General features: G+C 51.8%; 14 protein-coding genes across 24 annotated transcripts; 8 read left to right on the top strand and 6 right to left on the bottom strand.

Moving 5' to 3' along the window:
* Window positions 1-9,831: 9,831 nt before the first annotated feature.
* LOC119949414 (ankyrin repeat and KH domain-containing protein 1-like) lies at window positions 9,832-103,142 on the top strand. Of its 7 annotated transcripts, none has more exons than XM_038771166.1 (35): window positions 9,832-10,233; window positions 35,559-35,712; window positions 50,752-50,908; window positions 52,267-52,414; window positions 53,443-53,590; window positions 54,845-55,078; window positions 55,861-55,955; window positions 56,668-56,905; window positions 57,131-57,322; window positions 58,829-58,938; window positions 64,405-64,464; window positions 66,486-66,573; window positions 69,492-69,619; window positions 70,579-70,722; window positions 70,899-71,001; window positions 77,520-78,302; window positions 84,812-84,957; window positions 85,082-85,193; window positions 85,553-85,698; window positions 86,639-86,781; window positions 87,119-87,332; window positions 88,906-89,081; window positions 89,605-89,767; window positions 90,435-90,530; window positions 91,503-91,619; window positions 92,098-92,272; window positions 93,551-94,040; window positions 94,747-94,893; window positions 95,823-95,972; window positions 96,143-97,752; window positions 99,053-99,229; window positions 100,113-100,310; window positions 100,837-101,012; window positions 102,185-102,349; window positions 102,639-103,142. In XM_038771166.1, the coding sequence occupies exons 1-35, from the start codon at window positions 9,922-9,924 to the stop codon at window positions 102,696-102,698; spliced, it is 7,755 nt and encodes a 2,584-aa protein (XP_038627094.1). In that variant the 5' UTR covers window positions 9,832-9,921; the 3' UTR covers window positions 102,699-103,142. The 7 variants fall into 7 exon arrangements, with proteins under 7 accessions (XP_038627094.1, XP_038627093.1, XP_038627096.1 ...); XM_038771165.1 differs by having other exon boundaries at window positions 100,062-100,310; XM_038771168.1 differs by lacking the exon at window positions 64,405-64,464.
* A 9,593-nt stretch (window positions 103,143-112,735) lies between these two features.
* EIF4EBP3 (eukaryotic translation initiation factor 4E binding protein 3) lies at window positions 112,736-119,694 on the top strand. Its single transcript, XM_038771173.1, has 3 exons — window positions 112,736-112,885; window positions 118,955-119,128; window positions 119,357-119,694. The coding sequence occupies exons 1-3, from the start codon at window positions 112,783-112,785 to the stop codon at window positions 119,383-119,385; spliced, it is 306 nt and encodes a 101-aa protein (XP_038627101.1). The 5' UTR covers window positions 112,736-112,782; the 3' UTR covers window positions 119,386-119,694.
* A 2,345-nt stretch (window positions 119,695-122,039) lies between these two features.
* Window positions 122,040-129,693, bottom strand: SRA1 (steroid receptor RNA activator 1). 2 transcript variants are annotated; one of them, XM_038771258.1, is made up of 5 exons: window positions 129,611-129,693; window positions 129,387-129,512; window positions 122,971-123,176; window positions 122,680-122,788; window positions 122,040-122,369 (listed from the first exon to the last, which is right to left on the bottom strand). In XM_038771258.1, the coding sequence occupies exons 1-5, from the start codon at window positions 129,633-129,635 to the stop codon at window positions 122,188-122,190; spliced, it is 648 nt and encodes a 215-aa protein (XP_038627186.1). In that variant the 5' UTR covers window positions 129,636-129,693; the 3' UTR covers window positions 122,040-122,187. The 2 variants fall into 2 exon arrangements, with proteins under 2 accessions (XP_038627186.1, XP_038627187.1); XM_038771259.1 differs by having other exon boundaries at window positions 122,680-122,782.
* Window positions 129,694-133,232: 3,539 nt separating this feature from the next.
* APBB3 (amyloid beta precursor protein binding family B member 3) lies at window positions 133,233-142,519 on the bottom strand. Of its 2 annotated transcripts, XM_038771007.1 has the most exons (13): window positions 142,337-142,519; window positions 141,257-141,420; window positions 140,855-140,931; window positions 140,597-140,657; window positions 139,308-139,454; window positions 136,830-136,957; window positions 136,620-136,625; window positions 136,351-136,465; window positions 135,954-136,038; window positions 135,242-135,325; window positions 134,747-134,862; window positions 134,411-134,602; window positions 133,233-133,791 (listed from the first exon to the last, which is right to left on the bottom strand). In XM_038771007.1, the coding sequence occupies exons 1-13, from the start codon at window positions 142,383-142,385 to the stop codon at window positions 133,534-133,536; spliced, it is 1,482 nt and encodes a 493-aa protein (XP_038626935.1). In that variant the 5' UTR covers window positions 142,386-142,519; the 3' UTR covers window positions 133,233-133,533. The 2 variants fall into 2 exon arrangements, with proteins under 2 accessions (XP_038626935.1, XP_038626936.1); XM_038771008.1 differs by lacking the exon at window positions 136,620-136,625.
* Window positions 142,520-149,122: 6,603 nt separating this feature from the next.
* Window positions 149,123-154,629, top strand: LOC119949332 (SLC35A4 upstream open reading frame protein). The gene is made up of 3 exons (XM_038771019.1): window positions 149,123-149,149; window positions 152,731-152,829; window positions 154,167-154,629. Exons 1-3 carry the CDS (start codon window positions 149,135-149,137, stop codon window positions 154,362-154,364), a joined length of 312 nt encoding a protein of 103 aa, XP_038626947.1. The 5' UTR covers window positions 149,123-149,134; the 3' UTR covers window positions 154,365-154,629.
* On the top strand, window positions 154,543-155,828 carry SLC35A4 (solute carrier family 35 member A4; the record flags this gene model as incomplete). Its single annotated transcript, XM_038771020.1, is given in 5 exon segments — window positions 154,543-154,870; window positions 154,873-154,951; window positions 155,080-155,144; window positions 155,147-155,260; window positions 155,263-155,828. Coding segments are annotated over 5 exon segments (912 nt in total), but the record flags the coding sequence as incomplete, so codon positions are not given.
* A 4,187-nt stretch (window positions 155,829-160,015) lies between these two features.
* On the bottom strand, window positions 160,016-162,262 carry CD14 (CD14 molecule). The gene is made up of 2 exons (XM_038771280.1): window positions 162,171-162,262; window positions 160,016-161,335 (listed from the first exon to the last, which is right to left on the bottom strand). The coding sequence occupies exons 1-2, from the start codon at window positions 162,171-162,173 to the stop codon at window positions 160,298-160,300; spliced, it is 1,041 nt and encodes a 346-aa protein (XP_038627208.1). The 5' UTR covers window positions 162,174-162,262; the 3' UTR covers window positions 160,016-160,297.
* Window positions 162,263-167,842: 5,580 nt separating this feature from the next.
* TMCO6 (transmembrane and coiled-coil domains 6) lies at window positions 167,843-176,012 on the top strand. Of its 3 annotated transcripts, XM_038771001.1 has the most exons (12): window positions 167,843-167,963; window positions 168,997-169,097; window positions 171,602-171,717; window positions 171,830-172,013; window positions 172,286-172,390; window positions 173,014-173,099; window positions 173,320-173,436; window positions 173,576-173,687; window positions 173,770-173,956; window positions 174,150-174,244; window positions 174,696-174,863; window positions 175,608-176,012. In XM_038771001.1, the coding sequence occupies exons 1-12, from the start codon at window positions 167,885-167,887 to the stop codon at window positions 175,776-175,778; spliced, it is 1,521 nt and encodes a 506-aa protein (XP_038626929.1). In that variant the 5' UTR covers window positions 167,843-167,884; the 3' UTR covers window positions 175,779-176,012. The 3 variants fall into 3 exon arrangements, with proteins under 3 accessions (XP_038626929.1, XP_038626931.1, XP_038626930.1); XM_038771003.1 differs by lacking the exon at window positions 172,286-172,390; XM_038771002.1 differs by lacking the exon at window positions 174,150-174,244.
* A 237-nt stretch (window positions 176,013-176,249) lies between these two features.
* NDUFA2 (NADH:ubiquinone oxidoreductase subunit A2) lies at window positions 176,250-180,890 on the bottom strand. Its single transcript, XM_038771282.1, has 3 exons — window positions 180,745-180,890; window positions 178,530-178,636; window positions 176,250-176,441 (listed from the first exon to the last, which is right to left on the bottom strand). Exons 1-3 carry the CDS (start codon window positions 180,849-180,851, stop codon window positions 176,347-176,349), a joined length of 309 nt encoding a protein of 102 aa, XP_038627210.1. The 5' UTR covers window positions 180,852-180,890; the 3' UTR covers window positions 176,250-176,346.
* A 208-nt stretch (window positions 180,891-181,098) lies between these two features.
* Window positions 181,099-192,829, top strand: IK (IK cytokine). The gene is made up of 19 exons (XM_038771210.1): window positions 181,099-181,185; window positions 182,695-182,761; window positions 185,049-185,141; window positions 185,359-185,418; window positions 185,604-185,771; window positions 186,242-186,356; window positions 186,539-186,609; window positions 186,719-186,765; window positions 187,261-187,533; window positions 187,903-187,942; window positions 188,068-188,305; window positions 188,795-188,813; window positions 189,154-189,232; window positions 189,479-189,559; window positions 189,823-189,880; window positions 190,346-190,434; window positions 190,563-190,671; window positions 191,759-191,793; window positions 191,882-192,829. The coding sequence occupies exons 1-19, from the start codon at window positions 181,170-181,172 to the stop codon at window positions 191,907-191,909; spliced, it is 1,686 nt and encodes a 561-aa protein (XP_038627138.1). The 5' UTR covers window positions 181,099-181,169; the 3' UTR covers window positions 191,910-192,829.
* A 2,371-nt stretch (window positions 192,830-195,200) lies between these two features.
* Window positions 195,201-206,727, top strand: WDR55 (WD repeat domain 55). Its single transcript, XM_038770957.1, has 8 exons — window positions 195,201-195,231; window positions 196,754-196,875; window positions 202,353-202,453; window positions 202,559-202,646; window positions 204,151-204,330; window positions 205,716-205,815; window positions 205,904-206,073; window positions 206,151-206,727. Exons 1-8 carry the CDS (start codon window positions 195,208-195,210, stop codon window positions 206,464-206,466), a joined length of 1,101 nt encoding a protein of 366 aa, XP_038626885.1. The 5' UTR covers window positions 195,201-195,207; the 3' UTR covers window positions 206,467-206,727.
* Window positions 206,670-211,514, bottom strand: DND1 (DND microRNA-mediated repression inhibitor 1). The gene is made up of 5 exons (XM_038771475.1): window positions 211,491-211,514; window positions 211,255-211,372; window positions 208,734-209,195; window positions 207,137-207,526; window positions 206,670-207,046 (listed from the first exon to the last, which is right to left on the bottom strand). The coding sequence occupies exons 1-5, from the start codon at window positions 211,512-211,514 to the stop codon at window positions 206,961-206,963; spliced, it is 1,080 nt and encodes a 359-aa protein (XP_038627403.1). The 3' UTR covers window positions 206,670-206,960.
* A 1,815-nt stretch (window positions 211,515-213,329) lies between these two features.
* LOC119949555 (histidine--tRNA ligase, cytoplasmic) lies at window positions 213,330-226,963 on the bottom strand. The gene is made up of 13 exons (XM_038771420.1): window positions 226,874-226,963; window positions 225,003-225,092; window positions 219,974-220,093; window positions 219,326-219,421; window positions 217,410-217,535; window positions 216,792-216,899; window positions 216,173-216,271; window positions 215,972-216,065; window positions 215,674-215,801; window positions 215,304-215,546; window positions 214,935-215,051; window positions 214,611-214,757; window positions 213,330-213,785 (listed from the first exon to the last, which is right to left on the bottom strand). The coding sequence occupies exons 1-13, from the start codon at window positions 226,961-226,963 to the stop codon at window positions 213,714-213,716; spliced, it is 1,530 nt and encodes a 509-aa protein (XP_038627348.1). The 3' UTR covers window positions 213,330-213,713.
* Window positions 226,964-229,082: 2,119 nt separating this feature from the next.
* On the top strand, window positions 229,083-240,627 carry LOC119949232 (histidine--tRNA ligase, mitochondrial-like). Its single transcript, XM_038770821.1, has 13 exons — window positions 229,083-229,306; window positions 230,162-230,236; window positions 230,484-230,603; window positions 231,485-231,580; window positions 232,038-232,163; window positions 232,268-232,375; window positions 233,101-233,199; window positions 233,315-233,408; window positions 233,851-233,978; window positions 234,106-234,348; window positions 235,428-235,544; window positions 238,065-238,211; window positions 240,253-240,627. Exons 1-13 carry the CDS (start codon window positions 229,202-229,204, stop codon window positions 240,310-240,312), a joined length of 1,518 nt encoding a protein of 505 aa, XP_038626749.1. The 5' UTR covers window positions 229,083-229,201; the 3' UTR covers window positions 240,313-240,627.
* The last annotated feature ends 379 nt before the right edge of the window (window positions 240,628-241,006 follow it).

The raw sequence follows: 241,006 nt of genomic DNA, 5'->3' as shown, positions 1-241,006 counted from the left end.
ACTTCTCTGGGCCTCAGTTCCCTCCTCTGTAAAATGGGGATGAAGACTGTGAGCACCACGTGGGACAACCTGATTACCTTGTATCTACCCCAGCGCTTAGAACTGTGCTTGGCACGTAGTAAGCGCTTAATAAATGCCAACATTACAGCGCTTAGAACAGTGCTTTGCACATAGTAAGCGCTTAATAAATGCCATTATTGTTATTATGGGGTGCCCGGGGTGGGCGGCAGGGGACCAAGCTGGGCCCGTGGGTGCCGCTGTCCCTTGCCCGGCAGCCCAACGCCTCTGCGTCTTTGGGGTTTATGGGCTGACCGCCCCGGGGTTGGGGTGGGGGTGCCCAGTCAACCGGCTGAGTTCAAAGGAGAACAGAGGCAGGGAGCTGAACCGGAATGGTGACGGGAGCCTCGCTTATAAATCTCAATTTTTCCCAGATAGGAGTCAAGGCCGGCTCTGGCTCTTTCGCCGCCTCTGCCTGTTAGACTGAAACGCTTCTCCCTCTCCAGAGCACACAACCTAACAACCGGGCTGGGGTGGGGGGAGGTTCAGGGACTCCACTCATCATCATCATCATCATCAATCGTATTTATTGAGCGCTTACTGTGTGCAGAGCACTGGACTAAGCGCTTGGGAAGTACGAGTTGGCAACATATAGAGACAGTCCCTACCCAGCAGTGGGCTCACAGTCTAAAAGGGAGAGACAGAGAACAAAACCAAGCATACTAACAAAATGAAATAAATAGAATAGATATGTACAAGTAAAATAAATAAATAGAGTAATAAATATGTACAAACATATATACATATATACAGGTGCTGTGGGGAAGGGAAGGAGGTAAGATGGGGGGGTGGAGAGGGGGACGAGGGGGAGAGGAAGGAAGGACTCCCCCTCCTCACGACCTCACCTCCCCACAGGTGAGGGCCCCAGCCATATGTGCATTCAAAACCAGCCGGGTATTTGAGCACGGGCTTGGGAGTCATCATCATCATCAATCGTATTTATTGAGCGCTTACTGTGTGCAGAGCACTGTACTAAGCGCTTGGAGTCCGAAGAACCCGGGTTCTAATCCAGACTCCCCCACTTGTCTGCTGGGTGACCTCGGGCAAATCACTTCACTCCTCTGAGCCTCAGTTACTGCTCTGTAAAATGGGGATTAAGACGAAAACGGGGATTAACGTGGGACAAGCCAACCTGATCAGCTTGTATCTACCCCAGCGGTCTGGCGCTTAACAAATACCATAGAAAAAAAAAATTGGAGACGTATCCTCCGTCCACAGGAGCTTACGCGGTACAAAGGTTTTTGCACTGTGCTTTGCATGCAAGAAGCATGGCCTAGTGCAAAGAGCATGGACCTGGGACTCGGAGGGCCTGGGTTCTAATCCTGGCTTGCTGTGTGACCTTGGGCACTTCTCTGTTGGCTCAGTTACCTCATCTGTAAATTAGGGATGCTCCATTTCTGTCCTCTTTTACTGCATAGATGTGGGCCCTGGGTGCAACAGGGACTGTGTTTGACCTGATTACCTTGTCTCTTTTCCAGCACTTAGTACATTGCTTGACACACAGTAAGCGCTTAACAAATACCACAATTATTTTCATTATTATTAAGAGTCATTCTGGATCGATGTCACTAGCTCTAAGCCATACGCTGAGTCAACTGAGAAGCAACCGGGAAGCTACTGAGAAGCCGCGTGGCCAGAGCTCGGGCCTGGGAGCCAGGGGGACCTGGGTTCTAATCCCGACTCCCCCAGTCGTCTGCTGGGTGACCTTGGGCAAGTCACTTCAATTCTCTGGGCCTCAGTTACCTCATCTGTAAAATGGGGACTAAGACTGTGAGCTCCAGGTGAGCCACGCCAACTTGATTACCTTGCACAGTGCCTGGCACATTTTAAGCGCTTAACAAGTACCATTAAAACAAACAAGTAAATAAAAGCTGGCCAAAACAAGCACCACTGAAACAAACCATAAACCAACAAAAACTGTCCAATATAATAATAATAATAATAATAATAATAATAATAATAGCATTTATTAAGCACTTACTATGTGCAAAGCACTGTTCTAAGTGCTGGGGAAGTTACAAGGTGATCAGATTGTCCCACAGGGGACTCACAGTCTTAATCCCCATTTTACAGATGAGGGAACTGAGGCCCAGAGAAGTTAAGTGATCTGCCCAAAGTCACCCAGCTGACAGTTGACGGAGCTGGGATTTGAACCCATGACCTCTGACTCCAAAGCCCGGGCTCTTTCCACTGAGCCACGCTGCTCCTCCTTGAAGAAAACACGTCTGCCAGGAGGCCTTCCCTGACTGACCTTTCGTCTCCCCACCCTATTTCCCCCCGACCTTCCGCCATCTCATCCCTCCCACTTCACCGACATACACCTCCCTCCCTCCCTCCCTCCCCTGACCCTGCTGCGGCTTAGGCCCACATCTTTACACCATTTTTTAATGTTATTTTTTAAGCATCTACTATGTTCCAAGCATTGTACTGAGCGCTGGGGTAAATACAAGCCAGTCAGCTTGGATACAGCCTACATGGGGCTCACAGTCTTAATCTCCCTTTTACAGATGAGGTAACTGAGGCCCAGAGAAGTGAAGCGACTTACCCAAGGCCACACAGCAGACTAGTGGCGGAGCCGGAATTAGAACCCAGGTCCTTCTGAGTCTCAGGCCCATGTTCCCTCTCCATCCCCCCATCTTACCTCCTTCCCTTCCCCACAGCACCTGTATATATGTATATGTTTGTACATATTTATTACCCTATTTATTTATTTATTTATTTTACTTGTACATATCTATTCTATTTATTTTATTTTGTTAGTACGTTTGGTTTTGTTCTCTGTCTCCCCCTTTTAGACTGTGAGCCCACTGTTGGGTAGGGACTGTCTCTATATGTTGCCAATTTGTACTTCCCAAGCGCTTAGTCCAGTGCTCTGCACATCGTAAGCGCTCAATAAATACGATTGATGATGATTATTTTAGCGGCCGACTCCTCCCCTTCATCGTAAGTTCTGTGAGGGCAGGGATCAGGTCTATTCGCTCTCACTCTCAATAAATTCATTCATTCATTTATTCAATTGTATTTCTTGAGCATTACTGTGTGCAGAGCACTGTACTAAGCACCTGTATGTATGTATATATGTTTGTACATATTTATTACTCTATTTATTTATTTATTTTACTTGTACATATCTATTCTATTAATTTTATTTTGTTAGTATGTCTGGTTTTGTTCTCTGTCTCCCCCTTTTAGACTGTGAGCCCACTGTTGGGTAGGGACTGTCTCTATATGTTGCCAATTTGTACTTCCCAAGCGCTTAGTCCAGTGCTCTGCACATCGTAAGCGCTCAATAAATACGATTGATGATGATGATGACAGGCCACCCTGCTTCTCTTCTGCTTCCCCCAACCTGTAATTTATCTTAGCGGCCGACTCCTCCCCTTCATCCTAAGTTCTGTGAGGGCAGGGATCAGGTCTATTCGCTCTCACTCTCAATAAATTCATTCATTCATTTATTCAATTGTATTTCTTGAGCATTACTGTGTGCAGAGCACTGTACTGAGCGCTTGGGAAGTACAATTCGGCAACAAATAGGGACAATCCCCACCCAAGAACGGGCTCATCAGTTGGCCTCTGCAGGGGCGAGGGGAAACCCGGAACGCAATCCCCTGCCTGCTTTTCTTTTTGCATTTCAGCTCTACCCGTCGCCGAGGTCCCGGGCACTGGGTTTAATTTAATAGCGTGGCATTTAGGCAGTTGCATCAGAAATAACTTGGGTCGAAAGAGGCGAGGCGGGCAGACCTTCTGTGGGCCGCACCAGTCTGTACCTGTTTGGGCGGCAGGGAGTGTGTCGGTGGTGATTCAGGCTCAGCCAGCTTTGAAGTGGGTTGGGCAGTGCTGGGTGCCCTCGGTTGGTTGGCACCATTAGGCCGTGAGGGAGGCACGGATGACTTCAGAACTGTGGACGCCGGGCCCCTCCGGGACAGGGGAGCCGGATCCGAACCCACGTCGACGTCAATCAATCGATCAGTCAATCAATCGTATTTAGTGAGCGCCTACTGTGTGCAGAGCACTGTGTGCAAATAGCTGTTCTAAGCGCTGGGGAGGTTACAAAGTAATCGGGTTGGACACAGTCCTGTCCCACACGGGGTTCCCAGTCTTATTCCCCACTCTATCCCCCCGCCTTACCTCCTTCCCCTCCCCAATCAATCAATCAATCAATCAATCATTCGTATTTACTGAGCGCTTACTGTGTGCAGAACACTGTACTAAGCGCTTGGGAAGTCCAAGTTGGTAACATATCGAGACAGTCCCTACCCAACAGTGGGCTCACAGTCTCACAGTGGGCTCCCCACAGCACCTGTATATATGTGTATATGTTCGTATATATTTTGTTATATATTTATATATAAATATATAAATAATATATAATTAATATAATTAATATATTACTATATGATATAACCTATATACATTAATATCATTAATTTATATATTAATATATAAATTTATATATGTAGATATTTATTTGTATATATTTTATTTGTTCATCATCATCATCATCAACCGTATTTATTGAGCGCTTACTGTGTGCAGAGCACTGTACTAAGCGCTTGGGAAGTACAAGTTGGCAACATATCGAGACAGTCCCTACCCAACAGTGGGCTCACAGTCTCACAGTGGGCTCCCCACAGCACCTGTATATATGTATATATGTTTGTATATATTTTATTTGTTATATATATATATAAATATATAAATAATATATATCATTAATATAATTAATATATTAATATATATCAATATAATTAATTTATATGTTAATATATACATTTATATGTGTATGTATTTATTTGTATATATTTTATTTGTTCATATTTATTCTATTAATTTTATTTTGTTAATACGTTTTGTTTTGTTGTCTGTCTCCCCCTTCTAGATTGTGAGCCCGCTGTTGGGTAGGGACCATCTCTATATGTTGCCAACTTGTACTTCCCAAGCGCTTAGTCCGGTGCTGTGCACACAGTAAGCGCTTAATAAATACGATTGAGTGAATGGATGAATGAAGTGACTCGCCCGAGGTCACACAGCAGACGCGTGGCAGCGGCAGGATTAGAACCAGGGTCCTTCCGACACCCAGGCTCGGGCTCTAATCCATTAGGCCATGCTGCTTCCCATCACAAACACCTTCCCTCCCCACAACAGTCGTTGTTAGGCGAATTAAGTAGCCTCGTGCTCCCCCAAAGACTTAGTACAGTGCTCTGCACAGAGTAGAAGCAGTGTGGCTTAGTGGGAAGAGCCTGAATTTGGGAGTCAGAGGACGTGGGTTCTAATCCCGGCCTCGCCACTTGCCTGCTGTGTGACCATGGACAAGTTACTTAACTTCTCTGTGCCTCAGTTACCTCACCTGTAAAAAGGGGGTGAAGACTGTGGGCCCCACGTGGGACAACCTGATTACCTTTTATCTACCCCACCGCATTGAACAGTGCTTGGCACATAGTAAACGCTTCCCAAATACCATTATTATTATTACTGTTATTATAGTAAGCCCTCGAGTCACTTAACTTCTCTGTGCCTCGGTTACCTCATCTGTAAAATGGGGATGAAGACCGTGGGCCCCACGTGGGACAACCTGATTACCTTGTATCTACCCCTCTGCTTAGAACAGTGCTTGGCACATAGTAAACGCTTCCCAAATACCATTATTATTATTACTGTTATTATAGTAAGCCCTCGAGTCACTTAACTTCTCTGTGCCTCGGTTCCCTCATCTGTAAAATGGGGATGAAGACCGTGGGCCCCACGTGGGACAACCTGATTACCTTGTATCTACCCCACCACTTAGACTAGTGCTTGGCACATAGTAAGCACTTAACAAATACCATTATTATTACTATTATTATAGTAAGACCTCGAGTCACTTAACTTCTCTGTGCCTCAATTAACTCATCTGTAAAATGGGGATGAAGACTGTGGGCCCCACGTGGGACAACCTGATTACCTTGTATCTACCCCACCGCTTAGAACAGTGCTTGGCACATAGTAAGCACTTAACAAATACCATTATTATTACTATTATTATAGTAAGCCCTCTAGTCACTTAACTTCTCTGTGCCTCAATTACCTCATCTGTAAAATGGGGATGAAGACTGTGGGCCCCACGTGGGACAAGCTGATTACCTTGTATTTACTCCATTGCTTAGAACAGCGCTTGGCGCATAGCAAGAGCTTAACAAATAGCATTATAATTATTATAGTAAGCGCTCGATACAGAGCAGCAGCGTGGCTCAGTGGAAAGAGCCCAGGCTTGGGAGCCAGAGGTCATGGGTTCTAATTTCGGCTCTGCCACTTGTCAGCTGTGTGACCTTGGACAAGTCATTTAACTTCTCTGGGCCTCGGTTACCTCATCTGTAAAATGGGGATCAAGACTGTGAGCCCCATGTGGGACAACCTGATCACCTTGTATTCATTCATTCATTCATTCATTCAATCGTACACACTGTATCCACCCCCAGTGCTTAGAACGGTGCTTTGCACATAGTAAGGTCTTAATAAATGCTATTATTATTATTATTATTATTATTATTATTATTATTATTATGAATGAATACATAGCACCGAGAGCATAGACTGTGAGCCCGTTGATGGGTAGGGACCGTCTCTGTATGTTGCTGACTTGTACTTAATCCCAGCTCCGCCAATTGTCAGCTGTGTGACTTTGGGCAAGTCACTTAACTTCTCTGTGCCTCAGTTCCCTCATCTGTAAAATGGGGATGAAGACTGTGAGCCCCCCGTGGGACAACCTGATCACCCTGTAACCTCCCCAGCGCTTAAAACAGTGCTTTGCACATAGTAAGCGCTTAATAAATGCCATCATTATTATTATTGTAACCTCCCCAGAGCTTAGAACAGTACTTTGCACATAGTAAGCGCTTAACAAATGCCATCATTATTATTATTATTACTTCCCAAGTGCTTAGTCCAGTGCTCTGCACACAGTAAGTGCTTAATAAATGCCATCATTATTATTATTACCTTCCTAGCGCTTAGAACAGTGCTTAGCACATAGTAAGCGCTTAACAAATGCCATCATTATTATTATTATTATTACTTCCCAGGCGCTTAGTCCAGTGCTCTGCACACAGTAAGTGCTTAATAAATGCCATCATTATTATTATTATTATTATTGTAACCTTCCTAGTGCTTAGAACGGTGCTTAGCACATAGTAAGCGCTTAACAAATGCCATCATCATCATTAGTACTACTTCCCAAGCGTTTAGTCCAGTGCTCTGCACGCAGTAAGCGCTCAATAAATACGATTGAATGAATGAATGAATTGAATGAATGAATTGAATGTTGGGCTTGCCCGCGGGGCCTCCAGCACGTGGTCGGGGCAGGATCCACATGGTGGGGGGCGCTGATGGCGGGTCTGGAAAAATCGTCTTTAATTAAAAAAAAACACACTTAAAAATCGGTTTTCGGGGGTGTCGGCTCCTGAGAGCTCACCCCCTCCTCCCCATCCCCCCCGCCTTACCTCCTTCCCCTCCCCACAGCACCTGGATAAATGTATATATGTTTGTACGGATTTATTACTCTATTTATTTTATTTGTACACGTTGATTCTATTTATTTTATTTTGTTAATCTGTTTTGTTTTGTCGTCCGTCCCCCCCTTCTAGACTGTGAGCCCGCTGTCGGGTAGGGCCTGTCTCTAGATGTTGCCAACTTGGACTTCCCAAGCGCTTAGTGCGGTGCTTTGCACACAGTAAGCGCTCAATAAATACGAGTGAATGAATGAATGGACCCCTCTTCTCTGAGAATATTCATTCGATCGTATTTATCCTCCCTTCAAAGCCCTACTGAGAGCTCACCTCCTCCAGGAGGCCTTCCCAGACTGAGCCCCCTCCTTCCTCTCCCCCCACAGCACCTGTATATACGTATATATGTTTGTACGCATTTATTACTCTATGTATTTATTTTATTTGTACATATTTATTCTATTTATTTTATTTTGTTAATATGTTTGGTTTTGTTCCCTGTCTCCCCCTTCTAGACTGTGAGCCCGCTGTTGGGTAGGGACCGTCTCTATATGTGGCCAACTTGGACTTCCTAAGCGCTTAGTACGGTGCTCTGCACACAGTAAGCGCTCAATAAATACGATTGAATGAAAGAAAGAAGGCTCTCTTCCTCCCTTCAAGGCCCTACTAAGAGCTCACCTCCTCCAGGAGGTCTTCCCACACTGAGCCCCCTCCTTCCTCTCCCCATCCCCATCCCCACCCCCCCCCCCCCGCCTTACCTCCTTCCCCTCCCCACAGCACCTGGATAGATGTAAATATGTTTGTACGGATTTATTACTCTATTTATTTATTTGTACATGTTGATTCTATTTATTTTATTTTGTTAATATGTTTTGTTTTGTCGCCCGTCCCCCCCTACTAGACTGTGAGCCCGCTGTTGGGTAGGGCCTGTCTCTAGATGTTGCCAACTTGGACTTCCCACGCGCTTAGTACAGTGCTCTGCACACAGTAAGCGCTCAATAAATACGACCGAATCAATGAATGGACCCCTCTTCTCTGAGAATATTCATTCGATCGTATTTATCCTCCCTTCAAAGCCCTACTGAGAGCTCACCTCCTCCAGGAGGCCTTCCCAGACTGAGCCCCCTCCTTCCTCTCCCCCCCACAGCACCTGTATATATGTATATATGTTTGTACGCATTTGTTACTCTATGTATTTATTTTATTTGTACATATTTATTCTATTTATTTTATTTTGTTAATATGTTTGGTTTTGTTCCCTGTCTCCCCCTTCTAGACTGTGAGCCCGCTGTTGGGTAGGGACCGTCTCTAGATGTGGCCAACTTGGACTTCCTAAGCGCTTAGTACGGTGCTCTGCACACAGTAAGCGCTCAATAAATACGATTGAATGAATGAATGAATGAATGAATGAATGAATGAACGAACGAACGAATGAATGAATGAATGAATGAGGGAGGCCCCGCGCGGCGCGCTGCGGGCTCCGGCCGGGAGGGGGCGTGGTCGATCACGCGGAAGGCCACGCCCCCTTCCCCGCAGGCCACGCCCCCTTGGGGGGCGCGGGGGGGCCCCCCCGCTCAGGGCGGGCGGCACGCGCTCCCCTGCGCGTGCGCCCCTCCCGCTGACTGACGTCCCGCTCCGCCAATCGCCGCCGAGCACGAGGGGCGGGGCCGGCCGCTGACGGACGGCTTACCTCGCTCCAATCAGGCGGCGCCGCCCTCGGACCGGCCATAGTCTCCGCGCTCGGCCCGGGGAGAACGGCGGGCGTCGCTCCCCGATTCGGCCCGCCGGGACCGCGAAGGGGCCGCCCCCGGGGACCCGAGTGTGTGGCGGGGCGTCCCGGGGGAAATCGAGAGCGGGGATTCCCCGGGCCCTTCCCGTCCCTCAGCCAGGGGCGGGGCCGCGGGCGCCCTCAACCGCCCAATGAAGCCACGCGACGTCCGGCGACCGCCCGCCGCGCCAGGGAGGGCGCCCTCCCCTCGGGGGTCAAGCCCCGACTGACGCGGCGGTCGGCCAATGAGGGCCCGGGTCGCGAGGCGACGGGCGGGCCGGCCAGCCAATCGGAAGGGCGCGCGGGCGGGGGGGGGCGGGGGGACCGGAAGCCGGGGCGCGCGCGCGCGCGCGCAGCAGCCCGCAACCGCCTGGGCCCGCGCGCCTCAACGCAGCTTGGCGGCCGCGAGCCAGCGAGCGGCGCGTGACGGCGGGGCTGAGCGACGGGGCGCGCCGGCCAATGAGCGGCGCCGGCCGGGGGCCGGCAGCCAATGGGGAAGGGGTAGGCGGGGAGGCAGCAGGTTAGGCTGTGGGAAGTTAGTGGCGCTGCTGGGGCTGAGGGAAGGAGAAGGCTCTTCCTCCTCGGCTCCTCTCGGGCGGCGGCACCGCGTGCTGAACGATGCTGACGGACGGCGGGGGCGGCGGCGGCGGCGGCGGCCCCTCGGAGGAGGATGTGGACTCGGGGACGCCGCGCTCGGGCCCGGCCGGGGCCTCGGAGTCGCCCGCGCCGGGCGGGGCCGGGCCGGGGCCGGGGCCGGGGCCGCTCCGCGCGGGGCGGATGTGCGGGGAGGCCGGGCCCAACGCCCACAGCGGAGCCGGAGAAGGGAGCGCGGACGCGGCGCTCGATTTCAAGCTGGCGGCCGCCGTGCTGCGCACCGGAGGCGGCGGCGGCGGCGGCGGCTCGGGCAGCGACGAGGACGAGGTGTCTGAGGTACGGACCAGGCCCCGACCCCCGTTGTTGTGTTACTTGCACATCTAACCAATCAATCGTATTTACCGAGCGCTTACCGCGTGCAGAGCACTGGACTAAGCGCTTGGGAAGCACAAGTTGGCATTTATAATAATAATAATAATAATAATAATGGCATTTATTAAGCGCTTATTCTAAGCACTGGGGAGATTCCAAGGCGATCGGGTTGCCCCCCGGGGGGCTCACAGTCCTCATCCCCGTTTTACAGATGAGGTAACCGAGGCACAGAGAAGTGAAGTGACTCGCCCAAAGTCCCACAGCTGGCCATCGGCGGAGCCGGGATTTGAACCCGTGACCTTTGAATCCAAAGCCCAGGCTCTTTCCACTTAAGCGCCCGCTCCGCGCGAAGCGCCGTTCTAAGCGCTGGGAAGGTTACGAGGTGATCAGGCGGGCCCACCCGGGGGCCCCCGGCCTTCACCCCCGTTTTGCAGATGAGGTCACTGAGGCCCGGAGAAGCGAAGTGAATCAATCAATCATATTTAGTGAGCGCGTACTGTGTGCAGAGCACTGGACTAAGCGCTTGGGAAGCACAAGTTGGCATTTATAATAATAATAATAATAATGGCATTTATTAAGCGTTTATTCTAGGCACTGGAGAGGTTACAAGGCGATGAGGTTGCCCCCCGGGGGGCTCACAGTCCTCATCCCCGTTTTACAGATGAGGTAACCGAGGCACAGACAAGTGAAGTGACTCGCCCAAAGTCCCACAGCTGACCATTGGCGGAGCCGGGATTTGAACCCATGACCTTTGAATCCAAAGCCCAGGCTCTTTCCACTTAAGCGCCCGCTCCGCGCGAAGCGCCGTTCTAAGCGCTGGGAAGGCTACGAGGTGATCGGGGGGGCCCCCGGCCTTCACCCCCGTTTTCCAGATGAGGTCACTGAGGCCCGGAGAAGCGAAGTGACTCACTCACTCAATCAATCAATCGTATTTAGTGAGCGCGTACCGTGTGCAGAGCACTGGACTAAGCGCTTGGGAAGCACAAGTTGGCATTTATAATAATAATAATAATAATAATAATAATAATAATAATAACAATAATGGCATTTATTAAGCGCTTATTCTAAGCACCGGGGAAGTTCCAAGGCGATCGGGTTGCCCCCCGGGGGGCTCACAGTCCTCATCCCCGTTTTACAGATGAGGGAACCGAGGCCCAGAGAAGTGAAGTCCCACAGCTGGCCATTGGCGGAGCCGGGATTTGAACCCGTGACCTTTGACTCCAAAGCCCAGGCTCTTTCCACTTAAGCGCCCGCTCCGTGCGAAGCACTGTTCTAAGCGCTGGGAAGGCTACGAGGTGATCGGGGGGGGCCCCCGGCCCTCACCCCCGTTTTCCAGATGAGGTCACTGAGGCCCGGAGAAGCGAAGTGACTCAATCAATCAATCAATCAATCAGTCGTATTTAGTGAGCGCGTACCGTGTGCAGAGCACTGGACTAAGCGCTTGGGAAGCACAAGTTGGCATTTATAATAATAATAATAATGGCATTTATTAAGTGCTTATTCTAAGCACTGGGGAGGTTACAAGGTAATCAGGTTGTCCCCCGGGGGGCTCACAGTCCTCATCCCCGTTTTACAGATGAGGTCACTGAGGCCCAGAGAAGTGAAGTGACTTGCCCAAAGTCCCACAGCTGACCGTTGGCAGAGCTGGGGTTTGAACCCGTGACCTTTGACTCCAAAGCCCAGGCTCTTTCCACTTAAGCGCCTGCTACGCGCGAAGCGCTGTTCTAAGCTCTGGGAAGGCTACGAGGTGATCAGGCGGGCCCACGGCGGGGGGGGGGGCCCCCGGCCTTCACCCCCGTTTTTCAGATGGGGTCACTGAGGCCCGAAGAAACGAAGTGACTCAATCAATCAATCGTATTGAGCGCGTACTGTGTGCAGAGCACTGGACTAAGCGCTTGGGAAGTACAAATTGGCAACATATAGAGACGGTTCCTACCCAACAGTGGGCTCACAGTCTAAAAGGGGGAGGCAGACAACAAAACAAAACATGGTAACAAAATAAAATAAATAGAATAGATATGGACAAGTAAAATAAATAGAGTAATAAATATGTACAAACATATACATCGCCCAAAGTCCCACAGCTGACAATTGGCGGAGCCGGGATTCGAACCCATGACCTCCGACTCCAAAGCCCGCTGAGCCACGCTGCTTCTCATATCTATTCTATTTATTTTATTTTATTCTGTTAGTTTGTTTGGTTTTGTTGTCTGTCTCCCCCTTTTAGACTGTGAGCCCACTGTTGGGTAGAGTTAGTCTCTAGATGTTGCCAACTTGGACTTTGGACTTCCCAAGCGCTTAGTACAGGGCTCTGCACACAGTAAGCGCCCAATAAATACGATTGATTGATTGATTGATTGATTGTCCCCGCCGCCCGGGCGGACCTTCCCCTGACAGCCCCCGGGCCCCGTGGCGGTGTGAGGCCTCCCTCCGGGATGCCCCCATTCATTCATTCATTCATTCATTCATTCATTCAATCAGTCGATCGTATGTATTGAGCACTTACTGTGTGCAGAGCACTGGACTAAGCGCTTGGGAAGTACACGTCGGCAACACATAGGGACAGTCCCTACCCAACAGCGGGCATTCATTCAATCGTATTTACTGAGCCCTTACTGTGTGCAGACCACTGGACTAAGCGCTTGCCTTCATTCAGTCGTATTTACTGAGCCCTTACTGCGTGCAGACCACTGGACTAAGCGCTTGGGAAGCACAAGTTGGCACAAATAGAGACGGCCCCTACCCTAAGCGCCTAGTGCAGTGCTCTGCACACAGTAAACGCTCAATAAATGCCCACTGTTGTTGGGTAGGGGTCGTCTCTATATGTTGCCAACTTGGACTTCCCAAGCGCTTAGTACACTGCTCTGCACACAGTAAACGCTCAGTAAACGCCCACTGTTGTTGGGTAGGGGCCGTCTCTGTATGTTACCAACGTGTACTTCCCAAGCGCTTCGTACAGTGCTCTGCACACAGTAAACGCTCAATAAACGCCCACTGTTGGGTAGGGGCCGTCTCTATATGTTGCCAACTTGGACTTCCCAAGCACTTAGTGCAGTGCTCTGCACACAGTAAATGCTCAATAAACACCCACTGTTGGGTAGGGACCATCTCTATATGTTGCCAACTTGTACTTTCCAAGCACTTAGTACAGTGCTCCGCACACATTACGTGCTCAATAAATACGATTGAATGAATGAATGAATGGATGGGCTCACAATCTATTCACTCATTCATTCAGTCGTATTTATGGAGCGCTTACCACCTGGGAAATACAAGTTGGCAACATATAACATATTTTCTTAATATGTTTTGTTCTCTGTCCCCCTCTTCTATAAGAATAATAATAATAATGGCATTTACTATTTTGTTTTCTTCTCTGTTCCTCCCTTCTATAATAATAATAATGATGGCATTTTTTAAGCGTTTACTATGTGCAAAGCACTGTTCTAAGCGCTGGGGAGGTTTCAAGGTGATCAGGTTGTCCCACGGGGGGCTCAAAGTCTTCATCCCCATTTTACAGATGAGGTCGCTGAGGCCCAGAGAAGTGAAGTGACTTGCCCAAAGTCACACAGCTGACAATTGGCGGAGCTGGGATTTGAACCCATGACCTCTGACTCCAAAGCCCGTGCTCTTTCCACTGAGCCACACCGCTTCCCTGCAGGGGCTCCTGCCCCGTCTTCATTCACTCATTCTTCATTCACTCATTCATTCAGCCGTATTTATGGAGAGCTTACTGCTTGGGAAGTACAAGTTGGTAACATATAACATATTTTGTTATTTTGTTAATATGTTTTGTTTTGTTCTCTGTCTCCCCCTTCTAGACTGTGAGCCCACTGTTGGGTAGGAACCGTCTCTATATGTTGCCAACTTGGACTTCCCAAGGCCTAGTACAGTGCTCTGCACACAGTAAGCGCTCAATAAATACGGTTGAATGAACGAATGAACCGCTGTAGGACTGGTTAGCCGCCATTCTAGACCGTGAGCCCATTGTTGGGTAGGGACCGTCTCTATATGTTGCCAACTTGTACTTCCCAAGCGCTTAGTACAGTGCTCTGCACACAGTGAGCGCTCAATAAATACGATTGAATGAATGAATGGTGGTTAACCGCACCCCCTCCCTTGCCAAGTGCTTAGCACAGCGCTCTGCACCCTGTGGGTGCTCAGCAAACATGGTCGACTGAATGCCCGTGGACCGGGGGAGGCTCCCCCCTGTTTTAATCCCAGGGCAAGGAGAAAAAGGCCCCCCGTCATCACCAACAATCTTTAAATAATAATAATGGTATTAAGCCCTTATGTGCCAAGCGCTGGGGAGGCTTTAAGGTGATCAGGTTGTCCCACGGGGGGCTCGCAGTCTTCATCCCCATTTTACAGATGAGGGAAATGAGGCACAGAGAAGTGACCTGCCCAAAGCCACCCAGCTGATGAGGCTATTTGGGGGGCACCCTTCTGGTTGGTGGAGGGCCGAGGGGGACACTTGATAATAATGGTGGCATTTATTAAGCGCTTACTAGGTGCAAAGCACTGTTCTAAGCGCCGGGGAGGTTACAAGGTGATCGGGTTGGCCCACGGGGGGCTCATAGTCTTAATGGGGATGAAGATTGTGAGCCCCACATGGGACAACCCGATCACCTTGTAACCTCCCCAGCGCTGAGAACAGTGCTTTGCACGTAGTAAGCACTTAACAAATACCACAATTATTATTATTATTAATAATAATCCCCATTGTACAGGTAAGGGAACTGAAGCACAGAGAAGTTAGGGGGCTTGCCCAAAGTCACACAGCTGATAAGTGGCAGAGCCAAGATTCGAACCCATGGTCTCCAACTCCAAAGCCCGTGCCCTTTCCACTGGGCCACGCTGCTTCTCCCCGTCCAGCCCACTGGACAAGGGAGATCCGACTCCTCAGGGGCAGCTCCCTCTTGGGGATCGGGGTCCCTAGGATCCCCCCCCACATTTTTAAATGGCATTTTGTTAAGCACTCACTCTGTGTTAAGCCTGACTAGCCTGGGCGCAGTCCCCGTCGCACGTAGTGTTCATAGTCAAATCCCCATTTTCCAGAGGAGGGAACTGAGGCACAGAAAAGTGAAGTGACTTAGCCAAGGTCACCCAGCAGACCTGGGATCAGAACCCAGGTCCCTCTGGCTTCCAAGCCCCTGCTCTATCCACTTGGTCACGATGCTTCTTTGTCAAAGGGATGGTTCCTTTGTCGTCCTTCAGTTTTGGGGACCCCCCCCGGCGGGGGAGGCCGAATTTCATGTTACCTTCAATTTTGCCCCAGAGGGGTGTGCTCCAGTGGTCCTCGCTTGTAGTCCCAAGGAAAGAGAGGTTCCCTAGGAGCTCCCCCTCCCCCACGCTCACCTTTTGGGCAGAAGAGATCGCCAGTTCCTCTTGAGCATCTTCAACCTTGGGGGTGAACAGACGATTAGCTGGTCGCCCCCTGCCCCAAATGTGGAGTTGGCCGAGAGACTTCCAACCATTTTGGAACCGTCCAGTCTAGAAGGGGGCCTGGCGATCAGCGAGCCTCTTTAGCTTGGACCTCAGGGGTGAACTGAGGAAAATATGGGCTCATGGGTGGGGTTAGGGTTCAGGGTACAGTCCTGTTCTTGACCTTGAGGAGGGATAAGGAGACCCCCTCCCCGGGGGGTCCTCAAAGCAACTCAGTGTCCCAGTAGGGGCCTTGAGGTGGAGGGGCATCCCCTCTCAGCCCTGACTTCTATAGTGGCATGGTGAGGGTGGGTGACCCAAGCGTCCCTGCCGTTTTGCCAAAGGGAAAGGTTCCCTGAAGCATTGCTTATATTAGGGTCTCACCCCCTGCCCCCCCCCCCCCCCCCCAAAAAAAAAAAAAATCGGAAGGTACCTCTGTGGAAAATACCCGTGCATTGGTTGGGGTAAAGGGAGTTACCAGAGTCCCTAAAATTGCTGTGGGGAATTTATAAGAGGTGTTCCTTATAGCTGCTTTGGGACATGCCTGAAGTACCAACCTGCCCCCAGGTAGGTTGGGGGAAAGTGGAGGGGGGCGGTTTCTGGGACTGAGGAAAGCCCCTTTTATCCAGGAAGTGCTGCCTTTTCCCTGGGGTTGCCTTCAGCTACAAGAACCGGGCCTTTCTCATCCCCCCACCCCCTTCGAGGCAGCAGGAAGAGGAGAGTACTCTGAGGGGCCTCATTGAGCGGAAGGGTGGCGTTACCCACATTTTTGTTTAAGGTTATTTACCCGAAGGGAATTTGGGTGGTCTGGAAGCCCCTAGAATAAGGTGCCATTTGTCCGTCCCACCCCAAAATGTCTGGGCTGCAACCCCATTTATCCCAGGCAAAGAGAGAGAGAGTGTGTGTGTGTGTGTGTGTTTGTGTTTTGGGGGGGAGTGTCAGGTGGGTGAAATTCTCCACAAACCCCCTCCTGGCAACTTTTGTCTCGGCTCTTATTAAGAGCAGGAGGGTGACACACCCCTCTTTTCACCCAGGTGAATGGAAGGGAGAGCACCCCCCCGCTGCCTCCATTTCCCAAGGTCAAAGAGTAGTTATTCGGTGAACCCCATCTCCCGAGGAGGGTGGCCATCCTCCCAAGATGAGAAAGGAGCAGTTGGGCTAGGAAATAGGGAATTCAAAGATTCTGGATCAAGTACCGTAAAAGACCGTGGGATTCTGGCGGGGTCCTTGTTGTCCCCCCCGGAATAATTATGCACTTAGTGTGTGGCAAGCACCATTCTAAGCTCTGGTTTAGATACAGGTTCCCCAGTTTGGACACGGTCTCTGTCCCACATGGAGCTCCCAAGCTAAGTGGAGGTATTAATATTGGAAGGCTGCCAGACGAGAGAATGCCACAACTTGAAATCTTTGACTGACAGGGTAACTAAGTTGCAGTTTTAAACCTAGGGCTGACTGGTTTGGTTTCTTTTTTTTCTCGTTTTCAGGAAGAGTAGGGGAAAACTTCCAGTAGTAGATTATCAGTCTGTTCATCAAGTATCCACAGCCCTGTTGCGGGGAGCCAGGGCCCTGAACGAAACTATGCTGAATTGATAGTGTTCAGTGTTGAGAGGGCAACAGGGTTTTGTAAACAGCTTTGGTAGACTCATTTAAAAAAAAACAAAACCAACAACCATAAAACAAAAAAAGCATTTTGCTTCAACCACAACATTCGTGATAGATTTTAAGCATTTAAATTTTGAGTCTTTTTGCCCGTACGCACCTATTTAGAGCTGTATAATGTGTACTTGTGCAGATGCGTATAGATATGTGTGTTTTTTTCCCACCAAAAGGAATTTTGGGGTGTAAGGGGCGGGGAGGGGTGAGTAGATTTGCTAATCAGTGTTTATGTGTGTCTATTTTCTACCCGGCCTCTACTGAACACTTTTGTGTCTTGAGCAGGTGGCGTTAGGCCCTGGATGGGAATTTTCTGCCCCGCGTGTGGGGTGGGTGAGAAATTGTACACAACTTGGGGGAGATGGGAAAGTGTCTCTGGAGGGGTGGGCGGAGAAGCTCTGGCTACAGAATCTACGTTGGGTTCGAAAAACTTGACGTGAACCGAACCCAGAAATCTCCGTGCTGAGAGAGAAGGTCTCTTCTTCCAAAGGGTTGGTAAGAAAGAACTCGGTCCTCTTCGTTAAGAGTGGCTAAGTTCTGTCATGAAAACCCAGGCTGGGTTAAGACGGAAGGTGAGTCACTGTTTTTAGTAGCATTTTAAAGGCTTACCCCAACCCCGAGACTAGGGAGAATAAAGGCAGTCCATTCCGATTTTACCTGAAACCTTCTTAGGGTTTGCCATTTTTTTCTGTTGGCTTGCTGGGATTTGAAATACGATCCAGATACCTTTTTTTTTTTTAATAAATAATTCAAACTTCACTTGCATATGGTTAGAGAAATGGTTGCTTTCTGGTGTATCTTGACATCTGTAGGAGCACCTCCAGGGTTGTGGATTTTGGGGGTTTTTTTTGTAGGGTAGGATTTCAGTTCTATCTCAAGGTGTGATCAGGCAGGATAAAGAGGGAGGCAATTGGCATCGTGGTCAGCCGGGCAGGTTTGGGAGACGGGATGGATGGAAGCCGGGAAATCTTTCAGATGAGCAGATCCCCCTAGTCATAGAGGGCCACATCTCTGACGTGTCATTCCAACTGCCTCGGGGCAGTTGAGCAGAGTTGATCAGGAGTAAGAGGTTACGTCAGCTCCAAGAAAGATGGGGGTGCATCCTACCCTCTTGGGGATTTAGGTGAAAAATTCTGATGGAATTTGAGCAGCATGGTGGAAAGGGGTAACACTTCAGCCAAGGGGGCCAGGTTGTGTTGTAAAGGCTGTCAGACATTGGGGTCTGTTGTCAAAGAAAATCATTCAACAGAATTAGAGCACTGAGCCAAGCGCTTGGGAGGGTACAGTGCAAATGAGTTGGTAGTCACGTTCCCTGCCCACAGTTAGCTTACGGTCTAGGGAACCGTCTAGAAAATGATCCATTTTTGGATCTCCGTCTCAAATAATTTAAAGCCCACCAATTTCCAGGAATATCTCTCTCACCATCTATCTGCCCGGACACTGTGGTGGTAGAGCATCTGTAAAAATAATAGTAATGGCTCTGGGTGTGTCCAAGCACAGGGAATAAAACAGGTGAAATTCTCAGGGAGAATATTATTTCAATTGTGGAATTCTTCTGTTGGCCGCCCTTGCAACCTGCCGATTTAGACCATCAGGTCTGGGAGAGGTGAGGTGGATGGGAAGACCCATCAAGGTTCCCGTCCCCAGGCCCTGCCCCGGCTCCGGGCTTCTCTGAGAAAACAGAAGATGGAAGATTAGGTTGAAAAAGGCAAGCTTTGCTTGAAAATACCTCCATATCGATCATAGCGAGAGGACGTAGTGATGGATCAGGATCTAAGGCAGCCTTGCCGATCCTTTCAAAGCGTGGACCGGAGCTCGAAAACTGCCACCTGGCCTCCTGTTTGGGAAGTAAAAAAGGCAGAGAGATAAAGGAATCTGGCACTCCTATTACTCACAAAATAAATAATAAGGATTGTATTTATTAAATGTTGCCTGTGTCCCAAGCACTTTGCTAGGCACTGGGGTAGATACAAGAGAATCTTATCGGACTCAGTCCCTGCCCCACATGAGGCTTACAGTCTAAAGGGAAGGAGAAGAGGTATTTCATCCTCATTTTTACAGTTGAGAAAACTGGGTGGGGAGGGTTGGGGCAGAGGTGAAGAGACTTGACCAAGGTCACACAACAGGTAAGCGGCAAAATCGGGGCAAGAATCCGGGTCCTTTGTTGCTCAGTCCCGGGCACTGTCCAGTAGGGCAACACTGGCTCCCCTGACCCCCGTCATTGGGCTCTTTAAGCAACTAATAATAATAAAAAAATAATGATAGTTATGGGACTTAAGCTCTTACTGTGTTCCAGGCACTGTTCTAAGCACTGGAGTAGATACAAGTTAATCAGGTTGAACACAGGCCCTGTCCCACAGTCTTCACCCCCGTTTTACAGATGAGGTAACTGAGGCCCAAGGAAGTGAAGTGACCTGTCCAGGCTCACACAGCAGACGTGTGGTGGAGCAGGATTAGAACCCAGGGCGTCAAACTGGCATCCCGCATGGTTGGGTGGGACCCCTTCAAGGTGGACTTGGAGAGTTCATTTATTCCAACCTACCGCTTCTGGACAAGACTCCAGGAGTTCAGCAGGAGAGACGGTAGGATTGAAACTGTCAGGACATGGACATTTTTGGAGGCAGCTCCAGAAACAGACACCTACCATCAGCTCGGTCTTAACAATCAATCAGTGGTATTTATTGAGCGCTTACTATGCAGAGCACCGTACTAAGAGCTTGGCAGAGTACGATACAGCAGAATTAGTAGACATGACATCTTGGCCCCGAAGGGATCTTTTAGAGGGGAGCTGTCGGTCAGTCCCCACAGACCAGGCAGTTACTGGCTGCCTGCCTTACTCCCCAAAACGTCGATTCTCAGGGCCAACTGGATCAGTGCTTGGCACATAGTAAGCGCTTACCAAATACCATAATTATTATCTTTGCGGCTCGTGCGTTTGGCAGCGGGAATAAGGGGCATTTCGTGCCTTCTGATTTGACTTTGGCCCTCCTTTTGTACCAGCTGTTCGAGGTCGGCCGGGGGATTGGAGCTCAAATGAATGTTGTGGCGGGTGGGTTGGCAGATCCTCGGAGGGGGGCTCTAGATTGTGATACAATCAATCAGTCATATTGAGTGAGCGCTTCCTGTGTGCAGAACATTGTCCTAAGCGTTTGGGAGAGTACAATATAACAGACATGCTCTCTGCCCACAATGAGCTTACAGTCTAGGAGGGGAGACGGGCATTAATATCAATAAATGGATTATGGATGCGTACGTGAGTGCTTACCTGCCATGATCGCTCAATCTCCCTACACCTGCATAACCCAGCCCAGCTGCATTTCCTGTTTAACCCTCCAGCTTCCCTAAAAAAGGATGGCACCCTATCCATCTTAGACATTTAGCGGTGGAGACGAGACCAGGACCATTCATCAGTAGTACTGACTGAGCACCTGTGGTGTGCAGAACACTATCCTAGTGCTTGGGAGATGACAATAATAATAATAACGTGGTATTTGTTAAGCGCTTCGTAGGTGCCAAGCACTGAAGCGCTGGGGTAGATACAAGATAACCAGATCGGACATAATCCCTGTCCCACGTGCGGCCCACAGTCTGAGGAGGCGGGAGAAGGGGTTTTGCATCCCCATTTTACAGATGAGGAAATCAGTCAGTCAATCAAAGGTGTTTATGGAGTGCTTACTGTGCGTAAGGACACGCTACTAAGTACCTGGGAGAATGCAATATGACTAAGTATGTGGAATAGTGCAGTATGAGCTAATTGGCAGTCATGTGTTCCCTGCCCACAAGAAGCTTACATCTAGAGGAGAAGAAAGATAGTCAAGTAAATTATGGCTGTGTATAAAGTACTGTGGGATTGAGGGGGTGAATACCAAATGCTTAAAGGGTACAGATCCAAGTGCAGAGGCAAAAAATAGAAGGGAGAGGGAGTAGGGGAAATGAGGATTTACTCAGGGAAGGCCTCTTGGAGTTGTGATTTTAAAAGGGCTTCGAAGGAGGGGACAGAGGTGATTGGTTGTATATAAAGGGCGAGGAAGTTGCAGGCCAGAAGATGAACCTAGGCAAGGGGTCGGTGGCAAGACGATTGAGGTATGGTGACTAGGTTGGCATTAGGTAGAGCAGAGTGGCTGGGTTTGGAACTGAGGTACAGAGAAGGTGAAGTGAACTGCCCAAGGTCACACAGCAGGCAAGCGGCAGAGTTGGGAGTAGAACCCAGGTCTTCTGGAGCCCGGGCCATGCTGCTTCCCAGTGGGCTCAGTAGGCACGATCCCTGTCCTCGAGGAGCTTGCAGGCTAGTGGGGGAGACAGATGATACAGTATAATCTGGGCAGCGGGGACTAGGAGGCCATGAAAGCTAGGGAAATCTGTGCTTGCCATCCTCCTCGACTCCTGTAGCTTAATCGGCCCCCTATACACCCAGTCCTGACTGTACTGCCGCTTAATACGGTGCTCTGAACACAGTGAGCGTTCAATAAATGTGATTGACTGACATAGCATTGCTCTTCAGATAGACTCATGTAAGCTGGCTCCAAACCTCAGGAAAGTCACCATCTTTTGGATCGCCTTGGGGCCCTTCACCGAGAGGTGAAGTAAGCGCTCAGTAAATATGATTGAATGAATAGTCCTTTGGGAGACAAGAGGTGTCCTGGGGAGCGGCTTTTGTGGGTGCCGGGGGTGGGGGTGTTTGGCTGGACAGGGACATCCCAGGCTACCCCTGGGAGCTTCCAGTCCCGCCCTCCCAGACACCGCCAGACGATTTCCAGACCTCTATGGACCGGGAGCGTGTGTACCAACTCTGTTATGTCGTCCCCTCTCAAGCGCTTAGTACAGTCCTCTGCACCCAGTAAGTGTCCCAGTCAGTACAGTCAAATTGAGCGAAAACATGGCCTCCGTGGTCAAAACCCAAAAGCCGGGACTCAGGAAGGAAAGCGGGCCGTGGACAAGAACCGCGCCTTCCACTTGTTCAATTTGCCTGAGGCCGGGGCACCCAGGCACGTCTCTGCTTTTCTGTTGAGCTGGGGGCGAGGTGGCGGGGGGGGGAAACGGGCATTTGCGGGGGCCTAAAGTATGGAGCCCTGCCACTGGGCCACCAGCCTCGCTTCTCCGCCGGCGAGCTGGAGGAAGAATTTACCGCCCAGTCTGAAGCGGATCACGGATAGCCAAAGGCTCCTCGCTCGGCATGGGAAGACACCCATGAGCCTAGTTAGTATATGGATAGACTGGGCTCCTGGGGTCATGGCCTTCCATCATCTTTGCCAGTAAGGCTGTTTTGTTGTTCTTGTTGTTAACGGTATTTTTTAAGCACCTGCTATGTGCCAAACACTGTTCTGAGCTCTAGGCTAGGCACAAGTTAAATAGGTTGGACACTGTCCCTGTCCTGCATGGGGCTCACCGTCTAAGTAGGAGGGAGGAGGGAGGCCTAGAGAAGTGAAGTGACTCACCCACAGTTGCGCAGCAAGCATTTGGCAGAGCCAGGATTAGAACCTAGGTCCACACTCTTTCCTCCAGTCCATGCTGCTTCCTTCTTAGAGCATTCATTCAATCGTATTTATTGAGCACTTACTGTGAGCAGAGCACTGTACTAAGTGCTTGGAAAGTACAGTTCAGCAATAAAGAGACAATCCCTGCCTACAGCGGGCTTACAGTCTGGAAAGGTTAGCTGGAACTCTCTACACATTGCCTGATGAAGTCGAGAACGCCCAGCCTCTCTCAGGCATTCAGACAGAGAGCGCTTGCCCGACTCCACGTTTTAATGCCACCTTTGGGGACCTTTGGACTTAAGTTGGCCCGACCCCGTGGCGTTTTCAGAAAGGCAAGGTTGGGATGTTTTTGGCCCGAACCCCGCATGGAAGTGGAGGCGGGAAGCCAAAGGTCGAGTCGTGTCACTCGAAACCCATGGTGACTTACGTGTGACTTTCACTTCTTGAGATGCTGAGGCCAAATCTGCAGGACTTACCCACCCTGTTTCTAAGAAGTGCCCGTAGGAGAAGCAACCTGGAGGTGCAAATGAGGGAAGGGGCAGGCCCACCCCTAGAAAAGTCAAAGCTCGTTCCCTCGACGACCTGAGATCTGGGTGGAGAGGGTTTAAAATGGCCGAAATCCGGGTGGATTGTTGGGGGTTTTCCTCTTTTTCTCCAACATTTGAAACTCGTGTGGCAAAAGAGAGCCCGGGGGTGATCTCAGGTTATTCCCACCTGGAATTTTTCTGCACTGGTGGGGCAGCTTAACTGTCCTTCCTGTTTCTTCAAGTGTTTTCTCTCGTCTCTCAGAAAAGGGACCCCGGGGAAAACCGATTGGAAACGAGCGTCAGGTTTGTCTTGGGAGCAGAAGTGAGGAGGAGGAGCAGGAGTAGAGACTGAGGTTTCAGGAAAGGGGAACCGGGCCGTCTTTGCCCAGTATAGAATTAATGAAGGGAATAAATCATTCAAAGTTAGCAGTTAGCGGCCGTAATCCTGCCAGCCAGCCGTGTTGCAGCAAGAAGTCCCCGAGTCACAAGACGCCGTCTTGAGCAACCCAGGGTTCGGTCCTTCTGTCGTTCGTGCGGGATGTGTGATGGCGATAGCCCAGTGAAGAGCTATCTTGGGTATTTAGAGCTTCAATTTTTATTGATTGATTTTATATTTCTTATAGTATATGTTAAGAGCTTACTATGTACCAAGCACTGTTCTAAGCACCGGGGTAGATACAAGGTTATCAGGTTGGATGCAGTCCCTGTCCCACGTGGGGCTCACAGTCTTAATCCCCATTTTACGGATGAGGTAACTGAGGCCCAGAGAAGTGACGTGACTTCCCAAGGTCACACAGCAGACAAGTGGAAGAGTCGCCATTAGAACCCAGGTCCTCCTGGCTCCCTCATCTATGCTCTATCCACTAGACTATGCTGCTTGTCTTTATTGGCGTCTCAGCGCTTAGTCTAGTGCATTGCAGTTAGTTGGCACAATAAATACCACGACTACTGTTAGAAGAAAGAAGATATTAAAGTTATCGACGCACAGTAAATGCCTAGTAAATACCATTGATTGGTTAACAAAAAAAGCTCGGTGAATCTGGGGTCTCTTTCTCATTTCAAAGCAAAGTAGTTTATTTTCTAAAAGAAATCTGATTCCCTGGGAATTGTTTTAAGATTTCTGCCGGGCGATTGAAAAACGCACGTGTGCTCACGCAGGCCATTTCTTCATTCGAGGGTAGGTCAGTCGTTTATCAGTATTTCTTGAACACCTGCTGGGTGCCGAGCTCCGTGCTAGGCTCTCGGTGCCATAAATACAGTAAATGGAAAAGACCTGGTCTTCCTCTAGATTGTAAACTCATTGTGGGTAGGGAAACCATCTACCAACTCTGTTCTGTTGGATGCTCCCAGGAGCTTAGCACAGTGCTCAGTACATGGTAAGTGCTCAATAAATACCACTGGCATTAATGGGAGAGCCAGGTGGACAGAAGTTATGTTCCTTCAGTCAGAGCAGGAGGCAGAACAGATCCGACTGCTTTACGCAGGGGGACTCAGTGGTTTGAGTGCATTGAATTTGAGTGGAGGGGGGGAAAATATCAAAAATGGGTTACAGTGTGTCTCTGGGGTTTGTCAAAATAGATTCCACTAGAAGGGTATCTGCAGTCTTCAGGAAGAATAAGCCCAGATAGTTTCAATCTCAAGAACTTTTATTTAGAGTACCGTACTTGAAAATGTTCCGTTCATTATGATTTTAAATTTATTTATTTATGTTTGCCAGGCATTTAGCTTTAAAAAAATAATTCTGCCTTTAAAACACAGACAGTGCTTTGAGTTCCAGTAGTTAGAGATGTTTCTCATCTCACGGGGGAGATCTCCATCTAGAGCATCAGCATAACTGTAACAGTAGAGCCCTGTGACTGCTATTTTTTTCTTGGTCAGTACAATTCAGTAATGTTTCAATAACTTCTGCATGAATTTGTTGTGGTTGGTAAATCATTAGTCTCTGAGAGCGATCCGCCAGAGTTGCAGGAAAAAACTGAAGCCCCTCACCCCAAATTCTCTCTCTGTGGGATCCTGAGATCAGAAGTCCCGGTTTACACAGTGTGTATGTGGGGGATGACAGTGGGCACTTAACCCACTTATCCATAATGTATATTAATGTTTGTCTCCCCCTCTAGACTGTAAGCTCGTTGTGAGCGGGGAATGTGTCTGTTTAGTGTTATATTGTACTCTCCCAAGTGCTCTGCACACAGTGAACCCGTAGTAAATATGGTTGATTGGTCCTTGATCAGTCAAGCAGTGGTATTTACTGAGTAATCAATCAACCAGTCTGGTATTTATGACGTGCTCAGTATGTGCAGAGCAGTATACTAAGCGCTTGGGAGAGTAGAGTGAAAATGAATGTGTAGACAAGATCCCTGCCCTCAAGGAACTTACAGTCTAGAGGGCAAGACAGGCATTGAAATTAAGGAGACAAGGGAAAAGGCAGAGTGTAAGGATATGGACGTAAGTGCGGTGGGGTGAGTATCCATGTGCGTAAGGGGTAGAGATCCAGGTGCTTAGGCAGCACAGAGTGGGGTACGGAGAGGGGAAATGAGAGCTTAGGGGAAGCCTTTGGAGAGTTGGGATTTTAGGAGAGCTTTGAAAGGGGGAAGAGCAGTGGTCAGAGGGGTCTGAAGAGGGTGGGAGCTCCAGGCCACCCTGGGAAAGTTCCACAGATGGAAGATGCAGCATCTCTGCCTTTGAGAACCATCCATGCTAATGCGGGAGACAGAATGTATTGGCAAAGACTAGGAGCAGGAGGAAGGGCAAGTAGATGACAGGTATGTTGGTACAGAGATCCCACTAGACAGGAAGCTCCTTGAGGACAGGGATTGTCTGCCGATTCTGGTCTCCTCCTGTCAGAGGCATGGTTCCTGTCCTTGAGGAGCTTACAATCTAGTGGAGACAGAAGGCCAGAAATGGCCTGATGTGTAGCAAGACCCTTGATACAAGTGACAAAAAAGAAAGTTAAGCCATTAGATGGGTATAAGTGATTCTCCCCTTGGGGGTATGTGGGTATGGGGCAGGGGATCACGTTGTCACAGAGTCCCAGGTGAAGGAAAACCTGCCCTGTAGCCATTGCCCCACGTCTGTTGGGCGCCCGCGCCCAGTCGCAACTTTTGACATTTCATCTGGATTAGCCGTGCGGCGGAACACGTTCCCCAATCAATCCTCACCAGGATGGACCAGAGCGGGACCCCGGGTTCTAGCCCAACTAAGCGTTAGCCATGGGAGAGGCAAGGCGGCTGATCGGAGCTGCGACCTGAAAGGGAGAGGGTCAGTCGTGGAAACCGCTTGGAAAAATGGCCCTGTAGGTGAGGGGGAGATGGGGTTTGGCGGATTTGAGGCCGAGAGCTAGTCCCACTCGTGGGCAGTGGGTCGGAGGTGGGAGAGTCGTGGTTGAGGTACAGTCTAAGCTGTTTCTTTATAAATACGGTCTTTTTCTTAGATAACCATGTGCCAACCAGTCAGTCAGTGGTATTGAGCGCTCACTGTGTGCAGAGGACTGGCCTAAGAGCTTGGGAAAATCCACTTTGGTAGACCTGATCCCTGCCCCCCAGGGGCTTTTAGTTTGGAGAGGGAGGCAGTGAAACCCAGTTAAGGCCAAGGTCCATCTGCTAGTTCTGGGTTGCTTCCCCCCGCTTTTCTGGAGTGGGTTTCCATTACACGCTGGGCAGTTGACTGTTTCTGAAAGGGCATTCGTAACTACTGGTTTTGAACCAGAAACTATAATCTGTTGAAGTACAAAGTACAGTAATTAAAGTATCTCATACCCACTCCTCTGCCCAGCCCAGTGCTTGGCACATAGTAAGCTCCTTGAGGACCGGGTCTCCTAACCCCAGTGTACTCTTCCAAGCACTTAGCACAGCGTCCTGCACTCAGTGAATACGATTGTCTTTGCTTCCCCTCCCCACATCCCTTCTTAGTCAACCTTTCTCCCCCTCCCACACAGTAACTTTAAAGCCGGCCAAGGAGGTGGGAGTGGCAGGGATGGACTCTCCCACATCATTGGGTTCGTACAAATGGAATAATAATAATTATGGTATTTGTTAAGCTCTTACTATGTGCCAGGCACTGTACTAAGCACTGGGGTGGTTATAAGCAGTCGGGTTGGACCTAGTCCCTGTCCCACATGGGGTTCACAGTCTTATTCCCCATTTTACAGATCAGGTAACTAAGGCACAGAGGAAGTGAAGTGACTTGCCCAAGGTCACACAGCAGACAAGTGGCTGAGCTGGGATTAGAAAGCATGACCTTCCGACTCGAAGGAAATATGGCCCTTGTGGTGGGTGAGAGTTACAAAAGTGCCGTGGGGCTCACAGGTCTAGACGAAGTTCCAAAGTAACTCCCCCTGCACCCCTTTTCAAAATACAGGGTCTTGGTCTGAGAGGGCCCAAACTCAAGTTTTTTGTTTGTTTGTTTGTTTTTGTTTAATTTGAATGATATTTAAGTGCTTACTATGTGCCATTCTACTAAGCACTGGGAAAAATAACTAGCTAATCAAGTTTGGACACAGTCCCTGTCCCACATGGAGCTCACAGTCCTAATCTCCATTTTACAGGTAAGGTAACTGAGGCACAGAGAACTGAAGTGACTTGCCCAGAGACAAGTGGCCGAGCTGGGATTAGAGCCTAGGTCCGAAGGAGGCTGTTTTTGAGCCGACCGTCCTGCAGTAAGAGCCCCCTCCTCTCATTCCAGCTTCTCCCCTTGACGAAGCACAGCACAACTTAATCCTGTCTTGGTCTTCAGCCATGGAGATAAACTGATACCAGAAATCCCCATAGTTTGTGTTTGTGTGTGTGTGTCTCTCTCACTCAAACCTTTTTTTTTGAGCTCCCGGGCCTTTAAGCCAAGAGGTGGATGTTGGAATGGAAGATCCCTTGAGCTAAATCACCTGGGGTCCAAGAGAGGAGTTTTCCTCTTGAGATGTGGCTCACGTTCGTGGTGTCAGCCAAACTCTGGCGTGGACACGTGACGATGGAGTCGTGGGCTGCGAATTCTGAGTCCTGCATCTGTAACAGCAGTCACGAACTTGACTAGGTTGCAGCAGCCTCATTATCATCAGTGGTATTTATTGGGCTGGTATTTACTGTGTGCAGAGCATTGTTCTAAGCACGTGGGAGAGTACAGGTCAACAGCTGGTAGACCCGTTCCCTGCCCACAGTGAGCTTATGGTCTAGAGGGAAGTGACTGGACTCCCCCAGCCTCCATTGTGCTGCTTGGGAACGTCTCTGGCTTGACCTGTTTCTGAAACGAAGGCTTTAATTTGGGGCTGCAACCAGGGATGATAAGGGCCGCCAAAGGAGAAGCTTGAGCAACTCGGCCCTGTGACCGGTGATCTCTCCGGTGCACTTCTTGGGGTCCCGGAGACGGTGAGTCCCCACCCTCCCCGTTCTGTTACCGGATGGCTCTTCGCCAAGGGAGTCTTCACATTTGAAAAAAAATTTGTTCCTCGGAAGGCGCTATCTGCCGCCTATAATAAGAGTTCATATGCTCTTCTTGATGTGTACATTCAACTGCAATTAGAATTCAAGGGAGGGGTGTTTACCCTTAAAGGAGACCAGGCCAGAGTCTGTGCCAGCTATTGTCTCCTTGCGTGTGTATGTGTGTGTTTGTGTGTCTCCCTGTTAATGGCAGAGGTTCGATTGTGACTCATCAGACTAAAACCTACATAAGACACCTGTCTGTTAATCAGAGGGTTTACCATGAAAGAGACTCGTTTTGATGGTTGCCCTTGTTTTTATTTGAGAGCGCTTCGAGCTGGGTGCCGAAACGCCATTTGCCAGTCTCGAAGCATTCTCGTCTTCCTCGTGGCATGACCGAGGAACCAGAGAAAAGTGAGGGCGTAATTTTCAGCTTTGAAAATGCCCCAACGAAATTATACCCAACTTGATTTTCCTACTAGTGGCCCGTGTCTTCCTGGATCTGACTTGGGTTATTTCTTGCCTGCAACGAACTGCCCTTGTATCCCCGAAGCAGTAGCTATGGGGGAGATTGATGGTGGATAATTCTTTTTAAAGAATTGCCTGAATTTTAAAAATAATTACTTCTTTTTGAAGGCTTTATACAGAGGTGTGTACAGTGTACTGTATAGACCTTGTTTCCAAGTAGAATCTGAGCTTTGGTTCAGTTCTAGCTGAATAAGTATTAAAAAAACAAATGTGTGTGTGTGGCGGGGTGTTAACCAACTAGTTTGTGGTTAGTGGGGCTGGGTACCTAGTCTCTTTAGCTGATTACAGCACTCTACTCCCGGTGGTTCAATCTCCATAGTAACCATTGCCATCCAATGGTTGATTTCAGAATGGTCAAAATGGGACAAAAGGCTCCTCCAGTGATGGAGATCATTTGGACCGAAGCTTAAAGATTGTGTCCATTTTAGGAACGGGAGAAAAGCGGAGCCCTGTGCTGAGGAGAAGAGGAGTTTCCCTCCCTCTTTACCTCCTTCCCTTGGACTCCGCCTGTTCTGGAATACAGTCAGCTTTTTAAGCATAGCTTCCTTTCGGGAGCAACAGATACACAGCCTGGCGAGTTACGTTTTTCCCTTTCGCCCTTCTTCTCTCATCCCGAACCTAATCCGGCCCACGAGACGGCCCTCGCTGGCCATTTAGCACCTCGCACGTATGACCTGACCCAAGCCCCAGCCGTGCTCTTGACAAGGTTAATACCAGGGATTGAATCTGTAGCCGCTCTCCTGGGATTTTAGCTGCCGAGTAACTGTAGCCTTTGAGCCTTTGGAAGTTGCAGTCTCCCTTAGCAGTACCTCAGCCAGAGGTGGAGAAACCATACTATTCCTTTGGCCGGCGAGTGGTATATACCGGGAACCTCTTTTTATTTGGCTGAGACCACCTTATCCGTAGGTCGATTGGTCGTTTAGGAAGGTCCAAGCTGCCCACAGATTTGGTGGAGTGGAGGTCCCCGATACTTCAACGTCGGCGTGTTTCACCTTGGTGGACTGTCTGTCTGAAGTGAGCACTGATGGGCAGCCTGATTAGCTCGCGGTAGTTTGGCTCTCGGCAGCTTACTGGATATAAGATGCTTATAAACCTTGCAGAGCAGCTCCGAAAATGTTCCCCGGGGAATTGGTGTGGAACGAACTCTCCACCCTCTCACTAACTTTTGATTGAGACAGGACAGGGAGACGATGTACACTCGCAAATATTCCAAGAGCCCGGGAAGCAGCTAAATGCCAGTAACGAGAGCCTGGTGGCAAATCTGATTTACCTCATCAGAAACAGAGATGATTTCAGTTAAAATTAAATGGCCGCAACCGTGCTCTGCTCCCTTCTTGAAAGAAAAGAGGTATCCGTTATTGAATTCGGACCACGGGCAATTAAAACCTATTTTGCGGAAGTGATTTACCGTCCCGGGATTCAACGGAGATGCCAGAGTTGTGGGCTGAACCCTGCTATTGCAGAGGAAACTTGGGCTGCCCTCAAAGGCATCAGTCTCCCGTCCTCATTAACACAATGTTCTCAGGAAAACCAGCTTTCAGCGTGCGGGACTGAATGCCAAAATCCGAGGTTGTCATGTACACCTCCGAAGCGAGGTGCGGGTGGTGTTTTAGACTGGGTGACCATTTTGGTGCTGCGTATACGTTTCCCACAGCATGTCGTGGGGGTGGCCAGAGGGAGAGAAGGTTTCTGTTCGCCCAGATGGGTGACGGTTGCCCACTCACTGCACCCGTGCTTCTCCAGACCAGGTGGAGATAGCCATGTGCAGTGTGCTTCCTTTCATACCAACCCCAGCCCTTTCCCCCACTTAGGGTGCATTCGTGACACAAGCATCTCCTTGCGAGTCTCGGCCCTGATCTCTTATTAACAGCCTCCCTTGTGCCTGGAGGTCAAGGGTGCGGGCGATTGAGAGGACACCGGAGTCTCTTCTGGCACCATTTCACCTTGATCCCCTCATTCAGACCTTGCCTTCCCCCTTCCCATCGAGCTCTCGATGCAGTCCAGCCGCTGGGAGAGACGTGGGCTGAAAGGAACCCCCTCTCACCCGAAGCCGAGGCCTTCAGGGAATAGCCAGGGCCTGTTTCTAGTGCTGGAAGGAAGGGGTCCCCTGCGAATCTGCCCCAAATCAACCCCAAGTTTGCCTTTACTCCCTAGACCAAAACGGTGGCTGCCATTTTTGTTTCCTTGGGGGCAGCCGACCCTAGACCCCGTGTGACACCCTCTGAGTGAGGCAGGGGAGCTGGGAGAGGGGCCGCTGAGGATGGAGGGGGATCAAGAGGAGGAAAGGGGTGAGGAGAATGGAGGTGGAGTGGAACATACAAGAGGTCCATTAGAGAGAGAGGCAGGAAAGACAATATAATAATTATAGTATTTAAGTGCTTACTGTGGGCCAGGTGCTGTACTAAGTGCCGGGGTGGATACAAGTAAGTTGGGTTGGAAAAGATGGGTGTAGGAGGCATGGAGAACAGAGATGGGGGGGCAACCTGAGTGGGGAGATCAGAGAGGGACAGAGGAGGGGATTGATCAGCCAGCTGGGAATAGGGAAGAAGGCATGGTGTCAGAAAGGGCTCAGGAAACAGCCGAGAAAAAGGGTGGTAAGAGCCAGCTGGAGCCAGCGAGACCAGAACAGAGAGGGGGCTGGAAGTGGCCAAAGAACACACCGATTAGGGAGTGATGCTAAAATACGGTGAGCTTGGATTCCCACTACTTATCTCAGGAAAGTGGTTCAGTGGGACATGCAAATCCTGAGAGCTATCCAGGAGGTTTTTCTGCAGGGTCATTGAGAGCAGGCAAGCTTGAAACGCAGAATTATGTACAGATCAAACACCTTAGCCTTTCTCCTCTAAGTCAAGGTTCAGAGCTGCTTTCCGAGAGAGCCAGTGTCTCCAGAAAGGGAATGAGAGTCTCATACCTTTCCTAGAAAAATCCACTCCAGATTCGGAAATGGCTAAGGCCGCAGAGAGCAACTTGGAACTCGGTCTTGGGCGTGATGCTTGAGGTTCACCCCCCTCCCCCCGCCAGTCCGGGTCCCCTGTAAATCAGCAATTTTAAGGTGTTTGTTTCAAAGAGGTTTTATCAACTCAAAGACGCCGTCCCCTCCTCCCTCTCTCCCCCTCTTCCGTCAGACCCAGCAGGCAGAGAATGGCCAGGAAGTGAAAGTCTGAACGAGCGAGGGTGACTTCAGGGTAAGTTTCTGTTTCAGCCTTCAAACCGGGAAGAGAAGCTCAGATAGGGTCGCTCTTAGCTCCCCGAAGCGATGAAGAGGCTGGATCTGGTAATGATAGGAGGGTCTCCCAATAGCAGTTGGAGGAAGCAATTCATCAGGCTACGGGGTGTCATTCAGCATTGGATTGACGCCCGGTTTTCTGAACTGCAGTGGGGACGACTTCCTGTTGACTCTCCGGGTTTCATCCCTCTGAACAAGGAAGAACTAGTTCGAGGATTGAAAAGTTCTCGGCTACCTTGGTGGGAAGGGAGAGGAGACGTTTGCCAGATAAAAAAATAAACATGGAGAAATAATCATAATTATTGTTACGATATTAAGCTCTTTCAGTGTTTCAAGCACTCGTCTAAGTGCTGGGGGAGATATGGGTTAATTAAGTCGGACATAATCTTATCCCATTTGGGATTTAGGGAAGATCACCTTTCTTGACTCCCAGGGTAACATAGAACAACCAGGAAGAGGGAGCTTGTGGAGCCTCTGATCATGAAATCTACTCCCCGCCCCGCATCCCAACCAGATTGCTTCTTCACCCAGCTGAAAGTAGATTGCTTCTTCACCTAGGGACCACCCCTCTCTAAACCCCTCCAGCTCAATTCGGTGATCTTTATGATTTTGTCAAATTAGTGGGAACACCTAACTTTCTTGTTGCACAGGAGAGATGTTGGCTTTAGAGTCAGCCCTGAAACAGAGCAAAGAGTGATTGAGATAGAGGGCTCTGGACTGTAAAAATTAATTTTTTTTGAGGGGGAGGGAGGAAATCCATCTTTCTACTCTCCTGGGATTTCCAGTCTCAGACCACTCAGGACCTCAGGTGCAGTCACTCCTTTTACTCAGACTGCAGCCATGGCCTTTAACAAGAGTTATCCCTAGACCTTTTAGCAACCTAAGTTAACCTAACCTAAGCTTGTTACAGGATAGATTACTATAATATTGGCAATTGATTATAATTTGGGCAGAATCTTAATTCTTTTTGCACTGTAATTAGGCCAAATGGTCTCTTGCTTCCACAGTCTTATGGTCTTAAAGGGAAAATCAGCTTGTGGCCCAGGGCAAGCGGCTTCATTCAGCCAAGCATATTTAATTGCCTGCTGTATGTAGAGGACTATACTGAGAGCTTGGGAGAGCCTAGTAGAGTCATTACACATGATATCTGCCATCAAGGAACTTAAAGTCTGTTTGCAGGTCATCGTACTAAGACCTTGGAAGAGTCAAAAAGAGTTAGTAGGCAAGACACAGTCCCTACCATTGTGGGGTGGTGGTGGTGAGGGGGGGCTCAAGGGGGTTATGTTCTGAAGTAATTTGCAGGTAAGTGGAGGTAATGATATAAGGCTAAGTCTGTAAGTGCTGTGGGGTGGAAGAGTCATGAACCCAAATGGTGTAGGTGGCATGGAAGTGCTCGAAATGGCAGTCTGGGACTGGAACGGGAATAAAAGGTTGGGTGATAAAATTACTTCAAGATCAGTCATTGGATTTGTGAATATTTAGTGTACACAGTTGAGCGTATCTTCCCTCTGCATTTTGGCTCGAACGCATCGGCAGAATTAGGGATATTCTTCTTGACAGGGCACCATCCAGCGCTATAGGAGTACCTGGATTGGGCAAAATCTCAGTGACCTGTAAACTAAAAGTCTGGGAAATTACTGATCTGGCAAATTTCCTTGTCTACCAAAACCTAGGACTGAGGCCCCCCAAAAGTTTCTTCATGGTTCCTGGCCCTTTGGTAGTGTTCAAAGGTCACTGTCACTCACCAGTGGGTGGGAGGGGGGGAAAGTTGAAAAACCGTATTCCTTTCCCTCACGCTTGAACCGTCTCACAATGTCCTCGTATTGTACCACTGTCAACGCTGAGCTATGGCAAACGTGAAGGAAGAAGAGGAGGAGTAAAAGCATTTATTGAGTGGCCAGGGCACTCTTCTAATTGCCGGTGGGAGGAGAGAAGATCAGGTGACCTTTCCCAGTTCCTTTCATCCCTGTGATTTTATAGCCAGGCTCTAGCTTGCGTTCTGGGGCAGGGTGAGCATCCCGTGACCTCGTGGTATGAGGGCCAAGGCCGGGCACAGCCTGCCAGCCCCCGCCCGAGTTAGCGTTGCCCGTCCCGTAGCTGCTGCACTTTGTGTCGGTGTACGTGACCCCTTTGTCACTGTTCGTGCAACCGTCCTCACAGTCGGGGCCCCTGCTTCTCTCCTTGGCTTACTCTACCCCGGCCTGGGGGCCTGAGGGTTGGAGAAGGCTTGGGGAGGCCACACGGGTTGCAAGAGCGGTGACAGAGAGAAGCAGCATGGCCTAGTGGCAAGAACACAGGTTTGGAAGTCAGAGGATGTGGGTTCTAATCCTGGCTCTGCACTTGACTGCTGTGTGACCTTGGGCAAGTCACTTCACTTCCCTGTGCCTCATTTACCTCCTCTGTAAAATAGGGATTAAGACTGTGAGCCCTCACATTGGACAACCTGATTATCTTGTTTCTACCCCAGGGCTTGGAGCAGTGCTTGGCACATAGTAAGCGCTTAACAAACACCATAATTATTATTACTCTTTTATTAGTTTATTTATTATTATTTATTATTGTATTATTGATTATTATTAATTATTATTATTTATAATTATTTATATAATTATTATTATTTTATTGTTTATTTATTAGTGTTCTCTGTCTCCCCCTTTTAGACTGTGAGCCCACTGTTGGGTAGGGACTGTCTCTATATGTTGCCAATTTGTACTTCCCAAGCGCTTAGTACAGTGCTCTGCACATAGTAAGCGCTCAATAAATACGATTGATGATTAGTCATTATTATTATGATTTTGGAGACCGGTGTTTCCTTCTCTCTGGTCCTTTCCCTCAGGGGTCTCTGGTGGATGCCCCCCCCCCACCCCCACCCCTTATTTATTCATTTTTTTTACCAAGGCACCTTCTAGACCACCTCCTCAAAACCCAATTTTTAAATTTTATTTTCTTAAGGGAAGTTAATAGGCCCCAGACCCTCCAGGTTAAATGTCCATCCATTGTTCTGGTCCTAAAACGACATATTTCCTGAATCTGTCCTCTAATTCCCTCCCAGGTCGAGTCATTTATTTTGGACCAAGAAGATCTGGACAACCCAGTGCTCAAAACAACCTCGGAGTTGTTCTTATCGAGTGCCGCCGAAGGAGCGGACTTGCGGACGGTGGATCCGGAGACACAAGCGAGGTTGGAAGCGTTGCTAGAAGCAGCAGGTACGTGGTGTTTTGGGGGGCCACCTCCAAGGTAGTTAGTGGGTCGAATCGCCTCTTCTCATCGCTTCCCAAGAAAGGAAGTTTGAAAACTGAAAAGTCACATCATTGTTTTGCAAAGGGGAAAAAAGGCTTTCTTGGTCCATATTTAATATTTAACATGCATGAAATACAAATTTATATATATGTATATATATATTTATATGTGCAAACCGTAAGTAAATGGTCACTGAGTAAAGGAAAAGTTACGCAGCTCCAACCCAGTGACCCCAGGTGAAAACCAGTCCATTATAATCGCAGTCTTCTCTCACGGGAACCAACATACAGGCCACGGTCAGCTGTGAATCAAGGGCTCCTCTTCCAGACGTTTCTGTTCCGGAGTATGGATAACCAGAATTTTGAATTGGATGGATTTATTTAGGAGAAAAATTCTCAATTTGAGAAACTGTCAAAGGAAACCTTGTGACCAAGTTTCTTCCAGGTTGGGCCCCTGACTGTTGTTGCTGGTGCTTTTTCCTTTTCCATTACCTTTCAGCAAGACATCTGGCACATGGACAACTTTGAGGCAGTTCCCACTTCAAACCAAGCTAGGGCAACTTCTCTCTATTATTAGGGGATATCAAGCAGGATCAAAAGCATTAGAACTGTCCCGAGTTAGTGATTTCAGTTAAAAGGGAACATAACATGGCCAGGGAAAACTTTGGAAATACTTTATCTTAGTTTTAGGCAGTGATCTGAACCCTCCCAGGTCCGGGCCCCCATCCCTGAAGTTCACATAAAAAGCGAAGAAATGAATCTGAGCTTTAGCTGTCCGCCTCTTCTCCAAGCAAAGGTTGACAGGTCTCTTAATGAAAACTTGGCCTGAATTCCGAGCATCATAATGCCACCCGCCGTCACAGAGAAAAATTGCCAGAGAAGACCGGTGGTCTCTGAGAGGCGGAAGGCCCAAGGTTAGTCCCCACAATGACCACCCTGCTGGAGGAGACTCAAATGAGGCTACTTAGAAAGTGGTAGATTCATTCTGTCGTATTTATTGAGCACTTACTGTGTGCAGAGCACTGTACTAAGCACTTGGGAAGTACAAATCGGCAACATACAGAGATGGTCCCTACCCAACAACAGGCTCACAGTCTAGAAAGGGGAGACAGACAACAAAACAAAACATGTGGGCAGGTGTCAAGTCCTCAGGACAAACAGAATTAAAGCTAGATGCACATCATTAACAAAATAAATAGAATAGTAAATATGTACAATTATAATAGATTAATAAATCTGTACAAACATTTATACAGGTGCTGTGGGGAGGGGAAGGAGGTAGGGTTGGGGGGATGGGGAAGGAGGAGAGGAAAAGGGGGGCTCGGTCTGGGAAGGCCTCTTGGAGGAGGTGAGCTCTCAGTAGGGCTTTGAAGGGAGGAAGAGAGCTAGCTTGGCCGATGTGTGGAGGGAGGGTATTCCAGGCCAGGGGGAGGATGTGGTCCGGGGGTCGACGGCGGGACAGGCAAGTAGATGGGGAGGGGAAAGTTTTGGAGGGCAGGGGGTGACTTCATCTCCATCCTATTGTGGAAGAGACACAATAGGGCCGAGGAGGGCCTGGTTTTTAGGAGATGGGCCGGTTGGCCAGCACTGGGTTTCGCAAGGTGCCCCTTTGTAGGCAAGTGGGGAGGAGGCTGGGCTCGGTGGGTGGACCGTGCTGGAGTGTGGGGAAATCAGTAGTTAGCGATACTTATCCGGCCCATCACCGATGGCTCCCTTCGTTTCCCATTGGCCAGACTCCCGTCTAATTCTTGGTGTTCTTCTGCAAAAGTCCAACTACCCCTTGCTAGAGCCCTCTGTTATGACCGGGGAAGTGACCTGAAATGCTCGAACCTTTTGAGCAGCAGAGTGCTTTAGCAATGACCTTCTCATCCAGATGCTTTTTAGAAGGGAAAAGGGCATATCGAGAGGAATGGTTCTCAGCCTTCCACAAGGTGTCAGCAACTGTTCAGCTAGTTATGCGCTTTGGCGGTCGCCCTTGGGATCCTGTGAATTCAGCCGGCCGAGGTGCTGGATCCAAGCTATCGGCAGATAGCCTAGAAAACTGACCGGGTCGTCCATGTGACCGGGTACAAGGCACTCGGCCAGTGGGTGTTGAGTTTTGTGTTTCAGCATTGTCTTTTTTTTGGTTTACTTTGGGGATTTTGAACCTATTAAAACTTTCAGTGTGTAATTCTCGTTGGTAGAGTGCGGAGGAATTTCAGCGGGATGCTGCCCGAGAATAAGAGTGGGAGGAAACAGTTGCTGCCAGTGGGCCTAAACGGCCAGTAATATGGTCATCTTGGGAAAGTGGTTCATTTTGCTGAGCGAAATAGAAGCTGCGACCCTCTTTGGTTGAGAGTCCCAAACGGGAGGAGACTGTTAAGGAGCTCTGACTTCGTTCTAACTTGTCAGTGTTCAGAGGAAATGCTCATCCCTTGCACCCAAAAATGCTCTCGGGAACAGCTATCTATGCAGGTCGGTGTCATCTGTCCATCCCCACTCCGGTCAGTGGGCTGCATAGGCTTGGAGACTATTTGGCATTTTAGGATGAGTTCCTAGAGTATCCATTTACACCCTGTGGGATGATGTTACCTGAAGTTGAAGTGTTTCAACTTCCGCTTCTCTTTGCACCTCCTTGGGAAAGAGTACTCAGTTTTTACAGGGTAGCTTCAGTCCTCTCTTCCTTCAGAATGAATTAATGTAGCAGACTTCATTTAGGGATTTTACAGACTGGCTTCTCTTCCCTAATTACAAACCCAAGCACGGAGTTAGAACTTGTTGGCTAGCACCGACCAAATGGAAAATAACTCCTTTAGAACATACGCTGCTCCTTGTCAGCTAAATTTTTGACTGATATTTCCGGGCGCGCTTTGCAGAGACCATATGCATCTTGGTTGCTGCAAGCATTGTGGCAGTCCGGTTTTGGAATGATTTAGATGTGGTGCCCAGCGGATACAAAAGGTTAGAATTTGCAGAGCTCTGGACACGAAGCAAAGCGTTCATTGTACTTCCTACAGTTGCATAAAGTCCAAACATACCAAACCTACACTACTCGGAATGGTATTAGTAATCCTGGTCGGATCGAAAGATGGAGATCTCCAGGCAGAAAGGCCAACTCTGAGTTGCTCGTTGAATGTACTCGTCCTGATTATTTGAAGAAATTAACGAGTTAGCGTGAATCCGAAGCACTGAAAATGCAAGTTATCGTTGCCTCCTTTTCAGCAGACCTTTTGACGTGGCCTCGAGCCAGTTCAGTGCCCACTAGAATTTTCCGGTCCAGGTGGCCAAAGGAGGGCTGCAGCTCAGCTCAGGAGGTGAGAGGCATTTCCTTCCCTCCTTCCCTCCCACCTGACAGGCGGAGTGAGTCCTCTGCTCCTTTCTTAGCGCCCTTCCAACCTCCTTCACGGCGGGGCGAAGCCGTGGGTGTCTGAATACGGTCAAGAATTCACTTGCAGCCAGGAGGACGGCCCTCTGTCCAGCAGGTGGATGGCAAATTTATTTTTCTCTCCACTGAGTTGGGCACCTGCATGCCCGATTATTCTAATTTTCATGTATCCAAAGGATCCCCCAGTGGTGCTAATGCAGCTCTCTGCATTCTTCCCACCATTTGTAGGTGTCTGAATCCAAATGCAGCTACAGAGCAGACTGGTGGGGATGGGGAGATACTGCTGGGGTCACATCAGCCCCTTCGGCCACACCCAAGGAATTAAGTTCTCCGCCCCGAGTCTCGTCCGAGAACCTGAAGCGGGTCCGTGCAGTCTGATTGCAGCTACGTACAATCAGAAATCAGTAATTCCTTGATCGTGGTACTTGCTCAGCAGTTACTATGTTCCAAGCGCTGGGGTACAAATGAGTTAATCAGGTTGGACCCAATCCTTGTCCCACAGTCTAAATAGGAGGGAGTGGTATTTAATCCCCACTCTACAGATGAGGTAACTGAGGCACAAAGAAGTGAAGTGACTTGCCTGAGGTCTCACAGCAGACAGTTGGCAGAGCCGAATTAGAACCCAGTCCACTAGGCAATACTGCTTCTCATTAGCTTCCTGGCAGGAGGCAGTGGGGAGGGAAATCACTTAAAAAAAAAAAAAAAAAGGATCCTGAGCAGTGGTCTTTTGGTCATTAATGACTTGGGACAAATCCAAATATCGCAAAATTATAAAAGGTAATGCCTGAGACCGTTTTTGAAACGCTTAGGTGCAATGTACTTATAGGAAAGGTCCCTGCTAAGAAAACAGAGTTGGCATAGAGTCCGATAATGATAATCCGTCCAGCGCTGTGCACATAGTAAGCCTTAAGTACCACTGATCCCACCTGCAGTGCTCTGACTGAGGAGTAATTATCCAATTTACAGTTAGGTGGAGCTTTAATGTCTTAAGTTTTTGGTCGAAACTAAACACACTTATAAGACAGTTCTCATTTTAATCACCTCAGAAGTTCCATGTAATGCTGAAGTAGCTGAAGTTGATTTCATTTTGCTACTGCTCCTGCAGTTCCCCCACCAAAGAGTTTGAAGGACATTGTGTGGACTCTGAGGTACATTTGAGCAACTTCTTTCTTCTTTGTCTAAGGTTTAGAACGGGAAGAATTTTACGATGGTTTTGGCTCGTCCCTGGCAGGGCCACAGTGTACAGGGATGGCTAAGGCCAAAATTCTCAAAGGGCAAGTGATCCCCCTGGAACTGGCCTACCCTTCCCCCGGAGCCTCCAGAGTAAATCAACTGTATTTATCAAACACTGTGTGCAAAGCACTGGACTATGCTTGGGAGAGTCCACTATAAAGAGTCAGTAGACCTGTTCCCTGGAGCTTACAGTCTTACATGGCTTAGTACAGTGCCTGGCACGTAGTAAGCGCTTAACAAATCCCATAATTATTATTGCTTTTCTGCTTCCTGGGCCACTTGGCACCCACAGGGTCACTGCTCCTGGGTCCCTGCCATGCGGGGTAATCCCACCACCCAAAATAATGCATTGGTGGGCGGGGCAGATTAACAGGGCACCCGAGAGGCACCACAAGACTTGTGGAGACCCCGCAGTCTGTGGAACCCTTGTCGGTGAAAGTTGAAATACCTTTTTTCCCTTAGTCTTTTTCCTCTGTTAAGCCACTGTATGCCTCAGTCATAGGTGAGAAAAGTATTTCATTTGTTATTCCATAACTCGGATTTTCCTGGTCCCATAGAAACAGTTTTAGCTCCTAAACGCCAAAATGAGGAACACTCAGTTTTCTAAAATGAGGGTGTGGCTTTTTTGTCCTTAAATGGTATTAAGTGCTCTTTAGGTGCCAGGCACTATACTAAGTTCTGGGGTAGATACAAGATTATCAGGTTGGATACAGACCCTGTCCATGTGGGGCTCACAGTCTTAATTCCCATGAGGTAACCAAGACACAGAGAAGTGAAGTGACTCACTCAAGGTCACACAGCAGACAAGTTGCCGAGCTGGGACTAGAACCCAGGTCCTCTGACTCCTAGGCCTGAGCCTGGGAGTGTTGACTAGGGCCATTCTTCAACCTCTTCCCCGTTGCCCTGCTTAAGGACCTTTACCAGTGACCTGAAAGCTGGTGTTTCAACATACATCCGGCCCTCTGGGAATATTTTTCCAACTCAGTAGGCTCTGAGCATCAGAAGATGGTCTTGAATCGGTTCACTGGGCATTCCCTCCGTCCAACTCCCAGTCCGGAGGCACGCACCCAAGGAATCTGCACGGGATTCCGAACGGCTTCACAGAATCTTCAGAGTTCTGAACAGATGGCCAAGGTTAACGTTCCTGGAAATTCCTGTACTAAACTGTCAGATTATTTTCACTGGCGATTCAGAGCCTTAAGGCTCCTGCCGAATTCTGCTACCTCAGCAGTACCCTGACCTATGTTTCGTACTTGCCCAGAGTCACACAGCTGACAACTGGCGGAGCCGGGATTTGAACCCATGACTTCCGACTCCAAAGCCCGGGCTCTTTCCACTGAGCCAGACAAAGCCACACAAACCCCCGCTAAGCAGCAGCACTCGCCCCAGCCCACCACCCCAGGGAGAGACACGGGAGAATGGATGAAAGCAGGGACCCAAAGCAGCTGCCGTAGTGGTGGGCTGCAGTACTTGGAAGCGGACTCCTATTTGAACTTAAAGGGTTCTCTGTCAAAACTTAGAAAATTCAGTTCTGAACGTTGATGGTTAGATGCCTTGTCAGCTTTCACCTGGCAAGGGGAAAATGAAGGTTGCCCAGCAGTTAATCCTGTGTATAATTAGCATATCCACAGGAGGAGGCAGAGAGATGTTGAGATACGACATCAAACAGGTCAGTCTGGTGAGCCGAACCTTTTAATTGTGTGTGGAGGGCACAGAACAGTAGAGGTGGAAGATAGGCCGCCTGCCCTCTAGGAGCCTCGAATCTGAGGAGACAGGCAAGGAATAATTTACAGATAGGAGGAAGAAAGGGGTAGATCAGTCAAGTGGTGATATTTATTGAGCTCTTTACTATGCACAGAGCACCAAGGGATTGGGAGGCAGAATTTAGCAGCCACATTGCCACCCCGCAACAAGCTCACAGTCTTGAAGGGGAGATGGACATGGAGAGAAATAAGTAATTTATCATTTAAAGAAGGGTACCTAAGTGGGGTGGGGTTGGGTAGATGGATAGGTGGAAGAGCGAGTGCTTAAATAGGAGAGTATATTATATGAAAAAATATACTTCCAGCACCAGAGCAACTAAACAAAGGCAAAGAGCCTGTTATGATCACAAGTGGCACTTTGTATTACCCTTCTGTTGCATCTATGGCTTTGTATTCAAATTTGTGTTGTCAAAGCAGTTGCTGTGGAATGAATCCAGAAGGTCGATGGAATTGCCTCTTTTTTTTTTTTTTTTTTTTGAAAGAAGCTTGATTGCAGAGTTTCCCATCTGTTACAGTAGGTGAGCCCCAGTCCTGAGACTGCGGGCCAAAGACGTGATTGTAACTTGTAGAGCTCAGGGCTTGCCCATTGCCACTCTCCCCCGCTCTGTCTCTCACCCGTGTCAATCAGGTCTCCCCCCGGGAGCCGGGGCTCACACCTGCATGGGCAGGGAGAAGTGCCAGACCCACTCACCGTGGTAGAGTTGGGCCTGGGCTGTGCCATAGCTCCACAACCCAGCAGGTGGTTGGCTCAGTAGGCGTGGCGGTCTCCTCCCCTGGCATCGGGCAGCTGTTGGTTTTCCAGGATTCCCCCTGGGCTCGTCCTCCCAACCAACAGCCTGGCCCCAGCAGGAATTTCCCTGCTGGCAGAGTGGGGGCTAGGACCTACATCTCCCGATTCCCAGAGCTGCGCTCTTTGAACAGCAACGACAGCGAGGCCTCTGACCCAACCAGCGTTCTGTCCCAACAGGAGGAAGGAGCCTAGAAACAGCCATCTTTTCTTTCTTTTTTTTCTTTTGTACTGGCTTGGACTGAGATTATGAACTAGTTGGCCTCTTCCAGCCTGAAAAACCATGGCACTCCATGAGTATTTTTTTTATCCAGCTTCAAGACCTTGAAAAAGCTAGTGTCCACCAAAGGACTCACGTTGCTTTTGGTGTGCCACGGAGAACTCCTAGGTGTTAGAGAGCTAGGCACACAGAGAATAATAATAATAATGGCATTTATTAAGCGCTTACTGTGTGCAAAGCACTGTTCTAAGCACTGGGGAGGTTACAAGGTGATCAGGTTGTCCCACAGGGGGCTCACAGTCTTTATCCCCATTTTACAGATGAGGTAACTGAGGCCCAGAGAAGTTAAGTGATTTGCCCAAAGTCACACAGCTGACAAGTGGCAGAGCCGGGATTTGTACCCATGACCTCTGACTCCAAAGCCCGGGCTCTTTCCACTGAGCCATGTGTGGCCTAGTGGCTAGAGCCTGCGAGTCGGAAGGACTTTGGGTCTGATCCCGGCTCCTTCACTCACCTGTTGTGCGGGCTTGGGCAAGTCACTTCCTTTCCCTGGGCCTCAGTTCCCTCATCTGTAAAGTGGGGATTAAGACCGAGCCCCATGTTGGTCATGGACTGTGTCCAACCTGAGTAGTTTGTATCTACCCCAGCGCTTAGAACAGCACCTGTCACATAGTAAGCACTTAACAAATACCATTTTAAAAAAAGGAGGAGATCTGTTGTTTCTCTAGGCTGTAAGCTTGTTAGGGGCGGGAAACGTATCTGCAAATTATTTTGTATTGCACTCTCCCAAGTGCTTAGTACAGTGCTCTGTACATAGTAAGTGCTCAGTAAGTGCCATTGATTAGGCCAGAGGCCCCGTGTGGGACATGGACTGTGTCTCTAACCTGATAAACTTGTATCTGGCCCAACACTTTGAACAGTGCTTGACACATAGTAAGTGCTTAACAAATACCAGGCCAAACAAATACCATAATGAGTTCCGGGCTCGAGGCTTTTTTTAAAAAAGAGAGTCTCCCGAATTAACTTCTAATTATGTGCAGTAGCAGTTCTGCTATGTGGAAATGTATTTAAAGTGAATGAGCCTGGCTCCCTGCTTTGTTAGATGATGCTAATTCTGTCCCCAGTATCTACATTTTGCTAAATAGCATCGCTGTCTTGAGTGTTTACAGTTCAGCTATAGCCAACCACAAAAATTTTAAATTTCCAGCGGAAGAGAAACCTTAAAAGACGATTTTCTTTTCAGGAGCTTGCAAGTAGAATTTTCAGGGGACGAGCCAGGAAGAAAATAAACAGGATTGGACAATTATGGGCTCTTCTGGAAAGATTAACTGGGACAAGGGGTTGATTTTTTTCTGTTCTTTGAGCACCGCGTGTACACGCAGGCACGCACACTCTGATTCACCTTTTTGTATCTAACCAAAGGATCTCTTCCTTTTGCTGTGGAGGGGCATTATTTAGAAAACACTAAAAATTAGCCTCAAGAGAGGGGTTGTGAGTACCCCCCTGCGGGGTCACACACATCTCCTATAAGTGGTTTTACCTTTCCCAGTGGCAGCTCGGAAAGCAGAGAAAATGTATAAAAGAAAATGTGGCGAGAGCCCAACAGAGTCATAGGGAACATTTGTTGCAAAATGTTTTAAAAGGTTTTTCGTGTCTCAGCCTTTTCCTTTGTGGCCTGCACTAGGTGAGGCAGTAGAGAAAGCGAACTCTAAGCCACCCACTGGCGTATGTGCCACAATTATTTTCGAGACGTGTTAGGAAAGGTGGGCACGAATATATTGGTATTACTTGATTCAGTCTGGATCCAGGAGGAAGTCTTCTCTTTGAGTGCTTAATGCGTGCTGAAGACCACACTAAGATCTTGAAAAGGGACATAAGTTGATTCTTCTCTTGTGAAGAATCTGTCATACAGGATTGTGTCATGAAGCACTCTAGGTATCAGAAACAATTGGAGTCATTGAAAAAGAAGTTCCATGTTTGAGTCTTCAAACTTTGGAGTTGTCCCTCATTTTAGGGTTTCATGAGCAAAATTTTGAGCCCTTGGTGAATTTATAGACTCTGGTCGTGTTCTCTTTCAGCTTCTGCCTTTCCAAACTAAAGAGCTTAAGTATTTTCAGTCTTAGTTTGGTATGGAAGCTTCCTCTTTACCGTCTTCATCTCTGCGTCCTCATTTTCGGTGGCTAACAAGCCAGATCCACACTGACCCAGTCGAGACCCAGATGGACTTGGGAAGCTTTTCCCAGGCCGCTGGAAGTTCATACTGACCAGCCCAGATTACGCTTTAGAAAGTTATGGAGTGTGATGAGTGCAGTGCAATAGAATGGATAGATAGGATCCCTGCCCTCAGGGAGCTTACAGTCTAGTGGAGAGGTTTATGGAGTTGACAGTGGGCAGCAGCAAAAACCCGGCACGCCATGGCCTTAACTTTGGGTCACAAGTCAGGGATTGACTGCCCCGAGAAACCCACTTTCTGGTTTCAATTCACCGTCTTTACGTAGAGCCACAAGTCCATCGTTGGCTACAGAGCCGATTGAACCGTTTCTTACTAGCAGAGAATTTGGGGAGGTGTATCTGGTTGAAGACATGAGGTCATTAAATGGTTAAAATCACCTAGATCGCAAGAGTGACTGGCTTGGGGAAAGCAGCATGTACCAAAGAAATGATCATTCATTCATTGTCGTATTGAGTGCTTACTGTGTGCGCAGCACTGTACCAAGCACTTGGGAGAATACAGTATAACAAACAGCCACATTCCCTGCCTACAGTGAGCTTGCAGTCTAGAGGATGAACTTATTATTATACATTTGAATATTAGGCCACCGATTGTGACCTTTCATTTGCCTCGGCTTCGCATTGTTGCTGGAAATGCCTATGGGGGAACAGATGGTCCCTTGTGCTGATGTGCGTTGTGTTTCGCCTTTCCTCTTGGGGTATTTCCAGTCGTCGTTCAGATGCTTTTCAAAGGTCCGTTCATTTAACTTGGTTTTATCGAAGCCTAGCTTATTGCAAAGAGTGGTCATTTTTTGTGGTGAAAATGGATCGAACTGTCAACGATGCGCTTTTCAAATTCGGTGATTGCAAATTCTTGGCTAAATCTGATTATTGATTGATTGATTGATTGATGGTGGGGGCCCTGAATGGGGAAGCCTTTTCCTTGAAGCATGTCTTTTACTGTTTCCGGGGCTGGGAGGAATGGCCCCTGGAGCCAGGGCTTCAGGTAGAACTCCCGACTCTGCTTTTGACATCTGGGGCCTTGAGCCACATTGTCTACCACAGTCTGCTCCATTGGGGAATGTGTGGTAGACACAAAGGTGTAATCAAGCCAAATTGTCAAGCCCTTTGAGGTATCTGGATGTTTAAAAGCTATTTTGAATATCCACCCTGTTGTAGAGCCAATGTAATAACCATGACACGGTGGCTTGGCATTAAGGAAATTGCAGTGTTTGCCAGCCCCTTTCATTCATTACCCAATCCAGCACATTTGGCCACGTTCATGTTACCCCTGTTCCATGGGATACAGTGCACATGAAAGGAAAACATTGTTTTCCTTCAGTTTTCCTCACAGTCTGGGTTAAAGTCGTAGCCATTGCAAGTGCTAGCATTTCTAAACTTTTTTATGGTTCTTAAGCACCTGCTGTGTGCCAGGCACTGTACTAAGCACTGGGGTAGATATAACATAGACTGGACACAGTCTGAGTCCCACCCGAGGCTCTCAGTTTTTATCCCCATTTTGCAGATGAAATAACCGAGGCGAAGTGAAGTGACTTGCTCAAAGTCACAGAGCAGGCAGGTGGCGGGGTGGGATTAGAACCCAGATCCTCTCACTCCCAGGTCTGTGCTCTATCCTCTAGGCCATGCTGCTTCTAGTATTTCTCTTTAAGAGGCAGTTGATTAAAGTGGAGCAGAACACACAGTAAGTAGCGATGTTTGGGGCCTTCAGGTTTTTGGTGTATGATCCAGGACCAGCACGCTGGTTAGAAGGTGTCATGATTTCCTAATCTCCGCCTGTCTTAATTACTGTAGATCCAGGGATGCTCTCTTCTTGCGAAGTCCTTTGTTTTGGGGGAGATGGGTCAATATTTTATAAAAAGTTGGAAATTCAGTTTCAGTTTGAAGCTTGTTGGGCACTCTGAGAGACCCCAAAAAAGAATAGTTAGGAGGCTTCTATTCAGAAATGAAATCCTACTCCAGGAGCCCTTGGTCCATCTTTCAAATTGCCCCCCCAAAAAAATTAGACCCTTGGAAGCAGCTGGCGGAAATTATTACAAGCCGGCTGAAGCAAGACCTAAATCAAATTCTTAACCACAGGATCGGGCAGCGGGTGTTTAAGATGATATCAGATGTAGTTTGCAAACCCCAGTGCCAGAAATGGGAGCAAGCTCTTTTTGGAGCAGAGCTGACCCACAGAGGAGGCAGCGTGGGTCTGGGGGCAGAGCCCAAGTTAGTTTCTATTTTGGCTAAACTACTGACTCACCCCGCGCCCACAGGCAGAGCAGCTTAGCCTCTTTGTGCCTCTGTTTCCTCTTTTGTAAAAAGCAGAGAAGAGAAACCCTGCCGCCTCAGAACCCCGGAGATGTCGCGTGCTGTAAATGGTTAAGTCGCCAGAGCTCTCGGCAAGCCTTAGAAGGCGGCGGGTGACAGAGGTGCCCTTTGGTCCCAAGGCGATGCGGGGGTGACGGTGAGGCCGCGTCCGCGCCCCGCCACTACGTTGGGGTCGAAACGTGCTTTCGCTCGTACCTAAAGGACTCCCATCTTCCTAGGAGCCAAGTTATTTCTGGTTTTCATTCCAGGGGGGAAAGTGAGGGGCGGGTGGAAGATGAGATCCCTTTTGATCAATGAGTGGTACCTTGGGCAGAGCGCTGTGCTGAGCGCAAGGGAGATTACAGTGCAACAGAGTAGGTAAACATGATCCCTGCCCACAAGGAGCGGACAGACTGGAGGGACACCGAACGGAATTATAGATGGATATGTATACAGGCGCTGTGTGGGTGGGAGAAAATGAAAATGCTGAAGGGTTACAGGCTCAAGAGCATGGGCATCACGGGGGGGGGGCTTATGGGGAAATGACTGAGAAGGGAGGGAAAATAAGGGAAATGAGGACTTAAGGAAGGCCTCTTGGAGGAGATGCCCATTCGGACACATTGGAACAAGGGGCAGCAATGACTGAGGTGGGCTGTCCAACCGGCAAGAAAGTGTGAGTGTTACAAGCATTATTTCACTAGCATAACCTCCCTCTTCTCCAGTTGGAAAGTGCACACTCTCCCTTAGTGTGATGATTCTGAATTTTGATAGGTGTATTTATGGTAGTAGTATTCATTCATTCATTCATTCAATTGTATTTATTGAGTACTTACTGCGTGCAGAGCACTGTACTGAGCGCTTACCCTGTGCACAGCACTTGAATAATCCTTTCTCCTCCCCCTTCCCCTCTGCCCCCCTCCGCCCTCCCAGAGTCCAATGAACAGTGCTGTCCTCCTTTGCCAGTCTACCCCTCCCAATGGCCTGATAAGAAATGAGGCAAATGAACTGAAGGCACTTGGAGAGAGATAAGGTGAAAGAGGGTGGGAGAGAGAAATTTAAGCTTCCCATCTCAGTGGTTATCAGAGAGGAGCACCAAATGGATGCAAACCGTCTGGGACCAGAAAGGAAAACTGACCGTGACTAAGGTTGATCTTTGGATGAGACTGGCCTGAGGGACTGGGAGAGGATTATGTTTGTTCTAGAGGCACCGGGAGACAGACCAACCTTAAGACCTGAAACCAGGTGATGGGCCACAAAAAGGCCAAGCATTTCCTTATGGTACTTGTTAAGCGCTCACCGTGTGCCAAGCACTGTACTAAGTGCTAGGGTAGATAGAAGATATTCAGGTTGGATACAGTCCTGTCCCACGTGGGGCTTCAGAGTATGAGGGACTAGGAGTTAATCCCTGTTTTACAGATGAGGAAACTGAGTCCCTGTGAAGTGACCTGCCCAACTAGCCCAGGATCATAAAACAGATGGGAAAAGCAGGGATTAGAACGTCCTCTCACTCCTAGGCCCGGGCTCCTTCCTCTGAGCCACACTGCTTGAGCAAAGTGAGCTTCCATGGAGCCTCTGAATAAGAGAGGAAAAGGAGTAGTTTTCACCCCAGAGAAGTGTTAGAAAACTGGATCTCACAGTCCGGGCATTCGAATCCAGAAATGGGCTTGGGGTCTTTCACCTGTCGAGAGTCCGTTCCTACCTCGGGAGAGACAAAACCCAGTGGGAAGGAAGGCTCTGAACCCGAGAGGCCGACTGTAATAACAGTCTCTGAAAGGGCTTGGAGTGGACTGGGGAGTAAATAGTACTTATTAGCAGTAAGACAGTCTAGTGCTGTAGAACGGTGAGCTGCCAAAATACGGATTATGTATTGCCTTCGCCATGAAAGTGGAAGCTCCTTATGGTCAGGGAATACGTCACTTGCCTGATGGCTACTTCTCAGGGCATTGCACCCAGTGGATGCTCAACTGCTAATACTACTAACGTGGTAAGAAATGGAGCTGGCTGGCCAGTTTGGCCATATGTGTCAGTAGACTAAGCCAGGAAAAGGAGCCAACTGACCAAAGTCCATCACTAAGTTGATGGCCAGCAAATAAGGTACTGGCCTGTTTGTTAATCCAGCTATTATGCCATTCAGCAGAGAAACGGTTAGCTGACCTTGGCCAATGTGTAACCTCCAGTTCCCCCATCCCCCCAGTGATAGGATAGGAGTAGAGTCACACTTCCTCAGGTGCTCTTATTCTTCCACCCTTTCACCACAATCACTTGGTATTGTATGGAATTTTAAAAACCAGCAAGACTAGAAACTTGAAAATCCCCACCATCAAATTAACATGAGCAGGGGCCAGAATCTTTGGTTCTTTCAGTGAGAAAGGTATGATCGTCTCTCTCCCTGCCCCGCCACAAGGAATTGGTAGAAAAGAATTGATGTTTGGTGATCCCTTATAGAACAGCCATATCTTTCTTAAAGATTTGAGGCAAATGACCTCATAGAGTTTGAGCAGTTTTAGAATTTTAAAATAGTAAAATAGTGTTCCCTGTTATCCCTTGGTTATCCTGGGTAACACATTGCTTTGAACTCTAATCATTAATCCCCTACCCCAAATTCAGCAATAGGTTGAGTGAGATGTTCAGTATTTGTGGACTTGAAGGGCAGTGGGACGCTGAAATAAAGCAGCTGAACACAGACGCATTTAATTAACCAATCCAGTCTATTGAGCATTTAGGATGTGCTGAGCACTGTATTAAGTGCTTGGGAGGGTACAGTTCAGCAGAGTTCATAGACACATTCTCATCCCACAAGGAGCTTCCAGTCTTGAGGGGGAGACAGACACTAATATCAATAAAATCACTGGTGCTTCGCAATAAAACCTGCAGCTTGAGTTCTTACTTTAATATGAAGGATTGATTGATTTCCTGTTACCACAAGGGCTGGACATTCAGCTTCCGAGCACATCAGTTTACCGTTGGCGTTAGGTGGTCCGGCGTGTTAGAAAAGGCTCCCTGACTCCCCTCGGATGGGGTCGAACTTTTCAGATGTCCCTCTGCGCCTTTTCCCGTATAACAGTTTGGTGTTTCTGTGTCTCTCTCCGTCACTCTCCCGACCGCACATGCCCTGAAGGAATCGGCAAGCTGTCCACCGCCGACGGTAAAGCCTTTGCAGACCCCGAGGTGCTCCGGAGGCTGACCTCCTCCGTCAGCTGCGCGCTGGACGAGGCCGCGGCCGCGTTAACCCGGATGCGAGCAGAGAACAGCCAGAATGCAGGGCAAGCGGACAAGTAAGTCTCCGGGGACTTCAATTCTCTGGGCATCAGTCCCCTCATTAAAATGGGGATTCGATACCTGTTCTCCCTCCCACGGGACCCTGAGCCCCATGTGGGGGCCCATTATCTTTGTTTCTACCTCCAGCACTGCGCACAGTGCTCGGCACGTAGTAAGCGCGTAACGACTTGCACAATTATTATTGTCGTTGCTATTAATGCTTCCGTCTGAAGGCCTTTTTCGGCACCACCGTCGGTGGTGAAAATTCGTTTCTGGCTCCCTGATTTGGAGGTAGAAGGGGGACTGTCAACCTTTGGCTAACTGGCTCCTGGCCTTTGCCATCTCCCTTCTTCCCAAATACGAGCGGACCAGCCCTTGATGTCCTTCTCCCTCCTTCTGCCCAGTGGGTGGGCCGGTGCTGGCCCGGTGACTGAAGAGTGCCGCTAGCCAGGTGGGTGGCGGAGGCTGGCGGGGATAAGAAGCGCTTAGTACAGTGCTCTGCACACAGTAAGTGCTCAATAAATATGGTTGAATGAACAAAGAAGAAAATCCCGGTGGGTGGTTCAGGGACCCAGATCAGTGCCTGCATCAGTAGGTCATTTTAATGGCTATGAGGAATGGCTCAAATCACTCCATGTAAAAAGGATTGTGGCACATAAGCAGAAGTAGAACAAGGTCCCGTGGAGTTTTGCAGCAGAAAATTAAGACCAACCCCCTTCCTCTCCCCCCCCCGCCCCACCAAACCCTGACCCACCAGGGGCTGAAAGGGGGGCTGGGCGGGGACGCACCTCTGCAATTTGCAGTATTAGGACGAGAACAGGTATATTCGGGGTCTCCTGTGCTCCCGATTCCCACTCTTCAAGCCCGGCCCTTTGGGAGACATTTTGAGAACTGCTCTGGGACTCTGTCACTCTGAAAGCACCCAGACTTCGGGAGGCAGCACTTGCCTTGGAAAATCAGAACTCCCCAAGATTTCAGAGGGGCTCCCCTCAGCAGCCCCAGTGCCTCTGTGGTAGCCCTGCCTTTGCGATTCAGAAATGATTCTGGGGCTACTGTACGCTGAACATTTTAATCTACTGTTCCGTTAAGTCTCCCCTCCTTGACGTGAGTCTGTGCGGTTAATTCCCCTGTAAAGGGTGTTTTCAGTCCTCGTTTTGGGACAGCCGTGGGGGGTTTTAGGGAATGTCCCAGGCGGGGCGGGGGTCTGTCCAGATAAGCGGTCAGGTGTCTGTTTTCGATCGAGGTGCATGTTCCTCCGTGAGCAGTTTCTTTCAAGCCTAGCCCACCAAGACCCTCGTACGTCAGGGGTACCTTGCTCCACAGAACGGTCCCTTTTCGGTGTCAGTTTCATTTGGCCGACGATTCTCGTTTCCAGTCGCAGTTTGGCCGAAGCTTGCTCCGATGGGGATGTGAATGCTGTCCGAAAACTGCTGGATGAAGGGAGGAGCGTAAATGAGCATACTGAGGAAGGCGAGAGCCTGCTCTGTTTGGCCTGTTCGGCTGGCTACTATGAATTGGCACAAGTAAGTATTCATTCATTCATTCATTCAATCATATTTATTGAGCGCTTACTATGTGCAGAGCACTGTACTAAGCGTTTGGGCTAGTATAATACAGCAATAAACAGTGACATTCCCTGCCCGCAAAGAGCTCATAGCCTAAGTAGAAGTTAGTGACTTCAGTTACTGAGCCTTGTGTCCGTTTTGTCCATTTCCAGGCTGCGCCATAGATGAGGAAGATCAACTTTTGATCAAGGGATTTAAATTCTGTAAAATGGGGATTCAGTCTTAGTCCCTCCTACTCAGACTGGGAGCCCCAAGTGTCCTGCCTGATTATCTTGAATCTACCCCAGTGTTTAAAACAGTGCTTGGCACATAGTAAGCACTTAAATGCCATTATTATTGTTGTTAACATCAACCTCAGCCTGGCACCGCGGGCCAGTCCCAGTCACGAGAACAAATAAGGGGTAGATTAGTTTGGAAAGGCTCTTCACCCCGATGGTGAGAATTCGCTACCCACTTAGCCGGTGGAATAAATGAAATAATCCCCAAAGTTTCCCCTACTCTCAATAGTCTCCCCTCAATCAACTCCGAGTCCTCCATATTGCACATAAGTTCTATTCAATCGATGGTGTTTATCTGGCGCCTGCTGTGTGCGGAGCACTGTACTGAGCACTTACTAAAGACTCAGACGTCTCTATTGCGGAACAACCCTCGTGCAGATCAGCCAAGCTCCTTGACCATGGTTGCACCCATAGTCTGCCGATGGGAGGCTGAGATAATCACCCACCTCACTGCAGTGTTGAGAATCAATGAATAATTGCAAAGCCCTCTGCAGCTGAAAGCGCTTTGGTGATTAATTTAATTAATCAGAAGTTGACACGTTTGCCTCAAACCCCAATTCTTTTGTTTCTCAGACCCACTCTGCAAAGAGGAAAAAAATCACCCCAGCCTCTGTGGATTCCACAGAAACTCAGGACCCGTGGGAGCTAGAAATCTGGTTGAGTCGGTGTCTTCATGAGTGTGATTTTTTTTTTTTTTTTTTTTTTAAGGTGTTGCTTGCCATGCATGCTAACGTGGAAGATCGAGGGAATAAAGGAGACATAACTCCACTAATGGCAGCTGCCAGTGGAGGCTACGTAGATATTGTGAAACTGTTACTGGTTCACTGTGCAGATGTCAACGCCCAGTCTTCTACAGGTGCGTAGCTCAATTGAATGTATGGTTTAGCAGTTAACACCAATTCAACGGCAGTATTGTTTGAACACCTACTGGGTGTAGGGCGTTGTACTAAGCCTTTGGGAGAGGGCAGTAGAGGTTAAAAAAAAACAACAACCCACCATCCTTGACTTCAAGGAATATATTGTCTAACAGGATATACAGGCAAGCACAAAATGTTTTCAGTTGGGGTGAATTAAAAACGGGGTGGGTGGGTGGCAGGGGGAGGTTTAGTGAATAAATGCTTGCCCAAATGGTAGAATGTGTTCACCACTGGGCTCATAATAATAATAATATTAATAATGGAATTTATTAAGCGCTTACTATGTGCAAAGCATTGTTCTAATCGCTGGGGAGGTTACAAGGTGATCAGGTTGTCCCACGAGGGGCTCACAGTCTTCATCCCCATTTTACAGGTGAGGGAACTGAGGCCCAGAGAAGTGGGTTACTTGCCCAAAGTCACACTGCTAACAGTTGGTGGAGCTGGGATTTGAACCCGTGACCTCTGATTCCAAAGCCCGGGCTCTTTCCACTGGGCCACGCCGCTTCTCATAGCATAAGCACCAACGGTAGCTGTGCATACATAAGTGCCCAGGGGCTAGTTGGGAAGGTGTGACCTGGGAAGGAAAAAAATTCACTAGGGAACGTGAGATTTCAGGTGGGCTGTGAGGGCGAGGGAAGTTGTGGACCGGCGGAACATGAGCTAGGCTAGAGGCCAAGTAAGTATTCATTCATTTAGCGTGAACTGAGTGCCAGGAAATTGTAGTTGGCCTCTCTTTCAAGGAGATCAAGACCTCATTCCCACTGTAGAACCATTTTCTTTTTTCATTCATTTATTCATATTTGTTGAGCACTTAACTGCGTGCAGAGCACTGTGCTAAGTGCTTGGGAGAGTACAACACAACACTAAACAGACACATTCCCTGCCCACAACGACCTGACAATCTAGAGTTGGGCTTACAGTCTAAGGTTACGAGAACGCCTCAAATTCCGGAGGGATCGGCATTGGCGACCACACCGAGATCCCCTGGCTATGGCCATGGGGCTTCCTGAGCCTCTTTAGCCATTGCTCAGCCGGCTCAGCTCCGAAGCGGGTAGCGAGCCTCCGGCGATCGTTCGGACCCCGGAGTCCGAGCGGGAACTCGACGGACAAACTTCATGCGTGCAGAGCAGAAAGAATCGGGCGGATATCGAGTCGGATTGTCTTATGACACTTTCCTTTCCCTCCCGTTCAAGGAAACACAGCACTAACCTACGCCTGTGCCGGGGGATTCGTCGACATCGTGAAAGTACTTCTGAAAGCGGGTGCTAACATAGAAGACCATAACGAGAACGGACACACTCCGTTAATGGAGGCGGCCAGCGCGGGGCACGTGGAAGTCGCAAGGGTTCTTCTAGAGTATGGTGCAGGCATCAACACTCATTCTAACGAATTTAAAGAAAGTGCACTTACGCTCGCTTGCTATAAAGGTATCGATGATTTGTTCAAGGACTTAGAGAACACTGAATCTCCGCCTCACTTTAAAATATGCTTATTATGAGTCCCCGGCAAATACCCGCTAACTCCATCTAGTTGTAAAATTGAACTGGAGTGATAACTTCCAGTGCTAATTCCACTTTAAAAAAAAAAAGTCTATGATCCCTTGCGCTTTTCTTCAGTGCGTCTGCCTGAGAAGTGTCATAATTTGGTAGCTTCTGATGGTGTGCCCGTCCATACTTTGAACTTCTGAGCACAAAGATGTCTAGGCGCCATTTTCCCCAGTTGGGTATTTGCAGTCAGCCTTTTAATTGTTTTTCATCTGGGCTGGGAAAGTGGCCAATTTTTTCACAGAATCTTGGACAACAAATCCTTGACACGGTTTCATTGTGGTCCTTTTGTAGCGTCTTTTCGTCAAATTGACTTACCCTGTCGCTGGTCCGTCTGTCAGGTTTTACTCTTCTGGCCTTCTGGATATTGCATTTCTCATATACCTGAAACGAACTGTTGTGCCTGGTGAATCTGCACACATGCATTAAGACAAAAAACAGGACTGTCACTTTAGCTTGAATTGAGTGCCAGGAAATTTTAGTCGGCCTCTCTGTCGAGGATATCAAGACCTCATTCCCACTGTAGAACCATTTTCTTTTTTTAACAAATCCAGCCACTGGTTATTCACTTGAGAATGTCAAAACCGTAAGTTTTGTGTTGACATGTTCAAACATTGCTGACCTCCCTGACAGCAGGCTAACTCGGTATGGTACGTTTCTTGCAGGCCATTTAGATATGGTTCGTTTTCTGCTTGAAGCTGGTGCTGATCAGGAGCACAAGACAGATGAGATGCACACGGCGTTAATGGAGGCGTGCATGGTAAGTCTGAAAGATCTCTGTCGTCTTTACAGGGGAGAAAGAATAGAGAAAACCACTTTAAAAGAATCCCCCGGGGTTTAGAAGAGCATGGGTTTTAGTGCCTGGAGTGGGTCTCCCCGATATTATTCACAGGTCGGTCACTGAAAATGAGTGTGCCCTTCGTGGAGGGAAAAAGTCAGTGCTCCTAAATATTTTGTAAAATACCTAAAAGATCGAATGAGAGAGCCCGTCAAAATTCCATCTCCCTGCCCCAGGTTTTCCTGTCTGTCCTGGGCCGATTGTTATATTTTATAAGGAAATGAATTTGATTCCCTTGAAAGCACTCGGTTTGAAGTTGATTCTACTGGATTGCTTAAGAAGAAAATGAATTTTTACAGAGTTAGTTTCTGGTTCCTTGTGAGAGTCTCATACTCTCTTTATGATCTCAAAATAACCAGACCAGGGTTGGGAGTAGGATTTCTTACCTTCAGGTGAGGCTGGTCAAAGCATTCAGTGACACAGAAAAGAACACGGATGTGATTGGCACCCTTTGGTACTAAACTTTTTAGTTATCCTTTAAAATAGGCCTAACTGTATTCGGGACAAACAGACCTCTCGGGCTCTTTAACGTGGGCAGAAAACGGGCGGCTGGGCTTAAGCGGACTGACCTTTTCCAACTTCCTCGCTCCTCTTCTAAGGATCTGCTAACATTTTGTCCCTTCTCACCCGGCAGGACGGCCACGTCGAGGTAGCCCGGTTGCTTCTAGACAGCGGCGCCCAGGTCAATATGCCGGCGGACTCGTTCGAGTCCCCGTTGACGTTAGCCGCCTGTGGGGGTCACGTGGAGCTGGCGGCTCTGCTGATCGAAAGGGGAGCCAATCTGGAGGAAGTGAATGACGAAGGGTACACCCCCTTGATGGAGGCTGCTCGGGAAGGGCATGAGGAGATGGTAGCCCTCCTCCTGGCCCAAGGTAAGAGACCCCCCGCCTACACCCCGTCTCGGTTCTCCGGGAGGTGTCACCCTGAGAAGCTTTAGAAGTGAAAAACCACTTCTTCCTGAGCTCAGAGCGCCCCCGAAACGTCCCCCTCTGGCCGAACCATCTCTGTAGAGGCTGAAATCCCGACTCCCCGATAAGGAGGCGTTGGAGGGTGATGAATGCCCGCCGGTCACCGTAGCTGTCCCCTGTTTTCCGCAGGAGCAAATATCAACGCCCAGACAGAAGAAACGCAAGAAACGGCCCTCACCCTCGCCTGCTGCGGCGGGTTCTCCGAAGTGGCCGACTTCCTGATTAAGGCCGGCGCCGACATCGAGCTCGGCTGCTCCACCCCGTTAATGGAGGCAGCTCAAGAGGGTCACCTCGAGTTGGTTAAATACCTCCTAGCTGCAGGTAGGTCCGTCTTCGCTTTAAAATAAAACAACCAGAAAACCAAAAACCCGAGAATGCCCCAAGCTGGTGTCAGAAAGTGCAGCCTGGTTCATCGACTTGTTTTCTTTCCCCGCGCCAGAGCTCTCCGCTTCACTGGCTCTCCACTTCGCCCCTTATTGCCGTTGAGATAAACGAATCAGTTGAGGGCAGGAGAGCAGGTGAAACGATCGAGAGTTTTGGAAATACGCTCGACTTGGTCACGGGCCATCGTTCACACGCCCACTGTTCGAACACCCGAGGGGAAATCCATTGGTGTTGGGAAAGCGTATCCCCACCTTTGGATCATTCCAGGCTTGGAGTTGGGGAGGCTGCCGGCAAAGGAGTCAGAAGGGGGAGGCGGGGACTTTGCGATGTGGTTGTTTTTGATTTTAAAGCAGCTCATTGTGGCAGGGAACGTGCTTTGCCCACCTTGTTGTACCACACTCTCCTGAGCGCTTAGTACAGCTCGCTGCACACAGAAAGTGCAGATGATGAAACCACAGGAGTGGGTAGCCTTACAACTTGCTTTGCACATAGTAAGCACTTAATAAATGCCATTATTATTATTATTAACGTGGGACCCAGAGCCCCAAGCTTTCCGTGCTATAGAGCCATTCGTAGAATTTATGGAGCACCTGCTGTTGGCAGAGCAGTACACGAAGGGCTTGGAAGAGTCCAGCAGAATCGGTAGACATGATGCCTACCCTCAAGGAGCATACAATCGAGCACGCGGGACAGATACTGAAGTAGATTACAGACAGGAAGAAGTGAGAGAGCATACACTATTTGATCACAAGTTATTCAGGGGTTTTGAGGCAGGAAGACAGCTGATATTTTTGCGGCTGCTTAGGCGAATTGAAAACTGCATTATAAAAGGAAGCATTGGAAACCTTCATCCAGATTAGATATTATCATTATTATTGTCACTTAGGTATTTCTTAAATGCCAACTATGTGTCGGGCACTATTCTAAGCACTGGGTGTGGATACCAATGCATCAGGTCCCACCTGGAGCACGCGAAGTAGGAAGAGGGACAGGTATTGAACCCCCATTTCCCGGATGGGGAAACTGAGGCCCAGAGGAGGGAAGTGACTTGCCCGAGTTCCCACAGCAGGCAAGCGGTGGAGCTGGGCTTAGAAGCCGGGTCCTCCGACTCCCAGGATGGGCTCTTTCCCTTAGGCCACGCTGCTTCTTTTCAGCTGGTCCCCACGAGCTGATTTGCAGTTAAGTCCGTGAGGTGCCAAAAGCAGCCGAGTACTCCTCAAAGGCCGAGGTTTCTCGGCGAATCTTCGGACGGTTCCCTTTCCTTCTGAGCAGTCTGACTCCACCAGGAACTGCAGAGCAAACATTCGGTCGTTGGTACTGATCGATGGCTTACTGCGTGCAGAGCACAGTACACTAAGCGCTTAGGAGAGTCAGTAGACACGTTCCCTGTCCGCAACGAGGTAACGGCCCAGATGTAATGTTCGGTTGGTTTTTGTCTTCCAGGCGCTAACGTTCACGCCACCACAGCCACAGGGGACACCGCTTTGACATACGCGTGTGAGAACGGACATACGGACGTGGCCGACGTTCTGCTCCAGGCGGGGGCTGATTTAGTAAGGCATCATTTCAGTCATTCCCATGCCCACATGCGAGACGGACGCGGCCGTGGAAACTGGCGGGCTCTGGGCCCAGTCACTACCGGGAGAGTCCCTGCTGCCCGGCACTCTTAGCTATCGGGTGCTCCACCGGAAAGAGATCTCCAGGCATCCCGCAGTTGTTGCAGAAATTTTCCAGAGGCCCCAGCAAGGGCAAGCCACAGATTCACTAGGGCAACTGCCCAAGGCAGTTGACTGCAACTTTACTAGGGGACGGGGGATAAAGGGTCACTACCGTTTCCTAGTAGGGAGGGATTTGGTTATAAGGTGACTCCCCCAGGCTGTTAGCAAACCAAAACAGTAGCCTTCTCTTCCTTTGATTGCTATGTCTTGTTTCCCGCCCCCCTGCAATCGTTATTCTTGACTTTTCTGGTCCCTGTGGTCCTGACCAGAACGCGGCCTCCTTCGGGAGGGCCATAGGGCAGTCGGCATGTGTTCGCCGGTTCTCATTTCAACGAGCCCCTTTGATCCTCTGGCACCCTGACAATGTCACATGCTCTATAGCACATCTCCTGAACGAACGTCCACATGAGCGATCGCCCAAGGGCGACCTGTTGAGGGCTTGGAGCCCCACCATCCCAAAGACCTTGGAAGAGCTGCCTTCTTAGAAGAACCACTGAAGGTTTCAGGAAGAGCTTCTGGTGGACCTTGTTGGAAAGCAGCCCCCCCATCCTCTAGTGAGGGAGTGTTGTCCGGGGTCCATTTTGAGTTCCTCTCGGTGTCCAGAGCCTAGTGCAGTCTCTACTTGCCCGGGTTGTTTAAAGATCCAACCCCACTGTTTCTGGCAAGAATTGAAACCCCACCCCACCAGCCTTTTTGTGCAGCCACAGTAAATTCCACACTGAGCTACCCCGGCTCGGGAGGAGACTTCAGATTTTTCCATTTGGGGACCACAGGCCGTACCCGGTGTGTGCCGTTGGATCGCGGAGCCCGGGTTATAGAGGGTAGCCAGCTCAGGGCACACTCTGCCATCCATCCCACCCTCCGTCCCTAACCTTACATCCTGCGGACCTGACCAGCCCTCCTCGGCTGGCCCACCACGATTGGGCAAGTGGCCAGAAAGGGTACCCCGCTGTCTTAGAGTGAGTGCAGTGACATTATTCAACCCTCCCGCAGTCCCACCCACAAGGTTAATGCTGTAGACTTGTACTGCGAACTCACCTCTTAGTAATAATTATAATAATAGTAATGATGGTATTTGTAAAGCGTTTACTATGTGTCAAACGCTGTTCTAAGCGCTGGGGTATAGAGACAGGCTAATCAGGTTGGAAACAGTCCCTGTCCTACATGGGGCTCACAGTCTTAATCCCCATTTTACAGCTGAACATACCGCCGAAGTATTTTAGCTGAGGCTCAGTTGGCGCTCTCCTGCAGCCCTGGAGCAGGGTTGGGACAAGAATAAGGCCTGCCCTCAATAAGAAGAAGGATAAGAATAATAATAATAGTATTAAGCTCTGATTAACTGGTCTCTACCCTAACACTTAGAACAGTGCTTGACACACAGCATTTTGCAAATACTGTAATTACCGTAATAATAATAATAAGTCCTAGGGTAGATTAAAGATAATCAGGTTGGACACAGTCCCTGTCCCTCTGGGGGCTCAAGCCCCCAGCCCCTAACCAGAGGCGAAGACGTAAAACGGTGTCTGGATCCCAATTCTGTCACGGGTTGTTCTGAGAGTAATAAGAGCAGTAGTGGTATTTATTAAGCACATACTATGTGCACAACACCGTACTAAGTCCTGAGAGAGGATACCCGGGTGGGACTTTGGCCTGGTCTCTGTCCCTCTAAGGGCTCATGATATAAGATTTTAAGTGGGGAAAGGGGATCGGAGGCATGCATCAAGGGTGAGGAGACCTTAAAACGCGACACAAATAAACGCTCAAAGTAGACTCAAAGTGTCGGTGGTGACGGAGGAGTCCGAGAGCGCGCAGGAGCCATTTTTGTTCAGGGCGCCCACCGAGCAGAGTGGGAGGAAGAGCCTTTGCCGGTGGGAGGGAAGGCGGTGGCAGGTTGGTGCTTTTCTTGGCAGTGATGTAGGAGTCAGAGTACACAGGAGCCAGAACCCCCAAGTTGTGGCAGGAAAGGCGACAGTAAAGAACTGGAACCACAGGTCTCGACTCAAGACAGCTGTACGCACCCGGGGGCCGCGTGTGAGCCTGTCCCCATTTCCCCCCTCTCCATCCCCGGAAGAGAGGCCCAGCCCCTTTATGGAGCTTGGCCATACCCCGGAGTCACCGGATTCATCTCGGGCTGGGTTGGACCTCCGCGGGGCTCTTGAGCGGAGGGCTTTGAAAAACGCAAAAGCGCCGTTTTCACGTTTCCATTCAATGGAATGCGTGGTGGATGTTGGGCTCCGTCTGGATCACTGCTCAACTGTCGGCCTTCCGCTGGCGATTGACTCAAAAGAGCGCTGAGGTGGCAGGGGCGTGAGTGGCACCAGGGAGAAGAGGGAAGGAGGAGGAATCTGAGAGAGGAGACCCGGGTGGTGAGGGAGAGGAGGAGAGTGTTTGCCAGACTTAATTGCCTTCTAGTTGTAGACCCATACGGAGGGAAGGCGCTATCTTTCTTCCTGGTAACCCCCATTTTGTTTGGCGACCTTCCATGGAGCCGCTTCCTAATTAGGAACCCAGATTAGGGGACTGACCAATCAGTCAGTGGGATTTATTGAGCGCTGACTGTGTGCAGAGCACTGTACTGAGCGCTTTGGAGAGTTCACTGCAGTAGAGTTGGTAGTCACGTTCTTTGCCCACAAGTGGTCAGCAGCATAGTCTAGTGGAAAGAGCCAGGATCAGGGTTCTAATCCTGTTTTTTCCCCACTTCTTTGCTGTGTGACCTTGGGCAAGTCACTTCTCTTCGCCTCAGTTTCCTCATCTGGCCAATGGGGATTCAATACCTGGTCTCCTTCCCCCCCTTAGACCGTAAGCCCCCTCTGGGACAGGGGCTATGTCCAACCTGATTAACTGGTATCTACTGTAGCGCTTAGAACAGTGCTTGACACACATTAAGTGCTTAACAAGTATAATTATAAGGAGCTTACAGGCTAGAGGACAATTTAGTGGGAGTTATGTTTCAGGGATTAAATTTATAAGAACTGGTTGGGCAAGCGCTGGTCGTTAATGGCTTTGGGGCAGTCCGCCTGACTAGATTGAATCCAGCCCAGGGATTCTGAAATGCTGAATTAGGACAGACTCGTGAGCTTCTCGGTGGGGAATGATTGTCTTTGAACGTAGAGCAGTGTTACGTAGGGGAGGGTGAAATCGTCTCCTCGATTTTTTTTTTTAATGGTCTGATATCTCCTTAGTAATGCTGAATGCCTGGTTGGAAAAGTTCTTCTCTTTAAGGGGTAGTTACCTCATAGGAATTCTGGGAAAGAGATTTAGCGAATTTTGGAAGTTCAAACCTTGTGGCATTCCAGAGCTAGCTAGCTAATCATATCTGTGTGGGGGAAAAAAAAGTGTAACTGGGAGTTGACATTATCATTCATTCATTTGATCGTGTTTATTGAGCGCTTACTGTGTGCAGAGCACTGTACTAAGCGCTTGGAAAGTACAGTTCAGCAACAAAGAGAGACAATCCCTGCCCACAACGGGCTCACAGTTTCAAGTGTTTACTCAGTCTGTCCCTCCTCCCAAATTCCATCTTGGGTGAAGTTCAGCCATGGGGACATTGACCAACAGAGTCAGCAGATGCAAGATTGCCTATGGTGGGGAAGACTCTTTCCACTCTAGTTTGAAAGTAGATTTTTCTTTTTTCCCCTTGCATATGCTGACTGATTTCATGATACCAGCAGGTCCTCTTGGGTTTCGTGACAGTGCAGCCCAATCTTCTGTTTTGAGCAGAGTAACAAAGTCTTGAAATTACAACCTCCTCCTTTCTCGTCCTGCCTCCATGTTATTTCTCCCCACCCTTCCCAGTCTATCTCTCTTCCTTCTCCATCCTGCTTTCTTTTGTTGCCTTCTTCCAGGCCCTGTTCTCCCACTTGACTCTGGCAAAAGCCTCACCGGTATTTGAGCGGTGTTTAGTGAGTCCTGCCATCCCTGCCTCCCTGCCCCTCCAAGTCCTTTTTCCCTCCAGGTTGTGGAGGAGGAGGTCCCCGCTTCCTCCTCTCGGGTAGTCGGCTCTAGGCCGGGTGTGGAGGAGCGAGGGATGGAAAATGAGAAAATAGGGGAATTCAGAAAGGATTTGGGCATCAAGCAGAGCTGGTGGTCATAGGAGCATTACATGGAAGGTGTTCAGTTGGTTCCCCCTCCCCTCTTCCTTGTGGACCTCAGCCTGGCTTTAAAACTTGGGAGCATACAGCAGGTAAGGATGCTCACTTGGGATTGGCAAATATTTCATGAAATTCTTTCAGCTCTGTCTTCAAGGAAGTCAATGCCCCTCTTACTGATCGCCTCCATTTGGCCACAGTGAACACTTTGGAATTTCATTTCTTAGAAAATTCTAGGCCTGTCTTTCATCTTTGATTCTGGAGAAGCCAAAAACCTCTTCCTACTTTTTGACTCCCTCGGTCCTCTTGAAAAGAGCCTTGTAGAGGTTTATGGCCGATTAGCATCGCTGCCAGCCACAGACTACGAGACTAAGCCCTCTTTGGCTCCTTCGATGTTGGAAGTCTTCTTTAACCATTTCAAAAGCAGACAGTGCTCCAGCAGTTCTGAATACTCCAGGTCAAAAGGAGGAACTGTCTAGGTGTCAGTAGTTTCCCAAGCTTGGAGGTGAATCATTCTTTAGCATTCTTGGAAACAAGCTTGTCTTGAATGCTCGCATCCTCTAATACGAGCAAAAGGAGAATCTGAGAGGCCAGAGTAGATTTTTTTCCGCCTTATTCCACGTAAATTAGGAAGCGTTTCTTTTGAAGACTCTTAAATTACACTTGGAAAGTTGGAAAAGGGGGGTTTTTTTGGTGGTTTTGTTTTTGGAGTTGTAGGACCTGAGTTTCCTACAGGCCTCCCAGGTTTTGCGGTACTACTTTCGTTTCTTCTCCCTTGCTCTCTTCCACGATGCCATCCCCAAAAATAAATTTTTAAGTTCATCTGGTCCCCCACCTGTTACTTGAGCAGAAGGTTTAGCCTGGGCTTCAGAGCCTCTGTTGTTCATTCAGGAGGCATTAGGCCTCCATTGCAATTTCTGGTTGCCTTCTACATAAGCGTTGCTGAAGCTGAGGCTTCGGTGATATACAGCCCTGCTCCCTTGTGAAGACAGAGTGCTTCCCTGCTCAAATGACCCTAATGTTGCCAGTGAGAGTCCTTTGGTGGAAGAGTTTTTATTAGCCATGGAACCCAGAGCTTTTATCTGTACCTTAAGCATCTGAAGCGCCCAGCCATGGGTCTTCACAGCCGCAGGTGATTTTCTTTTTTGTTTTCCCTTTTTTTTTTTTCCATTTTTGGAACGAGATCCGTGAGTTCTTGTTTTTCCTTCCGCAGGACAAGCAGGAGGACTTAAAGAAGACTATATTGGAGGGCATAGAGGCGGCCAGGCATCAGGTGAGGGTGGCCTTTGATGCTTGTAAGCTACTGAATGAGCAATCGATGTTTGGAGGCATGCCAGCAGGGATCAGGATTTGCCCCTTGGCCAAGAGGGGAGCTCTTCAGAGGGAAAAATGTCTGCCCAAATTAAGCGAGCACTCTACCCTGCAGTCTGGCAGTCCCTCAGTCCTCTTTCTCAACAGCTTGGCTTACGACAGCTCCTTTTACCTGCTTCTCCTTGGCTTTCCCTGTGAGCTTTAAGCGGGCTTGGCAGGGCGTGAAAGCTCAGCATCGCTGTGATTCATCTTTATCATCCGCTCTGTCCTCTGGACGTCAGAGATTCCCAGCTCTGGTAGCCGGATCTTGTTCCCCAAAGGGGCTGGAGAAAAGTTGGGGCTCCCTCGCTTGTGTCTCAGGCATCTCATCCTGAATTTTCGCATACAAAAGCCTTCAGAACCCTTAACGTGCTTTCTCTTGCTCCCAGAAATACATGACGGAGAAAAATCAGTACCCATTTAGATGCACGAATCGCCTTTATTTTAGGGGGAAACACATTTTGGCAAACGTACCAGCGAATATAAGGAGTCAGGTAGATTTCAGTGTGAAGCAGGGAGATGCAACTCACAGAGTAGTTTCAGCCTTTCGGACTCAAAGGGAAATCGATTTGGTTCTGGGGCCCAGCTTCCCAATTTCTAAAGCCCCTCCTGATTTGGGGAGGAGCTTGTCTTTTCTCCCCTCCTAATCGGTATTTTCATCGCTTATCTGCTCCTCTCCATCGTCTGTGTCCGGACCAGTTAGAAGGTGCCGTTCTGCATTTCCTTTCTAGAAATCGTAGTCTCCCGTCATCTCTCCGCTTGTGGCTTGCCCTACCAGGGGAGTCCTGACGGCCACCTCTCTCCTGCGGCCAGCCGTGCTGGGGCTCGAGCCCTAACCACGGGATCCTGTCTCTTGCTTTCCACGCACATGGCCTCCCCAGTGTCCTAGGGAAGAGCCTTGCGGAGACACGGCACAGCTCTGCCATCGTCCACCCTGAACCGCTGTCTATCGTGGAGCTACATTAGTGGCCGGGGAGAGGGTTTGTGGACTGAGCCGCCAAGGACTATCGCTGGGGCTTCCAATTCAGGTCCGATTTGGTAAGGGCCAGGTGGGCTGTCGGGAGCGCGAGATCCCAGCTTCAGCAACCTCGGTCTTCCGAGGACCCGACAGCCACAGGTTTGAGGAATAGTTTGTTTTCAGATCTCGTTGACACCAGCTGGTTCTCTAGTGCCTTCTCTTCTTTGAGGATGACGGTCCTCACCTTGTAGCGTTCTCCCCCCTGGCTTCTGAGAGAAACCACTTGTCCTTCTGACAACCTCTCGGGAGTTTAGGGTTGTTTTAGGAAAGACAAAAGTTTGAATGCCTAAGTGGGAAGTTCCGAGGAACAACTCTCCCCCACGGCCCGGAAGATCCCTTCACCGGGGGTGTGGGAATCAGAGCATATTTTTCTGGGCACTCAAGCCAGCTTGGCGTGCCACATTCAAAACATTCTAAAAAATCACCGCACCCCCCACTTCACGTCCCCCGATTTCAATTCTGTATTTATTGGGAAAGACTTTATAATGGCATTTGTTAAGCACTTGCTAGGCGTTAAGCACTGGGGTAGATATAAGTGAATCAGGTGGGACAAAGTCCCTGTCCCACATTGGGCTTCCAGTCCAAGTGGAAGGGAAAACAGGTATTGAGTTCCCGTTTTACAGATGAATGAACTGAAGCACTGGGTGCCCGAGGTCTTTCAGCAGGCATATAGCAGAGCCAGAATTAGAACCCCGGTCTTCCAAATCCCAAGCCACACTGCTTCCCTCCTTCTGCTAGGCCACATTGCTTTTACATTGGATGTTAGTACACCACGGTTTTTTGAGCAAGTATTTAAGGAGCGGGGTGCCGAGCTCACCTACCTTAACTGAAGACTCCTTTGTGCCACGCAGGTCTCCCGCTGTGCCTAGTACTTGCTGTTGGTGAACTTACATTGAATTGTGATTCTTTTTAATTCATCCTTACAGGAGCACGAATCCGAAGGTGGGAGAACACCTCTAATGAAAGCCGCAAGAGCTGGTCATCTGTGCACCGTTCAGTTTCTCATTAGTAAAGGTAAAGCCTCGTGGTTCATTTTCTAGCAAGATGCTGTTTAAATCAGAGGGCACGGGTATCTGCCGGACCATATGTTCAGGGTAGGCCAGTGAACTTTCCAGTGAACTTGCTTAGATGTTTGTGTCTGGGGGCATATAATAACAATAATAATAGTAATAATAATGTTGGTATTTGCTGAGTGCTTACTATGTGCCAAGCACTGTTCTAAGTGCTGGGGTAGATACAAGGGAATCAGGTTGTCCCATGTAGGGCTCCCAGTCTTCATCCCCATTTTACAGATGAGGTAACCGAGCCACAGAGAAGTGAAGTGACTTGCCCAAGGTCACACAGCTGACAAATGGCAGAGCCGGGATTAGAACCCACGACCTCTTACTCAAAAGCCCGTGCTCTTTCCATTAAGCCACGTTCCTTCTCTGAGCATGTGGATCTGAAGGGTCTTGAGAAGACTCGGGGGTGGGGTGGAGGGCAAATAGCGGGGTCACTGGGGAGCCACTCAGAAGCATCAGCAGCTGGAACTAGCGAGGAGAGACATCACCACTGCCGTCCCCCGGCCCAGCTCGGCTCCCTGTAGGCACCGGAGTACGGAAAGAGCAGATTATCCTCTTGCCTGCCCCAGCTGCTGCTGCTTTCTTCTTCGTCACAAGTTCAGCTTTGCTTTGGGGGGTATTTGTGGGGTGTGAGCAGAGGAGAGTGATGGCAGTGGTGGAGAGAGGTTGGGTGGATGGGGGCGGTGGTGGTGGCAAACCAGATAGGCGGGGAAGGTGCGTAGAGTGAAGAAATCAGTGGCATTTATTAAGTGCTTACCATGTGCAGAGCATTGTACTAAGCACTTGGGACAGTGCAATACCACAGGGTCGAGGGCTACATTCCCTGCCCGCAACGAGCTTACAGTGTAGAGGGGGAGACAGATGTTAATATAAGATAATTTGTAAATTTATAGATATGTACATAAACGCTTTGGGGCTTAGGGAGGGATGGGGCTACCAAATGGCCAAAGGGAACAAATCCAATGCAGAAAATAAAAGAAACCCCATATTGACTGTTCTGCACTCTGATACTGCCTGTTTCCAGGAGCCAAATACAGTTGCAGCAAGTTGTTGCCAACTTGTACTTCCCAAGCACTTAGTACAGTGCTGTGCACACAGTAAGCGCTCAATAAATACGATTGATTGATTGATTGATGCCAGGAGCTCAGGAAACCTCTCTCTGATGCAGCTTGCAGAAACCCCTCCATAGCTGGGACAGGCAGATCCAAAACCATGACTCAAGTGTTTTGCTCTCTGCCGTCATCCACTTGGCCCTTCGTAAATTCTGGAGTAGTTTTTAGGGCAGAGTTTCCTTTCCCGCTCCAAGACCGATTTTTCCTCCGTGTCCTTAAAGGAGAAACGCTCAAGTGGCGGGTGAAATCCAAAACGAAAGTACTGTGGAGCCCCTCCGAAGCTTGGGAGCTCCTTGCTTACAGTTGTAGAGCGGCGGTGGGGACGATCTTACTGGGGCCTGGGACATGCTTGTCGGCACCCCAACAATTAAAGATCTCAGGCATTACCAGTACCCAAGGCAGTGGTGGCTTCCAGAGCGATATACCTGGCCTGATGAATCTGTCTTGGAGAGCCGCCCTTCCAGCTCTCGCGTTGTGTCTGGCTGCTTTCATTCTGCAGTCCCCACAGTTTTGCATCCGATCGGAGAAGCTGCTTGGACCACATTTTACCCGAGACTCAGAGCTCCACAGCTCTGACCGAGCCACGTCTTTGGCCGGGGGGACAGCTTTTCGATAAGTCTCACGGATGTGTCTTTTTGAGAAAGGGAACCCGAGAGAACCAAAGCCACCTGGCCAGTGTGAGGAAAGGGGTCTACCCCACCGTGGGGTTAACACAGTGATTCTGTGTGGAATTCCTGGGTGTCGCCGTCGTGGATTTTACCAAACGTGCACGGTAAAATCCAGGATGGTGGTGGCCCGAGCCAGTGATCCCGTCATCCCGTAGCACAGGCGATGCGTGAGTCCTCTCCTGCTCTAGCAGGCTTCTGGGGTGGTGAGGAGGGTGCCTTTTAGCACTCTCATCCCGGGTTGGAGGCACTGCCCTAGGACTAGCCACCTCTGGTAGGGGTGGCAGGACATTAATAACAACTCTTAGAGCCTTCGCTCTGTGGCAATAGCTACTTCCTACTGTTGGGTGAGGTCAGAGGTCAAGAGCAGTTTGTAGGTGTCTGATCAATCAATGGTATTGACTGAGCGCCTGCTGTGTGCAGAGCACTGTACTAAGCGCTTGACAGAGTACAGTACAGCAAAGTTGATCTACACGTTCCCTGCCCACCAGGAGCTTAAAAGTCTAATTTTGATTGAATAATGGACTTCCAAATCAGACTCTTGGCTTTCAAAACTAGGTTCGCCTCTCCCTGAAAAGCCTACAACTTTTAATTTTCTCTTTATGAATGGGAATCTGTTGGACGGTATCTTGCCAGCCACCCTTCAGAGAGCTCCGAATAAATGGTCTGACAGTAATGATATTCGTACCTTGTGGTCTGCTTCTCTTAAACCCATGCTATGCCAACTGTTGAAACATTAATTCTAGAGAAATCTATCACACCTGATATTGTTGATTAGCTGGAGCTTTGAGGCTTGACTCAGCCCCGTTCCTTCTCCTCCTCTTGTCCCCCTTTGTAAAATGAAAGTGCGGCACATCACGTCTCCTGGATCTGAACCAAAAGACCAACTTAGCAAGTGGTTGTGAAACACTCAGAGCCCAGCTGACGGTGCCATCTTGTCAGGGTTAACAAGCAGCCCGGCTTCACGAGCAGAATCCTTAAGAGATAACATTAACATCTCTGGTTTTCCTCGCACAGTCAAAACCAGGCAGGATTGGAATTTCTCATTGCCTTCTGGAACCTCTGGGTGACTCTGATACCGCTTCTCTCCATAGGTGCCAATGTGAACAGGGCCACCGCCAACAACGACCACACAGTAGTGTCCCTGGCGTGTGCAGGAGGCCACCTGGCCGTTGTCGAGCTCCTGCTGGCCCACGGGGCCGACCCTACACATAGACTCAAGGTACTTGGGTGTGGGGCGGCTTTTCTTCTAAGAGATCGGCCTTCAGCTGCAGAGCACTGTCCTAAGTGCGAAGGAGATGCAGTGAGAGTTAAGATCCCTGCCCTCAAGAAGCTCACTGTCTAGCGGATAAGAAATAATAAAGTCTACCTAGCATGTCCATAGGTGATAATGGGGGTTGTGACTCCTTAAGTGGCCTGAAAGGTCAGGCAGAGGATATGAGGTGGGGAGGTAAGACATTTATTGGGGAAGGCCTCTCCGAGAAGATGGGATTTCAAAAGGACTTTTGAAGGTGGGGAGGGCAGCGGTCTCTCTGATGCAGAGGAAGGGGAATGAGCAAGAAGGAAAGAAACTCAGGCCGAGGGAGGACAGAGTAGGGTCACTGCCAAGTGAGGAAGAGGCTGAGATGAAGGGAGAAGGGGTGGTCTGAGAACAAGGCCCCACCCAGAGAGTGAAAGGCCAGTGATGAGGATGAGCGCATTTGTTAAGCACTTACTGCATGCCAGGCACCTTACTACGCATTGAGGGAGATGTAAGATAAACAGGTTGGACTCCCAGTCTGAGGCGGAGGGGTCACCTATGTTGATTCCCCGTTGTATGGATTTGAGGAAACAGAAGTGAAGTGATTTGCCCAAGGTCACCCCGTAGGCCAGTGACAGAGCCAGGGCCAGGATCCAGGTTGACTGGCTCCCAGGCCAGGACTTTTTCCATTAGCCCGCTTAGAGAAAACGGTGAACTAGTCGGGAAAGAGAAGGCTGCAAGCTGGCCTCTCTGGACCAGATTTCCATGCTCTCAAGCTCCCTTTGAGTCATGAGCAACTTTCCCTGGTTAGACTCCAGGTTTAGCGAGGAGCGACAGTCCAATTCAGTGAGCCGTTTCAGTAGTTGTAGGTGAAGCTCTCCGATTTGGAGGGGGCTTTAAGACCTGGAAACACAGCTGTGCTGTCTCTGAACTCTCCTCAGGATGGCTCGACCATGCTCATCGAAGCAGCAAAGGGCGGCCACACAAACGTCGTTTCCTATTTACTGGATTACCCAAACAACATTCTGTCCATTCCTGCCACCGACATGTCCCAGCTCACCCCACCTTCTCAGGATCAGTCTCAGGTAAGGTATAAAATGGAGCCAAATCGAGAAGGGGGAAAGAGGCCCCGTCTCCTAATTACGGTGAACGGAATAATCGTTAGAAATCCTCCGCCTCAATGGGGCAGGGAGGGTGTTCTCCCTTTTATGAAAGGGTGGGTTGGTTTGGCGGCCTAAACTGAGATGAACTGTCTTTGTAGGTTCCCCGTGTTCCAGTGCATGCCCTCGCCATGGTGGTACCTCCCCAGGAACCTGACCGAGCCCCTCAAGAGAACTCCCCTTCACTCTTAGGACTTCAGAAAGGTTAGTACTGAGCCCCTTCACTGTAACGATCGGCCTGGAAAAGACCACTTTCTGGTGGGGGGGGGCGCAGAGCGGCGACTTAAACGGCAGCCTTTGTTTCAACACGACCGGCTATCTGGAGGAGTCAGGATACCATTAAATCAACCTTGTCAATTCCCGTCCTCGTTGGCGTAGAGCTCTGCGGCAAACACTGCCTGGTTAATCGAAAGCCCGCACGGGTCCCAGGGGAAACCAAGTGCCACGTTGCTCTTGTCCGTTCTTAGGCCACAGAATTGAAATCTGCTTTCACGGCTGAAGCCGTGCAGGGGCCTTCATGTTCACAAGGTGGTGAATCTCTGGCCAAGTCCTAAAATAACCCAGAAGTTTGTCTTTTTTTTTTTTTAATAGAGATTCAAAGGAAAGGTGGAGGACTGTGGCCTTAAAGTTCTGGGCCGATGAGTTGTGAGCCTTGTGGTTAAGCAGAATACACACTTACATTCCTTGAGGGGTGGGGACAGGATGATATTTTTCGAAGTAAGGTTGCTCGCATCGAGACGGAGAAGACCGATTCTGTTTTGACTCTTAAGATGAATGGGTGCCTAGACCTATAGGCGAGCTAGGGTCCTAACAAAGGGCTCTGTCACTTTTAGGCTGTCAGTCCATGGGAAAGTAACTTCAAAAAATCATAAAACAAAAAACCCTGTTTCTCCCCAACCCAAAGACTAAATTGAAAAATGAACGACTGGCTTGGAAAATTGTACTTAGCTGACTTGCTTGGGTGTATTTATGTACGCTGAAGTGCCAGTGGATCAGATCTTTTTTCCCTCCCCTAAATAATTCAGCCCATAAAACCGGAGGTGTGGAAACACTCTATTAAATTCCCAGTTGAACAAGAACCCCCAAATTCTCCCAGGAGCATTGCTGGAGAAAGTCAGTCAGGCTGAGGAGAACAAAATAAGTTTAACACCCCCGTAACAGGGTCAGGGCACCTGATTCACCCAGGTCTCTGGGGACAAAGGCATTTGAGAAACCAAAGTGCATCTGTGGTAGAGACGCCATGTAATCAGGAGAAGAGGTGGGTCTAAAACGGGAAATGAGGGTATAGGAAAACTGAGTTGCAGAATCCTGGATGGTTGTTGGTCGGGGGTTTTAGTCCAAGCACCTAACTGTCTCTGTCACTTATTCTGACTGGAGAAGATAAAAAGCTGTTTCTCGGTTTCTCTTTCTAGTCTTCCTTCCCGTTGTTGCAGGTCTGGAGCAGGTGCAGACTTGAAAGGGGTTTGGGGACCACAAAGCTTGGCCTTGTAGTGAGTTGAACCACTGCATTTGTAGAGAAGTACGGGTTTATCAAAGGGAAAAAGCCTGCTGTCATGAGCCCAGTTAATCACTTGGCAGGTAGAAAAGAATGTTGGAAACCACTGATGGATGGATGGCAAGAGCAGGAAGACCCGGGCAGGGCATGGTGTTTTAAATGATCGTAGATTCATACGTGCCATTTTTTTCCCCTATTTTTTGGGTGTAGCAGTTCGTAGCTCTGCACCCCACTCTGGCTCTTTTAGACTGTTTCCACCTATTGCGTAGATTCTTATGCCCTTTCTCCCTAATTTTCTCCCCGTTTGTCACCCCAAAATTCCTTTTCTGATGCAATTTCTAGAGCGTCTCTTCTTTTATTCCTCTCTCTATTTTCCTTCTCACCCATTTCTTCCCTTGCAGCTCTCTTTCTTGTCAGCATTTTCTAACATTCTAGCCTTGAGGGATAGGGTCTTGAGTCCGATTTCTGCAGCCACCATCATTACAACTCCCTCTTCCCACATCCTGTCAGTCTGGGTAGCCCTTTCCCTTTCTAACCTACACCAGGTGGTTTTGGTGTAATTCCACCATCCTCTTCTGTTTTCATAAATTGGAGATTTCCGGCAGCCCTAGGCTGGGTCTGCATTAAGTAATGGAATGTGAATTATTGCTTCCCGGCCGGTTGTGTTGCCTATGCCATGATGGATATTAACGTATTCTTTATTGTTAGGAATAAGCATGATTAACCTCCACCAAAGCATTATTATTATTATTATTTTAACATGTCTAAGTTGGCCCAACTCATGACTCAGTTGCTTATGTTTTGAGAGCTTCAAAGTTTCTTTGCAGCAGGCTCCTTAGGTGGAGAGGTAAATGAGTTTCATCATAACTGGGCTTCTTTTCCGGTAGGGTGTGGATAGGTGGGCTGTTTCAAAAACACCTCACCCTTACATGCAACAAAACATAAAGGTCAAAGCCAAAGGGTCCAACATCAACTACAAGAAAATGACCATAAAGTTCATAAAGAACGCTGCCCAAGCCGTTCCCTTGGGACCTAGTCATGAGCAAACTGGAACCCTACCAAAATTGATGATTGATTCCTCAAGCCCAAAACAGATCTTTGCTCAGTTCTCCTGCCCTCTTGGAGATCAGAGTCACTGGGAAAAAAAGTTTGAGAGCCCTATCTGGATTTAGGGGAAGCTTGCAGAAGTTTCAATCACGGTACGCTCAAAGCAACGGTATGTCATGGTATTCTTAAAACTTTGGGTCAGAATATAATCTGCACAGTTTGAGACCACCATGTGGATGTCATGATATCTAATTTCATTTGAATATTATGTGAGCATCATTCCTCTGTCCCGGGTAAATGCTAATGAAATTTGTGCAAACACCATCTTCAACAGTCCGCCTGTACGAGGTCAGTTTTTGCCCACAACGACCCAAGAGATGATGATATCCAAGAGAGAAGCATGTGGGCCAGCAGAACCCCTTAGGAGCCTTTTGCCCCCAGAGAGATGAATAGCCAGTGTTTTGAGCCTCAGCATCGTTGCCCCGATATATGCTTGATGCACACGGGAATTTCAGGGCGCGATTTCTATACTTAGAGGTTTAAGCAGGAGCATCGTTGCCCTGATATATGCTTGATGCACACGGGAATTTGAGGGAGCGATTTCAATACCTAGAGGTTTAAGCAGGATGGGAAAGGGGAAGCAAGTGAGAAGCCACGCAGCAGGGAATAGAGTATCCAGTTCACCACAAGGTCCAAACTTGAGCCCAAACAGGGAAGGAAAGAAAATTGATTTATCCACCAGTGGAATTTATGGAGCACTTACTGTGGGTGCAGAACACTGGACTAACTCCTTTGGGAAATACAATATAATAAGGTGGTAGACAAGATCCCTTCCTTCAAGGGGCTAACAGGAAGAAGAACCTGGGAAGGGTGTCCGCAAAAACACTTCCAAGTGACACACAAACAATGCTAGGAGTGGGGAGGTTTGATTTCCAAGTCATAGTCAAGAGGAACGTGGGGACATTATTGCATTGGACAGTCATTGCCTGGGAGTTTCTCTAGAGGCTGCAGGCAGAACCTGCTCTATGCGTTTGCAAGCCTGGGAAGGGGGCCCCCCACCACCACCCCAAACCATCACCGTCTCCATCCCTGCAGCTTGAGGTGGTGTGGGGAAGCAGAGCTCCGATCCGATGAGTGGAAAGCCAGAGAAGGTGCCTTGGCTGCCACTTACGGCTGGAAATCAAGCCTGGCAGGTTGAGCGGGTTGGGAGGTGGGTTGGGGGCATCCTAATTGGTAACCTTATTAAACGACATCCAAATAAAGACGTCATAGAGGCAGAGGGAGATGTAAGATGGTAAAGAAGGAGCAGTCAGAGCTAGTGCCATGGATTTGGTACTCCTCCACGAGGAAATGGTAGTTGAAGCCGATGGGTGAAGATTGAGAGGGAAGGCTCCAACAGGGAAGGAAATGAACTGACTTGCAGCTGTCTGACGTAATGTTGTGGCGGAGGGATGTATGTATTCTAGGGCTCATGAGCCAGAGGTATTACAACCTGAGCACCCCCTGGATGTTTAGCAGCTTTAGTAAATTCTACTTCCATGCCAAATTTATAAAACATATAAATGCCATCTTTTTGAGTGAAGAAACTGTTCAATTCTTGGGTTAAGATAGTCTTTCTTGCTTTGTCTCCAGTTTAATTTCCATTCCACTTAAGGAGCTTTAGACGCTATCGGGTGGCATGGGTAATCATGCCACAGATGAGGGTGTGGGTTGCAAGCACCCATAAGTGGCTTTCTTCCTCCCTGCTCCCTCCCCAACCCCCAATCCAATTCTTTTGGTGTCAGTAGCTTGTGCTTTTATACTAATGATATGTTTCTGCCTTGCCCCCATTTGATTAATAGTTACATGCCAGAAGAAGCATACTGGTAGAGTTAGGCCTTGTGGAATAGTATTTCTTAAGCGCTCACTGCGTGCCCAACACAGTGCTAAGACCTGGGGGAGGTACAAGAGGGGGTGACCGTTCCTAGGGGGCTAAATGGTAGGGCACTTCATTCATCTCAGTTTAGCTGGTCCTTTCTGGGTCTTTTTGCCATGGGTGTTAACATAGACATTGTGAATCATCTACTATTCTCAGGTTCTTAGGAGAATTTGCTGTAGCACGGTTAATCGTGCCATCCCAGTCAGTCACTGACCTCCGCTTTCCAAGACTTATTCTTGGCCCCTTCTAATCATCGTTTTAAAGTTCTGAAAGATTTAACTGGTATTTATTACTCCTTTAAGGTTTTGAAAGATCTAACATTTATTTTTTATGGTACTTAATACTACTAATAATAATGTTGGTATTTGTTAAGCGCTTACTGTGTGCCAAGCACTGTTCTAAGCGCTGGGGTAGATACAAGCTGATCAGGTTGGACATGGTCCATTTTCCACCTGGGGCTCATAGTCCTAATCCCCCATTTTCCAGATGAGGGAACTGAGGGAACAGAGAAGTGGAAGTGACTTGCCCAAGCTCACAAAGGAGACATTTCTGATAGTGGTATTGCTCAGCGCTTACTATGTTCGAAGCACCGTGCTAAACCCTGGTGAAAATTCAAGATAATGAGGTGGATTGCCGTCCCTGTCTTTCCTACCCCAGGTATATCATTTATTGCAACTGCAAGCGGTTTGCTGTTGTCAGTTTATAAAGACCTTTCATTCTGTAGAGACCCACTGAATGGCATCTTAAAAATCGCCGTGTCCCTTCCCCTTCCAGAAACAGAAAGAGAAGGGCAGCTGAGAGGGGAGGCTGCCGAGGCCCAAAAAGCAGGCTTAAATTGTGCTAAACCGTGAAGCCAGTCTGCCAAAGAAGGGGTCTTAGCGGCCCCAGGCCGAAGGACCCTGCCAGATCCTCCATTATTGTCTTTTCTGTGTAAAAGTGGAGGTGCCAGGAGCCACAGAGATCCCTGGTGCCACCAATTAAGTGGTGAAAAGGTGTCCCTGGGAAGGGCACAGAAAAGGGGCCTACCAGATATCACAGAGCTTTGGGTGCGTGAATGTGTCTCTCCTAGTTTCAGCACAAAAACAAAATTGACCTTTGAATTCCTGTGTTTGGGTTTGCCACCTATGAACTTTTAGGATGTAAGATATCTAGTGGACTGGTGTGTGTGTGTCTTTGGGGTGAGATCTGTCCATTTTTTTTTTAATGACAGTTGAGTGCTTTGCATACATAGCCTGTTGTGAGTTTGAAAATATTTAAATAAGCTACACAAGTCAAGTGACCGTGCACAGACTACAGGTTAAACGGCTGGCTTTTTTTTTTTTTTTTTTTTAGCTAATTTCAGTAGGAAAGGACTCACATCTCAAATTTGCCTGTTACTGACTAGGCTTGAATTGCACGGGAAGGGGAGATTGGTGTGTGATTTAAAATAAACCAGTACGTAAAATAGCAGTTCAGGATGAACGGAGTGGAAACGTGCCTTCTGGTTGTGTGTGGAATGTTTGCTTGGGACGAAACAAGTCTCTTTCGAGTTGAGCTTGGCCTCCCGGCAGATTTTGAAGCAAGGACTTACTTTTTGGCCGGATTATTCGCCTTAACTCCGAAAAACTGTGCCCGGAAAATCCAGTTGAATACCGTGCCTCTGCCGGGGAAATAAAAGCCGCAAAAGCAACTGAATCCATCAGATGGGTTGGCCAAGAGGACTCGGGAGGAAAAAAAAAAAACGGGCAATGGCCACAGCCCACGGGGCTCATCTCAAATTTGAAAATTTGTGGCTCTGAGCGACAGAATTCCATCTCCTTGGTTAACTTGTGGCGTTAACCCGGGAGTGGGTCGGTGAAGTCCATCAGATCGGGGCCGGTTTCCTGAGTGCCCGTGACACACTTTTCAAATAGGGACCACGGTATCGATTCAGATTTGACCTTCTTGCCCTCCAGTCTTAGCAACCCACGTCAGCCGTCCCTTTTGTAGCCGCCGGGATCCATCCTCTGAGGTGTTGGAGTTGGCATTTCCATTTAAACGACTATGTTGGTACTGTGCTGGTTTGACCTGCGTGTTCTGACGGTGTCGGTGCCAACCTGTTGAACCAGAGCGTGTGTTTTGGACATCTCTACTCTCCTCGTATGAAGGGTTTTTCTCTCTCTCTTTTTTTTCTTTTTTTCTTTCTCTTATTTTTTTTTTTTTTCTTTTTTGGCGGGTGGGAGGTTTGTGTGGAGGGATAACTCTTTAGCGGGGCACTTTTTCAAACATTTTTCATGTGCTTAGGTACAGCCAAGCAGAAGCCAAGTTCCGTGCAGGTAGCAGAACAGAACCTCCTACCACCTTTTCACCCATACCAGCCCTTGGAGTGCATAGTAGAGGAGACTGAAGGCAAACTGAATGAACTGGGACAGAGAATTAGTGCCATTGAAAAAGCCCAGCTGAAGTCCCTGGAATTGATTCAGGGAGAGCCCCTGAACAAAGATAAAATTGAAGAGCTCAAAAAGAACCGCGAAGAGCAGGTCCAGAAGAAGAAGAAGATCCTGAAGGAGCTGCAGAAAGTGGAGAGGCAGTTGCAGATGAAAACCCAGCAGCAGTTCACCAAAGAATACCTGGAGACCAAAGGCCAGGCGGACAAAGCGGCTCCCCAGCAGCCGTCGTGCCCCCAGCGGGGCGGCTCCCCGGAAGGGGACGGAGACGGCGGCGGCGGTGGCGGCGGCCTCCTCCCTGAGGATCACTTGGCGGCGGCCCCTCCAGTCGATGCCGGGTCCGCAAAGGACGAGGGCAAGGAAGACGAGGCCGAGGAGCGGAGGTCTACCCCGCCCGCCGAGCAGATCGATTTTGTCCCCATCCAGCCCCTGCCGCCTCCCCAGTGCAACTTTCCCGGTGACTTAGGCTATAACGGGACGAATGCTCTTGAACTTCAGAAAGTATTAGGGAATCAGCAGAATGTAGGACAGCCACAGATTGCTGGACGTGGGCAGGGGCTCTTAGTTCAAGAACCAGATGGATTAATGGTTGGCACCCCAGCACAGACGCTTACCGACACTCTTGATGACCTGATAGCAGGTGGGTTAAGAATTCTCTCTCTCTCTCTCTCTCTCTCTCTCTCTCTCTCTCTCTCTCTCTCTCTCTCTCTCTCTCTCTCTCTCTCTCTCTCTCTTTCTCTTTCCCTCTCACTCACTCTCTGTGTCTCTCTCTTTCTCTCTTTCTCTCCCTCCTTCCTTCTCCCTTTCCCTCCATCTCTCTTTTCCCTTCCATCTCTCTCTCTTCCACTCTCCATTTCTCTCTCTCTCTCTTGCCCGGGTGCTCTCCCCTGTTTTTTCTTGCTTTGCCTTTTGCGCCCAGCCCCTCCCCTCCCCAGTGGAACCAGTTGGTTTTCCATTCTGGAAATGGCCCTTGCGCAAACCTCCTCATTTCCCACTGTGTTGGTGGGAAGCGACTATCCTTAGGGTCGGTAGGCCTTGCACCCAGTGGGTTTCCTTTCCTCCTCGTCTTTGTCAGATCGCCGAAGGTGGAGATGGTATCATTACTCTGTTGCTCAGTTGAAGCCTTCAGATGTGGCTGCAGAGTCCTCGGGAGGTTCTGTCCCACAGGGGTGGGCTTGAGAAGATGGAGAGCCGCGTCCTTGCTGGACAGCGATAACCGGGGGAAGGCAGGGTCACCCTATTGACTGGGCTCGGTGACTCTTCCATATTAACAGTTGTGATGGGCGTCCCTTTGCAGGATCTAATCTTGCGAGTCACAGCGACGGCCACTCAATCCCGGGTACCGAAACTCCAGGGCACCTATACCTGAAAGGCATTTTTTTGCACCAAAGGAGAAATCAGTCTGGGCGAATAGGCTGAAAACGCCTAGGCAGAATGCATTTTAAAGCCACACGATTGGGTTCAGACAAACCGTGCGTCTTCCCAGATGGGATGCAGTTCTAATCATGTTGCAGGACATTAGGAATCTGAGTGTCGGGGGTTGACTCTTGCAGGACAACGCTTCCGAAAGCTCCCTGCGGAGCTTGGCAAGCTTCCCTGTCTGTTGACTGTTTTCTAAGGTCCTTGGGTGGGAAGGTGTCAGTCAGAGGTGGAATCAGGTTGCTCGAGTTAGTCTCCAGCTTACCAGACCTCCTCCTCCTCCCACAACCTCCTCCCTCCCTGTCCCCAGCGTTGAGAATCCGGGCACCCAGCCTCTTACCTTCCGGAGACGGTTGGAGAACGTAGCATCTCTTTGGGGGTCTCAAAGCAGACGAACAGCAGACTAGCTCTTGGTGAAGGAAGAAGTCAGAAGCCAAGGATGACATTCAAAAGCTTCAGACCCAACCTGTCTCTTAGGCCAACCGATTTCTCCGCCCCCACCCCCCTACCTGAGGCCGGTCTCTTCCTATACTTTCCTTCGTCCTGTTTTGCAACTCAATGCTCCGAATCTCAACTCAGTAACTACGGAATAAGATTCTTTGTGCCACAGTTTAGTGCTTTGGCAGGGAGGGCTTCTGGGTTCTTCCCCTACTACCCCGGGTGGGTGATGGCTTGCAGTTCCATTTAGGAGTATCGTGTTGTCTTGAGGTACTCTTGGTAGGTTGTGTGTATTGCTGCCCAGCAGACAACGGTCCAAAAAGTAAATTAAAATCCGAGCATCTGTGGGGATGGGGACAGGGGTGAGCTCTAGGGGGTTGAGGAGGAAGGGAAGGCCGGGCTCTTAAGTACTTGTCAGATCATTTGCCAGTTGAGTTCAGCTCATGTAAAATGTGTAGCCACCCATCTTTGGGCACCTACTGCACAGAAGCAGTCCTTAAAGTCATCAGACATCTACGAAGCATTCAGCATTTTTGTCAGGTACTAAGTTAGCATTGGTGCATACAAGGGGACTGTCGTTTGGGTGTCTTGTGAAAGCCAATTTGTGTGTGTGTGAGTGAGAGAGAGAGAGAGAGAGAGATGGAGTTGGAGCAAACAAGCATTCTCCTGGGCAAGATATGTTTGAGAAAAATTGTACTTACGGTTTATAAGCAGGATCCCATCTTGCGCTCATCAGCGACAGCCAAAACAAAATCAAAAACTAGTGGTTAGTGAAAGGCCCATAGGACACCGAGATAAAAAGTTCAAGCGGCAACCAGCGGCGATCCCTCAAGCAGCATGGGCAGGCAGGGGATCAATTGGTGATATTGACTCAGCACCTAGTGTGTGCCGAGTACTGTACTAAGTGCCTGGGAGAGCACAGTGCAACAGAGATGGTAGGCACTATCCCTGTCAATTAGGAGCTTACAGTTTACGGATGTAGATTACTGTCTACATCTACAGAGCGGTGTGTTCTGTTTCATGAATTTGGCAGAGGTTTATTTGTTTTTGGTTTTGTTTTTTTTTGATCCCTCCCTGTATGTAATGGAATATTTCTCTCCCCAAAAAAAGGTTGTCCTGGCCTCTGATTATGCAACATTATGCAGCCAATTCAATTTCCTGGGAAAGGGAAGTCTGCTGGCAGTCTTCAGAACTGGAAAATCCCACGCTGGGGTCCTGTCCATTAAACTTTGTGAAATAATTGGACCTGGGGAAGGGGAAAATCAGGTAGAACCAGCGGGATTGAGGGGCAGCCTCCTGACATCCAATCTTGACCCCAGTAAAGGGGAACTGAGTCTTTTAATCTACAGCCCCAATTTCTGCCTCCAGATCGTACTTCCAGATCCGGAGTGGCCAGTGGAAGCTAGAAACACGCTCCCTGCCCCCAAGGAGCTTCCACTGAATTCCTGGCCTAGCCCTCTATAAGGTGTCGACCTTTGGGAATGGGTCCTAGTCTTGAAAAAGCACTTGGCCGGCAAAGTCTCCTGGGTTAGCAACTCGGCAAAGTTCCAGGTGCCTCGCAGCCACCTCCTCACAACAGAAGAGATGAGGAACGTGTCTCATTGGCCATAAAATTCCGAGCCCGAATTTCCACTTTCTGAGAGCCTCCATCACAGGTGTTCCCCTTGGCGTTTGTGACTGGGCGTCTGAGTCGTATTCTTCTGGCTCTGGCTGAACAAAAGGGGCTCCTGAAGCCACGAGGTGGCTTCGAGTTCTGAACGTGCGGCACTTCCGACTTTTAGCTAAAGCCTCTCTTGGTTGCCCTCCAAATAAATACGTGGCACCGAACAAAAAACTCTAAAAGCCAAATTCCCAGGTACTGTTTCACTTTCTAGTAGGCCTCACTCTCATTTAGTCAGGCCGCAGTGTCAGTGGAGCCCGATTCCGGTGACTTTGGGAGGTGAGGGATCCACAGTGGGAGAGTTCTCCGTCTCCTTTTGACCTTAAAGCTTGCTTTGAATCTGTCAGGAAGTTAGGCTCCATAGGAGATCGCGGCAATGCGTCCCCCCAGCACCACCCAATTCCTCTTCCTCACATCGCCGCCGCCACCACCACCAGTGTCTGAATCACGCACGGCCCCTCAATAGCCAATTCCGGTGGCCGGCCGAGATCCGAACTCTCACTACAACTTTTCTGACAAGAGTTTTCTCCCCCAAACTGTTGAGGGTGATTTCTCTCCTCCCTTTCAATTTTAGATTGACTCTTTAGTTTTCGGTTTTGTGTGTGTGAGTACGTGAGAGAGAGAGAGAGAGACCACTCAAACTTTGTGCCCTGTACCTCAATCAGTTTTTGCTTGGTTTTTCATCATTGTACTGCGACCGGAGAGGGGGTTTCTATGGAGATGTCGTGTGATAATGATAATCGACTGGACCTTGGTGGGGTATGCCCAGGTTAATAGGTCATAATGAGAAGCACCGTGGCTTAGTGGAACGAGCATGGGCATGAGAGTCAGGGGATCCCGGCTCCACCTGTGTGACCGTGGGCAAGTCACTTGACTTCTCTGGGCTTCAGTTTCCTCAGCAGCAGAAGGGGATTCAATACCTGCTCTCCCTTCTCCTTAGACTGTGAGCTCCCTGCAGGACAGGGACTGAGTCTGATCCGACTAACCTGTAATTACCACAGCTCTTAGAACAATAAAGCACTTAGCAAATACCATTTTAAAAAAAAAAAAAGGAGTAAAGGAAGGGTTGGGGAGTAGCGGGGATAGAAGGGTCTTAGTCAAAATGCTGAGGGTGACCTCGGGTCTAACGTAGCTGTCAAATGCCACTTTGCCCATGCAGGCCAGGGGCACCCGAGGGGGCCTCCAGGGTGGTATCATGTTGAAAAGGACCCAGACTCTCATCCGGCCTCGGTGGCACCTTGAGCTGACTCTCAGGCTGCCCTTAAAACACCTCCGGGAGCAAATCCCGCGGTGCCAGGCTCCACGCCCGCCACTCTTGGCTCCCTTCCCCAGTCCACGGATTCTTCATTTCGAAGCGGTACACCGAAGCGCCGTTTGATCGTCACGGTTTCATTAACGTCTGAATAATTCCGAAAAACTCCAAGGCAGTCCAGCCACAGTCTGGTAATTAAGTTATTTCTACTAGTGTCCCGCCTGGAACAGCAAAAATCTGCTGCCGAGTTAGGCAACAGATGTTTGTCGAGTTTTTTCTTTCCCCCTTCTCGCTCGCTCTCCCTACAAAAGAAGCTAATTGATTTTGCCGCCGTATGTTGAAAAGTGTGCGGCCACCTTAAGCAGATGACTAAAAGTCGTTTTTAATCACTCTTCGCATTTGTTTCACCTAAAATAGCAAACTGGATTTCTGGGGCAGGGGGAGGGGGGCTGGCTAGGGATGGACTGTGGGGTTTTGTAGTTGCCAGTACTTCATGTAAATTAGAAGTGAAGTCATTAACAAAAGAGGGAGAAATTCACACAGAGAATTTTCCTCTGCTGATGAAATAACTTTCCAGGAGACCCCCACAGTTTTGCCTGCAACCCCCCCACCTTTTTTAATGGTATTTGTTAAGCGCTTACTATGCATCAAGCACTGTTCTAAGCACTGGGGTAGATACAGGATAATTGGGTTGGACACAGTCTCCCTCCCATATATGGCTCACAGTCTGAGTCAAGGGGAGTAGGATTTAATCCCCATTTTAGAGATGAAGCAACTGAGGCACAGAGAAGAGAAGCAACTTGACCGTGCTCATCCAGCAGTCACGTGACGGTGCCAGGTTTAGAACCCAGGTCCTCTGACTCCCGGGCCCCGGGGTCTTTCTGCTTGGCCGTGCTGCTCCCGATTGGCTTTGGGACAGGGAGAGGCAAATTCCCATTTCCCACTCGAGGGTCCTCACCACTGGAAAGATCCCTCAGGAGGAACACCATTAGCCCACTCTGTTTTTCGGGCAGAATACTCAGATCACTGGCCAGAGGATCGCACATTTGACACCTTTTAGAGAAGCATCGTGGTTCTAGTGGAAAGAGTGCGAGCCTGGATTCCCATCCCAGCTCTGCCACTCACCTGCCGTGTGACCTTAGGCAAGTCACTGAACTGCCCTGGGCCTCAGTTACCTCATCTCTAAAATGAAGGTAAAAAATAATACTTCTCCCTCTCTCGTAGACTGTGAGTCCCTTGGTGGGCAATGACTTTGATCTTCTTTTATGGTCTTACCTCAGCGCTTAGGAAAGTGGTTGGCACATGGTAAGCACTTAACAGATACCACTTTATTATTGGTTGCTTTGAGACACTTGCCCTGACTTTCCATTTTCTAAGACACCATCAGCAATTGTGTTTCACTGCATCAAATCCATGGGCTCATCTCATGTGGCCCTCTGTCTTATATTTCCCCTGTAGAAAACTAGGAGCCCTTTCATTTAGCCTACATTCAATATGTAGTGACTATATACTGTCTTAATTCTGAATCTTAATTTAATGAAAGTCTTCTGTCCGCTTCCAGGTGGAAATGAGATCATCTAGGAAATTAGTTGGGAGAAAAAGCCTTTTCCTTTCCTGATGGGCAAGCGGGTCTGGCAAGGCGGGGAATCATGGGTGCTTCAAAATATACTCAAAAATAGTCTTCTGTCTGTCCTTTTAGCCCTTAGGTTGTACCTTTTCTTTATCAAAGGTACCTGGATTGGAGTAACCTTTTCCACAGACTCAAGATCTAATAGGTCGGGCTTCGAAACCGATGATCTGAACAATCACTTCCGCATCCGCGCCTTTTTGAGTGAAGGTGAAAGACGCATAAGCAGCAATCTCCCTGTTGTATGTGCCTTTTCTCAGTATTGTTGAACTGTGGGAGTCCTGGGTCAAGGTGAATTTAATTTACCATCCAATTCTGAACCATCTGCCCCCCTGTCCTGAATGTGATACAGATGAGAGAGTCGACACGCTAATCGTGGCCTTTTTAGTGAGGCCCGGTCTGGTTCTAAAATGTGGGTTCCCACCCCTGTCCCTGTGAGAGATTAGCTCACAAATCTAAAATCAGTTGCTCATTGATAATAATGATAGTGGTGATAATGATGGTTGTGATATCTGTTCAGGGCCTACTGTGTGATAAGCGCTGGGCTGGGTACCAGGTAAGAAATGGTCCCCGTCCCATGAGGGGCTCCCAGTTGTAGAAACCGAGGCACCAGGAGCCTTCTGCCAGCCGCTTTCTGTACAGGTGGCTCCAGTAAGAAAGGTCGGGGTCCCTGATGGTCTCTTCCTGGTGTGGGCAGTGTGCCCCAAAATTTGCGGCGAAGGGGTGCTGAGTCTTCCAACCATTGTCTTTCAGCTGTGAGTAGCCGAGTGCCCGCTGGGCCCAACAGTTCCTCACACACCACAGAGTCCCCCACACCAGAGCCCTGCTCGCAGACTACGGCCACGGCCGCGTCCCAGTCCGTCCTCCCCATGTACCCCTCCGTTGACATCGACGCCCACGTGAGTAGCCTGAGCGCCGCCTCACGCGTTCCCCCGAGGAGGGTCGGGGGCGGCCAGCGCGTTCTCGCCATTCGTCTCCCCCAACCGGAAATGAGCTTTCGGGCCATTGCACCCTCTCTTGCAGACTGAGAGCAACCACGACACGGCCCTGACCCTCGCGTGTGCGGGTGGCCACGAGGAACTGGTGTCGGTCCTGATTGCACGGGAAGCCAAGATCGAGCACAGAGACAAGAAGGGTAAGGCAGGGACCGACCGGGCAGGCGCCAAAATGAGAAGGCGACCTGGGTTTTCCATGGGGCCAGGCTGGCTCTGGACCCCTCAGATTGGTCGCTCGAACAGCGGTATTTACCTAGTGCTGGATGAAGCCCTCGAGGGAATCTGGGGGGATTTGTTGTCCTGATCCCCATCCCTCCAGGAGCTTAGGATCTAACACCTTGGGAAATGTCAGTCAACCTGTTTCAATCAGGAGCATCCTAAAAGGTCCACGTTGGCCCTTGAGATCCATGCAGGTTGCTCTCGGAAAGGTTCCCTGCGGCTTTCTCTGAATAGGCTTTTGAATGTAATTTTAACTCCTTGTTTTTCCCCTCCGGCGAAGGTTTCACTCCCCTGATCCTGGCCGCCACCGCGGGCCACGTTGGAGTAGTGGAAATCCTCTTAGACAAAGGCGGCGACATAGAAGCACAATCGGAACGAACCAAGGACACGCCGCTTTCGCTCGCGTGCTCCGGTGGGCGGCAAGAGGTAAAGTGACCGAGCTTGGCTACCCTCTGCGTGGGCTGCTTCGTTTTAGGTTTGCCTCCGTGGGTGTAGGGAGTGGAAATCACTTGAGCCGCCTCAGACGGAAACGCTGGTGCTCGTCCGGCCTTTATCGGGTATCCTTTTGACTGTCGCAAACCCCCTGGCCTCTGAAGGTTTTGTTTCGCCCGGGGCATTTACAACCTAGATGAGAAAGTACCCCTAACGTGGAGGAATTGGGAACGCCGAAAGTATGTGGTTTGCGGAGTGACGTTAGCTGCGTGTTTGCCAGCTGGAGGAGCCGGGATCAATTGATCAATCCATCATATTTACTGAACGCTTGCAGTGTGCAGAACGCTGCACTGAGCGCTTATAGTGCTCAGAGTCCCGAGGCGAAGTGAACCCCAGTTAGATGTTCCTCCGTGTTGGCCCTCGTTGAAGGCACATCTCTTCCGAAAGGGCTTCCCTAAGTCCTCATTTTCTCTTCTCCCACTCCCTTCTGCATCGCCGTGACTTGCTCCCTTTATTTATCCTCCCTCCCAGCCCCCCACTACTTATGTCTATATCCGTTATTTATTTATTTATATTAATGTCCGTCTCCCCCTCTAGACCATAAGCTCATTGGATAGGAAGTATGTCTACCACCTGGATAATATCGTACACTCCCAAGCACTTAGTACAGTGCTCTGCCGACATTAAGCGCTCAGTTTCATTTGGCATACTGGTGGGGAGGTGTGTAGCCAGCACGTGAGTGGGGTCCCGGACCCTAAATTCCCCAAACCAGGCTGGCTTGCGGCCAGCAGCCCATTTCGCTGGCGGGTGCGCTCGGTGTTCAGTAGCCTTAACGTGGCGCGACATCGCTTGGGTCAAGGAGGGCTTTCTCCTTTCGAACCAACCTGCCCAACGATCCGTGGATCCACCCGGCTTGTCTCTTCCTGCCCCACAGGTGGTGGACCTGCTGCTGGCCCGAGGGGCCAACAAAGAGCACAGGAACGTCTCGGACTACACCCCGCTGAGCCTGGCGGCGTCCGGGGGATACGTTAACATCATCAAGATTCTGCTCAACGCTGGAGCCGAAATTAATTCGAGGTACCGCTGGCCGGCTCCTTTCTGAAGAGCCTGGAGGGGGGTGGGGATGTCCAGAGCATAATGAATCTATCATCTAGGGGTGGCCAGGCAGCTAGCTAGGCCAGTCACGCCTCTCGGTCCAGATCTTAAAATCCGGGGCAGGGCCTATTTTTGCCAAAGCCCAGTCTTGAAGACCCTCCCCCACCACTTTCTTTGAGGGCGATCTGGCCACAGAATCGGCACCTTAAAGAAGGAATGAGTTCCTCCTCAACGGAGGCCCACCTCTTGCCTAGAGAAGCCAAAATGTTTTGTTTCCCTCGGGGATGTCATTTTTGAAGAAATCTTTGGTCCTTTTCAGGACCGGGAGTAAGCTGGGCATCTCTCCTCTGATGTTGGCCGCGATGAACGGTCACGTCCCCGCCGTGAAACTGCTGCTGGACATGGGTTCGGACATCAACGCCCAGATCGAAACCAATCGGAACACGGCCCTCACCCTGGCCTGTTTCCAGGGCAGGGCGGAGGTGGTGAGTTTGCTTTTGGACAGAAAGGCAAACGTCGAACATCGAGCCAAGGTGAGCACATCGCGACATGAAGCGTTTCTGCGGGAGCGTCAGGCCCGGGGAGTGGGCCCACTTCCTCACTCAGATGTGGGCTGGGCTGAGCTTGGCTGAGCGGGAATGGGAGATGTGTTTCCCTCCTTCCCCTTTCCCAAAGTGGGCCTCGTTATGAGGGACATCTCACCCACCCAAGAGTTGAAAGTTACTCCTTTTGATGTTTGAAAAAGTGTGAGTTAGTCTCATTGCGATTTGAGAGAGTTGCCGGGCAGTAAAAATCATTGCCCACTCATGCTCCGAACTGGCCTATGACCCACCGCTGCTGGTGACGTTTTTAGGAGAGGATATGGATGACCTTGGGGCCCAGTCTTGGTTTGTCTCATATCACCTGAAGCTTAGGACACGAAGCATTTCCAACATCTAACTTGAGGTAGTTACCATATAGAGCTTCATTTGTCTTTGAGGTCAGTTCCCCAAAAAGAGTAACTACAAGGAGTAAACTCTCAGGCAACTGACAGCTGCTCCTTGGGATGCCCAAAAATATTGAAAATATTTAAACCTTCTTCCAAAACGGAAGTTTGAGGTTATGGCCTTCCACACCAGAGCCGGCTGAATTCGGAACTAAGGAAGTAGGAGGCGAATGTCAGTGACCAGAACGTCTCTTTGCTCGGGCCCGGCAAGTGCATAATGTGGCTTTTTCAAGCAGAAGTGGAATTCGGTGGCCCCCTAATAGTCGTCTCCACGTTTTCCTCCTGTAACTTGCAAGATGATCCTCCCTTTTTCTCAGTCTGGACATTACCCAAGGCTAATGTTGTTTCCTTTATGCAGAAAAAGCCGTACAGTTCCCAAACAGTTTAGGCACCTGAAAAGATTCTGAAAGAATGAGCCTTAACTGTGATGTGTTCTGGGAAAGCTGGGATTTTTGAGGGGTGGGTAGGGATGGGCGGTACTTGCTGAAAAGTGACTTTTAAGAAGAGCCCCTTTGTTGTTCTCAAAAGGCTTCCAGGAAACATCCGGAGGGTGATGTTTTCCTGTGGAATTCTGACTTCAGGTCATTCTCCCCTAGAGTGATGCCAGGAAGTTGCCCACCAGCCTCTACTTGGGACTCTTTCTGCCACTCGTGCCTGGTCCAGTTCATTTCTGCAGCCTCCATTTTTTGGGTAGTTTTTTTTTTCTGTAGACCTCTCCTCCAGTCTAGGGGACTGGTCGAGGTGAGCAGGCCTCAGCAGCACACCTGTCATACACCCTGCCCTGATCCCAATGCCTTCTTTCGGCATGGAGGTGGGGGGCAGGTAGCTTGAAGGTATTTAATGCTGAGTAAAATAGTCGAACTGCCATCTCACCAGAATTGTCCCTGTTTGTCCTGGGCAGGAGCCTATGGGCTACTTACTGGCGTTTTGTTCTAGAAAATGCCACGGGAATCATGATTTTCCCATCCCGTCAGACCTGTTGGTTGCACGATAGCTGCGGAAGTGCTCTGAGGAAAGACAAATGGATTCTACAGCTATCTGGATTTTTTCTGATTTAAGGGTAGACTTCTTCAGCGGATTTACCGAACCACCTCTGTTTGTTTTATTTTTGCTCGAGATAGACCGGCCTCACCCCTCTGATGGAAGCCGCCTCTGGAGGGTACGCCGAAGTGGGCAGAGTCCTCCTCGACAAAGGAGCGGACGTCAACGCGCCTCCCGTGCCTTCGTCCAGGGACACGGCTCTCACGATCGCAGCCGACAAAGGCCACTACAAATTTTGTGAGCTCCTGATCAACAGGTGAGGCGGTTGGCTGCAGTAGAACATTCTCTCTCCTCCTGCCTTGCCAAACCCAGTCATCGGTTGCCTTTTTTTCCCCAAAGGAGTAGAAAATACCCCCTAAACTAATGCACGGGTTAGACCCTGGCTCAGCGGCCTCTGGCCGGGATAGCTCCCGTGAGTGCAGGCAGATGATGAGAATCAGTGAGTTGGGAGGAGGGGAGGGAATGTTCAAACAGTTGGACAAAGTGTGGAAAGGGCCCAGGACTGAGAGTCAGGAGACCTGGTTTCTAATTGGGCTCCGCTGCTTGTCTGCTCTGTGGCATTGGGAGAGTCACTTGACTTCTCTGGGCCTCAGCTTCTTCCTCCACAAAATGGGGGTTGGATACCTGTTCTGTACACCCCCCACCCCCCTTCTGCTTCTGTCAGCCTTGGGTGGGATGGGGACCCTGTCCACTTTGCTTATCTCGTCTCCATCCCGTCACTCAGTACTGTACTTGGCACGTAGTAGGTGTCCCCATTACCGTCGTCGTCGTTCTCACAGGGGAGCCCACATTGACGTCAGAAACAAGAAGGGAAACACGCCACTCTGGTTGGCGGCCAACGGAGGCCACTTTGACGTCGTCCAGTTACTGGTGCAGGCGGGAGCCGACGTGGATGCCGCAGACAACCGCAAGATCACCCCCCTCATGTCGGCTTTTCGCAAGGTAACGGGATGCACGCCCCGGGCCTTTGGTGGGGCGGCAGACACTGCTCCCCCAAAGTCCGTTCTTCTCCACAAATCGCCAGTCCCCCCCGGCTCTTCGCAGTTGAGACCCAAAAGCCCCCTCTGAATGGGTGGATCCTGCACAAAAATATGATCTCTCCTCGGTCTCTAGCTGGGCTGCTTCCTGACAGTTCCTTGCCCAAGGAAGGGTCGGTCAGTCAGTGGGATTTCTTGAGCATTTCCTGTGTGCAGAGCAGTGAACCGAACTTTTGGGAGAGGACAATTCAGCCGAGTCGGTAGCCACTATCCCTGCCTTCAAGGAACTTACAGACTAGAGGGGGAGACAGGCAGATAGACAGATGGGTATGTATAGAAGGTCTGAAGGGGTTTGCCCAGATTGGTGTGCATCATTCGGAGGTGTAGCTTGAAAGCAGAGAGGATTTCTCAGTCAAGCAATCCGTCTGTTGTGAGCCCTTAAGCTGGTTTGCAGCCGTCCTTCTGAGGCGGTGGATAAGGCACAATTTGCCTCCCGAAGTTCACTTGGATATTAGCCGTGGCTATCGAATGGTCTTCAGTTCGCGCCGGACTCAGACTCTGTGTCCAGCTTCCATCACTGAAGGTAAAAATCCCAGTGGCTGATTGGCGGCTGTGCTTCCTCTCCCCTCCAGGGCCACGTGAAAGTCGTTCAGTATCTGGTGAAAGAAGTGAACCAGTTTCCCTCTGACATCGAGTGCATGAGATACATAGCAACCATCACGGATAAGGTGAGTCTTTTCCGACACTGAAGCATCATTTGTCTTTGATGTGCGGCCTAGTGGAGGGATCCCAGGCCTGATAGCCAGAGGACCTGGGTTGTAATTGCGGCTTCTGCCACTTCTCTGCTGTGTGTCCTTGGGCAAGCCACTTTGCTGCTCTGTGCCTCAGTTTCCTCCCCTGTAAAGTCACTACAATCCTAGTGGGATAGGGACTGTGTCCAACCTGATGATCTTAAATCAGTCCCAGCGCTTAGCACAGTGATTGGCACATAGTAAGTGCTTCCCATAATTGCCGAACCATAATTATTATTATAATGATTACTCTCACATGGTGCCAGAGACCCCAAGGTCTAGCCACGCGCCCCCCCCCCCACCATAATCCAGGCTGATTAACAAATTGCCCTCTTTCTGTGAGGGTCCCTGCTCCTAGTGACGGTTATTCTCACCTTGAGTCCGATGGTCAGGGAGAGAGGTGATGCTGAAGAGGAGGGGGCCCTGTCCTCTGAAATTCTCTGCTTTTTTTGGCATTGGGAACTGTCCCTGCGTCTTGCCATCCCGGTGCCGGATGGCCCAGGTTTCTCAAGGACTGAACAGCTCTGGGATTGTACAGAGAATATTTTGGGAGCTCTCTGGTGATGAAAAGTGCCTGGGGAATGTAGCACAGAGTATTGTCCAAAGGAAATGTTCAGAATTGCTTGGAAGATGACCTTCAGTTGAGGGGAAAAGGAACTGCAAGTCAACCCCCCAAAACTAGCAAGGCATTCAGCTCTTTATTGTGGGGGCTTAGGCAGTACTGTTCCCTAAAACCTAGATTCGGTGGCTTTCTGCTCTCCCACTTCCCCTATTTGATGTAACCGTTGCCTGAGTTTTTCTTCTTCACCGCTTTGGCCCATTGTGCCCCCCGACCGAAACTTTGGGTTCCTTCGGGCTTTCTCCTATCCCACGACTCCATAAATAACATTGTGCCATTCCCCGTCTCAGGAACTATTGAAAAAATGCCACCAGTGTGTCGAGACAATTGTGAAGGCCAAGGACCAGCAAGCCGCCGAAGCAAATAAGAACGCGAGCATCTTACTGAAGGAACTTGACTTGGAGAAAGTGAGTTGGAGCAATGTTGTGGTTTTCCTTCGTCAGATTTAAAAAAAGAAAAGAAACACACAAACCAGGAATGCACTGTCCCCGAAACTTCTCTGCCCGTTTCCTTTTATGAGAAATTCTTTGATCTCCAAAAAAAAAAAAACCTCAGAAGGCCGAGGTAAATGGATCAGTCACGAAACCGCATTAACTGTTTGCGTTTGGGCAGACACCTGCGTTTCCCCCCCACCTCACTTCCCCCTGTCCCGATGCCCTGGAAATCTGTCTCCAGTGCCATTTCGGGTGACCTGGTCCAGCGGGTAACCAGGAAAAGTATCCCTTCCCTTTGTCCCCCCACCCCAAGATTTGGGCCCAGTGGCTTGTGTTTGTGTGGTGCTTTTTGTGTCTTTTTCCCCAAAGCACTCTTGTGTCAATCTATCTCACCTGGTCCTCCCAACGTCCCGTGAAAACTGGCTGAAAGCTGTGCCTGCTTCCTTCACAGTCAAGAGAGGAAAGCCGAAAGCAGGCCCTGGCAGCCAAGAGAGAGAAGAGGAAGGAGAAGAGAAAAAAGAAAAAGGAAGAACAGAAAAGAAAGCAGGAAGAAGACGAGGAGAACAAGCCCAAGGAGAACTTGGAGCTCCCAGAGGATGACGACGAAGAGGAAAATGACGAAGAAGGTAGGGGTTGGGAGTGGAACGCTTGTTGCCTTATGATTTAGAGAAGCAGCGTGGCGTAGTGGGTAGAGCACAGGCCTGCGAGTCAGAAAGTCATGGGTTCGAATCCTGACTCCGCCACTTGTCTGCTGGGGCAGTTCACCCCTCTGTGCCTCCGTTACCTCATCTGTAAAATGGGGATTGAGATTGGGAGCCCCACCTGGGACAGGGACTGTGTCCAACCCGATTTGCTTGCATCCACCCCAGCGGGATGTACAATGCCGGGCACATAGTAAGCGCTTAACAAATGCCATCATAATAATTTCCTGGGGCCTGACTGTTGCTCATCGCCCTGCCTGGTGGGAGGTGGGGATCTTGAGGATTGGGGCAGGAGCCCTTCTTCTGAAATCCTGTCCAGTTTTTCACCCAGTGGAAAGAACTAGAAGACCAGCTGGCCACCTAAGTCCGTGGCTAAGATGGCTAAGAATTGAGTATTTTAGTTGTATTTTGTTTGGTTTGGGTTTTATTAATGGTATTTAAGTGCTTATTATGTGCCAGGCATTGCTCTTTTTGCTGGGGTAGATTCAGTCCATGCCCCACATGGGGCTCACAGTCTTAATCCCCATTTTACAGATTAGGTTACTGAGGCACCTAGAAGGTTATATAGCAGACAAGTGGCAGAGCTGGGATTAGAACCCAGATCCTTCTAACTCCCAGGCTCTAACTACCACGCCACGCTGGGGAAAATGACTGGTTTGGGTGAGGCGAGAACAAAAGATAGAGAGACTTGACTGTAATCAATCAGTGGTATTTTTTGAGCACTTACTGTGTGTTTACCGATTTCCTACTACAGACCAACCCACTTGCTTTGCTTCTCTAACGCCAGCTTGCTCACTGTGCCTCAATATTTGTTGATTTCCCCGCCAACTCCTTACCCACGTTTTCCCTCTCCTTATACCCCACAACACCACTTTCCCCACCTGATTCAAAGGCTTGCTAAGGCCACATCTCCAAGAAGCCTTCCCCGATTATGCCCTCTATTCACCCACCCCCAGCCCCCTTCTGTCCGTATCCATTACTTATCTTAAGGTCTGTCTCCTCCTCGAGACCTCAAGCTCCTTGTGGGCAAGGGACGCGTCTACCATCTCTGTTGTGCTCTCCCAAGTGCTTAGTTCAGTGCTCTGCACACAGTAAGCGCTCAGTCGATACCACCTGGAAGCGCGCTCTGTGGCTTGTTCCCCCCCGTTCCGGGTTGGCTGTCCCTAACCGTCCGTCGTGTTTTGGGTTCGGTTTCTGCCTCAGCGGAGCCCGAAGTCCCCATAGAGCCTCCCAGCGCGACCACGACCACCACGATCGGCATCTCGGCCACGTCGACCACCTTCACCAACGTGTTCGGGAAGAAGCGGGCCAACGTGGTGACGACCCCCAGCACCAACCGGAAGAACAAGAAGAACAAGACGAAGGACACGCCTCCGAACGTGCAGCTCATCCTTCCCGACCAGCACATATCCCTCGCCCAGCAGAAGGCGGACAAGAACAAAATCACGGGGGAGCCGCGCGGCGGGGCCGGCGGGGCCGGCGGGAACAGCGACTCCGACAACCTGGACAGCACGGATTGCAACAGCGAGAGCAGCAGCAGCGGCGGCAAAAGCCAGGAGCTGAACTTCACCATGGACGTCAACTCCTCCAGCGAGCGCAGATACGCGTCACTGCTCCTCCACTCCCACGAAGAGAAACCTGGCAACAGCAGCGGCAGCAGCGGCGGCACTGCTGCGGCCAAAGCTCCGACCAGGTGACTCCCTTCATCCGGACCTATTCCCCAAACGACAGGCTCCCTGCAAACCCGGGAGAAGCCCCTTTGGGAGACTTAAACTCTAGATGAACCAGTGGGTTTGTTTTGCGAAGGTGTCCGTGTGTACCTGCACGTGCACTTTCTGAGTATAAGCTAACGGCTTCCTTGCCACCATATAAATACAGCCTTGGATATGATTAACTGATGAGATGAAGAGGCTGAATGTGGTCCCCCTTTCTCCCCAAAAAAGGGAAGGGGAAAAAGTTGCTGTTATTAGCCCACCTTTTGGGGTGGCGGTGGTTTGTTCGCGTTTTGTTTCTTCCACCTAAGTCGTCTTTGTCGCAGACCCAAGGGACGTGACCAGTCCGACCTGAATGTTCTCTCAGCCGTGCCGTGCTGAACTGTCAGGCCGGAAACTAGTTTAGGTCTGTTGTGGGCCTTGAGGATGAACTTGACTTAACGCTGAAGCATCTTTCAGCGTGTTTCCCGTTTCCCAAGTCAGCGGCCTTTCATTTGCTCTTTAAGTCATACGGCCTAGACTGGAGCAACCTCCACCCCCCACAGCTGGACCGTGACAAGCACGAGTCTGTCTCTGTGTCTCCCTTTCTGCTCCCCACCATCCCCATAATTGCTCCTCACCGAGAGTCCCAGCTCCCGTCGGCAGCGTGTCCGGCTCCTGCTTCAGCTTATCCTTGTGTCTCCCCAGGCCCGAGAGCGAAGCCAACCCCGGCTCCCTGTCGACCAACTACAAATCGGTCTCGCTGCCGTTGAGCTCTCCAAACCTCAAGCTAAACCTCACCAGCCCTAAAAGGGGGCAGAAGCGAGAAGAAGGTTGGAAAGAGGTCGTGCGGAGGTAATGGAACCGGCCCACCTATCCTGCCGAGGAGTTGGTCGTGAATGCCGCTCCGTGGGAGGGGTCCCAAGCTCCCTCCTTACTCCCTTCACCCGCTGGGTAACTGGAGGCGGTCCCACGTACCTGCTTTCCGGACCCTGCCTGCCTCAATTGTCCATCTCACCGCTGCCCCTCTTAACAACTCCTGCCTATGCACTGACTCTCTGCCATCATCATCACTTGTATTTATTGAGCGCTTCCTGTGTGCAGAGCACTGTACCAAGCGCTTAAAGCACTGTTCTAAGCGCTGGGGAGGATACAAGGTGATCAGGTTGTCCCACTTGGGGTTCACAGTCTTAATCCCCATTTTACAGATGAAGGTAACCGAGGCCCAGAGAAGTGAAGTGACTTGCCCAGAGTCACACAGCTGACAATTGGAGGAGCCGGGATTTGAACCTATAACCTCTGACTCCAAAGCCCGTGCTCTTTCCAGTGAGCCACCAACTGAGACCCTCTGCCAGTCTGGGAGGCCTCCAACTTGTACTTCCCAAGCGCTTAGTCCAGTGCTCTGCACACAGTAAGCGCTCAATACGATTGATGATGATGATGATGGGACTTGTTCTGTTTTAGCTTTCCAGTGGCTTTAGTAGACACACACACACACACCCCACTGACTGGAGAGTGGATTTTGGATCTGTCTCCAGGCCTGAGCTCCTCTCTGCCCTGGGCAGACACCTTGTTGACACGGCCCGGGGCCCAGCAGCTCTTCCTGCGGCCGTCGGCAGATCCACTACCCCTGTGCAGGCCAAGACCCCCTTCTCCTCATCCCCGTCCCCCTCCGCCCTCCTTTCAGGCCGTCGTATGCGGCGGCGGGGGATTCCCCCAGACCCTTCAGCGGTCGTGGCCGGCGGTCCGAGTCCCACGCCGACGGGCCATGTTTTGCGGTGCAGGTCGAAGAAGCTGTCCGTCCCCGCCTCAGTCGTGTCGAGGATAATGGGACGAGGTGGCTGTAACATCACTGCCATTCAGGACGTCACCGGGGCCCACATCGACGTGGACAAGCAGAAGGATAAGAACGGCGAGAGAATGATCACCATAAGGTAACAGCCGGAGCGGGGAGGCGGAGCGGGGAGCCGTGGCGTTCCAGAGGGCTTTCCCCCACGGGTCCCGGACCGTGTCGGAACCGAGGGAGAGGGGGAGAAGTCATCCGGAGTCGGGGACAGCGGGGCGGGCGCTAAGGTGACTCTCCTTCCGGGTCCTCGGCCTGCAGGGGCGGCACCGAATCAACCAGGTATGCCGTGCAGCTCATCAACGCCCTCATCCAAGACCCCGCCAAGGAGCTGGAAGACCTCATCCCGAAAAACCACATCCGAACCCCGGCCAGCACCAAGTCGATCCACGCGAACTTCTCGTCGGGCGTGGGCCCCCCGGCCCCGGCCTCCAGCAAGCCGGCCTTCCCGCTGGGCGCCCCGCCCCTGGTGACGTCCCAGGCCCCGACGCTGTCCACCTTCCAGCCTCCCAGCAAACTGAACAAGAACGTTCCGGCGAACGTGCGTTCGTCCTTCCCGGTGTCTCTGCCTCTCGCTTACTCCCACCCTCACTTCGCCCTGCTGGCGGCCCAAACTATGCAACAGATCCGGCACCCCCGCTTGCCCATGGCCCAGTTTGGCGGCACCTTCTCGCCCTCCCCGAACACGTGGGGCCCGTTCCCCGTGAGACCGGTGAACCCCGGCAGCACCAACGGCTCGCCGAAGCATAACAGCGCAGGGGCCCGCCTGCCCGGCCAGAGCAACGGGAACGTCTTGCCGCCGGAGGCCCCCGGGCTGGCCCCACCCAGCTGCCCCGCGGCCGGGTCCTCGGCAGCCACCGCCGCCGCCGCCGCCGCCGCCGCCGCCTCCTCGTCGTCCTCCTCCTCGACCTCGTCCCAGCCGCCGGGCGGGACCAGCAGCCGGACCCCTTCGTCTGTCCGCAAGCAGCTGTTCGCCTGCGTCCCGAAGACGAGCTCCGGGGCTACCGTCGTCCCCACGGTGACCAGCGCCTGCAGCGCCCCGCCTCCCGCCGCCTCCGCCCCCGCCGCCGGCGGACAGGTCCTGACGGCCTTCCTGCCCCCCAGCGCGCCCCAGCCCCCGCTCTCCGGACATAAGACGGACTCCTCTTTCCCGGCCGGCCCCGCGCCCAAGGAGAAGGCGGCTCTGCCTGAGCCGGCCCCGGCCGCCGGCAACCCGGGACCCCCGGAGGGCCGGCCGGCGGGCAGCCCCGCCCCGCCCGGCTCCCCGCAGGAGGAGCCCCTGCCGGCCGGCCTAGCGGAGCCCAGCCCCGGCCCGCTGGCCTTCACCTCCCACCCCGAGCCCTCCCCGCTCAGCCTGCCCTCGCCCCGCCCCGGGCCCGCAGAGCCTCAGGAGGCCCCCAGCTTGGCGCAGCTGGCCGTGCCGGCCCCGCGGGTCTCGCACCGGATGCAGCCCCGGGGCTCTTTTTACTCCATGGTCCCCCAGGACCCGCAGTCCATCTTCGTCACCAACCCGGTCCCCCTGACGCCCCCGCAGGGCCCGCCCGCGGCCGTACAGCTCTCCTCGGCCGTGAACCTGATGAGCGGCTCCCAGGTGCACCTCAACACGGCCAGCAAGCCCCTGCCGCCCACCTTCGGCCCGGCCTCCCTCTTCAATCACTTTAGCAGCCTGTTTGAGAGCAGCCAGGTGCCCGCCAACCAGGGCTGGGGTGACTGCCCGCTGGCCTCGCGCCCGCCCGCCGACCCGTCCTTCGCCGTCCAGTCGACCTTCCTGGGCGGCTCCGTGCTGGGACACTTGGAGAGCGTGCACCCCGACAGCTCCAAGGCCCCCGGGTTCCGGCCGCCCTCCCAGCGTGTGTCCACCAGCCCGGTCGGTAAGTGGCGGGCGCCGCCCCTCCACCCTTCCCCGCTTCCCGTCGGGGTCGGAGCCCACCGGGGAGCCGAGTGTCCGGGGGCGAAGGCTCGGTTTCCAGTCCCGCCGCCGGTCCCGGAATCCCACCCGTGTTGCGAAGAGGCAATGGGGACGGCGTCTGTTGGGCGCTTCCTCCATGCCCGGCGCCAGGGTTGACACACCAGTCAGGTTGGTCCCCGTCGGGCTCCAGATAGGACGGGGAGGGCCGTCAGCCATCGCAGCCCCATCTTCCGGAGAGGGAAACTGAGGCGCCAAGGAGTTAGGTGACCCGCCTGGGGTCATCCTCCAGGCTAGGGGCCCGGCCGGGATTAGAACCCGGTCCCACACGCTTTCCTCTAATGCCCCCCGGGGTTCTCAGTTTTCACGCTCGAGAGCAGGGCCGTTGTACCCCTGGTCACCTGGGAAGATCTGTTGCGCCCCACCCCCACTTCCAAAATTGGGCTGGGCCCTGGGCGTACAGCCTGATTTTGGGGTGGTCAGCAAGACTTCAGGGTCTAGAGCGGTCTTCGTTTCGAGATGGAGTTTGGCTGGGTGGAAACCGGAAAGGCTTGTGCATAAAAAGAAAGGCCCCCAGTCGGTTCGCGAGTGGTGGTCCGGCATCCTGGTTTCCTGGACCCTGCGTTCCTCTGCTGCTTTTCAAAGCCCGCTTCCTCGGCCCGTCGTCCCTCCACGGTGGGCGGCGGAAGCCTGGAAGACCGACACGGTCGGACTCGCCCGGGACACACTCTGAGTTTGCGACCGTCCATTTGTCATCCCGCGAGATAAACGGCCCGTCCGTTTGTCACCCCACCTCCGGTGGGCAGGGAGGGCCACGTCTCACGCTAAATTGCCGCTAGCTTGAGCCCCGGGCCTCCGGCTCGGCTCCTACTGGTGTCGTGTGGCTTGATTTTTGTCTCTAGAGTAGTTCAGGTTAGCCTTCTGCACCTTAAGCGTTCGACTCTCCCAGGAGCTTAGTACAGTGATCTCGTTAAGGGTCCGCCACACCTTTCCCCCTCCTCCACCCCCGCCACACTCTGGCCTGTTTCTACCAGTGGTCCACGGAGAGAAGAAACGCGTTACTCCGCGCTTTCCAAAGCGGGGAGCGAGGTGGGGGCGTCCCCCACTAAGCATGTCGGTCAGGCCCCGGGTGCGGCCGGGAACGAGGAGAGGCGGGTCCGAAGTCCGGGAGATCCTGAGCCGCGGGGTAGCCTCGCACCCCGACGAGCGGTCGCCCGGCCTCCGAAACGCGACTCAGCGGTTGTGTCGGAACTATCTCCCTGCAGGGTTGCCCTCCATCGACCCGTCCGGAAGCTCGCCGTCTTCCTCTTCGGCTCCCCTGACCAGTTTTTCCAACCTTCAAGGCACCCGGGTCTTCCTCCAAGGGCCCGCGCCGATCGGGACTCCCAGCTTCAACAGGCAGCATTTTTCGCCCCATCCCTGGACGAGCGCTTCAAACTCATGTAGGCCGCTTTTGAGGGGCTGACGGTTTCAGGGTCTTGATTCCCGGTGTCCGTTGTTTCGGAGAAAGCCACCTCTCCGCCGCAGTCTGTCTTAAGAAGCTAAGTCAGGCGGGCCTGGGAATTGGAAATCCCGCCATAGCCGTCCCCTTAGCGGTGGTTGGAAATGGGGCCGTGGTGGGGTGGGTGATCTGGTGGGATTCTCAGCCATCTCTCAGAGCTGAAAGAGAACACCCCCACACCAGGGAAGGGGTTCTGACCAGCCGGGGCCCGTATTTGGTGGGGAAGGGGGTCCCCAAAGGCCCAAGCTTTGAGCACCATGGCGGGCCGGTGGACCAACATTGGTGCTATTTGAGGTGGTGCCTCATCCATCCGTCCGTCTTAGGGCATGCCGTGGCTGTGGAGGTATCATTCCCTGGTCCGGCTGGCCAGGACGGGGTTGAGCTTTGGGTGGAGGTGAGGCTTTCCTGGGGCTGAGGTAGCGGCCGGCCCTGGAAGAAACAGTCGGGGGGTAGGCGTTGGCCATCGGCAGTGGGGTGCAGCCGGCACCCAGAGCAGTTGGCTGAGGGTCGATCCTGGGGTCTCTTCCGAGCGCTCGACCGCTCAGAGTGGAAGGCTTTAGCGATCTGGAAGTACTTCGGACAGAGCAAGTGCCGGTGTGTCCTGGCCTGCCCCGGCCCCTTCCCCGCTGAGTCGGGGCCGGGCGAGCGGCCCCTTCCGTCTCCAGGCAGTGGGCCCGAGAGTCCCGCCGGACGCCCCCCCTCCCCCACCCCGCCTAGGTCCCCGCTCGTGCGGCGCGTCATCAAACAGGCGGGAACTATTTTGCCACCACCAGGTGACTCTCCTATTCCATCTGTTTCTTCGGGATCACCTTCACCCCTTTCAGCTGCCTCCGCTCCACCCACCCTGGGCCAGCCCAAGACCGGCGCCAGTCAGGACCGGAAGGTCCCCCCTCCCATCGGGACGGAGCGGCTCGCCCGGATTCGCCAGGGAGGCTCCGTGACCCCGACCCCTCTGGGAACCAACTTCACGGCTCCGGTTGGACACAGCGGGATCTGGTCGTTCGGCGTCAACAGCGTGTCGGGTACGGCGGGCGGGCCCCTGGGAGCAAAAAGCTAGGCCTCACCAGCTGTGGCCGTTGGCTGGGCTCCTGGCCTCAGCCAGAGGTAGCCGTGACCCGTGTCGCGGGGAGGAGGGCAGCATCGGGGTTCTCCCTAACGCGGCCGGGTCCAGCGGCGCCGTGGGAACTGGGGACCGCGTGGCCTGCGGCGTAGCAAACTGGCGGGGCTGAGGGGACTGTCGCCACAGTGAGGACTTGGTGACCTCGCCTCAGCGCGTGGACACGGCAGCTTCCCCCGCCCTCTTCGGGATGGGGTCCAGAGAGCAAGGGGGGGCATCACCCAGAAGCAACAAGTCCTCAGTTGTCCTTGGAGAGAGTGCTCTCTCTAACCCAAAGACAGCCTCTCCGGAAGGCTCCCGGGAACCCGGCCTTGTCTTGCTCCTCTCGGGGGCTCAGTGGCACCGGATGGCGGCCGGCACCGCTGTGCCGAGCTCCGCCTGCACGTTGAGCGGAGGGCGTGACGGGCGCCGTTCTCGCGCTTCCCTTCCAGAAGGCCTGTCGGGTTGGTCCCAGCCCGTGATGGGCAGTCACCCGATGCATCAGCAGCTCTCGGACCCGGGCACCTTCTCCCAGCACCAGCCGATGGAAAGAGACGACTCGGGCATGGTGGCTCCATCCAACATCTTTCACCAGCCCATGGCCAGCAGCTTTGTGGATTTCTCTAAAGTAAGCGTCCGGCCCGTCGGCTCGGGGAAGCGGAGTGGGCCCGGGGGCTTCGCTGGGAGGGACTGACCTGGCGGGATCGGGAATAAGCTTGGGGGCAGTCCTCGGGCGGCTCCGCCGGGTGAGCTGTTTCCGGACACTTTGAGAGGTAGGGGGAAGTAGGGACTGTGAGCCCACTGTTGGGTAGGGACTGTCTCTATATGTTGCCAACTTGTACTTCCCAAGCGCTTAGTACAGTGCTCTGCACACAGTAAGCGCTCAATAAATACGATTGATTGATTGATTGATTGATTGATTAATCAATAGTGCGCACCTTCAAAGAGCGACTGGTGACTCCGCCTCTGCGCATCCTACATGGACGGTTTCTCTGACCTGTCCGAAACTGCAGTTTGTTTGTTCTCCACCCCCTCACTTTCGCCAACCACTGTCATCCCTCGTTCGGGGATGGGCAGGGTGTGCTGGGGTCCCAAACCAGCCCCCCCCCTTTTTTTTTAATGGTATTTGTTAAGCGCTTAGCCCTTAATAATAATAATGATAATAGTTGCGGCATTTGTTCAGCGCTTACCCTGCTAAACTTACACTGTATTAAGCACCGGGGTAGATGCAAGATAATCAGGTCGGACACAGGCCCCGTCCCACGTGAGGATCACATTCTGAGTGGAAGGGAGAATGGGTATTTAGTCCCCATTTTACAGGTGAGGAAACTGAGACCAACTGAATTGGCTTGCCCAAGATCACCCGGCAGGCGAGCGCAGGTCCGATTTCTAAGAACTGTCGCTTAGAGGAGGGGGCTCGGGGTCCCCGCTGGGGAGAGGCCCGTGTCTGCCAGTCTGGCGTTGGATCTGGGGCCTGGCACGCCCTCCGGCCCTCCTCCGGACCCCCCTGCGAGGGCAGAGGGGAGGAGGGGAGCCCAGCTGGAGAAGGACCCAGGCAGGGTCAGAGGCCACGGGGCATCGCTCCTCTAGGCGAAGTTGGATCGATGGGTGGGTGCCGTTTCCCCAGCGCCGCTGGGAAGGCGCTCCCTAAACAGAAGCCCGTTGGGAATCGAGCCTAGGAGTGAGCGGGGGCTTTGGGCCCCCTGCCTCGGACGGCGCTGGCGGGAGCCGGGCGGGGGGCCCCGGGGAGGTCGGCGGGGGTCGCGTTCAGCCCGCCACCCTTCTTCGTGTGGCGTCCAGGGTCTGCCCATCTCCATGTACGGCGGCACCATCATCCCCTCGCACCCTCAGCTGGCCGACGGACCGGGCGGCCCCCTGTTCAACGGACTGCATAACCCCGACCCCGCCTGGAACCCCATGATCAAGGTGGTCCAGAACTCCACCGAATGTACCGACGCCCAGCAGGTAAAACAGAAGTTTCAGTCTCTCCTCCGTCTGGTGGGCGCGATCCGCCCGGGCACCCCGTCTCCGGCCGTTCCCGCCCCGGGCCTGAACCGGCCGGTAGCGCTTCCGTGATCCCGGAGTTCACCCCGCCGCGGCGGCCCCGGTTCGGAAACCTCTGGAAGGCGCCGCCGCCGCGAGGCGGAGGCCGGGCCCTCCCTCTGCCGCTGGGTCTCCGTGTTGGCTTTGCAGTTGTCTGAAGTTCCTAATTGGAAATTCCGATTTTTCTCCCCCCTCCCCACCCCGTTTTCAGATTTGGCCCGGCACGTGGGCACCTCACATCGGAAACATGCATCTCAAATATGTCAACTAAGTTTAGAAGGTCTTTCCTCTTTAGCCTTGCTCGGGAAGCCTATGACCTTGGAAGAACCCTGGGGATTTTTTTAAATGTGCCTAACTAAGCAATTTTCTGTGTGGGCTTTAACAATGGAAACCTGATTGCCCCATTGTGTAAGAACAAATTGATTTACCTATCCAACTGATTCTGTTCTCCGGTTAGTTTAGCCACCTCGAACCTAAAATCAGATGAACTTAGTGCTTCTGGCTAAACCGTACTGAATGCTACTTGTATGCAGAAGAGAACTAGATGATTACATGATTTCACACAACCTTTTAGGGTGGTAAAGACATGTATAATTGTTTACATACTTAAAAGGAAAAAGTTGAGTAAATTTCATGTCGTATAGTGGCTCCACTTTATGTAGCCTGTATTAATGTGAAATATTTACCTGAATATTCAATAAAAAGATGAACAGTATCGAGGTCGGGTGTGGTGCTTTGGGAGACGGGGCCGCCGATGCTCGGAGATGCTCGGCTCTGGGGGCCGACGAGGCCCTCCCTCGCGGCGGCCCCCTCTCCCCGTCGGGCCCGTGGCGGCGGGGCGGTTGTCCCCCGGTGAGCGGGACTGTCGGCCCGCTCGGTGCCCGCGGTCAGGGAGGGGCACCGGGGCCCCGGGGGCCGTTTCTGGTTCGGAATGGGCCGCCGGGCCGCGGTGGGGGCCGTGCGCTCGGCCCGTGACTTTGGCGGGTGCCTGTGCGTCGGGACGGGGAGGGGGGACCCCCAGAGCCCCGGCAGTTGCGCCGGTGGGCGGGATGGGCCGAGCAGAACGGGGCCAAGTGCAGTGGGAAGAGCACGGAGGTCGCAGATCCAAATCCCGGCTCTGCCAATTGTCAGCTGTGTGACTTTGGGCAAGCCACTTAACTTCTCTGCGCCTCAGTCACCTCATCTGTAAAATGGGGATTGACTGTGAGCCCCCCGTGGGACCACCTGATCACCTTGTAACCTCCCCAGCGCTTAGAACAGTGCTTTGCCCATAGTAAGCGCTTAATCAATGCCATCATTATTATTATTATTCTTATTATCCCTCTCGGCAGAACTTGGCCAAACGGGACGTTTTGCCGAGAGGCTGATGCAACCGGGAGGGAGAGGCTGAGGTGGCCAAATTGCTCAGTCACTGCCTCATTCATGTGTTTACTCGCGGCTGGACCAGGATTCACAAAGGGGAAATGTCTCCCGGCTGTGGGAGAGGCACATGTACACACACGCGCGCGCACGCACACGCACTCTCTCCTGCTCACCCGTCAAGATGGGGCAGGAGGAGCAACCTTTCTGGTGCATTTCATCAGCTGGCGTGGGGCTGAGGGTCCCCAGGGTGACCGGGCAGGGTCGGCCTCTGGCCCCGGCTGTGACTTCCCGGGGTGTGGTTTCCCCGGCTGTATAGTAGTGGTAAATAACCACAACCGTGGTATTTGTTACTGTCTCTAGATGTTGCCAATTTGTACTTCCCAAGCGCTTAGTACAGTGCTCTGCACATAGTAAGCGCTCAATAAATACGATTGATGATGATGATGATGATTTGTTAAGCTTGGTTAGATACAGTACGGTCAGTTTTGGTTTTTTTGCGGTATTTCTTAAGCACTTACTGTACACCAGACGCTGCATCGTGCGCCGGGTAGATACAAGCCAGATTGGACGCGGTCCCTGTCCCACACGGGGTTCCACAATCTTAATCCCTATTTTACAGATGAGTTAACTGAGGCACGGAGAAAGTGAAATGAGGAGCCTAAGGTCACACAATAGGCAAGCGGGGGAGCCGACCCAGTTCCTGTCCCACGTGGAGCGCTTAGTATAGTGCTTTGCACACAGTAAGCACTCAATCGATACGATGGAATGAACGTGGAGCTCGTAATCAAAGGAAGAGGGAGAACCGGTATTGAGTTGCCCCATTTTACAGATGAGGAAATGGAGGCAGAGGGGCTGTAAATTGCCTAAGGCCTCACAGCAAGGCAGGGGTGGTGGAGCTGAGATTAGACCCAGGTCTCCTGCCTCCCAGCCCTTCCTCAAGTAGTAGTAGGGATTTTTTGAGCTCCCATCAGAAGCCTCAGACTGGAGTTCACAGTCTAAGTAAGAGGGAGAACAGGTTTTGAGTCCTCATTTACGGATGAGGAAACCGAGGCCCAGAGAGGTTACACGACTTGGGAGAATACAATGAAGCAGACAATGAGTTTACAATTTAGCGGGGAGGCAGACACTAAAATTACATGGTAGCAGGGCTTGGCGCGAGGTTTCCCAAGCAGGCTCCCAAGACACTGCCCCCCCCCCCCCACTAGGCCCCCGCATGAGGAAACTGAGTCATAGAGAAATCAAATGACTTGCCCAAGGTCACCCAGCAGGCAAATGGCAGAGCTGAGATTAGAACCCAGTTCCTCTAACTCGAGGCCCCTGCTCTTTCCACTAGGAAATCCTGCTTTTCAACATAGAGAAGCAGCGTGGCTCAGTGGCAAGAGCCCGGGCTTGGGGGCCAGAGGTCATGGGTTCAAATCCCTGCTCCGCCGCTTGTCAGCTGTGTGACTTTGGGCAAGTCACTTCTCTGCGCCTCGGTTACCTCATCTGTAAAATGGGGATGAAGACTGTGAGCCCCACATGGGACAACCTGATCACCTTCTATCTACCCCAGTGCTTAGAACAGTGCTTTGCACATAGTAAGCGCTTAACAAATACCAAAATTAGTAGTAGTAGTATTATATTAGTCCATTATTGAGCATTTACTGTGTGCAGAGCACTGTATTGAGTGCTTGGGAGAGTACAAATAACAAATACCAAAATTATTAGTAGTAGTATTATATTAGTCCATTATTGAGCATTTACTGTGTGCAGAGCACTGTATTGAGTGCTTGGGAGAGAACAAGTAAGCAGATACGATTCCTGCTCTGTACTAAGCACTTGGGAGAATCAAAACAGTAGAGTGGGTAGGCACAACCTAATCAACCTGTGGCATGTATCGAGTGTTTACCGTGTGTGTAGCACTGTCCTAAATGCTTAGGACAATTCAACAGTTGATAGATGTTCTCTGCCTATAGGGAGCTTTCAGTCTAGAGGGGCATACAGACCTTAAAATAGATTCTGGATTTTTACGCAAGTGCTGTGGGCCTGAGGTTTGGGTTCATAGCAAGTGCCTGAAGGGCACAGATGGAAATGCAGAGGCGATGCAGGAGGGAGGGGGGATAAGGGAAAATAAAGTTTTGATTGGGGAAGGCCTCTCGGAGGAGAGGTGATTTTTAGGAGGATTTTGAAGGTGGAGAGAGCGGCGGTGTGTTGTTCATAAAGGGGAAAGGAGTTCCAAGCCAGGGGGTGGGTGTGCGCAAAGGTCGGAGGCGAGATTGAGGTAGGGTGAGTAGGTTGGAGTTAGAGGGACGAAGTGTGAAAATTTAGGTGAGCCAGGACTGGTGCGAGCTCAACCCTGGCTTGGGAAGAGCACCCCTTTAAGCAACAAAACAGCCAGTTTCGGGTTCTCTGGCAGCTTTCCCGGGCAAACAAAGAGAGAACCTTGGCAGGCTCGGAGACGAGGTTGAGGCGGACCCGCCGGACTGCAAGCTCGTCGTGGCCAGGGACTGTGTCTGTTCGTGATATTGTCCTCTCCCAGGAACTTAGTACAATACACAGTAAGCGCTCGATAAATATGATCGCCTGACTGGAGTTGAGTGAAAGGGCTCCGGGAACGCAGCTTATCCCTGCTGCTGGAGACCTTTGGATCTCAGAGCGAACAAACAAACGGACAGATAAACCTCCGCCGGATGCTGTGTTCTCACGCTGGCCCCGGAGTGGCGACGGCCGTGACGCCGTCACCCGGGACACCCCGACTGGGGTCACGGGCCGCCGAACTGAGGCGCCTTGTCACCTCGAGAAGCAGCACGGCCTGCTGGAGTTAATAATAGGAATAATAATAATAATTGTGGTATCATCATCAATCGTATTTATTGAGCGCTTACTAGGTGCAGAGCACTGTACTAGGCGCTTGGGAAGTCCAAATTGGCAACATCTAGAGACAGTCCCTACCCAACAGTGGACTCACAGTCTAAAAGGGGGAGACAGAACAAAACCAAACATACTAACAAAATAAAATAAATAGAATAGATATGTACAAGTAAAATAAATAGAGTAACAAATATGTACAAACATATATACAGGTGCTGTGGGGAAGGGAAGGAGGTAAGATGGGGGAGGATGGACAGGGGGACGGGGGGAATCTGTTAAGCCTTACAGTGTGCCAGGCTTACCAACAACTAGATACAAGAAAATCGGTTTGGACACGCTCCCTGTCCCGCGTAGGGCTCGCGGTCTTCATCTCCATTTTACAGATGAGGTGACTGAGGCACGGAGAAGTTAGACATAGATCGATCTGTCTACCCCAGCGCTGAGAACGGGGCCCGGCACGTTGTAAGCGCCGAACAGAAAACATCCTGATCATCGGGGGGGCCCAGAACTGCCGGTTGCGGGCATGGGACCGGGCGCAGCTGGAGTGAGTCAGCCAGCCATGCGGGCATGGGCACGTCCGGAGCGGGATCTTTGGGCCCGGCTCACCGGGTTCGGCCGCTAAACCTGTGCGTAGGCCCAGGGCGGGCCATCCCTCCCTCCTCCGCCTCCCCCGCCACCCCGGGGCTGCTAACGTGTGCAGGCGGACCCGTCCTGGAGGAAAGAGAGGGCACAGATAACCGGATTTAACACTATCGGTCCATCGTATTTATTGAGCACTAACTGTGTGCGGAGCACTGTACTAAGTACTTGGGAGACTACGCTATTCATTCAATCATTTATTAAGCGCTGATTTGTGTATGAAGCACTGTGCTCTGTACACTATAACAATAAACAGACACATTCCTTGCCCACAATGATCTTACAGTCTCTGATCTTACAATGATCTTACAGTGATCCTACACTGTAAGAATGATCTTTTTTTGAGCGCTTAATCAGTCAATCGTATTTATTGAGCGCTTACTGTGTGCAGAGCACTGTACTAAGCGCTTGGGAAGGACAAGTCGGCAACAGCGGGCTCACAGTCTAGAAGTGCTTGGCTCTGGGGAAAATACAAGATAATCGGCAGGGACGCAGACCCCGACCGGCGTGGGAAGCAGGTGTAATAGTATCTCTAGACTGTCAGCTCGTTATGGGCAGGGAGCCTATCCGCTACTTCTGTTGTATTGAACTTTCCCAAGTGCTTAGTACAGTGCTCTGTACATAGTAAGCGCTCAATAAGTACCATTGATTGATTGATGGATTATAATGTCTTTATGTTTGGCTGCCTAACTAGCAAGCCCAGAAAGAGATCTCTTTCTCTCTCTCACACCCCCACACCCCCACATCGATTGGATAAGATATATATATATATATATATATATATATATATATATATATATATATCTTATCCAATAGTTGTCTGTTATCCAATGGTTGTCTGTTCTGGCCTGATCATCCAATCCTTGTAGGAGTTGGCAAACAATTATACAGCCAGGTCCTTCTGCTTCATTCCCAGCTTGGTGCTTTAAAATAAAAATTAGCGTTTCTTAGGTGCTTACTACGTGCCAGGAACTGTACTAAGCGATAGGGCCAATAACAAGCTAATCAGGTTGAATACAGTCCAGGCCCCACATGGGGCTCACAGGCTCAATCCCCACTTTACAGATGAAGTCACAGAGAAGTTAAATGACTTGCCCGAGGTCACACAGCACGTAGCCCGCTTCCCAGCAGCCTCTGAAACATCATCATCATCATCAATCGTATTTATTGAGCGCTTACTGTGTGCAGAGCACCGTACTAAGCGCTTGGGAAGTCCAAGTTGGCAACATATAGAGACAGTCCCTACCCAACAGTGGGCTCACAGTCTAAAAGGGGGAGACGGAGAACAAAACCAAACATACTAACAAAATAAAATAAATAGAATAGATATGTACAAGTAAAATAAATAAATAAATAAATAAAACCTAGCCTCATCTCCTTCCCACCACCCTCTTTTTGAAGCAGGGCACAAAAAAGGAGGCTCTCTTTAGACCTGGGGCTTCTGATCCTGTCTTACTCACTGCAGGTCTTGTGATGGATGTCTCTAGGCAGGCGAGGCTAGGCCCTCCCGACTTAAAATTTCCCTGATTTTTCCCACCGCCTGGCCTCACTTCCTGACTCGATCTCTGGATATTATCTGGGGAGGTGGCTTGGCTTTCGGAACGTGTTTGTAAACTGCAGGGACTGGTCGGTGAACTGTTGGGCTGCTGCCCTGTAGAGAGTCAATTCTCAGTTTTTAATGGTGGAAAGGCTTTTCATTCATTAAATCCTCTCATTTCAAAAGAAAGCCTGCTGTATTTACTGCCCCTCTGCCTCGTACTGGAGCCGCCTGCGTGTTGTGATCATAATTTGTATTGTTAATTACTTACTATGGGTCGAGCGCTGTACTATGTGCCAGGGAAAATAAAACACTTATCAGATCAGGTGTGGTCCTTGTATCACATGTACGGTCTTAAGCAGGAGGAATCTGGACTGTAAACTTACTGTGGGCAGGGAACGTGTCTACCGACTTGTTTGTCTTGTAGTAATTCTGGTGTTTGCTAAGTGCCAAGGACTGTACTAAGTGCTGGGAGATATAGAAGATAATCAGGTTCCACATGGGCTCACAGTCTTAAGTAGGAGGGAGAACAATTATTGAATCCTCATTTTGCAGATGAGGGAAGAGACGGCCCCTACCCAACAGCGGGATCATTAACAAAATAAATAGAATAGTAAATATGGACAAGTAAAATAAATAGAGTAATAAATCTGTACAGATATACGCAAGTGCTGTGGGGAGGGGAAGGAGATAGGGCCTTGGGGGATGAGGAGGAGGAGGAGAGGAAAAAGGGGGCTCAGTCTGGAATGGCCTCCTGGAGGAGGTGAGCATATGCATATCATTAACAAAATTAATAATAATAATAATGGCATTTATTAAGCGCTTATTATGTAGTAAATATGTACCAGTAAAATAGAGTAATAAATCTGTACAGGTATATACAAGTGCTGTGGGGAGGGGAAGGAGGTAGGGCCTTGTGGGGGATGGGGGAGGAGGAGAGGAAAAAGGGGGCTCGGTCTGGGAAGGCCTCCTGGAGGAGGTGAGCATATTCATTCAATTCATTCAATCGTATTTATTGAGCTCTTACTGTGTGCAGAGCACTGTACTAAGCGCTTGGGAGGTACAAGTTGGCAACGTATAGAGACGGCCCCTACCCCACAGCGGGATCATTAAGAAAATTAATAGAATAGCAAATACGGACAAGTAAAATAAATAGAGTAATAAATCTGTACAGAGATATGCAAGTGCTGTGGGGAGGGGAAGGAGATAGGGCCTTGGGGGATGAGGAGGAGGAGGAGAGGAAAAAGGGGGCTCAGTCTGGGATGGCCTCCTGGAGGAGGTGAGCATATGCACATCATTAACAAAATAAATAATAATAATAATAATGGCATTTATTAAGCGCTTATTATGTAGTAAATATGTACAAGTAAAATAGAGTGATAAATCTGTACAGATATATACAAGTGCTGTGGGGAGGGGAAGGAGGTAGGGCCTCGTGGGGGATGGGGGAGGAGGAGAGGAAAAGGGGGGCTCAGTCTGGGAAGGCCTCCTGGAGGAGGTGAGCATATGCACATCATTAACAAAATAATAATAATAATAATAATAATGGCATTTATTAAGCGCTATGTAGTAAATATGTACAAGTAAAATAGAGTAATAAATCTGTACAGATATATACAAGTGCTGTGGGGAGGGGAAGGAGATAGGGTGAGGGGGGATGGGGAGGAGGAAAGGAAAAAGGGGGCTCAGTCTGGGAAGGCCTCCTGGAGGAGATGAGCATATTCATTCAATTCATTCAATCGCATTTATTGAGCGCTTACTGTGTGCAGTGCACTGTACTAAGCACTTGGCAACATATGGAGACGGCCCCTACCCCACAGCGAGATCATTAACAAAATAAATAGAACAGTAAATACGGACAAGTAAAATAAATATAGAGTAATAAATCTGTACAGAGATATACAAGTGCTGTGGGGAGGGGAAGGAGGTAAGGCCTTGGGGGATGATGAGGAGGAGGAGAGGAAAAAGGGGGTTCAGTCTGGGAAGGCCTCCGAGGAGGTGAGCATATGCACATCATTAACAAAATAAATAATAATAATAATGGCATTTATTAAGTGCTTATTATGTAGTAAATATGTACAAGTAAAATAGAGTAATAAATCTGTACAGATATATACAAGCGCTGTGGGGAGGGGAAGGAGGTAGGGCCTTAGCGGGGATGGGAAGGAGGAAAGGAAAAAGGGGGTCAGTCTGGGAAGGCCTCCTGGAGGAGATGAGCATATTCATTCAATTCATTCAAACGTATTTATTGAGCGCTTACTGTGTGCGGAGCACTGTACTAAGCGCTTGGCAACATATGGAGACGGCCCCTACCCCACAGCGGGATCATTAACAAAATAAATAGAATAGTAAATACGGACAAGTAAAATAAATATAGAGTAATAAATCTGTACAGAGATATACAAGTGCTGTGGGGAGGGGAAGGAGGTAGGGCCTTGGGGGATGATGAGGAGGAGGAGAGGAAAAAGGGGGCTCAGTCTGGGAAGGCCTCCTGGAGGAGATGAGCATATTCGTTCAATTCATTCAATCGCATTTATTGAGCGCTTTGTGCAGAGCACTGTACTAAGCGCTTGGCAACATGTGGAGACGGCCCCTACCCCACAGCGGGATCATTAAAAAAATAAATAGAATAGTAAATACGGACAAGTAAAATAAATATAGAGTAATAAATCTGTACATAGATATACATGTGCCGTGCGGAGGGGGATGATGAGGAGAGGAAAGAGCGATGGCCCACCAGTGGAAAGAGCCCGGGCTTTGGAGTCAGAGGTCATGGGTTCGAATCCCGGCTCCGCCACATGTCTGCTGTGTGACCTTGGGCAAGTCACTTAACTTCTCGGAGCCTCAGTTCCCTCATCTGTAAAATGGGGATGATGACTGTGAGCCCCACGCGGGACAACCTGATCACCTTGTATTCCCCCCCAGCGCTTAGAACAGTGCTTTGCACATAGTAAGCGCTTAACAAATGCCATCATTATTATTATTATTTAAGCAGCTGCGGCTTAGTGGAAAGATCATGGGCTTTGGAGTCAGAGGTCATGGGTTCGAATCCCAGCTCTGCCACTTGTCAGCTGTGTGACTTTGGGCAAGTCACTTAACTTCTCTGGGCCTCAGTTCCTTCATCAGTAAAATGGGGTCTAAGACTGTGAGCCCCATGTGGGACAACCTGATAACCTTGTATCGTCCCCAGCGCTTAGAACAGTGCTTTGCACATAGTAAGCGCTTAACAAATATCATCATTATTATTATAGGAGGCCTTCCCAGACTGAGCCCCTTCCTTCCTCTCCCCCTCGTCCCCCTCTCCATCCCCCCATCTTACCTCCTTCCCTTCCCCACAGCACCTGTATAGATGTATATATGGTTGCACATATTTATTACGCTATTTATTTATTTATTTATTTATTTTGCTTGTACATTTCTATCCTATTTATTTTATTTTGTTGGTACGTTTGGTTCTGTTCTCTGTCTCCCCCTTTTAGACTGTGAGCCCACTGTTGGGTAGGGACCGTCTCTATGTGTTGCCAACTTGTACTTCCCAAGCGCTTAGTACAGTGCTCTGCACATAGTAAGCGCTCAATAAATACGATTGATTGATTGATTGACTGTGAGCCCCACATGGGACAACCTGATTACCCTGCATCTACCCCAGCGCTTAGAACGGTGCTTTGCACATAGTAAGCGCTTAAAAAATACCAACATTATTATTATTATTATTATCATTATATACAAGTGCTGTGCGGAGAGGGATGATGAGGAGAGGAAAGAGCGATGGCCCACCTTTTCGGGCGGGTGACTGCGCCTTTAAGAGCGAGCGCGCGCGCCGGCCGGGCCACGCCCCCTCCGGGTGATTGACGCGCCCGGGACACGCCCCCTTCCGGGTGATTGACGTCTCCGGCCCCGCCCCCCCGTGTTGTTGCACTCGGGCCGCACGTGGGGGCTCAGTCCGGGCTGCGCCGCGCTGGGCGCCATGTCCGCCTCGACGAGCTGCCCCATCCCCGGGGGCCGGGACCGCGGGCACGACGGCTACAGCACCACGCCCGGGGGCACCCTCTATGCCACCACGCCGGGAGGTCAGCGGGGGCACCGACCGGGCACCGACCGGGCACCGACGGGGCAGGATGGAAGGGGAGGCTGCCACTGCGCATGCGCGGGGGGCGGTGGAGGGGGGGGGCAACCCGGGCCCAGCGCGCCTGAGGCCCCTCTGCGCGTGCGCGCGGGCCGTTGGCATGGGTTGCCCTGCGGGGCCACTGCGCAGGCGCGGCCCTCCTGCGGCCCCGCCGTCGCCCACCGCGTGGGCCAAAGTAATAGTGATGGCATTCCGTAAGCGCTTACTATGTGCTAAGCGCCGGGCGGATAATGAGAATAATAATGGTATTTGTTAAGCTATGTGCAACGCGCTGTTCTAAACGCTGCAACGTGATCAGGCTGTCCCACGTGGGGCTCACAGTCAATCCCCATTTTCCAGAGGAGGTAACTGAGGCTCAGAGAAGTTAAGTGACTTAACCAAGGTCGCACAGCAGACATGGGGCAGGGCCGGGATTCGAACCCATGAGCTCCGACTCCAAAGCCCGGGCTCATTCCGCCGGGCCACGCGGCTTCTCTCAGCCCACCGTTGGGTAGGGGCTGTCTCTATGTGTTGCCAATTTGTACTTCCCAAGCGCTTAGTATAGTGCTCCGCACACAGTAAGCGCTCAGTAAATACGATTGATGATGATGAGGTAACTGAGGCACAGAGAAGTAAGGAGTGTGGATTTCCAAAGGCCCTACTGAGAGCTCACCTCCTCCAGGTGGCCTTCCCAGACTGAGCCCCCTTCTTCCTCTCCCCCTCGTCCCCCCCTCCATCCCCCCCGTCTTATCTCCTTCCCTTCCCCACAGCACCTGTATATATGTATATATGTTTGTACATATTTATTACTCTATTTATTTTACTTGTACATATCTATTCTATTTATTTTATTTTGTTAGTATGTTTGGGTTTTTTTTCTCTGTCTCCCCCTTTTAGACTGTGAGCCCAATGTTGGGTACGGACTGTCTCTATATGTTGCCAGTTTGTACTTTGCAAGCGCTTAGTACAGTGCTCTGCTCATAGCGCTCAATAAATATGATTGATTGATTCCCTTCCCCACAGCACCTGTATACCCACTGTTGGGTAGGGACTGTCTCTATATGTTGCCGACTTGTACTTCCCAAGCGCTTAGTATAGTGCTGTGCACACAGTAAGCGCTCAATAAATACGATTGATTGATCAGGTTGTCCCACGGGGGGCTCACAGTCTTCACCCCCGTTTTACAGATGAGGGAACTGAGGCCCAGAGAAGTGAAGTCCAATTTAAGCCCAAAGTCACCCAGCTGACAATTGGCAGAGGCGGGATTTGAACCCATGACCTCTGACTCCCAAGCCCGGGCTCTTTCCACTGAGCCACGCTGCTTCTCGAATGGCCCCCGGCCCCGTTCCCAGAGCCTCGGAGGGGAGGCAACCGGGGGCCGGGGCAAGTTTGGGCCTGGGCCGCCTTCCCACACCCCAACCCCCGCAGAGGCCAAGACTGAGGGAGGGGAAAGTTGGGCCCAACCGAGCCCCTACCACCTTCCGCCCCCAGCCCGGCCCCGCTGTGAGCCCGTTGTTGGGTAGGGACCGTCTCCTCTATATGTTGCCCGCCTGGACTTCCCAAGCGCTTAGTACAGTGCTCTGCACACAGTAACCGCTCGATAAATACGATTGAATGAATGAATGAACGGGGGGGCAGCTGAGAGGATCCCACTAGCTCTGGGAAGTAGTTTAGGGGGGCAAGACCCCACTCTCCGGGCAGTAGTTTAGGGGGGCAAGACCCCACTCTCTGGGCAGTAGTTTAAAAGGGCAAGACCCCACCCTCTGGGCAGCAGTTTAGAGGGGCAAGACCCCACTCTCCGGGCAGTGGTTTAAAAGGGAAAGACCCCACTCTTCGGGCAGCAGTTTAGGGGGGCAAGACCCCACTCTCTGGGCAGTGTTTTAAAAGGGCAAGACCCCACTCTCCGGGCAGTAGTTTACAGGGGCAAGACCCCACCCTCTGGGCAGCAGTTTAGAGGGGCAAGACCCCACTCTCCGGGCAGTGGTTTAGAATGGCAAGAACCCACTCTCCGGGCAGTAGTTTAAAAGGGAAAGACCCCACTCTTCGGGCAGCAGTTTAGGGGGGCAAGACTCCACTCTCCGGGCAGTAGTTTGAAAGGGCAAGACCCCACTCTCCGGGCAGTAGTTTACAGGGGCAAGACCCTACTCTCCGGGCAGTAGTTTGAAAGGGCGAGACCCCACTCTCCGGGCAGTAGTTTAAAAGGGAAAGACCCCACTCTTCGGGCAGCAGTTTAGGGGGGCAAGACTCCACGCTCCGGGCAGTAGTTTGAAAGGGCAAGACCCCACTCTCCGGGCAGTAGTTTACAGGGGCAAGACCCCACTCTCCGGGCAGTGGTTTAGAAGGGCAAGAACCCACTCTCCGGGCAGTAGTTTAAAAGGGAAAGACCCCACTCTTCGGGCAGCAGTTTAGGGGGGCAAGACTCCACTCTTCGGGCAGTAGTTTGAAAGGGCAAGACCCCACTCTCCAGGCAGTAGTTTACAGGGGCAAGACCCCACTCTCCGGGCAGTGGTTTAGAAGGGCAAGAACCCACTCTCCGGGCAGTAGTTTAAAAGGGAAAGACCCCACTCTTCGGGCAGCAGTTTAGGGGGGCATGACTCCACTCTCCGGGCAGTAGTTTGAAAGGGCAAGACCCCACTCTCCGGGCAGTAGTTTAAAAGGGAAAGACCCCACTCTTCGGGCAGCAGTTTAGGGGGGCAAGACCCCACTCTCTGGGCAGTAGTTTAGGGGGGCAAGACCCCACTCTCTGGGCAGTAGTTTAAAAGGGCAAGACCCCACTCTCCGGGGAGTAGTTTACAGGGTCAAGACCCCACCCTATGGGTAGCAGTTTAGAGGGGCAAGACCCCACTCTCTGGGCAGTGGTTTAGAAGGGCAAGAACCCACTCTCCAGGCAGTGGTTTAGAGGGGCAAGACCCCACTCTCCGGGCAGTAGTTTAGGGGGGCAAGATCCCACTCTCTGGGCGGTAGTTTAAAAGGGAAAGACCCCACTCTTCGGGCAGCAGTTTAGGGGGGCAAGACTCCACTCTCCGGGCAGTAGTTTGAAAGGGCAAGACCCCACTCTCCGGGTAGTAGTTTGGGGGGTGGGGGGGGCAAGACCCCACTCTCCGGGCAGTAGTTTAAAAGGGCAAGACCCCACTCTCCAGGCAGTAGTTTAAAAAGGCAAGACTCCACTCTCCGGGCAGTAGTTTAAAAAGGCAAGATCCCACTCTCCGGACAGCAGTTTAGAGGGGCAAGACCCCACCCTCCGGGCAGTAGTTTAATAACAATAATAATAATGACATTTGTTAAGCACTTACTGTGTGCAAGCACTGTTCTAAGCGCTGGAGCAGAAACAAGGTAATCGTGTTGTCCCACCTGGGTCTTAATCCCCATTTTACAAATGAGGTAACCGAATCACAGAAAAGTGACTTGCCCAAAGGCACACGGCGGTGGAGCCGGGATTAGAACCCACGACCTCTGACTCCCAAGCCCGAACTCTTTCCACTGAGCCACCCTGCGGGAAGACCCCGCTCTCCGGGCAGTTGTTTAGCGGGGGCAGGACCCCTCCTCTGGACTGGAAACATGTTGTGGGCAGGGAATGTGTCCGTGTATTGTTATACTGTACTCTCTCAAACGCTTAGGACAGTGCTCTGCACACAGAAGCACTCAGTAAATACCACTGACTCCGGGCAGTAGTTTAGAGGCCGCACTGGAGTGGGTGGGACGGGGGAGGGGGGTGCCTGGGGTCACTGGTGGAGGGAGGTGGCAGTTGGCAGGGGAACCCAGCTGCTGGCCGGTGGTTGTGTCGGGCACCGAGCCCGGGATCACGAGCCGCCGGGCCCCTGGAAGCTCCGGTTTCCTGCCACGTGGAGCTGGGCGGGGGGGAGCCGGAGAGGGTGAGGAGGTGGTCTTGGGCAGCTTCATATTTTCACCCTGAAACCGGTCACTCAGTCTTGGGAGGATCCCGCCACCCTTGCCACCGCCACCACCCCGAGTGGATGGGGAGCGGAGAAAGTTGGAGATGTGTCCCAGAGAGGCTGCACATTGGCCCCATGGTTGACCAAAGAGGAAAAGTGGGTTCCTGCTTTAATGACCCTCTCTCCTTCCTTCCCTTCACCTCAGTATCTTCAAGCCTTGTGGGGAGGAATTGACCAGCCCTAGGTAATAATAATAATAATAATAATAATGGCATTTATTAAGCGCTTACTATGTGCAAAGCACTGTTCTAAGCGCTGGTAGCAGGGAGAGCTGCCAATCACACCCCACTTTCTCTTTTCCTCCCTGGGGTATGTGCCTTGTAGATCCCAGATTCGATCCGAATCTGTATCCTTGTCATCAATCGTATTTATTTATTGAGCGCTTACTATGTGCAGAGCACTGTACTAAGCGCTTGGGAAGTACAAATTGGCAACATATAGAGACAGTCCCTACCCAACAGTGGGCTCACAGTCTTGTCCTTTTCTCGGGCGCTTTGTGCAGGGCTCTGCTCACTGCAAGTGATTTAATGGGGCAAAAATAAATAGTAAGTCTCGCTAGCAAAGACACATGTCCTCAGTAGCGTTCTGGCTCGAACAGTGGAAATAATAATAATGGTGATGTTTTGTTAGTGCTGGGGAGGATACAGGATAATCGTGTCAGAGAGTCTCTGTCCCACAGCAGACTCGGTTTAAGTAAGAGGGAGAACAGGAATTTAATACCCATTTACCTGATGAGGAAACTGAGCCACAGAAAAGTGAAGGCAAGCGGGGTGCCTTTAACTGTAGGAAGGGTCGTTCCGACAGTTGGCCGCAGCGCAGTGCGTGGTGCACATTGTGTACGTTGCACAAGACGTCAGATGGAGAGTATTGAAATGTGGGGCCCATGGAGAACCTAGCCTTTCGCGTCTTAATGGTTTATAGTCCCCCTCTAGACTCTAAGCACCTGTATATATGTTTGTACGTATTTATTACTCTATTTATTTATTTATTCTACTTGTACATATCTATTCTATTTATTTTATTTTGTTAGTATGTTTGGTTTTGTTCTCTGTCTTCCCCTTTTAGACTGTGAGCCCACTGTTGGGTAGGGACTGTCTCTATATGTTGCCAACTTGTACTTCCCAAGCGCTTAGTACAGTGCTCTGCACATAGTAAGTGCTCAATAAATATGATTGATTGATTGTTGGCAGGGAACGTGCCTACCAACTCGTATATTGCACTCTCCTGAGCACACAGTAAACAGTAAATAGGATTGCCTGAGAACTGACTGTACTCTGACCCAGTTGCCGGGTCTGAAATCCGCCAGTATTTGCCCTCGGCAGGGGCACGTTCAAAGCAAGTAGTCACGGTAAGATGTGCTGAGTGTAGGCTGGATACAGTGCGCTGTACTGAACGCTTGGGCCGTACAGCAGAGGGTTGTTCTCCCTCCCATTTCCCTCTGGTCTCCGAGCATTGACAGACCTCAGCACGGGTCCAGACCCCGGAAGATCCCCTCCCGGGGGTGTAGCCGGGAGCCTCTGTACTCAAATGGGGTTCAGCCGCTGGTGTGTGTCTGCCAGTTCTGTGCTATTGTACTCTCCCAAGTGCTTAGTACACTGCTCTGCACATAGTAAGCACTCAGTCAGTACCATCGGTCGGTGGTTAGGGTTTAACTTCTGGGCGGGTGACCGAAAAGGCAAAACAGAGACCGACTCCCTGTGCCGAACTCTGCTGGTTTGGGAGCTTATAACAGTGGTATGATTAAACACTTAACATGTGACTAGGGTAGATAGAAGATAATCAGATCAGATGCGGTCCCTGCCCCACACAGGGTTCACAGGGAAGGGGAAAGGAGAACCGATCTTTAATCGCCATTTGACAGATAAGGAAACTGAGGCCCGGAGAAATGAAATGCCTTGCCCGGGTTCAAACAGCAGGCGAGTGGCGGAGCCGGGATTAGAACTCAGGCCACCCGGTTCCCAGTCCTATGCTCCTCCCACAAGGTTAACCCCTCCACGTTCCTGGCAACGGAACTTTTGGGGGAGATGGCTTCCCAGGAGTCCCCGCCGAGCCCCGGGTCCTCAGTGCTCTCCTCTCCACAGGGACCAGAATCATCTACGACCGCAAGTTCTTGCTGGAGTGTAAGAATTCGCCCATTGCCCGCACGCCACCCTGCTGCCTCCCCCAGATCCCGGGGGTCACCACCCCGCCCCAGGCCCCCCTCTCCAAGCTGGAGGAGCTGAAGGAGCAGAACGAGGCTGAGGAAGAGATCCGCGGTGAGGGAGGGGAGCCCTGCTTTGCTGTTGAGACCGGCCAGGGGAGGGGAGGAGAGGCCCGTGTCACCTGAGGAGCGGGTGGACCTGGGCCGGGTCCAGGGGAGCACCGGGGTTTCCTGGCAGAGCGCCGAGCTCGTGAGCGGGCAGTGGGCCGGCGAGGAGCTCCAGGGGACGGGTGACCTGGGCAGGGCCCGGCCCCCCAACATCTGGCTTCTTCTCTCCCTGCAGATGAGGCCCAGTTCGAGATGGACATCTGAGCCCGCCCGGACGGCCCTGCCGGCACGAGGAGCCTCCCTGCGCCCACGCCCTGTCGCCGCCTCCCGCCGCGCCGGGAGGGGCGGAGGCCATTTCTGGGAGCTCCCCGGAGCCCCCCGGCTCCTGGTGGCTACTGATCCGGGGCTAGCGCGGGTCCCGTGGTGCTGGTGGGGAGGGGGCGCGCGGACCCCGCTGGAGGCTGGCCGCTGAGCCCTGGCCCCCAGTTTCTCCCGCGTCGGGGCTCACTGCTGCCCGGAGCGGAGGGGGTGGAAGTCGCCCCCTCAGCTGCTTAGTAAACCTGTTGAAAGATCTCCTGTGGGTCCGGCTCTCTCTTTCAGACAGTTGGCTGACCCCACCCTCCTCCTTGCGTGTGCTAAAACCAGGTGAAAGGGCAGAACGCCCGCACTGGGTGGCTTTGGAGCTGCCACAACGCATTGAGGGGTAAGAGGGGGTCGAAACCTCCCCACCCAAAACCCACCCTCACACTGTGAGCCCTCCTAGTTGTGGGTGGACCCCGGGGCCGGCCCCAGCTGCAACGTGAGCCGGGCCAGGGGCGGACTGTCCTGGACTGTCAACAGCAGCAGCCCCGAGCCACTCCGCCTCCCCTCTGCCAAGGGCTGTCCCAGCCGCTCCAGGAAACGGCCTTCCAGGAACCGGGCCTCCGTGACCGTCCCTCTCCCACCTCTCCTCACCCTGCCCCGCCTCTGGCTGTTTGTCCAAGATGAGACTCTGCCCGGCGGAGAGAGGAAGGGGGCCGCCCCACCCCGTCCACTCAGGACACGGGGTGGAGCGCCAGGCCCTGCCCCTCCACCTCTGCCCTTTTACCCCCGATCCGCCGTCCCAAGTGTCTCGTGAACCCCGTCCCCACTTGCAACGGCTACGATTGCCAGTGGCCATTGAGGCTGATGTGCTTTTCTGGTCAGAGGGCTAAATCCCCCACCCACCCACCCACCCCAGTTCCCCTGGGGCCCTTCTCTTGGACTACAGTCTGAGAACGGTAGGGATGGACCACCCGACCACTCAGCCCTCCCCTCGGACCCTGTGGGACTTGGAGCTGGCCAAAGGGTCAGAGGGCGGCTATAATGAACTTGGTGAGGGGCCTAGGAACTCCCCTGCCAGCTCTAAAACAAGGCCTGGATCCCCCTGGCCCCTTGCAGAGCCGCAGTTTTGAGATGGGTCTTCCCCTGTGCTCGGACCCTCCGGGCCCTCTACCTCTTCCTTTACCCTTCCTCAGGAAGGGGAGGGAGCTCTCTTCCCTCCTCTAGGCTGCTGGGCCCAGCCCCTCTTGGCTGCCTTGATTTCCTTTCTCCCTTTCTCAGAAACAAGGTTCTGTAGGCTGAGGAAGCTTATTTTCCCCCTGCCAACGACCAACCGGCCCCTTTGCCCCTCTCCAGGGCTTTCCCCTCCCAACGGAATCCCAAGAGGAGGTGAGCCAGTTATCCTGCACCCTCCCTCATCATCTTTTCTCTCTGTGGCCTCATAATCGTAGCATTTATTAAGCACTTAATGGGCGCTAAGCACCGTGGTAAAAGGTGGTAAACGCCCGCCCCGCTGTCCAACCTGCTCGCCAGCCAATCTCTAGCCTGTTTTTTGGACCTTCTGCTATTCTCAGATGCACAGCTTCCTGTGGTGACAAGCTTCAGTGGATAGCTCTGGTTCCTGCTAGTCATCTCCCCTCCCCACCCGGCTAAGTGGAAGGCTTTGATCCCATCCTTATCTTCCCACACAGGAGAGTCTTGATCCCTTCTCCCTCCTAGCTCTTTCCTAACTCCCCTCTGGCCCTGGGCCCTGCCGCAGTGGGGAAGCCAACCTAAAATTAAACCAAACGAGAATGGCCGGTAACCCAGTCTGGGTCTGGCTCGCTGCCTATACTCCCAGCTGGAAGCTCATGGGGCAGGGGCTGGAGGAGGTCAAATTCATTAGCCAGCAAGTGGGGAGGAGTTGGGAGAAGGGCTTTGGATCTGCTGAGTAGAAGAGAAGGCGGGGGGGGCGGCCGCATCATGGCCTACTGGAAAAATCGTGAGACCGAGAGTAAGCAGACATGGGTTCGAATCCCCGTTCCACAGCTTTCCTGTTTTGCCACCTTGGGTAAGTCACTTGACCTCTGTGCCTCAGTTTCATCTGTAAAATGAAGCTCAAATAATAATTATGGTACTTGTTAAACATGATGTGCCAAGCACTCTTCTAAGAAGCTGGGGTCGACACAAGTTAATCTGTTGGACACGGTCCCTGTCCCACCTGGGCTCCCTGTTTTACAAATAAGGGAGCTGAGGCCCAGAGAAGTGAAGTGGTTTGCCCAACGTCATTCATTCAATGGTATTTATTGAGCGCTTACTGTGTGCAGAGCACTGTACTAAGCGCTTGGGAAGTACAAGTTGGCAACAGCAGACCAGTGGGATTGGAACCCAGGTCCTTCTGACTCCAAGGCTTGTATATTACCCGGTAGGCCAGGCTGCTTACCTGTTCTCCCTCCCCACCCATCCCCACTGTGAGCCCTATGTGGGTTGGGGACCGTACCTACCCCAGCGCTTAGCATCGAGTTGGCACTTAATGCCATAGTGCTTATTAGCCGGGGCCAAATGGGAGGAGGGAAGAAGAGGGAAGGGGACAGAAATGCCCTTACTCCTCCCCTGCCCCCCTACCTAGGAGGCTGCAGCATGGAAGAAAACATTTTTATTACGGGTTCCTAGTCGATCCGTGTCCTCGTGCAGTCCGGGCCCGATTTCACCCCAGGGCCGAACCAGATCGGGCCCGTCCGGTCAGGCCCCAGGGCGGGAGAGACGGTCCGTGGTCACGGGTGGCCGTTACCGGCCGGGGGCCACGGCCACCTCGCCCCCTTCCTTCTCCTCAGCGGCCACGGCCACGCTCCTCCTCTCGGCGATCAGCCGCTTGACGCCCACCATCCACTGGCTGACCTCGGCCACGTGGTCCACCATCAGCGAGCGGTGGATGTCGTCCGCCTTGTCCCAGTGGTCGGCCTGCAGCTCTGAGGGGGCAGGGGCGAGGGGCTCCCTCCAGTCCTCCCCCTCCTGCGCCTGCCACACCCTCGCCCACCCCCCAAATCATAATTCTGATCGTGGTTAAGCCCTTACCACTGGGTATATAGAAGGTTGTCCCACGGGGGGCTGACAGGTTTAATCCCCACTTTACAGGTGAGGTAACAGGCCCAGAGAAGTTGAGCGGCTTGCCCGAGGTCACCCGGCAGACGAGTGATTAGAACCCAAGCCCGGGCTCTCTCCACTGAGCCCCGCTGCTTCTGGAGTGGGGAGGGGGGCTGGGGGGCAGCCCTCGCTCACCTTCAACCAGCAGCACCATCCGTTTCTTCACGGGCGCCGACAGTTTCCCGCTCTCCCACTGCTCCCGGAGCAGCTCCAACCGCCGGCTGATGTCGTCGCTGACCTGTTTCTGGGAGCGCGGGCGGAGTCGCCGGGTCAGGGGGGTGGCATCCAAGGGTCGCGGCCTCCGTCCCCCCCCAACCCGAGTCACCCTCCTCCTCTCAGCCGTCCCCCCCTCCTGCGGCCCTGCCTCCCGAGGCCTTTCCTGGGTCCCGCAGGGGAGGCGGCAGGAGGAGCCCCCCGGGGTCTCACCCGCGTGTGCGCCCGGCAGGCGGCCAGGACCTGCTGTAGGGGCTCCAGCACATCCTCCAACGCCGCTTCGCTCTCACAGGCCGGGGAGCCGGTCGGGCCCGTCCTCAGCGGGGAGGGGCCTTCGCAGGGCGGGGGTCCCGGCGGCGTGGCTGGAGGGGCGGGGGACCCCCTCAGTGAAGTCCTAGGGCCCTGCTCGTTGGCGGGGACTGCGATGATAAAAGGGGAAGCTGAACTGAAGTCCCCTTAGGGATCTAGGGTCGTTTTTCGGGGCTGGGGGGGTGTCTATGGTATTTAAGCACTTACTACGTGCCAGGCACTGAACTAAGTGCTTGGGTATATACAGTTTAATCAAGAGGGACCCCTACGTCCTTCATGGGGCTCACGGTTTTAAGCCTCATTTTACAGGAGAGGGCCCAGTGGAGTTAAGTGACTCGCTCAAGGTCACAGAGCAAACAAGTGGCGGAGGAGGGATTAGAACCCAGGTCCCCGGACTCTCAGGCCCACGCTCTTTCTGGGAGGCCACGCTGCTTTTCTTGAAGAACTATCATCCCAACCCCCTAAGGGCCAAGGATCGAAGGAACTCCTCTGCCCGTTCTGAGGAGGGGCCGGGTGGATGCCCACTGTTGGGTAGGGACCGTCTCTAGATGTTGCCAACTTGTACTTCCCAAGCGCTTAGTACAGTGCTCTGCACACAGTAAGCGCTCAATAAATACAATTGATTGATTCATTGATTGAATGGATGGGCAGAAGGCAGCATGATTAGATTTTCCATTAAGGATCTCAGTTGAAGACGGGGCCCGGGCAGGGTCCCCGGGGATAAGACCATGGATCTGTCCCCGGTTTAGGAATACTGAGAAGCAGTGTGGCTCAGTGGAAAGAGCACAGGCTTGGGAGTCAGAGGTTTTAGGTTCTAATCCCGACTCCCCGATATGTCTGCTGTGTGACCTTGGGCAAGTCACTTAACTTCTCTGAGCCTCAGTTACTTCATCTGTAAAATAGGGATTAAGACTGTGAACCCCACATAGGACAACGAGATCATCAGCAGCAGCAATCGTATTTATTGAGCGCTTACTGTGTTCAGAGCACTGTACTAAGCGCTTGGGAAGTCCAAGTTGGCAACATATAGAGACGGTCCCGACCCAACAGTGGGCTCACAGTCTAAAAGGGGGAGACAGAGAACAAAACCAAACATACTAACAAAATAAAATAAATAGAATAGATATGTACAAGTAAAATAAATAGATAGAGTAATAAATATGTACAAACATATATACATATATACAGGTGCTGTGGGGAAGGGAAGGAGGTAAGATGGGGAGGACGGGGAAACTATGTACAAATAAAATAAATAGAATAATAAATCCGTACAAACATATATACATATATACAGGTGCTGTGGGGAGGGGAAGGAGGTAAGGCGGGGGGGACGGGGAGGGGGAGGAGGGGGAAAATATGTACAAATAAATAGAATAATAAATCCGTACAAACATATATACATATATGCAGGTGCTGTGGGGAGGGGAAGGAGGTAAAATGGGGAGGATGGGGAGTGGGAGCAGGGGGAGAGGAAGGAGGGGGCTCTTTCCACTGAGCCATGCTGCTTCTCATAGTAGCGAAGCCACTACTACTTCCCTAGTAGTAGAAGGGCCAGGGGCGTCTAGACTGTGAGCCCGCTGTTGGGTAGGGACCGTCTCTAGATGTTGCAAACTTGGACTTCCCAAGAGCTTAGTCCAGTGCTCTGCACACAGTAAGCGCTCAAGAAATACGATTGGATGAATGAATGAATGATCATTGGTCAATCATATTTATTGAGCGCTTTACTGTGTACCGAACACTGTAGTAAGCACCCGGAAGAATACACTATGATAGAGTAAATGAGTAATAAACACATACAAACATATATTCAATCGTATTTATTGAGCGCTTACTGTGTGCAGAGCACTGGACTAAGCGCTTGGGAAGTACAAGTTGGCAACATCTAGAGACGGTCCCTACCCAACAGCGGGCTCACAGTCTAGAAGGGGGAGACAGACAACAAAACAAAACATATTAACAAAATAAAATAAATAGAATAGATATGTACAAATAAAATAAGTAAATAGAGTAATAAACACGTACAAACACATATTCAATCGTATTTATTGAGACTGTGAGCCCGTTGTTGGGTAGGGCCTGTCTCTAGATGTGGCCAACTTGTACTTCCCAAGCGCTTAGTCCAGTGCTCTGCACACACTAAGCTCTCAATACGATTGAATGAATGAATGCACACAGTAAGCGCTCAATATGATTGAATGAATGAATGCACAGCACTGTACTAAGCGCTTGGGAAGTCCAAGTTGGCAACATCTAGAGACAGTCCCTACCCAACAGTGGGCTCACAGTCTAGAAGGGGGAGACAGACAACAAAACAAATTAACAAAATAAAATAAATAGAATAAATATGTACAAATAAAATAGAGGAGTAATAAATACATACAAACACATATTCAATCGTATTTATTGAGACTGTGAGCCCGTTGTTGGGTAGGGCCTGTCTCTAGATGTTGCCAACTTGGACTTCCCAAGCGCTTAGTCCAGTGCTCTGCACACAGTAAGCGCTCAATACGATTGAATGAATGAATGCACACAGTAATTGCTCAATAAATACAATTGAATGAATGAATGAATGTACTAAGCGCTTGGGAAGTTCACGTTGGCAGCATCTAGAGACGGTCCCTACCCAACAGCGGGCTCACAGTCTAGAAGGGGGAGACAGACAACAAAACAAAACATATTAACAAAATAAAATAAATAGAATAGATATGTACAAATAAAATAAGCAAATAGAATAATAAATACATACAAACATATATTCAATTGTATTTACTGAGCGTTTACTGTGTGCAGAGCACTGTACTAAGCACTTGGGAAGTCCAAGTCGGCAACATATAGAGACAGTCCCTACCCAAAAGCGGGCTCACAGTCTCGAAGGGGGGAGACAGACAACGAAACAAAACATATTAACAAAATAAAATAAATAGAATAAATATGTACAAATAAAATAAGTAAATAGAGTAATAAATACGTACAAACACATATTCGATCGTATTTATTGAGACTGTGAGCCCGTTGTTGGGTAGGGACCGTCTCTAGATGTGGCCAACTTGGACTTCCCAAGCGCTTAGTCCAGTGCTCTGCACACAATAAGCGCTCAATACAAATGAATGAATGAATGCACACAGTAATTGCTCAATAATTAGATTGAATGAATGAATGAATGAATGAATGTACTAAGCGCTTGGGAAGTTCAAGTTGGCAACATCTAGAGACGGTCCCTACCCAACAGCGGGCTCACAGTCTAGAAGGGGGAGACAGACAACACAACAAAACATATTAACAAAATAAAATAAATAGAATAGATGTGGACAAATAAAATAAGCAAACAGAATAATAAATACGTACAAACATATATTCAATCGTATTTATTGAGCGCTCACTGTGTGCACAGCACTGTACTAAGCGCTTGGGAAGTCCAAGTCGGCAACATATAGAGACAGTCCCTACCCAACAGCGGGCTCACAGTCTAGAAGGGGGGAGACAGACAACAAAACAAAACATATTAACAAAATAAAATAAATAGAATAAATATGTACAAATAAAATAAGTAAATAGAGTAATAAATACGTACAAACACATATTCGATCGTATTTATTGAGACTGTGAGCCCGTTGTTGGCTAGGACCTGTCTCTAGATGTGGCCAACTTGGACTTCCCAAGCGCTTAGTCCAGTGCTGTGCACACAGTAAGCGCTCAAAACGATTGAATGAATGAATGCACACAGTAATTGCTCAATAAATACGATTGAATGAATGAATGAATATACTAAGCGCTTGGGAAGTTCAAGTTGGCAACATCTAGAGACGGTCCCTACCCAACAGCGGGCTCACAGTCTAGAAGGGGGAGACAGACAACACAACAAAACATATTAACAAAATAAAATAAATAGAATAGATATGTACAAATAAAATAAGCAAACAGAATAATAAATACGTACAAACATATATTCAATCGTATTTATTGAGCGCTTACTGTGTGCAGAGCACTGTACTAAGCGCTTGGGAAGTCCAAGTCGGCAACATATAGAGACAGTCCCTACCCAACAGCAGGCTCACAGTCTAGAAGGGGGAGACAGACAACAAAACAAAACATATTAACAAAATAAAATAAATAGAATAGATATGTACAAATAAAATAAGTAAATAGAGTAATAAATACGTACAACCACATATTCGATCGTATTTATTGAGACTGTGAGCCCACTGTTGGGTAAGGACCATCTCTAGATGTGGCCAACTTGGATTTCCCAAGCGCTTAGTCCAGTGCTCTGCACACAGTAAGCGCTCAATACGATTGAATGAATGCACACAGTAAGCGCTCAATACGACTGAATGAATGAACAGCACCGTACTAAGCGCTTGGGAAGTCCAAGTCGGCAACATCTAGAGACGGTCCCTACCCAACAGCGGGCTCACAGTCTAGAAGGGGTAAACGGACAACAAAACAACACATATTAACAAAATAAAATAAATAGAATAGTAAATATGTACAAGTAAAATAGAGTAATCAATCTGTACAAACATATATACAGGTGCTGTGGGGAGGGGAAGGAGGTAAGGTGGGGGGGATGGGAAGGGGGTCCACTGAGGCACGCTGCCGCAACCCCAAGCAGCATGGCCTGGGTGGGGAGGGATAGAAGGGGGGGATCGATCAATCAATCCATCGTATTTATTGAGCGCTTACTGTGTGCAGAGCACTGTACTAAGCGCTTGGGAAGTCCAAGTCGGCAACATATAGAGACAGTCCCTAACCAACAGTGGGCTCACAGTCTAGAAGGGGGAGACGGAGAACAAAACACATATTAACAAAATAAAATAAATAGAATAGATATGTACAAGTAAAATAGAGTAATAAATATATACAAACATATATACAGGTGCTGTGGGGAAGGGAAGGAGGTAAGGCGGGGGAGATGGAGAGGGGGCTGAGGGGGCTGAGTGTGGGAAGGCCTCCTGGAAGAGGTGAGCTCTCAGTAGGGCCTTGAAGGGAGGAAGAAGTTGGCAACATCTAGAGACAGTCCCTACCCAACAGTGGGCTCACAGTCTAGAAGGGAGAGACAGAGAACAAAACCAAACATACTAACAAAATAAAATAAATAGAATAGATATGTACAAGTAAAATAGAGTAATAAATATGTACAAACATATATACATCTATCCAGGTGCTGTGGGGAAGGGAAGGAGGTAAGGCGGGGGGAATAAATAGAGTAATAAATACGCACAAACATCTATCCAGGTGCCGTGGGGAAGGGAAGGAGGTAAGGCGGGGGGGATAGAGAGGGCTGAGTGTGGGAATCAATCAATCAATCGACTGTATTTATTGAGCGCTTACTGTGTGCAGAGCACTGTACTAAGCGCTTGGGAAGTCCAAGTTGGCAACATCTAGAGACAGTCCCTACCCAACAGTGGGCTCACAGTCTAAAAGGGGGAGACAGAGAACAAAACCAAACATACTAACAAAATAAAATAAATAGAATAGATATGTACAGGTAAAATAAATAGAGTAATAAATCTGTACAAACATATACATCTATACAGGTGCTGTGGGGAACGGAAGGAGGTAAGGCGGGGGGAATAAATAGAGTAATAAAGACGCACAAACATATATACAGGTGCCGTGGGGAAGGGAAGGAGGTAAGGCGGGGGGGGGATGGAGAGGGCTGAGTGTGGAAATCAATCAATCGATCGTATTTATTGAGCGCTTACTGTGTGCAGAGCACTGGACTAAGCGCTTGGGAAGTCCAAGTTGGCAACATATAGAGACGGTCCCTACGCAACAGTGGGCTCACAGTCTAAAAGGGGGAGACAGAGAACAAAACCAAACATACTCACAAAATAAAATAAATAGAATAGATATGTACAGGTAAAATAAATAGAGTAATAAATCTGTACAAACATATACATCTATACAGGTGCTGTGGGGAACGGAAGGAGGTAAGGCGGGGGGAATAAATAGAGTAATAAAGACGCACAAACATATATACAGGTGCCGTGGGGAAGGGAAGGAGGTAAGGCGGGGGGGGGGATGGAGAGGGCTGAGTGTGGAAATCAATCAATCGATCGTATTTATTGAGCGCTTACTGTGTGCAGAGCACTGGACTAAGCGCTTGGGAAGTCCAAGTTGGCAACATATAGAGACGGTCCCTACCCAACAGTGGGCTCACAGTCTAAAAGAAGGCCTCCTGGAGGAGGTGAGCTCTCAGTAGGCCCTTGAAGGGAGGAAGAGAGTTAGCTTGGCGGCCGTTTGGATCCAGAGGGGGGGATGCTGGACGGTTTTGTGTTTTTTGGGGGTGTGGGGGGTGGGGGTGTCGCCGTGCTGACCTGTGGGGGCTCCGTCCTGGGGGGCGGCCACTCTCCTGGTGAGGGCAGGCCGCTTGGGCCCCCCGCCTTGGGTCTGCAGGCCGTAGGACAGCTGAGGGGGGTCGTTCCAGCCTCGCTCCTTGTTCCCTGGGCAGGGCGACAACCGTCCGGCTCACGCCCCACCTGCGGACCCCCACCACCCCTCCCCACCCCACCCAACGAGCCCCCCCCCCGGCCCTGCTCACCCGGTTTGACATACAGCTCGGCCATGGTTGCCCCCGCCCCTGCCAGCGGGGGGGCCCCCACGTCACTTCCGGGGGCCCCCTCCCCACCCGGGGGGCGGGGCCTACTGGGGAGGGGGCCGGGGGGACCCCCCCACCCCCCCAACGCCCACCGGGACCAGGCCGGGACCTGACACCCTAAGCCTGGGGCAGAGGGACATCCATCTGCCAGCCTTCGGTCAACTCTATTTATTGGTAGCGTTAGTAATGGAATGTGTTCATAATAATAATAATAGTGAGGGTATTTGTTAATAATAATAATAATAGTATTTGTTAAACGCTTAGTATGTGCCAAGCACTATTCTGAAAGCTGGGATACACGGTAATCAAGGCTGGGCCTCCACCCTAAGCCTGGGGGAGAGGGGCAGCCGGCTGCCAGCCTTCAGTCAACTCTATTTATTAGTAGCATTAGTAATGGAATGTGTTAATAATAATAGTGAGGGTATTTGTTAATAATAATAATAATGATGGTGTTAAGCGCTTACAATGTGCCAAGCACTATTCTAACAGCTGGGATACAAGGTAATCAAGTCTGGGCCTCCACCCTAAGCCTCGGGGAGAGGGGCAGCCGGCTGCCAGCCTTCAATCAACACTATATATTAATAGTATTAGTAATAATAATAATGGGATGTGTTAATAATAATGAGGGTATTTAATAATAATAATGGCATTAATTAAGCACTTACTATGTGCAAAGCACTGTTCTAAGCGCTGGGGAGGTTACAAGGCAATCAGTTTGTCCCACAGGGGGCTCACAGTCTTCATCCCCAATTTACAGATGAGGGAACTGAGGCCCAGAGAAGGTTTGTTAAGCACTTACTATGTGCCAAGCACTGTTCTAAGAGCTGGGGGGGATACAAGGTAATCAAGGGTGGGCCTCCACCCTAAGCCCGGGGGAGAGGGGCATCTGTCTGCCAGCCTTCAATCCACTCTACTTATTAGTAGCATTAGTAATAATAATAATGGAATGTGTTAATAATAATAAAAATGATGGAATTTGTTAATAATAATAATGGTATTTGTTAAGTGCTTACTATGTGCCAAGCACTGTTCTAAGAGCTGGGGGGAATGCAAGGTAATCAAGGCTGGGCCTCCACCCTAAGCCTGGGGGGGAGGGGCATCCGTCTGCCAGCCTTCAATCAACTCTATTAGTAGTATTAGTAATATAATAATAATGGTGGAATGTGTTAATAATAATAATTGTGAGGGTATTTGTTAATAATAATAATAATGATGCTATTTGTTAAGCGCTTACTATGTGCCAAGCACTGTTCTAATAGCTGGGATACAAGGTAATTAAGGCTGGGCCTCCACCCTAAGCCTGGGGGAGAGGGTCATCTGTCTGCCAGCCTTCAATCAACTCTATTTATTAGTAGCATTAGTAATAATAATAATGGAATTTAATAATAATAATAATGAGGGTATTAATAATAATAATAATGGTATTTGTTAAGCACTTACTATGTGCCAAGCACTGTAAGAGCTGGGGGGGATACAAGGTAATCAAGGCTGGGCCTGGGGGAGAGGGGCATCCGTCTGCCAGGCTTCAATCAACTCTATTAGTAGTATTAGTAATAATGGGATGTGTTAATAATAATAATAATGAGGGTATTTGTTAATAATAATAATAATAATAATGGTATTTGTCAAACGCTTACTATGTGCCAAGCACTACTCTAAGAACTGGGGGCGGGGGATACAAGGTAATCAAGGCTGGGCCTCCACCCTAAGCCTGGGGGAGAGGGGCATCCATCTGCCAGCCTTCAATCAACTCCATTTATTAGTAGTATTAGTAATAATAATAATGGAATTTGTTAATAATAATAATAATAATGCTATTTGTTAATAATAATGCTATTTGTTAATAATAATGCTATTTGTTAATAATAATAATGATGGTATTTGTTAAGCACTTACTATGTGCCAAGCACTGTTCTAAGAGCTAGGAAGAATACAAGGTAATCAAGGTTGTCCCACGGGGGGGCGCTCACAGTCTTCATCCCCATTTTACAGATGAGCAAACTGAGGCACAGAGAAATGACTTGCCTAAAGTCACACAGCTGATAATAATAATAATATTAATAGTAATGATGGTATTTGTTAAGCACTCACTATGTGCAAAGCACTGTTCTAAGCGCTGGGGAGGTTACAAGGTGATCAGGTTGTCCCACGGGGGCTCACCATTTTAATCTCCATTTTACAGATGAGGTAACTGAGGCAGAGAGAAGTGAAGTGACTTGCCCAAAGTCACACAGCTGACAATTGGCGGAGCCGGGATTCAGAACCCGTGACCTCTGACTCCCAAGCCCGGGCTCTTTCCACTGAGCCACGCTGCTTCTCTAAGTGCTTACTCTGTGCCAAGCACTGTTCTAAGCGCTGGGGTAGATACAAGGTAAGCAGGCTGTCCCTGGTGGGGCTCACGGTCTTCATCCCCATATTACAGATGAGGTAACCGAGGCACAGAGAAGTGATTCGCCCAAGGTCACGCAGCTGACAAGTGGCGGAGCCGGGATTAGAACCACGAGGTCTGACTCCCAAGACCGTGCTCTTTCCATTAAGCCGCGGGAAGAGACCGAACCAATTATTATTAGTAATTAGTGCTGTGCACACAGCGCTCAATAAATACGATTGAATGAATGAATAATAATAATAATAATGATATTTGCTAAGCACTATGTTCCAGGAGCTGTATTTAGCACTGGGGTGGATACAAGCAAATCGGGTTGGACGTAGCCCCTGTCCCTGGTGGGGCTCACAGTCTTAATCCCCATTTTACAGATGGGGGAACTGAGGGACGGAGAAGTGAAGGAACTTCACATAGTAAGTGCTGAACAAGTACCATAATTGTTATCATTATTTTTATTCCCTGTCCACAGTGCCCTCAAAGTCTATGAGGGCAGGGAGGTGGGGAGCTGCCTGCCAGCCTGGAGGGAGGGAAATCAATCAATCAATCGTATTTATTGAGCGCTTACTGTGTGCAGAGCACTGTACTAAGCGCTGTTTGCAGCTCGTGGGAGGGGAATGTGTCTATTGTTGTAATGTACGCTCCCAAGTGCTTAGTACACAGTAAGCGCTCAATAAATATGACTGAATGGGGGAAGGAGGAGCCGTCGGAAGGAGGAGCCGTCTGCCCTTCTGGGGCAAAGGGAAGCTGTCTGTGAGTCTTAATAATAATAATAATAATAATGGCACTTGTTAAGAGCTTACTATATACCACTGTACTAAGCGCTGGGCTGGATACAAACAAATCGGTTTGGACATAGTCCCACATGGGGCTCACAGTCTCAATCCCCATTTTACAGATGTGTTAACTGAGGCAAAGAGAAGTGAAGTGACTTGCCCAAGGTCTTAGTCTTGGCAAAGGGGAGCTGCCTGCCAGCCTTGGGGTAAAGGGAAGCTGGCTGCCAGTCTGGTGGTCTGGGAGGAGGGGGAACTACCACCAGTCTGGGAGAAGACAGAGCTGCCTCCCTCTCTGGGCCCACACGGACTAGATTTCCCCGGAGTTGTCCCAGTTAAATCGCTCATAACAGACCCAACCCAACGCCCACCCACCCCAGGCCCAGGAGAGTCTCCGTGAGAGCAAGGGTCTCCGTGGGATTTTATTTGCCGCCGACTTGGCTAGAAAGAGTTGCTGAGGTAGAGCCAGCTGGTCCAGCGAAGGGCCGGACGGGTCCGGGAGAAGAGGGGCGGGGAGGGGCCGTGGGTCTTGAGGCCACAGGGTGAGGTCAGGCCCAGTGGGAAGTAGTCGATAATAAATAGATAATAAATAAGTGTTGGGGCAGGGCAAGCTTTGGGGGGGGGAGGACAGGCGGAGGTGACGCTGAAGGAATGAGGGGGAGGGCCGGGGTCCCCTGAACCCCCTACCACGGGGATAATGCCTATCCGACCTAAGGAGTGTGCAGCAGGGAGGGTTTGAGCCGGAAGGCTTCCAGGAAGGAAAAGACGCCCCTCTTCTGGGGGACCGGCCCCCGGCTCCCGCCTTTGAGGAGCGGGACGGGGAGGGAAATGGGCAAGCCGGGGGCCGGGAGGGAGCCGCCGGGAGAGTCCACCGAACTGGTCCGTTTGAGGCGCAGCCGCATCCGGGTCTGGGCCCCCCGGGCCTTCCCGTGAGCCGCCGAAGCCACGAGACACTTCTGGTACTGCACCTGAGGAGAGGCGATGGATGGGGTCAGTCAGGGCCCGGCCTGGGGTGGGCCGCCCCCTTCAGAAGGCTGGGACCACGGAGGGCAGATGGGAAGCCTGGGGAGGGCAGGCCTGCCGCCTGGCTGACTCCCTAGTCGTAATAATAGACTGTGAGCCCAATGTTGGGTAGGGACTGTCTCTATATGTTGCCAATTTGTACTTCCCCAGTGCTTAGTACAGTGCTCTGCACATAGTAAGCGCTCAATAAATATGATTGATTGATTAATAAAGGTATTTACTGGGCCCCCGCTGAGTATCATGCACTGTACTAAGCACTTGGAACGGTGTAACGGAAGCCCCCGACACGTTCCCTGCCCACGAGGGGCTCACACTCTATCAGAGGAGACGGACAGAAAAGATTTTTCAACGGTGAAGTCAAAATAAGGTTCTGAGCTCTTCTCTCGCCAGGCCGCGAGGGGCTCGGGTGGATCCGTGTCATCTTGAGGCCTCCCCGGGGGTTCACGGGGAGGGTCCGGCCCGGGAGGGTGACGGTTGTCTGGTCCTCTGGGGGTGAAATGGTCGCTGGGAAGAGATCCCGGGAGGGGTTTGGAAAGGTCGGGGCAGATCTGTGCCCGGGCTCACCATGCAGGCGGCCTGCACGGCTTCGGACAGGGCCCCGGCGTGAGGCTGGCACCAGAAGGCTGCACACTGGAAGCTCTGGCGGCCCAGGTCGGCGATGAGGCCGAAGGTGTGGGGGTCTCGGCCCACTCCGATGAAGGTCACGTGCCTCACCGGGCACTGCCACAGAGGTTCCTCCTCCGCTCCCGGCTCCACCTGCCCGTCCGTCCCACCCGCCCCCCGCCCCATCCAGCACCAAGTCAGGGTGAGGCAGGCACAGAACGAGGGAGGAGGGGGAGAGCCGGCCCCGAGCCTCGCCTCCCCTCACCCGGAGCCCTCCCCGCCTGGCGTGCCCCATACCTGGACGGGCATCGCCATCATGAGCGAGTCAGAGACACTGAGCGTGGCTGCCACCCACGTGTCCCGCTCGTGCTGGGCAGTCAGGGCCCCGATGGCCTCGTTCAGCACGTCTATGCCTGGGCGGGGAGGGGGACGAGATTGCTCATGGCAACTGCCTCCCCCTGCTCTGCCCTCCATCAGGCCTGTTCGGAGGGGACGAGACACCCCCCCCAACACACACAGACACACACCTCGAGCCCCCACATCCCCCTGGGTCAGATTTCTAGGGCCCCTGGAGGGAAGAGGGGAAGGAAACAGAAGGACCAGTCCCGGGGTTGGAAGGATGGGGGTTAAGGGACGCTTCAGGGGCCCGCCAGCCCCTACTACTACCCTCTCGTGTCTCCGCCCACTAACCCCATTCTTCCCCCCACCATCCCCGGCCCATTCGCCCCCTCCACCTTCCCCTCCTCCTCCCCTTTTCCCTGGAGTCCCTTCCCTCCAACCCCAGCTCCTCACCCATAGCCTTGGGCACGGGCATGCTGCCCACATAAAGGGCCTCGTATTGCTGAGCAGCCTGGCTCATGGCATCCAGGATCTCCACTGTGGGGACAACCCCGGGGGTGGGGACGGGATCAGGGGGAGGTTGCAGCCTCTCACCCATCCCAGAAGCCCCCCCCCGCCCCTTCCCGGGTGGGTTCAGGCTGGAGAGGGGGTCAGGGTGAGGCAAGGGGCTGACCCAAGGCTTCTGTCCGCTCCCACTCTGTCCCAGCAGGGCCCATAGGGAAGATTAGCGTCTGCTGTTTTGAGGTGCAGGCAGAGGGGAAGGGAAAGACGCAAGGGAACAATGAAATAATAATAATAATTGCGGTATTTGTTAAGCGCTTACTATGTGCCAAACACTGTACTAAGCACTGGGATAGATACAGGATAATCAGGTCCTACATGGGGCTCACGTTCTAAGTAGGAGAACAAGTACTGAATCCCCATTTCACAAGTGAGGGAACTGAGGCACAGAGAAGTGAAGCGACTTTCCCAAGGCCACACTGCGGGTACGTGGCACAGCCGGGATCAGGATCCGGGTCCTCTGACTCCCGGGCAGTGGCTCTTTCCACTAGGCCACTCTGCTTCTCCATACTCCGGGGGGAGGGGAGAGGTTCGGTGCCCAGCCCCCGTTCCCGGCCCCTTCCCTTATGACCCCTTTCCAGTGCCCCTCCGCAGAGGGTGGTACCTTGGCGGGGAAGGTCTTCGGGTGATATGGGGTCCGGGGAGCAGGAGGCGGGGTCACTGTTGTCCCCTGCCCGCTCAGCCAGGATCTGCAACCCAAACCCAGGTGCTAAATCCATGGGGGCCACTGGCCCCCCTCTCTTTCCCTCCCTCCCTCCCGTTCCCATCACTGCCTCCTCCAAAACCTGGACCCTCAGCTTTGCCCCCCAGAGTCTCCAACCAGGCCCAAGAGCTTCCAAGAGAGACCCCCAAATCGGGGCTCACCTGTTAGGTCTTCGCCTCCTGCCTGCCCCCCATCTTCCCGATGAATCCCGATGTTCTGGGGGTGACCAGTCGCAGACCCGGCCCAGACCTCCCCCCGTCCCCGGCACTCTCCCGGGCCTCCTCTCTCCGCATCTCACCTGGGCACAGAGCCCGTGGAGGGCACTGGCAATGGCTTTGGCGGGCACATTGCAGTGGAAGACGTGGCACTTGAGCATACAGGTGTCCTTGTCGCTGGCCACAAAGGCAAAGTCCCTGCAGGAGGACGGGGGTGCGGGGGGGGGGGGGGGGGGGAAGAGGAGGAAGGTTTGGTGGGGTGGGGGGCAGAGCAGGGTCAGGGGCTGATTCACAGAAGTGGGGGGGAGGAGGGAGAGGGATGTGGGGGGGCTCTCAAGGCCCCTCCACTCACCTGTCTCTGATTCCGGCAGCAGAGGGAGAACACAGAGGACGGAGTCAGCCTCCCCCGTCCCCGCAACCTCAATCCCCCCATCTCTCCTCCTCCACCATAATAATAGCTAATAAATAATAACAGTATAACAATGTAACAGCCACATGCCCTGCCCGCGACGACCTTACCGTCCAGAGGATGTGCCGGAAGAGAGACGGGGTCACCACTCACCGGCCATTGGTGCAGCCCACCCCCCAAACCCGGATGTGCAGCAGGGGCTGGCAGTGGATCAGGCTGTGATCCCGTGGGTTCACCAGGCTCATGGTATCCTTCTTCAAGATCATCACCATGTTCTGGTCCTAGGGAGCGGGCGGGACGGGGGGCTCAGGGAGCAGGGTAAACTGAGGTAACCAGGACGTGTCAGGCTGGGTCAGAGGTCACCCCTGTCTTCCCTCCCTCCTCCCCGCTTTCCTTTTTTTTTTAAGGTATTTGTTAAACACTTACTATGTGCCGGGCATTGTTCTAAGCACTGGGGTAGATACAAGCTCATCGTGGGCAGGGAATGTGTCTGTTTATATTAATTGGGATGTTTGTTAAGTGCTTACTGTGTGCCGGGCACTCTACTAAGTACTACCCACAAGGAAATTGGATTGGACACAGTCCCTGGCCCGCCTGGATCTCAGAGTCTTCATCCCCATTTTACAGATGAGGTCGCTGAGGCACAGAGAAGTGAAGAGACTTGCCCAAGGCCACAGAACAGATAAGCAGCGTGGCTCAGTGGAAAGAGCCCGGGCTTTGGAGTCAGAGGTCATGGGTTCAAATCCCGGCTCTGCCAACTGTCAGCTGTGTGACTTTGGGCAAGTCACTTCACTTCTCTGGGCCTCAGTCACCTCCTCTGTCAAATGGGGTTAAAACTGTGAGCCCCACATGGGACAACCTGATCACCTTGTAACCTCCCCAGCGCTTAGAACAGTGCTTTGCACATAGTAAGTGCTTAACAAAAACCATTATTATTATTATTATAAGCAGTGGAGCTATTGCTTACTTATTATTGTTTATTGTTGCATCGCACTCATTCATTCAATCGTATTTATTGAGCGCTTACTGTGTGCAGAACACTGTATGAAGCGCTCGGGAAGTACAACTTGGCAACATATAGAGACGGTCCCAACCCAACAAAGGGCATGCTACACCCAGTAAGCGCTCAATAAATACGACCTAATGAATGCCCTGCACACAGTCAGCACTCAATAAATATGATTGACTGACAGGTTGGACACAGTCCAGTGCTTGGCACATAGTAAGCGCTTAACAAATGCCATCATTATTATATGGGGCTCACAGTCTTAGCCCCCATTTTACAGAAGAGGTAACTGAGGCACAGAGAAGTGAAGAGACTTGCCCAAGGCCACAGAACAGATAAGCAGCGGAGCTATTGCTGACATTATTGTTTATTGTTGTATCGCACTCTCAATCATTCAATCGTATTTATTGAGCGCTTACTGCATGCAGAACACTGTACTAAGCGCTTGGGAAGCACAAGTTGGCAACATACAGAGACGGTCCCGACCCAACAACGGGCGTGCTACACCCAGTAAGCACTCAATAAATACGACCTAATGAATGCCCTGCACACAGTCAGCACTCAATAAATACGACTGACTGACTGACAGGTTGGACACAATCCAGTGCTTGGCACCTAGTAAGCGCTTAACAAATGCCATCATTATTACATGGGGCTCACAGTCTTAACCCCCATTTTACAGAGGAGGTAACTGAGGCACAGAGAAGTGAAGAGACTTGCCCAAGGCCACAGAACAGATAAGCAGCGGAGCTATTGCTGACTTATTGTTTATTGTTGTATCGCACTCTCATTCATTCAATCGTATTTATTGAGCGCTTACTGCGTGCAGAACACTGTACGAAGCGCTCGGGAAGTACAAGTTGGCAACATATAGAGACGGTCCCGGCCCAACAACGGGCGTGCTACACCCAGCAAGCGCTCAATAAATACGACCTAATGAATGCCCTGCACACAGTCAGCACTCAATAAATATGATTGACTGACAGGTTGGACACAGTCCAGTGCTTGGCACATAGTAAGCGCTTAACAAATGCCATCATTATTATATGGGGCTCACAGTCTTAACCCCCATTTTACAGAGGAGGTAACTGAGGCACAGAGAAGTGAAGAGACTTGCCCAAGGCCACAGAATAGATAAGCAGCGGAACTATTGCTGACTTATTATTGTTTATTGTTGTATCGCACTCTCATTCATTCAATCGTATTTATTGAGCACTTACTGCGTGCAGAACACTGTACTAAGCGCTTGGGAAGCACAAGTTGGCAACATATAGAGACGGTCCCGGCCCAACAACGGGCGTGCTACACCCAGTAAGCGCTCAATAAATACGACCTAATGAATGCCCTGCACACAGTCAGCACTCAATAATACGATTGACTGACAGGTTGGACACAGTCCAGTGCTTGGCACCTAGTAAGCGCTTAACAAATGCCATCATTATTACATGGGGCTCACAGTCTTAACCCCCATTTTACAGAGGAGGTAACTGAGGCTCAGAGAAGCGAAGTGACTCGCTCAAGGTCACTCAGCAGAGCCAGGACTATCTATTAGGCCACGCTGCTTCCTTTGAGGGCAGATCGGCTAAGGTCCCCAGGTGGGAGAGGAGAAGGAGAGGGAAACTGACCTCAGCCCAGGCGCCGGTGGGAGGACGGGCTCGGCCCCGGCTCTGGGCCAGCTGCTGGATGCAGTTATTGACCACGATGCTGCTCTTCCCTGGGGTCAGGTCCTCTTCGGGTACCTCCACCCAGCCCAGAGAGCGCACAGCGAAGCACTGAGTCGGGGCACACGGGGAAGACCCGGGGGATAAGATTAACTCCCCATCCCCGGCCCCCGGGGCGGCCCGATGTCCCCGTCCCCGGAACAAAATGCATAACTGCGGTATTTGTGAAGCGCTTCCTATCGAGCGCTGCGTATTCAGCGTTGGGCTAGATAAAACGTAAGGGGATCGCACACAGTCCCTGGCCCACGTGGGGCTCACAGTCTACGGGCGACAGAGAACAGGCGATTAATACCCGTTTTTAGAGGAAGAAGCTGAGGCACGGAGCAGTTAAGTGACTTGCCCCAGGTCACACAGGAGGCAAGTGATGGAGCCAGGATTGGAACCCAGGTCCTCTGACTCTCAGGCCAGTGCTCTATCTAGGCCACCAGTGCTTCTCCTTCCCGCTAGACTCTTTGTGGGACGGGAACATGTCTACCAACTCTGTTGTGCTGTACTCTCCCAAGCACTCTGCACATAATAAGCGCTCAATAAACATGATTGATCGACTCCTGTCGATCTATACAGGTGCTGTTCCCCACAGCATATATATATATATATATATACACGTATATGTGTGTATATATACGTATACATATGTATATATACGTATGCATAAGTATACATATACGTATATATACACATATATATACACGTGTATATATACATATATACATATATGTGTATATATACGTATGCATATGTATATATGTGTATATATACATATACATATGCATATATACATATATATGTATATATGCGTATATATGTTTGTATGTATTTATTATTCTATTTATTCATTTCATTTGTACATATTTATTCATTTTATTTTGTTAATATGTTTGGTTTTGTTCTCTTTCTCCCCCTTCTAGACTGTGAGCCCGCTGTTGGGTAGGGACCGTCTCCAGATGTTGCCAACTTGGACTTCCCAAGCGCTTAGCCCAGTGCTCTGCACACGGTAAGCGCTCAATAAATACGATTGAATGAATGAACGACTCCTCTACTGGGAGTCCCGTTTACTGGGGGGGGTCGGGGGAGAGGCCCCCTGGCCCTCTGTCTCCTGGATTCCAGCATCCTAGCCCAGCCCGGGCTGCAGAAATCACTCCCTTTCCCCTTTCCCCCCCATCCCTGCCACCCCAGGCACCCAAGAGACCTACCTTAGACCCAGGCTCCTCGCTGCTAATGGATAATTCATCCCTGCCCCAGAATAGGGAACTCCTGCAGTAGAACAGGCCATAAGACACCCCCCAAGATGTGGGCCCAGCTCCCGGCCCACCCTCCACCCACCCTCCACCCCGACCAGAGGCCCAGGTTAGGGGAGAAGCCTAACCTAGGCTGGGATAGGGGGGAAAGATGGGGGCGCGGCGGCAGGGTGGCATTCGGCAGTGCCTCCGGTCCCAATCAGCTCCCATTACCTCCGGTCCAGTGAGCCTTCTAGACTGGAGAAGGATCTTCCCTTGGGGGGCCGGAGCCCCCCAGCCGCCGTGGTGCCCTGTGGAGAGTGGGTTGGTTCTAGCAGAAGAATGGGCAGGGATGGGTGGAAGAGGGGGACAGGGACCCACTAAGGTGGGGGGGGGGTCTTCTAGCCTGTGAGCCCACTGTTGGGTAGGGACTGTCTCTATATGTCGCCAACTTGGACTTCCCAAGCGCTTAGTACAGCGCTCTGCACACAGGAAGCGCTCAATAAATACGATTGATTGATTCCAGCCCAGACCCGAACTGACCACCCAATTCCTCCAGGGATGCAGGGCCCGTCCCCTCCCACGGGACAAGGATGTAGGCTTCCTCCCCTGCCCTGACTGGGCCCCTCCCGGTACCGTGCTAGGCGGAGCGGGCTCCCCGGGGCCCAACGTTGGGCGCTGCCACTGGGTGCTGCCGGTGGGCACGTGCCAGTAGTAGGTGCCAGCGGCATCGCGGATCTTCCTCCAGCCGGGGGGCAGGCCCTGCTCCCCCTCCAGGCTCTGGTCCCCCCACAGATCATCTGCAAGGACGGGGACTGTCAAATGACTTCAAGATGCCCACCCTGCCCTATCATCATCATCATCATCAATCATATTTATTGAGCGCTTACGGTGTGCAGAGCGCTTGGGAAGTCCAAGTTGGCAACATCTATGGACAGTCCCTACCCAACAGTGGGCTCACAGTCTAAAAGGGGGAGACAGAACAAAACCAGACTAACAAAATAAAACAAATAGAATAGATATGTACAAGTAAAATAAATAGAGTAATAAATATGTACAAACATATATACATAGTACACACATATATACATATCCCAGCTCCACCAATTGTCAGCTGTGTGACTTTGGGCCAGTCATTTCACTTCTCTGGGCCTCAGTTCCCTCATCTGTCAAATGGGGATGAAGCCTGTGAGCCCCCCGTGGGACAACCTGATCACCTTGTAACCTCCCCAGCGCTCGGAACAGTGCTTTGCACATAGTAAGCGCGTAATAAATGCCATCATTATTATTATTATTATGCCAAGCTGCCTCTGCAGGAAGGACGGGAGGGCACGGGCTGCCACTTATTGGACCCTCCGGCTTCCCCCCGACATGGGAAGGGCGGAGGTGGGGGTCAGCGTCAATCAATCAATCAATCAATCGTGAGCGCTTACTTGTGCAGAGCACTGTACTAAGCGCTTGGGAAGTCCAAGTTGGCAACATACAGAGACGGTCCCTACCCAACAGTGGGCTCACAGGCTAGAAGGGGGAGACAAGAGAACAAAACCAAACAGACTAACAAAATAAAATAAAGGAGGACCGGGCTCTGGGCCTGCAGAGGGGGGAGCGGTGGACAGGGGCCTCTCCCTGCTGGGTGCCTCGATTTCCCCAGCGCCCCGATGCAGAGGCAAATCCCTCCCCGCCCTCCAGGCCCCCTCTGCGGCCCTCCCCACGCACCGTCGCAGTTGACGAGGATGATGGCCAGCATGTAGTCCTTGCCCAGCATGGCACCCCCGGGTTGCCCCTGCCCGGCTCCCGCAAGCCCGGCCCGGAGCCGCACCGACACTGGGAGGAGTCGGTTGGGGGCTGGAGGGGGTGGAGCCCAGCTCAGAGGCAGCTCTGGGGGGGTGGAGTGTGTGTGTTTGTGTGTCTGTGTGTGTGTCTGTGTGTGTCTGTGTGTGTCTGTCAGGACCCCCGACCCTCTGGGAGGGGAGGAGGAGGAGGGTGGGATCTGTTAAGCCTCTTTCTTAGGGGATGAGATCATCCCTGTCTCCCCCTTTTAGACTGTGAGCCCACTGTTGGGTAGGGACTGTCTCTATGCGTTGCCAATTTGTACTTCCCAAGCGCTCAGTACAGCGCTCTGCACAGAGTAAGCGCTCAATAAATACGATTGATGATGATGATCCCCTAAGAAATAAAATAAGAATGACAGCATTTGTCGGCCCGGTGGGAAGAGCGCGGGCTTTGGAGGCGGAGGTCATGGGTTCGACTCCCGCCCCCACCACTTAGCTGGGTGACCTTGGGCAAGTCGCTTCTCTGGGCCTCAGCTACCTCGTCTGGAAAATGGGGATTGACTGTGAGCCCCCTGTGGGACAGCCTGATCACCTTGTAACCTTAGAACGGGGCTTTGCACCTAGTAAGCGCTTAATAAATGCCATTATTATTATTATTATTATAACCTGATCACCTTGTAACCTTAGAGCAGTGCTTTGTACCTAGTAAGCGCTTAATAAATGCCATTATTATTATTATTATAACCTGATCACCTTGTAACCTTAGAGCAGTGCTTTGCACCTAGTAAGCGCTTAATAAATGCCATTATTATAATTATTATTATAACCTGATCACCTTGTAACCTTAGAGCAGTGCTTTGTACCTAGTAAGCGCTTAATAAATGCCATTATTATTATTATTATAACCTGATCACCTTGTAACCTTAGAACAGTGGTTTGCACCTAGTAAGCACTTAATAAATGCCATTATTATTATTATTATTATAACCTGATCACCTTGTAACCTTGGAACAGTGCTTTGCACCTAGTAAGCGCTTAATAAATGCCATTATTATTATTATTATAACCTGATCACCTTGTAACCTTAGAGCAGTGCTTTGCACCTAGTAAGCGCTTAATAAATGCCATTATTATAATTATTATTATAACCTGATCACCTTGTAACCCTAGAGCAGTGCTTTGTACCTAGTAAGCGCTTAATAAATGCCATTATTATTATTATTATAACCTGATCACCTTGTAACCTTAGAACAGTGGTTTGCACCTAGTAAGCACTTAATAAATGCCATTATTATTATTATTATTATAACCTGATCACCTTGTAACCTTGGAACAGTGCTTTGCACCTAGTAAGCGCTTAATAAATGCCATTATTATTATTATTATAACCTGATCACCTTGTAACCTTAGAGCAGTGCTTTGCACCTAGTAAGCGCTTAATAAATGCCATTATTATAATTATTATTATAACCTGATCACCTTGTAACCTTAGAGCAGTGCTTTGTACCTAGTAAGCGCTTAATAAATGCCATTATTATTATTATTATAACCTGATCACCTTGTAACCTTAGAACAGTGGTTTGCACCTAGTAAGCACTTAATAAATGCCATTATTATTATTATTATTATAACCTGATCACCTTGTAACCTTGGAACAGTGCTTTGCACCTAGTAAGCGCTTAATAAATGCCATTATTATTATTATTATAACCTGTTCACCTTGTAACCTTAGAACAGTGCTTTGCACCTAGGAAGCACTTTCCCCCTCTCCATCCCCCCATCTTACCTCCTTCCCTTCCCCACAGCATCTGTATAGATGTATATATGTTTGTACAGATTTATTATTCTATTTATTTATCTATCTTACTTGTACCTATCTATTCTATTCATTTTATTTTGTTAGTCTGTTTGGTTTTGTTCGCCGTCTCCCCCCTTCTAGACCGTGAGCCCACTGTTGGGTAGGGACCGTCTCTAGATGTTGCCAACTTGGACTTCCCAAGCGCTTAGGACAGTGCTCTGCACACAGTAAGTGCTCAATAAATACGATTGATTGATTGATTGATTGATCTATTCTATTCATTTTATTTTGTTAGTCTGTTTGGTTTTGTTCTCCGTCTCCCCCATTCTAGCCCCTGAGCCCACTGTTGGTTAGGGACCGGCTCTAGATGTTGCCAACTTGTACTTCCCAAGCGCTTAGGACAGTGCTCTGCACACAGTAAGCGCTCAATAAATACGATTGATTGATTGATTGATTGCTGACCCCCTTCCTTGCTCTGCACACAGTAAGCGCTCAATAAATACGATTGATTGATTGCTGACCCCCTTCCTTCTTCTCCCCCTCGTCCCCCTCTCCATCCCCCCCATCTTACCTCCTTCCCTTCCCCACAGCACCTGTATGGATGTATATATGTTTGTACAGATTTATTACTCTATTTATTTATTTATTTTACTTGTACCTATCTATTCTATTCATTTTCTTTTGTTTGTTTGGTTCTGTTCTCCGTCTCCCCACTTCTAGACCGTGAGCCCACTGTTGGGTAGGGCCTATCTCTAGATGTTGCCAACTTGTACTTCCCAAGCGCTTAGGTTAGTGCTCTGCACACAGTAAGCGCTCAATAAATACGATTGATTGATTGATTGATTGCCGTCTCTATATGTTGCCAACTTGTACTTCCCAAGCACTTAGTACAGTGCTCTGCACACAGTAAGTGCTTAATAGATACGATTGAATGAATGAATGCTGACCCCCTTCCTTCCTCTCCCCCTCGTCCCCCTGTCCATCCCCCCATCTTACCTCCTTCCCTTCCCCACAGCACCTGTATATATGTATATATGTTTGTGCAGATTTATTACTCTATTTATCTATCTTGTACATATCTATTCTATTTATTTTATTTTGTTAGTCTGTATGGTTTTGTTCTCTGTCTCCCCCTTCTAGACCGTGAGCCCACTGTTGGGTAGGGACTGTCTCTAGATGTTGCCAACTTGGACTTCCCAAGCGCTTAGTACAGTGCTCTGCACACAGTAAGTGCTCAATAAATACGATTGAATGAATGAATGGGTTCAACTTCTGCCTCCGCCACTTAGCTGTGTGACCTTGGGCAAGTCACTTCTCTGGGCCTCAGCTACCTCGTCTGGAAAATGGGGATTGACTGTGAGCCCCCATGGGACAAACTGATCACCTTGTAACTTTAGAACAGTGCTTTGCACCTAGTAAGCGCTTAATAAATGCCATTATTATTATTATTATTATAACCTGATCACCTTATAACCTTAGAACAGTGCTTTGCACCTAGTAAACGCTTAATAAATGCCATTATTATTATTATTATAACCTGATTACCTTGTAACCTTAGAACAGTGCTTTGCACCTAGTAAGCGCTTAATAAATGCCATTATTATTATTATTATTATAACCTGATCACCTTGTAACCTTAGAACAGTGCTTTGCACCTAGTAAACGCTTAATAAATGCCATTATTATTATTATTATAACCTGATCACCTTGTAACCTTAGAACAGTGCTTTGCACCTAGTAAGCGCTTAATAAATGTCATTATTATTGTTATTATTATTATTGTTATAACCTGATCACCTTGTAACCTCAGAACAGTGCTTTGCACCTAGTAAGCGCTTAATAAATGCCATCATTATTATTATTATTATTTGGAGTCAGAGGTCATGGGTTCAAATGCCGACTCCGCCACTTGTCAGCTGTGTGACTTTAGGCAAGTCACTTCACTTTTCGGTGCCTCAGTTACCTCATCTGTAAAACGGGGATTAAGACTGTGAGCCCCCCGTGGGACAACCTGATCACCTTGTAACCTCCCCAGCGCTTGGAACAGTGCTTTGCACATAGTAAGCGCTTAATAAATGCCATTATTATTATTATTATTATGTACGAAGCGCTGTTCATTCATTCATTGAGCGCTTACTGTGTGCAGAGCACTGCGCTAAGCGCTTGGGAAATACAAATAGGCAACAGAGACGGTCCCTCCCCCACAGCAGGCTCACAGTCTAGAAGACTAAGCGCTGTTCTAAGCGCTGTGGGGGGGATACGAGGTGATCATGTTGTCCCCCGTGGGGCTCACAGTCTTCACTCCCATTTGACAGACGAGGGAACTGAGGCACAGAGAAGCAAGGAACTTTCCCAAAGTCACACAGCTGACGAGTGGTGGAGGCAGGATTAGAACCCACGACCTCTGACTCCCAAGCCCGGGCTCTCTCCACTGAGCCACAATGCTTCTCCATCCCGGGCGTCCACACAGGGAAAGATAATAATAATAATAATAATAATAATAATAATAATAATAATAATAATAATAATAATAACAACAACATTTATTAAGTGCTTTCTATGTGCCGAGCACTGTTCTAAGCGCTGGTGGGGGGGGGGGGTACAAGGTAATCAGGATGTTCCACATGGGGCTCACCGTCTTCATCCCCATTTTACAGATGAGGTAACTGAGGCACAGAGAAGTTAGGCGACTTGCCCAAAATCACACAGCTGACGAGTGGCAGAGTCGGGATTAGAATCCACAACTCGGACTATTATTATTATTATTATTATGGTATTTCTTAAGTGTTTACTATGTGCCAAGCACTATTCTAAGCATTGGTGTAAATACAAGGTAATCAGGCTGTCTCACATGGGGCTCAGTCTTAATCCCCATTTGACAGATGAGGTAACTGAGGCACAGAGATGTTAGGCGGCTTGCCCAAAGTCACACAGCTGACAAGTGGCAGAGTTGGGATTAGAACCCACAACCTCGGACTATTATTATTATTATTATTATTATTGTATTTCTTAAGTGTTTACTATGTGCGAAGCACTATTCTAAGCATTGGTGTAAATACAAGGTAATCAGGCTGTCCCTCATGGGGCTCACAGTCTTCACCCCCATTTGACAGACGAGGGAACTGAGGCACAGAGAAGTTAGGCAACTTGCCCAAAGTCACACAGCTGACAAATGGCAGTCGGAATTACAACCCACAACGTTGGACTATTATTATGGTATTTCTTAAGTGTTTACTATGTGCCAAACACTGTTCTAAGCGCTGGTGTAAATACAAGGTAATCAGGCTGTCCCACATGGGGCTCACAGTCTTAATCCCCATTTTACAGATGAGGGAACTGAGGCACAGAGAAGTTAAGCGACTTGCCCAAAGTCACACAGCTAAGTGGCAGAGTAGGGATTAGAACCCACAACCTCGGACTATTATTATGGTATTTCTTAAGTGTTTACTATGTGCCAAACACTGTTCTAAGCACTGGTGTAAATACAAGGTAATCAGGCTGTCCCACATGGGGCTCACAGTCTTCATCCCCATTTTACAGATGAGGTAACTGAGGCACAGAGAAGTTAGGCGACTTTCCCAAAGTCACACAGCTGATGAGTGGCAGAGTCGGGATTAGAACCCACAACCTCGGACTATTATTATTATTATTATTATTACTATTATTGTATTTCTTAAGTGTTTACTATGTGCCAAGCACTATTCTAAGCATTGGTGTAAATACAAGGTAATCAGGCTGTCCCACATGGGGCTCACAGTCTTAATCCCCATTTTACAGATGAGGTAACTGAGGCACAGAGAAGTTAGGCGACTTGCCCTAAGTCACACAGCTGACAAGTGGCAGAGTAGGGATTAGAACCCACAACCTCGGACTATTATTATGGTATTTCTTAAGTGTTTACTATGTGCCAAACACTGTTCTAAGCATTGGTGTAAATACAAGGTAATCAGGCTGTCTCACATGGGGCTCACAGTTTTAATCCCCAATTTGCAGATGAGGGAACTGAGGCACAGAGAAGTTAAGCGACTTGCCCAAAGTCACACAGCTCAGTGGCAGAGTGGGGATTAGAAACCACAACCTCGGACTATTATTATTATTATGGTATTTGTTAAGTGCTTACTATGTGCCAAGCACTGTTCTAAGCACTGGGGTAGATACAAGGTAGACTGTCCCAGATGGGGCTCACAGTCTTAATCCCCATTTTACAGATGAGGTCACTGAGGCACAGAGAAGTTAAGCGGCTTGCCCAAAATCACACAGCTGACAAGTGGCAGAGTGGGGAATTAGAACCCACAACCTCGGACTTCCACAACCCTGGAAGCAGCATGGCTCAGTGGAAAGAGCCCGGGCTTTGGAGTCAGAGGTCATGGGTTCAAATCCCCCTCCGCCACTTGTCAGCTGTGTGACTTTGGGCAAGTCACTTAACTTCTCCCCCTTTTAGACTGTGATCCCACTGTTGGGTAGGGACTGTCTCTAGATGTTGCCAACTTGGACTTCCCAAGCGCTTAGTACAGTGCTCTGCACACAGTAAGCGCTCAATAAATACGATTGATTGATTCTCTGTGCCTCAGTGACCTCATCTGGAAAATGGGGATGAAGACTGTGAGCCCCACATGGGACAGCCTGATCACCTTGTAAACTCCCCAGCGCTTAGAACAGTGCTTTGCACATAGTAAGCGCTTAATAAATGCCACCATTATTATTATTATTATTATTAAAGTCACACACAGCTGACAGGGACCAACATAGGCTCCACCGCCCCCTATTTGGGTGGGTGGCGCACAGCGGGGGTCATGTGACCGGATGGGATCACGTGGCGCGGCGGCGGCCGGAAGGCGGGGCAGCGGGACCGGAAGCGCCGCCTTTGCCCTTAACAAAGATGGCGGCCGCACGTGGGGCAGTGGGGCGGGGAGTGCGCATGCGCGCGGGGAGCGGCGGGGGAAGATGGCGGATGACAAGGTGAGGGACCGGCGGGGAGCTTTTTTTTTTTCCCCCCCATATAATAATAATAATAAAAATAATAATAATAATAATAATGGCATTTGTTAGGCGCTTACTATGTGCAAAGCACTGTTCTAAGCGCTGGAAGCACACACACACACAAAAAGCCCGATTTCGGGGTCCTTGGGGGGAGACGGTCGTGGCCTGCGTCTTAGTAACAATAATTACGGTATAATGTTAAGCACGTGCCGAGCCCTGTACTACTATTACTAATAATGATGGCATTTATTAAGCGCCTACTATGTGCCAAGCACTGTTCTAAGCGCTGGGGAGGTTACAAGGTGATCAGGTTGTCCCACGGGGGGCTCCCAGTCTTCATCCCCATTTGACAGATGAGGGAACTGAGGCCCAGTGAAGTGACTTGCCCAAAGTCACCCAGCTGACATTTGGCGGAGCCGCGATTTGAACCCATGACCTCTGACTCCAAAGCCCGGGCTCTTGTTTTATTGTTTTAGTAACAATAATTACGGTATATGTTAAGCGCGTTCCGAGCCCTGTACTACTATTACTAATAATGATGGCATTTATTAAGCGCTTACTATGTGCAAAGCACTGTTCCGAGCGCTGGGGAGGTTACAAGGTGATCAGGTTGCCCCACGGGGGGCTCACAGTCTTCATCCCCATTTGACAGATGAGGGAACTGAGGCCCAGAGAAGTGAAGTGACTTGCCCAAGTCCCACAGCTGACAATTGGCGGAGCCCGGATTTGAACCCGTGACCCCTGACTCCAAAGCCGGGGCTCTTGTTTTATTATTTTAGTAACAATAATTACGGTATATGTTAAGCGCCTGCTGAGCCCTCTACTACGACAATCAATCAATCAATCATATTGAGCGCTTACTGTGTGCAGAGCACTGTACTAAGCGCTTGGGAAGTCCAAGTTGGCAACATATAGAGACAATCCCTACCCAACAGTGGGCTCATAGTCTAAAAGGGGGAGACAGAGAACAAAACCAAACATACTAACAAAATAAAATAAATAGAATAGATATGTACAAGTAAAATAAATAGAGTAATAAATATGTACAAAGTATGTACAGTGCTCTGCACTCAATAAATACGATTGAATAAGTGAGTGAATGGACAGCTGAGGCCAGACTTATCTGTCGCCCTCTCCCCTTATCAGCAGGCTTCAGGGGCTACTATCAAGAGAACTGGATTATCACCTCCCGCCTTCTCCTCAAACTCCTTCTTCGAAACCAAATTAATCAGTGGCATTTATTGAGTGCTTACTGTCATTCAGTTGTATTTATTGAGCGTTCAGTGTGTGCAAAGCACTGTACTGAGCACTTGGACTGGCACAGTAAAACAGCAGACCTATTCCGTGCCCACAACGAGCCCACAGTCTAGAGCGGGAGACACATTAATATTATAAATTCATTCATTCTTTCATTCAATCGTATTTATTGAGTGCTTACTGTGTGCAGAGCACTGTACTAAGCGCTTGGGAAGTACAAGTTGGCAACAATCAATCAATCGTATTTATTGAGCGCTTACTGTATGCAGAGCACTGTACTAAGCGCTTGGGAAGTACAAGTTGGCAACAGCGACGTCCCTACCTAATAGTGGGCTCACAGTCTAGAAGGGGGAGACAGAGAACAAAACAAAACATATTAACAAATAAAATAAATATGTACAAATAAAATAGAGTAATAAATATTAAGTGCTTACTATGAGCCAAGCACTACGGTGGATACAAGCAAATCAGGTAAATAAATACATTTATTGTGTCTAGAGTACTGTATTAAGAGCTTAGAGAGTACAACAGAATTAGTAATAATAATAATTGTGGTCAAACGCTTACTATGTGCCAAGCACTGCACTAAGCGCTGGGATAGGTACAAGATAATCAGGACACGTAGGGCTCACAGCCTTAATCCCCATTTTACGCATGAAGTAACTGAGGCACAGAGAACTAAAGTATCTATGCTATTTATTTTATTTTGTTAGTATGTTTGGTTTTGTTCTCTGTCTCCCCCTTTTAGACTGTGAGCCCACTGTTGGGTAGGGACTGTTTCTAGATGTTGCCAACTTGGACTTCCCAAGCGCTTAGTACAGTGCTCTGCACATAGTAAGCGCTCAATAAATACGATTGATGATGATGATGGTGATGATAAAGTAGATATATTCCCTGCCCACAAGAAGCTTGCAGCGTAGTGTGGTGGTGGAAGCGGGATTAAGCAGAAATCCATAAACACCACATTCATGGTTGCAAAACCCAAGGTGCGCAGAGGTGAAATTTGTGACAGAATAAGCAAGAGTTTTAAAAGATTGCCCTTTATCTTAGGTATATATATTTCTCATCATGTATATCTGTATGTTATTGCGGTGTATATCCATATTTAGACTGTAATCTCCTTGTGGGCAAGAACTGTGTCTACCAACTCTAATATACTTTCCCAAGCATTTGTAGTACAGTTCTGTGCGAACAGTAGAGGCTCGATAAGTACCACTGATTGATGGATGATACAGTTTTTGGTTTCTGTCTTCAACAGCAGCGGCATTTCAGTCGATCAGTCATATTTATTGCTCACTTTACTATGTGCAGAGCACTGTACTAAGCACTTGAGCGAGCACAATACAACAGAATTAGCAGACACGTTCCCTGCCCATAACAGGCTTGCAGTCTAGTTACCGGGCTCTTGCTGTGTGCTCAAAGCCAAGTAATTTCTGCCACGGCCTACCTCGCAGGGCAGATGTGAGGATGAAATGTATTAAAAATGCTTTGGGAAAAGCAAGCACCGTCATCATCATCATCATCATCAATCGTATTTATTGAGCGCTTACTGTGTGCAGAGCACTGTACTAAGCGCTTGGGAAGTACAAATTGGCAACATATAGAGACAGTCCCTACTCAACAGTGGGCTCACAGTCTAAAAGGGGGAGACAGAGAACAAAACCAAACATACTAACAAAATGAAATACATAGAATAGATATGTGCAAGAAAAATAAATAAATAGAGTAATAAATATGTACAAACATACTGTGTGCAGAGCACTGTACTAAGTGCTTGGGAAGTCCAAGTTGGCAACATATAGAGACAGTCCCTACCCAACAGTGGGCTCACAGTCTAGAAGGGGGAGACAGAGAACAAAACCAAACATCCTAACAAAATAAAATAAATAGAATAGATATGTACAAGTAAAATAAATAAATAAATAGAGTGATAAATATGTACAAACATATATACATCTATACAGGTGCTGTGGGGAAGGGAAGGAGGTAAGATGGGGGGGATGGAGAGGGGGAACATTCCATTCAACATTCAAGTCTTAAGTGGTATTACTAGAATGACAGTGATGACTTTGACTTTCTGTGGCTCCTTTCGTCCGCCCGGGCTCTGCCCGCTCTCCTCACGAGAGGATGAGACAGAGGGCCCAAAAGGCAGGAATAAAATAAATAAAATAAAGAACGTGCCGCTTCTTGGGCCGTGGGATAGACCAGCCGTCCCTGCACTGCTGTGGGCCGTGAGGGGCCGGGGGGACCTTCTGATAGGCGTCAGTGCCGAATGTGTGTCCTTCTGTCTCCCCCAACCCCAGGACTCGTTGCCGAAACTGAAGGACCTGGCCTTCCTGAAGAATCAGCTGGAACAGCTTCAGAGGCGGGTAGAGGACGAGGTCCAGACGGGTGTGGGACAGGTAACTGATTAGAGAAGCGGCTTGGCTCTGTGGGCTCCGCTCCATCGTCATCATCAATCGTATTTATTGAGCGCTTACTGTGTGCAGAGCACTGGACTAAGCGCTTGGGAAGTACAAATTGGCAACATATAGAGGCAGTCCCTGCCCAACAGTGGGCTCACAGTCTGTTACATGTCTGCTGAATGACTGTGGGGGAGTCACTTCACTTCCTCCAGGCCCCAGTTACCTCATCGGGACAATGGGGATCAAGAGTGGGAACCCCGTTTGAGACGGGGATTGTTGTGTCCAACTTGATGAACTTGTGCTTAGAACGGCGCTTGCCACGTAATAAGCGCGAAACAAGTTCCGTAATTTTTACCGGGTGTGCCGGGATTCCACCCCGACATCTCCCCACCGAAGAGGTACTATACTACCAGCCCCCCGGCCTCCTCCCCTTCTTGCCCACCACCACTGGGCCTGAGAGAGGAGGGTCGGGGCAGGTGTGGCTCTCCCCCCCCCCCCCCCCCCAACCCCCACCATCATCATCATCAATCGTATTTATTGAGCGCTTACTATGTGCAGAGCACTGTACTAAGCACTTGGGAAGTACAAATTGGCAACATATAGAGACAGTCCCTACCCAACAGTGGGCTCACAGTCTAAAAGGGGGAGACAGAGAACAAAACCAAACGTACTAACAAAATAAAATAAATAGAATAGATATGTACAAATAAAATAGAGTAAAAAAAAAAAAAAACCAGTCACCCACCAGTCATCCCTCCATCCATTTCCCCACCCAATCAATATTATTGATCGAGCATCCACTAAGTGCACTGTAGTAAAAGCTTAGGAAAGTGCAGTAGAGTCAGAAGGAACAATTCCCGCCCCTTCTGTATCGGGAAGCCACGTGGCCTGGGAAGATGAGACTCCAAAGAGCAGATGAGGCCGCTCTGCGGTTGGGGCCCAGGAGGCTGGGCATCTAGAGAAGCAGCGTGGCTCAGTGGAAAGAGCCCGGGCTTTGGAGTCAGAGGTCATGGGTTCAAATCCTGACTCTGCCACATATCTGCTGTGTGACCTTGGGCAAGTCACTTCTCTGCGCCTCAGTTCCCTCACCTGTAAAATGGGGATTAAGACTGTGAGCCCCACGTGGGGCAACTTGATCACCTTGTATCCCCCCCAGCGCTTAGAATAGTGCTCTTCACATAGTAAGCGCTTAATAAATGCCATTATTATTATTATCCCGGGCCTGTTTCTGGTCGTGCCACCTCAAGAGAACCCAGTCTGTCCGTGCCAGGGGTGGGCACCGTTTGGGCTCCGTCTGAGCGCGGGCCTCTCCCCCGCTCCTTGTCGCCCTGCAGGATGGCTCGTTCCTGGGCTCGCCGTTCCTCAAGGGCTTCCTGGCCGGCTACCTCATAGCCAAGCTTCGGGCGTCGGCAGTGCTGGGCTTCGCCCTGGGGGCCTGCACGGGGATCTACGCGGCCCAGTCGTACGCCATCCCCAATGTGGAGAAGACCCTGCGGGACTACGTGCGGGCTCTGCGCAAAGGGCCCGACTAGCCCGCCCCCCCTCCGGTGGGGGGCTTCTGTGTTGTGACCCCCACCCCGGCCCAGAGCACCCCCTTCCCTCTCCCACCCGGGCCCGGACTGCAGCCCCCCGGGCCGCCCGCCTCCCCAGGCGGCCCCCCCAGCCATGCCGCCTCTGCCCTCTCCCTTGGCGGCCGGCTCCGTCACGTGACCCAGAAACGCTCCCGCGGTCCCGTGGGGCCCCACGGTGAGCCTGGAAGTGGGGAGACCCCAGGGCGGACTCGCTGGGCCCTCACGCTCCCGTCAATCATCGCGTACGGGGGCCCACGCCCCACTGCGGGCGCCGTGCCAGGTGGACGGCCGCGTGCCCTTCCGCCCCTCCTCGGCCGTGCTACTGACGGAGCTGACCAAGCCGCTGCTGTCGGTGGGCTCCCTGCCGGCCGGAGGGCGTTGGCCGGGGGCCCCCTTCGCCCTGCCGGCCCTGCTCTACAGCGTCAACAACAACCTGGCCGTCCATCTGCAATACCACATGGACCCCACCCCTACCGGGTGCCCGACAACCTGAAGATCGGCGGCACGGCCCTGCTCCACTGCGTCTGCCTGCAGCGGCGCCTGTCATCATCATCGTCATCATCAATTGTATTTATTGAGCGCTTACTATGTGCTGAGCACTGTACTAAGCGCTTGGGAAGTACAAATTGGCAACATATAGAGACAGTGCCTACCCAACAGTGGGCTCACTGTCCACACGCCAGGGCCTGGCGCTTCTGCTGCTGCCCACCTCCAGGGCCAACTACGCCACGGGGGGGGTCTCTGGGGGAGCCCGGCCGCCCCTGCATGGCTCCGCCTGACGGCCCTGGGCCTGCTGCTGCTGCTCGGCGTGTACTGTCTTGTCTTGGGCCTGAGCTACGTGTCCACCGAGCTGCTTTTGAGGCCCTACAGAACCTCTTCCTTTACTCGTTCGGCGTGCTGGTCAACCTGGGGCTCCAAGTGACCGACGGCGGCGGCCCCGACCCACCGGACGGCCTCTGAGGCCGGGCCGGCCTGGTGGTCCTCAGCCAGGCCGCCAACGGGCTGCTCCTGTCGGCCGTCTTGAAGCCCAGTGGCAGCATCGCCCGGCTCTTTGTCGTCTCCTCCTCCCTCGCGGTCAACACGGCGCCGTCGGCCGCCCTTCTCGGCCTGCGGCTCCCCGCCTCCTCCTTCCTGACCCTGCTGCTCGTCGGCCCGGCCGTCCGCCTTTACTACGGCAGCCGCTAGCCCCACGCTGGCCGGCGCCTCCCGCCTCCTCTCCGCCCCCCACTCCATTTCCCTGGGGTCTCATCTCCCCCAAGCTCTTCCCTCCGCGATACAAGTGCCTTGTGGGGAGAGAGCTGGATGGCTCCTGGACATTGAGAGCAGAACTGGGTTGGCCCAAAGCACCGCCTTGGGAAGCAGCGTGGCCTAGTGGAAAGAGCCCGGGCCTGAGAGAGGACCTGGGTTCTAATCCTGACTCCACCACTGGCCTGCTGTGAGACCTTGGGTAAGTCACTTCTCCGTGCCTCAGTTTCAGCTGTAAAGTGAGGATAAAATATCTGTTCCTCCTCCCAATTAGACGTTCAGCCCCACGTACGGGGCAGGGATCTTGTCCACCAACCCTGCCACACTGTACTTTCCCCCAGCGCTTTGAACAGTGCTTGACACATAGTATTTAGCAAGTACCATAAACAGAATGGGGGGTGGTTTTCTCGCCAAATTGGGTAGTGCCTCGAACTCCTGGCGGGTGGAGCGGGCCCTGGGTTCATGAGCTCCTGCTAACTGGCTTCCTCCCGGGTTCCCCCGCCAACCTTCTTCATTTCTGGGCTTACAGGATGGAGGAGTCCCACTTTCTGGCGTGGGCATATCAGGTGCCCCCTCCTTCCCTCACTCTGAGTTTGGGCAGTGCCCCCTATACCCTGATCTCAGGGCCCTGACAGCTTTGGCGGCAGTCTGCCTTCCTCTCGCTCCCGCCCCGGGCTGGGACGGAATTCCCTGAGGCCCGGCCTTGGCCGGAGGACGCTTGTCCATTGCCCCATTGGCTTCCCCCCACCGGGGCGAAGAGGTTGGTTGCTGGGATCCGGGGGTGGTTCTCAGGGAACCCTCCTCTCTCCATCCTGGCACCTCTCCATGCCCACACTCGGGGTCCCTTAGACTCTGTCACCCTCATGCTACGCCCTCAAGCCCCGGGACAACTCATCATCATCATCATCAATCGTATTTATTGAGCGCTTACTGTGTGCAGAGCACTGTACTAAGTGCTTGGGAAGTACAAGTTCCCCACCCCCGAAACAGCTGGGGTGGGGCAGGGGGCCGTAGCTACTGCTCGCTGCTCTTCCAGTCTCTCTGCCCCATCTGCTTCCAGCCCCTGTGGGGCAGATGGAGGAAAGGAGGTGGTTTTTTTTTTATTGCTCTGTGTCTCATTAATTACACCAAGCAATAAAGTCTTAATGAAGTATTTCTGGGACTGGTGTTTTTCCCCTGGGAGTTATCGGGGGTGGAGCGAGGTGGGGGAAGAGGTGGGCCCGACGGACCGGGGGACACTGGATTGCCCAGTGGGGTAACAGAAGCAGCAAGGGGTGGGGATGGCTTGTCAAGTGACCCCTGGCCAGCCAGGAGTGGGTGCACTTTAATCAATCCATCAGTGCTATTTATTGAGCGCTTACCGTGTGCAGAGCACTGTCCTAAGAGCTTGGGAGAGCACAATGCAACAGGGTTGATAGGCTGCTTAGAGCGGTGCTTGGCACATGGTACTTAACAAATATTATAAAACTATAGACACGGACTCCAGGGGGTGGGGAAGGGTCGTCTGCGAGCCCCCTGCTCATTTATCACCTCCCCTCCCTCCAGTGGCCTTCTCCACTTTTTCCTCCTGCAATTGTAGGAGGGAGGGAGGCCGCAGGGCGACTCCCCGGAGGGGGAGGAGGGCGTCGCCGAGCCCCCTGCCCTCCTATCACCTCCCCTTCCTCGGGTGGCACTGACCTGGTCCCCCTCTGCCCCTTCATCCTGCTCCTGCTCCGGACACCCACGCACGGTTCAGGAAGTCCAGGAGCTGAACTCGGTGCTGGTCCAGGAGCCGTTGCCTGCGAGCCCGGGCCAGGGCAAACTGCAGGCCCAAGTCTGGGGGCTGCTGCCGGGAAGGGGAGCCCTGACCGATGGCCCCCTACCCCTCCAGGGGTCCCGGCCCGTTCCCTGGCCCCGTCCGTCGGGCTCCTCCCGCGGGGCCCGGAAAGGCCTTTTGCCTGGGTCTCGGAGCCCCCTCGGGGGTCTTGCTTGGGCACCGTCGAGGGGGTCTTCTCTGGTGCCAATGGCTCCGCGGCGGAGAGATCGGAGGCCGGCGTCTCCTCCCGCCCCGGCCCAGCTCAATCGTATTTATTGAGCACTTACTGTGTGCAGAGCACCTGTGAGAGCCCAATACGACAGAGTTGGGAGGGACGTTCCCTGTCCACAACGTCTGATGCCAAATCCCCTCCCACTGTTGGGAGGTGCTTGGAAGCCAGGGGCCGTGCCTAGTAACACCACCAATTTTTCCCAGCGCTTAGCACAGTGCTTTGTACACAGTAGGTTCTTAATAGGTAATATTATTACTAGAGCCCCCTGTTTCCCCTGCCCTCGGCCCTGATCCCTTCCCTCCCCGTGAATACCTGGGTCTCCCGGGTGGAGAAACAGGAGTCGGGTGGGCGTCTCGGGAATGAAGAGGAGGCAGCCACCCTCCACCTGGGTGGATGGGGGAAGTCGGTGGGAGCCCGGTTGGGCCTCTGGGGTTTGCTCCCAGCTTCAGGGCCCCGTTGCCCACCCCCATCCCTCCCTTCCCTCCTCTTCCCTCCTCTCCCCCTTTCCTCCCTGCCTCTGGGCCAGGCTTCGCACCTGTCCCTGGCCCCAGTGCCACGACCACCGTCACTGTCGCCAGCCCGGGCTGGGAGGAGTTGTGGGGAGAGAGAATAATAATAATAATGGCATTTTTTAAGCGCTTACTATGTGCAGAGCACTGTTCTAAGCACTGGGGGGATACAAGGTGATCAGGTTGTCCCACGTGGGGCTCACAGTCTTAATCCCCATTTTACAGATGAGGTAACTGAGGCACAGAGAAGTTAAGTGACTTGCCCAAGGTCACACAGCAGGCATGTGGCGGAGCCGGGATTCGAACCCACGACCTCTGACTCCAAGGCCCGGGCTCTTTCCACTGAGGGGGTCGCCCTGGGGTGCGAGGGGCGAGCGAAGCGGCCTCACCCCTCCCACCCCTCCCCCTCTAGGAGGCCTTCCCAGACTGAGCCCCTTCCTTCCTCTCCCCCTCATCCCCCTCTCCATCCCCCCCATCTTACCTCCTTCCCTTCCCCACAGCACCTGTATATATGTTTGTACATATTTATTACTCTATTTATTTTACTTGTACATATCTATTCTATTCATTTTATTTTGTTAGTATGTTTGGTTTTGTTCTCTGTCTCCCCCTTTTAGACTGTGAGCCCACTGTTGGGTAGGGACTGTCTCTAGATGTTGCCAATTTGTACTTCCCAAGCGCTTAGTACAGTGCTCTGCACATAGTAAGCGCTCAATAAATACGATTGATGATGATGATGATGATCCCACCTGCTCCCTGGTCACCATAGCTCCAAGCCCGGCTTGGTTCTTCCTGGCTCAATAATTCATGCCCCGATCGCCCGACTCCCAGAGGGGCTCCCGGCTCATCCGCCTCTCCCGACCTCCGTCTGGTACTTACGGCGCCCCGTGCCCTCTCACATTCATTCATTCATTCGTATTGAGCGCTTACCATGTGCAGAGCACTGTGCTGAGCGCTTGGGAGAGTACAATACAACAATAAACAGTCACATTCCCTGCCCACAAGGAGCTTATAGTCTAGAAGAGGGGCGGGGGCCTGAGCCTTGGCCTCTCGAGATGTCTGTAACCCCCATGACCTTTGAGAATTACTGGGGTCAACCCGCCCCCCCCCCCCAAGGCATGGGGTCCCGAGGGATGGAAAGACTTGGGGCAGAGGGGGGCTCCAATCTGGAGGTGTCACCGCCAGGAATCGGCCCTGCAGCTCTCAGCCAGCAGAGCCTACTGGATAGGGCACCGACCTGGGACTCAGAAGGACCTGGGTTCTAATCCCGGCTCTGCCACTTGTCTGCTGGGTGACCTCGGGCAAGTCCCTTCACTTCTCTGGGCCTCAATTCCTCTCCCCCTCATCCCCCTCTCCATCCCCTCCATCTTACCTCCTTCCCTTCCCCACAGCACCTGTATATACGTATATATGTACATATTTATTACTCTATTTATTTATTTATTTTACTTGTACATATCTATTTTATTTTGTTAGTATGTTTGGTTTTGTTCTCTGTCTCCCCCTTTTAGACTGTGAGCCCACTGTTGGGTAGGGACTGTCTCTAGATGTTGCCAACTTGGACTTCCCAAGCGCTTAGTACAGTGCTCTGCACACAGGAAGCGCTCAATAAATACGATTGATTGATTGATTGATTGACTGTGAGCCCCAGGTGGGACATGGACTGGGTCCAACCCGACAATCTTGTATGTACCCCAGTGCTTAGAACGGAGCCTGGCACATAGGGAGCACTTAACAACTCCCATTATTATTGTTATTATTATTAACAAATACCACAAAGAATTTCCCGGCTCCTGGCAGGGCAAGGAGAAAAGACACGTAAGCACACAACTTCTAGGCTTGACTTTATTAAATGGGGTGGGGGGAGAAGGAGAAGAGGCGGCAGGAGGAAGATGACGGGCAGCAGGCCCCCGCAACGGGAAGGAGCCCGGAGGGATGGGAGGGCGGAGAGTTTCGGGGCCTGACAGCTGGTCTAGGGGAGAGGGAGAAGGTGGAATCAGTGGGTCATCATCATCATCAATCGTATTTATTGAGCGCTTACTGTGTGCAGAGCACTGTACTAAGGGCTTGGGAAGTACAAGTTGGCAGGGTCGCCCCTTCCCGCCTCCTCAGGCTAATTCCCGGCCACAGCGAGCAGCGTCCAGGCTGCGGCGCAGGCCAGCATGCCCAGCAGGTGGGATGCCAAGGGAGACTCGGGGGCGTCCGCGATGGGCTCGTCCTTCAGCTTCTCCATGGTGCTGGAGAACGGGTTCCCCTCCAGCTCCACCTTCTCCAGGGCCGGCAGCGCCCGCAGGTCCGGCTCCTTCGTCAGCCGGTTGTGGGCCAGGTTGAGGATGCGCAGCGAAGGCGGCCAGGCGCAGGCCCCCGTACTGGCTAGCGCGTTGTGGCTGAGGTCTAGGCTCTCCAAGGCCCCCCGGGCCCCGTCCAGCGCCGTGCAGAGCGGGCCCAGGGTGGAGAGGCCGGTGTCCCGGAGCCCCAGGACCCGCAGCCCCGGGAAGGCCCCGGGGCACAGCGCCGCGGCCGCCCCGGCCGCCCCCAGCGCCGGGTTGTGCGACAGGTCCAGGGAGCGCAGGGCGGGGAAGGCGCCGGCCGCGGGGCAGGGCAGGCGCTCCAGGCCCGAGCCGGTCACTTTCAGCTCCCGCAGGCCCGTGTCCAGCCACGGCCACAGCCCCGCCGGCCCGTCCCCCCCGCGCCCTCGGCCTGGCCCCGCGGCCTCCCAGCTCACGTTTCTCAGGCGCAGGGCGGTGAGGCGCGGCCCGTCCACCCCGGGGGCCGGCGGCGGCAGCGGGCCGGTCACCGCCACCTCCTCCAGCTCCAGCTCCTTGAGCCGCGTGTAGCCCAGCACGTGCAGCAGCGCGCCCAGCAGCGCGCCGGGGACGGTGACCTCGCCCAGGGTCAGGCGGCGGATCCGCAGGGCCCTCATGGTTTCGGCCAGCGGCTCCGGGTCCCGGAGGCCTTTCTCCAGGAAGGGGCCCAGGTCGCGGCCGCCAGCGCGGAGCTCCACCTCTAAAGCCGACAGGCACACGATGGCCTGGTTCCAAGCCGGGTCCGGGCCCGAGAAGTTGCAGGAGCAGCGTTGGGCCTCGTCGTCCAAGGAGCAGCTGGTGGCGGGGCGCGGGAGCGTCGTCAACATCAGCAACCAGAGCAGCACCTGGACCCCGGTGGGGGACACAGAGACGGAGGAGAAAGAGCCGGTATTTCTTCTCTTCTTTCTTCTCCGGTCCAGTCCGCCCCCAACCCACGCCGGCCCTGCCAGGATCCCTCACCCAGTGACGGATGAAAAGAAGGAAAGGGCTCTGCCCGTCCGTTTGGACCCCCACACCAACCTGCCCTGAGTCCCCCCATCTGAGGACCCCCCCAACACCTCGCCCCAGTCGACAGCTCCATCTGACCCTCCCCTTTCCCAATCCGACCCGCCTCAGGGGGTCTTGCCCGTCAGTCAGGCAATTGCATATCTTGAGCGCTTACTGTGTGTAGAGCACTTTACTAAGCGCTCGGGAGGGGACAACAGAACAATGAACAGACACGTTCCCTTCCCACGACCTGGTCCACTCCACGGCTCCGTTTTCCCAGCCCAGTGAGGCCTCGTTGACCACACCGCTCCGTGTCCTGGCATCGTTAATAGAATAATAATTGCGGTCTCTGTTCAGTGCTTACTACGTGCCAGGCACTGATCTAAGCGCTGGGGTAGGTACAAGATAACCAGGATGGATGCAGTCCCCGTCCCACATGGGGCTCACAATCTTAATCCCCATTTTGCAGATGAGGTCGCTGAGGCACAGGGACGTGAAGCGACTTACCCGAGGTCACACCGCGGAGCTGGGATTGGAACCCATGACCTTCTGACTCTCAAGCCCGGGCTCGGTCCACGAGGCCGGCCCCTCCTCCCCACATCCTCCACCTTGCCTTTCGATGACACCCCCCACCCGCCCGCCCCAGGAGGTCCCAGGAGTGTCCATTCCCAGCAGCAGGGCTGCGGCGCTCACCATTGTCTCCCCTGGGTCCACTGTCCTTTCTGATTGAGACAGCTGAGCCGCGGGCGCCGAACTCTCTTGGCTCGAGTCCCCAACTTCCTTCTCCAAGGCCTCTCCGCGTTTGCGAAACTCTGGTGGATTGTTTCCCTCCCGAACCGGCACCCACCCCACACCCTTCCCCTCTTTCCTCCCCACCCTCCTCGGCTTTCTGTTCTGCAATCCGTGTGTGGAGGGGGGTGGCACAGGACAGGGAGGGAGTGGGCTCAGAAAGACCGTGCTCTGCACGCAGTAAGCGCTCAATAAATACGATTGATGATGACCGCTAAACCACTGAGCCCATCCTGGGGCACGGGGTCAACCATTCACACTCCCTTCCCCACTCTTGGGCAGGGGAGGGACCAGCAGGATTCATCTTGGGCAGCCCTGTGGATGAGCTCTCCCTTCCTCGGGCCTCAGTTTCCCCGGCTGTAAAATGAGAGGATTACTCCTGTCATGTGATCCCTAACACCCCCCTCCCACCATTAGGGTCTAGGGGGTGGGCCGGGGGGTTGGGAGGGGGGCAGGATGTATCTGGTGGGAGAGAGTGGAGAGAGGAAGGAAGGCCAGGATGGAAAGGGCATTTCCTGTAGTGAGGGAATTAAGGAAATGAAAGCCATTGGCTCCCTGTGTGGGGGAAAGATCTCATCTCTACCTGAAAATTCCTGCTCTGAAAATCCCATCCCCGGCTTCCTTTGACCCAGGCCCTCTCTTCTCCCACTCCTTTCCAGTTCGGACTCTTCTCCCCTTCCCAGAAGCTTCCTCAGTGGTCCTCAGCCTTCCCAAAGACCCACCTCCCTCCAGGAGGCTTTCCCAATTGATCCCCATTCCGTCCCCTCGGACACTCCTTGTGCTCACCCTAACGGGGAAGGGGCCGAGGCGGGGGGTCCCAAAAAAATCCCCCGCCTTGCCCCCAAACCCAACCAGACTCGTCTGCGGTTAGCGGGGGGAAAACTCGGAGAAGATCAACGCAGCCACCGCGTCATGAACGGGACAATGAGGACAGTCATGGTCCAGAAAAATGCGCGGGCATCACATGAACAGGCCAGACAAAATTGCAACACTGAGGGAAGCTTTAGACTTCCTGAAGAAGGATACGGCGTCACATTCATAGTTGACGGGAGGGGCCTTTTCAGAACGGGGGTCCAACCGCCAGCTGATGGGGCTCTCTTGGGCCCTAAGTGAAAATCAATCAATCAATCAATCGTATTTATTGAGCGCTTATTGTGTGCGGAGCACTGTACTAAGCGCTTGGGAAGCACAAGTCGGCAACCTATAGAGACGGCCCCTACCCAACGGTGGGCTCACAGTCTAAAAGGGGGAGACAGACAACAAAACCAAACATACTAACAGTGCTTTGCACATAGTAAGCGCTTAACAAATGCCATTATTATTATTATTATTATAAAATAAATAGAATAGATATGTAAAAGCATTTTGCCACAGCAGACGGTGGCCTGGTGGAGAGAACAGAGGACTGGGAATCGGAGGACCTGGGGGCTAATCGCAGTTTCCTATTTGCCTGTTGTGATGTTGGGCATGTCACTTCCCTTTTTGGCGTCTCAGTTTCCTCCTCTGGAAGAGGGAGATAAAACAACCGCTTATTAAAAATGGAATTTGTTCAGCACTTACTCGGCGTCAAGTACTGTTCTAAGTGCTGGGGTAGATACACATCGATCGGGTTGAAAATCGTCCACGCCCCCGTGGGGCTCTCTGTCTAAGTAGGTGGGAGAGTAGGTATTGCTTTGTTATTTATTCAAATAACAAAGTCCTTTTATAATAATGGCATTTATTAAGCGCTTACTCTGTGCAAAGCACTGTTTATTTATTACTCTAGTTATTTATTTATTTTACTTGTCCATATCTATTCTATTTATTTTATTTTGTGAGTATGTTTGGTTTTGTTCTCTGTCTCCCCCTTTTAGACTGTGAGCCCACTGTTGGGTAGGGACTGTCTCTATATGTCGCCAACTTGGACTTCCCAAGCGCTTAGTACAGTGCTCTGCACACAGTAAGCGCTCAATAAATACGATTGATGATGATGATTTATTCACTTATTATTTGCACCTATTGTCATGCCATTTAACTATCATTTATTCACTGATTTATGTTGACTGCCTTCCGCATTGGGTGCTTATAATAATAACAGTAATAATAATGGTATTTGTTAAGCGCTTACTATGTGCCAAGCACTGTTCTAAGCACTGGGGGGAGATACAAGGTTATCAGTTTGTCCCAGGTGGGGCTCACATTTTACATAATAATGGTATTTGTTAAGCGCTTACTATGTGCCAAGCACTGTTCTAAGCACTGGGGGGGAGATACAAGGTGATCAGTTTGTCCCAGGTGGGGCTCACAGTCTTCATCCCCATTTTACAGAGGAGGTAACTGAGGTACGGAGAAGTTAAGTGACTTGCCCGAAGTCACACGGCTGACAAGGGGTAGAGCCAGGATTAGAACCCACAACCTCTTTCTCCCAAACCCAGGCTCTTTCCAACTAAGCCACGCTGCTTTTCGTGGCTTACCATGTACGGAGCACTCTACTGATCATCATCAATCGTATTTATTGAGCGCTCACTGTGTGCAGAGCACTGTACTAAGCGCTTGGGAAGTACAAATTGGCAACATATAGAGACAGTCCCTACCCAACAGTGGGCTCACAGTCTAAAAAAAGGTCTACTGATCATCTCCAGCATGCAGAGCACTGAACTGAGCATCTTCTGTGTGCAGAGAGCATTGTACTGAGAATCTGCTGTATACAGAGATCTGTGCTGGGTGTCTACTGGGTACAGAGCACTGTACTGAGTGCTGAACATCCCCTCTATACAGAAAACTGTACAAGGTGCTTGGGAACATATAATAAAAGACACAGTCTTTATCCTAATGGGGAACAGTAAACATAAGTAGCCAAACATACATTAGGGGTAGAATGTGAACTCTTGAAACTCTTGAAACTATCCATCCATCCATCCATATATATATATCTATATCTATCTATCTATATATGTATGTATACAGTGCATAGCACTGTACTAAGCACTTGATCTTACATACATATATATGGATATGGATATGGATATATCCATATATCTATCTATCTATCTACATACATACATACATACATATCCATCCATCCATATATATATATCTATATCTATCTATCTATCTATCTATCTATATATGTATGTATATAGATAGATAGATAGATATAGATATATATATATGGATGGATGGATGGATATGTATGTATGTATGTATATAGATAGATAGATAGATATATGGATATATCCATATCCATATCCATATATATATATGTATGTATGTAAGATCAAGTGCTTAGTACAGTGCTATGCACATAGTAAGTGCTCAATCAATATGATTGAATAAATGCATTTCTTTTCCTCTAGAATTATTTGCACACAGTAAGCACTCAATAAATATGACTGATTGATTGATTACCCAGTACAGTCCTTTGTACATACCGAGTGTTAAATAAATACTATTAGCACTACTACTAGTGTTTGTTAAGCGCTTTTTGTGTGCAGAGCGTTGTACTAAGCACAGGGAAAGAATAAACAGGGAAAGTAGACCTGATCCCTGCCCCTAGGGGACTCAAAATCCTGTATATATGTATATATGTTTGTACATATTTAGTACTCTATTTATTTATTTTATTTGTACATATCCATTCTATTTATTTTATTTTGTTAGGATGTTTGGTTTTGTTCTCTGTCTCCCCCTTTTAGACTGTGAGCCCACTGTTGGGTAGGGACTGTCTCTATATGTTGCCAACTTGGACTTCCCAAACGCTTAGTACAGTGCTCTGCACACAGTATGTTTGCACATATTTATTACTCTATTAATTTTACTTGTCCATATCTATTCTATTTATTTTATTTTGTTAGGATGTTTGGTTTTGTTCTCTGTCACCCCCTTTTAGACTGTGAGCCCACTGTTGGGTAGGGACTGTCTGTCTCTATATGTTGCCAACTTGGACTTCCCAAGCACTTAGTACAGTGCTCTGCACACAGTAAGCGCTCAATAAATACGACTGATTGATTGATTGCAGAGCACTGTTGTAGACGGTGAGCCCACTGTTGGGTAGGGGCCGTCTCTATATGTTGCCAACTTGTACTTCCCAAGCGCTTACTCCAGTGCTCTGCACACAGTAAGTGCTCAATAAATACGATTGATTGATTGATTGCAGAGCACTGTTGTAGACTGTGAGCCCGCTGTTGGGTAGGGGCCGTCTCTAGATGTTGCCAACTTGTACTTCCCAAGCGCTTAGTCCAGTGCTCTGCACACAGTAAGTGCTCAATAAATACGATTGAATGAATGAATGACTGTACTAAGCGCTTGGGAAGTCCAAGCTGGCAACATAGAGGGACGGTCCCTACCCAACCTGTCAACAGTGGGCTCACGGTCTAGAAGGGGGAGACGGTCAACAAAACAAAATAGAATAAAATAAAATAAACAAAATAAAATAAATAGAATAGAATAAAATAAAATAAACAAAATAAAATAAATAAAATATGTAAATAAAACAGAATAAAATAAAGTAAACAAAATAAAATGAATAAAATATGCAAATGAAATAGAATAAAATAAAATAAATAAAATATGTAAATAAAACAGAATAAAATAAAATAAACAAAATAAAATAAATAAAATACGTAGATAAAATAGAATAGAATAAAATAAATAAAATATGTAAATAAAACAGAATAAAATAAAGTAAACAAAATAAAATAAATAAAATATGTAGATAAAATAGAATAAAATAAAATAAATAAAATATGTAAATAAAATAGAATAGAATAAAATAAACAAAATAAAATAAATAAAATATGTAGATAAAATAGAAAAGAATAAAATAAATAAAATATGTAAATAAAGTAGAATCAAATAAAATAAACAAAATAAAATAAATAAAATATGTAAATAAAGTAGAATAAAATAAACAAAATAAAATAAATAAAATATGTAAATAAAATAGAATAAAACAAACAAAATAAAATAAATAAAATATGTAAATAAAATAGAATAAAATAAAATAAACAAAATAAAATAAATAAAATATGTAAATAAAATAGAATAAAATAAAATAAATAAAATAAAATATGTAAATAAAATAAAATAAACAAAATAAAATAAACAAAATATGTAAATAAAATAGAATAAAAGAAAATAAACAAAATAAAATAAATAAAATATGTAAATAAACTAAACTAAACAAAATAAAATATGTAAATAAAATAGAATCAAATAAAATAAACTAAATAAACTAAATAAAATCTGTAAATATGTAGAAGGGCCTCGTATCGGCGCCTGAGGCCAGGCCTCGGCCGGCCGGCCCCAAGGCGGCGCCAAGCCGGTCGAATCCGGTTGAATCCGGCCCGCTTCGGCCCGGCCGTGCTCGCGTCCTGCAGGGCCTCCTGCTGGCGGAAGGCGGTATCGCTCGGTCGGTCGGTGGGTCGGTCGGTGGGCCGGTGGGTGGGTGGGTGCGGGCCCCGGCCCCGGCCCCGGCCCCGCCTCCGCCGTGTTGTGACGTGGCCCCCAGCCGCCGGTCCCCGCGGGGTCCCCCGTCCCGCCGCCGCCGCCGCCGCCGGTGGTGGGGATCCCGCTCCCCCCGCTCCTCCCGCTCCTCCCGCTCCTCCTCCTCCCGTCCCCCCGCGCCGGTCCCCACCGCCATGTGGAGCCGCCGCGCCGGGCGTCGCGGGCCGTGCGGGCCTGAGGAGCTGCGGGGCCAGAGGCGGGAGCGGGAGGCCGGTGCGGGGCCCAGGGCGCACTCTTCCCTCCCTTCCCTCCCCTCTTCCCTCCCTTCCCTCCCCTCTTCCCTCCCCTCTTCCCTCCCCTGCCCCCCGCCCCCCACGGCCTTTCCCTGTGCCCGGGTTTCCCCCTGACCCGTCCTCTCCCTCCTCTCCCTGCCCCCCTCGGCCCTGCCCCGGGGTGAGGGGCGGCCCGGGGTTCAGCCTGCCCCGCCCCCTCCCTCCCAGTGCCCCCCCCGGGCCCTGCCCAGTGGTGGGGGGCTGCCCAGGCTCAGCCTGACCCATCCCCTCCCTCCCAGTGCCCCCCTCCAGCCCTGCCCAGTGGTGGGGGGCTGCCCAAGGTCAGCTTGACCTATCCTCTCCCTCCCAGTGCCCCCCTCCAGCCTGCCCCATCCCCTCCCTCCCAGTGCCCCCCTGGGCCCTGCCCAGTGGTGGGGGGCTGCCCAAGCTAGGCCTGCCCCATCCCCTCCTTCCCAGTGCCCCCCTGGGCCCCCATGGCCCTGCCCCGTGGTGGGGGGCAGCCCAGGGTTCAGCCTGCCCCATCCCCTCCCACCCAGTGCCCCCCCCCCCCGGCCCTACCCCGTGGTGGGGGGCAGCCCAGGGTTCAGCCTGCCCCATCCCCTCCCTCCCAGTGCCCCCCCACCATGGCCCTGCCCTGTAGTGGGGGGCAGCCCAGGGTTCAGCCTGCCCCACCCCCTCCCTCCCAGTGCCCCTCATGGCCCTGCCCTCTTCTAGACTGTGAGCCCACCGTTGGGTAGGGACTGTCTCTACATGTTGCCAACTTGGACTCCCCAAGCGCCTAGTACAGTGCCCTGCACACAGTAAGCGCTCAATAAATACGATTGATTGGTTGATTGTGGGGCAGCCCAGGGCTCAGCCTGACCCATCCCTTCCCACCCAATGCCCCCCATGGCCCTGCCCTGTTGTGGGGGGCAGCCCAGGGCTCAGCTTGACCCATCCCGCCCTTCCCAGTGCCCCCCATGGCCCTGCCCTGTGGTGGTGGGGTAGCCTGACCATCCTCTCTTCCTTCGCAGCGCTCCGCAAGGCGCGACGGCAGCAGCAGCTGGTCAGCAAGAGGCTTCTGCGGGAGGATGGGCCGGCTGAGGCTGGGGCTGCCCCCCTGGAGAACCAGGAGGTGAGTTGGGGGGTCTCCTACAGTCCAAGGGGGAGGGAGAGCACATGGAGCAGCACAGCTTAATGGCTAGACCCCCCAGGCCCGAGAGTCACTAACCGGGTTCTAATCCCGGCCATGACTCATGTCTGCTGGGTGACCTTGGGCAAGTCATTCCACTTCTCTGGGCCTCAGTAACCTCATCTGTAAAATGGGGATTAAGGCTGTGAGCCCCACGTGGGACCTGGGCCGTGGCCAACCTGATTAACTTGTATCTACTCCAGCTCTTAGGACGGTGCATAGTAAGAGCTTAACGAGTTCCAGAATTATTACAAGTTTACGTTGTGACGGTGGAGCGTTTAGGTTCTTAGGAAGCTCAGTAAATTTTTGAGTTAGGCATCCCCCACCCCTACAGAACCCTGGATTCTCCTCTCGGAATGCCGTTCCAGATCGACTTCACCCCGCGTGGCTCTCTTCTCCTTCAATGGTTTAGGAGACCTTGGGTGATTAAACCCTCCGTCTTTCACATCACTCTCCCACCCCTTAAAAAAGAAATCTTAAAACAGATCTTAAAAAAGAAAAAATCTAAAAAATCTTAAAAAAAGAAGCGCTTACTACGTGACAGGCGTCGTACTAAGCACCGGGGCAGATACAAATTTCTCAGTTTGGACACGGTTCCTGCCCCACTTTGGGGCGCACAGTAGGGTTTGAGCCTTGTTTTACAGATGGGGTAACTGAGGTGCAGAGAAGTTAAGGTCACACAGCAGGCATATATATGTATATACGTTTGTACATTTTTATTACTCTATTTTACTTGTACATATCTATTCTATTTATTTTATTTTGTTAGTATGTTTGGTTTTGTTCTCTATCTCCCCCTTTTAGACTGTGAGCCCACTGTTGGGTAGGGACTGTCTCTAGATGTTGCCAATTTGTACTTCCCAAGCGGTTAGAACAGTGCTCTGCACACAGTAAGCACTCAATAAATACGATTGATGATGATGATGACGACACGGGACGGAGCTGAAATTGGAACCCAGGCTCACTAACTCCCAGCCCCGAGCTCTTTCCAGTAGGCCACATGGCTTCTCCCTTAGACTGTGAGCCCTGTGTGGGACAGGCTTGAGCAGGGCACCGTCCAAGAGGGAAGGAGAGTGGGTATGTTATCCCCATTTTACAGATACGGGAACCGAGGCCCAGAGAAGGTGATTAGTCTCAGGTCGGGGCAGAGCCGGGACTAGAATTAGGGTCTCCCACGGGGCCCTGGTCACCCCCATTAGATGGTCAGCTCTTGGAGGGCAGGGATTGCTTCTCTTTTTGCTTTTGTGGGCTTCCCCAATCAGTCAATCAACGGAATTTATTGAGCACTTACTGTGTGTAGAGCACCATATTAAGTTCTTGGGAGAGTACAATATAACAGAATTGGTAGACATCGTTCCCTGCCCACAACAAGCTTACAGTGGGAGACAGACATTATTATAGATAAATAAACGATGGCTATGGACATAAGTGCTACTCATGTATTTACTACTACATGAGAAGCAGTGTGGCTCAGTGGAAAGAGCCCGGGCTTTGGAGTCAGAGGCCATCATCATCAATCGTATTTATTGAGCGCTTACTATGTGCAGAGCACTGTACTAAGCGCTTGGGAAGTACAAATTGGCAACATATAGAGACAGTCCCTACCCAACAGTGGGCTCACAGTCTAAAAGGGGGAGAGAGAGAACAAACATACTAACAAAATAAAATAAATAGAATAGATATGTACAAATAAATTAAATAGAGTAAAAAAATATGTACAAACATATATACATATATACAGGTGGCCATGGGTTCAAACCCCGGCTCCGCCAATTGTCAGCTGGGTGACATGGGGCAAGTCACTTCAATCAATCAATCAATCAATCAATCGTATTTATTGAGCGCTTACTATGTGCAGAGCACTGTACTAAGCGCTTGGGAAGTACAAATTGGCAACACATAGAGACAGTCCCTACCCAACAGTGGGCTCACAGTCTAAAAGGGGGAGACAGAGAACAGAACCAAACATACCAACAAAATAAAATAAATAGGATAGAAATGTACAAGTAAAATAAATAAATAAATAAATAGAGTAATAAATATGTACAACCATATATACATATATACAGGTGCTGTGGGGAAGGGAAGGAGGTAAGATGGGGGGATGGAGGGGGGGACGAGGGGGAGAGGAAGGAAGGAAGGGGCTCAGTCTGGGAAGGCCTTCACTTCTCTGGGCCTCAGTTCCCTCATCTGTAAAATGGGGATTAAGACCGCGAGCCCCCCGTGGGACAACCTGATCACCTTGTAACCTCCCCGGCGCTTAGAACAGTGCTTGGCACATAGTAAGCGCTTAATAAATGCCATTATTATTATAAGTGCCTTAGGGCTGAGTGAGGGGTGAAGAAAGGGAGCAAATCCAAGCACGAGGGCGACGCAGAAGGGGGTGGGAGAAGAAATGGTGTCTGACCCCAGTTGGACTTGACTCGCTTCTGAACTTTCTGCACCAGATGCAGCAGCTGCTCCGCACTGCCCAGCGGGGAGCGGGGGAGAAGGAGAAGGAGGCGGCCCTGGGCAGCCTCCGCCGGGGTCTGCAGCATCCCCAGGCGCAGCGGATGTTTATCCGGTCAGCCCAGGTTCCCCCGGGGGCGGCCGGGGATGCCCGGGGGAGGCGGGCGGTGACGGAAGGGTGGAAGGGGCCGGGGCCCAGCGGTCCGATGCCCATCCGTGGCCTGCAGGTCGGAGGGCAGCGTCCGTGCCCTCATCGGGCTCCTGACCAGCAGCCGGGCGGCGTTGCAGCTGGAAGCGGCTCGCTGCCTGCACGAGCTGTCGCACGCCGACGACCGGGCCGTGGCCGAGGCCTGCCTGCCCTCCACGTCCTACCTCCTCACCTACCTGTCGGGGCACAGTGCCGACTTCATCGTAAGAGCCCCAGCCTCCTCTCCCCCCGACGCCCCGCGGTCGGCTCTGGGGTCCCCTCAGTCCGGGCCAGCCGAGGAGGGGCGGGCGCCATGAGTTAGCCGCTACCCGCTCTGCCCTGGCTGGTGTCACCGGTTGGACAGAGTCCAGATCCCCCGTCCCGAGCCGTCGGCTTAGGGCAGGGTCAGTCCCGGCTTGGGGCGTGGGGTGGGAGGAGACGGCAGCGGGGGAGGGCTTCCTGGTCACGGGAGCGAGCCCCGGCACCTTGGTGGCAGGAGTTGTGCCTGTACACACTGGGCAACCTGGCAGTGGAGAGTGAGGCCGTGAGGAAGCAGCTTCTACCCCAGGGGGTCATCTCGGCCATGGCTGCCTGCATCCAGGTGAGTGGCGGGTCCTTCCCGCCCGTCTCCCCATCGATAGACGGCAGCCACTGAACGCCGTGTGCGGAGCACTGTGCTGAGCACTGGGGACAGTTCGGTAGGCACCAGATAACGGCCAGGCTCGGATCCTCTGCGTCCCGGGCAGCTGCTCTCCATCCCCCCGGCCTTACCTCCTTCCCTTCCCCACATATGTATATATGTTTGTGCGTATTTATTACTCTTTTTATTTTACTTGTACATATCTATTCTATTTATTTTATTTTGTCAATCAATCAATCAGTCGTATTTATTGAGCGCTTACTATGTGCAGAGCACTGGACTAAGCGCTTGGGAAGTACAAACTGGCCACATCTAGAGACAGTCCCTACCCAACAGCGGGCTCACAGTTTTAAAGGGGGAGACAGAGAAGAAAACCAAACATACTAACAAAATGAAATAAATATGTTAATATGTTTTGTTTTGTTCCGTGAGCCCACTGTTGGGTAAGGACCGTCTCTATATGTTGCCAACTTGTACTTCCCAAGCGCTTTAGTCCAGTGCTCTGCACACAGTAAGCGCTCAGGAAATGCGATTGATTGATTGATTGATCCACGCGGGCTGAACCCCGTGCCGTCTGTTTCCAGTCTCCCCACCCGGCCGTGCTGGAAGCCCTCGGCTACGCCCTGTCTCAGCTCCTGCAGGCGGAGGAGGCTGCGGATGAGATTATCCCGTAAGCGGACTCCCCGGCCGGGGGGATTCTCTGACCGGTGGGAGGTCGGGCAACAATAAAGTTGCCCTGGAGAAGCTTACGACCCGAACGGCTCCCCGTTCCGGCTCCTCGGCCCAGGCCGGGGTCCGCGGGAGGGCCCGGTGGGCGTTTCCCGGTACCGGCCCTTCTTCCGCAGCCTCGGCTGGCCGGGCTCCCGCTGACTGTGCCCTCCTACCGGCAGCCGGGTCCTGGCCTCCCCGCTCCTCCAGCCCATGCTGAGGCTGCTGCGGCCCACCCCGGAACGGGGGGCCGGCGTCGCCGTGGAGTTCGCCTGGTGCCTTCACTACATCGTCTGCAGGTAGCGGGGAGACCGGGGCGGGCGGGCCCGGGCCTCGCCTCCAGCGATGGCCTCTCCCCACACCGGGGTGAGGGGCGGTGGGCGGCCCCGGGTCGGGGATCGGGCGTGACCGCTCCCCCTCCTACGCCCCTCGGTCCAGCCAGGTGGACAACCCGCTGCTGATCTCCCAGGGAGCACTGTCCACCCTAGCGGAGCTGCTGCTGGGGCTGGCTGGGGCCGTCTCGGAGGCCGCGGACACGGGGCTCGAGCTGGTAAGCGGGTAGGTTGCCAGCCCCCTGACCCCCCTCAGCCCCTGCCCGCTCAACGTGCCCACCCGCCCGCTTGTCCTTGCAGCTGGCCTGCCCCGTGCTGCGGAGCCTCGGTAACCTGCTGGCCGAGGAGTCGGCCCTGGCGGCGCCTGGTTGGGAGCAGCTCAGAGACGAGAGGATCTTGGTGGCCGTCTTTGTCCTCGTGAAAGCCTTTCTCCGGTGCCAGTCCGGCCTGGTACCCGAGTGCCTCTGGCTGCTCAACAACCTCACTGGTACCGGCCCGGGAGCGGGCGAGGCGGGGTGGGGCGCCTTCCGGCCAGGGCTCTGGAGCGCGGGTGGCGCGGCTGTAGCCCCCTTCCCGCGGCTGGGGCTCGGGGCCCAAGTTGGCCGCGGGCGGGGAAGGCGTCGCGTGCTCCTGCTTCGGCAGCACCCACTAAGCGGGGCTCGGGCCTGGCTGCTTTCCAGCGGACGACCCCGCCCTCTGCACCGCCCTGCTCACCCTGGACCTGATCGCTCCCCTCTTGCAGCTCTTGCCCCTCTCTCAGGTGGTGAGCGTGCTGGTGAGTAGCGGTACTTGAGAAGCGCTTACCACGTGCCAAGCACTGGACTAAGCGCTGGCGGAGTTACCCAAAGTAGGAGGGAAGACGGACGTCTGATCCCTGTTTAATCCACACGGGTCTCACCTTCTAAGGAGGGCCGCTTTTTAATCGTCATTTTACAGATGAGGAAACGGGGGTTCAGAGAAGTTGTGCCTCGGCCAAGGTCGCACAACAGACAGCTGGTGTCTGGTGTCCTGACTTCCGGCCCCGTGTTCTTTCCACCACGGCGCCCTGCTTCTTGGGGAATAACACGGGGAATTCCCTCCGAGGCCGTGCAGCCCATCGGAGACTTTCGGGGCCCACAGAAATAGGGGTTGGAGACCCAGCGGACTCACGGGGGTGTATCGGGCCCCCCTCGCCCTTTGTGCCAGCAGATGGAAGACCCGCCCCGTCGGCACTGCTCTGTCCCTAGGTGCTCACCGTCCTATGCAACGTCGCCGAGAAGGGTCCTCTCTACTGCCAGAGGCTGTGGCCCGGCCCCACGCTCCCCTCCCTGCTGGCCACCCTGGCCCTCTCGGATCCAGAAGTGGTCGGTCAGAGCCTGGAACTGCTGCAGCTGCTCTTCCTCCACTGGCCCGAGGTAGGGCCTGGGCGCTCAGCCAGTGCCCCCCCCCCCCCACCTCCTGTGGTATTTAATCACGAGCACTGTACTAAGCGCCGAGAGGTCGATGCAAGACCATCAGGTCCCACACGGGGCTCACGGTCTGAGTAGGAGGGAGAACGGGAGCGGAAGCCCCATTTGGCCAAAGAGGAAACTGAGGCGCAGAGAAATGAAGCACGCGAGTGGCGGGGCTGGGATGAGAACCCAGGTCCTCTAACTTGCAGCCCCTATGCTGTTCCCTTGACCACCCCATAGTCACGACAGTAGAGGTGTCCTGGGTCGCCTTAAGGGACCCCCCGCCACTTGCGTGGAGGAGTGGATAGAGCTCGGGCCTGGGACTCAGAAAGCCGTGGGTTCTAATCCCGGCTCCACCACCGACCTCGGGCAAGTCGCTTCACTTCTCTGGGCCTCAGTTGCCTCAGCTGTAAAATGGGGATTGAGACTGCGAGCCCCACGTGGGACAGGGACTGTGTCCAACCCGATTTGCTTGTATCTGCCCCAGCGCTTAGTACGGTGCCTGCCACAAGCGCTTAAATACCACTGTTAGCGTTATTATTCAGGGTTGCCGTATTCCGCCCAGCCTTTTGCTTCAGCGTCCCCGTCTGGGCCCCAGGCTCGGCCCCCTCTTCTTGCTTGTGTCCACCCCCGTGCTTAGTACAGAGCCGGGCCCGTAGGAAGCGCTTAACAAATACCGTAATTGTTATTATTACTCTCCGCGAACAGGCGGCGCAGAACTTCATACAGCAGTCGGGCCTACAGGCCCTGGAGCAGCACGAGGGCCACACGGAGCTACAGGACCGGGTGCGAGTGCTCAAGGAGACGGCTCTGCGTGGGAGCCAGCCCCCTCCAGCCTCCTGCGACCCCACGCCCCCGCCTCCCCTCCCCGCTCTCTAGGAACCGGCCCTCTCTCTCCTTGGAGGGAGAAGGATCGGAACTCCCCTAGTTGAGGGGAAATGGAGACAAGGTCCCATTCCTCTTCCTCGTTTTGCAGGCCTCATTCAGGCGGGACTTCAACAGTAGTCACTCACATGATCACCTGGTCTGGGATCACAACTGTCCCTCCCTTTGCACAGAGTTGTATATTTTTTTTTCCCCCAGTAAACTGGCTCTGGCCACTGCACTGATGAACTGGCTTGGCGTAGTGGGGAGAGCACGGGCCTGGGAATCAAAAGGTCGTAGGTTCTAATCCTGGCTCTGCCACTTGTCTGCTGTGCGACCTCGGGCAAGTCGCTTCGCTTCTCTGGGCCTCGGTTATTTCATCTGTAAAGTGAAGACTGTGAGGCAGGGGCCGTGTCCGATCTAATTTGCTTGTATCCACCCCAGTGCTTAGTACAGCGCCCGGAACGCAGTAAGTGCTTAACAGCATGATTGTTAAGGCAACCGAGACACGGTTGCACAACTTTATATACGTCAGGGGATTCAGGGTGTGTTCATTTTCTCAGTCCGACAGAGCTCTGAGTCCTCACGCTTTGCTGCTGCGCATCACGGTCTCCACCGCTTTGGCCACCTGGTCCGCACCCAAGTTATTCAGGGAGACGCTCTTCTCCTGACCGAAGGCTAAGGAGAGGCAGAGAAAGGCAGTTAGGCCTTAGACGGCGTTCCTCGGTTTCCCAACACCGCCTCCCCCCAGCCAGAGCCCCCCTTTCCATCTTAGAGTAGGCCCGAGTCTTGGGGTGAGGGCGGGGGTGGTGGTTTGGATGAGAGAGGGCGAGTTGGGGGGGCAGGGACGGGGCCACCAGAGGGAAGAGTGAGGAAGCCGGGGTGCTCAAGGTAACGGTTGCACCCAGTGGCCACCTCTGCATTCAGTATGGGGGGGAGCCCCAGTGTAAATGGGCGAACATTAAGTAGCTAGGGGCTGTTTGGACTGATCGGGCAAGCGGCCTAGTGATGTCAAATGACTTGCCCAAGGTCACGCAGCAGGGCAGTGGCTTTTGTTTTTTCCTCTGGGTATTCTTCAAGCACTTACTATCAATCAATCGATCGTATTTCCTGAGCGCTTACTGTGTGCCGAGCACCGTACTAAGCGCTTGGGAAGTACAAGTTGGCAACACATAGAGACGTATGCCAGGCAGCGTGGCTCAGTGGAAACAGCCCGGGCTTTCGAGTCAGGAGTCATGGGTTCCAACCCCGGCTCCGCCAATTGTCAGCTGTGTGGGCAAGTCACTTCTCTGGGCCTCAGTGACCTCATCTGTAAAATGGGGATTAAGACTGTGAGCCCTCCCGTGGGACAACCCGATCACCTTGTAACCTCCCCAGCGCTTAGAAACCTTTGAGCTGTATTTACTTATGGGCCTGTCTTGTGTTCCAATATCATGCAAGCGAGGTGTTAAGTGATGGTCTGTTTCTCAGTTATTAGGGTTTGTGCGCCATTCATTCATTCATTCAATTGTATTTATTGAGCGCTTACTGTGTGCAGAGCACTGTACTAAGCGCTTGGGAAGTACAAGCAGCAGAAGAGAAGCAGCGTGGCTCAGTGGAAAGAGCCCGGGCTTTGGAGTCAGAGGTCATGGGTTCAAATCCCGGCTCCACCAATTGTCAGCTGTGTGACTTTGGGCAAGTCACTTCACTTCTCGGTGCCTCAGTTACCTCCTCTGTCAAATGGGGATTAAAACTGTGAACCCCCCCCCGTGGGACAACCTGATCATCTTGTAACCTCCCCAGCGCTTAGAACGGTGCTTTGCACATAGTAAGCGCTTAATAAATGCCATTATTATTATTATTATTACAAGTTGACGACATATAGAGACGGTCCCCACCAGGGAGGAGATAGTCATAGGTTTACCAGTGCTTAGTCCTTGCACATAGTAAGCGCTTAATAAATGCCATTATTCTTCTTCTTATTATTATTATTACAAGTTGACGACATATAGAGACGGTCCCCACCAGGTAGGAGATAGTCACAGGTTTACCAGTGCTTAGTACTTGCACATAGTAAGCGCTTAATAAATGCCATTATTATTCTTCTTATTATTGTTATTACAAGTTGATGACATATAGAGACGGTCCCCACCAGGGAGGAGATAGTCACAGGTTTACCAGTGCTTAGTCCTTGCACATAGTAAGCGCTAAATAAATGCCATTATTATTCTTCTTATTATTGTTATTACAAGTTGATGACATATAGAGACGGTCCCCACCAGGGAGGAGATAGTCACAGGTTTACCAGTGCTTAGTACTTGCACATAGTAAGCGCTTAATAAATGCCATTATTCTTCTTCTTATTATTATTATTACAAGTTGACGACATATAGAGACGGTTCCCAACAGGGAGGAGATAGTCACAGGTTTACCAGTGCTTAGTCCTTGCACATAGTAAGCGCTTAATAAATGCCATTATTATTATTATTCTAAGCACTGGGGATAGATACAGGGTAATGAGGTTGGACGCAGTCCGTGTCCCACAAGGGGCTCACAGTCGCAATCCCATTTTACAGGTGAGGGAACTGAGGCGCGGAGGCGTTAACCGACTAGCCCACACTCACACGGCAGACGAGAGGTAGAGCTGAAAGTACAACCCAAGTCCTGCCTCGCAGGCCAGTTGAACACAGGTCAGGTCACGCAGTTTCTCTTTGAGGGGGGGAAAAGGGGCTCAGTACGGTCAGCCCCTGCCCTGACGCAGCAACAGGGAGGCCGTGGGCCGCTCACCGTAGCGGGCCCAGAGCTTGGGCTGTACTTCGGAGCACTCCCGGATCAGGATAGGGAAGGTAGGGTTGGCCTTCTTCAGCTCCACATAGTGCTTCTCGATGAAGTCCCTGTGGGTGGACACGGCATGAGAAAGCGGGAAATTTCCCGTTCCCGGGAGCGTCCTCAACTCCCCGCCCCGGCCCGGCCGGGATTCCCACCCACCGTCACCCCCCGCAGCCATCCCCGGCCCTGTGAGGTCTCCCGTTTCGCTAGACTGTAAGGTCGTTGTGGGCAGGGAGTGTGTCTACCAACTCTGTTGCATTGGCTCTCCTAAGCGCTTATTACAGTGCTCTGCATGCAGTAAGCGTTCAATAAATGAATGAATGAATAAATACCATTAATTGCGTGACTCCCCCTTTTAGACTGTGAGCCCACTGTTGGGTAGGGACTGTCTCTATATGTTGCCAATTTGTACTTCCCAAGCGCTTAGTACAGTGCTCTGCATGCAGTAGGCATTCAATAAATGAATGAATGAATACCATTAATTGCGTGACTCCCCCTTTTAGACTGTGAGCCCACTGTTGGGTAGGGACTGTCTCTATATGTTGCCAATTTGTACTTCCCAAGCGCTTAGTACAGTGCTCTGCATGCAGTAGGCATTCAATAAATGAATGAATGAATAAATACCATTCATTGAGTGACTCCCCCTTTTAGACTGTGAGCCCACTGTTGGGTAGGGACTGTCTCTATATGTTGCCAATTTGTACTTCCCAAGCGCTTAGTACAGTGCTCTGCACAGAGTAAACGCTCAATAAATACGATTGATGATGATGATGACTGTTCTCGCTCCCGCCAGCTGAGGTAATCCTCTAGATTGTAAACTCACTGTGGGCAGGGAACATGTCCATGTTGCCTTGGACATCTCCCGAGTGCTTAGTAATAATAATAATGATGGTATTTATTAAGCGCTTACTATGTGCAAAGCACTGTTCTAAGCTGCTGGGGAGGTTACAAGGTGATCAGGTTGTCCCACGGGGGGCTCACAGTCTTCATCCCCATTTTACAGATGAGGTAACTGAGGCACAGAGAAGTTAATAATAATAATAATAATAATAATGACGGCATTTGTTAAGTGCTTACTATATGCAAAGCGCTGTTCTAAGCACTGGGGGGAATACAAGGTGATCAGGTTGTCCCACAGGGGGCTCACAGTCTTCAACCCCATTTTACAGATGAGGTAACTGAGGCCCAGAGAAGTTAATAATAATAATAATTATAATGACGGCATTTGTTAAGCGCTTACTACGTGCAAAGCGCTGTTCTAAGCGCTGGGGGGAATACAAGGTGATCAGGTTGTCCCACGGGGGGCTCACAGTCTTAATCCCCATTTTACAGATGAGGTAACTGAGGCCCAGAGAAGTTAATAATAATAATAATGACGGCATTTGTTAAGCGCTTACTATGTGCAAAGCGCTGTTCTAAGCGCTGGGGGGAATACAAGGTGATCAGGTTGTCCCACAGGGGGCTTACAGTCTTCATCCCCATTTTACAGATGAGGGAACTGAGGCCCAGAGAATAATAATAATAATAATAATAATAATAATGACGGCATTTGTTAAGCGCTTACTATGTGCAAAGCACTGTTTTAAGCGCTGGGGGGAATACAAGGTGATCAGGTTGTCCCACGGGGGGCTCACAGTCTTAATCCCCATTTTACAGATGAGGGAACTGAGGCCCAGAGAAGTTAATAATAATAATAATGACGGCATTTGTTAAGCGCTTACCATGTGCCAAACGCTGTTCTAAGCGCTGGGGAGGTTACAAGGTGATCAGGCTGTCCCCCGGGGGGCTCACGGTCTTCATCCCCATTTTCCAGATGAAGGAACTGAGGCTCAGAGAAGTGAAGAGAGAAGCAGCGTGGCTCAGCGGAAAGAGCCCGGGCTTTGGAGTCAGAGGTCATGGGTTCGAATCCCGGCCCCGCCAATTGTCAGCTGGGTGACTTGGGGCGAGTCGCTTCACTGGGCCTCAATTACCTCATCTGTAAAATGGGGATGAAGACTGTGAGCCCCACATGGGACAACCTGATCACCTTGTCTCCTCCCCAGCGCTTGGAACGGCGCTTTGCACATAGTAAGCGCTTAACAAATACCAAAATTATTTATTATTATTATTATAAGTGACTTTCCCAAGGTCACACAGCTGTGGAGGAGCCGGGATGCGTCCCGTCCCAACGTACCGGACTCCCTGGCTCTGTACTGAGCGCTGGCACAGGTGGATGCGGAGCTCCCTCAGCTGAGGGCCCACCGTGGCCCCGGCCCCTCGAGCCGCCATCGCCGCCGCCATCTTTCGAAGGTCACTTTGGCCCCCGCCACTCGGGGATTCCCCGCCTCGTCCAATCCCCGGGCCCCGCGTCCGCCCTCGCCCAATGGCTCCCCGCGCTGCGGAGAATCCCCGCCACCCCCCTCAGAAACGAGCCAATCAGCGGCGAGATGGGGAAGGGGGCGTGGTCAAGGGCTCCGGCCGGCGGCTGGCGGCCGCGGCGCATTGTGGGTAGCCCCCCCCCCACCCCGCGCGCGCAGTGCATTGTGGGCCGCGGAGGCTTGAGTGACGGTTGGTTGTTTGGCCTCCCAATTCGGGCCCCTCTTCTCGGTTACGGGGAAGATGCCGGAGCGAGATAGTGAGTCTCGGGGCCGCAGCCTCCCCTTCTCCTGGGTCTGGGTGTGGTGGTGTGTCCTGGGTGTGTTTGTTTGACCTGGGTTGTTGGTGTGACCTAGTGTGTTTTGTGTGTCCTCGTGTGTTTGGGTGTCTTGGGTGTGTTGGTGTGTCCTGGGTGTGTTTGTCTTGTGTGTGTTTGGGTGTCCTGGGTGTGTTTGTTTGACCTGGGTTGTTGGTGTGACCCGGTGTGTTGGTGTGTCCTGGGTGTGTTGGTGTGTCCTGGGTGTATTGGTGTGTCCTGGGTGTGTTTGTGTGTCATGGGTGTGTTTGTCCTGTGTGTGTTTGGGTGTCCTGAGTGTGTTTGTTTGACCTGGGTTGTTGGTGTGACCCGGTGTGTTTTGTGTGGCCTGGTGTGTTTGGGTGTCCTGGGTGTGTTGATGTGTCATGGGTGTGTTTGTCCCGTGTGGGTTTGGGTGTCCTGTTGTGTGTGTTTGTTTGACCTGGGTTGTTGGTGTGACCTGGTGTGTTGGTGTGACCTGGTGTGTTGGTGTCTCCTGGGTGTGTTGGTGTGTCCTGGGTGTATTGGTGTGTTTGGGTGTCCTGAGTGTGTTTGTTTGACCTGGGTTATTGGTGTGACCTGGTGTGTTTTGTGGATCCTGGTGTGTTTGGGTATCCTGGGTGTGTTGATGTGTCATGGGTGTGTTTGTCCTGTGTGGGTTTGTTTGACCTGGGTTGTTGGTGTGTCCTGGGTGTGTTTGTGTGTCCTGGGTGTGTTTGTCCTGTGTGTGTTTGGGTGTCCTGTGTGTGTTTGTTTGACCTGGGTTGTTGGTGTGACCTGGTGTGTTTTGTGTGTCCTGGGTGTATTGGTGTGTCCTGGGTGTGTGTGTGTCGTGGGTGTGCTTGGGCTTCCTGGGTGTGTTTGGGTGTCAATCAATCAATCGTATTTATTGAGCGCTTACTGTGGGCAGAACTCTGGACTAAGCGCTTGGGAAGTACAAGTTGGCAACATAGAGAGGCGGTCCCTACCCAACAGTGGGCTCACAGTCTAAAAGGGGGAGACAGACCACAAAACCAAACGTACTAACAAAATAAAATAAATAGATAGGTACAAGTAAAATAAATAAGTAAATAGAGTAATAAATATGTACTAGCAGATACATTTGTACAGGTGCTGTGGGGAAGGGAAGGAGGTAAGATGGGGGGGATGGAGAGGGGGACGAGGGGGAGAGGAAGGAAGGGGCTCAGTCTGGGAAGGCCTCCTGGAGGAGGTGAGCTCTCAGTAGGGCCTTGAAGGGAGGGAGGGAGGCGAGGGAGGGAGGTGTGTCCTGGGCGTGTTGCTGTGTCCCGGGTGTGTTGGTGTGTCCTGTGTGTGTTTGGGTGTCCTGTGTGTGTTTGGGTGTCCTGGGTCTGTTGGTATGCCCTGGCTGTGTTGGGGTCTATGTGTTTTTCTGTGTGGGTGAGGTGGCTATGGAGGATGGGAGTTGGGGGTTTGAGCCGGTTGTCACAGTGGCCTCTTCGTCTTCTCTCGTAGATGAGCCGTTCTCCAACCCTCTGGCCCCGGATGGCCATGAGGTGGACGATCCCCACTCCTTCCACCAGTGAGTGAAACGCTTCCTCGGCCCGCTGCTTCTCTCCTCGGGGCTCGCAGAGGGGGAGGGTGGAGAGCTCATGGGGCCGGGGATGGGGAGACAATAGCACCTTGTATATCCCTCGTAGATTTTTTTTGATGGCACTCGTTAAGCCCTCACTGGGTGCCAGACACTGTCCTAAGCGCTGGTGTAACAGTCAAAATAATGATGCTTTTCGTTAAGCGCTTACTATGTGCCAGGCACTGTTGTAAGCGGTGGGGTAGATACGAGGTCTTCTGGTTTGACACAATCCCTGCCCCCAAATGAGGCTCGCGGTCTTAATCCCAAGCGCTCAGTACAGCGCTCTGCACACAGGAAGCGCTCAATAAATACGACTGATTGATTGATTAATCGCCATTTTACAAATGAGGTAGCTGAGGCCCAGAGAAGTGACTGGCCTGAGGTCACACAGCAGACGAGTGGGGGAGCCGGGACTAGAACCCATGACCTTTTGAATCATTCAATCGATCAATCGTATTTATTGAGCGCTTACTGTGTGCAGAGCACTGTACTAAGCGCTTGGGAAGTACAAATTGGCACCATATAGAGACAGTCCCTACCCAACATTGGGCTCACAATCTAAAAGGGGGAGATGGAGAACAAAACCAAACACACTAACAAAATAAAATAAATAGAATAGATATGTACAAGTAAAATAAATAAATAGAGTAATAAATAGGTACAAACATATATACGTATATACAGGTGCTGTGGGGAAGGGAAGGAGGTAAGATGTGGGGGATGGAGAGGGGGACGAGGGGGAGGATTTCTATACATGATTTCTTTTACATTTCAAAAATGAACAGTTTTTATTAAAAGTTCTCCCAGATTAGCAGAAGGTTTCAAAAATAACAATCCCGTCCCTTCCAATCAGCAAAAATGATCAGTGTCTGTACTCGGGAGTCTTACTCACATCATTAAAACATCCCCTCTAGGGTAAAAGTAGTTTATCAAAAAACTAAACGAGGAGTCTTTAAATCTACATGTTCCGCTGTAAATGTAGTGGAAGTGTCGGTGAGAAACGGCCTGGCTTTCATATATAAAATAAATACTGTCCAGTAAAATTCTGCAAAGAGACGGATTCACGTTTCCGAGCTCGGGGGGTGGGGGTGGGGGGTGCGCAGCAGACAAGTGGCGGAGGTGGGATTAGAACCCAGGTCCTTCTGGCGCCCAGGCTCGTGCCTTTTCCCGCTAGGCCAGGCTGCTTCCCGATTTTAATAACGTCTGGCAACTGCCTAGTCTAGCGAGATTTCTAGGCTTTCTTTCAGGGAAGGATCTGCTTCCTCCGTCTACCAAAGGAAGGCACGTTTTGGGAACCAGCAGGAATCTTTTGCAGCAACTGATTATTATTATTATTATTATCATTATTATTCAGTTCATCTCTTGAACCCTAGACAGCAGGCCAACGTGACTAGGCAGAAGGGCCATGAAAAAAGAGCACTTATGTCTGAAATTTGATTGCACGGTAAGGGAAATGGGTCGGTTAAATTTACCGTTTACATGCAGAAAACTAGAATCACCTTCTCTGGGAGACAAAAATCCATCCAGGCACTTGCTTAGAGGGTAAAGTCCTGGTAAGAGAAGTATCACTTCTCTCTTTCTTACTTCCTCAGAGCTTAGTACAGTGCATTACACCTAGTGAGTGCTCAGGACATAATATTTACTACTACTACTAGGACTGGGGTGGGGGAAGGGGTGAGAAAATGTCTGTTAAGGAAGCTGGGTGCTCAGTAAATCTTGTTACTGTCACAAGCATAAACAGGTACAAAACCCATAGGCACTGCTCTAAAATAACTGTTAAAACATTTTCAATTAGGAGAAGTCTGACCCTTATCCCATAGTTTTCACTGTCTCCGTCATCGGGAGTGGTATTTATTGAGTGCTTACTGTGTGCAGAGCACTCTACTAAGCCCTTAAAGTAGAATACAGCAGAGCTGATAAACATGTTCCCTGGTCAAAATGAGCTTCAAGTCTAGAGGGGGAGACAGTAATTAGTGTAAATAAGTAATTTGTAATACATATTGTATAGGTATTTAATCTATACAAGTCGCACAGTGGCTTTCAGTAGTTTTTCAGGTAAACCAGGGCAGGATTTTCAGCTATTACATTGTCCCCCGTGGGAGTTCCGAGGGATTTGGCAACTGCCCGCAAGAGGAGAAGATGCCAGAAGGATTGGGGACGAACAAGATCTGAGCAACAGGTGTCGACCCAAAGCCCAGCCAACGTAGCCTTTTGACGGTCCACCCCTCTCCTGCAGGTCGAAGCTGACAAATGAAGACTTCCGGAAGCTTCTGATGACTCCCCGGGCCACTCCTACGTCGGCACCCCCTTCGAAGTCCCGCCACCATGAGTGAGTAAACGGAGAGCGGTTTTCCCCGGCCTCTTCTCCTTCCCTCCGGCTGCGACCCCCCATCAGTTTTCGAACTGCAGGGTAGGAGAGCGACGGTTTCCCTCCTCCGACTTCCGCTCCTGTCCCCCAGTCCTGGCGTCCGTCTGCTCAGAACCGGGGGTCCGGTCTCCAGGCCCGGCCCCCGCTGACGAGGTGACACGTGGCTTCTGTTTGCTAGGATGCCCCGGGAGTACAATGAAGATGAAGATCCAGCCGCCCGCAGGAGGAAGAAGAAAAGGTGATGGGCACAGGTGGCAGTGGGGGGTGGCGGTGGCAGGAAGAAGAAGATGCCTCTGGCGGAGGGCAGGGCCCAGAAGAGATGTAGGGGCTGAGACTGGTTTTATGGAGGGACCGGAGGTGGGCTCAGTGGCTAGGGACAGGCCCGGAGCCAGCGGCGGCTCACGCCCCGGTCCCCCTACACAGTTACTACGCCAAGCTGCGGCAGCAGGAGATGGAGCGGGAGCGGGAGCTGGCGGAGAAGTACCGAGACCGTGCCAAGGAGCGGCGGGACGGGGTCAACAAGGACTACGAGGAGACGGAACTGATCAGTACCACTGCCAACTACCGGGCCGTGGGCCCCACCGCCGAGGCGTGAGTGCTGCTGCCCGCCCGGCCGGGGCGGGGGAGCCCCGGGCCCCCGGCGTGCTGACCTCCCTCTCTGAGCTGGGCCCAACGGCCCCGGCGTCCCGGCTTCGGCCCCGGCTCCCGCTTCTCACGACGGCACGAGGGCCCCGGGAGGCGCTGACTGGGGGTGGCTGCCTTCCTAGCTCCCAGCTGTCCCCTCTCCATCCCTGATTCTCCATCAAAAAGCCAGCACGCACCGTCCAGTCCCTTCCGTGTGCCTCACGATGGGCCACTCTCGCGTGCAGTGCCCCCAGCCCCGAGGTCGGGCCGGCCCCAGCGGCGATCCTTTTCTCACCTTTTAGACTGTGAGCCCACTGTTGGGTAGGGACCGTCTCTATATGTTGCCAACTTGTACTTCCCAAGCACTTAGTACAGTGCTCTGCACACAGTAAGCGCTCAATGCATACGATTGATTGATTGATTGATTGATCTCCCAGGGACAAATCGGCCGCGGAGAAGAGGCGGCAGTTGATTCAGGAGTCCAAGTTCTTGGGTGGTGACATGGAGCACACCCATTTGGTGAAAGGGTTGGATTTTGCCCTCCTCCAGAAGGTGAGGCCTAGGGAGACCCGGGGGAGGGGCGGGGAGGGGGGTCAACCTTGCCTTCTTAGCACCCTCCGGGAGAGGAGCTTAGTACAGTGCCCTGCACACGATAAACAGTAAATGTGATAGAGTGGTTGAGCCGGAGGCCAAGGGGGTCAGGGGCTTCCCCAAGATGACCCTCTCCCTGTCAGGTGCGGGCGGAGATCGCCAGCAAGGAGAAGGAGGAGGAAGAGCTGATGGAGAAGCCCCAGAAGGAGACCAAGTGAGTACACGAGGCGCCCATCCTTCTGCTGGGTGGGGGTGGCGGGAACTAAGGCGGGGCAGCTTGGGCTCACCACCTCCTCCCTCCCTCCCTCTCTCCTGTCTTCCAGGAAAGATGAAGATCCGGAGAACAAAATTGAGTTTAAGACGCGGCTGGGTAAGGACTGGGCGGCAGGGCTGTTGGGTGCAGGAGGGAACCGGGGGGCTCGCGGCCCGGATGTCGGGGGCCGGAGGGGGGTAGGGAGAGATGCCCTTCGGCCTTGGGCCCCTAGAATTGGCAGGGGGTGGGCTGTACTGGGGAAAGCAGGTCTCTCCCCCAGCTCTCTTCCGTGCTGGGACAGGAAAAAGCCGCAGCTTGGGCCATTTGTGAGGGAGGGGGGGTAACAGGTAGGTGGCTACTGGGCCTCTGGCCTCAAGAAATCATGTTTCAGGTGTTCCCTCCTTAATGATAATAGCGATATTCGGTCAGCGCCGACTATGTGCCAAGCGCTAAGTCCTGGGGTGGATACAAGATCATCAGAGGGGAAACAGTCCCTGTCTTATATGGGGCTCACAGTCTTTCTCCCCTCTCCTTCTCCCTCTCCCCTGACCTCTCCCTCTTCTCCCCCGACCTCTCAATCTCCCCCCCCTTCCCCATCCATCGCGGGGTCAGGCCGCAACGTGTACCGCATGCTGTTCAAGAACAAGGCGTACGAGCGGAACGAGCTGTTCCTGCCCGGCCGGATGGCCTACGTGGTGGACCTGGACGACGAGTACGCGGACACGGACATCCCCACCACGCTCATCCGCAGCAAGGCCGACTGCCCCACCCTGGAGGCGCAGACCACGCTGACCACCAACGACATCGTCATCAGCAAGCTCACCCAGATCCTGTCGTACCTGCGGCAGGGCACCCGCAACAAGAAGCTGAAGAAGAAGGACAAAGGTGCCTGGGGAGGGCGGCGGTCGTTGCGGGGGGGGACCGGAGGGCCGGGGGTTCGTCCGGGTTCGGCTGCGATGCTCCCGGGTCCGAACGCCGGCCCGGGTGGGCGATCCGTTTGCGATCGGCCCTTACCCCAGGGCCGAAGCCAACGTGGGGCCGGCCGGGCTCGGGGTGAGGGCCCAGGTGGCCAGTGGGCAGATTCAGTATGTGCTCTTTCACGTGATGGACAAATTCTTTCATTCCGTCATATTTATTGAGCACTCACTGTGTGCAAAGCATTGGGAGCGTAGAACAGACACATTCCCTGACCTCTTGCTGATCCCTCCCTCAATCTGCCTCTCTCTCCCTCCTCCCCTCCCACCGGCGTCACAGGGAAGCTGGATGAGAAGAAGCCCCCTGAGGCGGACATGAAGTAGGTACCCGCTTGCGCCTCTCCCCTCAGCCCCCGCCCCCCGAGTCTCACCGGAGGGGAGGAGGAGACCCTTCCCTGGGTTGATTCCCCCTCGCCCCCGTCCATCTGCCCTGCCCCGCCTCCAGCATCTTCGAGGACATCGGAGATTACGTGCCCTCCGCCGCCAAGGCCCCGCGGGAGAAGGAGCGGGAGAGATACCGCGAGCGGGAGCGAGACCGGGAAAGGGAGCGGGACCGCGACCGCGAACGGGACCGAGAGAGGGAGCGGGACCGTGAACGGGACCGAGAGAGGGAGCGGGACCGAGAGAGGGAGGAGGAGAAGAAGAGACACAGCTACTTTGAGAAGCCCAAAGTGGATGACGAGGTGAACGTGGGGAACCGGTGGGAGGGGACTGGGACGGGGGAGAGGGGGGTTTGTGTTTGGTGGGGAGTAGCCCAGTGATCCCAGATGAAACCCCACCCAAGTCCCGGCCTAAATGAGCCAGGGTGACGCTCCCTTCCCGTTGGCCAGGCCCAGTTAGACCCATTATGACTTTTAGAGGGAGGGGTGGGGACCGAGCGTGCACGCTACCAGCCCAGCGTGGGCTCAGCAGCTCCTTGGGAGTGGGGGAAACAGCTGACAACTGCTGTCTATGCGCTGGGGTCCCCTGGGTGAAGACAGCATCGCGCCGTATCGGCAGCGGTGTGGCAGTGGGGAATACCTGATCCAGGGAGGATGGGCTAGTGATAGGGTTCAGGCCTGAGCTCGGGTCCGGAGGCCAGTCGGTCGTCACGGGAGGGTGTGGGGGCATGGGGGGAAGGCAGGAGGAAGCGGCCACGGGTGTGGCCCTGACCCATCTCTCCATTTCCCCAGCCCATCGACACAGATAAAGGTGAGTGAGTCCGGCCTGGCCGGGGAGGTGGCTTCGTGTGCTCGACGGGGTTGGGTGCTACCCTGGCTGTGCCGGCCACTGCCGGCCCGTGGGCCCCGGGCGGAGCAAAGACCCTGTCTGGCCTGGGAGGACGGCAGTCCGAGGCCTGGTTTCAGAGTTAGCCCAGATGGCTCGTCTTTCCTGGAGCTCTTCCCCCCACCCACGAGCCCTTGGCTTGGGAACCTCAGAGTGGGCGGGTGGGCCTCCTTGCATCAATGTGTCCATCCTTCAGGGGTGGGGGTTGGGGGGCTCCGGGCCCTGGGCCTCCTGAAGGGGAGGTCAAAGTGTCTGGCGCTTGCAGGCCCCGCGTCCGCGAAGGAGCTGATCAAGTCCATTAATGAAAAGTTTGCCGGAGCCGCCGGTTGGGATGGAACCGAATCATATCCTTTTATGCTGGAAACAGACTCTCCAGCGGGAGGGAAATGGAGGGTGTGGGAGGGGAGGGGTTTGCGTGGCCGAATTTGGGAAGGGAGTCCTGTCCCCAGAACCCCGGGGTCTGGGATGGCTTCGCCCATCCTCCTGCACTCGTTAATGTACCAGCTTTGGTGGGGATGGAGCCGTCTCTCTTGGGCCTCAATCCCCTTCCCGGGTCATCTGGCTGGCGTTGCTTTCTTTAATGGCTGCACTCTGAAGAAACAAGAAGACAAGAAGCAGCTGGGAGATTTCTTCGGCATGTCCAACAGTTACGCCGAGTGCTACCCAGCAACGTGAGAGTCCAGGGGCAATGGGGGGGGAGAGCAGGGAAGGGGCTGTCTGCATGTGAGTGTGTACGTGTACCCACGTGTAGGCGTGCCCTGCCGTGGGAGCGAGAGAGAGGGAGCCGTGCTGTGGAAGTGTGGCGTGGAAAGTGGAGGCGGGTGGGGACCCCCCTCCCCATCCCTGGATGCTGGCTGGGGGAGGGGGTCCTGGAAATGCGGTGCTGAGAGGCCAAGCCAGGCAGGCGCGCCTGACCTTCCCGAACTCTGTCCAGGATGGATGACATGGCTGTGGACAGTGATGAGGAGGTGGACTACAGCAAGATGGACCAGGTCTGGACCAGGGGAGGGCAGAGCCCAGAGCGGGGATGGGACGGCTCCGCTCCGCTCACCGTGGCGAGGCTCCGGCCCGTGGGGGGACCCCTCAGCTCTGCGCTCCCAGGGGCCGGGAGGGAGTCGGGCCACGGGGGCGGGTACGGCGGCTGCCAGCCTCAGCTGCCCGCCGGACCACGGGGCTCCCCCGAGGTCCAGTGCCCTGGGCCCAAGGACCGGGAGGTGCCGGTGAGAGGGCGGGGGGCTTGGGCTCCCCAGACTAGCTGCCGAGGATGGGCAGGCCCCGAATCCCTAGATCACCTAGGATCCCCGAGCCACATTTCAGGGGGCTCAGGAACTCCCCTGCCGCCAAGGGGATGGGAGGAAGCCAGTGAGCCCTCCCCTGGGGACAGCCCGGCCCACCTTACCATCCCGGCGCCCGGCCAGATGTGCTCGCTGATGTTCTCTTTCTGTCTCCTGCCGCAGGGCAATAAGAAGGGCCCACTGGGGCGCTGGGACTTCGACACCCAGGAGGAGTACAGCGAATACATGAACAACAAGGAGGCTCTACCCAAGTGAGTCCCTCACTGCCGCGGGCCCCCCGAACCGGGGCGCGGGGGCGAGAGGAGGGGCACGGTGGCCAGGGAAGCTGCTTCTGAGGGCTCCCCACCCGCCCCCACCTCCTCCGCTCCCCTTCCTCTAGGGCCGCCTTTCAGTACGGTATCAAGATGTCCGAGGGGCGGAAGACGCGACGGTTCAAGGAGACCAACGACAAGGCAGAACTGGACCGCCAGTGGAAGAAGATCAGTGCGGTGAGTTGGGGGGCTCCTGCCCCGTTGCGGGGGAGGCGGGTGGGCTTCATCCAGAGGGGGTCAAGGCCGCCACCAGGACGGAAGGGTCGGGGGAGTTTGGGGAAATGCCAGCAGGGAAGTGTTTTGGTGAGAGCGGTGGGCAGAAGCCCCCATTCTCCGGCAGCCTGCAGGACAGTTGCTTGTTCTCCTCCCATCACCTCTGATGGGATTTACGGAGCACCGACTATCCCGAGCGTTTAACTGGGTGTTGGAGCGAACCCACCAGAAGCAAAAATCCGTCAGTGGTATTTATTGAGCCCTCTCTGTGGGCAGAGCGCCGTACCGAGGGCTTGGGAGAATACAATCCAACAGAGTCGGTAGACGCGGTTTCTACCCACAAGGAGCTTAGGGTCTAGGGGGAAAGCGAAAGACATAATGCCTGCCCTCGGTGGGCTCGCAATTTGATGGGGGAGACTGACCGAGTTGAATGACGTTACTTGTAACTCTCTTCCCTTTGTAGGTGTGGAGATTTATGACAACTAGTTCCTCCTGTTAGAATGTAAACTCCTCGAGGGCAGGGACCGTCTCTTCCTTATACCGCACGGTCCCAAGTCCCTTAACCAGTGCGCACACAGGTGCTCCTTCAACAGCGATAATGTTTAGAGAAGCAGCATGGTCTAGTGTGTAGAGTATGGGTTTGGGAGTCGGAAGGACCTGTGTTCTAATCCTGGCTCCGCCACTTCTCTGCTGTGTGGCCTCAGGCAAGTCACTTTACTTCTCTGTGCTTCAGTTCCCTCATCTGTAAAATGGGGATTAAGACTCTGAGCCCTATGTGGGACAGGGATGCATCCAACCCGATTATCTTGTCTGTACCTCAGGGCTTAGTACCATACCATAAGCGCTTAGTACAGTGCTCTGCACACAGTCAGCGCTCAATAAATATGATTGATCGATTGATACCTGGCACATAGTAAGCGCTTAACAAATATACTCTCCCAAGCGCTTAGTTCAGCGCTGTGCGCACGGTAGGTGCTCAATAAATACGTCAGAATGAATATGAAATACCACAATTATCGTTGCTAATGACACGCTGCTCATTCCTCCACAGATTATTGAGAAGAGGAAGAAAATGGAGGCCGACGGGTAAGCGAGCAGAGGATTTTCCCTGCGGTTGTCGGGGCGGTTCTCGGCGTTCTGCTCCGGGGCTAACCCGGGTCTCCTCTTTTTGCAGGGTTGAAGTGAAAAGACCAAAATACTAGTGTGGAGCCCTGCCTCGGCCTGAAACCTCCTCCGACGGATGGGGGGGAGAGAGAATGTGTGCCCTCACCCCAGTGTTTTCCCTTGTGCTATACCCCGAGAGGCTGATGGGGTGCTTGTGCGTGTAAATAAGAGACGGCATTATAGTCCTGTAACTGTTTAGTTCTATTAAAACTCCAGTTTGCCGCCTTGGTGCGGAAATGCGGGCCCCATCATGTGTCTTCCCTTGTGCTATACCCCGAGAGGCTGATGGGGTGCTTGTACGTGTAAATAAGTAAGAGACGGCATTATAGTCCTGTAACTGTTTAGTTCTATTAAAACTCCAGTTTGCCGCCTTGGTGCGGAAATGCGGGCCCCACCGTGTGTTTTCCCTTGTGCTAAACCCCGAGAGGCTGATGGTGTGCTTGTGCGTGTAAATAAGTAAGAGACGGCGATATGGTCCTGTAACTGTTTAGTTCTATTAAAACTCCAGTTTGCCGCTTGGTGCGGAAATGCGGGCCCCACCGTGTGTTTTCCCTTGTGCTATACCGTGAGAGGCTGATGGGGTGCTTGTGCGTGTAAATAAGAGATGGCATTATAGTCCCGTAACTGTTTAGTTCTATTAAAACTCCAGTTTGCCGCCTTGGTGCGGAAATGTGGGCCCCACCGTGTGTTTTCCCTTGTGCTAGACCCCGAGAGGCTGATGGTGTGCTTGTGCGTGTAAATAAGTAAGAGACTGCGTTATAGTCCCGTAACTGTTTAGTTCTATTAAAACTCCAGTTTGCCGCCTTGGTGCGGAAATGCGGGCCCCACCGTGTGTTTTCCCTTGTGCTAAACCCCGAGAGGCTGATGGTGTGCTTGTGCGTGTAAATAAGAGACGGCATTATAGTCCCGTAACTGTTTAGTTCTATTAAAACTCCAGTTTGCCGCCTTGGTGCGGAAATGCGGGCCCCACCGTGTGCTTTCCCTTGTGCTATACCCCGAGAGGCTGATGGTGTGCTTGTGCGTGTAAATAAGAGACGGCATTATAGTCCCGTAACTGTTTAGTTCTATTAAAACTCCAGTTTGCCGCCTTGGTGCGGAAATGCGGGCCCCACCGTGTGCTTTCCCTTGTGCTAGACCCCGAGAGGCTGATGGGGTGCTTGTGCGTGTAAATAAGTAAGACACGGCATTATAGTCCCGTAACTGTTTAGTTCTATTAAAACTCCAGTTTGCCGCCTTGGTGCGGAAATGCGGGCCCCACCGTGGTTCTGAATTTGAGGGACCTGATTTGAGATCAGGGTACGGACGGAGGCTTGGCAGCAGGTCGGTGGGGTTCCCCGCCACGGGGTCACCCCGTGACAGAGAGAAACGGAGGGGCTGCCAGGGAGCAGGCATTAAGGTGGGTTGGGGTGGTGGGGGGCGAAGCTGCGTGGTCTCCCCTGCCCTTTGCTGAGGGCATCGGGTGGCACTTCTGTGCCCTTCGCCTGGACTCTCGTGGGGTTCTGTTTTCCGTGGTTTTCCTGCCCGACGTGGGAGCTCAGCCGGGCTCCCTGCCTCAAAGCATCCCCCTAGAGAAGCAGCGTGGCGCAGTGGAAAGAGCCCGGGCTTTGGAGTCCGAGGTCATGGGTTCAGATCCCGGCTCCACCAATTGTCAGCTGGGTGACTTTGGGCAAGTCTCTGGGCCTCAGTTACCTCGTCTGGAAAATGGGGATGAAGACTGTGAGCCCCCCCGTGGAACAACCCGATCACCGTGTAACCTCTCCAGCGCTTAGAACAGTGCTTGGCACATTGTGCTGCCAACTTGTGCTTCCCAAGCACTTAGTACAGTGCTCTGCACACAGTAAGCGCTCAATAAATACGATTGATTAATAAATGCCATAAAAAATAAATAAATGAGTACTTCCTAAGCGCTTAGTACAGTGCTCTGCACACGGTAAGCGCTCAATAAATACGATTGATTGATTAATAAATGCCATAAAAAATAAATAAATGAGTACTTCCCAAGCACTTAGTACAGTGCTCTGCACACAGTAAGGCCTCTAGACCGTGAGCCCACAGTTGGGTAGGGACTGTCTCTACATGTTGCCAACTTGGACTTCCCAAGCGCTCAGTCCAGTGCTCTGCGCACAGTAAGCGCTCAATAAATATGATTGGTTGATTGATTAATAAATGCCATAAAAAATAAATAAATGAGTACTTCCCAAGCGCTTAGTACAGTGCTCCGCACACAGTAAGCCTTCTAGACTGTGAGCCCACTGTTGGGTAGGGACTGTCTCTACATGTTGCCAACTTGCACTTCCCAAGCGCTTAGTCCAGTGCTCTGCACACAGTAAGCGCTCAATAAATATGGTTGATTGATTGATTAATAAATAACATAAAAAAATAAATGAGTACTTCCCAAGCGCTTAGTATAGTGCTCTGCACACAGTAAGCCTTCTAGACTGTGAGCCCACTGTTCATTCATTCAATCGTATTTATTAAGTGCTTACTGTGTGCAGAGCACTGTACTAAGTGCTTGGGAAGTCCAAGTTGGCAACATGTAGAGACGGTCCCTACCCAACAACGGGCTCACAGTCTAGAAGGGGGAGACAGAGAACAAAACCAAACATATTAACAAACTAAATAGAATAAACATGCACAAATAAAATAGAGTAATAAATATGTACAAACATATCTACACTGTTGGGTAGGGACTGTCTCTACATGTTGCCAACTTGGACTTCCCAAGCGCTCGGCACAGTGCTCTGCACACAGTAAGTGCTCAATAAATATGATTGATTAATAAATGAGTACTTCTCAAGCGCTTAGTACAGTGCTCTGCACACAGCAGCGTGGCTCAGTGGAAAGAGCCCGGGCTTTGGAGTCAGAGGCCATGGGTTCGAATCCTGACTCCACCACATGTCTGCTGTGCGACTTTGGGCAAGTCACTTAACTTCTCTGGGCCTCAGTTCCCTCATCTGTAAAATGGGGATGAAGACTGTGGCCCCACATGGGACCACCTGATCGCCCTGTATCCTCCCCAGCGCTTAGAACAGTGCTTTGCACATAGTAAGCGCTTAACAAATGCCAATTACTATTTTTTTTCTGGACTGTGAGCCCACGGTTGGGTAGGGACTGTCTCCACACGTTGCCAATTTGCACTTTCCAAGCGCTTAAAGGTACAGTGCTCTGCGCACAGGAAGCGCTCAATAAATACGATTGATGGAATGAATGAATGAATGAATCTTCACCATCGAGGCGGCGCTTCCGGCGCCTGCCAGAGGGGCGGGGCGGGACTTCCGGCAGGGCCGCTCTTTCCGGCCGCGCGCGCGTCTCGGTGGTGGCGCTGAGGAGCGGCCCATGGCGGCCGTCGGCGGGGTTGAGGTGAGGCTGCTCCCACCCCCGGCCCTCACACGCTTCTTCCTTCCTCTCCCCCTCGCCCCCCTCCCCATCCCCCCCATCTTACCTCCTTCCCTTCCCCACAGCACCTGGATAGATGTATATATGTTTGTACAGATTTATTACTCTATTTATCTTGTCCATATCTATTCTATTTATTTTATTTTGTTAGTATGTTTGGTTTTGTTCTCTGTCTCCCCCTTTTAGACAGTGAGCCCACTGTTGGGTAGGGACCGTCTCTGTATGTTGCCAATTTGTACTTCCCAAGCGCTTAGGACAGTGCTCTGCACACAGTAAGCGCTCAATAAATACGATTGATTGATTGCTGACCCCCTTCCTTCCTCTCCCCCTCGTCCCCCTCTTCATCCCCCCCGCCTTACCTCCTTCCCTTCCCCACAGCACCTGTATAGATGTATATATGTTTGTACGTATTTATTACTCTTTTTTACTTGTACATATTTATTCTATTTATTTTATTTTGTCAATATGCTTTGTTTTGTTGTCTGCCTCCCCCTTCTAGACTGTGAGCTCGCTGTCGGGTAGGGACTGTCTCTATATGTTGCCGACTTGGACTTCCCAAGCGCTTAGTCCAGTGCTCTGCACATAGTAAGCGCTCAATAAATACGATTGATTGATTGATTGATTGCTGACCCCCTTCCTAGGGACTGTCCCTTCAAGTCCCTACTGAGAGCTCACCTCCTCCAGGAGGCCTTCCCAGACTGAGCCCCTTCCTTCCTCTCCCCCTCGCCCCCCTCTCCATCCCCTCCATCTTACCTCCTTCCCTTCCCCACAGCACCTGTATAGATGTATATATGTTTGTACAGATTGATTACTCTATCTGACTTGTACCTATCTATTCTATTTATTTTATTTCGTTAGTATGTTTGGTTTTGTTGTCTGTCTCCCCCTTCTAGACTGTGAGCCCACTGTTGGGTAGGGACTGTTTCTATATGTTGCCAACTTGTACTTCCCAAGCGCTTAGTACAGTGCTCTGCACACAGTAAGCGCTCAGTAAATACGATTGATTGATTGATTGATAACCCCCTTCCTTCCTCTCCCCCTCGTCTCCCTCTCCATTCCCCCCATCTTACCTCCTTCCCATCCCCACAGCACCTGTATAGATGTATATATGTTTGTACATATTTATTACTCTATTTATCTGACTTGTACATATCTATTCTATTTATTTTATTTTGTTAGTACGTTTGGTTTTGTTCTCTGTCTCCCGCTTCTAGACTGTGAGCCCACTGTTGGGTAGGGACCGTCTCTATATGTTGCCAACTTGGACTTCCCAAGCGCTTAGTCCAGTGCTCTGCACACAGTAAGCGCTCAATTCATTCATTCAATCGTCTTTATTGAGCGCTTACTGTGTGCAGAGCACTGTACTAAGCACTTGGGAAGTACAAGTTGGCAACATATAGAGACGGTCCCTGCCCAACAGTGGGCTTACAGTCTAGAAATATGATTGATTGATTGATTGATTCTTCCCACCCCGTGCGGCCTGCAGGCGGACCCGCCGCCCCGAGAAACCCCGGAGGACATCCTGCTGGAGGCGCCCGCCAACGGCATCGCCCTTCACCCGGCCCGGGACCTGCTGGCCGCCGGCGACGTGGACGGGGACGTCTTCGTGTGCGTGAACCGCCCAGGGCCCGGGGGGCGACAACCCTCAGGCTCACAATCAGTCAATATCAATCGTATTTATTGAGCGCTTACCGTGTGCAGAGCACTGGACTAAGCGCCTGGGAAGTCCAAGTTGGCAACATGTAGAGACAGTCCCTACCCAACAGCGGGCTCACAGTCTAGAAGCATAATAACCATCATCATCATGGCTCAGGCTCACAATCATAATCATCATCATCACCATGGCATTTATTAAGTGCTCACTATGTGCAAATCAATCAATCGTATTTATTGAGCGCCTGCTGTGTGCAGAGCACTGGACTAAGCACTTGGAAAGTACAAGTTGGCAACATATAGAGACAGTCCCTACCTAACAGTGGGCTCACAGTCTAGAAACATAATAACCATCATCATCATGGCTCAGGCTCGCAATCATAATCATCACCACCATGGCATTTACTCAGCACTTATTATGTGCAAATCAATCAATCATATTTATTGAGCGCTTACCGTGTGCAGAGCACTGGACTAAGCGCTTGGGAAGTACAAGTTGGCAACATGTAGAGACAGTCCCTACCCAACAGTGGGCTCACAGTCTAGAAGCATAATAACCATCATAATCATCATCATCACCATGGCATTTATTAAGTGCTTACTATGTGCAAATCAATCAATCGTATTTATTGAGCGCTTACTGTGTGCAGAGCACTGGACTAAGCGCTTGGGAAGTACAAGTTGGCAACATATAGAGACAGTCCCTACCCAACAGTGGGCTCACAATCTAGAAGCATAATCATCATCATCATCATCATCATCACCATGGCATTTATTAAGTGCTTACTATGTGCAAATCAATCAATCAGTCGTATTTATTGAGCGCTTACCGTGTGCAGAGCACTGGACTAAGCGCTTGGGAAGTACAAGTTGGCAACATATAGAGACAGTCCCTACCCAACAGTGGGCTCACAGTCTAGAAGCATAATAACCATCATCATCATGGCTCAGGCTCACAATCATAATCATCATCATCATCACCATGGCATTTATTAAGCGCTTACTATGTGCAAATCAATCAATCAGTCGTATTTATTGAGCGCTTACTGTGTGCAGAGCGCTTGGGAAGTACAAGTTGGCAACATAAGCACTGTTCTAAGCGCTGGGGAGGTAACACTAATAATAATAATAATGATGGCATTTGTTAAGCGCTTGCTATGTGCAGAGCACTGTTCTAAGCGCTGGGGAGGTAACACTCATAATAATAATAATAATGATGGCATTTGTTAAGCGCTGGGGAGGTAACAGTGATAATAATGATGGCATTTGTTAAGCGCTTGCTATGTGCAAAGCACTGTTCTAAGCTCTGGGGAGGTAACACTAATAATAATAATGACGGCATTTGTTAAGCGCTTGCTATGTGCAGAGCACTGTTCTAAGCACTGGGGTGGTAACAATAATAATAATAATGATGGCATTTGTTAAGCGCTTGCTATGTGCAAAGCACTGTTCTAAGCGCTGGGGAGGTAACAATGATAATGATGGTATTTGTTAAGCACTTGCTATGTGCAGAGCACTGTTCTAAGCGCTGGGGAGGTAATAATAATAATAATAATGATGGCATTTGTTAAGCGCTTGCTCTGTGCAAAGCACTGTTCTAAGCGCTGGGGAGGTAACAATAATAATAATAATAATGATGGCATTTGTTAAGCGCTTGCTATGTGCAAAGCACTGTTCTAAGCGCTGGGGAGGTAACAATAATAATAATAATGATGGCATTTGTTAAGCGCTTGCTATGTGCAAAGCACTGTTCTAAGCGCTGGGGAGGTAACAATGATAATAATAATGATGGTATTTGTTAAGCGCTTGCTATGTGCAGAGCACTGTTCTAAGCGCTGGGGAGGTAATAATAATAATGATGGCATTTGTTAAGTGCTTGCTCTGTGCAAAGCACTGTTCTAAGCGCTGGGGAGGTAATAATAATAATAATGATGGCATTTGTTAAGCGCTTGCTATGTGCAAAGCACTGTTCTAAGCACTGGGGAGGTAACAATAATAATAATAATGGCATTTGTTAAGCGCTTGCTATGTGCAAAGCACTGTTCTAAGCGCTGGGGAGGTAATAATAATAATGATGGCATTTGTTAAGCGCTTGCTATGTGCAAAGCACTGTTCTAAGTGCTGGGGAGGTAACAATAATAATAATGATAGCATTTGTTAAGCGCTTTCTATGTGCAAAGCACTGTTCTAAGCGCTGGGGAGGTAATAATAATAATGATGGTATTTGTTAAGCGCTTGCTATGTGCAGAGCACTGTTCTAAGTCCTGGGGAGGTAACAATAATAATAATAGTATTTGTTAAGTGCTTGCTATGTGCAGAGCACTGTTCTAAATGCTGGCGAGGTAACAGTAATACCATACCTGATCACCTTGTAATAATAATAATCATAGTAATGGCATTTGTTAAGTGCTATGTGCCAAGCACTGTTCTAAGCACTGGGGGGATACAAGGGGATCAGGTTGTCCCAGGTGGGGCTCACAGTCTTAATCCCCATTTTACAGATAAGGGAACAGAGGCACAGTGAAGTGACTTGCCCAAAGTCACACAGCTGACAAGTGGCAGAGCTGGGATAACTTGTAACCTCCCCAGCGCTTAGAACAGTGCTTTGCACATAGTAAGTGCTTAATAAATGCCATTAAAAAAAAAAATTAACCACCCGGGGCCCTCCTCCAAGCACCCATCGTGGACTGGGCTGTGTGGGGGGAGGCAGGCCAAGTGAGTGGAGCACAGCCCCACGTGGTCCCCACGGGCTTTCTTCCCATTGTACAGATGAGGGAACTGAGGCCCGGAGAAGCGAATAATAATGATAATATAATCTTAATAAGGGTGTTTGTTAAGCGCTTACTAGGGGCCGAGCACTGTTCTAAGCGCTGGGGGAGATACAAGGTCATCTTTTAGACTGTGAGCCCACTGTTGGGTAGGGACTGTCTCTATATGTTGCCAACTTGTACTTCCCAAGCGCTTAGTACAGTGCTCTGCACACAGTAAGCGCTCAATAAATACGATTGGTTGATCAGGTCTCACGTGGGGCTCGCTGTCTTCATCCCCATTTTACAGGTGAGGGAACTGAGGCCCGGAGAAGTGAATAATAATAATACTAATAATGGTATTTGTTAAGCGCTTACTATGGGCCAAGGACTGTTCTAAGCGCTGGGGGAGAGACAAGGGAATCAGGTTCCACGTGGGGCCCGCAGTCTTCATCCCCATTTTACAGGTGAGGGAACTGAGGCCCGGAGAAGTGAATAATAATACTAATGATGGTATTTGTTAAGCGCTTACTATGGGCCGAGCACTGTTCTAAGCGCTGGGGGAGAGACAAGGGAATCAGGTTCCACGTGGGGCCCGCAGTTTTCATCCCCATTTTACAGGTGAGGGAACTGAGGCCCGGAGAAGTGAATAATAATACTAATGATGGTATTTGTTAAGCGCTTACTATGGGCCGAGGACTGTTCTAAGCGCTGGGGGAGAGACAAGGGAATCAGGTTCCACATGGGGCCCGCAGTCTTCATCCCCATTTTACAGGTGAGGGAACTGAGGCCCGGAGAAGTGAATAATAATATTAATAATGGTATTTGTTAAGCCCTTCCTATGGGCCGAGCACTGTTCTAAGCGCTGGAGTAGATACAAAGGCATTAGTAAATACGATTGATGATGATGATAATTAGGTCCCACGTGGAGCTCACGAAATTGAGGCCTGGAGAAGTGAAGTGACTTACCCAAGGTAACGCAGCAGGCAAGTGGTGGAAGCAGGAGTAGAAACGACGTCCCCTGACTCCAAGTCCGTGCTCTTTCCACTAAGCCAAGCCGCTTCACCGTTATGTGAAGCCCACTGTTGGGTAGGGCCCGTCTCTATATGTTGCCAACTTGGACTTCCCAAGCGCTTAGTACAGTAAGCGCTCAATAAATACGATTGATTGATTGAATGAATGTAAATTCAGGGGATTAAATGGTCTAGGGGAAAAGGATTATCAGTAGTATTTATGTAGGGCTAACTAGGTGCAGAGCAGTGCAAGCTAGCTCTCTTCCTCCTTTCAAAGCCCTACTGAGAGCCCACCTCCTCCAGGAAGCCTTCCCAGACTGAGCCCCCTTTTTCCTCTCCTCCTCCCCATCCCCCCGGCCCTACCTCCTTCCCCTCCCCACAGCACCTGTATAGATGTTTGTACAGATTTATTACTCTATTTTACTTTTACACATTTACTATTCTATTTATTTTGTTAATGATGTGCATCTAGCTTTATTTTTATTTATTCTGATGACTCGACACCCGTCCACATGTTTTGCTTTGTCGTCCGTCTCCCCCTTCTAGACTGTGAGCCCGTTGTTGGGTAGGGACCGGCTCTATATGTTGCCATATGTTGCAGCGTGGCTCAATGGAAAGAGCCCGGGCTTTGGAGTCAGAGGTCATGGGTTCAAATCTCGGCTCCGCCAATTGTCAGCTGTGTGACTTTGGGCAAGTCACTTAATCAATCGATCGTATTTATTGAGCGCTTACTGTGTGCAGAGCACTGTACTAAGCGCTTGGGAAGTCCAAGTTGGCAACATATAGAGACAGTCCCTACCCAACAGTGGGCTCACAGTCTAGAAGACTTAACTTCTCTGTGCCTCAGTTCCCTCATCTGTAATAATAATAATAATAATAATAATGATGGCATTTGGGCTCACAGTCTAGAAGACTTATCTTCTCTGTGCCTCAGTTCCCTCATCTGTAATAATAATAATGATGGCATTTATTAAGCGCTTACTGTGTGCAAAGCACTGTTCTAAGCGCTGGGGGAGGTTACAAGGTGATCAGGCTGTCCCACAGGGGGCTCACAGTTTTAATCCCCATTTTACAGATGAGGTAGCTGAGGCACAGAGAAGTGACTTGCCCAAAGTCACACAGCCGACAATTGGCAGAGACGGGATTCGAACCCATGACCTCTGACTCCAAAGCCCGGGCTCTTCATCAATCAATCAATCAATCAATCGTATTTATTGAGCACTTACTGTGTGCAGAGCACTGTACTAAGCGCTCTTTCCACTGAGCCTCAACTGTGAGCCCCCCGTGGGACAACCTGATCACTTTGTAACCTCCCCAGCGCTTAGAACAGGGCTTTGCACATAGTAAGCGCTTAATAAATGCCATTATTATTATTCCCAAGTGCTTAGTACGGTGCCGCGCACACAGTAAGCGCTCAATAAATACGATTGAATGAATGAATTAAGGCTTGGGAGAATACCATACAACGGAGTTGGAAGACACGTACGGGGAGGGGGAGATGAGAGATTAGTCAGGGAAGGCTTCCAGGAAGAGGAGGGGTTTGAAGATGAAGGTGGCATGGTGGAGATGTGATTTTGGTAGGGGTTTTAAGATGGGGGAGTGTGGCGGTCTGTCAGATATCGAGGAGGAAGGAATTCCACCCCAACTCAACGGTTCTTCCTTCTCCCCACAGCTATTCCTATTCCTGCCTGGCCGGTGGGAATAAGGAGCTGTGGTCCTCGGGCCACCACCTCAAGTCATGTCGGGCTCTGGCTTTCTCCGCGGACGGGCAGAGTGAGTCGGGCCGGGGTGCCGGGGGGGAGAGGAGAAAGAGGAGGGCGAACCGACCGGGGTGGGGGGCCCGGGGGGGGGCGGCTCATCTCCCTCCTCTCCGCCCAGAGCTCTTCACCGTCTCCAAGGACAAAGCCATCCACACCCTGGATGTGGAAGAGGGCCGGCTGGTCCGGCGCAAATCTATGGCCCACAGGTGCGTGGGGGGGGTGAGGGAGGAAGTCTGGGTGCTGGGGAGAGGTAATTGTGGTTTTTGGTCGGCGCTTACTACGTGGCCAAAGTGCTGGGGCCGAGAAAGTCAAGCGAGACAGCCCCTGCCCCTCCTGGGACTCCCCGTCTAAGCAGAAGGGGTAATTGTGGTTTTTGGGCGGCGCTCACTATGTGTCAAACAGAGAGTATAATAATAATAATGGCATTTATTAAGCGCTTACTATGTGCAAAGCACTGCTCTAAGCGCCGGGGAGGTTACAAGGTGATCGGGTTGTCCCACGGGGGGTTCACAGTATTAATCCCCATTTTACAGGTGAGGGAACTGAGGCCCAGAGAAGTGACTTGCCCAAAGTCCCACAGCTGACAGTTGGCGGAGCTGGGATTTGAACCCATGACCTCTGACTCCGACGCCCCGGCTCGTTCCACTGAGCCACGCTGCTTCTGATGTGATTACCGTGAACGGGCCCTGGGGCTGAGCAGTGTCTGGCCCAGAGTGAGGATCAAATAATAATAATAATGGCATTTATTAAGTAAGCGCTTACTATGTGCAAAGCACTGTTCTAAGCGCTGGGGCGGTTACAAGGTAAGTACGAAGTGCTGGGGCAGAGAAAGTCAAGTTAGACAGCCCCTGCCCCTCCTGGGACTCCCTGTCTAAGGAGAAGGGGTATTGAGCCCCCATTTTACAGATGAAGCACAGAGAAGTAAAGGTCACACAGCAGACAAGAGGCAGAGCCGGGATTAGAACCCGACTTTCCTGACTCTTTCCCTGTGGTATTCGTGAGGCGCTTACTATGTGCTAAGGCACTGTTCTGAGCGCTGGGGTAGAAGCAGCGTGGCTCAGTGGAAAGAGCCCGGGCTTGGGAGTCGGAGGTCGTGGGTTCAAATCCCGGCTCCGCCACTTGTCGGCTGTGTGACTTTGGACAAGTCACTCGTCATCATCATCATCATCATCATCAATCGTATTTATTGAGCGCTTACTATGTGCAGAGCACTGTACTAAGCGCTTGGGAAGTACAAATTGGCAACATATAGAGACAGTCCCTACCCAACAGTGGGCTCACAGTCTAAAACTTAACTTCTCTGGGCCTCGTTACCTCATCTGTAAAATGGGGATTAAGACTGTGAGCCCCACCTGGGGCAGCCTGATCACCCTGTAACCTAACAGTGCTCTGCACATCGTAAGCGCTTAATAAATGCCATTATTATTGTACAAGTTAATCGGGTTGGGCGCGGTCCGTGTCCCACGGGGAGCTCCCCGTTTTACAGATGAGGTAGTAGAAGTCTAGCGCTTAGTACAGTGCTCTGCACATAGTAAGCGCTTAATAAATACGATTGATGAAGTCTAGAGAAGTGAAGTGACTTGTCCAGGGTCACACGGCGGACCAGCGTTCTCTCCACGAGGCTGGGCTGCCTGGAAGGGTAAAATCCCCAGGTTTTGGGGAAGGGGTGGGTACAGCGCTCACCCCCTCCTCCTCCTCCTCCTCCCCCAGTGCCCCCATCAACAGCCTGCTACTGGTGGACGAGCACAGCCTGGCCACGGGGGATGACGCGGGCCGCCTGCGCCTGTGGGACCAGCGGCGGGACGGGCCCTGCATGGACCTGCGCCAGCACGAGGAGTACATCGCCGACATGGCCCTCGACCCCGCCAAGAAGCTACTCCTCACCGCCAGGTCAGGGGGGAAAGGCTGGAGAAGCAGCGTGGCCCAGTGGAAAGAGCCCGGGTTTTGGAGTCGGAGGTCATGGGTTCGAATCCCGGCTCTGCCGATTGTCAGCTGTGTGACTTTGGGCAAGTCACTTAACTTCTCTGTGCCTCAGTTACCTCATCCGTAAAATGGGGGTGAAGACTGTGAGCCCCCCGTGGGACCTGATCACCTTGTAACCTCCCCAGCGCTTTGCACATAGTAAGTGCTTAATAAATGCCATTATTATTATTATAAGGTGGTGGCACGGGAGCCCCCCCACGCCTGATCTACTCTCCCAAGCGCTTAGTACAGTGCTCCGCGCATCCTAAGCACTCTAAACGTGAGCCCCCACAACCTATTTTGTAAGCTCCCAGGGCAAACACTGTGCCTACTTTCCGCCTTGTAGTCTCAAGCCCTGCACGGTTGAGAAGGCCCTCAGTAGTGCTGTTCTTTCATCCAGTATCAGAGGGCTCAGAGTACTAATTATTCACCTACCTGAAGATCAATCAATCGTGTTTATTGAGCGCTTACTGTGTGCAGAGCACTGTACTAAGCGCTTGGGCTTGGGGAGTACAAGTCGGCAACATGTAGAGACAGCCCCTACCCAACAGTGGGCTCACAGTCGAGAAGGGGGAGACAGAGAACAAACCCAAACATATTAACAAAATAGATATGTACAAGTAAAATAAATGAAGATTAGTTAGCCAGTCCTGTTTGAGTGCTTACTGTGTGCAGAGCGCTGTACTAAGTGCTTGGAGGAGTCCAGTATAACAGTCGGTGGATATTTGCTGTCCCTAGCGAGCTTAGTTTACAGCCATTAATATATGTATTTCAGTACATACTGTGTGCAGAGCGCTGTACTAAGTGCTTGGAGGAGTCCAGTATAACAGTCGGCAGACATTTGCTGTCCCTAGCGAGCTTAGTTTAGACATTAATATATGTATTTAAGTACATACAGTGGGGCTGAGGTAGGAGGAATAAAGGGGGCAGAGGAAATGAGGGCCTAGTCAAGGAAGGCATCTTGGAGGAGGTGAGGCTTTGAAGGTGGGGAGAGTGAGAGTTTGGCATAGGTGAAGGCGGAGGGTGTTTCAGGCCAGAAGCAGGGCGCATGTCTAGTGCCAGGGTAAATGCTTCTGGGAGAGCTCATCCGCTATTCTTGATTTGTATTTTTCATTAAGGGGAAGGCACCGTACTAAGTGCTGGAGTCGATACAAGCTAATCAGATAGTCTTAATTCCCTTTTTACAGATGAGGTAAGAGGTCCAGAGAAGTGAAGTGCCTTGCTCAAGGCGAGTGGCAGAGCTGGGATTAGATCCCAGGCCCGTGCCCCACTCCTTTGTTGACGGCTTGTGCCCTTTGCTCTCTCCACCACAGCGGGGACGGCTGCCTTGGCGTCTTCAACATCAGGCGGCGGCGCTTCGACCTGCTGTCGGAGCCCCAGGCCAGCGACCTCACCTCCGTCGTCCTCATGAAGGTCTCTGCCCACCCACCCCACCAGGGTCGATGCCCCCCATCTTCCGCCCCCCAGCCCACGGCCCTGACTCCTCCCCGTTCCCTTGCAGAGGGGTAAGAAGGTGGCCTGCGGCTCCAGCGACGGGACCATTTATCTCTTCAACTGGGACGGCTTCGGGGCCACCAGCGACCGCTTCGCCCTGAAGGCCGAGTCCGTGGACTGCATGGTGCCCGTCACTGACCACCTGCTGTGCACGGGGGCCACCGACGGCCTCATCAGGTGGGCCTGGCGGGGGGGCACGGAGGCCCACGAGGGGTGGGCAGACCCCCTCCTGACCAGTCTCTCCCGCCCCGCAGGGCAGTGAACATCCTCCCGAACCGCGTGGTGGGCAGCGTGGGGCAGCACGCCGGCGAGCCCATCGAGCAGCTGGCCCTGGCCCGGTGCGGTCGCCTCCTGGCCAGCAGCGGCCACGACCAGCGCCTCAAGTTCTGGGACGTGGTGTCGCTGCGCTCGCTGGTGGTGGACGACTACCGGCGGCGCAAGAAGAAGGGCGGCCCGCTCAAGGCCCTGAGCACCAAGGCCTGGGGCGGCGATGACTTCTTCGCCGGCCTGCGCGAGGAGGCCGAGGCCCCGGCCCCAGAGGACGGAGAGGCGGGTGACGACAGCGACTGAAAACAGTCAGGACTTGGCGGTGAGCAGGACTGAGAGCTTCGGAAGAGGGGGTTCGAGGCCCCCAATCCTTCCTTCTAACTCAGGGAGGCCTTACCTGCTCGGGGCTGGGACTTTTTGGGAGGAAGAGAGGGGATTTAGAGACGCTCTCTCAAGGGGCGCAAGGCACGTGGTCCCTCCCTCCCCCCTCGTCTCACGCATCACGATTCGGGACAGGAACGAAATGCTTTAATAAATACAAGCAAGAGGCAATCAGCCCACACAGCCTTAGGCCCCGGGCCCATACCCAACGGAACGGGGGCGGAGAGAACATCTGCCCCGGAGTAAACCAACAAACCAGAAGGAAACAGGTGCAGGGGGAGCGGGAGGCGGGCCAGGGGGAGGAAGGCGGCCGGTTCCAGCTCCGTGGCGGCTCCATCGCCCCGTCCCTCTTGGCGCGGGCTCCTTCACCCTGCGGGGAGGAGGGGAAAAGCCCCTGCCTCCCAACTTTCACCCTCTCACCTCGCTGCCGCCCGGGCCCAAACCAAGTCCCCGGCGGAACCTGGAGGTGAGGTTTCGGGTGCCATCCACGCTTTTGGACCCCCTGCCGAGAGAACACAAGGAGGGTGGGTGTGTGGGTTCTTCCTTCTTTCCCCCACCCCCCCTGCTTGTCCCCACTCGCCTCCGGACTCACCTAGAACGTCCAGCAGGCGCAAAGCCACCGCCTCCTTGGCGGCCTCGTGCTCGTTCTGCCCGCCGTGGTCCACTGCCACCCACATCAGCCCGCTGAAGGGCACGGCGTGGCCAGGGATGACCACCTGGTACCAGAAGTAGTACCAGCCCGTGAGGCTTGACCCCAGGCACTTGGTGAGGAACACAGGGGCGCCCAGCTGCTGGCGCTGGCACAGCCCGTGCAGAGCTGCCAGGGCACAGGCCGGGGGCCCCCCGTCCTCAGGCCCTGCCCATGGGGCCGGGCTCGGGGGAGGACTGCTGGGCTCCCCGGCGCCCTGTAAGCGCAGTTGCTGTTTCAGCTCCGGCTTCAGCCAGTCCACGGTCACCTGCTCTCCACCCAGCCACAGGTGCCCTGGCAGAGGGGACAGGAAAAGAGGGGGAGTCAGTCAATCCCAGTTCCTCGGCACTCAGGGTAAGTGCTTGGGAGTGTACAGCACAACAGACACAGTCCCTGCCCACAACCTGGAAGGGGGACATATTACAGAGTTGTACGGGAGTGCTTTGGGCCTGAGTCGGGGGGCGGTGAATAAAGGGAGCAAGTCAGGGCAAGCTTCATTCATTCAATCCTATTTACTGAGCACTTACTGCGTGCGCGGTACTTAGCCCTTGGGAGTGTAGGATATAATAATCAGACACATTCCCCACCCACAACAAGCTTGCAGTCTAAGAGAGGGAGACATTATCTCGTATCTGCCCCAGCGCTTAGAACAGCGCCTGGAACACTTAACAGACACCATAATCAACTACTGCTAATATAAGTTACAAGTATGTATGTAAGAGCTGGGGGGCTGGGAGAAGAGGGGTGAATAACGGGAGCAAGTCAAGGGGATGCAGGAGGGAGGGGGAGAAGAACACTTGGGGCAGCGCTCCACGCACAGCAAGTGCTTAATAAACGCTACTTGTGTGAAAGAAGAAAGGAGGGCTTAGTCAGGGAAGGCTTCCTGGAGGAGGGAGGTAGACCTTCCAGAAGTAACAGCAGCATGGCTTAGTGGCAAGAGCCGGGGCTTGGGAGTCGGAGGTCGTGGGTTCTAATCCCCGCTCCGCCCCTTATCCCAGCTATGTGACTTTGGGCGAGTCACTTCACTGTGCCTCAGTTACCTCATCTGTAAAATGGGCATTAAGACGGTGAGCCCCATGGGGGACAACCTGATTGCCTGGTACCTACCCCAGGATTTAGAAGGGTGCTCTCGGCCCTTAGTAAGGGCTTGATACCGTCATTCTTATCATTACAGTGCTCAGCCCGTAGTAAGGGCTTAGTACTGTCATTAGAGAAGCAGCGTGGCTCAGTGGAAAGAGCACAGGCACGGGTTCTGATCCCGGCTCCGCAACTTGCCAGACGTGTGGCCGCGGGCCAGTCACTTCCCTTCCTCTGGGCCTCATCTGGAAGATGGGGACGAAGACCGAGCCCCCCCGAGGGACAACCCGATCACCCGGTCGGCCTCCCCGGCGCTCCGAACAGCGCCTCGCGCCTAGGAAGCGCTCGGTAAACACCACCACCATCATCATCATCACCGTCACGACCACTACGGCGTTGGTCGGGAGGAGGGTGGCGGGCTGACCTTCGACGAGGAGCTTCTTGGCCATGGCGGCGGCGCGGTGGGAGGAGAAGCGGAGCAGGGCGATGTTGTCGGGGGGCCTGAGGGGGCTGGGCAGGAGGGCGGCGCCGGTGAGGGCCCCGGCCAGCGGGTGCAGGGCCCGGAGCAGGGCCCGGCGGGGCAGGGCGCTGGGCAGCCCGTCGAGGCACAGCTCGCACTTCTCGGTGCTGCGGCAGACGAGCAGCGGGCAGGCGGGCCGCAGCGGGTGGTTGTGCAGGGCCGCGATGGCCGCCTGCGCCCCGCGCCGGGAGCTGTAGCGCGCGTAGGCGAAGCCCCGGTTGAGCCCGCTGAAGGTCATCATCAGGCGGAACTCGTAGAGGCGGCCCACCCGCCCGAACAGCGGGATCAGCTGGTGCTCGTACACGTCCTGCGGCAGCCGCCCGATGAACACCTCCGACCCCGGGGCCGGCGGGCCGCCCACCCAGCCTAGGGAGGGAGGGACGGAGGGACGGAGGGCGCGGAGGGACGGAGGGAGGGCACAGGGACGGAGGGAGGGCACACCGGACAGGTGAGAGGGCAGAGAGGAGGAGGGGAGAGAGGAGGAGGAGAGGAGAGAAAGGAGAGGGAAAAGGAGGGGGAGAGGAGAGAAAGGAGAGGGAAAAGGAGGGGGAGAGAAGAGAAAGGAGAGGGAAAAGGAGGAGGGAGAGAAGAGAAAGAAGAGGGAAAAGGGGGGGAGAGAAGAGAAAGGAGAGGGGAAAGGAGAGGGAAAAGGAGGAGGGAGAGAAGAGAAAGGAGAGGGAAAAGGGGGGGAGAGAAGAGAAAGGAGAGGGAAAAGGAGGGGGGAGAGAAGAGAAAGGAGAGGGAAAAGGAGGGGGGAGAGAAGAGCAGGGTGAAGCAAAAGGAGGGGGCGGGCAGAGACAGGAGTGGGAAAAGGAGGGGGGAGGGAAGAGAAAGGAGAGGGAAAAGGAGGGGGGAGAGAAGAGAAAGGAGAGGGAAAAGGAGGGGGGAGAGAAGAGAAAGGAGAGGGAAAAGGAGGGGGAGGGAAGAGAAAGGAGAGGGAAAAGGAGGGGGGAGAGAAGAGAAAGGAGAGGGAAAAGGAGGGGGGAGAGAAGAGAAAGGAGAGGGAAAAGGAGGGGGAGAGAAGAGAAAGGAGAGGAAAAAGGAGGAGAGAAGAGAAAGAGAAGAAAAAACGGAGGAGAGAAGAGAAAGGAGAAGAAAACGGAGGAGAGAAGAGAAAGAGGAGAAGAAAAAGGAGGAGAAAAGAAAGATGAAGAGGCGAGAAGGAGCAGAGGGGGAAAAAGAGAAAGAGGCGGAGAGAAGGAGAGACGAAGAGGCGGGGAGAAGGACAGACGAAGAGGCGGGGAGAGGAGAGACGAAGAGGCGGGGAGAAGGACAGACGAAGAGGCGGGGAGAAGGACAGACGAAGAGGCGGGGAGAAGGACAGACGAAGAGGCGGGGAGAAGGACAGACGAAGAGGCGGGGAGAAGGACAGACGAAGAGGCGGGGAGAAGGACAGACGAAGAGGCGGGGAGAGGAGAGATGAAGGGGAGAGGAGAGATGAAGGGGAAAGTTAGAAGAGAGGAAGAGTCGAGAGGAGAGGAAGAGTCGAGGGGGGGAAGAGTCGAGGGGGGGAAGAGTCGAGGGGGGGGAAGAGTCGGGGGGGGGGAAGAGTCGGGGGGGGAAGAGTCGAGGAGGGGGGGGAAGGGTCGAGGAGGGGGGAAGGGTCGAGGAGGGGGGAAGGGTCGAGGAGGGGGGGAAGGGTCGAGGAGGGGGGGAAGGGTCGAGGAGGGGGGGACGGGTCGAGGCGGGGGGGGCAGGATCGAGGAGGGGGGGAAGGGTCGAGGAGGGGGGGAAGGGTCGAGGAGGGGGGAAGGGTCGGGGGGGAAGAGTCGAGGAGGGGGGGAGAGTCGGGGGGGAAGAGTCGAGGAGGGGGGGAAGAGTCGGGGGGGGGAGAGTCGGGGGGGGAGAGTCGGGGGGGAAGAGTGGGGGGGGAAGAGTCGGGGGGGGAAGAGTCGGGGGGGGGAAGAGTCGGGGGGGAAGAGTCGAGGAGGGGGGGAAGAGGGTCGAGAAGGGGGGGAAGGGTCGAGAAGGGGGGGAAGGGTCGAGAAGGGGGGGAAGGGTCGAGAAAGAGAGGAAAAGTCGAGAAGGTGAGGAAGAGTCGAGAAGGAGAGGAGGTGGAAAAGGGGGGAGAAGAGGAGGGAGTCAGTAGGGGCACCCAGTCTTTCTTGAGCGCTGACTATACAGGGAACCAGACTGAGCGTTTGAGAGAGCGCCATGGAACCATCAGCAGCCACCCCCTGCCCACAAGGAGTCTACAGTCTAGAACGGGAGATGGCCGTTAATAGGAATGGGACAGTCACGGGGCTGGGTCGGACAACGGCAGCGGGGTCGGGGTGACGCAGAAGGCAGCAGGAAAAGAGGGGAGGCCCCCCCAAGCCTGGGGCCTACTGCTCCTCGCTGTGCTTGGCGGGGGAAAATGGGGGATGGGTCTTTGGGGGGGAAGGCTTCGCCTTGGCCGGGGTGGGGGGGGTGGGGTGGGCGTTACCTGGGGGAGGCCCGCCGTACTTCCTCTGGCCGTTCACCTGCACCAGCCGGATCCCCGTCTCCCGCAGCCAGGCCTCCAGCGCCGCCTTGTTGGCCGGGTTGACCTGGTCGCACCACAGCTGGGGGGAAGAAGGGACGGGGGCCATAGTAAGCGCCTAATAAATGCTATTTAAAAAAATAATAATAACAATAGGGGTCCGCCCTCTCCGGGGGGTCGCCCCTCTGAACCCGCCCTACCTTAGCCTCCGGCTCGGACTCCATGGCTGCACCGCACGCGCCCCGCCGACGACGCCCCTTTATAGCCGGGGCCCGCGGAGGGGGGGAGGGGGGCCCGCGCTCCCATTGGCCCGCGGGGGACAGGCCACGCCCCCCTGAGGCGGGAGGGAGGGGGAGCCCGCGCTCCCATTGGCCCGCGGGGACCAGGCCACGCCCCTCGGAGGTGGGAGGGAGGGGCCGGGCCTGCGGGGGAGCGCGAGGACGGGGCCAGTGCGCGTGCGCGCCGGCGCGGGGCCGCAGGTGTGAAGCCCTGAGGGGACGGTAATGGCGGAGCCCGGCCTTGATGACCGTGGCGGTAGTTTAAGCGCTCCCTCTGTGCCCAGCAATCAATCATCAATCAATCGTATTTATTGAGCGCTACTTTGTGCAGGGCACTGTACTAAGCGCTTGGGAAGTCCAAGTTGGCAACATGGAGAGACGGTCCCTACCCAACAGCGGGCTCACAGTCTAGAAGGGGGAGACGGAGAACAAAACCAAACACGCTAACAAAATAAAATAAATAGAATACATATGTACAAGTCAGAGTAATAAATCTGTACAAACATATATACAGGTGCTGTGGGGAAGGGAAGGAGGTAAGATGAGGGATGGAGGGGGGGCAAGAGGGAGAGGAAGGAAGGGGGTCAGCAATCAATCAATCGTATTTATTGAGCGCTTACTGTGTGCAGAGCACTGTACTAAGCGCTTGGGAAGTCCAAGTTGGCAACATCTAGAGACAGTCCCTACCCAACAGCGGGCTCACAGTCTAGAAGGGGGAGACAGAGAACAAAACCAAACATACTAACAAAATAAAATAAATAGAATAGATAGGTACAAGTCAGATAGAGTAACAAATCTGTACAAACATATACATGTATACAGGTGCTGTGGGGAAGGGAAGGAGGTAAGATGGGGGGGATGGAGAGGGGGACGAGGGGAGAGGAAGGAAGGGGGTCAGCAATCAATCAATTGTATTTATTGAGCGCTTACTGTGTGCAGAGCACTGTACTAAGCGCTTGGGAAGTACAAGTTGGCAACATATAGAGACGGTCCCTACCCAACAGTGGGCTCACTGTTCGAAGCGCTGAGGGAGATGCAAGGTCGGCAGGTTGTCCCACGCGGGGCTCACACTCTTAATCCCCATTTGACAGGCCAGGCGACTGAGGCCCAGAGAAGTGAAGTGACTTGCCCAAAGTCATACACAACCCTTGGTCAGTCCCGGCCTAGCCTTACCCAGAACCCATCCAGTCTCTGCTGGAATCTAGTCAAGCAGGGGGCTGTGGCACAGCTCCCCGGCCCCCCAACCCCTCTGCTGGGGAGCTCTCCAGGATTAGAAGCAGGACAATTGCCTGAAGGAGGAGGAAAGCAGAAGGTGTGAGGTTTCTACACCCTGAGGGGAAGGAGAGGACGCAAGTCATCTCTTCCTCCTCCTCCACTCTGGGAGGAAAATAATAATAATAATGATGGTATTTGTTAAGCGCTTACTATGTGCAAAGCACTCTTCTAAGCTCTGGGGGGATACAAGGTGAGGAGGTTGTCCCACGGGGGGGCTCACAGTCTTAATCCCCATTTTGCAGATGAGGGAACTGAGGCAGAGAAGTTAAGTGACTTGCCCAAAGTCACACAGCTGACAATTGGCGAAGCCGGGATTTGAAACCATGACCTCTGACTCCAAAGCCCGGGCTCTTTCCACTGAGCCACGCTGCTTCAGGAAAAGGGTCCTGAGCCTCTGGGACTCGGCCTCCTCATGGGTTGGGTAGCACCTGGGGCCGGGATGGGTCGGGGAGGGGAAACGGCACAGCAGTAACACGGAGGCATGGGTGACACGGGTTTTTTTTTTTTTATTGGACCTATTAGAAACTGGTTTCAGTGAGTCAGGCAGGGGTGCAGGGTCTTATCGCCCCACCCCACTCACAAACATACATAACGGGGATACAGATTGGCTCCAGGGGGTTGATGACAAGCGCTAATGGTGGCCCCGGCCCCCTTCCCAACAGCAGCAGCAGAGTTTCTCCTCACCTGGGAGGGGAGGTGGGGTTTCTCATTCCCCTCCGGACCGAAGCTGATAATAAATATGGGTCTGATCTGACCTCACTCTGGGAACGGGACAGGCCAGGTGGCAGAGGCGTTTGGGGGAGACGGGGATGGTTCGTTTGCTGTCAGCGTCTGCGGGGCTGTGGTTGCCACCAGGTTCCCCAACCCGATTCAGCAGACGCAGGGGGGTTGTCCCGTCCGCCTCCTGATTTCCTCGATGAGTTTCTCCCTGTGAACGTTCACCTGGCAAGCGGAAGCGGGGAGGGAAAAAGCCTGAGAACCCCAACCCCTGACTCCAAGCCCCTTCCCGCCACACCGGCCTGCACTGTGCTCCCATGACTATCTCTTAGGATGTGCTCTGTGACCTTAGTTTTTAAGGTATTTGCTAAACGCTAAGTGCCAGGCACTGTACTGAGCACTGGGGTAGATACAAGATAATCAGAATGGACACGGTCCGTGTCCCATGGGGGGCTCGCAGTCTTAATGCCCATTTGATAGTTGAAGGAACTGAAGTGACTTGCCTGAGTGGTGGTTGGGATTAGAACCCAGGTCCTCCCTAGCTCCTCTTCCCGATCAGACTCACCTGATACTCACATGGGAAAGGCCTCCCCCCGCCCCGCTTCACTCCACCGAGGTGGAAAAAAGATGGTTGGGGATTTGAGCAGAGCCCTCTCTCACTTTTGTGAAATCACAGGGAGGAAGGGGCAGGGACTAAGGCTAAATAGGCATCGTGGCCTAGTGGAAAGGGCCCAGAGGCGGGAGGCAGGAATCCTCGGTCCTAATCCCAGCTCTGTCACCACGGGCCCGCTGTGTTACCTTAGGCAAGTTGCTTAGCCTCTCTGAGCCTCAGTTCCCTCCTTCCAACTGTGAGCCCCGCAGGGCACTGGGACTGCACCCGGTCTGACCGTCCCGTACCGAGCGTGAACACTGACTCGACTCCACCACCGCCGTCCCTGGAGTTCCAGGGAAGTTCCAGGACTTCCGAAGCCCCGGTTCTCCCTTTCCTCTGGCAGCAGTTGGGGAGGATGGGATGAAGGGTGGGCCCAGACCCCCCCCCACCGGCCTCACCTCCTCCCGGCTGGCCACCGTGCGCAGTTTGACCACGCCGTCCTTCAGCTCCTGCTCTCCGACGATGGCCACCAGCGGAATGCCCGTCTCTTCGCAATACTGAAGCTGGTTCAGCAGCTTGGGGTTATTCTTGTACAGCAGCTCTGCCTGGAGGGGACGGAGGCAGAGCGGAGACCGAGAGAGAGATGCGGGATGGCCCAGCAGTCGGCCGAGACCCCTGGGGTTCTGGGTGTGGAGGCGGCGGCCAGGCCCTCCGCCCCAGGGACCTGCCTCCCCCACCGCCACCGGCCGGGAGAACCCTGGAGCGCCCCAGCCTCCGGATACCTTGATCCCAGCATCCCACAGCTCGGAAATCAGCTTGAGTCGCTCCTTCAGGAGTTTCTTCTGGGCCGCGGCCACTAGCACCTGCGTCTCTGTCGTCCGGATCTTCTCCTCGGAGGCCTGAGGAAAGGAGCGGAGGGAAGAGCCATCCCCCGGGGCCAGAATAGAAGTCAAAAGGTCGCAGGTTCTGGGCCTGCTCCAAGCAGCCCACTTAGCCCCTGAAGCCCACCAACCAACCCTAGCATTCATTCAATCAATCGTCCTTATTGAGCGCTTACCGGTCTACTCATATAGTCTCCCAAGAACAAGTTTGGTGTGTATTCAGTACGCACTCAGTAAACAGCCCTGACGTCTCCGCTCCCGCCCTCCTACCTCCATCCTCTGCTCCACGATGGTGAAGATGCGCTCGACCCCGATGCTGAGCCCCACGCAGGGCACCTTGCGGCCCTTGGGGTCGAACATGCCCACGAGCCCGTCGTAGCGCCCGCCGGCGGCCACGCTGCCCACGCCGAGCGGCTCTTCCCCCTGCGCGGCCGGGGGCTGCACCAGTACGGCCTCGTAGATGACCCCCGTGTAGTAATCCAGGCCCCGCGCCAGGCTCAGGTCGAAGGAGACCTGCGGGGACCGGCAGACCGTCAGTCCCGGAAGACCAGAAGTCCCCCCGGCCCCGGGCGGGCCACCGCGTCCACAAATGACCAGCCCTTTCCCTGCTCAGGCCTTGCCCGGCCCGGCCCCCGCTCACCCTGTCAGCCACACCCAGCAGGGTCAGATAGTCGAACAGCAGGTTGAGGTCCTCCAGTCCGGCCCGGGCCTGCTTGTTCTGTGCCAGCTGGGGATCCTGTAGGAGCTGCTCCACCAAGGACACCCCGCCTGCACCCGGGGAGTGAGGGGATGCATCAGCCCGACGGCGGCGGGGAAGAGGTGAGATTCACCCCTCACTGATGGGGGTGAAAACGGGCCGCTTCACCGAGGGTGGGAAAATGGGGACTCGAGGGAGGGTGTGGGCACCCCGCGACCCGCCGCCGCCGCGAGCCCCTCACCGTGCAGCCGGACGTATTCTCCGATGCGGTCGGCCACCTCGGGGGCCAGGTCCTTCTCTCCCACCATCTCACCCTTCACGTCCTCCCAGGACATCTGCAGAGACGCTGGCATCAGGTTGGTCCCCGGGGCCTCTCCCCGAGGCACCCGGGAGTTGGGGGCAAGGCCCGGGAGGGGGAGACTCAGAAGGGACGCGCCCTCACCTTGTCCAGCTTGTCCACCGAGGAGCAGATGGTGCGGAATTTGTTGCCGGGGACGCCGCAGACGGCAAACATCCCGTCCAGGATGCGTCGGTCGTTCACCTGAGGTGGTCGGCAGAGGGTCAGAGGGCCTGGCCTGCCCCTGTGCCCGCTCCCGGGCCCGCTCGGGCCACGGCCCCATCCGCACATCTCCCTGGGACAACTACTGAACACGAGGCGCCATACTAAGCGCTTGGGAAGGACAACAGATGCACAAGGCACATTCCCTTCCCACAGGGAGCTTTCACCCTGAGAGTTCAGGGACTGGAGAAGCCAACCCGCAGGAATGGGGAATCCCAACAGGTAGAGGGGCCCAGGACAAGTGGTAGCCTGCAAAGTCTGCTGGGAGCAAGCTGGAGTCTCCCTGAGCACTGTATACACTCCCCAGTGCTTAGTACAGTGCTTGGCCCCGAGAAAGCACTCGATTCAAGCGCCTAGTACAGTGCTCTGCACACAGTAAGCGCTCAATAAATACGACTGATTGACTGATTGCCACTACGGATCGATCGAGATCTAAGGGAGGAGGGAGACCTCCCCAGTTCAGGCCCAGTGGGCCCCACGGGGCAGACGGGAGGGCAGACACCTTGATGAGGAAGTCCCCCAGCTGCAGCCCGCTCAGGATCTCGCACACGATCTTCAGGCACTCCGCGTCGGGGATCATGGGGTCAAACTGGCCGGCGATGTCGAAGTCCTGTGGCCCAGAGACGGGTGGGGAAAAGATTCAGATCAACCTCTCTCACCTACCGAAAACCCCCGCTGGTGCTCGAAGCCCTCGGCTTCATTCTGGTGGCCTCTGGCCGAGACCTCAGGTGACCGCCCCTCCTGTCCCATTTTGCCAGCGTGGTCAAGATCAAGCCTCTCCTCGACTCCATCTGTCCTAACTTGGAAATCCAAGAGATGTCATCCTTCTCGGTAAGGACCCACCCCTTCCCTAATCTGTCCTTTTTATAATAACCATAATAACGATCCCGGTGCTTGTTCTAGGGGCCACGCCTCGGGGCGGACGCAAGAGAGTCCGGTTGGACCCATTCCCTGTCCCACATGGGGCTTCCAGTCTTTATTCCCATTTTATAGATGAGGAACTTGAGGCCCAGAGAAGTGAAGTGGCTCGCGCACGGTCACAAAGCAGACAAGTGGGGGAGCAGGGATTGAAACCCAGGTCTCCTAAGCCTCCCTCCCTCTCGTCCGCCCCCACACTCACACACTGGTAGAACTCGCGGTAGCGGCCCCGTGTCATGGCTGGGTTGTCCCGCCGATACACCTTGGCGATGTGGTACCGCTTAATGTTGGTTACTTTGTTCATCGCCAAGTAACGGGCGAAGGGAACCTGGGGGCAGAAGGTTAAGGAAGGAGCCGCTGGCCAGGGGCCACCAGCCCAGTGGCCACCAGCTGCAGCCTCAGCCACTAGTCCTCGCCCAGAGGCATAAGCGCCCTGGCAAACCTCAGGGAAGGGAGGCCCCAGAACCCACCCCACAACGCGACTGAGAGGGGAGATAGGCCACCAACGACGTCCTAGTCCCCCACCCCACCCGCTCCATCCTCTTCCACCTTCTCCACATCTCTTCAGCCTCACGTAGGCTTCACAACCAGCCCCGCTTCCACTTAAGAAATGCCATCATTATTATTATTATTACTGAAGAGAGCTTGGGGAAAGCAGTAGAGATGGCTGCCCTGCTCTATTCCAGGGAGCCTGAAGAAGGGGAACTGCCTGATTTCTCAAAGGGAGAGCCACTATGATAACAACGATAATAACAATAATTATGGTTCTTGTGAAGCGCTTACTATGTGTCAAGCCCTGTTCTAAGCACTGGGGTAGATACAAGTTAGTCAGGTTGGACACAGTCCCTGCCCCACATGGGGCTCATACTCTTATCCCCATTTTACAGATGAGGTAACTGAGGCCCAGAGAAGTTAAGTGACTTGCCCAAAGTTACAGAGTAGGAACATGGCGGAGCCAGGATTAGAACGCAAGTCCTTATGGAGGTGAGTCCCCTGAAAAGGTGTACTACCAATAGCACTTTCTACATTTCCCAAGCACTTTCACGTCGATGAGCTCATTTTATCCTCCTAACATTCCTGTTACTCAATGCCACCGGCTGATTATTATCCCCATTTTATAACTGAGGAAACTAGGACCTATAGAGATTCACTAGGACTTGTCTTAGGCCACACACCGGGTCAGGGGCAGAGATGGAGCCAGAACCCTAAACTCCTAGTCTCCTAAGGACTGAAAATGGTAAACTATAAGCTTACAGACTGTAACCTCCTTGTGGGCAGGGATCATTTCTACCAACTCTATTGCACTGAATTCCCCCAAGCGCTTAGTATGGTGCTCTGCACACAGTAAGTGCTCCGGATGACTGATCCTGACTCTGAGCCCTTGCTTTTTCCACTAAACCCTGTTGCCTCCTCACACCTAAAAAATTGGAACAGAGATTTGTGTCCGGAGAGACGACCCCTCCTCCAGCCCCTGAGGGAGACCCGAAAGAACTATTTGATCCCTGCTCTAGACTGCTAGCTCCTGTGGGCAGGTATCGAGACTCTCTTATGTTGTATTCGCCCAAGCGCTTAGTACAGTGTTCTGCACTCGGTGAGTGCTCAAGAAGTGCCACTGATGGCTTGCTATTCAGAGGTGAGTCTCTCTCAGCGTATGCAGTTGGGGTGGGAGACGGTGCCTCTTCTCAGTTCTGGGTTCAGGGAGAGTTCAGTCACTGAGTCCTTCCTCCCTCCCCCATCCCCTCAGGGGTCAGCCACCCCCACCAATAATAACAATTACGGTATACTTGAGCGCATACTATGTGCCAGGCACTGTTCTAAGTGCTGGGGTAGATACAAAATACCCCCTGTCCCACAAAGGGCTTATAGTCTTAATCCCCGTTTTACAGATGAGGAAACTGAGGCTCGGAGAAGTTTTGTGACTTGCCCAAGGCCACACAGCAGACGAGATGGGAAGACGCGTCTAGCCCGATTATCCTGTATATACCCTAGTGTTTAGTACTATGCCTGGCACAAAGTAAGTGCTTAACAAATACCGCTGTTGTTATTATTATTATCAACTCCCGGTCCTGCAGGAAGTGAAGAGGAGCCCTGGGCATCTAAAGCTAGCTGGAAGGATACAGTCAGGTCGTAGCGAAGGGCCAGGAGCTCTCCACCCTGATCCTTCAGGTCGTAGATGAGTTTGGAGTCCTCGCCGTACTTTCCCGTCAGAGTTTCCTGTGGAGAGGAGAGGAACGGACCGAAGCGTTTATGATGAACCTGGGTGGTGGGGGAATTGAGCTGCCTAACCTCCCATCTAAGATTGGAACCCCCTCGAGGGCAGGGATCATGCCCAACTGTACTGGACATGTGGCAGGGCTGGGATTAGAACCTAGGTCCTCTGATTCACAGGCCTTTCCTGTAGGCCCCGCTCCTTCTCAATATAAACCAAAAGAGTTGGTGTCCCTGATTAAACCCTCATTTCCTCTACTCCCTCTCCCTTCTGCACCATTAAGCATTTGATATTCACGCCACCCTCAGCCCCACGGCACTTACTTTACATAATTTACATAATTTAATAGCCACCTCCCCCTTTAGTCTGTAAACCCCGGCGGACAGGGAACTGGTTTACCAACTTTGCTGTGTTGTACCCTCCCAAGCTGCACATAAGCACTCAATAAATATCAATGATTGATTATGATGATGACCACACCCAGAGTCACAGCCCAGATCCTCTGATGTTGACTGATGGATGATGATGAACCCTCTCCCGCCCTGAGCAGCCCTTACCTTCAGCTCGAACACAGGGGTGTCGATCACTTCGGCACCGTGACGCTTGAAGCAGCTGATGATGGCGTCGAAGACCTTCTCCCGGACAGCCATCTGCCGGGGGCTGTAGTCTCTTGTACCCTAAAGCCAGAGGCAGGGAGGAATAATAATAATAATAATAATAATAATAATTGGCATTGTTAAGCGCTTACTATGTGCAAAGCACCGTTCTAAGCGCTGGGGAGGATACAGGGTGATCAGGTTGTCCCACGTGGGGCTCACAGTCTTAATCCCCATTTTACAGATGAGGTAACTGAGGCCCAGAGAAGTTAAGTGACTTGCCCAAGATCACACAGCAGACATGTGGCGGAGTCGGCATTCGAACCCATGACCTCTGACTCCAAAGCCCGGGGCTCTTTCCACTGAGCCACGGAACAGGAGCATTAGAGGGGGGTAAGGATGATTTTAGAGTAATTCTGGTATTGAAGTCTCCCACCCAGCCACCTAATAACAACGGTGGTGGTACTGATTAAGCGCTTTCTGTGTGCCAAGCACTGAGGTAGATTCAAGGATGATCGAATCGAACACGGTTCTTAATCCACATGGGACTCACAGTCTAAGTGGGAGGGAGAAGAGGTATTGGATCCCCATGTGAAAAAGAGGTAGGTGAATCCCAGGCCGCAGCTCTTTCCACTGGGCCACACGACTCAGAGTGGGGAAGTGCCACATGAGCAGAGCTCAGCTCAAGACAAACTCTGACAAAGCTCAGCTAAGCACTGTTGCCAACTTGTACTTCCCAAGCGCTTAGTACAGCGCTCTGCACACAGTAAGCGCTCAATAAATACGATTGGTTGATTGATTGGAGGGGAAGGGGAGTTGCTGAGCACTACAGACCCCTCCAAGGGAGGCAGAGATCAAAGGTGAGGCTGAGCGCTCACCAGGCCCCAGCTATTTCCCAGGACTTTAATTCAGTGCCTGGGGCCGGTTCCACTAAACAATGAGAACAATGCTTATTTTCTTCCTGCACTTCTTCCAAGAGGGGCCAAATTGACTGCCCCACCACTCCCAGAGTTGGGAAGTAAAACTTGGCTTTTAAATCCACATGAAACACCCCAAATCCTAAAGATTTCTAGAGACCAGGGCAAGCGGGGCTGACCCCCTCCCACCTCACCACCGGGGAACTCACCTACAAAGCAGGTGCAGATATGTTCAATTATCGTTATTCTTAATTTTATAAAAAACTTTCTGAAAGAGCATTTTGAAAAACGAGGCCTGCTATCGAGGTTCCACTAAACAATGAGAACAATGCTTATTTTCTTCCTGCACTTCTTCCAAGAGGGGCCAAACTGACTGCCCCACCACTCCCAGAGTTGGGAAGTAAAACTTGGCTTTTAAATCCACATGAAACACCCCAAATCCTAAAGATTTCTAGAGACCAGGGCAAGCAGGGCTGACCCCCTCCCACCTCACCACCGGGGAACTCACCTACAAAACAGGTGCAAATATGTTCAATTATCGTTACTCTTAATTTTATAAAAAACTTTTGGAAAAAGCATTTTGAAAAACGAGACCTGCTATCGATGCATCTGAATAGAAAATGACAGAATTTCACTATGACTTTTGCACTTTTTAAGCTACAGCATAAGCAAATTGATCACGATATAGCCCAGTGGAAAGAGTGCGATCTGGGGAGTTGGAAGAACTGGGTTCTAATCCCGGCTCTTCCACACACTTGCGGTGGGACGTTGGGCAAGTCATTTCCCTTCTGTTGGGGACTGTTCCTCTGACCACATGCAATGGGTTGGAAGCTGTGAGTGTCCACTCCTTGCATTTATTCATTCAATTGTATTTACTGAGCACTTACTGTGTGCACAGCACTGTACTGAGCACTTGGGGAGAGTACAAAATAATAAATGGAAACATTCCCTGCCCGTAACAAGCTTACAGTCTATGGGGGGGGACAACATTAGTATTAATAAATTACATAAATAAATTGGCCTCAGTCCCACGAGGCATATTTTGGCAAAAAGTCTACGATAACTGGATGTGGTGATAGAGGGAGGTGTTCTTAGAGCGCACAAGCCCTGAGTTCTCAGAGTGTATTATTATTATATTATACTCCCCCAAGCGCTTAGTACAGTGCTCTGAACATAGTAAGCGCTCAATAACTACCAATGATTGATTGTGGACTGTCGACATCTAATATAAATGACAGCTGGCCTGGTGTTATTTACACACATCATCTGTGATCATGCCACCAAAAAGATCATGGACTTTTTTTACATTATCAAGAGACTCTAAGGTTCTAAGGGTTATGGTCACTCTGACAGTCTTGGAAACCTATTTGCTGATTCTTCTATGTTTCAATCAATCAAATCAATACAATTTATTAGTGTTTACTCTGAGTGCTGCTGACACAAAGCTCATTGTGGGGTGGGGAATGTGTCTGTTAGTTATTGTACTCTCCCAAGCGCTTAGTACAGTGCTCTGCAGGCAGTAAGTGCTCAATAAATACGCTTGAATGAATGAAACTGGCTCATACCATCCCAAGTTATTGTGAATCCACAAAGAATCAGGCTGATGCTCCCGACACAAGGCAAAGCGACTGTAAAAATGCCTCACAGGACAGGAACTCAACTATATTTTGGTGATTATTGTGGCATTTGTTACATGCCCAAATGCTCCCCTTCCACCATATACACAACATATTTCCACATAACCAAACAGCCTCTCCTAGCTCCAGGCCAGCACATACCCTCACCAATCAATCAATCAATCAATCGTATTTATTGAGCGCTTACTGTGTGCAGAGCACTGTACTAAGCGCTTGGGAAGTACAAGTTGGCAACACATAGAGACAGTCCCTACCCAACAGTAGGGACTAGACTGGTCTAGACTAGGGTTAGGGACCAGTCTAGAAGGGGGAGACAGAGAACAAAACCAAACATATTAACAAAATAAAATAAATAGAATAGATATGTACAAGTTAAATAAATAAATAGAATAATAAATATGTACACACATATATACATATATACACCACACACTTTCCCTATCCCTAGGCACTCCCCTGATCCCCCTTTCATCCACTGATCCCAGACTTCCAACCATTCATTCAATTGAATTCATTTAAGTGCCTAGCAAAGCACTGTACTAAATGCTGGAGAGGAATACAATAAAGGATTAGAGGGCTTGAGGCGAGTAGGGGGTGGCTGACTTTCCAACGCTGGGAGGTGGTTGAATAAAGACAAAGCACCAGAACAAACACACACATCTACATACACACAAAAGAGCTATTACTATTCCCACTTTCTAGTCAGTTACTGGATTCTGTGTATATGTATATATGTTTGTACACATTTATTACTCTATTTATTTATTTATTTTACTTGTACATATCTATTCCATTTATTTTATTTTGTTAGTATGTTTGGTTTTGTTCTCTGTCTCCCCCTTTTAGACTGTGAGCCCACTGTTGGGTAGGGACTGTCTCTATATGCTGCCAACTTGTACTTCCCAAGCGCTTAGTACAGTGCTCTGCACACAGTAAGCGCTCAATAAATACGATTGATTGATTGATTGATTCAGGGGACCTGGGTTCTAATCTGCAGTGTGACCTCGGGCAAGTCACTTCACTTCTCTGTCCTCATATTCCTCATCTGTAAAATGGGGATTCAATACCGGTTCTCCCTTGTGGACTGTGAACAATGTGATTAACTTGGATCTACCCCAATGCTTAAAACAGTGCTTGACACCTAGTAAGTACTTAATACTGTTAGTATTGTTATTATGCAATTGAACTTTGTTATCCCAAGCACTTTATCTCATCCCCCTGTGGAACAGGGATTACTTCTAGCACATCATAAATGTTTAACGAATATTCTATTATTTCTACTTTTATTTTTAACCAGGGGCCCAAAACCCTCAAGATGCTTCTTCCTCTTTCAATGCACTTACTCGATTCCTCTTACTATGCCAGGGACTTAACCCCCTGGACAAGCCTTGATGAATGTCAGCTCTCCATAGTCCTAGTCTCACCCCACCAGAAATGTATGCCGCCTCCAACAAAGAAAGCGGCAGGGGAAAAGTCCTAGGGCTATGACCCATTGCTGTCCCTCCTGATTACCGGAGATCCCATAGAGGAGACAGGCAGGAAGGCTCAGAAATGGGGAAGCACACAAGCAGGGAAAAACCTGCCTGAGAAGACAGAGAAACCAGAAGCCGTTGGGGGCCATCATCATCATCAGCAATCGTATTTATTGAGCGCTTACTGTGTGCAGAGCACTGTACTAAGCGCTTAGGAAGTACAAGTTGGCAACATATAGAGACAGTCCCTACCCAACAGTGGGCTCACAGTCTAAAAGGGGGAGACAGAGAACAAAACCAAACACACTAAATAAAATAAATAGAAGTAAATAAAATAAATAAATAGGGCCACCTTCCTGCCTCCAGCCTGGAACAAGCTCCCTCTTCATATCTCACAATTACTCTCCCCACCTTCCCTGACTAAGCCCTCATTTCCTTTTCTCCCACTCCTTTCTGCGGGTCACCCAGATTTGCTCCCCTTAATCCCCCCCACCCAAACCCCTATAACACTTATGTACATAACCAAAATCTGTTTAATTATATTTATGTCTGCCTCCCCCCCGTGAGCTCATTGTGCGCAGGGAATGTGCCTGTTATCCCAAGCACTTAATACAGTGCTCTACACACAGGTAAGTGCTCAATAAGTACGACTGACTGCTTGATCAGGAGCGGTTGCTGTGCATGCTTACTGACTCCTCCTCTGCTGAACCCAAGCACTGAAAGCATCATTGTCTCACCCCGATAACTGACTGACTGAGTAGTAAGATATGGGAAGGAAGACTGAGTTTCTTAAAAGAAAAAGGCTAAAAGAAGCAAGATGTTTTCTGTCACACCCTCAGTCCATTGGCCCTGCTCTTCATGGGGGATTCTCGGGCCTCAGGACATTTGGAGGATTCAGAGATGGTTGCCCTCATATGACTGTTTCTGACTCAGCTGACAGGGGAAGAGGTGATGCCGGATTTACCTTGGGGGTTTTGAGAACAAACTTCTGCTTCCCTTCATCGGGGCCCAGCTTAGCCTTCAGCTCCAGGAGCTTTGCCACTTGTTCCTCGATCTGAAAAGAGAGAGAGAGGCAACACTGGGGAAACCGGGACTTTTTCACTGAACCCGTGTTGGGGGAGACGGTGGGGAGGAGAATGGGATGCGAGTAAGGACTGGAAGGAGGGAGGAGTGAGTAGGGATGTGAAAAAGGCGCCGAGGGAGGAGAACAGGGGTATGATAAGGGGAGAATGGCAGTGTTATAAAGGGCTAGGGAAGGAGGAAGGATGTTGGGAAGAGAGACTGGGGAAGGGGGGAGACAAAGGCGAGGGGGAGAAAAAGGATGTGAAAAAAGAATGGGTGGAGAGGGAGGAGATGGGAGAGGATGAGAGTGTGACCTGAATAAGAGGGAGGAGAATGGGGGTGGGAAAATGGGCAGGGAGGGCGGGGGTGGGGGGGTGTGAAGGGGAGGAGAATAGGGATGTGAAAGGACTGAGGGGAGGAGAACTGGGGTGTTAGAAAGGGGAGGGAAGGTGGGAGGAGAGGAAGGCTGGGGAAGGGGAATGGGGGTGTGAAAAAGGGAGGGATTCATTCATTAATTCAATCGTATTTATTGAGCACTTACTGTGTGCAGAGCACTGTACTAAGCGCTTGGGAAGTACAAGTTGACGACATATAGAGACGGTCCCCACCCAACAACCCCCACCCAACAACGGGCTCACAGTCTAGAGGGATGAGGAGAGGGGAATGGGGGTGTGAAAAAGGGGCGGGAGGAAGGGGGTAAAGAAGGTCTGGGAGAGGAGAAAGGGGTGTGTGAAAGAATAATGGGGTGTAAAAAAACTGGGCAGAAGAGGGTGTGAAAAGGAGCTGGGGGAGAGGGGAATGGGGGTGTGAAAGGGGGCTGGGGAAAGAGGGGACTGGGGGTGTGAAAAGGGGCTGGGGAAAGAGGGGAATGGGGGTGTGAAAAGGGGCCTGGAGGGTGAAAAGGGGCTGGGGGAGAGGGGAGGGGGGGGGGACGGGGGGGGGGTGAAAAGGGGCTGGGGAAGAGGGGACGGGGGGGGGGTGAAAAGGGGCTGGGGAAAGAGGGGAATAGGGGTGTGAAAAGGGGCTGGGGGAGAGGGGAATGGGGGTGTGAAAAGGGGCCTGGAGGGTGAAAAGGGGCTGGGGGAGAGGGGAGGGGGGGGGGACGGGGGGGGGTGAAAAGGGGCTGGGGAAAGAGGGGAATAGGGGTGTGAAAAGGGGCTGGGGGAGAGGGGAATGGGGGTGTGAAAAGGGTCTGGGGAAAGAGGGGAATGGGGGTGTGGAAAGGAGCTGGGGGAGAGGGGAATGGGGGTGTGAAGAGGGGCTGGGGATTAGGGGTGTGAAAAGGGGCTGGGGAAAGAGGGGACTGGGGGTGTGAAAAGGGGCTGGGGAAAGGGGGGAATGGGGGTGTGAAAAGGGGCCTGGAGGGTGAAAAGGGGCTGGGGGAGGGGGGGGGACGGGAGGGTGAAAAGGGGCTGGGGAAAGAGGGGAATAGGGGTGTGGAAAGGGGCTGGGGAAAGAGGGGAATGGGGGTGTGAAAAGGGGCTAGGGAAAGAGGGGACTAGGGGGGTGAAGAGGGGCCTGGAGAGTGAAAAGGGGATGGGGGAGAGGGGATGGGGGGGGTGAAAAGGGGCTGGGGAAAGAGGGGAATGGGGGTGTGAAAAGGGGCTGGGGAAAGAGGGGGGACTGGGGGTGTGAAAAGGGGCTGGGGAAAGAGGGGACTGGGGGTGTGAAAAGGGGCTGGGGAGGAAGGCGGCGGTGGTGTGGGTATCGGGGTGTGTGTGTGTGTGTGTGTGTGTGTGTGTGTGTTTCGTCCTCCCCGGGCGGGCCCCTTACCTGTGGCGCGTCCGCCTTGTTCGCCTTGAGGCCCCGCACCCGCTCCCCCTGCTGCCGCACCGCCTCCTCCAGCGACCCGCGCTCCGCCATGGCCGGCCCGCCACCCCCCGCTCCGGCGCCCGGAGGACTTCCGGCCAGCGAGCCGGGGGCAGAGCGGCCCCGGCCGGCCCACGGCGGCCGCTTCCGGTCGTCTCGTTTCCCCGGGCGCGCGGCGGAGGCCCGGCCCGGCCCGGCCCGAGGCCCGAGGCCCGAGGCGGGGTAAGGCGGGACCCGGGGTCGGGACACCCTTGTCTACACCCCCACAATCCCCGCAAACTGCTTCGTGTTCCCTCCCCTTTACTCTTTTTTTAAAAATGGAATGTACTATGTGCCAAACACTGTGCTAAGCGCCGGGGAAGACACAAGCCGACCGTGTTGGACACAGCCCCTGTCCCACGTGGGGCTCACAGTCTCTGTCCCCGTTTTACAGATGGGGTCACCGAGGCACAGAGCGGTAAACTGATAGAGAATCAATCAATCGTCTTTATGGAGCGCTTACTGTGTGCAGAGCACTGTACTGAGCGCTTGGGAAGTCCAGGTTGGCAACATAGAGACAGGCCCTACCCAACAGTCAATCAATCAATCGTATTTATTGAGCGCTTACTGTGTGCAGAGCACTGGACTAAACGCTTGAGCCCAACAGCGGGCTCACAGTCTAAAAGGGGGAGACAGAGAACAAAGCCAAACATACTAACAAAATAAAATAAATAGAATAGATATGTACAAGTAAAGTGAATAGAGTAATAAATATGTACAATATGATAGAGAAGCGACGTGGCTCGGTGGAAAGAGCCCGGGCTTTGGAGTCAGAGGTCTTGGGTTCGAATCCCGGCTCTGCCAACTGTCAGCCGTGGGACTTGGGGCCAGGCGCTTCACTTCTCTGTGCCTCAGTTACCTCATCTGTAGAATGGGGATGAGGACCGTGAGCCCCCTGTGGGACAACCCGATCACCTTGTAACCTCTCCAGCGCTTAGAACAGTGCTTTGCACATAGTCAGCACTTAATAAATGCCATTATTATTATTATTTGCCCAAGGTCACACAGCAGACAGTAGGTGGAGTCGGAATTAGAACCCAGATCCTTCCGACTCCCAGGCCCCTACTCTGTCCAATAGGCCAGGCTGCTTCCTTTCATTCATTCATTGATTCATTCATTCACTCAATTGTATTTATTGAGCGCTTACTGTGTGCAGAGCACTGTACTAAGTGCTTGGGAAGTACAAGTTGGCAACATAGACAAAACAGTCGTGTTTATTGAGTGCGTCCATTGTGCAGAACACTGTTCTAAGCGTTCGGGAGGGCTCCCGGGTCCTGTTCTTCCCCCACCCTCACTCCCGATTCCCTCCACCTTTCTTCTGTCCTCCTCCCCACTTCAACTGCATAATAATAATGAATAATTGTGATATTTGCAATAACAATGGTATTAAGTTCTTACTGTGTGCTGAGCACTGTACTAAGCGCTGGGGCAGCTACGAGATAATCAGGACCCACATGAGGCTCGCAGTCTAAATATGAAGGAGATGGGTGTTGAATCCCCATTTTGCAGATTAAGGAACAGAGAAGTGAAGCGACTTGCCCAAGGTCGCACAGCCGGTACTTGGCAGAGCCAGGATTAGACTCCCAGGCCCCTGGCTCTTTCCACAAGACTCTCCCCACCCTCTTTCCTCTCCTATTCCCCCTCTCCCCTCCTCTTTCCCCCTTCTGCTGAGAGCTCACCTCCTCCAAGAGGCCTTCCCAGACTGAGCCCCTTCCTTCCTCTCCCCCTCTTCCCCCTCTCCATCCCCCCCATCTTACCTCCTTCCCTTCCCCACAGCACCTGTATATATGTATATATGTTTGTACATATTTATTATTCTATTTATTTTACTTGTACGTATCTATTCTATTTCTTTTATTTTGTTAGTATGTTTGGTTTTGTTCTCTGTCTCCCCCTTTTAGACTGTGAGCCCACTGTTGGGTAGGGACTGTCTCTATATGTTGCCAACTTGTACTTCCCAAGTGCTTAGTCCAGTGCTGTGCACATAGTAAGCGCTCAATAAATACGATTGATTGATTGATTGATTGATTGATTCTCCCCCACTCCTTTCCCTCTTCTCCTTCTTGCCCTCCCCCTGTCTTGAATGTGCCAGAGGTGTTGAACAAAGTGTACAAATGTTGCTTCTTGCTTTTAGGCCCTGAATTGGAGCTTCTCTGCTGCTCTCCTGGACTGTTTTCTGGCATTCCACGTGTCTCTGTTGCAGCGGAGGCAGGAAGATTTCTCCTCTCCCGCTCCCTGGACCAGGGCCTCACGATGCATCAGCTTGGAATCCTGCCCACAAAGGCCTGGGCAGCTCTGGCCTGCCAGTTTTTAAGACTTCCCCAAGTGCGGACAGTAGCCAACTTGCCTCACGGCCAGGTAAGCCGACCTTGAGTGCCTTGTGGGCTTAGGGTAATAATTGGGCAGATTTCTCCTGGTCCTTTCATCACCCAAACCAAGTGCCCAGACCTCTCTGTTGAATCAAGGTATCCCTGTAGCCTGAATTTTGGATTAGGAGTTGAAATTTCCAGCCCTGCCGTCAGCGCTCCCTGGATTCTGGGTTGGCTTTCTGATGCCTATGGGCCTCAGTTTTCCTAGTTGTAAAATGGGGTGTGAGGCTTTCATCTTCCAGGGCAGAGTGAAGGGCGAGAGGCCCTGTCTCGGTTTCACTGGCCTGACTTGACTTGGTGGAGATCGGTGCTACCTGATTTTTGAGCAACACGAGGGATCTGGGAAATAATAAATGGCATCTGTTCAGCGCTTACGGCGTGCCAAGCACTGAACTAAGCGCTGGGGCAGATACAGAGTAATCAAGGACACAGTCCCCGTCCCACATGGGGCTCACAGTCTTAATCCCCGTTTTACAGATGAGAAAACTGAGTTACAAAGAAGTTAAGTGATTTGCCCCAGGGCACACAGCAGCAAGCAGCGGAGCCTGGATTAGAACCCAGGGCCATCTGACTCCCAGTCCTGTAGTCTGTGAAACAGTCACTCCTCACCATCAGTTCTGAGGAAGAATTGCTATTTCTTCTTTTGTTCCCAATGTTGAAATCTCTTGAGGGCTGGGGTCCAGGTGCTTTCTTCAGTACTCTCCCAAGAGCCTGACAGAGTGCTCCATGGCTGCTTGGGCCTTTTCGGGTTTTAGTGTCTTTCAAATCCCAAACCTTGGGCAGAGTTAAAGGGAAAGACTCGCGGTAGGTTAAATTCAGTGTTTCTCATGTCACGTCCTTCCAGGTTGAAGAGCCTGCACTGCTGCCCCAGCTCGAACCGGAGAGAAGGAAGTTAGATTCGCTTGTCAAGACACCCAAGGTAACTAACTCTACTCCCTGGGTTTTCCCCCACAAGTCAAATGATTGGCAGATCTGCTGTGCCCTCTCACCAAACCCCTGTTGGGTTGTGGGAGTGTCTCTCTTGCCGAATTGTACTTTCCAAGCGCTCAGTACAGTGCTCTGCACACAGTAAGCGCTTAATAAATACGATTGAATGAATGAATGAAGACTGTGAGCTCTGAACTTTTCCTTCACCTCCCTCTTTTCTGGCCGGTTTGGTCCTCCAGGGCACTAGAGATTGCAGACCCCAGCAGATGGTCTTGAGGGAGAAAATCTTCAGCACCGTCATCAGCTGCTTCAAGCGCCATGGAGCGGAGGAGCTGGACACCCCGACGTTTGAATTGAAGGTGAAGAAAGGGCCCACACAGCGAGGAATCACGTCTCCTCCAGGAAGCCTTCCCCAGTTAACCTCCCATCTCCCCTGTTTCCGTCCCCCCAAGCTGCTGGTTCAGCACTTTCTCACCCCTTCTGTACTCACAACCTCCTATAGTCAATCCATAGTATTTATTGAGCGCTTATTGTGTGCAGAGCACTGTACTAAATGCTTGGGAAAATATAATACGTCGGATCTGAGAGGAACATTCCCTGCCCATGAGGAGCTTATAGTCTATAGCATTCAGAGTTAGCTTACGGACCTAGTTACGTAAGTACTCCCTCATTCACACATCCCCTGTCCCTTTTTCTGTCTGTAATTTATTTTCGTGACTGTCACCCCCATTAGATTGAAGGCAGGCATCCTTGAGGGCAGGCATCATGTCGACTAAATTGAGTATAGTCCCCCAAACTTGTGGTTCAGAACTGGGCTCACAGCAGGTGCCAGGAAATCCTGTTGATTGCTGAGGATGAGAATTTCTTTCCTGGGCTGGCCTCGGGAATTTGAAGAGGCCAGACACCTGAACCCTTTGAGAAGCAGTGTGGCCTTGTGGAATGAGCATGGGCTTGAGGGGTCAGGGGACCTGGGTTCTAATCCTGGCTCCTCCCCTTGCCTGCTGGCTGACTTCAAGCAAGCCACTACACTTGAGCGTCAGTTTCCTCATCTGTAAAATGGGAAATTAATATCTGCTCTCCCTCCCTCTTAAACTCTGAGGCTCCTGGTGGGACATGAACTATATCTGACTTGATCTTATATCTACCCCAGTGTTTAGTTCGGGGCTTGACATGCGGGAAGTGATTAAGAGATACCAAATTATGATTTTTGTGATTGATTCTGATCATATTCTCCATCCAGGAGACCCTCACGAAGAAGTACGGGGAGGAGTCGAAGCTCATCTATGACCTGAAGGATCAGGGTGGAGAGCAGCTGTCCTTGCGCTATGACCTGACTGTATCCTTCTGCCTCGGAGGTTGTGTCCCAACCCCTTCCCCCTCAGGAGGTGCTGGGGAGGGGGCTCTCCCAGAAAGGGCTGGGGGGAGAGATGGGTGGGAACTAGACAGGGGAAATGATGGAGGATTGACGGCCTGCTTGATCCAGTCTTCCTGGACCAGTGTTAGCTAATCCTGACTCTGTCCCTTTGGTGCTGTGTGACCTTGGGCAAGTCGCTTCACTTCTCTGGGCCTCAGTTACCTCATTAGGAATTTGGGGATTAAGACTGTGAACCCCATCTGGGACAGGGATTATGTCCAACCTTTGTATGTGCCCCAGCGCTTATTACGGTGCCAGGCACATAGTGAGCGCTTAACGAATGTATTAAAAAAAGAAAAAATGGGACCTGATGCTGAGCTTGCCCCCTAGGTGAGGGCCAGGGGCCGGTGGTTCTTTGTCCTTAACTTTTCCCCGGCAGGTCCCCCTGGCTCGTTACCTGGCGAGGAATAAAGTGAAGAAGATGAAACGGTACCAGATCGGCAAGGTGTTCCGCCGGGAGGCCCCGTCCGTCGTCCAAGGCCGCTACCGCGAGTTCTTGCAGTGTGTGAGTGGCCATGGGGATCCGGCGGGGCCGGGGATGGGCGGGGGATCGTGCTCAGCACAGGCCGGTTCGGGCTCTGATGGGCCCTTCCCCTCCCTGGGCCACAGGACTTCGACATCGCCGGCCAGTTTGACCCCATGATCCCCGACGCGGAGTGTCTGAAGATCGTGTGCGAGATTCTCAGCGGGCTGCAGCTGGGGGATTTCCTTATCAAGGTGCCCGCCCGGTGGGACGCCCTACAGACTCCCCCAGATACCGAGTGTATAGCCCAAGACAGCCCCTCCCAGACTTCCCAATACAGTTTTTGCCTTTTTTTTTCCTTATCTTAATTGTTGAATGCTTAGTATGTTCCAGGCAAAGTACTAATCGCCGGAGTAGATACAAGATAATCAGGTTGGACACAGTCCGTATGCCATTTGGGGTTCACAGTTTTATCCCCATTTTACAGATGAAGGAACTGAGGCCCAGAGGATTGAAGTGACTTGCCCAAAGTCACACACCATTCAAGTGGTGGAGCCTCTTAAACCTCTCCAGAGGTGTAATTTGGAGATGGAGGTGGTTATAATGGCTCTTATGAAGTGCTGACTCTGGGCTAAACACTGGAGTAGAACCAAGGCAATCTGATCTGTCACCGTCTCTTTACCTCCCGGGGTCCCCACGGTCCAGAGGGAGGAAGGAAAGGTGTCTTTTCCTTATTTTAAAGATGTGGGGACTGAGGCCTAGAGAGGTTCAGTGACTCGCTCAAGGTCACACAGCAAGCCAGTGGCAGAGCAGGCACTCAGACCAGGATCTCTGGGCACTCAGACCAGGATCTCTGGGCTCCCAGTCCTTGCCCTTTCCACCAGGCTGGGCTGCCTTGCCCGGAGAGGCACTTCACGGCCAACTGGGGTCCAGAGCTGCCTCACCCCCGCTGTGACCCTTTTCACCTCCCTGCCCCCAGGTGAATGACCGGCGGGTAGTGGATGGGATGCTGGCCGCCTGCGGCGTCCCCGACAGCCGGCTCCGCACCATCGGGCTCTCGCTGGACAAACTGGGCAAGGTATAGGTGGGGCAGGGCGGAGGGAGGCAGGGGAAGACCCCCTTTCAGCGGCCGACCCCCCTCCAGTCCAGTGGAGGCCCGGGGGCCGGGGCTGACGGCTAGGACTCCCCGGCAGATTTCGTGGGAGGATGCGAGGCGCGAGATGGTGAGCGAGAAGGGCCTGGCTCCAGAGGTGGCCGACCGGGTTGGGGAATACGCTCGGCTGCGTGGTGAGTCGGGGGGCTTCTGCCCGGAGGCGTTGGTTGGAGGCACGTTCCGAGCGGGGGGCACTGGACCCTGGTGGGCCCGGGCCCTGCCGCGGTAACGACGAGGGCTGTGGGCTCTGAAAAAAATTCATAGCGATAATGATTGTGGCGGGCCCTGATAACAGCAAACTGGTTAGCCAATTGTGTTTATTAAGCACTTCCTTTGTGCAGTGCACTGTACTAAGTGCTCGGGAGAGCACCACGTAACAGATTCCCTGCCCACACTGAGCTTCCGATCTTCAATACACGGCTGCAGTTGTTGGCATTCTTATCAGGTGGTAGGTTGGGGGGAAGTAAGAGAGGGAGTGCAGATGTGGAGAGGGTCCAGGTTGCGGTCTAGAGTCCGTGCCTCCACCTCCCCCCGCCACTGTCGGGCTGACGCGTCCCCCCGGCTCCCCGGGCGCAGGCGGGGTGTCCTTGGTGGAGCAGCTCCTGCAGGATCCCCAGCTGGCACAGAACAAGCAGGCCCGGGCCGGACTGGAGGACCTCAACCTGCTGTTCGACTATCTGACCCTGCTGGGTGTGGCTGACAGGGTGAGTGGGGGCCGGGCCGGGCGAGGCCTGAGCTGGGAAGGGGCTGGTCAACTGTGGACACGGTGACCCGCCCGGGGCCGGGGGGACCTCTGGTCTTCCGGGACCGACGGTCTGCCGGTCCCCGCAGGTCTCCTTCGACCTGAGCCTGGCGCGGGGCCTGGATTACTACACGGGGGTCATCTACGAGGCCGTACTGGTGCAGCCCCCGGCCAAGCAGGGGGAAGAGCCGCTCGGCGTGGGCAGCGTGGCCGCCGGCGGGCGCTACGACGGGCTCGTGGGCATGTTCGACCCCAAGGGCCACCAGGTGCCCTGCGTGGGGCTCAGCATCGGGGTCGAGCGCATCTTGGCCATCGTGGAGCGCAGGTTGGAGGTTCGGAGCCAAAATCGCAGATGGGCCGGGGCTGGGGGTGGTTGGGGCATCCTCTCCTCCTTCGGTGCGGTTCTCGGATGAGGCGGCCGCGGCGCCGATGGCATGGACGGGGCACACCAGCTGCCCCACGCAACTGCACATACACGGTTGCACTGCAAGCCCATCATGCGTTTCCCAGGAGTTAGCCTGGGTTCTCTGCAGCGCCTAATAATAGTAACAATGACGGTGTTTGTTAAGCGCTACTCTGTGCCAGGCACTGTACTAAACACTGCGGGGGTGGGGTGGGGGGGACGATATGCCCAGAGAAAAAACTTGGGGCAGGATCATCCTGGGGAAGGGCAGGGATGAGAGAGGGGCTTCCACGGGGCTGCTCTTGGGCTCAGTTTGGGGCACGGGATTCATCATCATCATCAATCGTATTTATTGAGCGCTTACTATGTGCAGAGCACTGTACTAAGCGCTTGGGAAGTACAGATTGGCAACATATAGAGACAGTCCCTACCCAGCAGCGGGCTCACAGTCTAAAAGGGGGAGACAGAGAACAAAACCAAACACACTAACAAAATAAAATAAGATTCGAGTTGGTTGAGTGCTTCTTCCCCGGCCGGCCGAGAATCGGTCGATCGGTTGGGTTCGCTGATCACCTGCTGTGTCCGGAGCGGGGTACTGAAGCACTTGGGAGAGTCCCAAGGACTTAGAAGACGCGATCCCTGCCTCTGTGGATCTTATGTGGATCCAAACGTGGCTTGGGAAGCAGTGGGTAGAGCCTGGGCGTCAGAAGGTCATGGGTTCTTATCCCGGCTCCACCACTTGTCTGCTGTGTGGTCTTGGGCAAGTCACTTCACTTTTCTGGGCCTCGGTTACCTCATCTGTAAAATGAGGATTAAGACTGTGAGCCCTACGCGGGACAGGGGCTGTGTCCAACCCGATTTGCTTGTATCCACCCCAGCGCTCAGCGCAGCGTCTGGCAAATAGTAAGCACTTAACAAATACCGATGTTCTTATTATTACTGTTATTATTTGGGGAGGTTCCATCTGCCTCGATGAGACGGGGCCCGCCTACCCCTTCCTCCCCGCAGGCGTCCAAGGAGACGGTGCGGACCACAGAGACCCAGGTGCTCGTGGCGGCGGCCCAGAAGAGCTTCCTCAGAGAGAGGCTGAAGCTCATCGCGGAGCTGTGGGATGCCGGGATCAAGGTGAGAGTTCAGCAGGGGCCCGAGCCCCGTCCGGTTGGCAAGTGGTCCCCTCTGGGATTTCTCCGGAGCCCCTTCTGAAGGCTGGGGGGCACCGAGTTCCGGGGCCGTGAAGGTCGAAGGGCTGGGAGACCACCCCACCGCGGTGGTCTCGGCTGCTGCACTGGAGGGTCACCGAAACTCCCGAGGTCTCAGGGAAGCCTAGAGCACGGAGGTCTGGGGGCAGGAGACGTGGCGTTGCCCTCCCAGCTCTGTTCCTGGCCTGCTGTGTGGCCTTTGGCAACTCACTTACAGTCTCTGGGCCAGTGTTTCTTCTGCAAAAGGGGCTTGAGTCATCTTCCCTCCCTCCGACTGCAACCGATCCTGTATCTACCCCAGGGCCCTGGAGCATTGTAAGCCATTCGTAAGCTCTCCTAATTAATCTTGTCCCGTCCTCTGGTTGGTCATGGGTTCAAATCCCAGCTCCGCCAATTGTCAGCTGTGTGACTTTGGGCAAGTCACTTCACTTCTCTGGGCCTCAGTTCCCTCACCTGGAAAATGGGGATGAAGACTGTGAGCCCCCCGTGGGACAACCTGATCACCTTGTAACCTCCCCAGCGCTTACAACAGTGCTTTGCACATAGTAAAGCGCTTAATAAATGCCTTTATTATTATTATTATTGGTCATTCAGTCATATTTATTGAGGGCTTACTGTGTGCAGAGCACTGTACTAAGCGCTTGGGAAGTACAAGTTGGCAATTTATTAAATTAAATTATTAAATTATTTAAATTAAATTAAAACTATTAATAACTTCTTTGGGTCTAAGTTCCCTCATGTAAAATGGCGATAAATCAATCAATCAATCAGTCGTATTTATTGAGCGCCTACTGTGTGCAGAGCACTGGACTAAGCGCTTGGGAAGTCCAAGTTGGCAACATAGAGAGACAGTCCCTACCCAACAGTGGGCTCACAGTCTAAAAGGGGGAGACAGAGAACAAAACCAAACATACTGACAAAATAAAATAGATAGAATAGATAGGTACAAGTAAAATAAATAAATAAATAGAGTAATAAATATGTACAAACATATATACAGATAAAGACTGTGAACCCTGTGTGGGATGGGGACTATGTCCAACCCAGTTACCTTGTATCTACCCTAGTGCTTAAAACAGTACCTGGCACATAGTAAGCACTTAACAAATGCCATTATTATTATTGCAAGCCCCTGGAGGGCAGGGGACCCGCTTCTGGCTTCCGCAGCGCTGTCCTAAGAGCGCTCAGTACAGGGCTGGGCCCTCAGAGAGCGCTTAGGCGAGACCACTGCCCAGTGGATCGGCTTCCCTCTCCCTCCCTTCAAGGCCCTACTGAGAGCTCACCTCCAGGAGGCCTTCCCAGACTGAGCCCCTTCCTTCCTCTCCCCCTCGTCCCCCTCTCCATCCCCCCCATCTTACCTCCTTCCCTTCCCCACAGCACCTGTATAGATGTATATATGTTTGTACAGATTTATTACTCTATTTATTTATTTTACTTGTACATATCTATTCTATTTTATTTGGTAGTATGTTTGGTTTTGTCTCCCCCTTTTAGACTGTGAGCCCACTGTTGGGTAGGGACTGTCTCTATATGTTGCCAATTTGTACTTCCCAAGCGCTTAGTCCAGTGCTCTGCACACAGTAAGCGCTCAATAAATACGATTGATGATGATGATGATGACTGTCTCTATATGTTGCCAATTTGGACTTCCCAAGCGCTTAGTACAGTGCTCTGCACACAGTAAGCGCTCAATAAATACGATTGATGATGATGATGATGTCTGTATATGTTGCAAATTTGTACTTCCCAAGCGCTTAGTCCAGTGCTCCGCACACAGTAAGCGCTCAATAAATACGATTGATGATGATGATGATGACTGTCTCTATATGTTGCCAATTTGGACTTCCCAAGCGCTTAGTCCGGTGCTCTGCACACAGTAAGCGCTCAATAAATACGATTGATGATGATGATGTTGATGATAACTGTCTCTATATGTTGCCAATTTGGACTTCCCAAGCGCTTAGTCCGGTGCTCTGCACGCAGTAAGCGCTCAATAAATACGATTGATGATGATGATGTTGATGATGACTGTCTCTATATGTTGCCAATTTGGACTTCCCAAGCGCTTAGTCCGGTGCTCTGCACACAGTAAGCGCTCAATAAATACGATTGATGATGATGATGATGATGATGACGTCTCTATATGTTGCCAATTTGGACTTCCCAAGCGCTTAGTCCAGTGCTCTGCACACAGTAAGCGCTCAATAAATACGATTGATGATGATGATGATGTCTCTATATGTTGCCAATTTGGACTTCCCAAGCGCTTAGTCCAGTGCTCTGCACACAGTAAGCGCTCAATAAATACGATTGATGATGATGATGATGATGATGACTGTCTCTAGATGTTGCCAATTTGGACTTCCCAAGCGCTTAGTCCAGTGCTCTGCACACAGTAAGCGCTCAATAAATACGACTGATGATGATGATGATGATTCCCTCACAGGCGGAGCTGGTGTACAAGGACAATCCCAAGCTGCTGCCCCAGCTGCAGCACTGCGAGGCCACGGGCATCCCGCTGGTGGCCATCGTCGGGGAGCGGGAGCTGAAGGACGGCGTGGTCAAACTGCGCACGGTGGCCAGCCGGGAGGAGGTGAGGCCGGCCCCGGGGGGTGGGGGCGGTCTCAGGCCCCCGGCCGGGCCTCCAGAGAAGCTAACCACTGTAAATAGTAGAGAAGCAGCGTGGCCTTGTGGAGAGCGCCGGGGGCTGGGAGTCAGAACGACCGGAGTTCTAATCCTGCCTCTGCCACTTGCCTGCTGGGTGACCTTGGCCAAGTTACCTCACTTCTACAGAAGTAGAGGTAGAGGTAGAGAAGCAGCGTGGCTCAGTGGAAAGAGCCCGGGCTTTGGAGTCAGAGGTCATGGGTTCGAATCCCGCCTCCACCACATGTCTGCTGTGTGATCTTGGGCAAGTCGCTTAACTTGCCCCGCCATCGACCCCCGGCCCACGTCATCCTCCGGGCCTGGAATGCCCTCCCTCTGCCCATCCGCCAAGCTAGCTCTCTTCCTCCCTTCAAGGCCCTGCTGAGAGCTCACCTCCTCCAGGAGGCCTTCCCAGACTGAGCCCCTTCCTCCCTCTCCCCCTCATCCCCCTCTCCATCCCCCCATCTTACCTCCTTCCCTTCCCCACAGCACCTGTATATATGTATATATGTTTGCACATATTTATTACTCTATTTATTTTACTTGTACATATCTATCCTATTTATTTTATTTTGTTAGTATGTTTGGTTTTGTTCTCTGTCTCCCCCTTTTAGACTGTGAGCCCACTGTTGGGTAGGGACTGTCTCTATATGTTGCCAATTTGTACTTCCCAAGCGCTTAGTACAGTGCTGTGCACATAGTAAGCGCTCAATAAATACGATTGATGATGATGATGATGACTTAACTTCTCTGGGCCTCAGTTACCTCATCTGGAAAATGGGGATTAAGACTGCGAGCCCCACGTGGGACAACCTGATCACCCTGTATCCTCCCCAGTGCTTAGAACAGTGCTTTGCACATAGTAAGCGCTTAACAAATGCCAATTATTATTATTATTATTATTATTATTATTATTCTAGATGCTTCAGGTTCCGCATCTGTAAAATTCACTCAATCATTCCTTCTGTTGGATTTATTGAGCGCTTAAAATGGGGGTTCAATCAATCAATCGTATTTATTGAGCGCTTACGGTGTGCAGAGCACTGGACTAAGCGCTTGGGAAGTCCAAGTTGGCAACATCTAGAGACAGTCCCTACCCGGCAGTGGGCTCACAGTCTAAAAGAAGTCTAAAAGAAGTCTAGAGAAGCCGCGTGGCTCCGTGGAAAGAGCCTGGGCTTTGGAGTCAGAGGTCATGGGTTCGAATCCCAACTCTGCCACATGGCTGCTGTGTGACCTTGGGCAAGTCACTTCACTTCTGTGAGCCTCAGTGACCTCATCTGGAAAATGGGGATGAAGACTGTGAGCCCCATGTGGGACAACCTGATCACCTTGTATCCCCCCCCCAGCGCTTAGAACAGTGCTCTGCACATAGTAAGCGCTTAATAAATGCCATCGTTATTATTATTATCAAAAGGGGGAGACAGAGAACAAAACCAAACATACTAACAAAATAAAACAAATAGAATAGATATGCACAAATAAAATAGAGTAATAATATAATATAATTATAATATAATATAATACCCATTCTCCCTCCTATTTAGACTTTAAGCTCCATGTGGGACGGGGACTGTGTCTAGCCTGGCTGTCTGGTGTCTACCGCAGTGCTTAGTACAATGCTTCACACTTAGTAAATGCTGAACAAATACCGTAATTACTCATTATTATGGAACTTGCCACATTGTCTTGGATTTTTAGACTGTGAGCCCACTGTTGGGTAGGGACTGTCTCTATATGTTGCCAATTTGGACTTCCCAAGCGCTTCGTACAGTGCTCTGCACATAGTAAGCGCTCAATAAATATGATTGATGATGATGATGATGATTTCCCAAGTGTTTAGTTCAGTGCATGGCACCCAGTGGGTGCTCAGGAAAGACCATTTTTACATTTAGGGGGTTCCACCTTTGGAGGAAGCGGAGTGTGGTGGGAACAGCGGCCGGGGTCGCGGGGAGGCGGAGAAAGGCTGTCCTCTGGCGTTTTTTGTATTTCAGGAGGACGTCCGGAGGGACGCCGTGGTGGCAGAAATCCAGAGACGAATAGCGGAGGCCTGATGGTCCAGCGGCGTCACCGATCCATCTCCACCGGTCGGGTGTCAACCCCAGAGACACATAGGCCGACTTCTGCCTGCCTTCCCATGACCTGAACCCAGCCCCGTCCACTCCCGCAGGAGGAATGGAGACCGGGACCACCCTGGGCACAGAGGAACGCCACAGACAGGCCCGGAGGCTCCAGGGTCCCCAAGACAAGACCCGTGGCCGTGTGGGACGCGGCCTATGGCCGGAGAGAGTGGCCAAGCCTGGCGGGGCTCTGGGTGACGTGATGGGGCAAATTGGAAATAATCTGGTAATACCACAAATCTGCTTTCACGCCTATCATCTCATTTTGCTAGCACGATAACCTGGGGAGGCAGGGAGGAGCAGGGACTACAGCCCCCATTGTATGGAGGAGGAAACCGAGGCCCCAACAGGTTATGGGGCTTGCCTGAGATCCCGCAAACGGTTGCAAGCAGAGACTGAGCCAGACGTCAAGTCTCCCACCTCCCAGGCTTACTGGATTGGGATGTGATCGACGCCCCTGTCTGAAGGTCACCGTGAGCCCGTGCCCGTTGGTCAGGATTTCTGACTAGCCCGGGCTCTGGGCTCCGCTGCCGGGGCCTTACCTCCTTGCTCGTTCTTGGGAATCAATCCATCAATCAATCGTATTTATTGAGCGCTTACTGTGTGCAGAGCACTGGACTAAGCACTT

This window comes from Tachyglossus aculeatus, chromosome X2 (genome assembly GCF_015852505.1).
Source record: "Tachyglossus aculeatus isolate mTacAcu1 chromosome X2, mTacAcu1.pri, whole genome shotgun sequence".
Lineage (NCBI taxonomy): Eukaryota > Metazoa > Chordata > Mammalia > Monotremata > Tachyglossidae > Tachyglossus > Tachyglossus aculeatus.
Note: the sequence above shows the minus strand (reverse complement) of the source record. Positions and strands in the feature narration are given on the sequence as shown.

Coding starts and splice junctions, on each gene's coding strand:
- LOC119949414 (XM_038771165.1), top strand. CDS start 9,922: ATGCTGACGGACGGCGGGGGCGGCGGCGGCGGCGGCGGCCCCTCGGAG. Junction 85,699..86,638: donor GCTCCGGTGGGCGGCAAGAG/GTAAAGTGACCG, acceptor CCTGCCCCACAG/GTGGTGGACCTGCTGCTGGC. Junction 94,894..95,822: donor TGGAAAGAGGTCGTGCGGAG/GTAATGGAACCG, acceptor TTTGCGGTGCAG/GTCGAAGAAGCTGTCCGTCC.
- EIF4EBP3 (XM_038771173.1), top strand. CDS start 112,783: ATGTCCGCCTCGACGAGCTGCCCCATCCCCGGGGGCCGGGACCGCGGG. Junction 112,886..118,954: donor CTATGCCACCACGCCGGGAG/GTCAGCGGGGGC, acceptor TCCTCTCCACAG/GGACCAGAATCATCTACGAC. Junction 119,129..119,356: donor GGCTGAGGAAGAGATCCGCG/GTGAGGGAGGGG, acceptor CTCTCCCTGCAG/ATGAGGCCCAGTTCGAGATG.
- SRA1 (XM_038771258.1), bottom strand. CDS start 129,635: ATGGCCGAGCTGTATGTCAAACCGG. Junction 129,513..129,610: donor CGAGCTGTATGTCAAACCGG/GTGAGCAGGGCC, acceptor CGCCCTGCCCAG/GGAACAAGGAGCGAGGCTGG. Junction 122,370..122,679: donor GATGGTGCTGCTGGTTGAAG/GTGAGCGAGGGC, acceptor CTGCCCCCTCAG/AGCTGCAGGCCGACCACTGG.
- APBB3 (XM_038771007.1), bottom strand. CDS start 142,385: ATGCTGGGCAAGGACTACATGCTGGCCATCATCCTCGTCAACTGCGAC. Junction 141,421..142,336: donor CATCCTCGTCAACTGCGACG/GTGCGTGGGGAG, acceptor CCGTCCTTGCAG/ATGATCTGTGGGGGGACCAG. Junction 135,326..135,953: donor CGAAGACCTTCCCCGCCAAG/GTACCACCCTCT, acceptor TTGTCCCCACAG/TGGAGATCCTGGATGCCATG.
- LOC119949332 (XM_038771019.1), top strand. Junction 152,830..154,166: donor TCCAGACGGGTGTGGGACAG/GTAACTGATTAG, acceptor GTCGCCCTGCAG/GATGGCTCGTTCCTGGGCTC.
- TMCO6 (XM_038771001.1), top strand. CDS start 167,885: ATGTGGAGCCGCCGCGCCGGGCGTCGCGGGCCGTGCGGGCCTGAGGAG. Junction 172,391..173,013: donor CCATGGCTGCCTGCATCCAG/GTGAGTGGCGGG, acceptor GTCTGTTTCCAG/TCTCCCCACCCGGCCGTGCT. Junction 174,864..175,607: donor TCTTCCTCCACTGGCCCGAG/GTAGGGCCTGGG, acceptor CTCCGCGAACAG/GCGGCGCAGAACTTCATACA.
- NDUFA2 (XM_038771282.1), bottom strand. CDS start 180,851: ATGGCGGCGGCGATGGCGGCTCGAGGGGCCGGGGCCACGGTGGGCCCT. Junction 178,637..180,744: donor GTACAGAGCCAGGGAGTCCG/GTACGTTGGGAC, acceptor GTCCACCCACAG/GGACTTCATCGAGAAGCACT. Junction 176,442..178,529: donor CAAGCTCTGGGCCCGCTACG/GTGAGCGGCCCA, acceptor GCCTCTCCTTAG/CCTTCGGTCAGGAGAAGAGC.
- IK (XM_038771210.1), top strand. Junction 182,762..185,048: donor GATCCCCACTCCTTCCACCA/GTGAGTGAAACG, acceptor CCTCTCCTGCAG/GTCGAAGCTGACAAATGAAG. Junction 190,435..190,562: donor AACAAGGAGGCTCTACCCAA/GTGAGTCCCTCA, acceptor CCCTTCCTCTAG/GGCCGCCTTTCAGTACGGTA.
- WDR55 (XM_038770957.1), top strand. CDS start 195,208: ATGGCGGCCGTCGGCGGGGTTGAG. Junction 202,454..202,558: donor TTTCTCCGCGGACGGGCAGA/GTGAGTCGGGCC, acceptor CTCTCCGCCCAG/AGCTCTTCACCGTCTCCAAG. Junction 204,331..205,715: donor AAGCTACTCCTCACCGCCAG/GTCAGGGGGGAA, acceptor TCTCCACCACAG/CGGGGACGGCTGCCTTGGCG.
- DND1 (XM_038771475.1), bottom strand. CDS start 211,514: ATGGAGTCCGAGCCGGAGGCTAAG. Junction 211,373..211,490: donor AGTCCGAGCCGGAGGCTAAG/GTAGGGCGGGTT, acceptor TCTTCCCCCCAG/CTGTGGTGCGACCAGGTCAA. Junction 209,196..211,254: donor GTACGGCGGGCCTCCCCCAG/GTAACGCCCACC, acceptor CTCCCTCCCTAG/GCTGGGTGGGCGGCCCGCCG.
- LOC119949555 (XM_038771420.1), bottom strand. CDS start 226,963: ATGGCGGAGCGCGGGTCGCTGGAGGAGGCGGTGCGGCAGCAGGGGGAG. Junction 215,802..215,971: donor AGAATACGTCCGGCTGCACG/GTGAGGGGCTCG, acceptor CCCCGGGTGCAG/GCGGGGTGTCCTTGGTGGAG. Junction 214,758..214,934: donor TGTGGGATGCTGGGATCAAG/GTATCCGGAGGC, acceptor CGTCCCCTCCAG/GCAGAGCTGCTGTACAAGAA.
- LOC119949232 (XM_038770821.1), top strand. CDS start 229,202: ATGCATCAGCTTGGAATCCTGCCCACAAAGGCCTGGGCAGCTCTGGCC. Junction 232,376..233,100: donor TGGGGGATTTCCTTATCAAG/GTGCCCGCCCGG, acceptor CCCTGCCCCCAG/GTGAATGACCGGCGGGTAGT. Junction 233,200..233,314: donor CGCTGGACAAACTGGGCAAG/GTATAGGTGGGG, acceptor ACTCCCCGGCAG/ATTTCGTGGGAGGATGCGAG.